The 249713-nt window shown below is 44.7% G+C and overlaps 4 protein-coding genes across 5 annotated transcripts; 3 read left to right on the top strand and 1 right to left on the bottom strand.

Moving 5' to 3' along the window:
* The first annotated feature begins 28017 nt into the window (after positions 1 to 28017).
* GPC1 (glypican 1) lies at positions 28018 to 205742 on the top strand. Its single transcript, XM_079315554.1, has 9 exons — positions 28018 to 28519; positions 115677 to 115835; positions 183466 to 183857; positions 196979 to 197144; positions 199372 to 199502; positions 202908 to 203027; positions 203464 to 203597; positions 204446 to 204621; positions 205392 to 205742. The coding sequence occupies exons 1-9, from the start codon at positions 28363 to 28365 to the stop codon at positions 205604 to 205606; spliced, it is 1650 nt and encodes a 549-aa protein (XP_079171680.1). The 5' UTR covers positions 28018 to 28362; the 3' UTR covers positions 205607 to 205742.
* A 6705-nt stretch (positions 205743 to 212447) lies between these two features.
* Positions 212448 to 215104, top strand: DUSP28 (dual specificity phosphatase 28). The gene is made up of 2 exons (XM_079315091.1): positions 212448 to 212869; positions 213708 to 215104. Exons 1-2 carry the CDS (start codon positions 212462 to 212464, stop codon positions 213840 to 213842), a joined length of 543 nt encoding a protein of 180 aa, XP_079171217.1. The 5' UTR covers positions 212448 to 212461; the 3' UTR covers positions 213843 to 215104.
* A 257-nt stretch (positions 215105 to 215361) lies between these two features.
* LOC306806388 (claudin-15-like) lies at positions 215362 to 229060 on the bottom strand. Of its 2 annotated transcripts, XM_079315089.1 has the most exons (7): positions 228933 to 229060; positions 228277 to 228549; positions 224688 to 224849; positions 220149 to 220313; positions 219938 to 220019; positions 217242 to 217352; positions 215362 to 215902 (listed from the first exon to the last, which is right to left on the bottom strand). In XM_079315089.1, exons 2-7 carry the CDS (start codon positions 228494 to 228496, stop codon positions 215803 to 215805), a joined length of 840 nt encoding a protein of 279 aa, XP_079171215.1. In that variant the 5' UTR covers positions 228497 to 228549; positions 228933 to 229060; the 3' UTR covers positions 215362 to 215802. The 2 variants fall into 2 exon arrangements, with proteins under 2 accessions (XP_079171215.1, XP_079171216.1); XM_079315090.1 differs by lacking the exon at positions 224688 to 224849.
* A 4054-nt stretch (positions 229061 to 233114) lies between these two features.
* PARL (presenilin associated rhomboid like) lies at positions 233115 to 245532 on the top strand. The gene is made up of 10 exons (XM_079315555.1): positions 233115 to 233176; positions 233268 to 233466; positions 234075 to 234215; positions 236617 to 236665; positions 237999 to 238094; positions 239448 to 239597; positions 239960 to 240030; positions 241359 to 241460; positions 243275 to 243372; positions 245146 to 245532. Exons 1-10 carry the CDS (start codon positions 233130 to 233132, stop codon positions 245261 to 245263), a joined length of 1071 nt encoding a protein of 356 aa, XP_079171681.1. The 5' UTR covers positions 233115 to 233129; the 3' UTR covers positions 245264 to 245532.
* The last annotated feature ends 4181 nt before the right edge of the window (positions 245533 to 249713 follow it).

The raw sequence follows: 249713 nt of genomic DNA, 5'->3' as shown, positions 1-249713 counted from the left end.
TGAGAAGAACTCACCTGGGTTAGTCTCCTCTTATTGGACAGAAAGTGCTTGAATTGCCCAGGCTGTAAGCTTGGTGACTCTGGTCAAGACTTATGAAGAGACTAAAAGTTTCCCGAGGATGAGACTTAGATAAACACTATTTCATTTTTGCAGCTCATTACTTTGGTTATTAGTGGTTTCCTTTTTTATTCTCTGGGGTTTTTTTCCTCATTCCCTAAACCCCTTTAATTACCATAGTGACCATACTTTGGTTTCCAGGCTCATGGGTGGCTGGAATTCTGCTTGGGATCCACAGCAAAGTCTGGCTACCAGAGAATTCCCAATAGCAGGGACCTCAGCAACATTCAGTAGGGGCTGAGTGTTCTGGAAGTAATACATCCAATTGTACAATAATAATTTCCAGTACAGTGGGTTCATCCCATGTTCAGCTCCCTGAGTCTCCACAAATCATTGGATCTGCTGCTCTCTGTGTCACTATGCTCCATTTAACTTTGGGATGTAGTGTGGTATTTCTTCACCTACCAGGAACTTTGCACTGATGACTTTGTTCTAAAATAATGGTTAGTATAAGCACTTAGTTTCTCCAACCTCCCTGAGCAGTTTTGAGTGTCTCTGCATGAGTGGCTGGTGCTGGGCACCCTTCAGAGCTGGGCTGCAGGACCAGCTGGCTTGGCTGGAGCAAGGCAGCTCCCCAGGTCCCTGAAGCTGTGTGGCAGAGCAGTGATCCTACCTGTCAGGTGTCAGCCTGGTGAGTGGTGCCAATCTCCAAGACATTTGTTCCCTTTCCCCCTCTAGTTGCAATAATGTTTGCAAACACAGTTGGAGATTTTCTTCTGTTCCACTTCTCTGTGAAATTACAGAGTAAAGATGTCTCACAGAGACACTGCATAAAGCAGCTTGGGGAATTACAGAAATCACATTAAAAATCATCATTATTGGTGACCCAGGAATAAATAGTCAGCACCATTCAGCCTAACATTACAATCACTATGAAGCATTTTAAGACACATTTCTGTTTAGTGGCTAGTGAGAGTGGGAAGCTGCAATTCAGTTCTGCAGTTACAAAACAGAGACCAGAATCCAACCAGCAAAGACCACTGGAAGCCTGAGCTCTGAGTTTCAGATCCTCACTTCACTCTTCCCTTTGGCAAAGCTCCTCTTCCTGTTCCAACCCAAGCTGTTCTGATTCCCTACAAATGGCAAGGTCTGTTAAACTCCTACAACAAATTTTGCAGCTGCAGCCCAGGCTTCTCCAGACATTCAAAACCTCCCCACCCTCCTCTCCAATGGGATGGAACACTTCAGGGATTGGGAAGGGCCCCTTTGAATTACAGGTTTGCATTTCCCTGAAGGAGCAGAGTGATGCTGTGCTGTCTGTAGGTTACTACAGAATCAGCTTTATTCTTAATACCAGAACATACTCCGGGAAAATGTCACTAAGTTGCAAAGAAAAGAAACTACAAAGCTTGTTATCAAAGTTAATACTGCAGAAGAGAGACATTCTTTAACTTCTGCAGCCTTTTACTTGTTCTTGAGGAGGCTGGTTAGCTATTTGAACCTAGTCAAGGTTTAATGTGTCCTGGAGAACTCCTCCTGGAATGTTTTTCCTACTTTTGTTTGAAGTTGGGTCAGTGCTACCTAGACACAAAATTATTTACTCTTTTCTATAAACCAAGTGGAAAGATCCAGCTATCTTTCCTTGCTCATTCATGATTCTTGTGTTTGGAAAGTTAGGACATCATATAACCCTGAAAATGTTTGGGTCCTTTTGTCTCCTTCCCTAACACTTTGATGAATATGCATATTTCTGTTCTTTTTCTAGATCAGATATTGCCTTCACCTTAGTGCTCCTTCTTGTTCATTACTGGAGCCTTCAAATACAGTAGCAAGATTTTATAAATCTTGTATCACAACACTTTATCACAGTAATTCTACCGGCACTTTAACAGGACAAGTAAAATTTACTACTAGCAATCCTTTGAATTAGAAAACCCTATTCAAACATGAAGTTAAAAAATTGAGATGATGCCTCTTATAATTGTCACAACATTGCATTTAGAGTCACCATAGCATGTAGTGAACAGGAAAATGTGTTACTTTGCCTGGGAAACACTGCAACTGCAAAACTTTTTGTTTAAATCTGCTGCAATATTAGTCGAGGTCCTTGTATTACAAAAAATTTCACTGTGATTTAATGGAATTAGTGGATGATACAGTATTTAATGCAGAGGTAAGAATACAATTTCCCTCATTAGTGCAGGACTGCTATAGCTTCTTAATTGATTTTAATCGGCATTTAATTAGAAAATGTGAATCCCCTGTGGCTAGTTCATATTTTACACTATTCCAAGGCAGACTATTTTTCTTTTCTACAAGTGGCATCTCAATTCCAGATTAGGAAAAATGGGAAACCTTGTATTTGGCCTCTCACTTTGGAGGGTCTCTGTGTCACAGACTTGAGCTGTTTATCAGCTCTGAGCCTCTAAATGTCACCATCGCCTGTCTCAGGAGAGAATCCCCTTTTCTGTCTCAGCTTTTCCTCTAGAGCAGAGTTTCCTAGTGCCAGTGTACCTCACAGACTGTTATAAAGCATGAATCCAAATGTTTCTTAGGGAAATAATGCAAGGACTTTGTGTTCAGGACTTGTGGGAAGATGCAGACAGGAGTTTTATCTTTTCTGTAAGAGTGAAAACACCTGTGAGCCCATATATTGGAAGGATGGTGACAGGTACTCAATGTAATTCCATATTGTTTCAGTTCCAGAATGAATGACTTGAAACAGAGAGGGAGAATATCCCACTCTTTGAATGAATAGCACAAAGAAATCCCTGTGCTAGCATGATAGGAAAGTTTTGTTGCATTCTGGATTTTCAGCTGTGCTGCATTAAACCATATTAATATTTGGTTTTTCTAGGGCAGTCGAAAATCGTTGGTAATGTTGAATTTTTCATTTGCACTAGTGCCAAATGATCAGCCTTAGTGCTCCAAGGTCAGTCAATCATTCCCCTCTGGTGGAACATTTTTGCCTAAGGCAAATGAAACTTTTTTCTCTCTATCTCAAGTGCAGATAACTTATGGGACAAACTCACTAATAGTTCATTGTGTGTGCTGTGGCTGTTGCCCTATGATCCATCAACATACCCAAAATGAAAAGTGATTTCCCTGGAGACTCAGGCTAGAGCTGCTCACAGCTTTTTTTTTCCTTATGTACCTGAATTTGAGTAGATTCTCTATTAAGCATCCAGGTGAAGCAGAGTCTCTGTACCCAGCCATGCTGTGACTTGCTAAGAAGGAGAAAGTTCCCTAGAGTCTGATCCAAAACTGGGTTTAATATATGGAGATCTTGATTCCAAGGACATTGAGAGCAGCAATCATTCCCACCACTGGAACAATATGAGCTCATGCTGAAGCAAAATTGCATTTAAACAAAATGATCTCCGAAAACATTAATCCTAATAGTCCATTTTGTAATGGAAACCTACAGGGCTGTTGCCTGAATTGTGGTTTTGCTGGGAGCTGGTTTACAGTGTGGATTTAGCAGTCATTTGCCTTGTACAGCAAAGGAGGAGGCAGGTGTGGTCAGCCTTAAACCCTGCTTACAACATCACTTCCAAACAAAAGCACCTGACCCTTTGGTTTCTGGCTTTGTTTGGCACAGAAGTGTAACTACAGGGATTTTTCAGTGATATTCACTCATTTTCTTTTAATATTGCTGCTCTGAGATTGGTGGTAGATGGAAACCTGAGTAATTATATCTGTCTGCACAGTGTATTTAGCCTTACAACACAATACTCCTTTCTTTGCTCTATGTCATTTTTATTGCCTGTGTCCTGAAGCCTTTGAATTTAGCTTAGACTGTAAGGTTGAAAGCTGTTGATTTCTGGAAGGTAAAAATGAACAAACAAAAACTCCTCTAAAGCTCACTGAATCAACATATTTGTTTCCAAACTGGAACAAGCAAAAAGGTTGTTGAAGAGACCCATTTCAACCTGCTTTGTATGCTTGCTGTGTGCCAGTCCTGCTTTTCCCCTTTTAATTTCTTTTTTAATATTATGTCTCTGTTTCTTCTTTGTCACCTGCTACTGCATTTTCCTTCTGTATTTGTCTCCTGTACCTTCTTCCACTTTCTCTCCTGAGGCAGCTTCCATCCTGAAGTATTTTTTGAAAAGATGTCTTCCAGTGAATTATCATCAGGGTTCTTAGATGCCCTGTAGGGGTGAAAATCACACATCCTACAAAGTGAGCAGGATTGAGCAGCCACTATATCCTTTTTCTGCTAGCATTTGGCTTTTGTGCCACCCCACTTAGGCTGGCAGGAATAATTCCAGTGAAAGGCATGCCATGAAGTGTAGCTGGATCTCAGGCTGGTTTTTCAGGAAATCCTATAGATCCAATCCAGCTGCAGGTTGGTTGTTTTGGTGTTTCATAGAGAGCATAATGATGCAGTGTTGACCACACTGGAGTCTGACAAATGGAAGTGGCTTTGAAAAGCCCAGTCAGGGGTTCTGCAGGTGTCCTGCTCTTCTGGAGGGTGCTCAGAGCACTCTGTAAAGGCTCTTTCAGGCTCTCCTGCAGTGCTGGCTGCTGCTTTTGCCAAAGCCAGGCTGGGGAGATTCTACTTAACATCAGACCTGTCAGATTTACTTTTAGAAGTGCTTATAAATGCAGTTTGGGAGTGTCCAAGGGGAAGTTAGAGTCACACATCAGTTCTGTGTTGTTCTGCAGCAGAGACAGCTGGCATGAGAAGCACATGGGAAGTTGAATAAAAATGCAATGCTTGAATCTGCTCCTGAGACAAACTTGTGAAGTGGCTGCTCTCCATGTTTCTTAACAATGAGGATCTCTTACTAGCCCAAAGTGGAAAAATGCATTATGTTTGTATGCAATAAAATGTGTATGTCTTTGAAAAAATCTATTTATAGGCCTTGTTGATGGCAGCTGTTCAGCCCACTGCCTCACTGCTACCTGCCAATTTTCTCTTTATGCTTCTATTAACTAGAGCTTTGGGATTCACAGTTTATTCTAATTCATTCTTAGTGATAGTAAGCCAAGGTCTCTTGTGTACTCAGAGCTCGTGAGATACACTGAAGCACTGGAGTCAAACTCTTTATGAAGAGAGAATGTTTTTTAAAATTTTATTTCATTTCTTTATACTTCTGGATGATTTTTGCAATGATGCATTTTAAGTATCAGGATCAAGACTGGTGTCAGAACAGAATGTGTCAGTAAAAATAAAGTTCTGCAATCTGCATTGTCTTACAGAACTTTGACCCTGTCCATCTATGTATAATTTCTTGGTCTCAGGACTATTCTCTAGTCCTTTATATAGGGGCTAAATAAAGGTTTCTGTCACTATTACTGAGGCAAACTTTGTATTTTTGAGATGTGATTCCCTTAAAGGCATTAGAGACACTGATGGGAGGGAAGTCTGTGACTTCAGCACACTTAGAGCAGGCAGAACAAGCTCATGTGGCTCAGGAAAAACTACTCATGAAATATCCTTTTTCCATTGTGTGTCTCAGTAACAAGTGCTGCTGCCTGCTCTGTGTGTGAGGGGGCAGAGATGAGTGCATATTTATAATATTTAGTTCATCTGTTTCAACAAACTTGGCTTCATTTCCTCCACATGGACAGCAAGTCCAAGAAGATGTATTCAGCAAGAGGCATCCTACTTAAGTTAAAATTAAAAGCTATAAAAAGAGCTAATGCTTGGAGTTAGGTAGACAAAACAATCCTTTATTGTCCCAATGTGGCTGAAGCATGACAGAAATGAAAGCTCAGTATGAATGAGTCAATAACAAGATCCAGTGCCTTGCCATGTCCTCAGAGCTATTTAAGGGTATTGAAGGGGAAAATGTAATTTCAGGTCATATCATGATATTAATAGGTGCAATATGCACCAGTGTCCAAGGGAATTGTGCTGTTTGTGCCAGGACTGAATGGAAAACTTCATGGTGGGTTTTTTCAGATAAATGCAGTAATAGAAGACTGGCAGAAAATTAACAGAAAAATTATCCATGGTTATCAAGACTACAAGCACTTCTATCCTGATTGTATTACCCTTGAGCAGCCAGGAAAGCTATAAAAGAAAAGAAATTGTGTTCTCCAGCAAACTCACTGCTTTAATTTCTGCTTTCATTGAGAGATAGATACTTGAAAAATATTAAATGTTTCTAAGCTGGAAAAAAACACCACTTCAGTTAACCCCAAAGGAAGAGCAAGAACAATAGCTGAAAATGCAGTGGACTCAAACAGAGAAATTAAATTGATGTCCTGGAAAAATAAACACAAATTAAGGAATCCTCTCACAGATTGGTGCCCAGAAATCACAGATGCATAAAATTCTCAAACACTTCTTTACCCTCTCCCCCTTTTTTTAACCTGAATTTTAAAAGTTCTCTGTATGATATTCTTTTTCTTCTTTTTCTGTACTGAGTGGTTTTTTTAAAGTGCAGTAAAAATTCAGAAAGGAAATGGAGAGTCTGCTGAGGACAAGTGACCTAATTTATAGCTTTATGTCCCAAGTGTCACCAGAATGGCCAAGGATAACAGCAGTAGCTTGCTCTCAGTTACTAATTATGAGAAAGCTTGTCAGGAAAACCTGAACCTTTTTTATTAGACTAAGTAATATAGGTATGGAAAAAAGGAAAATACCTGGAGTAAATAAGGGCTTGTACAATTTAAAAATATATGATTTGGACTGTTGGAAAATGCATTTCAAACCATGTTGGTTGCCATGCAAACCTTCCAGGGTGCCATTAATGTACACACAGCAGCTTTGGGTAATTTATTTGTGTTCCAACATGCAGGGCCTTGAATGGGCATGACTTCCAGAAGTTAGCTAATCATTTTGGGGAGCACATGGCAAATTTTGATATGATTTGGAGAGGGTTTGCCAGAGTCACTGGCATTGGAGCTGTGTATGCTGTTCAGGAGCTGGCCAACACGCAGATCTGGGGGAGAAATGTGGAAAAGATGGAAATATGAGTGAAGTTGCTCTGAAAATGAGTAGCTACGAAATATAAAGAAAAATATCTGGGGGGGGGGGGGGGGGGGGGACAGGGGGAAGAGGAGAAGGCAATGTGACCTTTTCAACAGAGAAGAAAACTCTGAATCAATGCTGAGAAAACAAATGGCAAGGTCATTAGATTGACAATGAATAATAGAGCAGCTAAGAAAGGCAATTGTGTGCTCCCATTCTTAAGAAAGCCATTTCTTCTGCCAACCAACCATCCCAACCAGAGACTGGAGTCTTATTAGAGTAGGAAACGAGTTGTTCTGCTGAATTCATGTGTGGAGTGAATTGACTGCAGAACTTCTACAACAAAGTTCTTTTAAAAAAAAGGTAGCAAATTACAGATGAGATTCATTAATATGCCTCACAGCACTCAGCTGTGTTAATACAGACCAGAATGCACACAACATATGGAGCCTGGGTAGAGATTGAGACATGTTAAGTTTGACTCTCAAATTAGATTGATTAGGTTAGTGTTAGACAAATATTATCTGAAAGGACACAAACACAGCAGTTGTCAAAACAGAGCACCAAGCAGAAAGATGGATGTGCATGCCCAGGCTTAGCTGGTTCCTGTACTGAACTTTATCAGGAGCTGAGGCTGATTTCTCACTGGTGTGAAGTGATTGCTGTGTGTGATGGTAGCAAAGATCTGATTGCAAAGATTAGGAAAAGGCTCGCTGTTACTAAACCACTGTGACTCTTCCTCCGTTCTCCACAAGCACAAAGGAAGTGTATTTTGAGATATAACGAGGAAAGACAATTAAATCTTCTGTTTTCCCTCCCAAGATATGCCATAACTCTTGGTGTATCAGGTTTGTGTGAGCTGATCCACCCAGAGAGGCAGAACGCCTGCTGAGAGAGCTAACAAAAGCCCATTCACTGACAAAGCACAGCAATTAATCCTGGAGTTATACAGCCTTGTAGGCTACTTAGAGGCCTGGTGTAAATGAGCACAGCCTAATTTACACACAGGTCCTGTGGCATTTAAAGCTATTTACAGTATAAGCATTAGTTTTGATAATTTGTCCTGTCAGAGGAGAGATTCTCTCCTGTATTGCAGCATGTAAGTGCTGGTTTCAGCATGTGCTGGTTTCAGCATTTGCCAGGAGAGGAACAGTCAGGTCAGCTTTTCAAGCTGGAAACTGTTGTTCTATTGAAAGTAATTGCAGTTTCCATGAAAAAAAAAAGTTGTATGTATTATATTAAATGTATTCCTATACTCCTGTATTAAGCAATGGTGTAATTAAGGGATATACCAGGGATTCCAACCAACCACCTATTCTGAAGACTTTAATATAGCTGTAAAAGCTGATTATATGTTGGAGTGTGAGTGTAGAGATCTTGGAGAAAGAGCTCTTTATCACACCTAAAAGACATTCTGTACAATGGCTTATAAACATCTTCCCTCAAAACCTGACAATATTGAAGGGAGATGATGAAGAGCTACTCAAAAATCCATTTAACTGATAAGCTGAATGCTCCTAATAAGCCAATTTCAGGCATCACAGTGAAGTAAGTGAAAACAGTCTGAAGTAAGAGTCTCAGCCACAAGAAATCCTGTCCTTGCAGGACAGTTTCTACACAGAATGTGCTCTTTAGAACTCCTGTCATGTTGGCAGTGTCAGCCCCCTCAGCTGGCACCTGCTGCCAGTCTCTCAGTGCCAGGTACAGTGGGAGTGTGTGCAGAGACTCTGGGACAGCTGATCCCATCAGTCACTCAGAGGTGTTCCTAAAAATGGCACAGTTTGATTTCTGGGCAGGACCAGCACCCACCTCCTGTGGCCCAACAGGCTGTGATGCTCAGGGTCTGGCTCTGCCTGAGTTTCTCTGGACTGGAAGTTGTTCTCTGCCTATCACAGCAACCTCATTCCTTTTCAGTGTGTTCTTCAGAGATTTTTGGCAGTAGTTTATTCAGTAACTAAAATTTTCTGCTTACCAATTCAGTTTCAGAATAGGAATAGAAAACCAAACAGAGGGTACAGATGGGAACAGCAGCTGAACAGGGCAGGGTGAGCCTCAAGTGAGTGACAGCTCCTAAGCAAAATGCTCTACATTTCTTAAACTCTTGGATTTTTGCTATTCTGGCACAGGCTGTCTAGAAATAGAAGTGCCTGGGATGACTCCCCTTGCAGCAGTGGTTATGTGGCAGAGAGCAGAGGGGCAGAGTGAGCCCTGTGCACATGGAGCAGCCCAGCCCAGAGCAGGGACCATGGCTGTGAGCCCTGCTAGACCAGAGCCCAAGTTTTATGTGGCTTTGTGTTCAGAATAAGGGCTCTGGCCATGAGGCTGAGCTCTGTCATGGCCTGGGTTTGGAACTGCCTGTTGCTCATCCTCTTCTTGTTTCTGCCTCTTTGAGGGCAGAGCTTCAGGCCATAGTTTGCATGTATGGTTGATGTAATTATGCATGCAAATTAGATATGCTCTTTTAACTTCATCACTGATTTGACTACCTCATTAAAGAGATTTTAGGGCACCTCTGGTCAGTGAAGGTGACTTAAAACTTGTTTCATACCAGGTGAGTACACGTTGTTTCAGCTGGGTCCTGACCAGCAGAAACATCTTAAATCATTCAAGGTTTATTCTCAGCTCATGTCTGATTGGTCCCTTAGGGCCATTATATTTTTATATATATATATTAATATATATATATATGTATATATTCATATACATATCTATATATAAACTCATTTTTAATCTAAGTTCACTTAGATAAAATAAGGGATTTCAAAAATTTAGAAAAGAAAGGAAAGGACAAGTTTCTTTCTTGTGAGGAGAACTGAGTCTTCCTTGAAGACAGAGCACTTTGATAATTTTCTGCAGCTGTTATCTCCAACACCAGATTTTGGCAGAACATGATTGATTTAGGGCCTGAGGGGAAAAATTCCATTTCAGGACTGTGTTGTAAGAAGGAGTCTGCCAGCACAAGGACAGAGGCAGTATCTGCAGTGTGAGACTTTGGGAACAGAAGGGTCAGAGGAAGAGGGAATGGTGGGAGACTCGGTTGGTGAGGGAGCAGCAGAAACTTTGGCCAAAGGACTCCCCTGTGAAGGGCATGGCAGAGCCAGCCACTGCAGCACAGTGAGGTGCTCCAGGACAAATCCTATGTGCAGGAAGGGGAGAAGGACAGAGAACAACTGATAGCTTTAAGTAACTGAAGGAATTTTTGAAAAAATAATGATTTTTAAAAGGTAATTTAAATATGAAATTTTCTATATGTCAATAGACTATAAGAAAATAAAGTGCTGCTTTACCCTGGTGTCTCATCAAACCAGACATGCACTGGGGGCAGCTGTGCATCCTGTCCCTGCCAGCTCCAGTGAGGTGGGCTGCAGGAGTGGATGTCTGCTGAGCAAAGTGTGCAGGAGAATGAGCAAGTATTAACCTTTTCCTCAGGGGTCAGAGCCCAATCAAAATGCCCTTCCACAGAAAGTAACAGAATGAGATTAATTTTACATGCTGCAGCTCTGATTGTCCAAGTGTTATGGCTAAGGCAGGATAAATCCAGGCAGGCAGGGTTTCATTAATTGAGGGAATTTCCAGGCTAATTTCCAGGTGTTCAGGGACCTGACCTATTTCAATTTGAATAATAGCTGATGACAGAGTTCGATATGCACCAGCCTTCTATTTAAACAGATGAGAGGGAATTGTTTTGGGTTGGGGGCTCCTTAATTAGTATTCCACAAATATGGCATCATTTTGCTAAATACACAGCTAGTGTGTATTTCCTTGTCAGATTTAAACTTAAAGGAAAATCAGTGCATTTAACTTTGCTTCACGCAAAGCAAAACTAAAACACAATCCTGTGCTATACCTGGTTATTGATTTAGGCTTTAATCTGAATTAGAGGGAAAAAAACAAACAAGAAAAGCTCTCAGATACTCTTTAAACTCTTCCTTTGATTATTAGACTCTGATTTCAAGTTTCATTTGGTTAATGGACAACTGTGTTGGCCATTAACATTATCTAAAGTGGATGCTACTTAATGCTAAATTACACTTCCTAAGGTGTTATACCCACCTGACTGTCCCCAGCCACTCACCATTCATTGTGCCACTAAGAGGGAAACAATGAAAGAGAGGATGACCAGAAGCCAGGGAAGACAATTCTATTATCAAATTTTATCTTCCAGTTATTTACTGTAACTTGAAGTTAATTGCTGAGTTTTAAAATTTCAGCTATAATTTTTAGCTGTAGGGTTTTTAGCCTATTTAGAAAGAAAAAAAAATCTCTAAACCTCTGAGGGATCAGTTAATATTTAATTCTCCTGCACTCTGATGTCAAAATTTCATGAGTAGGTGACAAAGAAATGTGTTTGGCTCACAAATTCCTCGAAAGATCAGCACAGCATGGAATACACACCTCTAATACTGGGTTAATTCAGCTGTTTTCAATGTCACTTTTAAGTGAACACAAAACATTATCCTGCCTAAGGTAAGAGTGGGACTGAGCAGCTGCCTCCTGGTAGCTGTTGTTTGTATTTCATTACTGCCCTGAGTGTCTGACAAAGATACTTCTGGCCCTGCACGCTGTGCAAATACTCACAGGAGGAAAGACCCCATCTCTGGGGTGTTTGCAGTCTCCTGGATGGAATCAAAAGGCAATTCACTGACTTTGTAGATGGCTATAATAAGCTTTAATAGAGGGAGGTGCTTTAAATGTGTAGTGTCTCACTTAAAACCAGGTTTAGCCTTTAGTACTGCCTGCCAGAGCCAGATATCAATTATATCATTTAGATTCCCTGCTGGTTGGTTTCCATCCATTTCCATTTCTCTGTTCTGACTTCTCCTGGCTGTAGGGGAAATACAATATTCCTCACTGCCTGGCCCAAAATTTTGGCATAAATACTCCTATGAGTTTGGGATTCAGCATGCAGCAAGCTTTAGAAGTAAACTTGTGCTGAGGGCAGTCCTAACAATCAGAGGCAGCCCCAAATGTCACCATCAGATTAATGACAGACATGCTCTAGACAGCCCAGTGGATGGATGCAGGCTCCTAAGAATAACTCATTTTCTCAGAAACTGTGGAGCACAGACATCTCCTGTGAAGCATTTCTCTATTTTGGGGCAAAGTGTGAGCACTCCTGCCCCATTCTCACAGAGTGCATCCCACACTGTACCTGTGGCTAGGGAATGGTCTGTGATCCTGAGTGCTTCCCACTGTTCTTCCCAAGACACATGATCTTGGCATGAAATATTGAGTTTATAAAGAATAGTGACTCCTTGTTCAAGAAATAGCATTAAACTCTGCTGTGCCATTTTATTGGTGTTCATTCTCATAAAGGCTAATAATCTTGTTTAGTTCCTTGTCTCTGCTGTGAAGTACATTTGCAGCTTCTTTAATCTTTCCATGATAAGCAAGCCAGCCAGAGGCTAAATAATTTCTGACAGCTGCTAGGTACTGTCTGTCCTATTAGATGTGTTAATCAAATTTTGTAACCAAGGTAGCTTTGTCTTTTTTTCACCAGCTTTATCCAGAGCAGTGTATTCTGCACAATTTTCTACAGAGTTTCTCAGAATCACAGTGTGAGTTTGGAAGGAACCTTAAAGATCATTTACTTCTAAGCCCTCTGCTATGGGCAGGAACACTTCCACTGTACCAGATTACTCAGAACCCCATCCATCCTTGCCCCAACAGTGCTCTTGGGTTTCTGGTGTCCTCTGGGTCCCCATGTCATCCCCAAAGTGACTGTGATTCCTGCAGCAAAAGACTGGGACCCAGAGTGGCTCAATCTGCAAAAGGAGGGAGGATGACATATCCCTTTATTCATGCAGCATCTCCCAATACAGTAAGTGTAAAATTAGATTTTGGATGTAGGACACAGCAGAGATTAATATTATGGGTTCTGGCCAGAAGAATGTACTCCAGGCAGATGTGGTCTAATGGGTTTAGTAGAAACTTGCTGAGCATGTGTAGGTATATCACCAGGCCAAGTCCCTTGTGCTGTAACTGCTGCTTTCAAAAGCTAATGAGACAAAAATGTTAATTTAATGACCCATCTCCAGGAGTTCTCACAGAGCTCCCTCTCCCCTGGGATTTGGGAGTGAATTGAGATTTAAGGTCAGGCTGCTGTGGAAGCCTTATATGTTGGACTGGAGTAGGGCAGAACAGAGCCTGTGCTTGCAGTGGGTGGCTACTATTTATATGCAGTGACTGAAATAGGTCCTTGTCTGCATTTGCCCCGTGTCCCCAGGCAGGTGGAGCACAGAGAGCCTGCACCCTGAGCAGATTCCTCAGATTCCTGTGCACAGGGGGAGCAGCCACAGCCCTGGCCCCAACACCCAGTGGGGCTGGCACTGGGCACTTGGGGACACAGCTCAAACCTTTCCTGACACACTAATGAGCCTTCCAAGTGCCAACTGAACTGATCTGCTGCTGTCTCTGCCTGCTTCCTCCCTGCCATCACATTCAGGCACATTTTCTCAGACCCACTGGCCTTCCTTGAAGTCCTCCCCTTCCCTCCCCACTCATAAATCTGTAGCTCTAGGAAATAACTACAAGCCTAATGTCTGTCAATTAACCCCAGCCAAACTGAGGTTCCTCTAATGGGTCTAAACTCATCATATTTCTATACAGAAAGGAGTAAAACCCAAATACCTATTTATTCCTATTTCATCTAAGAGAACACTGAATGGGAAATCAGATCTCAGGGAGAAAACCTGGTCACTGCCATTTGTCCCTCTGTCACTTGTCACTTTTGAGCTGCTCCTGTAGCATTTCTGTGCCTCACTGTGTCAGTTCTGCTGTGCTCCTTGTCAGCTTCACAATAAGGAACAACAGGGGAAAATTGGCAGCTGGCATACGGGGATCAGAGGTGGAATAAATTGATAAGAAGTGGTTAGAGAAGCATGAAGGCCTTGGAGCTCAAAAAAGTCTAACAAGGAATTAAAGATGTGTTTTAGGCGTGCAGTTAAAAACTGCACAAGCTCTAAGACATCAGCAATGGTTCTGAATTAGAACAAAAGGTGAAGAATCTGTAAACATTGCCAAAAAAAGGTGGATGTAAGAGATGGTGCTAAGCTCCAGCAAAAGGAAGCCAAAAGAGGCAGAAATTATGGTAATCAAAAGGAAAAACAGATTGCAAGTTTCTGGTCTTCTGCTCTGGTGAGTACTGAAGAAGGAGCTGTGGGGTGCCAGGAGGTTTTGCAGAATAACTGCTGTGTGTCTGTCTGATTGAAGAGACAAAATTTTGGGAAGCCAGGGGGCTTTGAGTACACAGTTTAAGCACATCCTAAGCTCATGCTCACTAGAACTGCTCTGAAGGCTCATGGGCAATCTCTGCTGCACCCTTGTCTTGTGTGGATGCCATGGCATCAGTCCCAGGAAAAGGAGAGGTTTGCTGTGCACACTAAATGGGAAAAATGGTTAAAAGACCTCTGAGTACGCAAAAATCAATAGCCATGGGTTTCAGAACAAAAAAATCTCTCATGCACTTGAGAAGCCAGTGATGGTAATTCAGTGTGTTCACTGTATGAAGAGGAATGTTTGGGGGCAGGAGGAATTCTTCTGCCACCATCCTGCACAGCTCTGGCCACTGCACTGGAAGATTCTGGCACTGATCTCCCAGCATCTGTTGGAACCAATGTATTTTTAGTTGTGTGTCTGCTGGGGATTCTAAGACTTCAAGAAATTGAAATTTTAACACATCCCTGAATCGGCTCCTCTCATATCTACTTCCCTGGTGGTTAAAAAAGAAATAGAAGAATCTCATCTCATCTGAATCACTGCCATTCAGAGATTTTTGCCTGTGTCTCTCAGATAATGAAGATCCTTCTTTGCTCTGAGGAATTGCCTCTCCACACACACACTTAGCACTGAACTCACTCTAACAGCCTTGGGAATAGGTAGGATTCTTTTCTTACCAATTTCTTATCATTTTGCCAAAGTGAAACCATTAGGTTAATTTTCCAGTCAGAGTTATTTTCTTTTCAAGGTAAGGAAATGTTTGTAGTGGTTTTTTTTCTTGATTCGGTTGTTGTTTGGTTTTTTTCTTTATTGTAAGTTTCAGCCAAAATGATCCAGTATATGCAAGAATAAGGAGAGGGAAGCACAGCTTTTGGGTTGTTGGTATCTTTGTTGTGGACATGAATTCTGTGATGCTTTGAAGTGCTCTGATACCATCCTGCCACTTTAAAATAAATTAAAAAAAAAAACCAACTATAAAAATTAAGTGTTCTGCCTCCATAGCTGGGCTTGGTGAAAGTGCAGTGAACAAGGCAGTGTTCAGAGCCTTGCTTGGCATAACAGTGTTAAAGCAGAATGTTGAATAATGCCCCAGTGAGAGTGCCTTGGTGTGCCCTGTCCCTTTATGCCCCAGCTGAAGGAGGTGATGAATACACCCAAACAGACACAGCTGGAGCTGCAGCACAATACAGCAGAGCCTCCAGGAATATCCACTCTGGCATTCCCAGGGTGAATCCATCTGGCCCTTTAAACAGCCTGGTTTCCATGTTGTGTTTTTCATGCAAGGAGCCACAGGTTCAGTTTATTTAGTCTGCCAGGGTCAGGCAGGTTTCCAGCCTGTGAGCCAGAGCTGCAGCACTCCTGCATCCCCCTTTGGTCTTGTCCTTTCTCTGAAGGAGGGTGAGGAGTTCCAGTAATGCTCACACAAATAGCTGCTCTGTAATTGCCATCATTCCCCTGGTATGCTTTACTGGCAAACATCAAGTGTGTCTGAGGCCTGCTCTCCATGCCAAGGGTTTTTTAAGATGTGCTGAGCACCCCTCTGCCTCACTGAGTTCAGCTGTTGACAGCTCCAAATACCTTGCAAGAGTAAGCACTTGGCATATAGGGCAAGTGAGACAATCAGCATTTTATGCATGTCAGGATGTGATCATGCTTGTTTTAATCCACTCTCCAGTAAGCTTCCTTGCAGAAAAACAGCTCCTGTACTTAATAAAGCCTGTGCCATCAACCAAACAGCAGCAGCAAGTGTAATTACAGACTGTTTATGAGAAGGCTTTTGCATGAGAGAGTTATCTTTTGCTTTAGCCATGTTCGTAGCCTATTAAATTTTAGATGACTCAAAGAAGATTTTCTTTCTTGCTCATGTAAAACTGTGCCCCATCTTTTCATGCAGGTAATTGCATTATCTAAACACAGGGGCTCTTCACACATTTTGCCAGAGAGGCACTCCCAGTGCCAGGGCAGTGTCCCAGGGTGTCTGTGCATGGAACAGGTTTTATGACCTGAGCATGCCAATATTTTGGAATACTGTAATATGGTGTTCATGAGGAAGGGGAACAAGGGTCTCCATTAATGGGGCTTTCACCCATTTCCTGCTGAAAGCACAAAGCTTGTGGAATATTGATAGAGAAGGAGGAAAGGAATGTCTGTCTGAAGTGAAATTGTGAGGAGACAGAACTCTTCAATCCCAAATCATATAATCGGTCCCTAAAACAAGCATTTTATGTTGGATCACCTCACAAAAGTGTTCCACTGATGTTCCACACTGTGTTAGCAGTTTCTGTGTTAGCAACAGACCCCTGTGATCAGTGAAAATAAATACATTTTTCAGTTTAGTTCTCCTTGGCACCAGAGAATCATTTGTATCACCTCACCACAGCAAGGCTGTGCTAGCAACCCTGGCTGTGTGTAGAGAGCATTTTGTTATTTATCACCTTAAAGCATGTTCTTCTCTGGAGAACTGCTGCTTTTAATGACAGATTTTTGGTGTTGTGAATGTAAAATACATCACAGTTTTGGGTATCTTTTTAATTTTATGGATGGCACAGCTTAAAACCAGGTACATCAAATAAGATAACTGCTGCTGCGAGTGAATAAAAGTTGGCAGTTTAAAATAGCCCCATTTTCACCCTAAATATAGCCTGGTTTAATTGAAATCAAGTGGTAGCTATGAGACAGCTGCTATATCAAAGACCAGTGACAGCCTGCTGAGGTTAAAAGAATACAGGCTGCCTGTGTCTCTGCTGAGATGAAGTGGCATCACAGTGAGCAGAGCAGCAGCTAGATTGATGAAAAGTTAAGTTTTTAAAGCACTGATTTGTAAAGCCCTTATGCAGTTTTATTTATAGTTTACTTGTCTCTGTCCTCCCAATAAAATGGGTTTCACTCTGAAAGCAGGGCTGTGGTGCAGATCCCCAGCTGATGTTAACTGATTTAGCTCAGCTGGGAAGGAAGCCTCAGATGCAGCAAGTCAATCAGGTGCCCCCTGAAATTCTGCCAGTGCAGCAGCAACAGTGATAGAATTTAAAAAAATTAATTCTTTCAATCAGAGAGCTTCTTAGAAATGGGTATTTCAGCCTCATGAGGTCAGCCCAAAACCACCCCAAGGTTTAGGGGAGAATGTGCATTAAGGCACCATCTGATGCTTCCATATCATTAATTAAGTAATCTAACAGTGGTGATGTTGGCACCCCACTCTAACAGCACCATGTACAGAAAGATCAGAGACTTAATTCTAGGAAGGAACTGTCTCCACAGTCATAGGTGAAAAGTGGATATTTTTTATTATCCCACTGCTTTCAATATTGTCTAATTAACAAGCACTTCTTTTAATTCCTATGCTTTCTGGTTATTATTATTATTTTTTCAGCCTCATATAGTCTAACTCCCAATCTCTCAGACTTATCCTCCCTGGTAGCTACTGACATTCTTTTTACTTGCTAGTACTTAATTAATATTTGCCATGTTCTTACTAAGCTAAGTCCATACTTTCTCATTATATGAAATTAAAAGTAGAAGAGCTTAGTTTCCAAATAACAGAAGCTTTAGAAAGATATAGGGCACCCTCACATATGGATTTTCTTTTGATTTTGATTCTCAGGAGAGCTCTTAAGACCTTCTATCAATCCTGTCAATCAAATAAATTGATGAATCATTGAGGCAGAGCTATGGCTACAAGCAGTCCTGCACAGCAAGTTCTGAGGTGAGCTCCTGACTTTCTTGATTCCTGCATGCAGACAAAACCTCTTCACAGCTGTGGGGCACTGCTGAGGGAATTCAAAACAAGGGAAATGAAAGCTCATCCAGCTCAGGTTTTGTGATTGCTCTTAGGAAGGTGTGAGCTCAGTGCCCCTTCTGAGCCTGGCAGGGCAGGGAGGAGCACTGGAAAGGCAAAGCAGTCCACCCAAACAGGAAGAAAAGCATCCAAAATAACTCCTCTAGTTGAGTACAGGACAAAACCAGCAAGCAGGGAGAGCAAAGAAATTCATGGAGTGTGAGGGAGGAGAAAGATTACATACAGTGTTACTGGAGGGTTTGCACAGAGAGATTTAATCGTGGTGGGTGAGTGAAGAGCTCTTATGAACTTTGCTGGACAGCTGTAACTTGTGTTCTTTGTTGGCATCATTATCTGTATGTGCTACAGAAAAATATCAATTTGGGAAGTGAACCACACTAAAGACATTTACAATCAGAGTTTTTGCACCTGTTCCTGCCCCAATGGATTGCTAAGCATTCCATGAAGCAGCAAGCACATTTCCCTGGGCTGCTGAGCCAGTCACAGGCAGCAGCCCTGGAGCTGAGCTGCTGGGTCTGGGAGTGATGTGCTGCTCTGGAGACACAGAACTGCACAAAGGGTTCTCAGAGCTGCTCTTCCTGCAGCTGGAGCTTGAAAAGGTTCAGACACCCCCACTAGGAAATGGAGAGTCTGCAAGGTGTCTGGTCAGAGCACAGAGCTGGCTTTGGCCATGGCCACTGTAGGGAAGAGCACCCAACAGTGATTCCACACTGACCCTCTGAGCTTTCAGCACCCTCAGCATCTCTCCAGCCAAGAGCCATTGTGCTGTCACACAAACAGCAGTGGCACATTCCCACTACGTTAAGGGCAGTCTAAGCTAAGAGGTTCCAGCCATCCCTGCTGACAAGGATAATTTTGCAGTTTTACCTCTGCATTTGGCTATCTCAGATTTTGTTTTTCATTCATGGTTAAAATGATGGCATCAAAACTTTCAAATCCATATGAGCAGAAGGCTTAATCAAACCCATAAATGGAGAAAAAGAGGTCTTTCTCTGGCAGGCTGTGCTGCATCTCTTGAAGAGTGAAGAGTACATTCATTATGCTTCTTTTTTGAAAGGAAGGATTTTCATCTCCTTTTCAATAGATAGCTTTGAACAGTTCATTTCACAAAACATTAGGAAGGAAAGATTTGGGGAAAATTGTATTTCTCTGCCTTAAAATTGAGTTATGGGCAGGGTGTTTGCCAGCTCATTTTTCTTGTTTGTGTGAAACAGACATTTGTGAGTAGTGGAAAATGAGCAATGGGAGGAGGGAGGAAATTGTCCAAGCCTATGTAAGAAGGTTGGATAGCATACTGGTATAATTTATAAGGATTTGCAGACACTGCTGTGCTTCCATACCCAAGAAGACCCTTGTGGACAAACTGCATGGTGTTTTTGCCTTGTGACCCATCAAATTAATGGCAGCCAAGGATGGGTCATCTTTTGTGTGCCTTGAGGTCATGGGAGCAGCTATGGACTCTGAATTCTGATGCTGGCATTGGCGACTGAAGCTGAGCTCTCAGGCTGATGCCAGCCCCACGTATGTGAGGACAGGTGTCACAGTGCAGGGCAGGTTATAAGTTTATTACAGTTTATTATTTGTGAGCTTCCCATGCCAAGAGAGTCAGGAGGGAGTCTCCTGTTCCACCAGGAGTTAGGAGGGACAGGCAGACAGATTTCAAACTCTGTGCTGCTCTCCAGCACAAGTCCTTCCCTGGCCAAGCAAATCCATGCTGTTTCTAAGAGTGTGGTAAATTCTTCTCAGTGCTCAGTAGGCTTTACAGGTGACTTGCACCTGGTTGCCTCAGACTTTATGCACCTTGTTAATGTTATAAAAACAAGGAAGCACAGAAATTAACCATTTTATTATGCAAGTTTGGGAGGACAGCAAGGATACTATATAGAGCCTCATTGTAGGAGCTAGTCTTTATTTTCTTAATATCTGAAAACAGGAAAGAATAATTTCTTCTCCTATCAGCTGCATGTTTCATTAGGAAACCACTTTATCTTTTTCATTTTGAGCAGCTATGGTTATGAAAGCACTCTGTGCCTAATTGGTTTAATAATAAATTCTCATACTAAAGATATATGGACTATATATGTTGCATCAACAAATAATATTTGTTAGCTGCTGCACTGGAAGGAAGAGGGAACCCAGCACATTAGGCCTCCTCTGTTTTTGCAAACTCTTTTTGATATCCCACATTAACATTTTCAAATTTCTTTATAAAGGAAAGGATGCTATTGTTTCACTTGGAAACTGAAAGAGCCTCAATCAGGCTTTAATTAGTTTTATATTCACCTAATATTGGGAAGAAACTAATAGAGTGCTCTTTTGGGGAAGAAAATAAATTAATAATTTGTGAGCTAGCAGTCATTGAAAGGACTCAAAGCCAGACAATGTGGCCCTGATTTTAGTGTCAAACCTGAATCTGCATTGAAGGCTATCAAAGGTGCAAACATCAGTCACATCAGAACACTATGGATGCAAGTTTATTATATTGTAAGCTTTTTCTGGTTTCTCTTTTCCTTTAACTCTGAGAGAGGAAAAAATATGGGAGACTGAAAAAAAAAAAAAGGAGAACAGTGTGGATAGAGCAGAACACAACAGCCACAAATAATCAAATATTTCATAATTTAATTTCACACTCACTAGGCTGCAGAGTCCCCACTGGACTGTGGGGAGAATAATCTCAGAAGGGTTTTGGCTTGACAGTGGTAACGTCAGAGCTTAAAGAGAGGTCTGGCAGCTTTCTAAAAGTGAGTGTGTGTCCTTCCTTCTCCCCCTATTTCTCTACTCAATATAGATTAAAATGACCTCTGGAGATAAACTCTACTGAACCCCCACAAGTAGTTCTGCAGTGTGGTTTTTATTTGTACAGTATGTGAAAGAAGAGTTCAGATTAAATTCCTGCCCTTTCAGAAAACTTCTCTCTTCCTTAAAAAAAAAAAAAAAAAAAAAAAAAAGAAAAAAAAAAGAAAAAAAAAAAAAAAAAAAGGGAATTTATTTTAAAGCCAGAGCTTCTTTCATGGTCCCACGATCTCATGAGTTCTTTGGCTGGCCTGTGACCTTTCAACCTTGCACTACATGTTCCTTTTCCAAATTAGCTAGTGTTGAGACATCAATGGAGGAATATCAATGTTATTATAAAAAGGCATCATTCTCTCCCAAAAATGTCAGTGTGAGTGAGTCATTGCACCTCACTGTTTAGCTTTTGTAAAGCAGCAAGGAAGATTTGAAAGTGTGCTCCAGGGTCCCCTAGTCCACCAACTTCTATTTAAAATGCTTTAAAAAGCCATGTCCCTGGCACCTGCTGCAATAGAGGCAAGGGAAGGAAGTTTTGCTCCTTTAGCCACAGAAGGAAAGTCCTTCCCAACACAAAATTGCTCCTTTAGCCACAGAAGGAAAGTCCTTCCCAACACAAAATTACGTATGTGGTGTGAAAATACACATGGCTATTACAAACCATTTCTTTTGAAGGCTATGCTCAAAAGTAGCACTGTAAAAACAAAACAACCAACCAGCTGAAAGCCTGGTGGAAAGGCACTGAGTGTCCTGGTGAGTTCTATCATTTCTAACACCCCATGTCTCTGCATCTCCTTGCATTCATGCTTCTGGTGCCTAGCAGGTTGAGGAAATTAAATCAGATTAAGAGTTCTATTTTTAATCTTAAGAAGATGGGTTTGAGTTGTCTGGCATCTTGAAAAATCCAACATTGGGTGTTATTGTGGTGCTGAGCAAAGAAACAGGATTCCATGAGGATGTTTAATTATGAGGGTGCTTAATCTTCAGCCAGGGTGAAGAAGTCTGGGATGCTTATCCTACACCCATTTGTTGGACTCTCTCAGGAACACACTGCTGAGCTGGCATTCCTAGGAACAGAGTGTGCTCCTGCTCGTGTTTGCCTTAGGCCACAGACAGATGGCAATGAGAATGAGGGGGGATTTTTACCTTGAAAATATCTTTCCAAACCAGTTAGGTTCAGGATATAACCTCTTGAATTATAAGAGGAAGTCATCTGATTGCAATTTTTGCAGGAAGTGGGACGAATCTGCTGTACATCACCATAGGGTCATGCTGAAAGGACACATTTCTCATCCAGTTTTGGGGGCCATTTTGAGCCATTTCTTACTGTCAGGGCAAGCTGTGCTCATCAAACATGAATCAGATTCAAGTGCCTTGTCCACATTCTTTGTTTGTTGCTGTATATGTTCTGGAGAGTGGGAAAAACTTTACTGAAAGTGCCCAGAAAGGATGAAATGTACTTCTGGGGAAGTCTAAATTAGCAGAAGGTTCTCTAACAAGCTTATGGCATTTATTTATTGTTTGGCCCTTAAGATTTCTTTCTACTGGGAAGTCTCTCACTCATATATAATACAAGTATATATAATACAATATAATAATCTAGCAGGGTGTAGCAGCCTAGAGTCATTGATAAGAGGTCATTAAGAAATACATTCCTTAAAATCACTGCTGTAAAATTGTGTAGTTCAATTCAAAACACAGCACAGAGTGGCAATTACCTGCATTAGCCAGATTCTCTGTCTGAAATTACTTAATTGTTCTTAATATTCCTACTTCTAGCCACACTGGGGAGATGAAAATTCCATTTAAAGGGAACTGGTTTGTTCCACCGAAGAGTCAAAGAGCAGTTTGGCACAGCCTTGGCAAGCTGTGTTGGGTTGATGTGGCCAGAAATGTGTATTCCATCACCATCTGAATCTGGGTGGGGCAGTGCCCCTGATCTCCTGGCACATATTCTCTGCTAATGGGCCATCTTTAAACCAGCTGGGCAATCATCTTTGTCTTTCCACAGCCCATCCTCCCTCCAGGAGATATCTCCTGTTCATGGCCATTGAGTCCCAGTGCATGACTGATAAAATTACATCATCCCATGGGAGATGCTCCAGCCAGGGGGGGAGCCAAGCCTTTCCTACCCAGATAAAAACTGAGATTTTGGACAGCAAGGTACCTTCTTTCCACTGGATTCCAGAGGAAAGCCAGACCTTTCCACATCATCCCTGGACCTTCAGAGGAAAACTGCACCTTCTCCAGGAGCACTGCTCCAGCTGAACCACATCTGCCACTGCAGGAGGATGCAGCCACCATTGAATGGGGCTGCTGCCAACACCCTGACTGACTGATGGGTGTCAGCTTGGATTCTGACTCTGGCAGGGTTGGGATTGTTCTTTGTAATACTGTATTTCTATTTTAATTTTCTTAGTAAATTGTTATTCCTAATTCCCTTATATTTGCCTAAGAGCCTCTTAATTTCAAAATTATAACAATTAGGAGGAGGGTTTACATTCTCCACTTCAAAGAGAAACTTCTGCCTTAATTGGCAGACACCTGTCCTTCAACCCAGGACACATACACTGCTGCACTTGTCCTCTATGCAGCCCCTCTTCCCCTATTCCTCAGCAGCCAGAATTGTGATTCTCCTTGCCCTGGGGCCTCCGTCTGGCTCCCTCAAGACCTGGGAAGGGTCTCCAGCTCTGTACATCTACTGAGCACTATTCCTGATTAATTAATCTGAGCACACAAATCCCGAAAGGCCTTTGTATTTTGGGAAGGCAAATGGTGTCTTACAAAGTCAACTGAGATAAAGCTGGATTTGTCAGTTGTACATAGATGCTCCAGCAATTTGAAGGGATTGATCTGATATTTTTGGTGATCAAAACAACCAGGCACGTGCTGTTTGTGCACGTCAGGAAAGCTTCCTGGGGGAATGTGAGCAGAGGGGAGGAGAGGATGCTGGATTGCCACTGAAGGGAGAGCCAGTGAAGAAGTAAGTAGCTGTAGATAGCAAGGTGTAATCTAGTAAATCCTCTGAATAACTTAATTAGATTTGATTCAGCAAAACACATGTCCAGCTTCTGCTGAACACCAGCCAGTGTTGGGGGGGGGGGGGGCAGGGGCTTTCATGAATGCTGCAGGAAGCAGCTAGTGCAGAGATTAAAGGAATTGGGCAGAAGAGGTGCTGAGATACTCCTGCTTTGATGAAGGTTTTTAATCTGAAGGTGCCAGATTTGCTGATGCTGCCAGAGAATTAAAAGTGTCATAAAACTGGCTAAGGGAAAGGGGCAAAGGGTTTCATTACATGAGGTTGGTAGGAGTGAGGAAGCTGTAGCCCTATGAGGCTTTGCCCAACTCTTTTCCTTCCCCACTCCCCACTCTGTGTGAATTTTGCACTTGACACTTAGGGAAAAATGTAGAAACACCACCGAATCCAAGGGACAATGCACTATTCTTTTACGTGGCATCAAAGATACAATGCAATTCGATCCTGGGTTTGTTATTATCTGGGTTTTTTCCTGTTTTGGTGTTGCTGTCAGACTCCAGGTTGCTGTAACTCAGCATAGGTCCATTTTGGAGCCAGCTGGAAGTCTGGTGGGCGCAATTGCATTGCTGCCTGTACAATTCTTGACTTGCACCAAGGTGAAAAAGAGAGGCATGCCCATTGCATTGCAAAAGTTTTGGAAAGTGCTAGAGAAACAAAGACATCTCTGTGAAAATTGAGGTTGCAGAAAGCCTCTCTGTTCACTTCTTGTTTTTAAAAGGTAGCTTTCCCCACCTGTGCCAGACGATTCGACTCTTCTTTATCCTTCTTGCTTCACAATGCTTGGATCAGCTTTTTAATGGGCAGTGCTTTTTGTTGATACTGTCAAGAGGTGATCTCCAGAGCAGGATGGATTTTCTGTCTTCTTCTGGCTATCTTGCTGGCTGGCTCTGTGCTCTTTGCCTCCTTTGCATTTTGTCTACTCATCTTTGTGTTTTACTCTGCCTTTTCCTATCTCTCCCAGCCCTAGCTCTTTCTGCCTGTTTTTGGACAATCTTTTGTTTACTTTTTGCCAAGTTCCATTCTTTTCGCTGAGGATGTTCAGAAACTGGATCAGATCAGATATATACAATCCAATTTATAATGGATGCCAAAAATACATTTTCATTATGACACTTTGAAGACCTTTATTTCAATTTACTTAAAATGTGCCTGGGTCAAATCCTGCATGTGTATACAAATTTAACAGTAAAATCAGATGTGCCTCATCATTTTAGATTTGTTTGCTCAGGATTGGATCCTGCACAACTTGCAGATGTCTTCTCTGTTGAAGAGTTCATATCAGCTTGGGTTCATTTTAAATTTGCCTATTTATAAGCTTCTCCTTCTGATGGTATGTGAGCAGCTCAAAGGCAGGTGGTTAGATCAGAAACACTCTTACCCCTGTTTAGGAGATGAATGACCTGCTAATGGTCACCTAATCACAGAGGTTTGTAGCAGAGCTTGTAATTCAGCTGTAGCTCCTGAGAAGAGCTGAGAGCTGGCAGTGTGAGTGTCCCACTGGGGAACAGCTGTGTGCATGCTACAGGCTCCAGGATTTCATCAGCCATGACATGGCTTCAGCCCCTGCCCCAGGCACTGGCACCCACCTGGGGCAACTGAGATGCATGTGAAGAAGAGAAATACTCTGGCCTGTGGAATGAGCTATAACTCAGGGGGTAGTTCCAAGGCCAGAATCCAAGGGTTGCAGTCCCAGTTCTTCCCCTGCCAGCACCTGGTGCTTCTGTGCACTTCAACAGCTGAGTGCACGGAGCTTTGTGCTGCAACCTTGGGGTGCAGCCGTAGCTCACAGAGAGCTTTCCCAAAGTCACCACAGGCAGAGCTGAAAGCAAGCACTCCATATACAATGGCAACAAGTATCCAATCTCAGGCTTTGGAAAGGAAAAGAGGAAATTTGGTACTATTTTGGTCCCCTGTGTTACCCACCCCAAGTCATTCTGTGCAGCCAGACCAGATAAAAGGTTTATGACTCTGCCTTTCTTCTCAATCAAGTACTTTGTCTCTTTGGAGTTTGCATTCCTGGAGTTCATTCCCCTCAACAGACTCAAGTGAGGTTGTTGTTACCCGTGTGTCTGCAAGTGTTTGATTTTCACTCTTCTGTTTTCCAAGAGGAGGAACGAGATCCTGATGTTCCTCCAGTCACGGCAGCGTATGTACAGATTCCTCTGCTGCTTATTTTAAACTGTTTTTGTAGTCAGATTAGTTAGATGAGACCTCTGACATAGATCTTTGAGGGATATGTTCAAAGCCTGGGGAGAAAAAAGGGCTGTGGCTATAAAATGAAAATAAATCCCCAGGAGTACAGGCTGAGATAACCTCATGCCACATAACCTACTCAGTAACCTCTTAAGCATGCATTTAAAAAAGAGTTTTCACTTAAAAACACGGTAAATCAGACTTCATCCATGGCAGATTTTCCCCCACGTATTTCCAGGAACAACAGTATTTCCACATTCCAGAAAACTCCCAAAGCAAGCTCCAGGCTGAGGTGTACCAAGTTTTTGGGACTTTGTAAGCCTCAAGTTTCTACTGAGAGCTGATGCAAGAGGCCAAAAGACACAATGTCACCTGTGAAAGGATTAAGATTTGGACTGTATGGGGTGTATCTCACTCAAAGCTATTTATTAACTTTTGGTGGTAATGATGTGTCACCTCAGTCATGATCATTACAAAATTCTCCCTGTTTTTGCAGGGATTTTCCTTGTCCTCTTAATCTGCTTTGTCATATCTCATAGATGAATTTAATTAGGAAGATTTAAGAGGAAATCATGAGGTGATTTCATAGGACAGCAACAACTTTTCCCTACTGCTATCCTTTCGCTCCCCATGGCTCCTACTTTGCCGTCACTTCTCCCATCCCTCAGAACAAGTAGTTCTGAAGCAATTGAACAGGTTTCCCGTGTAGTTTTGCACACCTGGGTGACTCACCATCCCAAAAGCCACAACCTCTGATGAATTTTGTTACGTTTTGGGGGAAGGGGGTGGGGGGGGGCACAGTGATAGTGTTTATGTGTGGGGTTTCTGCTATATTGGGATGTTTAAGCCCACGCAAGCTGAGGCATGGGCAGATTCCCTCTGCTTTTTTTTTCACAACTGCTCTCCAAAGGCTCAGGAGGGATCCCTAGGTCTTCTGTCTGTTGTGAAACAAGTTAGATGCTGGCCAAAAGCCTGCCAGCTCATTTGGGGAAGCACACGGGCATTGCCTTGACACACAGGTGATCACATACGTCTCACTTCTGTGGGAAGCAGCTCAAACCGCGGCTGGCAGAGCTGCAGAGCACCAGTTTCAGGAGCTGGCAGGCTGCTGTATGAAGCAAACTCCAAAGCTGAGAATCGGTCGTAGAAAATCGCCTCTCTTCCCACATCTACTCTTAACGGGTCACTTTCAGCCTCCCCAGAACCTTGCTGGGACTCTCCAGCTGATCTGCTTTTTCCCCGCCGGTCCAAGCGTGCAATGATTTAAGTCTTGCGCACAGCTCTTTTCCCACCGCGCTGCGGGAGCTCCGAATCCTCAGGTTAAGCACCGGGGCCACGCCGCGGACAAAGGAGGGTTCGCTGCGCCTTGTCCCCGCAGGCGGTGTGTCCCCGCAGGCGGTGTGTCCCCGCGTCCTTGCCGATGGACAGCGTGCGGCGTCCGTGCTCTGTGTGCCCTGCCCGGCCGGGGCTGAGCTCGGGGATGCTCTGGAGCGGTGTGTGCCGTGCCTTGCCCGGCCGGGGCTGAGCTCGGGGATGCTCTGGAGCGGTGTGTGCCGTGCCTTGCCCGGCCGGGGCTGAGCTCGGGGATGCTCTGGAGCGGTGTGTGCCCTGCCCTGCCCGGTCGGGGCTGAGCTCGGGGATGCTCCAGGACCAAGTGTGCCGTGCCTTGCCCGGCCGGGGCTGAGCTCGGGGATGCTCTGGACCGGTGTGTGCCCTACCCTGCCCGGCCGGGGCTGAGCTCGGGGATGCTCCGGCGGCTCCGGGCGCTGCGCAGCCCCGCGGCGGGGGCTCGGGGCGGGGCGGGGGCTGCGCTCCGCGCGGGATTGGCGCGGGCCGCGTGATGCCACGTCCGGCGGGGAAAGCCCTGCCCGCCCGGAGCCGCCCCGCCGCCGCTCGGCGCGCAGGTGGAGCGGTGCCGGCACAGCCCAGCCCAGCCCAGCCCAGCCCAGCCCAGCCCAGCCCAGGCGGGCCGGCCCCGCCGCGGAGCAGCCCCGCAGCCCGCCCCCGCCCCGCCCCGCCCGCTCCGCCCGGCCCGGCGGCGCCGCAGCCGGCAGCATCGCGGCGGGACTGCCCGGGGATGCGGCCGCGCTAAGAACAAAAGCCCTCAGCGCGCTCTCGCTCCGGGGCTTTGAAGCGGCGCGGCCGAACTTGGATCTCTGCCCCTCTCGGCCGAACTCTGCGGAGCCTCTCCCGCTCGCCGCGGGCAGCCGGGGCTCGCCGCGCTCCCGCCGCCCGTCCCGCCGGGGCTGCCCGCGTTGGGGGCCGCAGCCCGCGCCCCCCGGCCGCCCCCGCGCACCGGGACCTTGGCTTTGCCCTTCGCACGGCAGGTGGCGGGGCCAGCGGACAAGGATGCGTGTCTTCCCGTGGGGATTTTGGCTGCTGTGTGTCGCCTCCGCCCCGGCTCGCGGTGACAGCGGCAGCAAGGCGAGGAGCTGCGCCGAGGTCCGGCAGCTGTATGGAGCCAAGGGCTTCAGCCTCAGCGGCGTGCCCCAGGCCGAGATCTCCGGTGAGTGCCGCGGGGCCGTGCCCCGCTCGGGGATGCCCGGCACGGCTCGCAGCCGCCCCACGCTGGAGTTTGGCTCGGCTCGTGGGCGGCGAGAGTCGGAGCGGGGAGGTTTCCCCGAGCCGGGCTCCCCTCGCACGCTCGGCGCTGGGAAGGGTCTGTCCCCGGCAGCCGCGATGCGAGCGGAGCCGTGAGAGGGGGGTGGTCGCACCGAGTGCTCTCGGTGGTGGTTCTTTCTTTTCTCTCATTGTCTCGTTGCTTCTGTTCTGAGTACAGCTGAAACGGGTTTCGGGGTTTTGATTCAGAAATCAGAACGATCGGAGTGTGAAGGGTTTTGGTGTCGGAGCTGGAAAATGCCACAAGGTTGTGAGAGACGATTTATTTAAATCTTCTTCTGGATGGGAAGCAAACGTGTAAATGGTGTTTGCCACTCACTAAAAATAAAGCACGAGTAAAATGACCGTGTCAAACGTGAAACCTGTGCAACCTAGGTTAGAGTGTGTCCTCTTGCCTTCATTCTGGCTTTGGATAAATCCTGGTCGATTTCTTCCTCTTTGAAAACAACTGAAATAGCAAAGAATATTCAGGGTCTGGTTTGTGTTTGGTTTGGTTTGGTTTTGGTTTTTTTCCTCTGAAGGCTTGGGGGAAATATGCTGATGCATTGTAGGGTTTTTTAGAATTCTCATCAAAGTTTTGATACACCAACTTGTGACCCGTATCCAAGAGCCTTCTCCTCACTTGTGGGAGCTTCCCCCTTCAGACAAAGCATAAAACATGCAGGCGTACGTGCCAGAGCCAATCTACAGGGACACCCCGGTAAAACTGCAGTTTGTAGTGCACATCTAAGCTACACAATGCCTTATATTGAATATTTCATCAAGTAATTTTTCAGAGAAACCAATTTGTTGTCTGACCTATGAATAGAGAAGGCTGAACCATATACATGCCTCATAAATGTGAATAAATTAATACCTTCTTTGTCGAGTTACAACTGAAAGTAAATTTCCAAAGTGAAACGAGCAGTGCTCACAGTTAAACAGTGGGGAGTTTCAGAATGATTTGAACATCACTATTAATAGAATAGTCCTTCAGTTGAGCAAGAAAGTGGCTTTTTATAAATTTGCATCTAATTATTGCAGATGTGAATACATTAGCTGTGGTATTTCGAGTGGGAAGTTCTTGGAATGCTGAATGTTTACAAACACTGCTGGAGGTGGCTGCAGCATTGTGCACAGGGGTAGTACCACGGGGCAGTCCCAGCTGTGGTTACAAGTATCACATTTTGCAGACACTAAAACATCTCGTACCTGCAAATTGTTGAGGCTTCAGAAGTGTCAGGACACAGATTTTCAGGAGTTTTGTTTCCTGCTGTGTGTTGGTATGAGCATACACACTGGAGGTCTCACACCACAGTAAATTAAAAAATTAAAATTCTGGTATCAAACTGGCCATCTCTGGCTGTTACTGTAGACAGGGGGAACTCTGCAGATAAATGCCATGAAAACTTGAGGAATACCACATGGAAAGTAGTATGAAGGAGTGCTTGGAGGAAGAAGGTCCCAGACATAAACCTGCTGCTGCTACCATTAGCCTGGTGTTTAAAACGGCAACCAGACTTGATGATTTTCATTGGTAATTACCTCCTGACTGATGCATGTTCAGAAATGCATTTTTGTCTCGTTTTACTTGCCCAGTGCAGTTAAAACATCAGTGAGTGTAGATACAACCTTAGGAATGGCCTGACATGGCACAGTGCTGTGTATCCTCGATGCTTTTCAGCAGCTGTGCAGGTTGGTGCCAATTCAAGAAGAGGAGTCTTGAGACCCTCCTTGCAGTGTCCCCACGTGTACCAAGTACAGGATCATGCAGCTCACAATTCCACATTTGCCCCTTGCTGCAGGCTGGTTTCAGTGGCAGCAATTCAGCTAGCTGACCATGGGGGTTGTCACCTGCATGAAGCCTTGTCAGGTTACACCACTGCCACCTGTGAATGCATCCACAGCTGGGGAGGGGCAGGTGTCTGCTGCCACATCTCTGGTGAAAGGAGAGGACAACTTAGGTTGTGCCAGGGCAAGTTCAGATTAGATAGTAGGAAAAAATGTTCAGTGCAAGAGTAGCCATGCATTAGGATGAGGTGGTGGAGTTGCTTGGAGTTGTGGATAAAGGGTTGTTATGGTGGTGCTGGGTTGATGACTGGATGAAATGATATTGAAGGGTTCTTCCAACTTTGGCGATTCTGTGATTGGGCAGCTTTTGGCTAAGTTAAGAGATGTTGATGAAGTTGGTTCAGTGTTGTGTCCAGCTGGATCTGTGCTCAGCTTTCCTGATGGTGGTCTTCTCCATGTTTTAAGAGCTACCCCGTGAACCCTGTTTTTATTTTATTTCTGAGCTGTCTGGAGACAAAAGCCCTTCTCTTTGTCCCTCTCCAAGGGGACTTTGCTGTTCCTTCTCTCTATTGCTTGCCCTGAAGCAAAGGGTGACATTAATTTCTTAGCCCTATAGCCTTTCCCCCAGTGTGCTGCTGTGCTCCTGGCTGCCTTCACCTGGCTGCAGGCACTGCTTGGTGTGTGTTGGTGTCACAGCCCAGCCCCAGGAGCCAAACCACACAGTGCCTGCACCCCCAGAGCTGCCCTGCAGAAGGAGTTCAGCCAGCTCCCAGCATGCAGGCTCTGACTCAGACTGAGCTTGGCTGTGTTTGTGTTGGGTTTAGAGCACTTACTGCATGCTTTACACCTTCTAATCTGAATTCTTAGTTAGGATTGAAGAGGATCATGAATAATCTAGTGTCTCCACAGCTCACCAGAAGGTAGTCCCTGCTTGTGGCTGTGCAGATGAGCTGGAGGAGCAGTCACAGTTATTAGCTGGCTAATAGATAAGCATCTGATGCAGGGATAGACTCTTGGCATACCAGATTTCTCATGAACCACCTAGACAGGGTTTCCTGGTTTTTTGCTAATGTTGTACAATGCCTTTAACATGTCTAAGCACTTTAAATGTGTCAGGTGCTGTTATTAAGTGTGTTTAGGGAATACACAAGGTGTTCTATCTCAGTGCTTTGAAGTCAATGGCAAAATTCCCAAGCATGGGAGCAGTGTCTGCTCATGCTAGCAATCCTGACAGATAGCCATGCACCCGGAGTCTCAGGTGAAGATCTGCCTACAAGAAAGTTTCTAATGCTGGGGGAAAGCCCTCTACTCCTTGAGTTTGGGAAAGTTTCACCAATTGCTCCTATCAGAAGTTCTACTAACTTGATCACAGCTTTCCTGCATGTTGGAGAGTGTTCCCACTCTCCTTTTGGATGACCCACACCCCCTTTCTCTGATTGCTACAAAATATGGGAAACCAATTTGAGAACTTCCAGTTTTTCTGTTCCCTCTTGAGTCTTCTGGAGGCAGCAACTGTTTTTACTGTCTCACCTTCTTGCTGCCCAGACTCCATCACCCCACTGCAGGTCCCCTGCTCTGGGGACTGAAGGGGAGACAGACCCTGCTCTAGGGGTGCTTCTTAGTGCCTGGGTTGGGGACTGCTTTTCTTAGGCTCACACTGTGGCTTGGGATATAAGAGAGTGAGCCTATACCACAAGATATGGCCCTGTGGGGGGATATCCAGCTTTCTCTGACTTGTGGGAGTGTTTTGGGGTTACTGATGTTGGGTGGGTGCTCCCCAGTGCCTCGAGCAGAGCTAGTTCCCTCAGGGACTGGAGAAACCTGAGGGTTGTGATTTGATGTGAATGTGCTTGGCCCTTGTCTTCTGTTTGCTTTGGACTTCTGCTTTGGTTTGTTTATTCCTGAGACTAATCCTTCCTAGACTTGTCTTGCTGTTAGGTTGATTTTGTTGACATGGACAGTGGGTGCAGGGCAGCCAAAGAAGAGGATGGTACAGAAAAAAGGCAGCTGGACTTTGCCAGGCTGCCTGTCTGGTCACACATCTCATGCAGATCCTTCCCTGGCTCCTCAGCTGAAAGGAATCAGAACAAATTTTTAAACCTTTTGGTCCTTTTAGGCTGTTTAATTAGGTTTTGTGTTGAAAACATTGCCAAGTGTATATGTTGGAGCCCTTTAGAAAAATGTTATCTAAGTAGAGAACAGGTCTGGCAACCAGCTGGGACTTGATCAGGCTCTTGGAAGGGGGTAGTGAAACCCCATCTTGGAGGGTATTTCAGCTGCTGGCACTTCCAAAGTGGGACAACCCTACATCTGTGGCTTGAAACACAAAATCTGGGGCTCCTCCATTCCCACGGAAAGATCTGTCACCCATGACTAAAAGGGGAACTCCGTTGATCCAGCACTTTTGGTGATTCCATTTGGGTTGTATTTCCTCGGGGCAGGAGGGATTCCCAGACGCAACAGCATCCCGTGAATAAACCGAGTTGGTTGGGGGCAGATCAGAATGGCCTTTGTGGCGTGCTGGGCTTAGGGCGCTTTTTGTGACGAGGCAGAACACAGGGAACGGTGCTGTTCCTGCGCCGGGCAGGTGCTGCGGCGGGAGGGGGTGAGCGGTGGGTGAGCGGTGGGTGAGCGGTGTGAGCGCGGTGTGAGCGCGGGATGTGCGCGGTGTGTGCGCGGTGTGTGCGCGGTGTGTGCGCGGTGTGTGAGCGGTGTGAGCGCGGTGTGTGCGCGGTGGGTGAGCGGTGTGTGAGCGGTGTGAGCGCAGGATGTGCGCGGTGTGTGCGCGGTGTGTGAGCGCGGTGTGAGCGCGGTGTGTGCGCGGTGGGTGAGCGGTGTGTGAGCGGTGTGTGAGCGGTGTGTGCGCGGTGTGTGCGCGGTGTGTGCGCGGTGTGTGCGCGGTGTGAGCGCGGTGTGTGCGCGGTGTGTGAGCGGTGTGTGAGCGGGGTGAGGTGTGTGCGCGGTGTGTGCGCGGTGTGAGCGCGGGGTGTGAGCGGTGTGAGCGCGGTTCGCCCCGCGCCCCGAGCGCTCCCAGCCGCCTCCCGGCTCCGCGCGCTGCCCTCTAGCGGCATTCCCGGCCCGGGACCCTCCTGCCGCCGCCGCAGAGCCCTGCGCCCCGGATTGTCGGGAGAATCTGCTCCTCTGTCGCTGGGAGATGGATGACTAAGCTCTCCACCACGTAATTATCCTTATCAGCTGTGTCTGAAAAAAACCTCCTATTTCAACAGCTTCTTTTGTTGGTGAAGCAAAAGCCTGCTATTTCTTTTTCCCGAAAATTTGCATGGATGTATAGCTGGAGACACCCACCAACACCACCACGTGAAACTGCAGAGCTCACCTCATCTCCCCTTTTCCTGCTCCTGCCCTGCAAGTGCCCTGATTTATTTATCAGTCAGTCAGTGTCTGGGTTCTCTGGATGGGCTTGATGGGAGGTGTGTGGTTTTTGGCAGCGATTGTAAAACAGTTGGTTTAATGTTCTGTTGTTTTCAGTACAATTGTCTCACGTGGAGGGGACCAGATAGATATATTCCTCTGGGTGACTTCAATAATTAAGTGTCCTTTGAGTTAGCCGAAGGCAGGAGCTGGTAACTTTGTTATCAAAAATGTGTATTTAAAGCCAGAGGTTTTTCCTTGTAGGTCACAACAATGATAACTGAGAGCAGAGAAACAGAGGCCCTGGAGCACCTGTCCAGGAGCAGCAGCTGAGCACGGGCTCTGTGCCTGACCCACCAGTGTCCATGGGCTGGGCAGGGGGGTTGAGGATCATCTATTTTTATTGCAGCATCAAATTGCATTAGGCACAGTATGGCAGGGGAAGGCAGGATGAAAGGATGGTTCCAGCCTCAGAGAGCTGTTGGTCTGAGCAGTATCCTGACCCTGCTGTCTGCAGTAGTCTCAGCACTGTGTGGCTGGGGCCAGTTCTGGTCCCGTGGCAGCAGCTTGTGTTCCTCCTGCTTGTCTTGAGGGGTTGTGGATGTGAGGAGCAGGGTAGTTGGGGGAGTGACTGATAGGTGTCACTGGCACAAGGAGAAATTTTGTATTTGCTTCCAGCATTCAACTGAGAATTTCAGGGGAAGACCAGGGAAATAGACATGTCAATTCTGTGGAAATCCACAGGCTTCCTTGGGGAAAACAGCTTTAATTTCTGTTTGCTGCTCGGGTCCCTGCTGAATGCTACATGTTTCTGTATATTGGGTTTCTTTGCCCCATGGGATGCTTCTGTGTACATGCAGCAGGCAGGCAGGTAGCCCCAGGGAGGGGATACTGTCAAAACAGCACACAGCTGGCTCTGCCTGGCTGGTGTGGCAGGGCAGGTGCTGCCTGCAGACAGGAGTGCTGCTTTCCCCCAGGGTGGTGAGTGCTCCTGCTGCTCCTGCTCGGGGAAGCTGTGCCCGCAGCCCCTGCAGAGAGGTGTCCTATCCTGTCCTGGGTGTCTCTGATGGAAGCACATCCAGATCCTGCCCTGGGCACAGGCAGGGGCCTCCCATGTCCCTGCAGTGTCCTAGAGTCACCTTCTCTTCCTCTGCAGGAGCTTTTGCTCATTGTTAATTCACTGAGAGGGGCTGGACGTGCTGCCTCTGGTTGGGTGGCAGGAAAGTCGCCATCAAGTGCTCTCCTCAGCTTTCATCTCCCCTTCTGAACTTGTTGCAGAGATTTTTTCTGAAAATCCTAAATCACTCCTTTCTACCTCTGTAAGTTAGGTTAATATTGGGCCTTCTTTTTCAATTTTCCTTCAAGTACTGACTCCCAGATGTGAGAAGGAAGGAGAGGTTGAGAGGACAGCTTGTGAAGGGATGGTGGCCTGGAGCAGGTCCATAACAATCTCTTCATCTTCAAATTTACCTGGGGGAAAAAGTGACACTTGTTTTGCTGCCTGTGTCTTACTGATGGCTGTGTGCCCCATCCTGATGGGGAGAGACCCAGGGAAGGCAGACCCTAAAGCTTGTAGGAACCCTCACAGTACTTGCTTGAAGGTTATTCCACCGTGTTTTGTAGTTTGCTTGTGCAACACTGCTGTAGCTGCCATTGCATTAGAATAATTCCCCTCAAAGTTACCAAAAATAGATAAAATTCAAAACTCAGTGAGAGCAGGGAATTTCCTCCACTCTGTCAGCTGTGAAGGACAGACCCCTCTCCTCTGATGTCTGTGTACCCTAACACTTTGTTGCTCAGAAAATGTTTTATCCCTGACAGGTGAAACCTGTCTTTAAGTAACATTTGATTCCCAGGGAATCGGGTTACCTCCGTTGCCAGATTGTTCTGCAAAAAATAATGAAGCTTTAGACTGCAGACACTTAAAATGCTTGTCTGAACGTGACAGGGCTGTGAGCTTGGCCAGTCACTTCTGCCCAGCAATGTGTTCCTGTTTCACTTGGAATCCTTCAGATATGGAGGAAAACTTTTCTTTCTAAAAGTTCAAATATGCAGAGCACTGTGACAGTTTTTTACAATGCTCTGGCTTCTGAGTTGTAAAAAACTACACTCAACACAACTGTGTAGCCTATATAGAAATTATAAAACTAATTTGATTTTATGTGCCTTTCTGTATAGTGCAGCGTGAATCAGAAATACAGAATTACCCAGCTGTTACAGGCTCCTGTGCTAGCAACATGAGTAAAACCAGTTTTTCAATTGCCATGCATTCTTCTGAAGTATAAAAAAGAGAAGAAAACAACAACAGAAGTTTTGCTGTGGTTTTGGGGAGGAACATGGTAATGCTTATGTAGACAGTCAATCTTTTATATTACTAAAATGCAAATACTCTATGACAAATAGTTTTGGCTTGCAAAAAATTAGTATTTTATAGGATTGTAAAACTATCCTGTATAATTCAGTTGGATGGGCATATCTTTCAAATATGAATATTTTAGAAATCCATAGCTGTAATTTTCTTTCACAAATAAAAACGTAATAAAAGCGCTTCCAGAAATTGCCATTAATTTTAAATTTTTAAAAAATACAGATATAAAGAGGCCACTTCAGTCTCTTCTGCTCACAGTTCAGGTTGCTGCAGTGAGGTTTGCAGTGATTTCATTGTATAATTGATCCTGAAGTGAGTGCCAAGCACAACAGATTTTTGAGAGAGGGCTGCTGTCCCAGAGTGTGTCTGTTCCTCCCCAGATAAGCTGTGTGCTGCACACTGGGTGCTGTAATTGCTGCCTGGGTCTGGCACGAGGGAGGGCTGCTCCTAGTCCCCATCTGCATGCAAATTTTCACCATGGAGCTGGAAATGCTGCTTCACTTTTTGTGTTTCAGCAGCTTACTCTGCCATAAACGCTAAATTGGAACGAGAGAGCTTGAGTAAGTCAGGGGAAGTTTGGTTTATTAAACTCCAGTCCCTGGATGTGGGAGCAGTGCTCTTCTCCCCCAGTGCAGTTGCTCGCTGTGCACAGCTGCCAGGGTTTAAAACAGTTGTAGAACCAGTTTAGATTTTTACAAACATCTGTTTGGCTTTGTGACAGAATACCAAAGAACCCCTCTCTCTCTCCCCTTGCATTTGTGGGAGGTCTCAGGGATGATGAGGGAGGAGGAGGAGGTTGGTATTTTTATTTGAGAGGTTCTCAAGGCCAAAGCATAGCTAAGGGACTCATCTGCTGTGAATTTGAGGAAGGGCTGCACAATAGTGGGAGCCTGTGGATAGGAATCCCAGGGACTCAGCTGCAGGCTGCCCCTGTCTGTGCCCCATCCATTGACGGCAGTGGCTGCAGCAGTGTCCCAGCTGTTGTGTGCTGGGGGATTGGTGTGGAGGAGACCTTGGGAAGAGCCTGGGGCAGGTCAGAGAAGTGTTCAGTTTGACTTTTGCAAGTGGTGGGCTTGGCAGTGCTGGGTTAACAACTGGGCTCGATGATCTTAGCAACCTAAACAGTTCTGTGATGGTGGCAGGTCTGTTCTGTGCCCAAAACACAAACTTATGCAGGTTGTGGTGGCCACATGCTGAGCTTGTGAGGGGTGAGTGTTGCCTGGCCGTGTGCCCTGTGCCACACCTCCCATGCAGGCAAAGTGCTCTTTGGGGCACGATGTGAGCCCTGTATTTTGATGTAGCACATACCTGTGCTTGGTGTGGCTCTGGATGCATCCATAAATGGAGGAATGGCTCATCCCAACACTGGGACTCGCTGCTCTGCTTCCACAGTTGGTGTAAAAGTGCCATTGGCATGCAGAGCTTGCCTCTGACACCCAGCTGGTTTGTCCCATCTGAACAGCAGCATGGGGACAGCTTGTTTTGCCATGTGCATGTGTCCTGCACTGTTCAGCTGTGGGATCACTCAAGCCCCAAATGTCTCTGTGCCAAGCCTTTTGTATCAGGATGGCCAAGTGGAATGATCATGCTGCTCCTTAGGGCAGGACATTCAGGGGAAACCTAAACCAAATGTTGATAGGACTTCTGCAGAACTAATCAAAATGAAATTTTTATTAGTAAATCTTCACAGGTGCCAGCAAATATAAATAAGTTAAGCTTAAGCTGTGACTTTATTCTTAAAATAAACAGAGAGCAAACACCTTTTGACAGGCAGCACATTTTACTTGTAAACCAGGAGAGAAAGCCACTGTGTTGAAATGCAGTATCACTTCTCCCACTATCCTAGATCAGCTGTCTGGGAGCTTGAGTTTTGGTTTAATTAGTAACACTGCTGCTACTGTTTGTGTTGCACTGAAGAGATCTCCTGTCACAGTCGTAAATTAAATATTTTTCACTGTTAGCAAAACACTGTGTGACAGGTTTTAGGACTGAAATTCCTAAATGTATCTGCTGATGTATATGTGTCCGACAGCACGGTGTCTTATGTTATCCTGCTGTCACTGATATATTTTGAGCACTTTACATCACTCAGGCTGACCTGGCTATCCTTTTTGCCAGCTACAAAAAAAGATTGTGCAATGTCCCTTTGCAGAGTCCTTTATGGGAGCAGTGGTGTGCCTGCATATGCTGAGACCCCTGGAACTGCAAACGTCCACAAGTGGTGGGCAAAAACAATGTTCCTGTGTTGTGCTGTAAACTGGAGGCTGCAGGGTTTCTGTAGTGTAAAATGCATAAAAATACAGTAACTGATAGGAAAAAAAATAGGTGTTGGCATCCTGTATTTTAAAAAATGGTGTGAAGTGCCTTACAGTGTGGTGTGCGGTGGCATCTGGAGCATGATGCCCCATTTCAGGGCCTCTGTCCAGGACAGGGACAGCTCCAGTGGAGCTGCTCTGGCACAGCCAGAGCTGCTGCTGGGGGCTGAGTGTGCCCAAGGGGCAGTACTGAACTCTGGGCTTGTCCAAGTGAAGCCCAGGAGAAAGAGGGCTAGAGGAGATCCCATTGCTGCCTGCAAGCACTCAGTGTGTGGGAACAGAGGAGAGAGCTGGACTTGCTGCAGGACAGGAGGTGGTGGACACAAGCTGGAGCTGGGGAAATTCTCATTTCATACATGGAAAGACATTTTCAACCTGAGTGGTTGAACACAGGCACAGGAGTGCAGAGAGGTGCTGTGATTGTCATCTCCATCCTTGAAGATACTCAGAGTTTGACTGGACCAGGCCCTGGAGCAGCTGCTCTAGTTTGTTCTGTTGGGCTAGATGGCTGCACAAGACCTGAAGGGTTGAATTTTTCTGTGATTCTGTGCAAATGCTGTAATTGTGCCAGATCAGGTGTAGGTGTAGACAGAATGTTTGTTAATGATGGTCTTCTGAAGAGGGAGGGATGAAAGAAAATCCTTCCAGTACTGCCATGTAACATTAGCAATTTTTGGACTTATTTATTAGCTTATGAAATATGACATCTAGTGAAATCAAAGAGGAGCAACAGCATTTTCCTACATGAGTAAAATCCTGTGCTGGTACTCCAGAGATCAGTTAAATTTTCTGCTCTGGCACATGTGTCTGGCATGACCTTGGGCAAGTTGCTTTATCTGTCTAAATCTCCAATCCCCATCTGTTCATTACTGTCTTTAAATTACAATACCTTGTTTTTGTAATTTGTCTTTGAATTATAACGTCTTGGAGTACTGATTCTCACTATTTCCCTGAATTTCACTATACAGTGCTAAGCACAATGGGACCATAAATCTTCATCAGTCCTGTGATACATGAATAATAAACAGTAACTGGATAATTTTGGGCCACATTCTGCCTCTGATCTCGTGGTGCATAAAGACAGAGGGATTTGTTGATTAAAATGCTGTTCAGCTAAGGAAGATACATGGGCCTTACTGAACAGATTTTTATGAGCCTGTTGTTGCCTCTTTGGTTTGTTGGGGTTTTATTCTGTTTCATCATTACTCATTGATTGCAGGTATCCAAACAATTTGCTTTGCAGATCAGGGAATAATAAATTCCTCTAATCTGTGTCTCTTTTCAGTTTAATTATTGTTAACTCGTCACTTAGTGTTCAGCTCAATGGATAATGAAGTCTGTTTGCTATGTGGTGAAGCAGAATTGGGCTAGAGACAGAACTGGCTTCGCTGGTTCTTTTGAAGGTACAAACCAAAATTGCAGAGTCACTGGGTGTTCAGCTCCAGGCTGGATTGAAGGTTACCAGCAGGCACACACACTGTGGTTACCTTTGCAGGCTCCAGGGAGGTTGATTATTCCACTTGGTTCCATGTCTGGCACTGCATTGCATTTGTTGCTTTATTTTTAGAGAGTTAAGAAATTGGTGACTGCAATGTAGGCAGCTATTTTAGTCTTGATTATAAGACAGTGTCTAATAAATCACATGTAGCACAATCCTAATTGCTGTAGACAGACTTTACATTTGTGACTGTGGTAATGCTGTGTTGTTCTGCTTCCTGCAGAGTTCAGCAGTGTGTTCAGACCTCCCCATTCTGGCTGCAGCTGGGGGAATAAATCCTTCATTCACTCGGGGGTGCTGTGGTCTCCAGGGCCATGCTGCTGAGCATCTGGGTTCTTTAGGACATTACCCATTTCTCTTGCTTCTCCATCTTGTAATTTCCATTGTTTTCACATCAGCAGCTCAGTTCAGCCCCAAAACCAGTTGACTGCTGTCACATCTAACACAAACTGAAATCACCTGTGTGGTTTTTATCACCTCTGTTATCTATCTTAAGTTTGCTTGCTGAGCCTGGACAGCAGGATTTGGGGGAGGCTGATACACTGGGGAGGGGAGCAGAGTATATAGAATCCCTTCATGCATCCCCCCCTCTGCTCTGCAGCTATTCACACAGGAACCAAAGTGAAAATGCTACCCAGAATTTCCCCTTATCACCAAGGCTGGGTCTCTGGAGCAGAGCATGAATCCTGCAGACACAGCTGCCCTCGGTGGAAATGTAACTTTCCCATCATCAGCCTTTTCAGCTAAAATGAAGTAAAGCAAATAGGGATTTTGGTGAGACCCGTGCTGAATGGCTTCTGAGGGTTTGGCAACATGTCATGGAAAGCTTGAGTATGGCTCTGTGTCAAAGATCACTGTTGAAATGTTTATTTTGGGCTTGCTACTGTATTCTGCTCAGTCATCAGGAGAAGACAGTTTGTAACACTCACACTGTCTGACCGTTTTCAGCACAAATTTAATGCAATGAACTTTCTTGCAAAGTTAACAAGGAGAGAAAGCTTGAGAGCCCCAGATTACTAAATTGCTGGTCTGGAGATATTTTTTCCTCTCCTGGGGAAGGAGCTGTTTTTTTGCAATGTCCCCCACGAAAGCCCTTTAACACAAATGATATTACCCACATTGCAGAAAGAGAAAATGGCACTTGCCAAATCTGCAAATCACAGTTGTGTTTCTGTCAGCTTTGGCAGTTCCATGGCTTCTGGTAACGCTAATGAAGGCAATCTGCTTTTAATTTAAAATCCTCCCTGCAGAAAAAAAAAGTAGCTGGCAGTTGAGGGATTCGGCAGTATCTTTGTGTGAAACTTCTCTTTCTTTATTTTCTATGGCTTGCTTTAGCCAAGGAGAAACTGTTAATTAAAAAAATACTCCTAATGTAGCCAAATATGCAGGAATGTACTTATGCAACAACTACCTGTACCAGTTCTGCAGTAAATCACTCCTTTGTTTTCATTTGATGAGCAATTTTAATTAACCAAATAAAAATACTGCTTACCTTGCACTTAACTCAGCATGTTTGCTGCCTCTCAGATGATTGAGGGATCTGGGGTGGCAGGTTTTGTTTGGATGGGTTTTGGATGCAGCATTGGGTGGTCAGAAGGCACAAGGAGAGGATAACTCTGCCCAGGGAGCAGTTCCTGGGGCTGGGAGCAAAATTTTCCAAAAGGCTTGTCCTGCCTCTGTGCCTCCTGCAGAGGAGAGGGGCAAGACAGCATTGCTCAGACCACGTTTAAATGCAGTTTCTTTGAGGGCATTTTTCATTAGTTCAGAAGGCACTGGACCAAATCATGGATTCATGATTAATTAAGCACATAATTTGGTGCTTTGCAGAGCAGCAAAAATGTCTGTGCTTGGAGAAGAGTGTGAGAAAAGTGCCTGTGTGCTGAACACGTGCAGTGATGGTGATGTGGTCCAGCAGAATCATCTAGAAATGATCCAAGTGCCTGTGGGTTGTGGTCCCTTGCTTCTGCCCTTGGTCCTGCCCTGGGTGCTTTGCAGCAGTTCAGAGGAGCACAGGCAGGAGCTACACCCTGGTGTTTTGGGGTTTTTGCAGAGCTTAGGACACCTCTGGAGCTGTAGAATGAGAGGGCTGGGCAGGAGATACCAGAAGACTTCCTGACAAGTGTGATCAGATCAACAATTGGGATGCTCTAAGGGCAGTATTTGCACAGGTCCCTCTTGACTGAGCACCCTCAGCTGCAGCCTGTCTCCACATCTGGGAGCATTGGAAATTATTTTTTTCCTTTTAAAAAAATTCATAAAGACAAAAAATTTTCTCTAGCTTTAGGAAAACCGAAGTTAAATCTACTGTGGGGTTGTCTTGAACTTGTCTATGAGCAGGGTAAGCATTTTATGCTTTATTGGATTGTAGTAACTTCTTCAGCACTGCAGTTCGTGTGTGCAGGAAGGAGGGGGTTGGCTTGTTTCACAAATATTTCACAATGATTTGAAACTTACTTGTTCCTTTTTCATCACAAGTGAAAAATGGCCAGAGCTGTTGGGTCTGTAGCTTGTTACCCTTCACACAAACACTTGTTCTGAAAGGGAGGGGGAGCTGATGGAGGCACTGGTGCACCCTGAAGAGATACTGCAGCCCTTTGCTGTCATAGGAGTTATTCTGAGGCAGCAGCTGGAGCCATATTTTTGTAGCCACAGTCTGGGTGTTCAGCAGGAGTTGTGACTGCCCCATCAGGGCTGGAGTAGCAGCAGCTGGTACAGGGGCTGGAGCTCCACCAGCCTTCAAAGAGCTGAGGAGCAGGGCACAGCCCCTCAGGCTCCCTGGAACAGACTCCCTGCTCCCATCTGCACTGCAGGGACAGAAATCTGGCCTCATTGCTTCCTCCCAGGGGATTTATCTTGGAACTTTGAAACCTAACCTCCTGCTCCATCCCTAAATTTAAATGCAGAGTTTCTGACTGAAGATAGAACCATATGTCAGGGAAGCACTGGGGCACAGCCATCCCCTGTGTATTTATAATCTGCTGTTGCTTTGGGAGTTTGCTGTGGAAACAGGAGGCAGAAGAGGGCCCAGCTTGGCAGGAGGGGTTTTATGGGATGTGCCCTGTTAGGGGCATGCAGTGAGCCCCCTGTGGTTGGCAAATGAGCACTGGGAGGGTGGAAGGATGCTTGGTGTCTAATCCAGAGGTCACCTGAGGTAATCCAGAGGCACTGTGGGAGTGCCATGGTCATGTTTCCAGAAGCAGCCATGGTCTTGGAGCCTTGCTGCACAAAGGCAGTCACTTAGACAGAATGCTCAGCACCCCAGCACAGCTTTCTGGGGGCTGCAGGCCAGCTGCATCTTCCCTGCTGACCTTGGGGAGGGAGCAAGTGATCTAACAGATGGAGAAAATATATTCTTCTGATTAGTGGGTGATGGGCTCCTCCTCAGCAGAGAAGGTCTGTTCTTTTAATTAATTAGCTGGTTAATATGTTTGTGCAATGGCATGCCTAACTAATGTGCAGTTTCTATGAATACACACACAAATGGTAGTAATGGGTGCAGATGGCTGTAATTACCCAGGTTGGTTTCTGCAGTCATCACACACGCAACACATCAAGTTGGCATAAAATTTGACATGTATTGGGTGATTTGTTTCCCTCTCCCATTGCATGTGGAGGTGCTGGTGTGGCCTGCAACCCCTGGGCTCACTGCTGGGCTGACCCACCCAGCTGAGGCAAGGATTCAGATTTTGGTGTGTGCAAAAGAAACTTGAGCAAGGGGACAACAACTCAGAGCTAGGTTTCCTCTACAGTGTCTCCCACCCTGTGCTTTGGACTGTGTATTTCCTGATGGTACAGAAGCAGGGCTCCAGAGCTGCTGAGCTCTTCAGGTACCATCTGTGCTGTCTGGTTGGTCCACAGGGAGCTGGCTCTTGCTCTGGAGTGGTGTGTGAGGGGCTTGTGTGCCCTGCAGGGAGGTAAGAAATGTCTGACTAGGTCATCCACAGCTTCTCCAGAGGGGATATCAGGGGTACATCTCTGCCCAGTCCTTCACAGGCCTTTTGTCCATGAATATTATCTAATATCTTTTTAAACCTGCTGGACAAGGTCTGCCCACAAAGTGCCATGGCAGCAAGCTCTGTAAGTTCATCTCCCACTGTATAAAACAGCACTTTTCTCCCTTTTGAACTAGAAAAGCCCTTGTACCTGCCCAGCTGTTCTTCACTTGGATGAATCCATAAAGGGCTCTTATTAATAAGCCTAATTCTGAGGAGGAGTTGCATTCAAAAGACAATTCAAGATTTGGGGAAGTGATTGCATTTTCTTTTCTGTAAGGGCTGCCTGGAGAAAGGGGACAACATCAGATAGCTGTAGTGGTGCAACTTGAGAGGGGAAATTGAGCTGCTTGGAGTGACTTGAGCACCTGGAAGATGCTGGCTGGCAGCAGCAGTGGGTGCTGCCAAAACCTCTTTTTGCATCCCTGCTGAGCAGTGCTTACTGGAATTGGATGATGGACTCCCTTTGAGCCAAGTGCCTGAGGAGCTGCTTATCCACTGAGTTCCTGCTTAGGGAATGGCAGAGACAATTTAGGGGAAGTGCACATCAGAACACATTGCTGAGATTGCTGAGGGCTGCTCCAGGTATAAGCCCCAGCACCATCTGCTCTGGGACTGCTCAGCACTGAGCACAGGGAGCTGTGAGAGCTGCTGCCACTCTGTGCATCACAGATCCAGAGGGAAGCACCCAGAAAAGCTGCTGGCTGCTGCCCTTCATCCCTAGGACACCTCCAGGGGCTGTGGGTGTGTGCACCTGTCTCACACTGCTCTGGGAGAGTGACAGATCTGTGGATAATTCATGTGTCTGCACTTCTTTGTGGAGTGCCATTAATCCTTGCATGGGGAGGCCTCTGCATTGTCTCCCAGGGCTAAACCTTGAGGGTTGCTGATGGCAGCTAAAAAGCTGGGGGTACAAAGGGAAGTTTAAAGAAGCCTTGTAAGAGAAATTGGTGTCAGGGAGTGAATAATCTGAAGGCTCTGTGTGGTGTAACTGAGCTGAGCTCAGGTTGATGACTCTAACGTAGTCAGTAGTGCAGAAAAGAACAGTGAGTACTTCCAAATCCTATGGCCATCCTTTCTTTCTGCAGCAAAAACCATTTCTCTCATGATCAGGTTTTTCTTTTTTTCCCAAGCTTTTTTGTCTTTCTCCTGGGCCTGTTAAATATTTACTTTTCTACTAACATTTTCCCTCTCTGGTTCATTTGTTTTGGGACACTATTTCTCATTTTTTGAAGCTTGTTTTGTTAGGCTGCTAGGTAAAGCCTTCCTTTCTTTTTGACAGCCTTTTTAGTGGTTCTTTAAAGCTCTTCTTTGATGTGAGCTCAGAAACACAGATCTTACTCTTTTATCACTTTACCCTGTCAGTTTAAAACCAGTTATGAGTACCACAAACTATTAAAAACAATCTAAGCTAACCACTCAAGTGACAGATACTCAGGGCCTATCTCTTATTTTCAGGCATGTGTGTTGGGCAGATTTAGTTTTGAGGCAGCAGGAAAGGATGCTGCTTGGTAAAGAAACATGATTGTGGAGGCTTAAAAATAGTTTTGGAAAATTCATGTAGAAAAAGGCAGAGCAATGGGATATCCTGGTGAGTTTAATACAGCAAGAAACTCACTATCCATGCAGGCTTGCCTGTCCTGATCTTTTGTTTTCTACACTAATTTAACTGATCCTTTGTTGATAATTGAGTTGCCTGTGTTCATTCCTTCTTCAGCAAGAAGGAATATTGGCCTGCCACGTGGGGTATGGAGTTGGAAAGGAAAGCTGGCTCATGACTCCAGTCCTCCAATTCCTCCTGCAGCCTGGTGCACAGATCTCTGATGTGACACCTCCATGTGTCCCCAGGTGCAGGAGGTGCTGCAAAAGCCAAGGACAAGGAGAGGTCAAGCAGAGCAAAAGCATCACTGGGGTGCCCATCAGAAATGCAGTGTCTGCCAGGTCCTGGGAATGAGAACTGGTGGAAATATCTTGGAGTGGAGCACAAGAGGGCCAAGCACAGCACTGGTAAAGGCCATTAAAAGCCATTAAAACTGCTAGGAGAAAACCTGGATACCTCCTTAACAATTTTTCTCACTTCTGCAGCCAGCTGTGACAGGGTAGTGCAAAGCACTGGTGGGACACACAAGAAAAGGAAGCCACCATCACCTTCTGCTAGCTAGGTGGAACTATTTAAAAATTCCTTACCTTGACCTTTTTCAACACTGTCATAATTTATATTTAAGAAATAGCTATTTCCAATATGCAAGCATTCCCAAATAATTTATTTTTTTTTTATTTTTAGCTGGTGGTGTACAATTATCTGGCATTGCTCAGAGGTCCCTGTGTGCTGGGAAAGCTGTGTTTCTCTAGTTTGCTGCTCAGAGGTGCCACTGTAGCTGTGAACAGCAGCAGCTGGGCTGAACTTGGCTGGTTTAGGGCTCTGACAGGCCAAAATAGTGTCTTTTAACTCTATCAGATTGAGTTTTCCAGATCCAGGCTTCCAGTAAGTGGGGTTTATAACTTTGCCCTCAGAAGATCTGCCAAACTCTTTTGCTCTTGCCTTTTTTGGTCTGAATTAACCATTTTCTTATGGGCAATTTCCTCATGTTCCTTCTGCACAGCTGCCTGACAGTTCTTCAGACATCTGCAAGAGCTGGGAGTGTTTGTTTGCAGTACTGTAAGCATTCCAGTCACCAAATCCCACAGAACCCTTTATCTCTCTTACCAGGAGGGGGATGCTTTGTGAGGCCTGATGGAGATAACACTCTCTGATGGTTTACATGTGCTGCCTGCTCCCTGCTTGGCTCTTGGGCAGATTTTGCAGGAGGAGCAGGACTGTCCCAGCAGCATTGCAGCTCTCCCCAGTGACCCAGGTTTCTCTCAGCATGGGTTTGGCTTTGTTTTGTTTTAATCTGTCCACTTCATGATGTGCCTGAATTAGAGAGAAGATCTAACAGCTCATCTGCAGCCTCACAGGAGTGATTTTAGAAGTTTGTCCCGTGGCCTCTGAAAGTTTTTGGTTATAAACTCACACCAGCTTGGGCAATGAGGTGTGTCTGAGTGGTTTTCCTCCCTCCTCCCCTGCATTTAGCTGAGCATCAGGATACCTGGCACTTGGTGCATTGAAAGGCTTGTCTGTGATTGATAAAGGAGAGCTCCCTGCCCTGTCCAGCCTGAGAGTTAACAGCAGTACCTTTTACAAAATGCTGCTGGGATGCAGCCTGCCCTAGGTCCTAACCTCTCAGGGCTTGTCTGTCACCACTGCAGCCTCTGCTTTCACTTTGTGTATGCAAACACCAGCCTCTTGCAAAGGAACCACAAGCCAAGACAAATTGGAGCTGCTTGCTGCATGTCCAGATCCCAGGTTACAGGGCTATCCAAACCAGCATCTCTGTGGGCTCCTCTCCTTCCAGCACCATTTGATAAGGGCCCAGGGGGGCTGCCTGTGTGTGTGAGACAGTCTGTAAAGAGCTTTCATCAGGATTGACAAGGTGAAAATCAGCCTTGTCACACACAGGGGTCAGGGTGCTGAGCTTTATTGAGCTTAGCCATGAGGAAGGGATATGCACTGGTGGCTCTGGGGCTGGAAATCTCTGCAACAGAGACACAGCCAGGGGTTGCTGATTTCCCTGAGCAGAGTCTCCATGCTGCTGTTACATCCTCTGTCAGCCAGCAAGGCTCAGGCCAGGCAGGGGCCTCAGTGCTCACAATAAATGGGGAAAAGCAACTTGGCTGAAGCCTCAGGGCTTCTCAGCTGGCCAAGCAGCAGCTGCTGGCACACAGAGGATTTTAAGAGTAGGATTTTCAAAGCCACCTGTGTTGATTGAGCTGCTTCCATTAAAGCTTCTCTTAAAGCTAAACCCTGGGCTGGGAACAAGTGCTTTTGCAGCCCAGCAGGTACCAGAGTCCATCACCTTGCAGCCCACTGGCTGGTCTCTTTCTCATGCCCTGACACCCCCAAGTCCCTCTGCTCAGGACTGCTCTCAGCCCATTCTCCTCTTAGTCAGAAAGGGAAGGAGTGTCAAATCTTGACCAAATGATCATTTGGTCAGCCTCTGTGGTTGGCAGCACTTGGCAGCTGCATAGCTGCTCCTCTCCTGGATGGGATATGGGATGGGGCCATCAGTAGGAGTTTCTCTTGTCTTGGGAGAGCCACATTAGTGCTGCTGATGGTCCTGCATTTCCTTCCTGCACTGCCTGGCTCTGCAGCACACCCCTGCCCTGCTCTAGGGGCAGCAGGCTGAAAATTGGTTAGAAGCTGGGCATGGTGCATCTCCAGAGCCAGACAGCCACGAGGGGAGGAGGAGAGCTGAAGAGAGGGGATGACCCACCACAGCAACATCTGTGTGCCTTGGCAGCCCAAGTCCAGATGTTAGAGGAAGAGAGAAGGACAAGGGTGAGAATATTGTGATCCTTTGTCCCAGGGTGCTTCTGCATGCCTGAAGAGCTCTGTGGCTTCAGGTATCCAAGGGTGTAAGAGCCTTTTTGGATTTTCTCTTTAGGGCTGTTCAATGAAGAACATGTAGGGAGCTTCAGGCACCTTCACCAGGATGGAGGAACAGAGCAGATGATTTCCTGCACAAATTCTCTCATCCTGTCACAGAGTAATGAGATGAAGGGGTCTGTCCATCTCAAATATCAGGTCCCATTTTGTCAAAGCAGGGTGCAGGAAATAGCAGCGTGGTTTCTGTGCTCTTCTTCCATTTCAAGTCTCCTTGAATTTCATTCCCTCTCAGAGATAAATCTGTTGCAGGGAAGCTCAGCTTTCTGTGTGGTGGGTGCTGGCTGGCAGGGCCAGGGCACTGCAATTACACCTGGCAGAAGCAATCCTCAGGCTCAGAGGATCTGTCTTCATGGCTTTTAAGGAACCTCATCATGTGCCTTCTCACTTAAATGGAAATGTTACATGGCCTTCTGCAGCCAAGAGGGGAAATAAGGATATTCTCCTCAGGGCACTTCTGACACATGCTGACTTTTTTATAATTCACATTTCTTTCATTGAGGAAATAGCCTGTCTGGTATGCTGTCATTTTGCCCCATTGCCTGCAATTTCAATTTCTTCATTCACTTTTCTGCTTTTGAGACTCCAGTTTCTTGGAATTATTCCTTGTGTAATGACTTCCATTGCTAATTTACTTCTAAGTGATCCCTGGACAGCCACAACCATAAATGCATGTAGGTGGCTGGGTGATTTGTCAGGGCTCTGCTCTAGGAGATGCTTAGTTCCAGTACTTTTATGAAGTATTTTAAGTAGTTATCATCTCTTTTATGTCTGCATTATAAAACAGTCCTGAAGTATCACCTTTTTCATTTTTAAATCTGAACTTGTTGATTTCTGTTAGCAGTCCCAATCCTCTGGCTGGTCTAAAACATTCCCATATTTTAAGTATTTCCTTGCTGGGGGTTTTGCATGGATCTGGGCTGCCTGTTTTTAATGGTTTAGCAAAACATGAACAAACTCTTCTGGGAAATAATTTCACAATTAAGCATTTAGGAGATGGGTGTCATCCAGGGCTAACCATTTTATCTGGAGACATTTGTGCAATGTTTTGCAGACTTGTTGGGACTTCTGTCCCACAGGTCATAAAAAAAAAATCTGCAGTCTTTTCCCTTGATATTTCTTTTCTGCTGTTTGTCCAGGTCCTAAAACACAGAAAAGTGTGTTGCTAGTGACCAGCAAGAAGGAGGAACTGTTCATAGCTGGTGAAATGAGATCCCACCTCACTTACCCAGGCAATTGCACCTGTGGAAGGAAGGGGCTCATGCTGTTAAACTTTGAAAGCACCATGAGTTGCATGGTATTTTCCACTCTCTCCTTGCCATTGCTGCTCTGCCATGTTGGAAGCTCAGTGTGCTGGGGCATATGAATGTTTCATATATGCATATATATACATATATATATATATATATATCTCCTCACCAGCTTCTCCATCTGTGAAACATATCCTGAGAGACTTCAGAACTGCCTCTCAAATAAAGTAACAGCACAGCATTTGCTCTTCTATTTTGTGGTTGGGGAAATCAAGTTGCTATAAAGTAGAATGATTTGCTTGAGGTTGCTTTGAGAACTCAGTATTTAGAATCACATTTCCTATTTTCCTTGGTTTTCATTGATATGGTTTCACTCTTTGCTGTATTTTAAGAGTAGCACAGGATGGTCAGGGAACAGTGATTGATTCAGTCAGGCTGAGAACAAAATGAAACTATATTTTTGATATAGACAAAAATGTGATTCTTCTCTCTTTTCCTCTCTTCCTCACTGCAGCTTTAGGCTTGCTTTGAATCTTATTTTTCTGAGGCTGGCAGCATGATTCTTGCTGGCCATGTCACCCTACACCAGAGAGCAAAAGTTTGACTGAATCCAGCTGTTCCCAGGCTGGTGATCCAGGAGAGGGGCCAAAATATTAGGGGTAAAAATCCTGAATGGATAAAACCTGAGCTATAAACTAACATGCCACAATGTTAAAAAACAGGACATCATTCAGTTAAGGGAGCGTCAATTAATGTTAATTGAGAACCAGCTCTTTCATAGTTTAGCATGGAATTTATTTTTCTAGTGCTTAGTGCAAACCATGAATAGATAAAATGACTTTTACTGGCAGGATCATCAGGATCTAGTTGTATCTCTGGTGCCTTGGCATGGTTGGTGTGAGGACAGGAGGGAGGTCAGGCTGGCAGGTAAATGGTTGTATTTCAAAATTTCAGTTTCCCCCTGACAATGCATGCAGTAGGCACACATTAAAGCTGTAGTCTGGCTGCCAGCCCTCCTGGAGACCCACTGCCTCAATAGAAAACAAATCATATGTCTCTGCTGTGCCTGCAGTGAAGTGTTGGGAGCTGGTAAAACCTGCATGTGCAGCCTGTAGAGAAGGGAGAGGGACAAAGGTCCTTGTCAGCCTCACATAATCCTCAGTTCAGTCACCCTCAGACTCCAGACAAAGAGATAATGCACCACATTTTCCTGGAGCGTGAGAAAAGCAGATCTTATATCAACACAAATGCTCAATTTGTCATGTATCTTAATGGGATATCCCCTTTGGAGGAGCCCAGTCCTCGAGCTCCTTCCAGCTGTCCAGCCAGCATGTTATGAAATACCATTTTTTTAGAACAAACAAACAAAAAGCTGCGTGTTTCCATGCATTCATATATTCAATATAATGTTTTTCAAATGGACCTCCAGGGCAGCACCTTGGTGGGAAAACATCTGCTTTTGCACATGGACCTCTCATGGTACACAGTCCACAGCTTGGAGAGTCCTTCTGATGATGGGGGAAGCTCTACAGCCCACAAGGGCCAATTTTTGGGTGTTGCAGGGGAATGACTCCTGTACAAATTGAAGCATCAATATAAGAACGAACAGATTTTTAAGGCCAGAAAGATTGTCTCCTTGTCAAACTGAGGATTGTGTCCCCTTTGAGAGCTAAAAAAAGGATTTAAAGTATATTGGGCTGTGGACTTTATTAAGAGCCTCATAAGATTTTTTTTTTTTTTTTTAACCAAATAACCCTCGCCAATTATTGCGAAAGAAAGCAAGATAAAAATAAAAATCAATAAAGTTAAGTAGCTACATATACCTTCTCTTTCTTACTCAAGTGCTGATTGTGAAATTTTACCCATTGTTCCAGTCTGCAGTGGGTTTTATGAAGACAGGTGAGCCATGAAGCAAATCAAGCTTTCAGGAAGTTTGATAAACTCTGCCTTTTTTAATCACCCAACACAGCTCTGGATGTAAAATTTACACAGAATACAGTTTGTGGGTTCAGGGACTAAGTAATCATTTTTCCAGAGCTGTAGAGCAAGCCCAAGAGAGCTGTTAGACATCCTAAAACAAATAAATATTGAGCCCAAGGGAGAGATGAGTATGTAATTACATGAGGTCTGGCTTTTGTGCCCTCTCAGAAAGTTAATTCAAACTTTGGTTAGCTGAAAGCTCCTCTGCAAGAGGCAGCAGCAGAACTGATGAATTTGTTTGGCATTTTTATCTGTCTGAAATCCATGCAGATGAGGAAATACCATGTTTTGGAGGGGAGGTGTGGTGGGGTCTAACCAACAGGTGGGACCATGAATGACAGAAAAGAGGAGGAGAGTAAAAGGCTGGTTCTGCAGAGCCTTCAACAACTTCAACATTTCTGTTTGCACAGGGGTTTTTGGTTGGTATTCTGTTTTTGTTCAGTGCTGAGTGAGGAAAGATGAACAGGGGATAGCTGGGGAGAGGCTTCAAACACATTCAGTTAAACAAGGCAAGGCAGTGGCATGATACAAGTGTTGAGGATAGAAACAAAAAATACTTACTAGAGATGAATTGTGGGTCAGGTCTTGGGAGATGTGTTTTACCAGTTCCTCTTTCTTCTGTCTCTCATCATGTGAGCTCTCCTACCCTGGGAATCCCACGTGCTTCGGTGGGGTTGCCCTTATCTGAAATTCAGTAGCACATGGGGAGGTTATAAAACCTACTGGATGTTTATTTTCAGTCTCTTTGTTTTTAAAGATCTGGTTTTAGATGTATTTGGCAATGCACAAAGGGATTCCTCATAAATCTTACGGAAATCTTCTGACTGCAGATGTTAACCCAGAGCTGAAAATATGAGTAGAGAATTTGAGGTTTTCTTTTTTTCTCCTTTTTTTTTTTTTTTTTTTTTTTTCTGTTTTAAATCCCTCTACCTTTGCAGTACCCAAGGATGGTCCAGGCATGGCTGGCTGTATTCTTTGGTCACTCCCTCAGCTTCTGCTCAGCCTTCCAATCTTTTTCTATTTTGTCTGCTTGAGGCAAGCAGCAGCTGTAGCCTTAGCCCAGCGTGGAGGAGGTGGCAGTTTCTGTATACTGGATGTATAAATACTTGTGCTCACTTCCCTAAACATTACAGCAAGCTATGAGTAACTGGTGTCGTGACTCACTGCTGCTGTAGCTTTTGAAGCTGTGCCAGGGCTCTGAATCACACAGCACAGCAGAGCTTGGCTGGCACAGGAGCAGCTCAGGCACTGTCCTTGGGGCAGGGAGCCACCCTGCCCTCTGCACCTCTGGCATGGCTGGGATGCCTTCACATTTTAGGATTTGTACTTTGCAGATCCTGTACTGCATCAGTGCATAACTCTGAACTCCAGACAGAGTGTTAGTGAGCTCTCTTCACATTTTGGTCAGACAAAAAAGTCTTTCCAGGCTTGAGATCCAAGGACACCCTACAGCCTCAGGCCCCAAAAGTACAAACAAAAGTGAATTGGGGGGAGCAAACTGGGGGTAAATTACTTCATCACCTAAAGCTGTAATTGGATAATTAATATGTAAATACACCAAACTTCTATCTGTCTGAAAAACTCGTGACCATTGTCCATCTTGGGTGCAGCCTCTGACTGCCCCAGGTGTATCTATTGAAGACCTTTAATAAATCCCCACTTTATTCTCTTAACCCTGTCCAGCCTCTGCTCTAGGGAGCCACCCCAAGGCATCAGCAGCAGTGGGGTTTGGGATTTCATTGGAGCTCCTAGGGATCAGAGCAGGGCTAACAATAAGCCAGATGTTTCTGGGTGGTGTCCTTTGGGTTACCCACAGCCCAGGGCTGGCAGCTGGGGTGGCTGGGGATGTCCCCAGGCCACCAGGAACAGCCTGGTGCTGTGGCTTGGGAAAGCTGCAGCATTTCTTGTGACATTTAAGGTCACTGGGTAAGCACTGGGCCATCCTTCAATTGCACCACATACAGCAGTGTGCAGATGGAGCTTCACCAGGCTGATGTTATTTTGTTCCTCCTGCTAATCCCATTTATCTTGTGGACAACAGAACCTTGCAGTCCTACACAGCCTTTAGAATGCCAGCTTTTGGGAATGTTGCCTGTTATTTTTTGCTTTAAGCTACTCAGGTTTGGAGATTTTCCAGAGGTGTTCTGGTAATTTTGGATGTCAATGTTCTGTACCAACAAAAGAGAAAAGGACAGTGAATCTGCCTTTCTCTTTCAGCTACTGAAGAAAGTGGCAACAGTCCAGTACCTCAGCAATGATACTCAGAGGAGGATGTTATTTTTACCTTTTTGCATTTGCAGAATTGCCTTGGCCTTTGGAGGAGGTAGCTAAGTCATTGTAAGTAAGGACCTGAGATCCAAGCTGTACTTCTTGTACTATGTTCTTTGTCCTGGACCATTTTGGGGTTATTGCTCATGAGGTTTCTTTTTAGGTCTCTTTTTAGTGCCTTTGATTGCTAATGAAAGTACATTAACACCTACTACAGTGGGTTTTAACCTGAGGCTTGAACATATCCTAAATCACAGCAAAATATAAAAAAAAAAACTTGGTAAAAACGCTGTATCTCAACAGGACTATGCAACAAAGCTGTGGGAGATCGCTTATTTTGCATTTTATAGAGCAGTAAATAATTTGAAGTTGCTCTGAAGGGAAGACAAAACCAGAGGGGATGTTTGTGCTGTAAAGAGACTTCTGCAGCTGCTCACTGTTGCTCTTGAAGGTGACCTGTGCCCCTGGAGATTCTACACTGCCATCCCCCAAATTTCAGCCACAGAGCCTTGGGTGGGATTTTGGCACCCAAGTGCCAAAGACACCTAAGCAAACCTTAGAGCATTAGTTATTAAATTACATCTACTCTGTATATAGACATTCAGGAGTGGAGAAGCTGAACAGTGCATGGTTTTCTACACAGATGCTCCTGGCCCTGGTTAGTACATGGCTGTTAAAGACTGGCCTGAACTGGCAGATTTTTAAGGCATTAGTCCTGTAATCTCCTCATGCTCTTGGATCTTTCTGCCTACCTTCCTTGTTTTTGTAAATGGGGATTTTGAAAGAACTCTTGCATTGTGTGTTAGGCTTTGCTAGTGCCTTCTTCACCTCCAAAACAGCATCAAGTTAAATTCAGGGTGACTCCATTGAGTTTAAAATGCACTTTTTCTATGTGAACTTTAAAACACTGTACACAGACATAGACACAAAGTATGAGGGGTTATAAGGCTCGACATAATCACTGTGTAGAAATAAGGGCAGCTCAAAACGTGTTCTTCCATGCACTGTTTGTGACTGTTCAGAATTGTTTCTGCTTCACTTGCAATGAAATCTCTCTGGGGAAGAAGCAGTATCTTCTGCTTTTCCACTGCAGGAAGCACAGCATTGTGGTCTATAAATAATAATGGTTTGTATAGTGTTAGCCTTTCACCTTTCCATTCCCTTGCAAATAAATGACTGTACTGCTGCCTTTGCAGTATTCTTTATATTAAACATAGGGGGAAATAGCATTATTTAGAAAAAGGTAAATTGCAGCATAAGGGTGTAATATATTTAGTGTGGAAGACCACTACAGTTGTTCCTGTTTCTGGTTTCTAATGAAGGCAGACTAGATTTACAGCTAGTGATTGATGGTTAATAGAAAACTATTGCAGAAATCCTGTAGTTAGAGTGTACTACTTGCACAGATCTCTTTGGACACTTTCCAGGTTTTCACTTTAGAAGGCAGCATTACTTCTCTATAATTCATTTTTCCTGGCATCCCTCATTAGAACATAACAAATACCACTCATCAAGCTCATGACCAGAATGAAACTGTGCAGCAAACACACTTTGGACTTTGGCTCCAGGGCTGGTGGTGGCTGCAGCAGGATGCTGATATGGGAACCTGGTGATGCCCTACAGGGACATCCCCCTTTGCCTGCTCTGATGGGCCCTACTAATTACAGGGAAATTCCAACCCTGTAAGGCCTTTGTGTCAAATATCTGGGATGAATATGAAAGCAAATGGCTGAATTATGAGCTTGTGCTTCCAGGCTTCTCCAGGGGGCTTGAGAGTTGAAGAGGGCTGATGTATAAGTGAGGCAGCCACCCCTTCCACATACACATGTTCAGCTTTGGAGATTTTTAGAGTTTGACCAAATGGTGAAACACCCTTTATGGGCAATACTTGAAATACTGAGAATGTATTAGCTCATTTCATTTTGCAGTAATGCTGGAGATAGGTGGTCAAAATATCCTTTTGCATGTGGAGTTTCTGCCTTATCAGAGAAGGTAAAACTTCAGGCAGTCAGACTGTGACTTTGGAAAGCTGATCTGGAGTTTATGGGACTCAATGCAGCTCCTGCAAAATGGCATACACTGCACAGAGAGTATTCCCAAGGCCAACTTCAGGCATTTTACACAGGCCAGCCTGTGTTTGTTCTTGCTCTCCAGGTTCTGGTCTGTCTCCATCACTTACATAAGGAGATTAGCCTCCTGAGAGAGCCAGGGTAAATATTTATGCAGGTAATGGTACTGTGTCTTCATCCTGTGTTTAATGTGCAGTGCTTTCACTTGGACTTACTTTCTTACCTGTGAGAATGAGGAGTAACATGGAAATCTCTTCTCATTAGGTTCCCATGTACATTGTGCAATGTGGCTTGCACAGTAATTTAAATGTAACTACAAATTTGGACTGCCAGGCATATTGGCTTTTGAAATACTGAAATTGCTGCATTTCTACCCACACAGAGCAGTCTAAACCCCCCTTGGTTTGGAGAAGACTCCTTGAGGTGTTTATCCAGGGGCTCTGTGAAGCAGCATATAAAAAGTTTTCTTGTTAGTTAATTAATTACCTCCAAAAACCTCTAAAGACCCTTATTCCATCTTCCAAAAATCTCACTCCCTGGCTGTATGTTATATCCACTAGCATTCATGGCATCAACACAAAGCAGGAGATAGGTTATTTTACTTTGAATTTTTGGAACAAATGTTGGGAATTAGTGCTTGCAGCTCATAAATAAAATAGTTTTATTTTATATTCAACTTTATTCATTGGATCAAATGTCTAAAAAACATGTGAAAAAGGTAACTGGTGGCACATACCCAGTTTCTGGGGGAAATTTCCATTAAGATGAATGACCACATAAAAATCACAGAGGAGGAAAGAAACTAGGAGAGCTAAGAAATGACAGGAGAGAGGTTTTTTGAAGGAAGTTTGGAAGCAGTTGGAGGATTGACGTGGCTGACAGATAAGAGGGCTGTTCCAGACAGCAGAGGTGGGCGATGGGGGATGCAGTGTTGTGAATAATGTTAAAATAATCTGAAGGGACAGCACAGGGAGTGGTGAGAGTTGAACTGGGAGAGGAGGAAACGTGCTCTGCATTGAAAGCAGTGACCCAACTTCCACTGAGCCAACAGGAGCTCCCTGCACGTGTCCAGGAGCTCATTTGTCAGCTGCCATTGATGGCAGATCAGCAGGGGAGAAAACACTGCAAAATCCAGAATTCTGCTCTTCTGTGCTGCTAAAGCTGGGTGATGTGGATGGGGAAGAGCTGGTGGCCTTTCAAAGGGCACCTCTGTTTCAGGGTGGTCTCACTGCTGGTCATTAGTTGGCTGGACACAGCTGTGATAGAAGCACACACACAGTAATACCAGAGATCAAATTCAGGTCTGTCAGGGAGGATAAAACAAACCATTTTCCTCTCTCTTCCATCCCTGAGTTGGGCAGCAATGAATAAAAAATCCTGAGTGCCAGGCACAAACCAAGTGAGTTGTGGTGTTTGCTTTTTTCCCCCTTTCCCTTATGCATGGCTAACTCCCAATTTCGAGTATCAAAATGCAGTTTCTAGTGCACAGGATGGCATTTTCTTGCTGCTATAAAACTTGTAGTGAACTATTAAAGTGCAGCAGCTGCAGCATTTCATCCTTCAGCAGCCCACACCTCAGTATTGGGTGAAGTGACCTGGAAAGAGAATGTGTACTTTATCTTGTTAAATCCATAAAACAGCAAGATGTTTTTTGAGAGCTGAAGTGCTACATAAGTGCAGGATCTGATTATTTTGGGAAAGCTGCTGTGGCAAGTGATCCTGATGTATATTATCTCTCCTGAGGGCCAAGTGGGCTCCTTAAGGAAGAGGCTGTGCAGGAGACCTTGGTGCTGGTGCTGTGGGCAGAGGTGCTGCTGTAACACACCTGAGAGCCTGAGCTGATGATGGTGCTAAATGAAGTGCTAACTCTTGGCTGGTGCAGGTGCACAGCTGCTCCTGGAAAACAAGCTTGCTCCCTGCAGAGCAACAACAGCACTCATTTAGTCTTTTTTCCTCCTGAAGTGCTCTGCCCCATCCAGTTCCTAGATGAAATGGGGTGACCCCTAGGTAAATGTGCAGTGCATTTCTTATTTTTGTGGATCTCTTCCTCTTCTCCCTTCCTGGTTGTTTGCAACTGGATGTGACATGTCAGTGGAATCCTGCCTTAGCAGACTGCACCCTGTGTTCTGCTCGGTTTGCCTGTGTGATAATGCAGTGGGATCACAGTTTTTTCTCCTGAAATCAGGTTTTAGAGACTCTTCTTCTCCTCAATTACACCATTTTATTCACTTCAACACTGGATTACTTTTTTTTTTTTTAATTGAAAATATTTTGGTTTTAAGGCTGTTGTCTTACTGGCAAGAACAGAATGTCACTACCAGCTGGGAGAAGACAATATAAACATTTTTTGTCTCAATGAGTTGCACCTTGGAGCTTTTCAGGAAGTTGTACTTATTTCCTTCTAACACCCAAAGGAGTGCATTTTGTGCTGATGCATAGCTTGAAATGGAGGTGAACAGTACCAGATCTTGGTGTGTATTTTTATTAATTGTTTGTACAACAACAGCACTGGGTAGCCTGGTTCAGAGTGGGTGGTGCTGTGTGAGCCAAAGAGGCACCTGGGGGCTCACCTGCTGAGCAGAGGGGGGTGAGGATGACAAGGGACACAGAAATCTCAGGATGTGACTTGCCCCAAGTCACCAGCAGGACTGGGAACAGAAATCAGTTCTCATGAAACTCGACAGAAGCAGTAGGTAGGTGACAGCAGTTTTGTCCCTTAATCGCAGTGTAGTGCACTGGTTTATGGGTTTATAAGGTGACCAATCAGTTTGATCCTCTTTGAAGGTTCAATATCTTTAATCTCAGTGTCTGGGAGTCTATGGGGAAAGCTGGAAATGAACAGGAAAGTGGCAGTCACTTGAATTTCTCCTAATCCCACAGGTTACAGTAAATCAGTGGTGGAAGCATATTGCCCATCACAGTGCCATGCATGACTGATTAGCTCTGTCCTTCAAATGCTATTAACTTCAGGCTGGGTAATCTATATTCCTGTATGTTGAACACAAAGCAGTGCTGGCTGAGGATTAGGGAAGAATTAAGTATTTGTTCTCTAATCCTGAATGTTTATAAATCGGTATTAATTACTTAAGGTGCTTTTAGAGAGTTTACATCCCAGTTCTTCTAATAATTTCATGATCCATCTGGCTAATAAAAATACTTAATTGCAAGAGAAGAAATAAAATTTGTGGCTGGGAAGTGTAAGCATGCAGATCCTTTGCTTAATGGGGACTAATTGCTGTCATTATGGACTCTGATAAGTTAAAATTAATAGTGGGGGTAGCCACATCCCACATCACTGTCTGTAAACATCCTGCAGAGATTGGACCCAGTCCTGGGAGACAGAAAAAAGCTGAACCCAGGCCAGTGGAGCCCTTCCTGTTTTTAAGAGTAAATTTATGCCTTTGGTGCTTTTAAGAGTGTGTAGGGATTTGGGCTTGGAAAGGTTGATGTCTCCAGACACTCAGAGGTGCCCATGCTGTGGGGAGGGGGCAGGTTTGGTTTTTTGGGGGCAGGGGAGTTGAGTGATGTGGAATTGAGCACCCTGCAGGGTTTGCCTGGCAGTGGAATCCCAGGCACTACTGAGGGATGGGGAACAAAGACATTGTCTTCAAAGGATCATCTTCCCACTGATAAGGACAATGGTCTCAAAGCAAAGAAAAGGGGGTTTGACTGGAGCAGGAAATCTTGCACTAGGCATTAGCAGGGCTATTGATTGCCCTAGATTCAGCATTTAATCCCTCCTTTAATCACAGATCAATTCCACTGTGTCTTTGAGGTTTTTAAACTTTTCATCCAAACACTTCAGGCTTCAGAAGAGCAGTGTGTCCTGTGCAGGGCTTTGGGGTCCCACAGCCCACCAGCACCCTGGTATTGCTGCCACCTTGGGGCAACCAGGAAGGAGAGTTTTGGGCCAGGGGAAATCTCTCAGGCCCTGCTATGTTTATATCTTTATCCTGGAAGGGAGGTTGTTCATATATGTCACAGAAGTGCTTTTTAGCAGCTAAATAATAATCTCCACATGGAAGAGAAAACCAAAACGTCTGAGAGAAAAGGAGAAAGTATGAAAACTTTGGTGCTTCTTGTTCTTAATTAAATGTGTTTTTTCATAATGGTTTAGGGTATAAATTTGACTGGAAGAGCATTTTGCAAAGAAAGAACAGAAGCTCAAGGCTTCTTAATTGAATGACTTTTATTTTTATAAAGCATTTTTCAATTACAGCTAAATTTTTCTCTTGAGCTGTTGGAGTTGCTCAGTGGGACAGCTGGATTGGTGGCCAGAACCCCAGGTCTTCAATTTTTGGGGGTGCTTTTAAAATCTCCCTCTAGTCTCTGCCACCACAGTAGCAGGCATGCTGTTTATTAGGAACACAATTATATTGGAGATAACACATCAGTGGAATGAGAATTGTAGCTGAGTTTGGGGGGACTTTTCCAGCTTTGTTTTTTTTTTTTTTTTTAGCTGGTGGCACAGCTGAATTTGGAGTGCTGGCTCTCAGGTGTAAAGCCAGATCTTAGCTGATGGTCCATATTCCCTGAGAATCAAAGTCCTCATGGGGACTGTACACCAAACAGTCAAAACTTTCTCGTTTAGTTTTAAAGAAGATTATCATCTCTGTCTTTATGAGACCATGAAATAGCCCTTTAAATGTCACTCTTGACATCACTGAACATGTCCCAGCATTTTCTCATTTTCCACTTTTCTGACAATTGTGCCTGGACTTGCTATATTGTGGTGGCTGGCACAGGGGACACCTCACTCTAGTACATCCAAGTTGAGAATTAATGTTTTTGGACATGGGGAGGTTCTTTTTGTACTTGGCATGGGACTTTGGTTTCACTGGGGTTTTTATATCCAGCATTTTTTGTTTTATTTTACATATTTATGTTCCCATCAGGTGTTGCTGACTCAAACTCTGAAAACTCTGAGAAGGGGATTCTTTCAGACTAACCCTGAGTCAGGAACTTCAGGATTTGGTCAAGGCTGTAGTGAGTTTGTTTGATAATGTCTAATCCCAAATGTTCCTGCCAGCACAGTCACGTCCCCAGGGTAATTTTAAGAAATACCAAATTGACCCTAAATGTTATCATGTAGGTCAAGGCTTTACATTCAATAATGGTTTGTCATTTTCCTTCTGAGCTCCCTCCAATATTGCTTTGATACTGGACAGGTGGTAGGAGGAGAAATCAACTCTGAGGACAGGCTATTCCTGACACAAAAATAAACACACAAGATAGAAAAAAACTCCCATCTTTAGCAATTAAGCAAAGAAAGAATGTGAAGGGTGATGAATGCTGGAAGGTATGAAAGGCTGGTTTTCACTGCTGAATTACTCCACTAGCATGTGGCACTGTGCAAGAAGCAATGTGATATATGAAAATGAAAACATTGGAGACTTCACTTGTGAAGCAGAAAGCTAAGGGCGCCAAATCCTGTTAAATATTAATGAGATTTTAGCTACTCCTCATGTGTCCCTGCCTGAAAAACACCACTTGAGGCTGACAACAGCAGAGAGCCTGTGAGGTGACACCTGCAGCCAGCATGTGGCCAGCAGAGCTGAGGTGTTGGCTACTGAGAAGAGCAGTACTGGGAGAGATGCTGCCCTTCCCCAGGCACCTGTCTCCAGCCCTCTGCTCCCCAGTGCCCTGCAGCAGAGAGGGAAGAGGTGTGCAGCCTAATTGTACATGAACAGAGGGGTGAAACTGGGGCTTTGTTCATGCTGCAATCATAGCTTTGCCAACAGGTGATATTTCAGGTTTTGTTCTTGTTTAGGGGTGGTGCAGAGGTGTGATTCTGCACACCTCCTTTTCCTTTTTGGGCATGTTTTCTTGGTGGGATGGTATTTTTGAACCAGCCCATCCCTTTTTCTGGTGGTTGCAGGAAGTGAAGTGTTCCTTCAATCTTCAGGCATAAGAACTACATCATCATTCAAGTGGATGAGATTTGTGAAAACACCTCTATTTTTAATAAGTTTTGCAAGCAAGCTTTCATGAGGACTGAGAGGAAGAAGAAGGGGCATAAGAAAGCTAAACAATCTCAAAACATGACTTTAAAATCTTCAAAGTACCAATACTTATTAATTATTTTGGCATGTATTAGAATAGTATTAATCCCGATGAACTGAATTGCTATTAGTGCAGATGTCATAAGCACTTCCACAGGCATTCAGCTGTAATTTAGCATCAATTAAACAGACCATTATTTAAAAGTCTTATTTTAACACATTAAATTTTCCAGTGTGTCCTCAGGCAGTTGCTAGAGCTGCAGTTAGTGTCTCTTATCACTCTCCATTTTTCTTTTCTAGCTGTTGCCCCTGCTGTCCTTTCCTTGGCAGCTTGTGCATCCTAAAACCTAATTTAGCTGCAGGAAGCTGCTGCAAGAGACAGTCCTGCCTTTTTCCACACCCTCCTGATACCTGTCCTGGCCCTGGATCCACCTTCATGGGCTCAGAATGCTTCCCAAGAGCCTGATGAACAAGCTCCCAGTGCCTGGCACTCCCACCCAGCCAGTGAGTGTATTCCAGCTGTATTCCAGCTGTATTCCAGCTCCATGCAGCATGTCAGGACAGGCAGAATTCCCATTTGTAAAGAGTGCTGCTAACAAGTGCTTTCTTTAGACTCTCCCTCCAGTTTGCTGTTCTCATTTACTCCCTCCCTCAATCTGTGTGTCCTCTGCAAATGCCCTTTAGGATCTGGTGCCTGCAGAAGGCAGGGAAATGGCTCTGTGGAAGCAGCAGCCCTTCAGTCTGCCCTCTCCCTTCTCTCTTGTCTGGAGCAGTGTTTCTGTTTGCATTGTTCTGTCCTGATACAGAGACACCTATTTTGGACTTTTTTATGGTCTCCCTTCCCCCAGCTTTATGGTCTTTGCAGTCTTGGTGCTCTTTCTGATGTGCCAGCCAAAGGCCCTAAGCAGGGCTAGGTTGGCTGGGGTGCTAATAACTCCTGTTAAAACCAGCTGGTGAATTGAGACAGGCTAGACAAGCCCTTTCCTTGGAGAGGAAGCAGGAGCTCCTCACCTCCTCCCCTTAGTGTTACTACATTAAGCAGTTTTTCTGTAGTCCAGAGTGTGAGCAGATCATGGCAAATTGGCAAATTCAAAATTTCTGAAGCAGTTGGCAAATTGCTATGAAAACTTCTTGATTCAGTAGAACCACTAAAGTCACTGAGTTCATACATGAATTCATACTGCAGTGTATTTTTTAGTTTGTACAACATGCTTTTGAGAAATTGGGGATTTGAGCAAATGACTGAAGAGCTCTGAAGTTATTGTAGGGCATGGAAATACCCATTTACTAATGGGAGAACATTTATCACCAAACATGCACATCATCTTACTGCTTTTGGTAATAAACCTCATGGGAGAGCAATGAAACAAATTTGTAAATGAAAATTTTTAACTTCATTAAGTCTATGATTTTTAATTGCAGTAAAGATGATGGGGTTTATGTCACAACTGGATTTTCCCCACACACTCCCCAGTTCCCTCCTTCATCCCAGATACACAGGCACTAATTGTAGGTCTCCCTCCTCCTTCCCCAGTTCCACAAGCACTTTTCTCTTAAACTGATCACAGTAAGTAGCATTCTTAATTTGTACTTAGCTTAATTTATGGCTTCAGTTTCAGACTGGAAGACCTGTGGCCGTGAAGTTTGTCATTTTCCATCAGTCTGATAATGATACTTCTCCCCACAGTGTATTCCTGCTTTTAGTTATGTTTCATGTTATAATTTTACATGACACATTTTTTTCCTTTTTAAGCAATCAGAATTCTTTCAAGTGTTTTTCAAGTCCTGTTTAACAAAGCAGATGATTGGTACATCCTGGTGATTCCTGCCCTTCTCTCCGTCTGTCCCTCTTGGAGTTGGTTCTGTTGGACTCTGTTTAACCTCAGGGCAGTTCTTCAGGCTGAGACTTTGATTTGCCATCTGGCTGCCACATTTGACTGTGCTTTCTGCACAGTGATGTGGCCTGAGATCCCTTAAAAATGATGGCCTTTTAAGTGATTAAACCCTTATGACCTGTGCAATGGGTTTTATTTGTGCACTTCTCCTTGGCTTTCATACAGGCTTCTGTGATGTGTTTGGTGAAGTGTTTTAAGGGTTTTTTTTTCAGCCCAGTGGTGTCATCCCTCCATCTCCCTGCCTCTGAGGTTCCTGCTCTTGGATTTGTGTAGCCAGAAATGGGCTGATGTCACAGCTTGTGAAGATCCCATCACAGAGCAGTCATTACCTTCCTTGTGTGCCTCTGTGCACATCAAAGAGCTGCAAGTCCCAGCAAGCAAGGTCCCAGGGAGTGAGGTTTGGTTCAATGATCACATAAAGCCAAATTGGCCAGTTTGGGTGGTTTTCTTTTGCAAACTGAATCAGGAGTCCTGTGGGACATGGAACTGGAGCAGCCACTGCTCTTACACTGACTCACCTGGACCAGCTGCTTTGGGGCTCTTGCTGCTGCCTGGAGGGGCTAGAACAGGAGCTGCCAGTGTAACTCCTGCTTTTTGAGGACAGGCAATTGCCAGAGTGAAAGCCTGGGAGCTGACATTAACTCCAGGATCCCCTGTGACAGCCACTGCCCTGACTGTAACCATTAGTTGTGGCTTTCAGAAATCCTGAAGTAGCACAAGGGATCAAAAGGTCAAACCTGGGCATTTATTAGGGCAAAGAGTGTGAGAAAAATCAGTGTTTTCTATAAATAAGTCACTACCTAAGGCATGGGGTGTAGAATTAAGGGATTTTCTAGGTTTATTGTTTGAAAGCAAAATTGATCTTCTCTTCCATTTCTGATACGTGTAGTCAGTTGAGATGTTATTTATTTATTTTGACATTGAGCACAAGCTGTAATGCTCCCTGGAGATGTTCAGCTGTCTCTTGATCTGCTCAGGTTTGGGTATTGCTGTCACTGTGGTTTCTGAGTACCTTCCAACCACGTTTTAAGCAATATGTCTCATTTAATGCCTTCTCTGATCCATCAGGATGATACTGGTTTGGATATGTTCTGCTAGTTAAACTTTTTTTTTTAATTTCACATTTTTAATGAGCTACAGATGTGGCCATTTAAGCCAGTTAAATTTGACAGGTGCCTCGACAATGTCAGTCTTTGCTGTGCCTTTGGAGAATCCCTATTCCTAGCAGTCAATCCCAAGGGATCCTAAATATCCACAGCTCCTTCACTTCAAAAACAAACAGTGGGTGCTTGACTCTCAGATTCAGTTCCCAAACTTTACACCAGCCCACAGCCAGTTTGCTGAGATGCTTTCATTATGCAACATTCATGATATGTAAAACTCAGATTGTTCTGAGTTCATTGAGGTGAAGCCAGCTGTGAGTTTTACCTTTGCAGGGCTCCTGGAATGCCTGTTCTAGTCACCAAATCCAGCAGTGCTGTACTTTTCTCTTATTGTGAATAGTGCTGTAGCATGGACTGCAGGTTGAAAATGCTGGGGACAAGTGTTGTGGTCCTGTCTGTGTCTCAGTTCAGCTTATGCTTTTCTTGTTTTCTTTAATAGTCCAGCAGCTTTCAAAGTGCAGCTGTTGGAGCTCCTGCAAACAGATCAGGCATAAACTCTGCCCAGCCCAGGGAATGTTTGCCCTCAGCCTTCTGAATTAGAGATTGCAGAGTTTGAAGTTGTGTTCCAAGTGCTTGTGTTAGTGTCAGAATAGATCATATCAGAAGAAAATAATCTCCTCCTGATAAAATTTGCTGCCTCATTGATACTCAGCTTGGAGTAGAAGATTACAGGGAGCTGTGCAGGTCTCAGCTCTGTGTTTGAACACGTTTCTAATCAGATGTCTGTGCTGAGGGAGACACCAGCAGTGGGTGTAGGTGGCTCCAGCTCCTGCTGCCTGTTGCAATATGGAGCTGCACCTTGTTAATTTAGGGAAGATCACTGAGTTGTTTGCTCTCTGGGGCTGCTCTTGCACCAGCTGAGTCTGATCCTTGTTACAGAGCCAATGCCACTGCCAGTGTTCTCTCAAAGCACCTGCAGTCATTCCTGCAGCTATTTCTGGGGAGCTTGCCACAGTCAGCCCCTGAGGTTGGGCTGGTCCCTGCTAGCAGCAGGGAGGAGGGCTGGGGGATGGAGGCATGCTCAGGATGCTGGGATGAAGGTGTGGGGGTCTTCAGGCAAGGCTCTTCCTCAAGGATTTGGGGACATGGAAGGAAGAAGGGGATTTGGAAGCTGGTGTGTACACTGAGGATGAGGGGCAGATGATGGGAAGCCTGTTTATGTCTTGGTTACATGCAAAGCCATGAGTGTTTTCTCTCAGCTCTGTAGCTGTGTAAACAGACTGAGGTTTCTCTAGAGGCAGCTTAGTTCCAGTCTGTGGTTGGTGCTTACTCACAGGGCGCTGAAGGAGGATGCTGAATTTCAGTCAGTGATTTTCCTCCTGGTTTGTAAGCTAGACTGGGGTCATCCTGTAAAGGCCCTGAAGAGGGCAGGTGATGGTAAGTCATGTGCAGGGGCATGGATGGCCACTAGGTCTGCACCTGCTGGAGTGCTTCTCTCATGTTAACACAGAATTTAACTGAAAATGAGCTGTGGGATGGAGAAATGCTCTTCACTCTCCTTACAGAAATGAAGCACAGAACTCTGCAGGGGGAGGTTTTATAATTAAATAGCTAAGACTTAGCTCCTGCTGTCTTTACACAGATTAATTTATGTTTTGAAAATCTCAAATGACTTGCAGCTATTAGGTAGAAATCCCCTCCCTGGTGCTCTGACTTGCACCACTCTGTGTCTGTCCTAAGGTGTCTGTTTAACTGCATCAGGTTCAGCTTAGCATTGTTAACCATGGATATGATTTTTTGTTTTCCCAAAGGATGCAATCTAATGTATGCACTTCAACTCGTTGATTGTTTTTTTCTCTTCCCTTTTGGTGTGGATTTCTGGTTTAGGTGATATAAAAAGATATAAAAAGAGAACAAAAAAATCCTCTTCAGGATAAAGAGGAAGAGATAAAAGATACAACACAAAGCATTAAACTCTGGAAGGTACATATAAAAGATATGTATAAAACATACAATGTTTTGGTTGTTTGAATTGTTTTTCAGTAATTTCTTTAAGTCTTGTGGTTGAGTGCTTTAGTTGTTTTCAGGGTCTTGAAGAGATGACCATTTTTTTGAGGTTTGGGTTTGGTTTTTTGGGGGATCAGACTTTCTGAAATACCTGACTATGTAAAGACACCTCTTGGTGGTCTCCACTGGACTCACTGGAGAAAAACAGCTGAGGAATTAACAGAGCTGAGCAAAAGGTTTCAAGCTGATGGGTTCAGGTTTGGTTCAGGTACCTTTTGCCTCCAGCCCCTCCCAGAGATGTGGTTTGGAAGAACTGGCAAAAACACTCCCTTATGGCATCTCTTGCTGATTGTCTCTGTTTACTGAGCAGAGAAATTCTCATTCTATGCCTTTGGTTTTGATCACTGCAATCAAGCGAGGATAATTTTGAAAAGAAAGAGCAGCATTGTGCACTGTGGAACAAATAATGAGAGACTACTAGATGGGAATAATGGATAGTAGAAGAGAGAAGTTTTTGGGGAAAAAAAGGATTCAGGAACTAAGTACATTTAATGAAAGCTATCTTTCAGAACTTTCTGACACAGCCTTAAATAAAAGACATATGAAGTAAGCAAGAATTTAATTTAAAAGCCCATAGAGAAATTGGGTTGGACTTCAGATTGTGTGCTAGATGTGACATTCTCCCTTCATTCATTCAGACTTCCTTTTATTTCTGTGTGATCTCACCGTGAGTGCTGCTGAAGTGGGATCTGCCCACACAGCATATTGCAGCTTCAGTGCTGAAGGCAGTGTCAGCATCCATCCACTTTGTGAATTTGGTTGGAGGTGGGGGAATCCCTTCCCTCTTGGGTAGCAGATGTCGGTCTCCTACTCTCCCAGAAGTGATCTCTGCCTGGCTCTGCCTTTCCAAGAAGGAAAGGATCCCCCTGCAAGCACAGGATGATAAATGAGTGTAAATGGGGCTGTGTAAGAGCCTGGAAGCTGGCAAAGGAGGAGCAAGGATTATTGGTGCTGACTAAGATGCAGTGTTGGCCTTTCTCAAGTGCTTTGCTCCAGATTGCTTCCCACGCTGGGCACTTGGCACCCAGAGGTGCTGCAGGAATAGCAGTGGATTTTAAACCATTGCTGCTGCTGAGGTGCATGTGCTGTCCTGTGGAAGAGCTCGTGCCTTGGGAAGGAGTTCAGCCTCTGTGAATGAGGAGAGTGGGCAGGCTGCAGGCCAGGATCAATGCTGAGTGCTGCTCACCTGCCTCACCTGTCATCTTCCCTGCAGCCTGGCTGCTCCCAGCACTGGGACACTGCCTCCCTCTTGCCACAGGGCCTGCAGGTACCTCCTGACACCAGCTCTGCAGCCAGCAGGACAAACTGTGCTCCAGCAGTCAGGGTGTGCCAGAGATCATCCTGCAGGGTCCCATGGAAGGGCAGCACCCATGGGAGCAGAGCTGGGCAGGCACCAGGACACTGAGGGGCAGCAGCTCAGCACTGTCTGTGCCAGCACCTCTGCCCAGCTGCCTCTGGGCACCAGAGTCTCCCTGGGAGCAGCCCTGGTGTGCTGCCATGCATTGTGCCAGGCAGGCTGTCACAGGCTGGGAGCTGTCACAGGTGGAGTCCCTGATGGGTCTGTTGGCAATCTGGAAACAACAGGCTCGTTGGGTAACCTCAGCCACCCCTAGAGATGGCTGGTTTGGGGAATGAGAGCAGACATGGAGTGTCATGGTGTATTGGGTTGCAATACAGGCTGTGGCCAGCAATGTGCATTCTGTCCCCATCTGTTGGAGCTGGGTGGGGCAGTGACCCTGATCTCCTGGCACATATTATCTGCTAATGGGCCATCTTTAAACCAGCTGGGCAATCATCTTTATCTTTCCACAGCCCATCCTCCCTCCAGGAGATATCTCCTGTTCATGGCCACTGAGTCCCAGTGCATGACTGATAAAATTACATCATCCCATGGGAGATGCTCCAGCCAGGGCAGGAGCCAAGCCTTTCCTACCCAGATAAAAACTGAGATTTGGAACATCAGAGCAACCTTTACCCACTGGATTCCAGAGGAAAGCCAGACCTTTCCACATCATCCCTGGACCTTTGGAGGAAAACTGCACCTTCTCCAGGAGCACTGCTCCAGCTGAACCACATCTGCCACTGCAGGAGGATGCAGCCACCATTGAATGGGACTGCTGCCACCACCCTGACTGACTGACGGGTGTCAGCTTGGATTCTGACTCTGACAGTGTTTTGGGATTGTTCTTTGTAATACTGTATTTCTATTTTAATTTTCCTAGTAAAGAACTGTTATTCCTAATTCCCATATCTTTGCCTGAGAGCCCCTTAATTTCAAAATTGTGATAATTTGGAGAGAGGGGTTTACATTCTCCATTTCAAAGAGAAGCTCCTGCCTTTATTGGCAGACACCTCTCCCTCGAACCAGGACACATGGTGACCCTGCTGGCACATCCTGCTCACAACTTGCACTAGAGCTGTGAGCTTGTGCTGGGTGCTGGCCTCCAATATTGCAAGGGATCAGAAACCTGGGATGTGAGATGTCACTCTCACAGCTTTGCTCAGAACATTATGCTGCAGTCCCACAAGCTCCAGTTTGGTTTTGACCACTCATGAAGGGTTGCTCCCTGTGTGGAGTGCTGCTGTGGTGATCTGGGTGGCAGGGGTGTGCTGGGTCTCCTCCCTGACCCCCCAGCCCTGCTGGAGAGCTGGGATGCCCCTGGCCCTGCTCAAGGGTCTGGCTCTGGTGGGGTTCCTGAGTGCAGCTTCTGCCTCACCTCTTGAGAGCAAGGGTCAATCCATGCATCCTGGGGCTTCTCCCCAAAGCCAGCCAGCACTGTGCCTTCATTGTGTGGCTCTGCCAGCAAAAGGTCCTTCCTGCCTGGGAGAAAAGGGGGATTGTGCTGTTTTGTTGGATGGACAAATGCAGCCTGAGGAAAGGAGCCACGTTCCCACTGTCAGCCTGTGGGAGCACTGCCAGCACGGGTCATGGGGGCTTCCAAATCCCCTCTGCCTGCCTCAGGAAAACCCCACACTGCAGTCCTTCAGCACAGGGAATGCTCTGCCAGCCCTGCTGTGATTTATAAGCTGTTTTGTGGGTGCAGAATTGCAGATGGCTGCATATTATAGCTGTGCCAGAAACCGTGTTTTTGGGAATGGCCTCTGGCTGCAGGGCTGAGTGGAAAATCTTCAAAGTGCTGTGGGCTGGTTCAAAGGGAGGGGTGAATGTGGCAGCCAGGCCTCATTCCACAGTGGGACCCCACTGGCCAGCTGCCCCTTAGGAGAGACACACTGTGTGCCCTGCAAAAGGCAGAATTCCTACATGCAGGGTTTGGGGCCAGGCTTGGGTTTGCCCCCACCCTTGTAACAAATCATGCCCTGAAGTGGTGAGGCCTGGGCTGAAATTACCTGTGATCTTAATGACTTGAAGTTTTAAAAATTAAATTCTAGCAGCAATTGATGTGGCAGATGTAGTTTCTTCAAATAAGAGATGATGAAAAGTAAAGAAGGATGAATAGGTTATTGTTTTTATTAAAGGTATTACAGAGGAATAAATTCTTCTCATGAACAGGCTTTCTTTGCTTATTCCCATCCTCTCAATAAATCATTGCCACTGTGTCAGTTAATACTGTTTGGGGATCTTGCTGGGGAATGTTTTAGATTGGAAGAAAGAAATTCACATCACAAAACAAACTGTCTCTGCGATCACCATAAGGGTTACTGTAGTTTAGAGAAAGTAAAATATTTACCATCTGATTCATATAATAGGCAAGATAAAGATTGAAAGCTAAGGTGGGGAGAAGAGCCTGAGGGCAGGAGCCACTCCTTCCCACAGCAGCCAGGATTAATGAGCAGCTTTCAGCTCCTGCATGGTTTGCTTTGTACTTGGAAGTCTTTGCTGCTGCAACTTCAGACTATAATTAGATTGACTGGAAAACTGAATTATCTGCAAGGAGCTGCTCGGATCACAAATGAGGTGCATGAACTTTATTTGTCCACCCTAAACGTGTGTCACCTTCAACAAGCAGCAAAATGGTTCCTGCATTTAATAAAATAAAAGAAAGATGTGTCTTAGGAAGTTGGGCATAAAGATAGCAGCACTAGCCTAGAGAAGGACAGAGTGTGGTGGCTTCTTCAGCATGACAATCTTAAATGAATGGTTTTGATGAGATGCTTGAGTGGCAGCATGACTCAAAGAAGAGTGTTTACCCACCTAAATTGGTGCACTTGCTGTCAGGATGAATAGATTTCATTGAGCATTGTTCTTTGAATTTAAGCTACAGAAACTCTACTTTCTAGGCTTGTAAGAACAGTTTTGGTGATCATCTCAGTTCCCTTTTAACGAGCCTATTTTTCATCTTGCCTTTCTTTTTGATGTAATGCTCTCACAGTTTTAGTGCAGTGTGTGAGAACGCTGGTAGAAAAATGTGGAGGGTCTGGGTAGCCCTGGCTCTGGCACTGTCATTGGAGGCACCTGCTGATGCTCAGCAGCTCAGGAAGGTGTAATGGGAGTGTTCTGGAAGCTTTGCAAGATGTCTCTCAATGCTGAACTGTAGTGCTGGACTCCCCCGGGCTCTGGGGAAAGGAGTGGAGCTGGAGGTAACTCAACTAAATGTTCTGAGCAGTCCACCTTGATCCCTGGGGAAGCTGTGCCCACAAGTAATCCAATTTCTGCTTGAAATGAGCTTGAGTCAGCTGCAGAGCTGCAGTGTGCCCTGGCTTTTCTCTGACAGCAAACCAGAGAGGACCACCAACCTTTTCAGCCCACACTGCGTGTTCCCCATCCCCTCTGCCAGCACCACAAATAGTGGGAGTGAGTGAGAAATTATTAAAAAAAACCAAAACAACCTCTTTTTGTGGGGTAAATTGTCAAGGGGGAAGCTAAAAAATAGGTTTTCTTCATTGTTTTCTTGTGTGGTGGGGTAAGCTGGGTGCTGATCCTCTGCAGTGTCCCTGCCTGCAGCAGCACAATTCCAGCACGGCTGCAGGCTTGGGCTGAGCTCTCTGACAAGATCTGGCAAAGAAGGGCAAGAATTTTACAACTGAATAAAATGTGAAGTCTATAAATTTAACGGGGCTTGAATTTTGAATTACAATGGAATAAATTTTCCTCTTAAAAGGAGAAATTGTCTCACTTGTGACTTTCTCCAGTGTTTTACAAGGTTATGAAGGAAACTTCTGAGCATGTTTTGGCAGTTCACATTCTGTGGTCTCTATTCAGAAGATATTTTTTAATTTTCTTCTATAGTTATGTTTCTCTTGGGGCATCTCCCCTGGCTACCTCTTTGAGTTAAGCACCTAGAAAGTTGGCAGCACACTTAAAACTTCAAATGCATTTGCAGCAAAGGGTCTTGTTGGGACATATGAGTGTGATCAGATTTGAAGCCGACTTTGACTGACTTCTCTTGAGATCTGCTTACCTTCAGTTTCAGTGAGACAAGCTGTCATCTGAGGAATCCTTTGAAGAGTTTCTCTTGCATGTTCAGATGAGGTACCTGCAGGAGGATGAATTACTTGGTGGCTGGGAGCCTAAGGTTAGCAGACATATCGTATGTCACTGTGCTTTTTCCTTTTTTTTTTTTTTTTTTAATAAAATGAGGGTGGAATGCAGGATCAAAATTACCTCATGTGCTTTAACTTTGAAGTTAATGGTGTTTTTCTGGCTGCCATGACAAGTGCCCTTTTAATGAGCTAAGCAGTGATGGTGCTGGCACACCCAGCCAAAGGCAGCCTTGGAGCTATGTCCAGGTCTGTGGAACACAAGGTGTAGATGTCTGTGCTGAAGAAGGTGACAGTGATGGTTTTCCTATAAGCACAAGGAGGAGGAGCAGGACAGTGAATGCAGAGTGAGTGCCAGGGTTCAGGAGCTGCCACCACTCTGAGCCTCCCCAGTTATGAATAACCCCATTCACTCCTGCTGCTGGTGGGCTCAGCATTTCCTATTCTCTTTTGCTCTGAGTTCAAATATCAAAGGTCAACATGAGTTCATGTTACTGTTTTACCACAGAGGTGTTATATGGTTATTGAAAAATAATAAGAAATACAAGGGCATAAGGTTCTTTTTAATACCTGGTTTGCTTCAATGAGGCATCAATTGTTCTCAGAATCTCTCTGGTGAGTCTGTGGCAATAGTTTTGGTCAGTATGCTCTTACACACTTCTATAAATCTTCTAGTCACTGTGCTTGCTAAGCTTTCCCACAGTGTTAGTTTTTAGGGTTTGCTTGATTTATTTCTTTTATTTGATTTTTTTTTAATTTGTTTTTTTCCATCTAATTTGCAATGTCCCTCCTCTCTGTGATAAAGCAGAAACAGTGAAACTCTCATACTGCTCTGGTAATAAATTTTTAGTCTCTTATGAACTGCAGCAAAGTTGAAGGAATTAAAATAAATGTGGAGAGCAAACACCTGGTTTCTCAGGAGGCAGCAGTGATTGTGCTGCTCCTTCCTCTAAGCCCAGTGCCATTGGTACCTATGGAAATACTGGGCTATTACACCTGTGGAACATGCTTAGCATTAAAAGCTGAAAGAGAGGTCTGACCTCAATACCCACATGTTTCTCTCTGGCCTTCAGTCACAAAATCTGCTTCATTAAAAGACACCCCCCCTCATTCTCCACCCAGCTGTGGTAGAAAACCTCAGTCCCTTGCCTAAACAAGTGTCATTTTGTGGCTTCTTTTGAGAGCACACTGCAAGGAGGAGTAATTGTGCAGAGGCAGAGGAGGGTTGAGCTCAAGTATTAAATTCCCTGTAGAGGAATGAGCTGAGTGTTCCTTCTCAGCCCAGCACTGTGAACCCAACCTGTGACTGGGCTTTTCTAACAACAATTAGTCACTTTAAAGCCTTTCTCATAAACAGCTGAAATGGTTCAGAAGATGTGATGAAAACAGGAAGGAATAATAGTCCATGGGCAAAAAAGGCAAAGACCAAGAGCTGAAAGGGGAGTGCTGGAGAGAACAAGAAAGGTATGAGGAGAAGAAAAAATGAGAGCAGGACTATAATGAATGAAAAGGTGGGTAAAAGACACATGTAGGAAAGGAGAAAAAGGCATGAGCAGGAAAGTGTAAGAACAGAACTAGAGAAATGAAAGCAGAGAGGTGGGCAGAGCCCCACTCCCTGTGCTGTACCCCACAGTGGTGCTAACACTTCTAAGGCAGAGGGGCAGGTGGTTGTTTCTGCACTGGTTGGCAGTAGTGCCCATGGTTTGGTACTCAGAGCACGGCATTAGTGCAGGATAGGTGGGATTTCTCCACGGCAGGATCAAGGAAGGGGAATGTTTGGGTCAGTGCTCCAAGCACCAGATATCACTGAGTAATGAGTGCAGTAATTGCACTTGCCCACAGCTGAGTGTGAGGAGAGGGGCTCAGAAGGCTCAAGTGTGGATTGGAGCATCTCACCAGGTCCAAAAGTCATCTCTCTCCAGGCTGTGGACAGACAGCAGCTGTGCCAGTGCATGCCAAAACCCAGCCAAACCAGAAGTAAAGAAAGAATTCAGGCTTTGACTAACACCAGCTGAGTCAGGTGAGGGAAACTGGTCCAAAAATGGTATCCAGGTCTTTAAAAAATTTCTTTCTTAATGTTTGTGAAGTGGCAACATGTAAAGGTCCCAGACACATGCTCCTTATAAGGTGTTTGGTTTTTTTCCCCCAAGTGGAAGGTATATGGGCTGCATAATTCTAGACCTCTTGGGCCTATAGATGGGGAATGGATTTGTGTACAAAACATCTCCAGATGCATTGCCCAAACTCTTCAGTTTGACATAGGCATATTTTAGGAAATAAATGTTTGAAAACAAACCAACAAATAAAACCATTGAGTAAAAATTCTCTGGAACGAGGGTTTGTTTTTATTTCTGTGGGTGTGGAGCTGGGGTTCAGAGGCAATAATATTCCCTATTATTTAAGATTATTCATTTTGAGAATTTCCCCAATTCAGCTGGGTTTCTAGTCCTTAAAGGTCACTGCTATTACTTTTCTGTGGGTTATTATGTGAGCAAGAAGCTAAGGGCCAATATAATGTGTTGGGTTTGTCCAGAACTCTGCCAAATTCATTTCCTGTCCTGGTCTTGACTTGCTTTTTTTGAAGCCTATTGCAAGTCAGGTCACACAGTCCTGTCTCGTTTTTTCTGATGGGCCAGAATAAATCTCTCCCAGACTGAGAGGTACAATGACTGCACCCAGCTCACTCATCACCCCTGCCTGGCTGCCTCTGTAATTGTGCAGGACAGCAGGTCCCCAGTGAATATTGGATATTTGCTTCCTGGGTTCCCAGTGTGTTGATGGCAGCAGTCCACATTTCAAAGTGCCCTCTCAGGCTGCACATCCCATTTCCTGCTGAAGTGCCCTGGCCCAGGTTTATGAGCCTCTGCTGGGTGTGAGCTGTTTGCTCAGCCAGTGGTTTTGGATCAGATTTGGCTCTTTGTGCCAAGTGCAGTGTCTGTCTGTGTGTGTGTAGGAAAAGCAGCTCCCAGCTGCTGACTGGCACCTCTCTCCTGTGTTTGTGGGATCACACGAGGACTGGGGTCACCTCCAGGTGAGAGATGTAAAGTGAAGATCCACCTGACCCTGCACTGACTGGCCTGGACAGTGACTTTATGGAGGGGTCAGAGAGCAGATGGACAAGGGGAATACAAATTCCACAGAGGCAGGAGCAGCATCCTGAGACCTGCAGTCCAGGTTGGTTTGGAGCCAGACAGAGCTCAGCTCCTCTCCATGCCAGCTCTGCTTAGCTGTCTGTTAGCAGTGCTTTGGGGACACTCCTGTGTTTGTAACATCTTAGCACCATGCTCAGTCCAAGTTTACTTCTGCTGCTTTCCATCCTGCTTTCCTTCCTTATAAGACCTGCTATTCCTCCTCAGCTATTCTTGCCTGTCCTGTGAGCCAGCCCAGTTTCCATCTGGGATGTGCTGTGAGAAGGCAGCTTGTGGGGTCTCACCTGCATTTTACTGATCACTCTTTCAGCACTGGTGAGTTGTGACATGGGAGCAGAAACCTAACAAGAGGCTGCTGTGATTTGGTGACATTATGGCACAAGATGCCACTTTGAGCAGGGCGAGCTAGTGGAGATACATGCTACCACTCCTGCTCTATTTCTGCCTTGAATAAATAGATCAGGGGCAGTTCACTGACAGCTATTTTGTGTTGTGCTAGGTGATGAACTGCAAACCACTCCACTGGCCTCTGCCCCTATTTATTTAGAGCAAATCAAGCTGCTAAGAGCACTCTTTGCTTATTGTGCCTCTGAAAATGAGTGTGTGAGGGAGTGCTGCATCCTGTAACTGCTGGCTTTTAGGTACCACCATGTTTTTGTCATCAGACTCACTGCCAGGCATAGCTTTAGTCAAAGCCTTCCTGCCATGACAGCTCTTTGCTCCATCCCATGGAGAGGGAATATTCTTCAGCCATCAGCAAAATCCTGCTGTCGTGCTGAGGAGCAGCAAGCCCACAACACAGCTGAAACTGCAGGAGCTGGGCTTAGTTCCTGGCAAAATGCTTCAAAAGAGAATATATATATATATGTATATATATATATATATATATATGTGTATATATATATATATATATATGTGTATAGATATATATATACATATATATATATCAGAAGCTCCTGAGCATCAGAAGCAGACCCTTTGGGTCTAGTTTAAAGCAGAGCACTGCAGAGAATTCTGAATTGACACAGGTTTTGGTTTGTGTGTCCTAGGTATCAGTAACATTGCTGCTAACATGCTGCCAGTTCAGATTTAAGGGGAAGATATTTGTAAAAGCAGTGACTAACATGTCAAATTTCACTATTCAAAAACTTTATTGTATACCTAATATCATTCATCTCTGGTGCACTTTTCTCAAGCAGGGCTCATGCCAGTCTGGGTAACCTGAGTCAGGCCTATCTGACCCCTGATAGAAAAGTCTCAACCCTTTGTTCATCCTTCCCTTTTATTTTTTTTTTTTTTTAAGCAAATCTTAAGAAACGTGCAGGCACCCACACACATGCACAGAGTTAGATTTCAAGTCCTAACAGGAAATGTGTAATCTCCTGGAAGATTAAAGTGCCAAGTGCTTCTCTTAAGATTGGGAACCTGACAGGGATGTGATTATGAATTAGAGATTGCTTTGTGGTATCAGGGAGGGGGAAAAATGAATGGGAAAATAGAAGGGTACAGACTTGTTGAATTCTGCAACCATCTTCAAACAGATATGGGGAGCCTGGAGGTTTTGGATTGTAGGGGATATCTGGAAGTTAAGCCAGAGTGTTACAAAAATATATTTTCACTTCAGTTAAGCTTCTGTGATAGGAGAAAAATACTATTTTTTGACAGAATGTTGCAGAGTAGATGTTTGAACATTTGTCCTCAAAACTGAAGGTTAAAAGTGTACTATGTAAGTCTGCAGAGAGAAATTCCTTAGTGCTGTATCTTGGTGGGGAAAATGAATCATCCCTGCTCTCAGAGCAGGAGTAGCAAGAGAAGAAATCTACATCCTACTACAGGCAGAGCTGCTGCTTTTTGAGGAACAGAGCACAGCACCTGCCAGATTAACCCAAGTTTACTCCTACTGCCAGAAGAAATTAAAAATAAGCATTGTCAAAAAGCACTCCAGCAGAGTAAAAGTTTTGTACCTGGCTTACAAAACTGGAAGCAAAGAAGCAAGTGAAAAGGTAGCAGATTAAGGTGCTGTGCCTGGTGACAGCTCTGCTCATCACTCTGGGATGCTGATCCCTAGTGCTGGATGTTTGCCCAGAGCAGCTGGAGCTCGTGTTCTGCCTCTGAATGTGCCTTCTAGAGAGAGCAGCTCTCTGAGCTGGGGGGTTTCCTAACTGTACCCTTCATTTAGCTCTACAAATACCTTAAAATTAACCCATTTAACTTTTCTGCCTTTCTATTAGTCAGAATAATGAAAAAAAAGGTGTTTGGCTTTACCATTCACTTCAGTGTGCCGAGTGATTTCCCTGCTTTTCCTCTTGTAGCAGTGAAGCCAAACTTTGCCAGGCTGCACTTCAGCCTGTGACATGTATTAATAATGTCACAGAATCCTAGGATGGTTGAGGTTGGAAGGAATTTGGAGGTTTCTTTTCCAACCAGACTTCTCAAGCAGTCTGCTCTTGCATGGGGGGTTTCTGGCACTGCCTGGATCAATGGATAGCTGTCAGTGGGTGAGGTATGAGGATATCCAGTACTGCAGTGCCACTTGGAGAGGTTCTACCTTCACAGTTATTTCAAAAAATAATTTCCAAATAGCCAAGAATTTACAATACTGCTTGTTTCTCTGTTTCTGAAAGAACAAATGTATGATGGAAGGCTCTAGGACAATTTCTCTTGATTTCTCAAAAGCATTAAGATTGTCTGTACATCTGCAAGGAAGGAGTCACAGAGGTGGGACCTTGGTTCTCAGGCAGGAAGGCCACACAGGTTTTGGCACTGGTGCTGCTCAGGACACCAGCTTGTTCCAGAGTGAAGCTGCCAGACAGGAGCAAGGGAGAGCTCCCTCACACCCCTGTGCACAGGAGGCTCCTTTGGCCAAAGGAGTTTCCCCCTGTGGTGGCACTGGGCTCAGTGTGGCACAGAACTGTCTCCTTGTCATGGCAACAGCAGCCCCCAGAATCTGCACATCCCTGAATTAATTTTCAAGAGTTTGTCCACCACTAAGTTCACTTAGGGGCCTTCTTTCCCTTGGGATGCCCAGCGCTTTGCTTTATTTTGCACTTTCCAATTCCTTGGGGCCATTCCTGGCCCAGCTGCTGCCTCCCCTGCTGGTGGATCACCTGGGGATGGGCTGGGCACATCCAGCTGCTGGCTCTGGGCTCTCCTCCCACTGCCCTTTGGCCTCACACCTGGGAAAAACCAACTGCTTCAAATTGGTGAGTGATGTGCCTGCATTGCAGCAATTCCCATCCCCTGGGACCTTCCACTGTTTATTCTCATAAGGGTAGGATGAACCCAGTCAGCCCCAATAATAGAAATGTCAGAGGCTGCTGAGGATTTGCTGAGATAAATGCTTATTGGAATTTCAACATGGCAGGAAGCATCAATTTTGATAGTAATTTCCTTTGTGGAAGAGTTTCCTTGATTTCTTCTTATTCAGATACGATTTTGTACCATCTAGGCTTATTTTTTATCAAGACTTTGAAATGTGGAACTTTAAAACACATATTAAAAAACTTTATCAATATTGCAGCATGCCAATATAAGTTTGCTGAAGCTGAGCTCCAAGGCAGTGCTGGAGCTGCTATCCTGACTGGGTTTTTCCTGTTTCTTTTTTCAGTTTTTGAGAGTACTTATTTACAGAAGCAGCAGAATAAACAAGTATTGGAATTTGCAGAAAACATCTAAGAAAAACAAGAAACGTGTCACACTTTAGGCTTTTCTACCTTGATTATATATCTGAGAACTGTTGTATTAAAATAATTTTTACTGCTGTAAGCTTGCAAGGTTTGTTCTTCACTTGGATACCCATTGCAAGAGCATCTAATCAAGGGAGGTGGCTTCTGGGGTTTTTTAAAATTTTCTTTCATATGGTTTGGTTTGTTTGGGTTTGTTTTTAAGAGACAGACTCTGCTCAGAAATATAAATCCTAGTATCACAGCTCCCTTGCTGCAAAACAAGCACTTGTTATTTTATCACCTTACACATTTGGAAAGCAAGTACACAAAGTTTTGATGGCAATTTGTGATGTTGGGGTAACCACAGAAGCAGACAAGGAGACAGAGTATCTGCCAGAGTGGAAAAAAAGCCCAAAACTATGAAGAGGAAAGAAAACTGATCTCCCTAGAGTGGTATGTACTAGTAAGTTCAGTTTAAGGCCAAAGTTGGTATCAAAGTATCACTTCAGGACTAAACCCAGGAGAGAGATTTTTAGGATGGCTCTCTCAGCTTTCACTGGGTTATTTTTAGGGACCTTCTATCCTGATGGAGAGAGGCTCAGGAGTTCCTTCTGTAAGTAAATGTGCCAGATGAGGCCAACTGAACTCTTGCTTTTTGTTGTCTTCTCAAAGGACAATTTTGGGTTTCTTTTTCCTTTACCAGACTGCTTTATGAGTAACTACTGTACAGGAACAGCCTCACCCCTTGGCAGAAGATTTCCAGGGGAGTTCTGGACATTCTTTTCTTGTCTCTTGTGATTTTTATTTTGATTTTTTTGTTGTTGTTGTTGTTGCAAGTATTTGGACACAGCTGTGGAGATGAAATTAGACCCATAGCATGTGCTGTGTGATGCAGTGTGAACAGCCAGCTGTGGAGCTTTTGTGGAGCCTTCTAAAAAAAACCAGGATCCATTTGGAATATTTTCTGCCACATGCTGAATCTCCTGCTGCTGCTTGGTTTTATTGTGTGGTTTCCCTCAGGGGAGTGGAGTCCCTGATGTGCAGGGAATCCATGGTGGCAGCATCTTCAGCTTGCCTTGCTTGTGTTTGCACTGAATCCCAGGGAGCTGGGTGCCATCAGTGATCACAGGATTTCAGTGCCATCCTTGTTCCACTGCCACAGTGCTCTCCTGGCCCCTCTCTGCAGATGTGCCAGCTGTGGTGCCATGGGATGTATGTCCCTGCTCTCTGCAGATGTGCCAGCTGTGGTGCCATGGGATGTCATCCCCCCTCTCTGCAGATGTGCCAGCAGTGGTTCCAGCTGCCATGGGATATTCATCCCCCCTCTCTGCAGATGTGCCAGCAGTGGTTCCAACAGGATGGATGTCCCTGCTCTCTGCAGATGTGTCATCAGTGGTGCCATGGGATGTACATCCCCCTCCCTGCAGATGTGCCAGCAGTGCTTTCAACAGGATGTTCATCTCCCCTCTCTGCAGATGTGCCAGCAGTGGTTTCAGCAGGATGTTCTTCCCCCCTCCCTGCAGATGTGCCAGCAGTGGTTCCAGCTGCCATGGGGTGTACATGCCCCTCCCTGCAGATGTACCAGCAGTGGTTCCAGCTGCCATGGGATGTACATCCCCCACATTGTGCTGGGTGGTTCACCTGCCCATGGATGGGGGTTTGGGAGGTGCTGCCCTGTCTGCAGAGCTCACTGCCTGCCTTGGCTTTGTCCTTGGAAGAGCAGCCAGCCCTCAGGAGCTGCTGCTGCTGCTTCCTGAGCCTGGTGCAGGGGTGCTCACCTCAAACCTGCAGTGCTGGCAGTGCCACCCTCGAGGTGTCCGTGCCCATGGCTGTGTCACTGTCCCCTCTGCGCTGCTCCAGCCCAGCGTGCCACACCTTGGTGGCTGTGCCCCAGCCCAAGCAAGGCTGGTTTGTTGTGTGCTTTGCCACCCAGCTCAGGAGCTCGCTGGGGTGTGAAGGTGAAGCTGCAGCACCAAAGGGTTGATTTTTCAGAGCCTCCCAGGCAGACATGCTAATCGCTGGGCTGGGGATTTTCCTGCACGTCTCTCCACACAAAGCACACCTTAATCAAGTACTCACTTGAACATAAGAAGTGCTTTCCTTAAGAGGGCTGGCATTTCAGAGATGCCCTTTGCTTAATTCCAGTTGTCTGCTTAATTAGACATTTGAGAGTGCCGTTAATTGATTGATGAACAATTAAAACAGCTCCGGCTTCTCTCCTGACTAAGATCCATTCAGCAGCTAACCCTTCTTGTCTTCCCCTCTGGGAATTTACTCTGTCTTGGTAGCTGTTACCTTGCCTGTTTTGGTCTGTAGCTCTAGAAACACACAACACAAACACATTAGAGAGGTCTCTAAATAAACACACATTAACATTCTGGGCTTATCCTGCACTCAGAGTCACAGTTACACTCTGGGAAAAAGAAAGCTGGAATGGGAAAAAAGTAAAAGCTGCAGAAGACCGGGATTTCTTTCCTAGGATCTTGCATTTGCACTTCCACATTATGTTTTATAATTAGACTGAGGGTCATGGGGCATTGTGACAGTCATGCCAGCTATAAATTGCCCTTTATCAAAACAGGGAAAAAAATTGGAGTGAGCATGTATTAATTAACTGGCCCAGGCTATCCGTGACCGCCAGCCTCACCCCAATTTCTGTTGCTGGGCATGTTGTAATAACCTTTTTTCATTCAATATTTAGAATCCCCGGGGGGAGTGGCAATTTGGAGACATTTAGCAGATGAAGGGGTGGCATTAGAGGGAATGTCTCTGAGGGCAGTGTGAGTGTGGTGCCTCTGCCCTGCTTTTCCCCCAGCACCAGCAGCTTGTGGCTGCCTGTCCCAGCAGCAGCACGTGCACAGGGATCCGAGAACCCCGGGCAACACAGGGGAAAAATCCCAATTAAAATTAAGATTAGATAACAGAGAGAGCAGCTGCTCTGAAGTGTGCTCTTCACAGCAGCCTTGGGGGCATTTGTTCCTCCTTTCTCCCACACAGCTTTGTAACAGAGCCCTTTGCTGTGAAACAAACCCAGCTGGAAGGCTGGTGCTGGTTTTCTGGAGGAAGCAGTGGGCTCCTTGCCAAGCTGTGAGGATCCTCTGCATTTCTTTGGGTCTTTCCTGCTCCCACTCATAACCCCAGCCTGGAGCTGCCCTATCCCAGCCTTCAGGAGAGAACTGGACGTGCCCCATTCTGAAGTGGGGCTGACACACAGACTCAGACACACCATGTCTGTGGGGCAGGAGGAACCCCATCCCTCCCTGGCATTATTCCTCCTCAGCACACCTTGGTGGTGCATCTTGCATGCAAGGCAAAGCAGTGCCCCTAGTGTGTTCCTTTGTCCTCGCTGTGCCAGCCTCAGGTGTGCAGCAGATCCTGCTGGGGGGTTCCAGGCCAAGGGAACAGGTGTCTGTGTGCCCACTGTGTGTCCATGGTGTGCAGGGGAGCAGTGACAGATGGACATGGGCAAACACAGCACAGGCTTCTTGGAGGAAGCTGGGTAGCTGAAGAGCAGCTGAAGGGCTGTGCTGGTGTTGGCAGAAAGGGCAATTTTCTTCCTTGTGGCTCTGGATATTTCTATCCCTCTGTGTTTCACATGGAAACAGCATTTGCAGTTTCCACCAAGCCTTGCTCCTGGAGGCCAGCACCCTCTCTGGCTGGCTCCCCAGCAGATTAGAGGTCCTTCCTTCTCTGAGAGCAGCATGAGACTAAGTGAGCTGTTTGTTCTGCTTTGTCCAGCAGCCACTGTTTGTGTTACTGCTTTTATCTTGGGTTTTGTGCAGATTCCCTGTGCTCTCCTGCTGCAGGGGACACGGTGTGGAGGAGCAGTTGTCATTTTGGGAATGGCTGTTAGCTTTGGACAGAGCTTGTGAGTGGCTGGAAAACCATCCCTGCCTTCTGCTGTGACACCGTGGCTTCAGGGGCACTGTCCCTGTTTCCTAGAACCTGTTAAATTTTGGCTTTCTTTTCTACAAGGATTCTCAACAACTTGTTAAACCTGCCTGTGTGCTAGTAAAAGGCAACATCAGTCGTAGGAGACTTGATTAAAACATTAAGCAAGATCAGAATATGTTTTAATGAATTTCCTTGTTCTCCCAAATGTGATTTAAGTTGCTTCTGAGTGAAAAATAGATATATCTGCTAGGGAAAAAACCTCTTGAAATATCACAATGTTCTTGTTAAAGAGAAGACGAACATGCTCTCAGTGGTCAGAGGTGTGATGTTACAGTCTGAGTTTGTCTCTGTGTAAGGTAAGAAGAGCTGTTATTTAAAGGTGTTCATTGAAAAGCACAATAGAAGATAAGACAATAAAGCTGCTGTCTCTCCACCTTTTCTGGCTAGTGGGAGCTGGCAGGGGCAGAGCAGTGCACACATGCTGGCTAATGATGCTTTGAATGTCTCCCTGGCTGCTTTGATTCCCTCCTGGCAGCCTCAGGAGCTGAAGCTCACCAGGGGCTTGCTCAGCACTGTAAGGTTTGTTACCCTGGGTGGGTAATGTGCCTTGGCATACAGGAGATGGGAGAACACATGTGGATGGGGAGCTGCCTGTTTGTCAGTGAGACAAATGAATATTAAGTTCATGCCTGAAGTATTGCTCATCCTTAGGGCTCACAAAATCATTCATTTTTTCAGTAAGTCCTAAGTTGAATGTGGAATCTGGTTTTAATGAGCAATGCTTTCTACTTCTTCCTGCCAGGTAACTGCACCACAGGCACAGCCATAGCATCATTACCTGATTTTCTTTCCTGTTCCTGGTTTTGTCAGGCTGTCTTCCAGGCTGTATGAGTACTGGTTTGTGGGGGGCTGGAAGCACTGAAGGTGAGAATGATGCAAACTGCAGCTGACATAATGCCAAGCCAAATGAACCCTCTCCTAAAGGACTGATGGATATTTGTATTATTCAAAACATCCTATCAGAATTCCCTTCTCACACTACTGATATGATTGTAAAACAGTTAAAGCATATTTCAGCTTCATATGAAATGTTGGGGATCTTGTTTTTACAAGCACAGTTTTATGGTATCTCCAGTGTTCTTTTCCCAGAGGGGCGAGTAAAATTGTCATCACTGCTGCTGGCATTAAAACAGTGAGGCCAGGGTTTGAGTCTGACAGGATAAATAAAGTCAAAAGTTCAAAATCCAGTTCCTGTATGACTTGAAACCTTTCTTAACACTGCACAGAAGAGCTTGCAGCAATCTATAATGAGTATATAGAAATCTTCAAACAGAAGTACCCAAATACGGCTCATTCAACCCAATTGAGGTATTTTTCTCAGTTTCAGAAGGGAAGCTCAACAGCTTCCAGATATCTGTAGAACTCTTGGTATGACTCTGATGTTCGAATTTTGTACTCAATCCTTCCTTGTACATTTCTGAAGCTCTGAGGACCCTGCAGAGGACTGCCCTAGAGGAATTAACTTTGTGTTAACTTTCTGTTTGCTTTTTCCATGTGTGCAAGGACACATGCTCATGCTGGAGCCCCATTTGAGTGCCTGGATTTCCAAAATCTCCTGAGACACTTGGGGCTTCCTGTCAGTCCAAAACTGCTGTGGGAACAGCCCTTGCTGTGGCCCTTGAGTAAAGTCCCCTGAGGTGTGTCCAGCCATATGAATGGCTTAATGTTTAATTCATGCTGTCACAATAAATCATCTCATTCAGATGAGCAGTGCTGGAGCCAGCCAGACAGATTTCCCCTAAGTTCTGTGGAGTTCTGCAGGTGGGGAGCTGCTGAGGTGCTGAGGGAGCAGATGTCCTGGTGGGAGGTGGTAGCTTGCTAGTTCTAGCATGAGATTTTCATTTTCTGCAGAAGGAAGGGCTATTGATCTGGTGCCACCTTTCAACAGATGGCCTTCAGTGCTCCCCTGGGAAGATCACAGCTATCACAGTGGATATCATTTTCATCTAATTATATGATGCCACTTTGTACCACGTGGAAAGCTCAGTATTTGGCTTTCTACAAGCTCAAGTTGCAGCTGTAGTGCTAACAGAGTCAGCAAGGGCTACTTTGGAGTAGTTTTATTTATTTGGGTTTATAAAGTGGCTTATGCAAAAGTAAGGGACAGTTTTGCAAAGCAGTTGTCATAGACTAAATACCAGATTCCCCAAACATCTGTTGCAAAGGCCCTGTTAAATTCTCATTCCATTCCATGGGGAAAGCCTGAGAAAAAAAACAAGCAGACCTTTCAGTAGGAGCTAAAGGAAATTAGTTGCAGACTAAGGAGGAAGGGAGTTGAGGTTCCCATGAACGTGTATTCTCATTTTTGCTATGGTGAGCTGTTAGCTGGAAAATTCCAGCTGCCACAGACAGGACTGGACAAAAGACAAGTCTATAAAGCACATGCATCTTCGAGAAGAAAATTATTTAGTTAACCTGTGTGTGGACAGGCAGTGTGTAATGTGCTGGGACAGGCACCTGCCCTCACAGGTGCTCCAGGTGCAGCTGGGCTGTGTGCAGGTGTGTGCAGTGGCTCTGGAAGGGCAGAGCTCATCCTGTGCATCTCTGGTTTATGCAGCCCTGGGCTCTTTGCTTGCAGTTTGGCTGCACACTTGAATCAGCAGCCCTCTTGTTATTGTTTTCTCTTCCCTTAATCTTCTGAGGCTAGAGCAATAAAACCAACTGTTACTCAAACTCAGATGGACACACAGTATGTACAGAGTGTGCCAAGTGCAGGCTGGGTGTGCAGCCTGCACTAAATGTTCTAAAACACCTCTATGTCCTGGACTATCTTTTGGAATTTAATAAATAGCATTAGTCTGGTAAGCTGGTCCAGATTGTTCCTTTCTCCAGCTTCCAGCTTTTAATCATAGTCTGCTTTCACATTAATAAAAGAGCGAGTTGTGTAAGTAATTTCACTAATATTAGCCCCAGGCTCCTCACTGCTGAGAGTTTTGTGGTGCAGAGCTGTTCTCTGAATCCCAAAGCTATGTGTAATTGTACAATACACAATTCAGCTCACCATATGCACTTCATATAATTGAGAAAATTTACTTAATTTTATCCACTATTAAACCCAACTTTAAATGAAAAATGAAACTAATTAATACAATGGACAATTCCTCCTCCCTCTAATAAACCCTGTTTGTATTTTGTTGGTATTAAGCAGGGTTTATTTTATTATGGAACAATAAATATGTCTGAGCATCCAGCCATTTGTCAGTGCAATCAAGGACAGACATAATTAAAAGGTAGAGCTGACTGACCAAATAAAGTTAAAAACCCAAACAAACATTCATGTCTTCTCAGAAATTTCTGGTAGGTGTCAAGTCATGCCCACATCTTGGAAGGGAGAGGTTGGTAGCTGCACAGCAGCCTGTGTATGGCTCATGTCCAGAACTCATCTTGACAAGCATTTGTATCTCTCATAACTTTCTGGAGTTGCTGCTTTGTTGTTTTTATGTGTTTCATTATTCTGATACTGCAGAATGTCCTTCTAGGCAGAAGTGTAGCCAACAGAAGAATGGATGTGATCACAGACTTAGGATTCAGCAGATAAAACTCCTGTTGACATCACTGTTAGGCAGATCATGCCCACCACTTTCCCTGCCAAAAGTCACTACAATCCTCTGACACAAGGAGAGCCAAGTGTTGGGTTTCCCTTTGAGGCTGTAAGGTGTAGAGTTATGTCAATGCCAATGCAGTCCCTTTTCTGGTAAACACTGTAAGCAAATAAAAAGGGTGGTTTATGGTCTTATAAGTTTTTCCCAATAAATTAATTTCTTGCATTTCTTTAACTCTGATGGGTTACCAAGGGGGTATTGGGAATCTTTTCTGCCCAATCTGCTTTAGTTTTGCATGTCATTTGAATTTACCTCTCCGTTAGGAACTGGTGTAAGATAGTGGAAATAATATCTTTGGCTGGAATATGTTCAGAACAGGTTCACTGTTAAGAAAACCCTCAAGTAATTCAGTGCTTGTTATTAAGGCAGTAAGAAGCTTAAACAAGATTTCAAATCTATATTTGACCTTTAATTTAACTCAGCAAGGCAGAGTTGAATTAGCATCATGCATCTAAACAGAGATTTTGATTTCCAGAGTGATGTGTGAGCTTTGATATCATTCTCCAGTTCTGCAAGCCATGTTGTAGAAATGAGAAATGTGGGGTTTTTTTCCAGTCTGCCTGTTTGTGGAGTAAATGTTAATGACATATTTCCCCCTCTTTTATGGGCTTTTACATGTGAGTGCTAGATCTAATCCCTTGCTCCATGACTGTACTCTCTTGGCATATGAATGAGGATTTATTACAGAGTTTAACTCTTCCAAATGGTTGTGGGGTCAGAGGTGACTGCTGCTTTATGGTATGGTCTCAAGCACAGAATGTTGTGATGTTTTAGTCTGGGTAGGAGAGTTTATGGTAAGAACTTCCTGTGGTAACACGGTTTTTAGGAGGAAAATGATTTTGTGCATCCTGGTAACTCTAAGCAAGAAAAAGGGCTTTGTTGAACAGTGCATACGTGGCTGGCTTACATCTTTGGTACCTTGGTAAGCCTTTAAAATACCTGACATTTGGAGCAATGCCATGGAGAGCATTCTCCATGCAGGATGGACTCTGTGCAGGTGATCTCAGCAGGTCCAAGGGGAGCTGCAGGAAGGTCAAGAGTAATTTTTTCTTCCTCATTCCTCAAGGCATCATGCTATTGCAGGTGTAAAGCTTGCACCAGTAAATGGAGCACAGCTGAGTCTCAGCCCTCTGGTGCACAGACCCAGGAGCTCATGAGAGGGGTTCTCTGCACTGGACTGCCTCTAGTGCACAAAAACATTGTTGTTTCCACAGAACTGAAGTGTATGGGACAAAGTGTTACTGGTTATGTCTCCTGACATGTTTGTGCAAGCCAGGAGAGGGAGTGAGTGAAAACTCCTGAGGGTTTTCCTCTTTCTCCCTCTTTTCTTTTTGCTGTTGTTTAGTGGACGGAGTAAAAGCCTTGTTACACTCCTGGAGCCAACTTGTGTCACAGTCATGCCCAAGGCAAACATTTGCTCTTTGTAACTCACACCTGTGGGATTGCTCTTTGTTCCCTCACAGGCAGATCTTTAGGTAGGAAGCCTCCAAAAAGGTTCCTAACATAGCAGGAGGTCTATGCCAGAATGAGGGGGCAGGGAGAGAGTTTAATACATACTGCAGAAACCCTGCTGCTGCAGGCGTGCTGATGCAGTCTTGGTGCTGTTGTGAGCTGGGATTTGCAGCAGGTAAAGGGGTGGGTGATGTGCCCCTGCTCTGCACAGCTGAGTCCCCCCAGTGCCTCTGCAGAGCCAAGCAATGCTCTCCACACAGTGCACTAACTGCAGAATATTTTGGGTGCATTTCAGCCCCATCTTTCTGCCATGGCTACCTGTCCCTCTACTTTGGCTTTCTTGTTCCTCTGTCATCTTCTTCTGCTCTCCTTCCTCATTTGCCCTTAATTATCTGTTGGCTTATTCAGGTGTTTTGGTGGCACTCCAGAGTTGGACAAATTGAAGCAATTCTTGTCCCCTCATTGTCCTTCAAAAATGAACTGTAGTGCCCCCTGGTTAGTGCAAGGAGGGGGACTGAGGCATCTGAATCAGGGGTTTGGATTCTGGAATAACAGTAGGACAGTGCATGGCTCAGGTTTCCTAAATGAAAAGAAATTCTGAGCCAGCTTAAATTCTGTAAGCGAGGAAGGAGATGTAATGTGGCTTGCTGCATGCAGCAACAGGCTTATTTTGTTGAGCTGATTTGTGATTTTTCTTTTCTTGACCAGGGATAAGAGAACTGATAGAAGCAGCTAGAGGTGGCCTTTGCAGAGGGATTATCATCAGAAATTAAGTGCAGTGATAAGAGTCCTGCCTCTGTCTTCATAACTCCTCGGTTTAATTTGCCATCCTTGTGGAGTTGCTGAGCTTGTGTTTAAGAACTTGGGAGGATGTGAATGGTTATGTAGCCAAGCACAAAAAGGTTTTAAAAATTACTTTCTCAAGAAAATCCCTTAAATATCAGGAGCAGCAAACCCCACAAGGAAGATCAGTTTTTTATGATTACTGCATCTTATTTGGGTCAATGAAGAATGTCTGCTTTTATTCAGAGAAAGTGTGACTGGGGCATAAAAAAACATTACAGGGACTGTTGAGGGATTTTTAAGTTCCTTGTGATATGTGAAAAACACCCAGGAGGCTCTCAGAACTTTTTTTACTATTCTGAAGTTGTTTTATGTTGTGCTTGGTCTTTATATGGATCACCAGAATTGTCAATGCTTCAAGCTCTAATTGAGTCAAAAGCAGTTACTGGGCTCAGCAGGGGAAATGGTACTTTACAGGTGGTCACATTAAATGATCCAGTGGCCCCCTTCTGGCCATAAAAATGTAGGATTTTTTTCCCATTATCCTCAAATGTAAAATATGCACTGAGCTCTTTGTTAGCCTTTAAATCAAGCTACAGAAGTTGCTGAAAGCAAACTCAGAGTTTTATACCAGATTATGAGAAGTATGAAGAGAATGAAAACAGGAAACAAAGCATTTCTAAAATAAGCCAGTGTCCAGGCCAGGAAAGCTAAATCAGAGTGCTACAGTGTCAGAATATAATACAAAGCATAGCAAACTGTTTTATGTGTTGCAGGGCCTTGTGCTGGCTGTACTGCTCTGATGTTCTGTGTGACAGCCACAGCAAAGTCTGTGCAAGGTGCAGGAGATGAGGGATGCTGGGGTGTAGCCTAGTGACACTCCTTAAGTAAGAGAGGACTTTGGGTTATGGGACTGGAAACATAAAGCCTTCTACAGGGCATAGAGTTGCATTAAGTTCAAAGATCAGTTGCATTTTTAAAAGAAATACTTGGTGAAGTATGGCCATAGGGGTGTGCATGTGGACATTGTGGCTCTCTGAGGCTGAGCAGCAAACATCAATGACAGAAGAGGGAATTTAAGCCAAATATGATTTAGCAACAGCAACAACAAAAAGATGTGAAACTGCATACTCTGGGTTGTTGATAGCCCCTAGCTATAGCAAGGACTGATCTGATACACTTCCCACTGTCCGTGGTCACTCACTCACATTTCCTGGCTTTTTGTCCCCCATGAATCTCCCGGAAAGCTTGTTCTGTGCAGCTCCTAGATTGGGTAAGAAGATGTAATCCTCTTTTCTTATTGCATCATTAATTTATTGGAAGCCATGAGGTGTGTCCAGGCATGTGTGTCACAAGCCACGTGCTGTGGTCACACCACTGAGATGCCACTTACCCCACAGGGGCTTTAGTTCTTGTGGCATGGAGTGTTTTCCTGGACTTCTTATCCCAGCTAGCACAGCTGGCATTGCTGCTGGTACTGAGGGGTCAAAGACTTTGCTGCTTTGAAGTAGCCACTGAAATAATGCTGACTGCAGTCCAGGGTGTGAGCAGAATGAGTCTTCACTGGGGATTGTTCTACAGGTCACAGCTGTTCACACCTGGCTTGCTCTCTGGCTGTGATGGGTCCCTGCTTCTGCAGAAGTTGGCCTCTTGCAATTGCTGGGGTGGGTAATAATTTTGCCTTCTCCCCCCTAATAACCTTTCCACTCAAGAGAGGCTCAAAAAACTGAAAGGCATAATTAACCCACTGTTAAAAGCCCTTTGCAGGCATTAGGGCTGCCCCTGTGCTGGTCTATTTTGGCAAAGACTTCTCTTTAAATATAATGGCATTACCTTGAAGGCTCTGTGCTGCCCTGGTGAGAGACAGCACACAGATATTTCAGGCAGCTTTTAGAAACTGGGAGGGGAGGCAGGAGGAGAAAATGCTGCACAATTGTTTGATGTGCTGATCAAAAGATAAACTAGAATCAAATTAAACCCCAAGGGTTTGTACAACCTTGCTTATGTTTTATGCAAACCTTCCTCTACCAAAGGAAATAAAACACTGTTGCCTTTCAAGGCAGATGGAGTGCAAATGATGAGCAATTTTTCCCTTTTTTATTCCACTACTTGCACTGTTGTTTTACAATTTCTCCTTACCTGCACCACATCATTTCTGAACATTAGGAGTATGGTACTTGCTATTCATTCTACCACTTTGAGTCCCTCTCTTGTGCTGGAGAAATGAAGCCATTTGTCTCTTGGTTTCTCATCAAAAGGCCAAAGGTGCACAGTGGGCAGGCAAAGGAGGCATTCATTTTATTCCCTGAAATCAAGGGGGAATTCAAAAAATGGACTCTTTCAAAGGCACAGACAAGATCTCAAAATATATCCAGGTATCTTCTGAAATTAAACACCTCTCAGATGTACTAGGTCACCTAAAAACACAGAGGAAAGCGTGTAAGAAGCAGTTTGTCTCAGGTATGAACAAATCCCAAAATATCTTGGAACAAGACCTGCCAGTGTTGCTGGCAATGCTCTTCCAGCACCAAGTACAGCACAGTTCTCCCCTGTTCTCTGGTCTGTAGGAGCAATCCTGGCAGCAGGACACAGTCCTGAGCTGTGGGGCTGATTCTATCAGTGGGGGTTTGGATTTGTTTCCTTTGGCTCCTGCAAATGAGCCAAATGAAGAAATTGGCCTGTGCCAGGAGAGCCACGCTGAGTTTACAGGATGGTTTCTGTCTTAAGAGTTTGACTTCCAGCTGGTCTGCTCAACTCATGTTTCCAAATAGCAGGAGGCAGTGTTTTCCTTGGAAAAAGGACAAAGTCAGGCAGTCACTGCTTCAAATTTCTTCTTCTTTATCTTATCATGAAGGAGTGTAGGATGGTATTTAGAAGGTGGCTATTGCCATAACTACTATGATCATGTTACTTGCTTGGCTGTATTCCTGGCCTTTTGTCTTTGGGCAGCTGACTAAGGAAATGCTAAAAAAGCTACTTGTGGTTGAATCCACAAAATGACAATGCTGGGTGCATAGGCAAGGTTTTGAGGCACTGTCTCATTTTTTATCATTGTTTATCCCCTCTTCAGTGAAAGCAGAATCCCCTGTTGTACCTGTTGTACCTGCCAGCAGAGTGCAGTGACACCCTCTGACTCCTGGGCACTGTGGGCTCTGCTGGAGCTGCCCTGCCTGGGTGGATGGGATGTGCAAGGGTGGTTTTTGCACAGGGTGTGATGTGCAAGGGTGGTTTTTGCACAGGGTGCAGGAGACAGCCCTTCTCTGAGCTGTGATGCTGTGGGGACAGGCAGAAGTGTGTCCTTGGGTACAGCACTTCCTAGCATCTGAGTTTGTCAAGTGTATTTTAAAAGAGAACATTAGATGAATGAAAAATGATGAGGGATGCAAGGCACTTAAACTCCTCAAGACTGTCAACTTTTAAACCAGTTTTTATCTTTAAATTTCTTTTTTTTTATCTTTTAAATTCTCACTGCCATGGCAATCTATGTACAGATGGTGATAATATGGAAATGCTGACATTCACAGAACCTTTTTCTATCACAAAACTTCTGTATAAAGATGGAGTTTTGAGATTCTGGAGCTGGATATACTGCATTTTCCTGGCCTATGCAGATGGCCCTTCCTGCTGCATGCCTGTCAGTCATAGCACAGGGACAGACAAAGAACAGCCTGGAGGTTAAAGGGCAAACAAGAGATGCAGGAGCTGGAGTTACAGCTTCTAGTTCTGTTGCAGACTTGCTGCACAAACCTGTCTGCACGGAGCTTCCTTTGCCTCCCCTTTTCCTGTAGTGTCCAGTGAGGCTGTAAATCCTTTAATATGTGGAAAGACCTTTCCCAGAGCTCAGAAAGCAGCTCTGTGCATCCATGCAAGCCTGCAGCCAGAGCCCACATTACACTGATGGCTGTTGGCAGTAATTGCTAATGAGGAGTGAGCATTTCTCCATCTGCCTCTCCTCCCAGGCTCTGCCCCTGTAGCAAGTGCCTTGGAGCAAATCTTGCAAGGACCAGGCAGTAGCCCAGCTCCTTCCAAACCATTTCACAGCTGTCCCTTGCCCCTCCAATACATGCAAGAAGATCAAAAGTTCTTCCTTGGCAATAGCATGGAGGAGGCTTGCCTGGGAAGAACCTGGGCAAGTCTGTGGCAGCAGAAGGTGAAGCAGTGCAGTTCCTGCATTTGAGCAGCCCTTACACAAACTCCTCTGCAATGAGGGTAATTAATGGATGCCAGCCATTAGCAAATGAGGTCCATTTCAACTGCTCTGACTTAAAGCAGCCAATTCACTGAATCAGAACTACATCCATTAATCACAGGCTGTTGCTTTTGTTATCATAATTGAAGATTGGATTCAGGCCTGAAATTCAACCCAACTCACCTGACTATCCTCGACTTCCACTGTTATTAAAAAAATATAATAGAAGCCTTATCAAACCAGGTGTTCCTTGAAACAAGTACAGGAATGAATTTTTAAAGCAACAACAAACACGTGGCTGATGTGGCTGGACTTTCCACACCCAGTGACTCTCTGCTGACCTTACTTCTCAGCTGAGACTCACACATGGTCAGCCTGCTTATCCTCTGGAACAGCAGGATATTGCTATGTGCAAGAATTGTGCTCTTGTAGCCTTCAGTAATCTGTCAGCTCACAGAGTGGAGCAGACAAGGAAAGGCATGATGGAAACCAAGGAGCTGCTCACCAGGAGTGAATAAAAGAAGGCCACAGGGTGGGAGTCGTAGCAGAGCTCAGGCTTTTGGGAAGGAAGCTGGGGAGTTTTGCCCTAGTCTGAGTGATGTGCCAATCTGCTGCATCTAGGTGGAAAGTGCAAAAAAAGGTGTGTTTGAGAAGGAGGGCATGGCAGCTACCCAAGGCAGGAAGGCACTATTACATTTCCTTTTGGGCTGTGTTATGTTTCAACTGATGTTAACCAGTAGTTTTGCAGAGTAAAGAAACCACTTCTCAGATGTTGTTTTCCAAATGGTGAGGCACACTGAAGGATTTAATGGCCTGGAGCAATCACAATTATCTATCAGCTGTTGTTCTCTTTGGGTGGGGTAAATACCGAGCACAAGACCTGCAGTTTAGCAGGGCTGTGACCTGTCCAGACTGCCATGAGATACTGAGGTGTTGCAGTCCCTCAGAATGGCACTGTGTTGAAAGAGGAATGCCAAATTCCCAAGAAAAAGCCGTGCTAACAGTGATTCAGCTTTGCCACCAGCTTGTGGACTATAGGATAGTTGCTGGCTTCAAGCTGGGCTGTCAGGCTTGCTGGTTGCTAAAAGCAGCAGGACATGGGGCTCATACAGCTGAATTTAGGTTGGAAACATTTAGATTCTATGTCCAAGCCTGTGCTACCAGGCTGCCTGCTGCTTTTTCTCTGCTATTGGGCTGTAATGGAGTTTGACAAGGATTTTTCCCTCTGGAAAACTCAGAAGAACTAGGCTTCCTTGCACATTCATGGAAATCATTTAGTGACACCAGTACCAGGGCCCTGGTGGAGTTGAAACAGCGAGTGAGTAACAGCCCGTAAGTAACTGCAGCAATGTGGCCCTTGGAGGGAACTCTTCTGTGATTTATTTTAAACAAAAACAATTTGTAAGTTGTGGTTCATTGAAACAGTTGATCCTGAAGAGCAGTTCTCCTCTGGAAGATGACTGTGCACGATAGATGTGCAGACTCCTGTGTCAGGAGTCTGGTTTAGTGGTTTTACACCCAATATGAGCAAGAGTTGTCACAGGGTGTGTGACCCTTCTGAACCTCTGACCATGAGCTGGTTCCCTTGCTCCTTCTTGCATCTTTGACAAAAGGTTCACTTGGTTCCAGTCAGGGAACAGTGTAACTGCACTAGGCCTGCTGAATGTGCATTTAATAATTATTATTTATTGGCAGTACCAGGGAGCAGAAACTCTCCCAAACTCTATTTGCAAGGCACCAGTTAGGGAAAGAACGTGTGTGTCAGCTGCATGTGTGCACACAGACATGCATATCAATACACCTGCACATCTCCCCTGAGCTGTGCAGTAATCAGGCAGCAGTACCTGTAATCACTGTCAAGGAACTCTGCTTCTAATTGCTTGTCAGCTGGTGCACACGTGAAGCACAAATCAGTGGGACAAAGGCTGCAAACAGCAGATGAAGCAGCTGGTGAGGAAGGCAGAGGTGTACTCAGCATGGATCAACTCTGTTCAGCACTTGGAAATTGGGGAATGCAAATGACAGCTTTCATGATACCCAGGGAGCATTTGGGGAGTGGGAATTCAGCAGGCAGGCTGTCTCACTCCTGCCTCTTGGTTGGTTTGGATGAAACATGAAGACACACAGGCTTAGCTGCACAATGTTCAGCTGAGAGGGTTGTGAAACCACTCTCACCATGGTCTGCCCAGAAGACAACAAGAGGCTGAAGGCAGGGAGGAGAAGGAGGAGGAGGAGGGTGAAGTGTTGGTTCTTGAACTTCCTCCCATTGTGGTGAATCAAAAAGGTGTTTTCCTAGTGGGTGTTCTCAGGCATGGCTGCATGTCCTGCTGGTTGGGAACTGCCATGCAGATCATTTGAGCAGGGTTTATTCTTGTCACTAACTCAGTGGAAAGAGGCAGTCTCTGGAAACAAGGGATGTGTTGGATCTTCAGTGCCTCTCCTGGGCTGGATGCACAGGGTTCCATCTAATTTTGCAAGCAAACAGTTCTAGCTAGCCCTGTCCAGACCTTGGATGGGAGGTGGAAAAGAAAATCCAGATATTGTTGGCATATACCAAAGAGTCTTGGGGAAAGAACTAGGGCACAAAAATGAAATGAGTCTCAAGATTGCATTTGGGATGCTGTGGCTTCTGCAGACAGGTGGTAGGAAAGGCAGCATATGCTTCAATCTGAAGTGCCTTAGGTGGTTTAGAGAAGGCTTTTCAGGCACTTTTTTTCCTCTTGTTCTTGGATTGCTGAAGATGCAGTTGTATTAAAAGTCCAGTTATTAAAAGTCCAGTTAAATGCTGTCTTTACATATAAAGTAAATTCCTCACTTTATATACAGGCAAAGCAAAGAATTGATAAAATTATTTAGATATGCAGTGGGCCTGTCATACACAAGAGCCCCTGTCCAGTGAATATCTGCTCTCAGAGCTCTTCTGAAAGGTAAAATTAAACAGCAAATACCAAATCCTTCTGCATCCTAGTGCACTTTTTCTCCAAAGGAAACTTAGAAGAGATCATGAGTATCTTTTACTGCCAATGGTAGATATCTTAGAAACAACCTGAGTTCAGGAGGCAGCTGCTGTAATGTCCAGAATACTGAGTTTATGACTACTTAAACCAAAGCTGTGTGCCATTGTACTGTGTGTGCACTATCTTTGCAATGTATTGTGATATCTACTGTAGCTTGTGATTGTCTGTTAAAATGCTAAACAATAGTACAGAATTAATGCCTGATGTGTCTGGACTCTATCTGAGGGTTCTTCATACCCCAAGGAACAGGGGGAATAGTGGGGATGTAGAACTGAAATGCTGGGGGAGCAGCAGCCAAGGTTGCACCAGAGCACCCTTGAGCCTGGCTCGATGGGTTTTCCCCAGGACAGGGGCAGGACAACACCTGTTCCCATGAGATTTCCACTGGGCACAAGGAGGGCAGCAGGCTGGGTGCTTGGCAGCAGTGCTGTTCCTGCTGTCTCTGCTGTTTCCCACCCCATCTCCTCTGTCCTTCCTCCTGGCATGGCTCTTGATGGCGTGGCAGACAGAGACAGGAGTGACAGCCACTCCTTGTCAGGGGGACATCAAACCCAGCCCTGCTCCTGACAGAAGCTTTGCCACCACTGGAGCAGCCAGCCCTGCAGCAGGGCGCTGCTCATTCCTTTTCTCCTGCACTCTGTCAGCAGATAAGAGCACGGGAGATGGACTGCAGACCTGGCAGTTGTTTGAGGAAAGTTTCAGGCTTATACAAATGATGCAGAAAAGCCACTGGGGGCTGGCAGCATCCACCCAGGGTGGAATAGGGAGTGGAAGGTGGGTAGGGAAGCACACTCTGGCTGGCTGGGTTTGTGGGGTTGGTGTTGGCTTCCTTTGATCCCACAGCTTGGCATTCTCTTCCCCCGATCAAGTCTGGCTGCTCAGCTACCTACCACATGATTTGGGCACAGCAGCATCCTTATAAACCTACTGCTGCCTTTAAAGATACCATTTAGCTCCCTGGTGTTTTCAAAAAGGCTCCATGTGGTGATTGCCCTCCCATCTCAGAGGAGCATCTGCCGTTTTGAATAAACATAAACCCAAAGCCTTTGCTCACCCCAGGAGCTGCAGCACCCTTGCAAGGCAGAGGTGTGTGCAGTTCTGAGCACCATCTTTGTCCTCTCTCTGCTACTGCCTGTCCTGGTGTGTCCTGGCTTGCAGGCACAGTTTGAAGTGCTTTGTAGCCTCCTTCATGCTCAGTGAGGTACATGTGTAACTTAGATAGTCACACAGTGATCTCAAGTATGACTTACTAGTACCTGACGGGATGACATGGTATCAGGTGTGACTCAGATAGTCAGCATTTTCTTCCTCTGTGGTTACCTCATCCTGCTCAACAGATAGAGAATTTAAAAATTAATCCATCTGGGTTCAAAACATAGGAAATGTGGGGAAAAGGGTGCAGAAAGATGGCTGCTCCTGAGCAGCACATGCTCTCCATTTGCTACCAGATTTTCACAGTTACTTCCATTGCCTTAACCTGTTCACTATAACAGAGACTGAATTTTGGAAGGCAAATTTCAGTGCTTTTTGAGAGCTAGACTCCTAAAGATGCATGGAGTTAGGCACTCAAAATAACAAAACATTCTTGAAAAGACTAATCAAATTATTTTAATAGTTCTGTTCCCTGGGGAGTAATGGCTGGAGTGGACAGGAAGATACCCAAACTGAGGGTTTTCCTCATGAGTCACCTGCCCTGACCTCAAGGGCAGGTTTAAGGGCTGCCACATTTCAGGGCCACTCAGCTGCTGCTTGGTAGCAGTAAGTAGATGTTGTCCTGGTCAAAACAGGACCAGTTTTCACAGATCCAACTTTACAGTCTGGAGCATGCTCTGGAAGCAAGGGGAGCAGCAGACACTGCTTCTCAGGGGGGCACATCCTTCCCACATCAGAGGCAAGAAACTTGGGGCAAAACAAAGAGCAGCCCACATGGGTGTCCCTGCAGTGCGGTCCCCACTGGGGCTCTGTGGTGGTCTGGTCCCCAGGGTGTGAATTGAGCAAAGGTTTGGCTGGGTCCAGCCCTCAGATATTGATTCCACTTCAGCTAATACTGAACCAAATTTGCAATGACTGAAAAACACAAGGGATAAGCATGTAAGCTGAAAAGACTGAGTGTTAGTGAGGTCCTGTGGGAGAAAATATCAGTGACCAGTGGGAGATATAAATACCAGATACTGCTTAATTTACTGGCACAGAGGTTCATGGGCTGGGGACCTGAACCAAAAGCAAAATTGAGGCTGTGCTGCTGGGAAAGACAAGGGTTACAAGCTCTTGTAAGAGCCTCCCACAATCTTACTTTCATCAGTTAGTATAAAGAAAATACACAGCCTAGCTGACAGCAACTCTTTACTGCTCAGGGAAACAAATAGCTATTGCAACTGGGAATGACAGACAGACCAGAATTGTGCTTTCTGGGACTGAATGGAGCTGTTAAGCAGCATCTGAAGGGCTTCAGCAGAGGTGATTAAACAAGATGCTATCTCCCAGCCCCAGCAAACTACAAAAGGTGTATTTCTGGTGGCTAAATCCTGAAACAGTTATGGACTGGAGTGGAGTCAGGTTATTTCTTATCTTTCTGATGGCCTGCTGGCAAAATCTGTTTTCTTAAATGAGGTTTGTAATGTCTAATACTTCCAAGGAAAGATGGTATTGCTGCTGCAATGTGTGTGGTAGTGAGGATCAAAATAAACATAGCAGGCATTGCTAGAACTGCGTAGGCTTATAATTAATATCCCATTCCTCAGGGAAGTGATATTTTCATTTGTGGAGAGACTTGTTGCTTGTTACACAGGAGTGCTGAGAGTCGTGCCTGCTCCACATTCCCCCATGCTCCCTCTGCACAGCAGGTTTGACATTTACATCTGAATTGCTGGGCTTGTTCTTGCTGGGCTCTGCAGACCTGCTCCTGTGGATGTGCTCCTGTGCTCCCTGTGTCTGTGTGGGAGTGCTGTGTGTGTGGATGGCTGGGTACTGACACCCAGCCCAAGGCAGGGTAGGTTTCCATGGATGAGCTGTATGGCACACGATGGGGTTTTTTCTCATCCTTGACCATCTTGCTGTGCCTGTCCAAGATGGACAGAGTGCCAAAATCCTTCACTGGAATAATTTGTCTCATCTGAGACAATGGTGACAGTGTACAGCAGGCAGAATGACCCTTCAGGATCTTCCCTGAGCCTGCCTAGGGCTGAGGGCACATAACACTGCTGAGTTTCAGGTCTGCAGCTCATCCTGAGAGAAACAGTGCCTTTGCTTTAGTGATTCTGTGAAGACAAGCACAAATTATTATTGCAAGCTTTAGTGCAATACACACTTGAAGAACGGCTGCTTCATTAAGTGTTTCTTTTTCTGACATCTTGAGAGCTTTGCTATGAGGAGTTTGTTTTCTTTTTAAAGAGACACCAAAGGGATCCCCATTCTGCCTTGCAGAGACAGTGCATGCGTGGCACTGCAGCTGATGGTGTTTATTTCTTCCCACTATAACACACAACCTCACCAGTGCATTCAGGCACTGTCTTTTTCAAAGGCAACAGAGAGCCATATGAATTGGAATAGTGTTGTTGGTTTCTTGGGGTTTTGTGTGGGGGTTTTTTTATGAAGCACCCAGAGAAAGGGGAAAGAGTGGGATATTCCAAAATGACAACTGTCCTGAAAAGTGTCCTGAAACACTTCGGCTGCATTGCAGGCTGTTCCATTTGGCTTCTCTGAATATAAATCAGCAATTGAATTGAAGGAGATAATATAAACAAGGGACAGACTGAAACCTGTCCATGTTTAGAGAGTGACGAGGTTCTGAGATTATTTTCCTGCCCTGATCCTGTTCTGCTGTTCCTGTTTTCATGTGAAATCTTGGTAACTTTGAGCTGCCTCAGGAAGTATACACTGGCTGGTCCTTGTGACCCTTGGGCACCTTACTGAAATATCAAGTGTCAGGCAGGGAAAAAACAAACCCTCTAATTCATTTAGAAGTCTGCATCTTCTGGCAAAAGCATGGAATTTGAGTAGTTTCAGGACTTGTGAAGTAAGCTTGTACCTTTATTTACAGTCTGAAGGCCATAGCTGGGAACTAGGTGGCCATCTGGCACAGAGCTTTCAAAGTCCACCTTGGAGGAACTTGATTCAGGCCAGCAGTGTCTGTGAAGCCTCTGGCTCACAGCATGCTTCACTTCTGAAAAGCAGCACTTGATTCAAGCTCCTGACACAAGGGCAGTCGCTGTGGAGTGCTTGTGATTAAAGTAATGGAGCAAAAGCCTTGGCCAGTGTTTGGACAAACCTCTCTTGTCTGCTCAGAAGATGGATGTGAAAGCTCTTCCCAGTTGTTAACCTACTATTTGAGCACACAGGTGAGTTACAAGAGGTGGAATTGCTGTGGTCCAGTCCCTCTGCCTTTGAAGGCAGCAGATTTGTCATTGACTTCAGTGGGGGCAGTTTCAGCCTCAGGTGGCCAACAGCCTGAAGTTACAGCAAGTGCTCTGCATCACGTTGGGAAGGATCTGGATTTCTAACATCTCCTCTGCAAGGAGATCTGGTCCATTCCCATTTGTTCTCCCATCAGATGCTGCCTCAGCACCTGGGAGTTCAGTGTCCCTGCTGCTTTAAGGCAACTGCTGACCCAAGTGCAGGTTTTGTTATTTGTGTGCCCTACTAACTATGTTAAGGCAGGTGCAGAGCTCTGTAGAGCAGAGGGGAAGGAGCCAGTTGCCAGTGGAAGGCCATGCTGGGATAGAATCAGGAATAATTCCTCCATGTCTTTGGAAAGCCAGGTGATTACAGTGCTGCAAGGGATATGAGGACTTTGAGGAAACCCAAGATTTCATCTCACAGGATCCATGGAGTTTGGAGCACAGCTGCTGCACTGCCATTCCAGCACTATGTTTTCACTCAGCACAAATGTGGGAAACCAAAGATGGGAGTGAAAGGGTCAAAGCAGGAGTGAGTGGATAATCTGTGTCAGTGGGAACAGCCTGGTGAGGAAAAAGAAGAGGTGACAATTGAGCTGCTAGTCCACCACCTGGTGTCCTTTCTGCAGGAGTGCAGCATGGGCCACAGCTGATGGGGCCTGTGTGTGTAAGGGTGGGTGGAATTACATGTTCACCATCCATTGATTACAGGAGATCAGTCATGTACTGTCATAAATGTAACAGGGAAGTCTTGGGGCTAAATTTCAGAGAGGGGCCTGAAAGATACATGGAAGACTGAGTTTGTTTTATTAAAGGATGAGATTCTGTATTGCAAGGGAAGGAGGGCAGTCTGTAGTGCTGAGGAAGCTGAGTGAGCCATTCATACTCAGAAAGGAGGAGAGGGGGGTATTTCATGCAGGGGAGAGATATCCACAGCTGTCTTCCTGCTTGAGCAAGGCTGAGTGATGGGCATCACAAATCCCAGGGGGCTCTCAGCAGGAATGGGACAAACATCCTCTGCTGATGGTTGGAATTTGAAGTAGATCAAAATTAGACAGTGTATGAAGTGTATTAATTAAGGGGGTTTCAGCTGTCACACGGAGTGAGGATGCAATTAAAGGTGCAGATCTTCTTGCACTTTTTTATTTCTAATGCTGGGTAAGTGCAGTTTCCTGTCACTCTCACACACTGATGGGTCTGTTGTTCTGATTCCCAGATGAACAATGATCTGTACACTCTGGCCAGGGAGATGGGCAGATCATCACATCCTGGGAAATGGAGAATGAAAAAGTCATGAGATCACATGGTTTCAGCAGATACAGCTACTATGATCAGTGGAGTCTATTTAGAGCTGTTTGCCCAGCCTGTTTCTAAGCATCCCCAGTGACAGCACCTGTTCTCATGAGATTTCCACTTGGATTTTCTCCAGTGCAGGTGCACTGAGGCTCACCGTGACTGGCATTCAAGCTGTGGGAGCACATATGGCAGGAGAGCAGCAATCCCTCAGCAGTGCCCTGAGTAAGCCTGGAGGATGGAACATGACTTGCTTACAAATACCAAAACCAAGAGAATTGCATAATTTGCTTCCATGGATGCTTAGAGGATCAAATCCTCTCCCCTTTCCTACTGAACTGGTCAGTAAAGGCCACAGAGTTATCTGGTGGGAGTCCAGCAAGCTGCATAGAATTGTGATTGCTCTGCAGAGCAGAGTCTTCTGCTCTGGAAGACTGCTTCTATGTGGGCACTTGGTTTTGTTTCAGTAGCTCAGAAAAAAGCACAAAGGCAGGCAGGGTCAGAGGAAAGCACTCTCCAAGGCAGTGCTGAAAAATGTACTGACTGTGGTGGCAGTTGCTGTCACTTACTGGTCAGACTGGTATGAAATTTTCCCTATCTGCAAAAGGAGAAAGTGATTTTGAATTACATTCATCATTTAGGCAAATAGTGGCTGGATGGATGAATGTCTGGAGGTCACATCTTTAGGAGTGCCAAGAACATTTCCCACTGGCATCACTGAATCTGGAAGTGGAGTGGACTTCCAGACTTGCTAAACCTCCCAGGGATGATCTCCTTTTTCTTATGACAAGAAAGAAAAATTTGGTGACAGTACTATTGTGCCATGATGCACAAAGGATGTGATTATTCAAGAGCAAAAGCATCTCAGTGAGTAAGAGAACAGAGGGATCAAAAGGAGAACTTCCTGCTTTGACTGGATCCTGGGTTTAGACTGAGTTAAGTACCTGGGACCTGATGCACTTTGAAGCAATATGGATTTTTCCAGTTGGGAATATTGTCCTCATTGGATACACAGTATCAGGGCATCTAAATTCAGATTTTAAAAGTTGTGCTTTTCACTTACTGGCTCATAATGTCTTCTAAGATGAGTGTAAAAGACCTATTGCTTACATTCAGGGGAAAAAGAAAAAAACTGTGCAGTTTGCATTTAATGTGAATCTGCCACTTCTTAGCAACACTCAAGCTAAAAAGACCCAATAACCAAAATATTGATAACTGACCATTTTCAAGTTATAAACCCCTGCAATTGCAGAGCTTTTCCTTCAGCCATCTTTCTGCATTTAGCTGAGTGCTTAATGAATGGCAGTTTCTCTAACAGATTCCCTAATCATAACCATATTCTAGGGAGACCAGTTACAGCACTGTTTTCATCTCTTTCTCCATGAACATGTTATGTCAGGTTAATAATGGTTGCAGCAGGAAAGTGTGATCCAGCCCTCTGAAGCACAACCCTTGCTAACATTCCTGTAAATGATTGAAGGTACATGAGTAATCTTACTGAGTTCATTTGCCTCTTAATTTCTAACCAGCACCTTGAAAAGCAGATTCAAGCAGTAGATGTAGAAAGTCTGCTTTGTTCTGTTTTTAAGACATGGCAGGAGTTCAGATCCTCCTTCCTGCAGCATAAATACCATGTTCGCTGCAATTTTTAGCAAAGATAAAGCACTTTCACTCTAAAGGGAGAATTTCTCTTTTATGGCTTTCACAAATCAGGCCTAGGTAGTGGGGTACCTGCAGAGACAGTTGGTGTTGCTGTTCCAGTCCTCTGCAGAGTGCATCAGGATCTCAGGGAGCTTGGAGGCAGCTGCCCTCAGGAACTCTGCCTGGTACCTTGCAAGAACCCTTATCCTTGTCCCTCTGCCAAGCTGTCCAAGGGGAAGCTCATTAGTGCTGGGATGGGGAGCTCCAAGGAACCTGTGAACCTGGCAAGATGTGAGAAGCTCAGACTGGCCCAGTTTCCTTTATGCCAAGATCACAGTCCAGGAAAGCAGGGTTTGAGGCATGGTGATGGTAAATGGTGCCATCTGTTTCACCAGAAAATCAAATTGCCTGGATAAACTACTCTGTTCTTTAGCAACTGTGCACCAAAGATGTTGCAATGAACACTCAGGCCATTCACAGTGATCCAGTTGCAGACTGAGGCTTGTAAATCTTCCAGCTCATGGTTTTACACTCATTTTTTTCAAGCTGTGTAGCTGCTGCCCCGCTCTGAGCTGGGACTGCACTTGAGGCAGTTCCTTGTCACGCTGCTTGTGGCGTGCAGTGACAACCAGGCACGGTGCCCAGAGGCTGCTGTACCTTTCTGGAGTGTGGTCCATATGTGTGAAAACAAATCTCATTCATGCCCAGGCATGCTAAACCCCTAGGATGCTTCAGCCAAAGCTAGTTGGAAAAGAGTACATGCATTCCTCTGATGTTGTTACAGATGCAAACAGCAGTCTGTTTTTCTTGAGTAGCTGAAAATGCTGTGAAATGCTCTGTTTCATTTTGTCTGGGATAAAATGTCCCACAGGGATGTTTCTCCTGTCCCTTTCCCTTCCTTGTGATTCCTGTTAGTGGTCCCCACCATGCTTTTTGTTCATGCTGGAATGTGAGCCCTAATGGAAGTGTCAGGCAAGGAGGAAACAGGCGGGTGAACATAGGGCTTAGGGTTGAGTCCAGCAAAAAGTAATCTCATATAATCCCTGGAAAATGTTCTTTTCAAAGCAAAAAGATGTAAAGAAATCTTACAGCTCTATCCCATGAAATGTAAACCCATCTTTGGCATTAGATGGGTATGCAGGTTTACTCAGGATGTCAAGGTTCCTTAATGCATTAAGTTAACAGTAGATACAACTGTTCATGGATACATCCAGAGGAAAGTTGTTTTGTAACTGTTGTGGGAATCAAACTATGAACTGTTTGAAACCTCCTGCTAAATTGGTGGGTTTTGTCCCATTAACCACACAGAGACATGCACAGAAACCAAACATCAAACAACACCCAGAAGTGTTTTTTGTTTCTTTCAGAAGTACTGCTACAGCCTCAGAAGTGAGAGGGGAATTGAAAGTGGGAGGAGAAAAAAAGATCTTTAAACGGTTTAAAAAAAAAAAAATCCTTGCTCTAAAATTTCTACTGCCAAATTGCATCACAGACTAATTCCTTGCAGCTGAGCTGCAAACCTCTATGAAAATAGGGGTTTACAGTGGAAACACTGACTAACTATAGCTGTGCAGTCCCATGAATAATGATGCTCTAATTACGCCTTATGATTTACCAAGACCTGCTTTCTGTATAGCTCTTGCTGGTTTGGGGAGCAAGATCTTTTTTTTTTTCTTGACTGTGGTTTGCTTCTTTTTGTTCATATTGTGTTGGCATATAGTTTTTGAAAAGCTTTTCTCTGAAGGGAGCTGGGCAGACAGCTATGATTAAGTATGAAATGATTGGTTGAGCTGTTTGTCAAAGTTATAAATAGGATACCACACAAACCCAACACTAATCTCACTGAAAGACAGATACTGGCAACATTTCTTAGTCATCTGTTCCTGACGCTCAGGGGAGAATAGCTACACTTCCATTAAGTTTTCAAACAGAAGTTGCCTAAAATACATTTCTCTGGTAAAATTTTGGGCATATGCACTGTAAGTCACACTGAGATCTAGCAGGGTGTTGGAGTTTTAAATGTTCATCCCAGTTTAAAGCTGGTCCTCTGGATCCACCCCTCTGTGTAGGGGTGAAAGGTGATGGTTTGAGGTTTGTGGAAACAAAGATCTGTTCATGAAGCAGTTCTGGCAGGACCAGGCTGATGTCCTTATCTCCTCATACCCCTGGATTAATTTTAAGGGCAGAAGAGGAATTCCTTAGGGATGTCCTTTGCATCTTCAGGTTTACAGGCAGCTTTCTGTAACCTGCTTTTGGAAGATCAGATGGAGGCATAAAAAGAAGAGCAATGGCACAGGTTTCACTTACGTGAGTCTGCAACCAGAAGGGAAAGGCAGCATATTGAATTCCTTCTGCTGCAGGTCTCTCACACAGCAGCTTCTGCAGACTCCAGCCTGGATGCTGCTACTTGTCCATCCCAGTTCTGCATCAGCTGCATCCCTTCTGTCAAACTGGAAGTCTGCAATTTCGTGTTCCCACAGGATGACCCCATATTTGCCATTCACTTTCATGGTGCCTCAAATTGTAGGGAAGGGCTCCACAGCTTGGCACTTTTACTGCTGGCCAAAACATTCATGAGACAATTAAAGCAAAGCAAGAGCTGAAGGGGAGCCAAGCATTTCTGGGGCTGAAAAAAGCTTCAAGTTGCAAAGTGAAAAAGCCCGCAGCAACCAGAACTTGCCCCTCCAATCCTGCACCTTCCCACATCCCTGCCAACACATACAGCAAGAAGTTTTAGAGGAAGTATAAGCACTTCTAATTTATGGCATAAGTCAACAACTCTTCTTAGGTGAAGTCTCTTAATGTTTTACAGACATCTAAAAAAGGGTTATTTTGAATTTGTGGGGTTTAGACAATTCAGACATGCATATTTTTATTTTTAGCTTCTGTAAGTATACACATATCTGTGAAATTTCAGATTAATGAGCTTCATTAAACCTAATTTCTTAAATTTTTAGGCATAGACATTTTGGTTTTGCAAACTCTCAGAATCAGATTCAGGTCTGAAAACTTCGTTTAATAACTATTTAAAATAAGGTTTTTTGCAAATTCAGGAGTCATTTTCATCTTTACCAGCAGACAGAGTGATTAAGGTTTTTTTTTAGCTTCCTGATTTTCCCTTGGGAGATTTTTGCTAGAGAGCAAGACCCTCCTTGTGTGCAGAGAGCACCTCACATGGGTGAGCTGGCAGCCAGGAGTGGGGCTCATCAGGGTGGGCAGTGCCCTGTGCAGCCTTCTCCTCTGGGGTGGTACATCCTGCTCATCCCAGTGTGCTGCAAGGGTGGCAGAGGGATAAGGAGCAGGAGGTGCCTTCCAGGAGCCCAGGGTTGAGCATGCAGCTGAAACCCAGAAATATGATTTTCATGATTTTCACACCAGCATCAGCTGCTTGAGTTTTGCTGGGGTTGAAAGAAATTGTTCTCTAATTTTGACTTCTCCATGAGAGGTTAATACTGGTTTGTTCTTTGCACTGAAATGACTGGGACCAGCCATGAGCACTCCCCATTCTTGAGCAATGTTTTTAGAAGCTTGCTGAAGCTCTTTATCTCAAACCAGCCCCAAGTGCAGTACCACTATTTTCCTTGCAGAGCTTCAGCAGGTGAACTGGGAAAACGTTTTGGTTTTGTTTCTTCCTCACATTCCTGACATGGATTATATTAATTATTGCCCCAAAGTATGGGGTTTTTAATGGAGAATAAACCAAAGGCCTTCAGCTCTTAAACTTTTTAGTGTGAACTACATCTTCAATCCTTAGTTTACTACCCAGATTCCTTTTGCAGTCTGATCCTACTGGCAGAGAGTTGCCATGGCATGAGGAAGGGCTGGCAGTTTCTCCAATAGATATTTTTCTGAGAGGAGCTAGTAAAAAAGATTCTGCTTAATGAATTGCTTTGCCTCTTATGTAATAACATATTTATGTTGTTATGAAGCCTTCAGTGAAGCTGCATCTGATAAGAGTGATACGTTTCCAGTTTGATCTTATTTTAGATTGCAGCAAACTGTGGATAAAAAGACTCTTTGTTCCAAGAAGAAAAAAAAAAAAAAAACAGAACCAAACATCTGGTGAGGAACTGATGTGCTCAGGACAGCTATGAAAGAGGCTGATAGTGGTGGATTGCAACAAATAATTTCAATATGTTCCCACAAGTGTTATGTGGAGAGACGAGATAATTCTTCTCATGTCAAAGATTAATTTTAAAAGATTTCTGTTTTTTGGGGAAGGAGAGAGGAAAGAGTATAACAGTGCACTCCCTGTGTGTTTCTCCATGATTCTTGCAACTGGTCTAGTTTGAACTGAAGGCTTCTTTCAGGACTGATTTACTTGGAGAGTGTTAATTGTAGACCATGTCCCAACTCCCAGTTGAAGCCTTTCATAATGGATCATCTCCTGTAGCAGCCTCCCTGCTCAGGAGCACCTCCAGTGTGTGTCCAGCACCCAGAAGAGGATCTGGGGAGTGTTGGATTCAGTGTGTTCAGTCAGTTCTGCTAGCTGGAGGTCTTTTACTGCTTGTGGTACATGTGGATTTGGCCCTTGTTCTTTCATTCCTCTCTCAACCGCTGAAAAAGATATTTTCTTCTGCAAATTATAAAGTGTTTCCTACTCTGTCCTTAAATACAGGCTTGGATCGTTTCCCCCTGTGCTGATTCCTGCTGTGTGTGCACAGCTCAGAGGCAGAGTCAGGCCCATGTAGCTAAAGGCAGGTCCTGAGAGAAACTAGGGGAGCAGAGTGATGGGAAGGGGTATTCTCTTTCACTCAGAAAGACACTCCCAAAACCCAAAGGAGCAGTGTGTGGTTAAAGTGCTTTCATGCAGAGCTTTTCACTAAGAATCAAGTCGGTTGTCAGCACTTGTGACATTTTCTCTGTTCCCTACCTCTGGGCAGTTTGCCACTGTAACATACAGATGACATTAGGATTTGTAGACTGTCGTTTCTGAAGGCACTCTTATCTAATCTGTACTTAGTGTTTTTCCAGGACACAGAGGTGGCTCTCTCCTCTGTTAATTAACTTTTTTTGCCCATTTTTGCCTGCCTTATAAATTCCTCTGACATCAGGGTCTAGGATTAAACAAATTGATGCGACACTTGCAGTGTGTGTGAGCTTGACATTGAGCTGACAGCCCCAGAGCCTGAAGTATTTTGACACACAACCAGAGCAAATACAGAGGAAATTGCTGTTCAGCCCTCTCTGCGTGCTCCTGCCAGGCTCCTGGTTTGAGCAGCCTGTGTCAGTACCAGTGGAGCAGTCCCAAAGTCCTCCCCTTGATCAGTGGGTTTCTGCTCGAGGTGCCAGTTGTGACATTTCTCAGAATTACCTGTATTTATTCACTGTGTCAGGTTTTCACTGTAATGCAATTACAGAACAGCACTAACCTGGTAGGGAGCCAACTCCGTGCAGTAGCCAGATTAAGTTGTCTTATTTGGTTAACAGTATTTTGATAGTTTATTAAATCCTAGTAGGAGTAGAAAGATAAGAGTGGGAAGAACAAATCTTATGGATTATCTGCTCTTGGTTGTTCACTCCTGTTGGTATAATCCTGGTCTGAATGATGAGCTGTGGGAACAAGCATTTAATGTTTTGCTATTGTCCCATCTTAAACATGTGCATTGCTTTATCAGAACAAGCATATTCTCTAGCAATTTTTTTGCAGTTTGCTGTTTTTATCACTGATGTGGAACATAGTGCTTGTTTTCTTTATCTGGAACAAAAACATTAGTTCATCTCAGATAGCACAAGCTATTTGATCAGCCTTCAGATGGCAAGGCATTACAAAAGCTGCTGACATGGGACAAATCCAGACCTGTGGTGTGCAGCTTGAAAAGACTTCCTGCCCTTGTTATCAGTCCCCTGAGATAACCAGCTACTCACCCAGCAGCAGCAAAGAGAGAGGATTGATTGTGCTGGAGACAAGCCTCTTTCTCTCCTCACTGGGGCCAGGAGGCAGCAGGGATGTGTGTGGGGTTGCTGGCATGGGCACAGTGGTGAGAGAGCCCTGCCTCTTGTGCAGTGCTGCTCCTGTGTCAGCTGTGACACTGCTCTGTGGTGGCCTTGGGCCAGCTGAGATTAGCCTGGCTCTTGCCACCTAGCAGGAGCTGAGGTCTGTGAGTGGTTCCTGCAGGGTGCTGGTGAAGCAGATAGTTTCCCTGTGGCTCTGCTCTCCACCTTGCTGCATTAGCTCCCAGCCCAGCTCATCTGAGATGTCCTGAGTCCATGGCAGGGCTGGTTTCCAGCTGCACCCTGACACCTCTGCTTCTCATCCTCAGAGGGTATCTTCCTAGGAAGTGCAGGAAAACAAGGACTTCATTTGGGCACAACTTCTCCTCATGACTGTATTCTGTCCCCACCTTGCCTGTCCTCAGTCTGCTGTATCACTGAGACCAGGGAGAACATGGTTCAGTGCATTTTGATCACTGTGCTTGCTGTATCATACTTGATATTCAGACCTGCTGTGGCTCCCCCTGACATCATGTGCAAACTGAAGCCAAAACGATGATACTCTTAATACATCATCAGAAAATAGAAGATACCCTATTTTGCCAACAGCTGACTGCAAATCAAAGAAATAGGCTGCATAGCTAGCATCTGCCTTTGCAATATGGGAAAATATCTGATTGTCACTCTGCTTAATAGAGCAGTCTGGTCTCTTGTTCAGTTGGATGGTAGCAGCTACTAAGGGAAACGAGCTATACACTTTAGATGGGTGTTATGGGGTGTAGGTGTTTGGTAGAGCTTGCCAGCAGATGGTTTCCAGTGAAAATGGCATGAAGAGCTCTTCCTAGGCTGGTCAGCCAGCACTATCTCCTAGTCCAAATGTGTTTTTGGATACCCCTGTTTCCCCTTAGCAGTTACCTATGGTAAGACTGGGATTCAAGGTAGCATCATGTGCTGTCAGCTACTTATTAGCACATGCCACATCCTGTTCTCTGTAAAGATATATATATTTGAGAATGAATGGGGACAGGAACACCTGAAGCAGGAAATTCTGGGAGGCATAAGGAAAGGGATTTACTTTCATTACACCACCTTTTTGCAATGTATTTTTAACATCTGTGTTACCTCCAGGCTTGTTTTGCATCAGCTGTAGACAGTCTGACATGGTTTAAATAAATTAAAAAAAAAAAACCCACATATTCTAAACTACACTGTTTTGCCCTCAGTTCCTGGCTGTGATGCTCATTAGCCTGGGATGGGATTTAGGTGTGAAGAAGGAGAGGCTAACAGAACCTAGTGCCCAGCAGGGACAGTAGGAGAGGACTGGAACTCCTCAGCTGCCAGGTGCTCTCAGGCTCTCTGGCTACACCTGGCCAGGTGTTGTGCCCTGACATCCCTGCCATGCCTGGCAAGCCTTGCACATCAGCAAGCCTGATTGCCTGAGACATGCCCACCCATAAATCCCCCCAAGAGGGAGCTTAGGCTGGAATTGTTCTTGGCATGGGGGGCTGGACTGAGCCTAGGAGCATGAAATGAGCTGTTGGAAGAGTTTGAAGAGCAAGTGGGAGGAGGGTTACAAATATGAGGGAAGAATTATGATGGATTTATCACAGCCTGAAATAAATTAACCTCTGGGAGGAATGATTTTGTAATAATTTGCATTTAGATTCTCTAACATAGCCACATAACTCCAAACCTTCTGCAAACATTGTAATTAATTCAATCTCCAACATCCTCTGAGAGGGATAGGAATAGCACTATTTACATGGTTAAAGGAGCCAAGAACTCTTCTCTCAGTGCTGCATTTTACACCCCTGGGGCTGCCCTTCTGTCTTGTTTCCAGAGCCTGCTGGTGGGGTGAAGGCAGGAGCAGTGAACAGCTGGAGAGCTTTCCTGGGCACAGGTAGCTGAGCTCCTGTGTGTTACAGCACACAGTCCATGGCAGGAGCCCAGGGAGCCCGTGTGGGCAGGGCAGTGAGGCTGAAGCACAGCAGAATTCAGGGAGATGAGCCCTATATCAGCTCCTGTGGGCTGTGGGCAGGGCTATTCCTCTGCAGGGACCCTAACTCCATCCCTGAGTGGAAATCAGTCAAGTGATTCAACATTCAGCACTCTGAAGTGCAGCAATGAATCTGATAGCCAAAATGATCTGCTAACCTAACATGAGAGGATGTTTCAAGGACAATCCAAGCCTGTAGCTATGCACTGGGATGTTCTCTTGTCATCAGGCTCCTGCTTATTCCTTTTCATTCCAGGGCAGTTATTCATAAATGAGATACTTGCTTGATGCTGTTTACATGCCTGCTCTACCCTGTTTCCAGGGCACTGTGCAGTTGGTGGGTTTCATCCCACCCCAGCTTCAGCAGCTTTTACAGGAGAACTGGCTCTTCCTGAGAGACCCAGATTGAACCTCACACTGTGACTGTGAAAGGCTTGGTCAAGGTGATTGTTTTCAGAGCATCTCAAAGTGCATCTTCTCTTACTTATAAATATGTCTTAGACCCAGGGTTCATAAGGCACATGGAGCTGGTGCTAGCTGAGCCACTGAGTGCAGCCAGAGCACTCCATGCTCCACTGCCAGACCTGCTCATGGGTGGGGTGGAAGTATAGGGCTGAGGAGAGATGGCTGGGCTTCAACTATGGACTGGGGATACTGCAATTTTCTTTGGGCATGACCCAGAGCTGGCCTTGGTTGCTGGAAGCGTATCCATCATCTTCAAGGTGATTTGAGCAGCCCTCCCTATGCTGCCTTTCTGCTTTCTGCAGAGCTCTTCCAGGGCTGGGAGCACGTGCTGTCCAGCAAGTGGTGAGCAGCAGGTCAGCTGTACACAGGGAGAACTTGTGTGGCACAGCAGTGGGGAGAGAACACACGCTGTATTGTGGAGATTCACTGTTTGTAAAACACCTCTGCCTCTCCATAGGTGTCTGCAGATGTCTCCTGCAAAGTGAACCCAGAGATATTTATAGTGCAAGCTTCAACAATAGGACAAAGGCAAGTTGGCAAACAAAGGGACTTTGAAATATAAGGAGAATCAAAATATAGTCTGGAGCACATTTATTTTGGAATCAATAGAAAAAGGTTAAATAATAATAGTGAATGTTTCCAGGGTGGATCAGGTTAAAAAGCAAAGAAAGCAAAGCGCATTCACAGTGTTGTAAGACTGTTCTATGTGTGCTGAGTTTGAGTTACAGAGATAAATGATGAAAAGTTTGCTTCCCACTGAGATAGAGTGTGGTGGTGCTGAGCACCACACAAACACCTGCTGAGTACCTTACAAACACCTGCAGAACACAAAGATAAACGCTGCTTCAAAAGGGATTGAAACTGCTGTGAGTTCAAGAACGGAAACACTTCTATATCCAATTGACAGATGTGTGTAAAATAAGCAGTTTTGGCAGTGGGTGAGGCTCTCCCCTGCTCTCTGGCCGTTTCCCCAGCCCCTTGCTGGCTGTGTGCAGGGCTGGAGCTGTGCTGCCCGAACACGCCGTGCTGCCCGGGCTGGGCGCGGCCGCGTCTGTCCCGACACGTCCCGTTTTAATCAGCACACCTTCACTGCTTCTGCTGCTGCTGCTGCTGCTGCTGCTGCTGCTGCTGCTGCTGCTGCTGCTCAGTGTCCCTCAGGGAGCTCACACACGGAGGTTTTCCTCCCTCCTCTGCTCCTGGGGTCAGTCCCACACTTTACACTTCCCCCTTGGTTTCTACAGCCTGTGCAGGGAACCTGCCTCCTCAGAGCTCTGCTCTCCTTCCTGAGACCTTTCCTCAGACCTCTTGCCTGAATCCTGCTGGCAGCAGGAGATGGAAGATACCCAGGGCTCCACTGATTTGACTCCATTTCCCAAAAGAGGGAGTTTGTAAGGAGCTGTTGGAGGCTTTGCCCGAGCCTGCCGGCTCCTGGGGGTAATGGCACCAGAGGAAATGGCGGCGGTGCTCCTGCAAGGCCTCTGAGCACAACCAGCAAAACTCACCATCAGCTGAGGTGCTAAAGGCACTTCTGAAAACTGCTGGGATTCCTTGGGATCCATTTCTTTGTTGGCTGGCTGTTCAGAGAGGCCAGGCCCTGTAAAGGCCTCGCTTTTTCCTGAGGGCATCAAAGGCCTCATTGAAGGATGTGTCCCACAGTAAAAGTGCTGTCCACAAAACTTCTGTCCCTGCCAGAAATCCTGTGGCAGCAGAAATGGCATGGAAAAGGCCAGAGAAGAAAAAAGTTTTTAATTTGCCATGACAGGAATCAAAGCCATGTCTTGTCAAAAAATTACAGCTCCTTTTCCTGCCTGTCTGTCACATGTCAGCAGCCCTGATGCTGCACAGATAAATGCAGCTCTACAGACAGGGAATGACTCAAACAATCTCTTTTGGGAGGGAAGGAGAGGCTCAGGCAAGCCCTGGAACTGAGCTTGCTGTTGGTGTGGCAGGCATGGAGCCACATGATGTTTATATTTGACTCTGAGGTTTTATATTGAAGCAAGTTTCTGCTTTCCCTGGTGCTTTGGCAAGGTGCCTGGGCACTCGTGGGGCAGAGTGGGGGACAGGACACAGCACCCTGGCACTGCTCTGTGCTGGGATCTCAACACACGGCTGGAGAGGGGACTTGCTTTCCTACAGAAGCTGGTGAGCAGCAGTTCCCATCACACAGACACAAAGACTGTGTGCAGATACCCATGGTAACCTGTTTGCCAAGGGAAGGCTCACTCCAAACTGCAGAAATTGGTTAAGAGTGGGGTGAGCCTGCCCTTGGAAAACTCATCTGTGAGCAGGAATCCAAGGACCAGCAAAATGCAAACTCATCTTGAATGGCTTCTGCCTATAATACATCAGCTACAGAATATTCCAATTGCTTGTAGGCTACTAATGAGATAACTTTACAAGGGTAGGACACATGCTCAGTCTCAGAGACCCTTTACCACCCATTTGCTAAGAGCTTTACACTGGAAATAGGTAAGGACTTAAATGGGAAACTCTGGAGACTGTGCAGGTTCAGGATTTGAAGCTGTTGAGACACACAAGAGAAAAACACAATTTTAAAGATGTTTAGGCTCAACTATGACATTAAGGCAGCAGTCCTGTAAAAATACCAGCAACATCATTGGCAATCCCAGTCAAAGTGTCTTAAACATGGTAACTGCTTGGTAATTGGTTTATTTCAGCACATGCTTAGAACAAGAGGGGTACTGTATTTTATTTTTTTTTTTTTTATAAATGTTTGATTTCATTCAAATCAATTTTCATTGCTTGGGTAAGAAGAAATATAAGGTGTGCTTGCAGGTGGATATGTCTTTGTAAGGACTCATAAGAACTTGAGCAATTATTTTTAAAATGTTGCTGACTCTGCCTATGTGAGCACTTGCTTCTCCACAGTAAAGAAATTGCAGAGGGAAGGAGAAGCTCCATACTGGAGAATTTTTTAATTTGACTGCTTAGTTCTCTTACCTTTCCTGTTCTTCCTTATATCAAAGGGTATATTCAATCATTGAATGTCATAGCAACTGTTTTTGGGGTAGTCTTGTCTCTTTCTGGGAGATAAATTTTTCACTGAAAATTTCAATACATGTGGAGGAGAATTAGCCACCCAAATTCCACTGACATTCATCACATCTCTGTCTTTTGGAAACTTCTCACTAGCCTCGCCTCTCTGGTTAAGGAAATGCCTCTCAGGATAGATTTGATAGGGAGAGGAGCACTTTGGAGTTGTTTCTTTTTTTCTTGACAAAGCAGTTTCAAACAGCTGTGCCAATATGCATCTTAAGTCTAATGAGTACAGCTGTCATTTAATCAGACTTCATGTCCTGTTCTAGGCAGAGATGGATTCTAGGACAGACTTTAAGCAGGAAACACATGTATTTCCCTTCTCCTTGCTCCATATATGAATTTTTTCCCCTTTGTTTTTTCTTCCCTCACAATAAACAGTGATAAAATTTGTGCCTGCATTGACACCAACCACTGCATTAAAGCAGAAGAACTCAATTTTGGGTGGTCAGTTTGACAGAAAGACCTGATGCAATCCAGGCTACCATGGAGCTGAGATATTTTTAAGCTGAGAGTGTCCAGCATTAAATCCCCCCTTTTCCAGACCTGGCCACTAAACTGCATTTTCTCTCATTGTAGGGGAGCACCTGCGAATCTGCCCACAAGGCTACACCTGCTGCACCAGTGAGATGGAGGAGAACTTTGCAAACAAAAGCCGAAGTGAATTTGAAGCCATGATGAAAGAGGCTGGTCGCTCTGTGCAGGCCATTCTAACAGCACAGCACAGAAGCTTTGACAGTAAGTAAAACCCATCTGGGTCCCTCTGCTCAGGATTCAGTCACTGCTCAGTTTTCCAGGCACTGTTGGAACCAGAGGTTGGTGTTTGTGTGAAGCACTGACCTGCTGGAGTTGTAGGAATTGTACATCTGGCAGTGTTGCTGTAAGACCAAGGCATTTGGAGATCCCCATTCCAGAGCAGCCACTGGAGGAGGCTGGCAGATCCTGGTGTGCCTTGGCACTGACACAGCTTTGACAGGCATGCTCTAATCAGCTCCTATCACAGTAGAGTAGCATTTGAGGCAGTGATGTAAAACCTGCCACTGTGTCTTGAACTGTAACTTGAGCAATATGGTAAAGGTGACTGGATAGCCCTCAGTAGGTGGAGAGAGTTTAAGGAGACATGGATTTTTGTTGCCCTTTCCATGTAGGTTGCAAGTGAAAAGGAGGTTAGTTTGTTTTGAATGCTCATAGCTGTCAGCTTCATACAAACATCAGGAAATGTTACAAAGCAGGGAAACTCTTAGAGATGTGGTGCATAAAATGCTGTGGACAAACATTCTCTCCAAAGTCCAATATATCTCCTAACGTGCAAAGCAAAGGCTAAGGATGACTCTCTTACTTTTATTGTTCCCTGAAAAATCCATTTTGCAGTGCACAGTAAGCCTGGAGGTCTGAAGGCCACTGGAAATAAATGGTTTACTGGCAAAATTGGGATGACCTGTGATTCAGAAACTGTATCCATTATCAGATTTTGAAGAAGGTCAGACATTTAGAATCATGGCCCTCCTAACTTTATCAACAGTCATCATATGGAGTTACCATGAAAAGGAGTCAGAGAAAGAAGCTGTAATAGCCAGAAAGGTGGAACTGGAAATTCAAGTAGTAAATAATAGATCTAAAGAAATAAGCCTGACCTTCAGGCTTATAAACAAGATGAGGTGCTTTTACACTAAATAGGAAGAAAAGGCAGTGCATCTCTACAAAAGGCATTGTGTGTGTGGCCAAGGCTGGCCACAGCAAAGGCATTCCTTTATAAGCTCAAAATTAATTGATTTTCACCCGCCTTTAAAGGTGACAGTCAGGATTTTTAAAAGAGCCTGACAATGGTGGTTGCTCAGACTGGTGTCTGGATGACACCTGACATAGCTGCTCCTGAGCACAATTCCCAAGCTCTGAAATCCAGCCCTTTGCAGGGGTTAGTGTTTGTCACCCTCTCTCTCCACTCCCTGTCACAGCACTGGCTGCTATATCTGCTCTTTATTTTCACCACAGCCACTCAAAAGAGCAGAGTTCTGCATCTGTCATGTAGGAGAGTGCAAAATTTGATGGAAGCTTTGAGGCTTGTGCTAACAAGCAGAAATTTCCTAGTGAAGAACTGGTTTCGTCTTAAGTGTGATGTTTTGGTGGATTAATAATGATAATAATAACAGCAATAAGACTAATAGTAAGCAAAACCAAGAATATAAAAGGGGCATGCTTGTGTTGAGAGGTCAGTTAGAGCCGTTTGTTTTTATTCCCCAGTATTTTATTTTATTTTGGTTTTATTCCCCAGTATTTTACAAAGATAGACCTTTATTTCTGTAGTACACACCCAAGTTTCATTTAAGTATCAAAGTGTTCAATAAGCCAAGTATTACTTTAACAGACCATAATGCACAGATCATTGGTATTCTGTAGTGGGAACAACCTCACTTGAGCCCACAGGCCAGGAAGATGTCTCCTGCTCCCATTATACCCTTTTAGTTTGCTTAACTACCCTTGCAATCAATACAGAGTTTATAATTTATGCAAGACATGATTAAAAAAAAATCATTATATGATGCTCCGTTTCAACCATGACTTTACCTTTAAATAGTACTATTATCTTTTGCTTTAGCTACTGCATAAATGATTTGAAATTGAGGGAGTTCTGGTGATGGGACAATGGGATCTCCTCAGCTCCTGAAACAATGCCACAGAAACTGCCTTTCCTTCCAGTAAATGTTATTAATCTAACAGTTAACAAGACTTTCTGCAGGTAGTGCTGCTTTCAATAAAGGAGGTTTTTATGTCAAATTGATGAGTTCAAGTCTTCCTGGAACTGGATGCCTGTGTTTTTAGGATTTGCTCAGCAGCAGCTTGGAGTGCAGCTTTTGGGGTTGCAGAGCTATTGGTGCTCAGCTTGTCTTCACATTAGTGATGTAGATGGATGTGGAGGGGCTCCACTGGATGGAGATGTCCAGCCCTTTCCCAAAGTTTTTGTAGCTTTGAGATCAGATTATTCATCTATTCTCTGCTAGCAGGTGTGGCACACTGAACTTTAGGCCTGGAGCTGTCTTATTTTTGGATTCATCACAGCAAATCTTGCTCCTGTAATCTCACTGCTGATCATGGCAATTGTCTCTACTTGTAAATTCCCCAAGCTCAAAATAGAAAATAGCAAGGCTACAGCAATCTGAAGTAATGTTCTTCATGCTTGTGGTCAACATTTTGCTTTGGAGAATAATTCATCCTTGCAGCCTGTGGTCTGTAAAGCCTTGAATTGTCAGCATGCCTCTGCTCTGAGCTGCAACTCAGAGCTGCAAGGAATTATAGACTCTCTTGTTTCAGTCTCCTTGGCTGCTTTTAGGGCAAACATTTTGTGGCTGAGAGCTGAGTGTCCTTTATCTCATAACAAAGTACTTTCAGAGAAAATGCACGTGTGAGACACAGATGCCATGCAATAGGTACAGCCATGTGTTCAAAAGTGAGATGTGTGGAATGGGGTCATGGTCTGAGTGCTCTCTCTGCACAGTAGAGGACACATGGCTTCTGAGATGCCCTTCCTCCAGGATCTGCCAAGGCTAAATTTAAACAGCCTACAGTATTGCTTAGCTGCTTACCAGCACATTTGTTGTTTTGCTTTATGTTACTGTAGTTAGCAAAATTTGGGGACGTGTATAACTTGCAACATCTACAGTTGCTAGCTATACATGTGGTCATAGGCTTGCTGTTGACCTTTTAACTGAAAAGGTAGCATTTTGCTCTACAACCAATTGGTTTTAATTCAAGAAAAGAAAAAGAGCCAGAAGCACAGACCATGAGTGATGGGAGCATATGCTTTTGATAACTCAATGCTAGGAAGGATGTTGTGGTCAGAGTAGAGGTATTTCATTAGCAGGATCAAAGGCACAAATTCTTTGTTAATTCTGATGGCCCATGGCTCTTGGTCAGACAGAGAGGAAAATGTCATTACCTGGGAGCACAGCCTGTAGCAGAGACCTACTAGAGGCTGCTAGGTTGGTTTTGGTTGGCATTTATTTGCCTGAAAAATTGTATATAGCCTATATTTAGTAAGAAAGACATGAATAATAAAATAAAAACAAAAACAAGCTGGGGGTCTTAAAGGAAACTGGGGTACAGCCTCTGTCGAGATTGGTGCTAAATACTGTTTAAAAGGTGTTTCCAACATTGATTGAAGAATGTGCTTCTTTTCAAACTGCTACTTTGTCAATGAATGGGGAAATTTCAGTATCCATTATTACAAAATTAAATACAAGGACAATTGACAAGGAGATTTGTCCATGCAGTGGTTCAGGATACAAAACGTGAGCTGGATGTGCCCCCTCTGACAGCTGCAGAACAGGACTTTGGCTCTTCAGTTTTGCTGAGAGTGAGATGCAAACATTGCTCAGGTCTGGGGGAGATTCCTGCAGAAAATGAGCTTTTTTTTGCATATCACACAACTGCATGTCAGTGTTGCTCACAGTCATGGGAATTCTGAACTCCTTCCCAATACAAATTAAACTTGTACTTCCACAATCTGTTGCAGAAATGAGCCTGGAAAATCTTCTGGGCTGTGCAGGAAAGGCTGTAGAAGTGATTTGTGGTGTCTGATCATAGCAGTCCCTTTCCAAGGCCGTGCAGTCAGGGATGGCTGCAGAGGGGTGGAAAGAGGGAGCAACAGCAAGTGCTGCTTGGAGTGACAGTGAGGGGTTGCAAGCAGCAAGGAACAAGGCTGTTTTTCTAATCTTTGTGAAAGCTCAGTTGTTGAGAGTCTAATCCTTGTCTGTCTTTCTGTTTTCTCCCTTTTTCCCCACTTAAATCACTTTTTAATAATACTGCAATGTTGCACCAATCTTTCCTTTTGGTGCACTTAGCAAACAGTCCCTGTGTGACTGCTGACCTTTAGCTGTGAGCCAGGAAATCTGTCCTTTCAGAATTGTTTCATGTTTTCAGGAAATATCAACAAGCCAAAAAAAAACCCAAAAAAACCCCCTTGGCTCTTAATCCACAATGCACAGTCTAAAAATGATTTGTAGCTCTCATAAAACCTGTGTTTTTTAAGCTGTGACAATCAAATGCAGATTTAAAATTTTGTGTTTTATAACTGGCTGGTCATTGGAAAGCTGATGTCATGTAAAAGCTTTCATAATGTCCAGTCTTGGTAGCTGGAAACTGCATACAGAAACACAGACCATAATAACACAGATAACATAACACAGATAATTAGCATCATCTAAGAGTTAGTTTCAGACAGTTACATATTTCTTATGAAGATGAATCATTGTTTTAAATGTTACAAGGTGGGAAAGTAGTAGAAGCTGTTACACACTGATGGTTAAAATTTTACAGATTTCTAAAGGTCCCTTGTTTAAAGTTCAACCAAATGTGTCTTTGTCAGAGAAACTGAGTTATATAACCCTCAGTACCTAGAGCTGCAGCCCCTAAAAGCACTGTTGGAGAGAGATTTTTATTTACATTCATATATACTGTAGATGCTTAAGGAAGTTGATAAGGAGGGTGTGGAGTAAGCCCAGCAGGCTCTGTTCTACCCTGATGCCTTTAAACCTGGACTACAAAATCCAGACCTGAATCTGAATTTTGGTGGCATTTTCTCAGTTGGTGAGAACAAGAACCAAGCCCTGATAACCTGAAATTTCAAAGTACCTGAATTTGGTGGCCATGGACCAAAAGATGTATTCTGAGAGAGGCAGAAAATGTTTGACACAAGACCCAGGCAAGGATTGTCCATGGTTTGGTGAGGTGCTGTCTAAAAGAGACTGGTTATGTAGAAACAGGGATGAAGGGGCTGATTATGCCTTAAAATGTGGAAATGGTGCTGTGTTTAGAAATCAATTCCTTTGTTTCAGAGGTGGTGGAAGGGAGCACTTGTTGAGTGGAGCAGCTGCTCCAGCAGTTGTGGGCTGTGTTCTGTGAGCTGCCTGCCTCCCACTGCCCCTGGCATCAGCACTGGCTGCTCCCTAGGGCCAGGAATTTGAGTTAGGACTTCAAATGTATTGTTTTTGATCCAGAACCCCCTAATTTCCTGGGAGCACTCTTTCTTGTGGTGACTCCCCAGGCCAGGGCTCTGCCCTGAAATTGTGGTGAGTGGCTCAGTTGGTGGCCTTGGCCATGGGCTCAGCACTGTGGGAGAGCTCTGACCTCTGGGGCATTGGGCAGATGGGAGGCAGCAGGACTCCCAGCACCCCAGGGGACAGCAGCCTCAGCTGTCCCTCTGGATGTGTTCTGGGAACATGGCATGGCTTCCATAACTCACCTGAGCTTTGTCTTTCCTAACGTCAATCTTGCACCGGCTGCCTGCTCTCTCCCAGCTGAACATCTGCTATGAAACAGTGCTGTGTGTGGGCATTTTTAACAAATAGAAATGAATGAATGGGCCTAGAACATTTCAGCTCCTGAACAAAAAGCTGGTTAGGGTCAGGGAGACTGAGTTAGAGGGGACTTAAGGGCAGGAAGATGTTTGTTTTTTCTAGTGATGTGACCAAGAAATAGGAGGAAAAGAAACCTGGGAATGAATCTTTTCTCGCTGAGTGTTCATCACCTGCACTGCATTTTTCTGACAGGCCAGGGGCAACCTTATTGGTAAAATTGCACTACTGAAAACACCATTGTTTGTGCCTCTTTCTGCACAGTGCTTGGGCAGCATCATTCAGAAGAAGCCCATTTGTCCTACAGCTTTACCTCTGAAATGCATTATTTAAAGGATTTAGAGGCCATCAAAGATGATTCCTCTGGCTCCCATGGACTTCCTTCCCTTAGGGTTGGTTTGGGGCCAATACAGACAGATAGAACACCTCCTTTAAGCTGAAATAAAAAAGTCTCAGGTGAATCCAGGACAGAGAAACAAATAAAGGGGGTCCCTTGGAGGTGTCTGTAGGAGAAAGACAGCAAACACCCATGCTCACTTAATACCTTGTTCCCCCCAAGGAACCACCTTAAAAAAAAACTCAGCACAAGGCAGGATTGATGCTAGCTGGCCTGTCATCCCCCCACTGTCATGGTCAGAAGAAAGGAGATGCTTTCATGTGTGGTGCTGAGCATCTGCTTTGGTATTTATGGGTTCCTGGAATGAGGTGTGGTGTCTACTGAGGTGCATTCCTGGGTTGACAAGATTAATCCTGACAGGTCTCTGCCTCGGGGAAGCGAATGCTTAGGCTCACCTGTAACAGCTCCAGCACCTGGAGTTTTGTGTCTCCTTACAGCCACTTCTCTTCACATTTCATCTGGAAGGCTCTGTTCTGTGCTGCAGGGTATATTGCAATGTACGTGCAGCACTTTGCTTAACAGATGGCATAAGCACAATATTCTCTTTTATTGAAAGAAAAGAGAACAAAACTCCTGAGTGGCTGGTGTTCTAGGGTGCCTCCTGCAAGGGCCTGCACACCCCGAGAGATGAGCTGCTTCATCCCTGCAAAAGTCAGGTTAGGTGGAAAAGGTACATCAGGCATCTGGGTTTCAGCCACTGTCACCATGTTTTGTCACACACTCAAAAAAAGCTGCCTCTGAGTGCTCAGAGAACAGTGAAAAGTGCATCTGCTTGGGGACATAAAAGAAAGCACCTGCTCTTCCAAGATGTGGGATAACACAGGCATATTTTGCAAGAAATTAGTGATGCCCAGATAGTAATCTCAGAAGAAAATGTTGGCAGGGTTGATTTTAACATTCGGGGCACAGTGCATGAATCTCTTTGAAAGCCTCTGATTTCAGAGTAAGCAGCCAAGCAGCCTAATTTTTATCCCAGCTGCTGGTGTTGCCTTCAGTGGCTGCAGAGCCTTACTCCCACATGGCTGGAGAAAGTCAGGGCAGGGAATGGGAGATGAACAGCTGAGGTTTCTCTGCAGAAGAGCCTGTGTCTTGAACCACTTTATGCTCAGCCATTTTCTAGCTGGTTTACTGGCTTCACATGAAGCAATTGTCACCCTTCATTTTTCTGATACCCAGTTTTCTCCAAAGAAAAAAATAATCGGATTTCCTGGGCTGCTTTTATTGCAAAGAAGTGTAGGTGCTCTGAATCAGCTCTTGAAGGGATATTTTTGCTCCAACTTGATGTTTGCCAAGAATCTCATTTCTGTTCCAAGTCAGGTGCTGTGGATATTTAGGAGCATGGGGGGCTCCAACAACAAGATGCTGTCCCCACCTAGAGATCAGCAAACACAGTGAGCTGGAAAATATGCTACTGAAATATGTGGCATGTCCTGACATAGGAGCTTGGGTTATTTTGAGTACTTCAAATAATAACAGTATCTGTTCTCATTTGAGATGATAAAAGTACTTTGTTCTCTCTCACCAGAAATGCTTGCAGCAAACTGTTGATTCTGCTTTATTAATTATTGCCATTGAAGCAGCACATCCATAGAGCCAAGAGCTGCTGTAATGCACTGCAGGGCATCCTGCCTGTCTGAGCCTCAATCTATGGTCCAAGGACTTGGTTTGAAAACAAAAATGAACAAACAAATGTCTGGTTTGGAGATGTGGATTATGGAGGGAAGAGATGAATGGAAGGTCATACTGCAGGTGTGTGCTAGAGATGGGAGCAGAGCTCAAGTGCCTGGGTGTAGAGTGATGTGTAGGAGTACTCTCTGTAGTTCATCAAACAAAAAAACTCCTCTTCTGGTAAGACAGCAAAAGGCATCATGTCATTCCCTGTCTCACAGGGGTTTATCAACCAGCATCTACCCAGACATCTGTTCTCAGCACCGCAGCCTAAGAGGGAATAGGCACTGCTTCTAAGTGCTCTCTGGTCACTGCTATTTGTGATTTTTCTGTGCAAGACCCCTTCTGTAGTGGAAGTAATGATCTAAATGATCAGGGAGGTCTGCAAACAACTTGTGTAAAACAGGGGCAAGTGTATAACAGTTTTTTGGTGTCGGGTAACCTGTTGTGATTAGAGGAGTTGATCTGCTTTTTAAGTGTGTAATATGAGTCCCAGTAGTGCCAAAAAGAGCTTAGAGGTGATGTGTGCCTATGAAAAACAGGCTGAGAATTGATTATCTGCAGGGAGACTCAAAGATAAGCCTTTTTTATGGTAAAAAGGGGCTGAATACCTTCACTGATGAACATTTCACCTTTGTGTTTTCTATAGCTGCTTAAGGATGTAAACTATTCACTTATCCGCCCCCCCCCCCTTCCTATTCTTACTTTATTTTCTCCCTTCAGGCCAACACAGCTTCTTGCATTTAAAAGCACAGTTAAAAGAATGTAATGTGTGCAGAGCTTTTTCCAGTGTTTCACTTCCTGTCCAGGCAATGTTGGGGTATCTTGATTCCATTTCTTGTATTTTCTGAAATCAACTATGATAGAAGGAAAGGAAACTCTCATTTTACCCAGAAGTTCACAGCTACTTGTGAAGAAACAAGGTAGTGTTGAGTCATTCTCATTAAACCTGTAGATTTAGCCAAGGCACCAATGGGATGAGTTTGTTTCACTGCAAAGAAAAACAGAAATCAGAAAACCCAGTTTCTATCAGGGGTTTTAAAGATTTGTCTTTAGTAATACTCCTTCTAATCCACTACTTTCCCAGCAGGATCTACCCTTTGCAGGATGTTGTTTGACATTGTTCAGCAGTGATTCCTGCTGACCATCATCACACTCTTCACCTCGAGGCCAGGAGAGCAACAGTGAGGCTGTTCATTAGTAGAGAAAATAAAAAGGATTCCTTTTTTCTGAAGCACCTTGTTATTGATTGCCCAGCTTTATTTTTGCATGTACTACTGTAATGCTTGTTTCCCTTTGTCTTAGCTGCATCTCCAAGCTGTACATTTTCACACTGTTCACTGTACCTGCTATGTATTTTTCAAAGCAGTTCAGTTAAGATAGTGAATTCATTTAAAGTCAGTGACTTGGAGATGCTGATAAAGGCAGAGGGAATATATGTGTGTGTGTGTGTGTGTGTGTGTGTGTAGATAGATGTGTGTATTTCACTTGAAAGGAATTACTGTGTTCTTTTGTAGTTGTTACTGGGAATGAATATTACAGTATTTTTACATGTTGAGAGGTAATAAGCTTGTTAATTTGACTCTGGAATGCCACAAATATCTAGTTAAATGTGAATGCTAAATTGTGGGTCTCCAGCTGCTTTTAAATGAAGCTCCAAATGAAGGAGATATCAGATACAAAAAGGAGCAACTTTACTGATTATGGGGTGATTCAGTCTTTTGGTTTCCATTTCCAGTAGTGTTTAGTAAGAAATGTAGCCAGTGGTGATGACTGTGCTCTGCAGGTTCCCAAGCTGTGTGGCAATGATAAAATAAACAAACACCAGCACTCCCAACCTCCCTCCTAAAACCTGAGACAGCTGTGAGCTGGGGATCAGCCTGTGGGTTAATCAAGGCTCGGGGAAATGATGTTTGTTACAATTTCAGATGAGTATTGAGTCTGGATTCAGCTTTTAGTGTTCTGGAGATAATTGAGCAGCTTCCTACAGCCCCAGCAGTAGAGTGATTCACTTGTAAAATGCAGCCTTGTCTTAATGCTGCTAAAAGTGAATCAATTAGTCCTCAAGGAGTAATGAATGCCAATAAAAGTATTGTGTGGCAGCATGTAGTAAACTTCTTGCAGAGGAAATGGCTGGAATTTACTTTTCTGAGAGCAGGATTTCAGCTCTCTTCTGATGTACCCATCCATCCCTGTGGCTCTGCTCCTGCTCTCCAGGTTGTTATGTAAGGCAAGAACTTGGAGGGAAATAGCCAAGAATAATGTATAGCCTCAATTTGCTGGCTTTGTGCTTTATTTGTGACATCTGAGGGCAAAGTGGAGTGTCCTGTTTGTCTTGGTTCACTCTAAATAAGGACTTGTCTGTGTCTGCTCTCCAGTTCTGGCTCACAGGTAATCATGAGAGAGGTAGGGTTCCTCCTCCTGTAGTGCTGACTGCTTTGGCTGGAGCAGGGACTGATCCTCCCCCTTCACCCCTGCAGGTGAACAGGAGACTGTGCAGCTGGCTGTACCCATGACAAATGCAACCAGCATTTCACATGTCAGCGTGCATTGGCCACAGCTCTGAAAAAACACTTACTGGCTGTTTCAGAGCTGAGGTTTGTCCAGCTTGAGGAGCTCTTTGAAAGGAACATAACTGTTCTTGTTGCTGCAGGATTTGTCATCCTCTGCCTTTTGTATCTGCCATGCAGTTTTCAGTCAGCTTGGAGATGACACAGATGATCTAAGCCAGCCCAGCTTTCCTCTCATCCCTTGGCACACATAAACTATTGATATTTACTCTTCATTGATGTGATCCTACACTATTTTTTTTCCTCACAGGCCTCTTGCCTTTTGCAGGACACACGAGAAATGTTGTCTGCTGAATCATCACCATTCATTGGGTAGCGTGGGGCATTATTTACTGTACAGCAGCCAAGTCCTATACTCGGAAATAATTATTAATTTCCTCATAGGCTAATTAAAGATCATATCATAAAACATGTGCATCAGGGAGCTGAATTAAGGTTTCACCAGCAGCTTGGATTTTCTCAGATCCCTAAGTATGGGGGTGTTTGGCTTTGCAGTTGTAAGGCAGCCTTGACTGGAGTTTTTAAAATCTAATGTAAGGCCCAGGAGGTGCCAGCCTGGCTCCCTCCCTGCCATCACTGCCCACTGCAGGTGCCAGGGCCCAGGAGCTTCTAGGGAAAAATAAAAGCAAGGGCAGCTGGTCCTGTTGTAGAGCACCAACTCCCTTCCTTAATCTCAGCCTCACACGTAAGTAACGTGTTTGGCTGATCTTCTTCCCTAAAATTCATCTCAAAGCAGATTCCCAGCATGGAAGGTTGGTGCCAGGTAGTTTTGTTTTGAGGTGTGTAATTATACTGGGAGCTTTTCAGTCTGCTCATCAGGAATGTGCATCAAATATGATTAGTTAAGTGGAGACCTCTTTATTTGATTACCCCTTTTTTGTTGTTGTCTGAAAAAGAAAATGACACAGGCAGAAAAAGCTTTAGAGAGGGGTGATCTCTTCATTATATGTTTTGTTGGTGTTTGTACAGTGTGGTTGAGAGCTTCCAGTGCTATAATAACAGTTTTAATGAATGTGCATTGCCAGTGAGATTGTATTTCAAGCATCACAGGTGAACTGATACAGACTGTTACCTAAGAAGAAAATAGCTTTTCTTTGTTGTTGCCTTTAGACAGTGATAAGCATTTCAGCTGGAGAAGGAACAAGTATTTTTTCACATTTTTAAAGTTAATGCACAGAAAGTCTTCAGTTGATTAGCAGAGGTCCTGCGTAGGATGGCTGTTTCATTACAAGAGTTTAAGTGAGCTATAAATATATTTTATGCCCTTGTACAAGTTCAGAGGACCATGAAATATAATTAAAAGATTCTGGGCACTGCATGCATAGCAGCAACATAGGAAATAAACGTTTGACCTTTCTTACCTTTGGTCACCCTTAAGCAATTGCTCTCTGTGCTTCTTGCCTGCATTACTTACTGTTTTGGCTTAAATACAAGATTCAGATGCCCACTGAGAATACTGAGTGAGCATTCACAATTCAGTAGTTCTTCTGTCTGGATTTTTCTCTTCTCTGGAAGGTGCAGTGAAAAATGCCAAGCTAATAGAAGCTAACAATTACCTTTAATTATTCAGACCAGCTTTGGCTATGAATGAGAAAGAGATTTTGAGTCTATTGTTATTTCCTTTTATTTCTGAAAACATAACAAGAAATGCTAATTAAGACATTTTATACAACTGAAGCACAGTGTGTCTGAAGCACTTCTGTTCCCTAGCCAAGGGAAACTCCATATATGTATCATACCAGACTGGGATCTGTCTGTGGATTAACATCTCTGAAGATTTTCTGGGTAGCTGACTCACCAAAGAGACTTCACTGTAAAACTGAGCCAAGTTTTGACACTGAATAAGTTGATGTAACTGGGTTAGGACATGGCCCAGTGATTTTCAGGTTTTCACTGGGGAATACAGCTGTGACAGACTATCATTCTGAAAGAAACCCAGAAAATTAAATACACAGTAACAAATATAAATTTTATCTCTTGGGGCCAGAGGAAATAGAACAAGCCCTTGTCTGCTGTGTGTAAAACAGGGGAAGAAGCCAGTGGCTGTTGAGCTAAGGGAAATGAGTTTGCAGGATGTGATGATCTGTTATTTGAGTCTGTAGTCACTGAGCTCAGAGCCTGTCAGACTCAGCCCTGCTGTTCCATAGCTGCACACCACAGTGTCCTGAGCTCCTGGGATCATTCTCTTGGCTCATCCCGAGTGCTGCTGGTGCAGGCTCAGAGCTGGGAGCCCTTGGTCAGCAAAGCTCTGATCAGTGGTGCTCCTGTCCCTGGCAGCAGTTTGGGACACTTTTGCTAGAGTTGTCTGCAGTAGACTGTCATTAGACCCCTTCTTCAGGCATCTTCAAAGGGAAGGGAGGAGGTAGCCAGCAGGAAATGTGAAAAGCTTGCTGCCAGCCTGCCCTCACCACCCAGATATCAGCTGCCTCAGGGAGTGTGCCCGGGTGAAGCAAGGGTGGAGTGAGTCACCCTGAGAATCAGCTTGTCAAACCCAACTGCTGAGTGAACAGTAGGGAAGTACAGCTGTGGGAACAGATGTCTTTATTAGAGCAGAGGTAAGCCCTGTGGCAAGACTTTCTGAAGAATGGGTCTGTGTGAGGCCTCTAAGTGCAGTGCTGGGGGTCAGAGATGCTGGTTACCTGCGCTCTGGGTGCCACATGGGAGCTGGTGAGGCACAGGGATGAGGAGGAGGCACTTCCTCATCCTGCACTAAAGGGCATGGCCATACATCCCTCCTGGGGAGTCTCTCACTCCTCTCTGCAACAGGCAGAGATTGACACTACCAGAAAATATTGATACAAACTGGCCTGTGCTCACAGCAGCTCTTTCCCTGGTGTCTCTGCTGTCCATTGCAAGATGAATGGACACACTCCCAGTCCCATGGCCCTTCTTGTGGAGTGCAAAGCCTCCCTTGTGCTTAAATAAACATACACATGGCCAGGATCTGACACAGAGACTGTTGAAGTTGCTGGAGGGACACTCCATGGCACTGAAGTGGAGCCTGTGTGGATATGGTGCAAAGCCACCCTGAGACATAGGTGTGAAAAAGCTGGAGAGGCTGAGTTTTAACAGACTGTCCCTCCTGAGTGTAAGGGCTTAGAATTTTGCTGCTGTGCATAATCCAGATTTTACAACAGAAAGAATCTCTGTGGAAGGTGACCTGGCTTCGAAGATGGGGTAGCTTATCACCAAGAGAATATATAAATAATGGGTAAGCAGTAAATTGCATACCCTCCATTCAGGCATATTCCTGAGCCACAGAGGAGGGAGATTTGGGCAGACAGCAGTTGAGGGAAATCAGCCTGATCAGCAGCAGTTGTGTTTGAGCATCTAGGGGATAGACTGGGGTATTGAGGCAAAGAGGGAACAGGGATATTTCTTACAACATGAAAAACACATTTGAAGGAACTAGCAGTGAACACTGTCAGCAGACACGGTTTAGGTTTAGTCTTTTTCCATTAAAAAAAAGTATGATGGGTAATTTTCATTAAAAGGACTATAAAGATTGGAATCTCTGCTGCCATAAAACTTACAGGTCTCTGTAGTGCAATATATTTAAAAAGGCAGGCACTTGAGAGAGCAGGTGATACTGCACAAACCACAGACCACAGCAGGGATAAAATACTTCCCAGTCACACCTGACTGATGGGACACAGCACCTTGACTGAGCACTTCCACCTTGGGAATTGGACTGTGGTGTTTGTTGTGTTCTGTTCCAGAAGCTTCCCAAGCAATCCAGGAAGGAAGCAGCCACCAACAGCATAGGTAAATCTTCTCAGGTCTCTTCTGCAGTCATAGTACTGCAGTAAATCTTGCTAACTATTTCACTGGAATTTTTTCCTCTTTGTATCTAAGTCCAGATATTTATCTATAGAGTTTCACATTTAGGGTATTTGTAGTGATGGTAAACTGAAAATAGAATACATATTCTCCATAATTCGAGAGAGTCACAGTGAACTGAAACTATTTGGAACCTGAAATCAGGTACTGTGAGTTCTTTTTTTTCTGATAATAGAAATTCACTGTGTCAAGCCATGCTGATAAAATACTTCCATTTCAGATTGCTGCAAACAGGCAATTTGGGCAAGGAAGCAGTTTGTACTTTGAACTCCTATTAGGAATAGAATTAGTTTTCAGCATGGTCAGATTAGCAAAACCAGTATCTAAGGACCAATTTGTAATTTCTTATTTAAAGCAATTGCTGATCTGCTGAACGAGACCCGTGTTCATACTCTGAGGGACTGCAGTTGTGTCCATGCTAGCATGTTAACATCTAAGGCAAAGCAACCAGTGCAAGCCCCAAAACAAAATATTATCCTTTATAGAGGCAGTTCTCATCTTTATCCCTAAAGGAGTTCTCAGCTTCATCACTCCCCCCCTTAATGCACATGGTTTTTATGGTGTTTCTTAGCCTTATACAGAATCCCCTATATTTTACATTCCAGACCACTTCAAGTTAATACAAAAATCCACCTAAAATATTAATTTGAGACAGGAAATAGATAGAATCTTTTTACTCAGCTTCCACTTTAGGGAATTTAGGTGGTCAATTTTCAGACAAAATTCTGTGCCTTTAAAGTAACGAGCATCAAAGACTGTTTTTAAGATGCTGAAAGACATTGAAAATGTCCAGGTAGTTAGCTTTGGATGATTTAATACTTGGCTTAATTTAAATCCTGCAAAGGTTGAACTAACGCATATCTTAAGAGGTAATTGCTTTGAGCAAGTGGAAAATACCATCTCTTCTTTATTCAAAGGAGTGTCTCTGGCAATAAGGATGGAACATTATTTTGGGCTTACTGTGGACTTCTGAGTGACCATGGAGGAAAAAAATCACATCTTCCTGTGGTCACAGTTAGAAAAAAATACCCACTTGTGTTGTCCTAATAAACATTTGGCCACTAAAGGTCACTGCTTCATTGCATCAGGAGGCCAGGGTGCTCATGGTGACACCCCAAAGGCAAGAAGCTCAGGGGAGCTGCATGTGTGACCACCCAAAGATGCCCATAGAAAGCCCAGCTTTGACACAGTGAGGTTTGGTTTCATTATGAAAAGTGTTTACTATTACCTTGTCTTAGACTTGTTTGCTGTTTGCTTTTGGGAAGCTTGACACTGGAAATAGATACTTGTATGGAAGCAAACTATGTTTAGATCAATTCCCAGGCATGGAGGACAGGAGCTCCACTGCTCCTATTGTGCCATGTGGGTGAGTGGCTGATGTGTTTTGTATGTCTCTTTGTCAGAACTGGACAGGGAATTGGTGGAGTCCCCCAGAAATGATGGAAATTTCCTTTTTAAGTGTCTGTGCTGGTGAAGTGTCTGCACAGCCACCCAGCCTCAGCACACTCTGCTTTGCAGGAGCAAGTGCAGAACACAGTCAGGTGCAGAGGGCAATAAAATTCTGTTTTCTGCTCTGTAGGGAAAGAATCCAGGAGTGCTGAGTTAAATAGGAGATTTGGTAATTACTCTGTCAGTTTTACGTAGAGCCTTGGGAGAGAACACTGAGCTGGAGTAAAGCAGAACACACCAAAGTGCTTGGCAGCCTCTGTATGCCAACAGTGCTGAAAGCTTTTCAGTTATTCACAGACAGAGAAGATCAGGGACGAGGTTTTTACCTTATCTAATACCTCATCCTCAAGCAACGTACAACTAAATCAAAACAGGAAAGCTGATTCAGAAATGAGCCCCCCAGCCTAGGTAGTGAGGCTCTTAGGAGTGGTTTCCTGCTTCATTTAAGATGTCCTTTGTGATTTTAGGGACAGAGTGGAGGCTCTGAGCCAGAAAAGCCATGGGGCAGCTAATTCCATTTATCTCAGTGGCAGGTCCCTAAATATCTCTGATGTTCTGAGCCTGAGACTGTAATAGGACTTTCCCAGCTCCCACAGGTATTACAAAGATAGATAGACTGAAGAGGAGCTCACATCCTTGAGTAACAACAGCCATGTAAGTACCTTGAATGCACTTTATTATACATGGAAGGAGTAGGATAGAGGAAAGATAAGATTATGTGTTAAAAACTAGAGTTTGGCTCTATTAAACAGAGCAGTTGAGAATTAAGCAATAGCCAGGAGAAATCCATGTTGAGAAGCATTTTTGAAGACAAATCTTTACCTCGTCTTTCTTTACTTTAATTCCTCATTATTCCAAAATGAAGTGACTTCCTTTCCAGAAAGCCCTGAACCTAGAAATTAGACTAAAAACTTGCTGCAGATAATGAGGGAGATGCCAAAGTACATCATCATAACTCAGAGGTAATTTCCAGAGCTAGATGGTCCTACATTTGCAAATGTTCATCTGTCAAAGCCTTCCACTTTCTGAACTTCCCAGGATTTTCTGGGTTACTGGAACTTTACAGCAGAGAAATTGGTTCTACTCTGTTTAATTTCAGGGCAATGTAAGGGAGCTGATGTGCTCCAGTGTTATTGCTCAGTGCTCTGCACTCCCACCAAAATCAATGGACATTTGTAGGAGGCTCAGGATGGCCCAAGGTAGGCACAGAAATGACCATTAAAAGATGTTTCCTGGGCTTTGAAGTGCTGGCAGTGATGGTATTTTGAAATGGATTTCATTCGACATGAGCAAGCTGGGAAAATGAAACTGCAAATTGCTAGGAAATACAGCTTTCTATGTGCCTAAGGTTTGAAAGTTATTTCAGGTTAAAAGGAAGACACATTTACACATCAGGAAGGAAGCTGTATACAGCCAGGCATCTTTACATAGCAGCGTTTCATGGGACAATTTCTGTCTTGTTTCCATGTACTCTGAGAAATAATAAAATGATGAAGACATGGAATGTAGCATTAATTCCAGGAACAAAACAAGAGGACTTTAGTATTTTCAGGTACATTTAATTTTTGTGGCTCTTCAGACTGATGTAAATTCTATACAGTGCTATCACACTAGTGCCTTACAAAATGGAGTTTTATGCAAAGATTTGCAAAGCTCCCACACCACAGGCTATATAGACTTTTTCTTAATACATGCAGAAACCAAGCCACAGCGAAGGTGTCAAAAAATAGCCCTTGAAATATTTACTCTCCCAGCTTCGAAAGTAATAACATTTCTACTGCTGCTAAGCCCAAGCCTGGCAAATATTTTTCTGTCATTAAAATAAGCATTTCCCAATGCTATTTCCTTCCTGTCACAGTGAGTATTGGGCTATAATTCTCCTTGCTGCTGCCTGGCTGTGCTTTGGGGGCTGGTGGAGGAGTCTAGACGGGACGTGGTTTGGAAGGTGTGCCCTCAGCCCCATGTCCTGGGAACACATGGGTTTGCTACAGGCAGCTCAGTGCCATCTCTTTGCCTGCTCGTTTGAGGTTACATATCTTTGCTTCTGCAAATAGGTGCTTGGAGCCAGTGAGAATAGTTGTGTGCTTGAGGCAAACAAGATTTGACCTTAAAATACCATAATAGAAAATACAGGGGTTAAAATGGAGGCTTGGTGGATGGAAGTACCAAGAAGGACCTGCAGCAATTAGCTGCTCATGGATTAGAAATTTTATGCTCTGCAGCCCTCATTGTAATCCCATTTATTCTTTCACATATTTCAGGAGAGGTACCATTTAGTTTACATTAGCATGAATGATGAGTGCTAATCTGAGATGACAGAGCAATTTAAAGCTGGCAGGAAGTTGCTGAGGTAATATCTAAAATATGAAATGTCTCATTCGTTAGGAGAGGTGAAGATGACAAGTTTAACTGCACCCTCCCTCAAACTGGTTTTATGCCAAGGCTGTAGAGCTGGCTTCAGTTCAGATTACAGTCAAGGTCCAAATATCACCTTCTTCACAGTAGCTCAACAAGGTGGATATGGAACCAAGTGCTGTATATATGTCAGCAAAAATCAAACAAAAAACATTAATAGGGACTTCACCCTTTCTTTTCCTAGAGACAGGTAGGATAATTTAGAGTGATCCAAGAAAAATCAGTTCTCTTAAGCAAGGCAGTGTGCTTGCCATCTTCAGAGAAAAGGAATGACAGCTGTCCTTCTCCTTGAAAGCACAAGTGACACTGTGGCACAGCTGGCATAATTCAGATTTTTAGGAGGATGTGCAACTTTTTTCATTACAGGCACCACTAAATGATCTTGGCCAGAAATATATGACCAGATGGCATTAGAGCTGCTTTTCCTATAAGATTACAGAGTGCCACTGTTCACAATCTCAGCAGCTGAGAGATTATAAATTGCAGGCGGTCATGGCTTTTCCAAGCTCATTTTCTTGGTGCACGGGGAGTCTTTAGGTTTTTTGTCATTATACCTTCAGCTTAAACATGTCAGGCTTTATTAGTTGCCTGGTTTAACTCTCAAACCCCACCTCTTCTTTGTTTTGAAATTGGTGTGATGTTGTATCCTCACCCTTTTCTCTTTCTTGTGCTCCATCTGTGGTCTTTGTCTGCGCTGGCCGAGTTACCTGACCACAGGGTGCTCTTCTGACCTATTTGTGTGAATGTGTTTAGACATCTGAGAAACAGACTGTGATGCTCCTGTGGGACAGGCATGCTGCTGAAGGGGTAGAAGTGCATTTCTTGCTGTTTTATTCTGGTCTTGTCCATCTTAGGTGCTAGGGCTGCCAAAGGAATAGCAACCTGCTCTGGAGCCAGGAGGTGAGCGAGTGGTGTTGGGAATGTGCCTGAGCAGAAAGTGGTGAGAGGAAGAGATGCTCACTAATCCTGGCCAGTGTCTGGGCAAGAGGAAGAGATGCTCACTAATCCTGGGCAGTGTCTGGGCAAGAGGAAGCAGCAGTGGGGAATGAACCTTGCTGGACAGGATTTTTCAGGTCATTTTTGAGTGTCAGCTGTTGTTTTAGTAGGTAGATCTATCAAATTATCCCAGTCTATCTATATAATATGTGGATCTTTGTAAGACCATGGAAGGCAAGGATGAAAAATCTTTACTATTGTAGACTCCTCAGCAATGTCCATTGTTTGAAAGTCAGCTCCAGAGGTGTAACAGAATCAAAGAACCTAATGGGGTGAGTGAAGGAGGATCTATGGATGCAACCTGTACTTTGGAGAGATGACCACTATCCCTCTGCACTTCCAGTGACATTCCAAATGCCATTTGAGATTTTCTATGATGGATGATGCAAATAGTTTGTCTTACAGGTTTAAGTGCATCTGTATTTTGCAAGTGCAACATTTGAAAATATCTGCCTTTGCTGGAATCCTTTGAAATGGAAATGAAAAACACTTTGGTTGCTGGTTCACTAACCAGTTTTTAAGTACAGAGCTCACTAAGTCTTAAGGAAATGGTTTTAGAGGATCTGAAATAGGTTTCTCATTAAGCATTCCAAAGAATGCTTTTCAGATATGTATTAAAAGACATCCTCTATCTATATACACATTTATTTATTGCCTGTAATTTTCTCTGCACCATAATTCTGCTTGCACAGTACAGCTGGGCATAAATCTCATTTTTAGGAGCACTGCTCATGTTATGTTTCTTGACTTTCTATAATAGCAAGAAATGGGATGCTTTGAGATAATCTAAACAAAGCTTTGTGCAATATAATAACACCTAGAGGAGTTACAAAGGGATCATTGAAGCTGGGGAACCTAATGACTGAAGGCTGATGGTCACTGTGATGTGAAGGTGACCTGAGCTGGAAATCAGTTGCAGTTGTGCTGGCCAAAATGCTCACTGGAGCTCCAGAGCAAGGTACAGGGATCATAGTGTGAAAGAGGAGCAGCTTGGCCAGCATTGAAGAGAAGGTGCTGTCCTGTCCAGCCCACAGCTGCCTCTCCCCAACCCATGTGCTATCATGGAAAGAACAGATTGGGTGGAGGAACAGTTCACCCAAGAGGGAGAACAGTCTGGAGCCTGGCTACACCAGAGTCAGGGTGGGCAGAGGGGTTGTAGAGGGGGCTGTGAGAATTGTTCAGAGGTGGATCCAGGAAACAAGCAAGAGTGACTCCAGTCACAGCCACTGCCAAGTAAGTAGGTTCTGTAGGATTTAGCACTACTGCATTATTATTATTATTATTATTATTATTATTATTATTATTATTATTACTACTACTACTACTACTACTACTACTACTACTACTACTACTACTACTACTACTACTGTTTTTGTTTATTGCTCTGAGCAGTGCTGTGCAGTACCATGCTGTATTATGTTCTGGGCAAGGGGGGAATGCCAGACTCCAAGGGGGTCTGGCCCATGTCTTCACCCATGCTGGCTCTGTGTGTGACCTAAGGCAGATTCTAAGCAGAGAGAAGAAAAGCAGCCTTTAAATTTGCAAACAGTGATTAATTCTAGCTGTATTTGAACTGATTATGGATGGAGAAGGAATCAAAGCTAGGATTAGAGGCTTAGCAAGCATGAGTACATCCTTGGGCAGCTACTGCTCTCTTACAACTCTGTTGCCTGTGAATGTCAGTGTGCTGGTGCAATGCCTTTGTCCTAAGTAACCTGCAGAATCCCAGTGGCTGTACCCAGTAAAAAATCATCTTGGTGCTCCTGCTTTCCCATGCTCTCGTTGTGGCTGCTGGAGCCAGCCAGACTTGTTTATTTCTTAATAACCTTCTGTGTTACACTTTATTATGCTCACCCAGTTAGGCTGTACTTGCCTGCTGTTGAATGTGAAGGGTTGTAACTTCGTGCATAGGTGAAATTTCACTAGGCCAGAAAAGTTCCTTGACATGGTGACATTTCTTGGCTGTAGTCGTGGGCCAGCTATATCTTTGCAGCAATATTTCTTGCTTTACATTCAGAGCTGATGTCTCCAGTAGTGACTTGGAAAGGTTGTGGCCTCTTTATCCTGGGCTCTCAGTGCCTCTTTCTATTCCAGTGCTGAACCACTGACAAATCACCAGGACAGGTAAGGTGTGTCTGTCAGGGCATACCTTGGAGCAGCCTATGCTGCTGAAATGCTGTGGCAGTGCTGCCTGACCAGGGCCATGTGGCTACTGTGTCAGAAAGCACACATGCTACTTCTTAGGGACACATTTCTGGGTTTGGCACATGGGCAATAATTGTTTCCCAACCCAATATTTGTTGGAATGTAGAGGTTTGCAGGCTTCATTTACCTCCTACTCTCATCTTAAGAAAATAAATGGTCGTCACATTGGTCTTTGTTCTTTGCAAATAGGTCTTTATCAGATACATGTTAACAGAAAAGAAGTTGGTTTTATCAGGTACTTGCCAATAAATTTTGTGTGTATGTATTTTTACATTTGAAGAATATTAGCACTCAGTGTATCTTGAGCTGTTCAGCATCTCTCTGAAGTTGGCCTGAACATCTTAAAACATTACTTAAATAGGATCAAGAATCTTGAAAATAAGATTTGTTGTAAGCTTTCTATTGTTGCCTCTCATACTCTTGCATGTCTGTTTTTCAAGCATCACTTTATAATCTGCACTAAGCCCTGAAGGATACTTAGTTGTTATGGTTTGACTTAATATAATCTAAAAATGGCTAGCAATAAATCCAATCATTTCCATGTAAAGGAAACATGGGATTGGACTGGTGGTATTATACCTCACTCAGGGGAAGAGCCAATAAATCCAATGTATTTGTTCAACTCCAAAATATCCACCTTAATTTGGTGCAAGGGGGGAAATTAAAAAGCACAAACCTATAATTTGAAGTATGGTACAACAGCCGTGGGAACCATGTCTTGCATTTTGAGAGAGAGGAAAGCTGAGAGGAGTGGGATTTGATGTGATTAATACTGTCCCAGGGATGGGGAAAGCTGAAAGGAAGACAGAGCTGTCTCCTGAAGGCTGTTGATCTCTGCTCTGGGCTCCTGGCCAGACTAGCTGTCCACTGAAATGACTGTAATTTCCTGAATTATACAGAGCCAAACTTCCATTTTTGAAAAGGACAAATTGGACCATAGGACAATCGCTTGTCTTTACAGCTCATGACAAAGTGCTCCCAACTTAGAGGTTGGCCTCACCTTTCCTTGATTTTATAGAGCTCTTATTGGCAAGTACTAGTCTTGTTATGGTTTAATCAATATTAATCTCAGTTGGAAGGATACTTCTGGTTGCTAATTGAGATCAGGTTCAATTCCATCTCGTCATATTTGCTGTATAATTATTATATGCTTTACATCATGTCAAAAGAGTCCTGGCTAATAGCACTGGTGTGACATTCCCATATGCCAGCACAATGCACAGCACAGAAAAAGCTTCCAGGAGCTTGTTGCTGTCTCTGCTCAGGGTATAATTCTCTGAAGTTCTCCAAACTGTGGAAAGGTTCAAAAAACCTAGCAGCAGCTCTCCTGCTTCTGTTCAGCACATGTTGATCCTCTCTCATTTATAGTTTAGTTCTTCTAAACACTTAAACATGATGGTATGGCTGGATATTTCTGGAATGTGTTAAATAAATTACACCCTTTTCTTCATGTTTCTCTTGACTGAGAAAAAATTTACTGTTAGGAGGAAAGAACAGTGACCAAAAGCACCTCTAAAATGCCTGTGATGGGAAAGATGTGAGCAATAATACCCATCTGAAACCATTTTTTGAGAAAGGCAAGTCCTAGTGGGGAATGCACTGACCAGCACATGCAGCAGAGATCACCCACACTGCCCTACCCAGTTCCCACTGACCATCTGTGTATCCCAGGCCATTTTACTGTGCACAGGTGCTTCTAAAGAATTTTGGTCTGTGTCAGGAGCATCTGATCCCTGGGCTGCACACACAGATTCTGGGATTCTGTGCCACTGCAGGATTTGCAGAAAGCCCAGCTGGAAAGGCTGTCCCCAGGAAAGCTGCTCCCTGTGTAGCTTTGTGTCTTTGTGATTTTCTTGGAAATACACTAAACTGATAAAGCTCCTGTTCCTGGCAGCAGTTTCTGATGTCAGTGGGACCACTTCAGCCCCAGGAGATCAGGACCAAGCCTGAGAACAGGACATGGGATGGAAGGAGTGGGTGGGGGTGGTTTCTGTACTGGGATTGATGCCCTTGGTTGAAGTGTGCTGTGTTCCCATAGGAAAGGGAGTCAGGCCTGGGAACTATAGGAGTTGGTGAAAAAAATAACTGTTCCCTCTATTCTTGCTCAGTGTCCCACACTGACTGTGAATGCTCTTTTACAGGTTTGAAAAAAATGGGGGGGCAAACATCAGTGCACTGAAAGGTTTTGGTGAAAACTGGAACATTTGACAAGAGCAGGATTTATTTGTTCCCCTCTTTGGCACAGCTGCCTAACTGTGATTGTGCCAAATGCCAAATGTGGCCTCTAACAGGTTGGCTCCAGCTGAAATGGCTGAGACTGATGCCAAAAAAGGGAGCAGAACTCTGCAGACCTGGGTGCAGCAGCAGGTCTGCAGGAGCCTCTGGCCATGGTGGATGGAACACGGTGTGAGTGCCAGGGCTGGACAGATTTTGGGTGGAGGACATCCCCCCAGGGCCACAGGCAGTGCTGCTGGGGTTGGGTTGGATGTTCAAGGGGCTGCTGGGGAACCTCACTGCAGAGCAATCTGGCCACAGTTTGGGGATGCACATGGGTATTTTTAGAGCTTATATTGCAACATGTGCAAATTTATTAGAGCTTGTTAATTAAAATTACTGTGGTGAGTGCTCGTTACTATATCTGACCAAAAAGCTTGCACAGGCAGTTAAAAGAAAAACCACCAAACCCCACGTTAGAATAAATGCAGGTTAGTAACTAAAATGGGGTATCTAAAAATAGTCACACTGCAAATGAATTTTGGTCTTTATGTGGTGCAGTTGCTGCTTTTTCCTGCCTGTCATTTTATGAGTTTCTTTAAAGATTTTCTGGTTTCTTCTTTGTTGTATATATTTTTTTAAATTCATATATCCAGAATCCATTTTTATTTCCATGCTATTGATCCAGATGTACAGCACACAGCATTGATTTCTGCTTGTATGTAATATATATACATTACCAATGGCATCCACCTCTGGCAATAGTAAGAACCTGCCTGACTGGTCTGTAGAAGCATAGGAGTGATTTTCTAGGATCAAATCTAGGTGTAGCAAGGACTGCAGAGTGTAGAGTGAGATTTATCTCAGTAATATGCAGTATTTTGAGAATATCACAGCCAATTTCTAAGTAGATCTACATGAAAAACAAAAGAGGGTGGTAAATTTAAACTGTGAAGAACAGGGAAGAGAATGTAAATGCATAAGAGCATCGTGACAAAGAAATGGCATTGCAGAAGAAGCTTAGAAAACTAAAGAGGATGTAAAGAGGCCAAAGAATCCTCCCTCCAGCCTCCTCCCAGCCCTCAAGTGTGTCTGTGCTCTTGGTTCTTTCCTGCAGCAGGGCATGAGGAGTTTTTAAGATGAGATCCAGACCTCATTGCTCCAGTGTGACTGATGACCAGACTAAGAGACAAGGGAGAGAGTTTCTTTTTTGAATGGTTGGACTGGACCCACCCTTCCTGTGGTGGGGATTTCAGTTGTAGTTTATAGAGGAGGCTGTTTATACCCTCACAATTAATAAGTGTGGCTTAATCCTCTTTACCTTCTAGTTACTGATTATTGGCACCACTTTTTTTTTTTTCTGTCAAAAGAGCTGTTTGGAAACAATTCCCTGTGTTGGTTTGACAGGCTGCATGTAAGTTACCATCTTCCTATAGTTCTTTACAAGTCAAACCTCAGGTCAGGCAGGGCCTTGGCATCAGGCTGGCAGAGCTGCAGCTGCTCATTTACCTTCTTCAGAATTTGTACAGCATTCATAGTTTTCTTCATCTGAAATTTGTCCAGTGTTTTTTGGGTTACTAAAAGTAACTATAAAAGTTACAGCAGTTTTAGCACTTGCAGATACTGACTAGCTGAAGGGTTTGGATTTTTAAAATGTGCTATTTCAGTTGTTACTGCTTTACTGCTGGAATGAGAAATTTGGTCATCACCCTGTGAAAACACTGCATTCATCTGAATTTTTTCTAAATAGTGAGGAAATATAATTATTCTCCCCCTTGTGTTATCTTTGGCAAGTCTGCTAGTTCTGCATAGCTCCATGTAATTGTAAAACTCTTTGATGTATCCTTATTTTTCTTAATACCCTTCCCCTGGTCCATTTTGCTTCTGGCTCTAGAGCCCCCTCCTTGCTTTATTCTGCACTGGAGCATGGGTGTGTTTGGGCCATGGAGTATTCTTCAGAGGCTCTGCAGAAAGACCATTCTGGTCAGGTTATGTTCTCCTCCTTCTACAGGAGCTCCATGATAACTAGTCTTATTAATAAGCAACCACACAGAAGAGATAAGAAATTTCTGACTCTCAGCTTCAAGGAAGGGCAGAGAAGATGGTTTTCTAAGGTCTCTGCTACCCCGAGGTAGTGCTGCATTTTGACCCCAGCTTTGAAGTCTGGTCTGTCAGAGATTTTTGGTTCTGGAGTGCAGGGATTTGGTGCTGACAGGCTCAGCACTGGCTGTGTGTGACACTGCTTGAAAGCCTCCAAAAGACAACATCCCTGAGTGTGTCCTCCCCCAGCAGCAGGGAGAGGCTGCTATGGAAAGCCCCTGGTGCAGGGAGAAGGGAGGTGCCCCTTCACTTTCAAGGCATGCATGAAATATTAAACAAGGTGTTACTATTCTGGTGGAGTAAGAAGTTAAAACAAGCCCTAACCAAAGCCTTTCAGGACTGCATGACCACAGAACCTGGGAGAGGTATGGCTATAAATACCATCTCTGTGGTGGAGCTCAGCACTGCTTCATGGGAGAAGCTGGGTGGGGAGATGCTGCAGGCACAGGTGGCCTTGTGGTCCTTGGCAAGACTTTGTCTTGAAGGAGTGGGACCTTTGGAATGAAAATATGAGAAGTGTCTGAAAAGATGTGAAGTATAGGCTTGTCTTGCAACTATGGAGTGTTTAAAACTCATTTCTTACAGTGCCTAGACACACGCCAGAGTACATCACATGGGGGTGGTGCTGTACTGCAGCACCTGGAAGAACATGCTGCAGGTGTCCAGGAGAACAGGCTGGATGCAAGAGTGGACACAATGAGTGTCTGTCAGATGACCTGGTAGCTCACTGGATCTCCACATAGGCATGTACCCAGTAGGAAGTGTGTTTTGAAGAAATAAAATGAATTGCAGAGCAATGGGAGAGGGAGGAGAAGAGGGTGGAGGAAGGGAGCAGTGGGGGAAGAAAGCACGAGACAACTGTGAGAGGAACAAACATTGCTTTGAGGATTTGTGCTTTATGCCTTTTGTGGGGTTTTCTACATTGCCTTCAGGCAGTTCAGGATGTGCAAGAGAAATTGAGAGATCAGAAGTGGTTGGATAAAAGTCTGCTCAGCCTCCTTCATCACTAAGCACACTCTCCTTGCTGGAGATGAAAAACAAACATTGGGTGCACAACCTGCTGTTTACACGTCTGCTGGATCTGTTCACACAGGGCTCTTCTTGTAGCCATGGAAAAGGCTTTTTTCATGGCTTCTTTTTGAGGTTTCTTGTTATTTTCACAGAAAGGAAAAATGTGCAATCTGAGTAGAGCTGAGTGAGTAACTTGGGGGCATTGGGCTGGAAGGGCTGGGTCTCTGGGATGGCAGATGGCTCTTACAGTAGCATGGGGTTTCTGGGAGCAGTGCAGAGCAGCCCTGAAGCAGGCAGGAGCTGTGGGTGCTGCAGGCAGTGTGGAGAGGCTGGGACAGCCAGGGGCAGCCTGCCCATGCCATGAGCCCATGTGGAGTGCAGCTCTGGGCTCACAGCAGGGCATTTCCAGCACCACTGGGTACCTGTGTGCACCGTCCTGGTGACTGGGCTGTGTCTTGAAGCAAACAGAGATGGTGTTGTGATGCAGTGGGTGGCCTTTAGAAGTTGAAATAGTTTCTTAGAGCAGTATTTCAGAGCATGGACTCTGTCCCTGTGTGGTGGTGTGTTTGGAGCAGTTTGCTGTGTGCCAGGTGGATAGGATGTCCAGAGACGTGTGATAAATATACCCTAAAATTTAGAGCTACTTATCAAAAACAATTGAGAAAGAATAAAACTGAGATGTAGGCAGTGTTCTCTCCAACTGTGTCAGCACTGTTTCAGTACTCCACGGGCTGGGAAGCATTTGCTATCACTGAGTGTGTTCCATAGCAGCCTTTCATTGTCAGATGGATTTTCAATCTTTATTCACTACTCTGATCATGCTTCCTGCTCACGCCTTTTATCACATTGTCTCCTGAAGAAGAAATCCCAATATTACATGTATTTTCAGAGTTGAAAAAAAATACTAATAGCTGGAAATACAATGTTGATTTCAATTTCTAGTCCTGTGAGACATCAGAGGAGTAGGTCTGAGGAAGCTGTGCTGACAGAAAAGCTTTGCTGGATGTGACAAGCCTGGTGCACACAGCTGCCCCTTGGCACTCCAAGGGTGCCTGGCAGGTACAGCACAGGCCTGCTTTGTCAGAAGTGTCAGAAGTTCCCTCTAGCTGCCCACTTGGCACCCACAAGGTGTTTCAAGGGAGCACCTTGAATCCTGTAAACACTGCTTTTGGTGGTCACTTGACAATTGGCACGAATTTATGGAACATTACTGTGAACACAGTGAAAAACCCGCATCAGTTTTCTGTAAAAATATTTATCTTTTCAGCTGCAAATTAAATATTACAAATTTAGTTGCAAATTAAACTTTTGGGCCAAGACCCAGAGTTGTTATTTGGAAGCAGTGCCAGGAGCTGTGGATGTTTCCATCCTTGCTGGCTGGGCTGCCTGTTGGGGCTGCAAGGCTCCACTGCTGTCTCAGGAGCTGGGAGCATCCTCAGGAATGTGTTCTAACCCCAATCCAAAACAGAATTGTTGCATGAGGGATTGAGCTCTGGATTACTCTCACAGGCTGTCCAGTCTGAAATATCTCAAGTTCAGTCCCTCCTTGGAAAATAACACTTTTGGCAAAATGCTTTTCTTAAAAACATTTTCCCAGCTGTACAAGTTTCCATAGAAAATGTTTGTCATCTTTTCCTATTTCAAAGTAATTTGCCAATTAAAATAATCCATACTTGCTATTTAATAGAAGGTAATGGTCACAGCAGCCTTAGGCAACATACCCACAGATTGTCTTTAATGGCAATACTTAGTTGTGTTCTCTTAGTTATAAACTAAATAATTTTTCTTTGTTATTATAATGATTAACAATATGACAGCAAATCATTACAGTTTATTGAGATAAAATCAAGCTCAAATGTGTTGTAAATAAGAATCCATAATTTACCAGAATTGCATGGCTAATATGTTATTGGATTTTTCCCTTAGTCCCATGGCAAAAAGAGAGAGATTTTATTAAATGTCTTTTTGCTTTTGAAAACTTAAAGTTCACACTACTTTCATTTTTCACTGGTAAATTCAAGATGTCCATATTAGTTTAACCTGAAATGAATTTGGTTTATTGCTGAACCTGAAATTCCCCTATGAACACCTCAGTAGATTAGATATATGTTGGTTATATACTTTTATGATTAAGTTTCTATTGATTTTTTTAAAAATCAGTCAGTTTATATATGTTACTCCTCATTACCCACCAATATTCTGCTGTACTGCCCTTGACGTGTCAAAAAGGATGATATGTATTTAATTTACTTGGTTTCTTGAGAAGTTATCAATGACTGTTTAATACCCTTGAAGGTATGCTAATTTAGGCTCTAAAATAGTTGGGCTCTAAATAGGATTCAATGCTGCTAATCCTCAGAACAGACATTGTGGCCTGTTCTGACATCCAGACCTGCAGAAGCTGGATCAAGTTTAGGGGATTTTGAAGGAGTGATCCATCACACTATTGCATAGCTAAACACAAGAAATACCAGACAGAATCAGATTTTTCTCTGTGTTTCATTTAGATAATCCCTATTTGTCTCCCCAGGCTGAAATTATTTTCTTCCCAAGCATGTGAAGTAGCTAAATTATTTTTATCCATTGTGTCATGACTCAGTAGCAAGAACTTTCTGATCACTCTTTTTCATCCCCACCCAGAAAATCTCCCTGCTTTGCTCCAGCACAGAGCCAGGCAAAAAGGCTTTAATCATGACAGGGTCACGCCTTGCATTTTGCAAAAGTCAAACAGCTGCACTTCTGCCCTTGCTGCCTTGTGTCATACAGTGTGAGCCCTTATCCTCTGAGCATGGGGAACTCTTTGGCTTGGGTGGTGCTTTTTGGGGTAGTGGTTTGTTTGGGATTTTTTTTTTCCCTCTGGAGGGTGATGTCAGAAAAACTCAGTCCCTTGAGCAGATCAGTGATCCTAATCATCTTCATCACATTAAATGATTCAGAGGGAGGGGGACTGTGTCCAAAAGTACATTTGGCTGGGAGGAAGGAATATTAGAAATGCAGATATTGTTTTCCAGTGGTTTGAAGGTCATTTTCACACTGCATGGAGATTTTCAAATGCATCCATGTATAGCATGCTGCCTGTTAGCATTTGCTGTTTATATTTTACTTTATATTTATTATCCTCTGCAAAGATTTTTAATAACAGTAATAACATAAATAAATTGAATTCAAACAGGGGCTAATTAAGAACAAATGGGCTGGTCCTGTTAGGAATTTATTTATCACCAATGATGTTCCCTTCATCTGTGACTTGCTGTAAATAGTGTGGTCCAAGCTGATGCTCTGAAAGGCCACCTGTAGGTGTGTGGGCTGCCTGTCCTACAAGGCAGCCAGGCCCTCCTGAGGAGGAGGAGGAGGAGGAGGAGGAGGAGGAGGAGGAGGAAGAGGGCAGCCCAGCCCCTGGGTGGGAATGGGAGTGTTGGCCAGAGGAATCCAGCTCTGCTGGGAGAACTGGGGGAAGCTCCAGTTTGAGCCAGAAACCCTTTTGCAAACTTTCACATACTTTGGCACTGCAAACCCCCTGGGAAACATGCACAGATCTGCCTCAGCCCACCATGGACACCATCAGGTGACTCCCAGAGTGGCTGAGTTTTGAAATCATGACACTTCAGCTGATTTCTCTGTGTGAATCCTTTGCATGGCTGAGAAAAAGGGGGTGATTTACAGAAGAGAATTTTAAATGTTCCCATTTGAGCATGTGCAGTGGTGTTAGCATTTCCCTGTGCATCAAGAGATCCTCTGCTTGAGGAGCTCTGGCATCAGGCAGTTCAGGGGCTGAGAGAAGCACCCAACAACACCATGTGTAGGCAGGAGCAGCCCTGGTGCCCTGTGACAAGGGAACAGGGCAGTGGTGCATGTTTGCAAGGGTTGGGACACTGCTTCCCAGCAGCAGTGCTGCCCACCCTCGGGCAGCTCAGAATCCTGAAATACAGAGTGAATCCAAGCAGTGACTCTTACCTCTCATCCCCTTTCCCTTGGAAAGGTGCCTGAGCCAATCTGGCTCGCCCTGACAGAAGTGCAGTTACCTAGTGGTGCTGCTTCTCCACCTTTCACTGAGCTGTGGGAAAGCCCCAAAACGTTCTCAGACCTTCTCATCCAACTCAGGAAACTGAAACTCACTCCTGGTGCTGCAGAGACTGGCATTCCTTGGAATTTATCATACAGAGCAACAGTTGTTACTAGCAAACAGTGTTAAAGCTCATAAAATGAAAAGAGCCTGTGGAAATCATTAGGGTCCTTCAAATAAAAGGTTGGTACTTAAGAAGAATGGTTAATTAAATAATTGATTACTGTTTCTTTGCCTGGAACATGCATAACCATCCCATATCACAAATTGTTAACTTAAACCAGACTTTCTAAGGGAATAAAAGTTCTTGTTTAGCTTTTCTTATTAATAAACTTCCCTTGTTGGGAAGTGATATGTTGTTACATGCCTTTTCCAATCAACATCTATGTATTTGTTTAGAGTGCAGAGATTGTACTTGCTGTTCCAGGCATGGTTTATCCTCATCTTTGTCCTAGCTGCTCCAGGATTTCCCACTGCAATGGGCAGTATTGCATTTCTTGTTGGGGAGAGCACCCCCAGCAGCCTCAGCAGCTGAGGGGACCTGTCTCACCAGATGGATTCTTGAGCCTTTCCCATCACAGCTGTATTGACAAGAAACTAAGTTTGGGTTTAACAGCGCTGTTCTGTTTTCAAGGGATTAAATATAGTCACTGGTGCAATAAGAGTGATATCATATTGTCCAGTGAAATCCCTTAGCAACTGATTCAATATTTGCAGGGAAATAGTTGGAATGGTGAAAGCCAAAGCTGCTGAATGAGTGACAGTGCCCCAGCTTCCAGAGTTCTTCCCTGCAGACTGTTTTGCACATTGGATCCTCAAAGTTTCTGGGAAGAGTTTCAGAAGTGATGATTCAATGGTACCTGTAGATAACAAAATTATTATTTCCTTTTTTTTTTTTAACTAACATTTGTTTAGTGCTTGAAGCTTGTCTGGCAGCTGCTTCTAGCATTTGAAGCACCCTGGAGCTCATGTTTCAATGACATAAATTGGGAAAGGCTGATCACTGGAGACTGTTCCAGTGAAAAGCTCAGGTCTGGAGGAAGTGCTCAGTGTCTGCAGCTAACAAAGGAGCACTGTTCCATCAGAATAGCCCAAAAGAGCACAAGAATGGTGCTCTGATGTGCAGGCTGCTGTTGTACAGGGTTTCTCTCTCTGTACTCTTCATGGCTCAAGGGGGAGTGTTATTATTTTTACTTTAGTGAAGGCTAAAAGGGGTGTGAGGCAAATTTCACATGAATCCACTGGGACCTCAGCAACTGGCCTTGTTTTAGCAGGCTGTTAAGATTTATTGCACAAACCCTTCTAAAAGCTCTGAAGAGATTTGCCATGCATTTCAATGTCAGAGGAGCTGTGGGAACAGAAAGGTTGGCATTTAGCTCTAAATGACTCCCATAAAAAATGAACTGTTCTCTCCAAGTAGATGAGAGCTCCTGCACTGGCTGAAGGCACTCAGTGTGTTCATCACCTCTGCAGTAATGAGCAGGCCTGGTAATGTGTGATGAGAGCCCAGCTGGGGTCACACAAACTAAACCAGGAGGGCTGAGCTGGGGAGGAGGAAGCCTTGGAGTCAGCAGCCAAGGCAGCTAGAGGGGCACAAGCTTTTTTTAATATACATTACATTAAATTTAGTTCTTTTGGGAGGTTTTGCCCTCAGAAATGATCAGGAATGGTGCCAGAATTGTGATACATAAATCCTCCTTTTCACCACGAACTGTCTTCCTTGCCTCTCCTGTCATCTGCTTCTATATGAGTGCTGTCAGCACTTCTGCTTTCCTTGCCCTCTATTTTGTTTTCTTTCTGGCCTACTCATCTTTATCTCTTCTCCTCTCCTAAGCTTTCTAAGTGCTTGTCACTCTTGTTTTCCCCCCATCCTTTCAACCCAAACCCATGATATAATTCTGCTTTACCTGATTTCTCTGTGCTGATGTCTGGCTGAGGCAGCTGTCAGTAATCCTCTTCTATCAGTGTTCAAACTGTTGGATACAACAACCAGGCTAGAGTTTTGTATTCCTGAGTTTGTATTCTGTCCAGTCACTTGGAGCTTGAGTTCTTTCCTTACCTACTGCTTCTGAAAATGCATATTCTCTGTTATTATGGGTGTACTTGCAGTGTCACAATCTGGGATCCAGGAGGAAAAGTAATAAATTTTTTAAAAAGTCAAACCTGAGTATTTAACTATAAAACTGAGAATAGAAAAAAAGTACATAAAACTTTGAAATTGGTTGTTTTCTAAATGCTTTATTCCTGTGCTTATCTCTTTCAGTTATAAGAGACTGTAATTTGGTTCAGATGTGCCTGATATTTGAGATTCCAGTTCTGATACTGGAATTTGATGGGGTTTTTAATAGCACAACCATATAGAGGCTTGAACTTCAACAAAAGGAGGGCTTTGATCTTATCATCAGGTTGGTGTAGTAAGGGAGATTAGTTCATACATTGTAGAAATGTTTGGTCACATTCAGCATTCAGGCTTTTTAATCAATTGTCCTTGATTGCAGCCTCTTCAAAATTCTTGCAAGAGTCATCTGGAGGAATTTGATTTACTTTTAATGCACACAAAAGTGAAAGCCAACCAACAGATAATGTTTTTATTAGATTAACTGGTTTTTGTGTGTTTGCTTCTGATTTCTTATGATGCTATTGAACCTTTACTGGTTTTCAGTAGTCTTACATGTTTTCTACCAACTCTTTAGCTGGCTTAGGTTGGCAAAGGTACTAAGCTGAAGATTGGCCCTCTGATCTCAGCAGTTCCATACAGCTACAAAAATTCCTGCTCCACACATATGGGGAGAAGGTCTTGTCCAGCTGAATACCAGCTGCTTTGATTTTGCTCCAACTTCCCAAAAGCAGAGAGGGTTGAATGATGAAGCAGAAATAAAGCAAGGCAGGAAGGCTTGCTCAACCAGAAGCACCTCAGGCATTCTGTTTGTCCCTGCCATGGCCTCTGAAGAGCCTGTGCTGTTGCAGGGATGTTCAGAGAGGGGAATTAACCTGTGCTGCCCTTGGCAAAAGCTGTGCCTGTGCCTTCTGCCTTCGTGCCACTGCCCAGAGCTGGCTTGTGCTGCTGGGAGAGCACAGAGAGCTGGGGAAATGGTGTGGAAGAAGCCCTCTGAGGTCTCCTTCCACTGAAATACCATTTTCTCAGGGGGGAGGGAGGGTCAATGTCTCTCTGTGCACACTCACATGGTCTCATTCTCAGTGCCTGGTCTCACAAAAGATCTGGGGGAGACTGGGGCCATTCCCATCATGGCCATTGATGCTGGCATGGTCTTTAGCAAGCTGGGCCTTGCCATGCAGCTTGGTGAGCCCAAAATGGGTGTGTGCATGCTTATCACCAAGATCCTCACTCTCTCTTCTCCTCAATTTTTCTGAGCATATTATGAACAATTGGATTATAAGTTTCTGCTTTGGGAAGTGTGCTTCACCCTTAGCTATAGTTCCAGGATCCCAAGTTCATCAAGACATGTGTCCTTGTGCCCTTTTCTATTTGTAGCTCTACTGTCATTTGTGCTTTCAGGACTTAAGTTTGCAAACCACCCCCAGTGCTAAAATCTGTTTCTGCCAAGCTTCTTGTGCTGTGGGAAGTCTCCCATTTCCTGTCAGCTTTAGGTGAGTCCTTGGCATCTCCTCACCCCCAGGGCTACTCATCAGCTCACAGCATAGCCAAACTCCCCATTTCTCCTTCTGGCACCAGATCCTTTCCAAACCCTTGCCATTGAAGTCACATTGCTCTCTGTGCAGCAAGCAGGGCCTTTTCAGGTTGCCACAGCATTAATAATGTGCTCAAAACTGAGCAGATGGAGCAGGGATGTTTTCACAAATAAAAGCAGCATGTCTCGAAAACAGCAATTTGCAAGAGCTTGCAGTGTGTTCTGGTGAGTCTCACTTTGATGGAAGGAGAATTATACTGCAGAGGCAATTTTCAAACTGGAAAGCAGAAGGGTATTCCTGCAGTGGGCCAGGCATGGTCACCAAGTGGGTTCCCCATTCACACTGCACCCTGTTTGAGGCTGCATGGTCAGGGTGGCACCATTTGATGACTGTGGGTGATTCCTCTGCACCTGATTGCTGAGGGAGGAAGTGGCAGATTTGGGGAAGAGAAGGGTCTGTCCAAACCCAGGCACACTTTGTAAAGACAGAAAGCTGAACATCACAGATCAGAAGTGCAGTCCCAAGTGTGCACAGATAGCACTGAATATGTTCACTGAGCAGCTTCTACTCGGGTCAAATACTGAGAGAGTTTTGACAAGTCCAAGTGATTCCCTAACCTTGTTTTCATTGAAAGCTGCTTCTGTGGTGATAAGAGCCCAGATGTGTCAGAGAGACAGGGACATGCTGCCCAGCATGCAGCCTTCATCTGGAAGGGCCAGTCCACCATGGCAAGAGCTTACAGGAGTTTAAATTAGTTGTTCTCCTTCTGCAGAGGGATGCAATGGTTGTATTTTTTAAATGTTTGATTTTTAAACATCACATTTCTACAATACCTTCCAGCTTAAAACCAGTTTTATTGCTTGAGGATCCTGGGGAGTTGACCAGGGGTCTGTGACAGCTCCCCAGAGCAGGGCTGGGCAGGGAGCTGGCTCTGCACACAGCACCTGCCAGCAGGGCACAGGGGCCACGTGGCAGCCTGCACACCTCCTGGGCTCTGTATGTCTGGCTAAGTGTTCCTTCTGCACTTCCATGCCTAAGAGGGCTTTTCTTGGCCCTTCTGTCCATCCCTCTCTAAAGGTCATTTGGGGGAAAATCCCAGTTTTAAGACCAGCCCAAATGAAGGCATCTATTCTTGGCTGTTTGAGAAATAACATAGTTTTTGGTTTGAAGCACTGTTCCCTAGAGCTTCCTTCTGAAAATAAAAAATATTATCTTTTTACTAAAGATAACAGTGCACATTTCCAGGAGAAATATAGGGCAGGTGTGTTTGTTCATTTTCTTAGATAGTAAAGCTGTGTATTTAAAAGCTGAATAACTTCCCCAGAGGAGCCCTGACTGCAGTGAGGTGACTCCAGGTTTTTAAGCAGAGGGCAGTGCAGCCTCCTGAAACAAGAAAGGGTCTTGTGGCTGAGGGCCTGGTTATTTTTGCTGACTGGCTGTTCCTTTCCATTTTGGGGAGTGTTTTCAGATATTACCACTCAGGACAAATGACTGCAGTTTGTCAGAGGTGGCACAGCATGGATGGGGCAGGCCTTGCCTCTGGCTGAAAAAGCAGGTTGGGGTGCACTGCTCGGGCTCACAGCCAGCCATATCTGGGGTGCCCTGGGGTTGGGGTGCCCTGCACCATTCCCTGGGGGTGCAGAGGGGTGGTGGGAGCAAAGCCAGGCCTGGGTCCAAGTGCTTTGCCCTGGACAGGCACAGCCACTTGGGTCCCCACCATCCCTGCCACACATGGGGTGTGTGTGGTTAAAAAGGAGAGAGCAGCTGGTATGAAAGGTGATCTGAGGGGCCAGAAAAGTGCTCATGGAGCAAAGGAACATTGTTTCAGTAGGGAGGGGAAGGGAGGAAAAACCACACAGACATTCCTTTCCCTCCAGGGCTGCCAGTCACCAGCTCTCTCTTTCTTCAGGGGGAAATATTGCACTTTTGGATTTGAATGATTAAATTACTGAGATCCTATGGGACTTGGGTTGGTAACATTTCCTAGCTAAAAACTGTCTCGTTGAGAGAGTTCTTATTTTTGCCCCATTGGTATTTTTTCCTTTGGCATGTCATGTCCAGCTGCTTGCCCAGATGGAGGCAAGGGAGCAGTTGCCAAGCCCCTCTGGAATCAGGAGAGGGCTGGGAGTGATGATGCAGGAGGCAGCACAGAGCAGCTGCTGGACTGCCCTTGCTGCCCCTGGGTGCTCACACACCCCATGCATGGCCAGGCTGCTCACTCAGCAGCTGGACACCTCAGACAGCATGCCTGTTTGCCCAAACCCAGCTGGCAGGCTGGTATTTTTGGAGGCACAGTATTTTTGCTGGCTTCCCTGTGTTGTTCTGTATTCCAGCTGCTTTCAGAAAAAGAATAGAAAGAAAAAAGAGAATCTGAAGTTCTAGAGAACTTCCCCAGATGCTGCTCATGTTTTCCATAGCATGATTTCTGATGTGAGGAACTCAATAGGATTCAGTCTGTCTGGGCAGTCGATGGATATTTTATCTACAACTTCATTTCATCTAGTTTTGTTTTAGCTTTCTATCAGAAACTCAGCATGGCACACAGAGTCCAGCAGGCCTCCTTTGCTCATCCAAAGCCATGTGGTTGTGGTCAGTTTGCCAATGTAGTGCTGTTCCCCTTCAAATTGATCCTGTTTTCATCCTTATGGTTCCCAAAGGGCCAATTTCAAAGTGAAACTTCCACAGAGTTTTCTATCAGTTTTTACCTGTCTAATCTTCCCTGTTAAAGGCTTGCATTTCAAAGGCTGATAATAACCTTTCTACCAGAGAACTGTGATAGAGTTCTGTCATGCTCTGTGTATCCAAGCTGGCTAACACTCTGTTATCATTCTCAGCACCTTCTGGGAACAGGACCTCCATTCCACAGAGGCTCTCAGACACACAAGAAATTCCACTCAAAATTCTGCCTTTGCATCTGGGTACGTGAAGTTTGTACTGAAATCCAAGGCACAGAGAAAGGGATGAGGGCAAGACAAAGCTTGCAGTGATCAGCCTATCTTCAAAGTCAGCAAGCTTTCCTCTTGCATTCCTGATAGGGAGGCTGGAGCACACAGAGCTGCTGAGCAGCAGTTTTATCTGGGAGCTGCTGAGGGAAGAGCTTGGGCATTAAGACCAGTCTTGCAACCTTTCACACATGGAATAGTTTTCATTCATTTGTGTCTTCCCATTACATTCTGTAGATTGAAGATGGCTTTAGCTGGAGACATGCTTTAATTACAGAGAGGCACCTGAAGCCTTTAGGACTGTGATGGAATTGCTCTCCATTTCCAGGTCTCTTACCCTGGCATTATTTTCCCTTTGATTTTGATTTCATGTTCTGCACCACATCACATTTTGCTTATCCAGACTTTATGGCTACCTTTTCTCTTTGATTTAGCCTGATTGCAAATCAAACATGTCTGTGGTTTCTGCCTACAGTGCTTTCCTATGACTTTAAGCCCAGCCTAGCCTGGATTTCCCCTCTCTGGCACTGCAAGCAGAAGGTTGAGGACACATGAAACTCATCTTCATTCTGTCTCAGGCTGCCACATTTTTAGTGTGTCTTGTCTCTTCCATTGACGTAGTAGTAGATTCTTTGCAGGTCACTGTGATTCATCTTCCAGTGTTGCACCATCTGAATTAAGTTATAGAAACCATTCCTGGGGTACAGCAAGGCTCTCACTTGCCTGGATCAGCCAAAATCCATGGAGATCTGCTGAGCTGCAACCAGCCAGGAGACCTGGCTCTGAGGCTGGAATTGCATGAAAAGGGTTGTGGTGAGTATGTGTGGGTATGGACACAGATGGTACAAGAAGCTCAGAATTTCCTTTAGCCAAAGGCACTTGACAAACAGGACAGCTTTTCTCAGCATGTCTCGTAATATTTATTCATTCTACATATGTGAGATGTTCCAAACTTTCATCTCCAAAATAGCAAGAACAGAATGAGTAGCACTGCCAGCCAAAGGGAAAATAAGCAAATCCCCAAAGAAGTGATTTATGGGATGTAAATCACTTACAATAATGAATGTAATCCCGTCAAACAAGTTCTTCATTGTAATAACTTAACAGGCATCTGTTGATTTTTATATCAGATCATAAATGCGGTCCCTGCAGTTTTATAAAAGCATTTATTTGCAAATGATGTTGAAAACTGTTTGACAAAGTCTCATCTTCTAAACAAAGGGCAGAGCTCTGCATTCTCTTTCAATGTGGAAGCACCAGAGCTGGTGAGCCTGCCCTGTGCCTGGCTGTGCTGTGAGCCAAAGGCTCTGCCAGCAGTGCCACACGTGCTGGGACAGCAATCAGCACTTGTCACCAGACTGCACAGCTTCACGTGCTGCAGCTCCCAGCACAGGGGCCTCTGTCCTAGGGGGGCAAAGAACTAATTAAAGTGCTGAGAGCTACAATTAGAAGTTGGATATTTATTTTGCAGGCTTTGCTCTGATGTGCTAATCCCTTTCTTAGTACAGAAGAATATTTATTTTCTTCTGTGCTTAGTGTTTAGCTTTGAAGTTGTTCAATAACATCTGCTGGTGACCACAGTAGATGTTATAATTCTGGTGCATCAGTTGCAGCTTAGGCTTCATTTGAGGCACTGTTAGAGGCCTTGGGTCTCTCATTTCTCTGGTTCAAATCAACTCTTTTTCCTCTGAAGACCCCAGCCCTGAAAGCACTGAATAAAAATCTCTTACTTTTGGTACTGCACTAATTAGTTGTTTTAATGAGCGTTTAATTACCTGCCTGCCTAAAAAGCACTGTTTACAGTGTCAGAGAAAACTTTCAGTAAGAAGAAGAAAAAACAATTTAAACACTATAGGAAACCATGCCCACTTCCTAATCAAGCTAAGCACAGGCAAGTTCTGAGAGTTAGGAATGGGCTGACACCCTTATGGTTGTTGTGTCAGCTTGCCTTGCCCACACTTCATCAGGAAGCAGAAACAGAGCAAGTAGGAACACAAATATAAACAACATAAGGAAAGCAAACTGGATGTGCTTGGATAAATGGGCAGCAAGCAGTGATTTTTCTGCCCATTTCTCTAAACTCAATCTTTTGAATAAGGTTTTTGTGCAAACCAGGAAGCTGCTGGTGGAATTTAGGTGTCTGAGGGTGTGGGAACCTGAAGCCACAGCTCAGACTTCCATCTGCCTCTGAGGTGTGTTCTCCATCACCATATTACATCACCAGTCTCAAGAGCATTAATGACTTGAGTACCTAACTCACTTCATTCCACGTTACACTTCCTTCTATATCTTTCTATATCTATCTATTTCTTTCCTTTCTTGTTCTCCTTTCCTTTCAGTGTGCACAGGGCAAATACAATTGGAGTATGTTCAGCAGAATACATGTGCTTCACATGTGGCCTCTGTTAATTTCTCAGGGCAGGTTGAACATTTTCCTTCAACATTTTTTCCTGTTCTGCAATTAAAATCAGATTTTTCTGTAAAAAAATAACTATACTGGAGAGTTTTTGTCATGTTGAGGGAAGCATTTGTAATCTGCTGTTAACTTAAATGGGTTCCTCCATGAATCCAGAATTGATCTATAACAAACTTATTCATCTCAACAGACTGACTTATACAGCAACTCATCATCCAAGTGGTTCCCACTATGGCATTGCTTGGATTTAATTGTAAAAAACTGTTTTGAATGGTTCAGAGTGGAAAATGTGGGTGTAAGTAAAAGCTCAAATCCCAGAATATTTCTGAAAAATTCAAAGATCTGAGCTGGCATGGGAAGATTCGTGTGCACAGAAGTGTTCCTGAGGTTTAGACCTCACTGATCATCTGTTGACTCCCAGGAAGCTCTTTTAAATGTTTAGATAGAATTAGTTTTCTCAGCTGGGTACAAGGAATGAGTCCCAAAGAGAAGTCTGATGCACAAGCTGAATTGTATTAAAAACCATGAGAAGTAAGTGATTTTAATGAAAGCAACCAAGAAGTGTTATTCCCTACTGTTCAGCCCTGTGTGTCCTTGTGGACAATGTTCATCTGGCAAGGGAAAAAATTCCAGGTTTCCTGCTGACAGAAGAAAAAACACTAAATGTTGCTGTAGTCCACTTGCCATCACACATTATTTCTTAAGAAACATGTTTTTGTGGTTTGATTTTTGAGTCACACCATTTTTAAGGTGCACAGAGGGTGTGCCAGGATGGGTGCTTTGTGTGAGGCTCCCAGCACACTGCCAGGCTCCACACCAGCTTGCTGGGTTCTGTTTCTGGCCTGTCACTTGCCTGTGGCTTGTGAATCACTTGCTTTAAGGAGTATTATATAAATCCCCCACAGCAGGTGTCTCAAACTAGATTTAAGTATAATAGGGGTTTGTTTTGGTTTGGTTTTACTCTAATTGGTTTTTCTCAGTAGCTTTAGGCTTAGCAAGTCCCTTAATTATGCATCATCACCTGGAGGCTCCTCTGAAGGTTACCACACTGTTTTAGTCATGGCTTTGTATGTAACATATGCATTATGGATGGAACCAACCCCAATTCCTGACTTTTAAAGCCCAAATACTTTAGTTGCTTGTAATTTTGCATCTATGTGCATGTGTATAGTAAACCAAGCAGCATGATACATACCAAGTTTGAAAAAGATGATACAGAATGAAAAGCATAAACCATGTGGGGAGATGTGACTTAGTTATTGACATGGCCAAATCTTTCTGTGTGTGTACAAACCTCACTGAACATTGCCAGTTTACTGCACTTTAATTTCGTGTATTTGCAGTGCTGTTAAAAGCAGTGTGAGTCTGTGAAAGGGGAGTGCTTGGGAAGCCTTTGTGGTGTTGGTACATCCAGGATTTTGGAGTGTCTCCAATACTGGAGTATTGTATATTCATGTGTATTGTATGTTGTGTATTGTATATTCAGTGATCTGCCTGAAGGGAAGATCCTCAGGAAGTTTGCTGTCTGCCTTTAGCTGCTGCCATCTCTGCTTTTGTTTGCTGGGTCGTAATGTCAGCCCTCAAAAAGCTTTTTTTGTGCAGGTTAGTCCATGACTTTCCTTCTGAAACTGTTTTTCTGTAGTAGTGTAAGAGCCAAGTCTATGTGAGGTATGAGCTGATTGCTGCTAAAGCCATATCAGTAAGTGGCAATTCCCATTACATTGGAAAAATCCAATGTTTTGTAACTGAATGTTAAAATGGAATAGAGGAAGATATCTTTGAAAAGTAGGGTAAAGGGAAGAGTAATTTCCAGCACTGTTGCCCAGTCATCAAAAGTTATTTTCAACAGCTCTAAATCTACATTTCCCTTGACAGAAACACACACAGGTAACAGATTAAAATGGTTGATTTGTTGTTTTGGATACACTAGCAATTAATTGCAGAGAATCCTACTATTTTGTTCAGACCTGCCTGCAGTGAGAGGAGACAAGGATGTTCTTATTTTGATTTATGGTCATTTAACGAGGTTTCAAAAGGGAGTGGCCCTTTATTTTCCATTTTCAATTTTGTATTCAACTTAGCCACTGGTTCTGGAGAGTACAGATCTTGTACAGGAGCCATTTTCCCTCTAAATAGAAAGTCACTGCTGTGTCCTGCTCTTACAGTCAGGTACTGCCATGGGACTCTACATCTCCCAGGCTCTGGAACCTTCTGGAAGCAGCACCATTTCTTTATTCTTTGGAGAGGACAACTAGAACTTAGGAACTTGGCTCTGCAGCTCCTAGAGAGCACAGTGCTGGGCACAGCCAGTTAAAATCCAGGTTAATGCAGTGGCCCTGTACCTGTTTGCTGGGGAGAAGGAAGAGAGTGCTCATTCTGTCCAGACCTGCTGACAGAACAGCACTGAACACCCAGTCCTGAAGGAGGGTGGCCCAGAGCCAGGCAGGATGAGCCCATCAGCAGCTGCAAACAGAAAAGACTGAAATGTTTGAGGGGTTTGGTCTGATAGAAGGGGGCACAGATTGGAGGGAGTGGCATCAGCAAGACCAGAATATGTGCGTCGGCCTTTTTGAGAAAACAGCCCCTGGCAGCTTCCCCAGTTGGAATATGTTTCAGCTATTCATGGTACTTAGAGGTGGCAAATACTCAGTAATAAACAAATGGGAGTTAATTTCTTGGAGGGGCTCAGTTTGGGTTGGCAGATCTCTCTGTTGCTTCTGAAGGGCTGCATCTCTTTTTTTAGCCGGGCAGGGATTTGGGTGGGTTTCAGCTGACGGTTGTGGGCAAGCTCTGCAAGCTGCCCAGGGACGAGCACAGATTCACAATTACATGTGTCAGCCCACCAGCAATCATCACTGCAGCCAAGGAGGGCCTGGAAAATATAGGTTTCTTTCATTGGGCTCCAGAGGGACTTGCCACACTTTTCAGACAAAACATGGAGAATTACATCAGTTCGAAGGCATGCCACGCTGAAACCTCCAACACAAACCAGCTGACTTAAGCATGGCAACATATCCAATTGCACCACGATTACAGAGCTGTCATCAGCTGTGGCAGGCACCCTGAATACTTCTGTAATGACCATGGGCACCAGTGCTCCCGGGGCTTAGAGACAGCAGGGGCTTGTTGGGGAGGGCAGAGAAATGTTGAAGAGGTGTAGGGGGAAGAAATACATTTCTGCATTTCTTGGTGCCATTTGCCAAGGGTTTGGTGCTTTTTTAAATTTCTTGGCACCATCTGCAAAAATACCACAACAAGCACATGGTCTTAAAAAAATAATTAATAAATATCCTTTGAAAGGAAATAAATATAGTTGAGTAAATAGTCACTCTGTTGCTGAGAGACTCTGGACCAAAAGGATTGAAAAAATGCCTTGACAGAGGTACAAATAAGCAACATTGGAAGCTTCAGCTCAGAGTCAGTGGGTGCTGTATGAATATGGGATGAGAAGACAGCCCTTGGCCTAAAGATCCTCCAGCAAAAGTTCATGTGAAAGACAGACAGAAATCACAAAGAGCTCATCCATGCATGAGAGGAATGACATGGGTACATGTGCAAAACATGCCTTCCCCTAATTCTTCAAATGCCCAAATGCTTCACATAGGATTGCTTCAGAGTTGAGTTGTGACTCTCACCTCTGGTGTCTGAAATATTCCACTGTACCCAAAAGAGAAGGAAGAAACTCCATGCATCCAGCTAAACTCCTGAACAATCATTTTGCCACTGGAGCAGCTCCTTTGTGGATTCAGTGAGTTTGGCTGGGAGGTGCTGCTCTCCAAGGCTCCTGCCTGTGTTACACTTGCAGTTTGCTAGCAGGCAATCTGGGTGCTAAAATCAGTTTGATGTAAGGTAAGCTGTGTGTTTTAGCACCCAGGAAGATTAACTGCTGGAACATATTTCTGAGAGGAGCAATGGAGTCTGTTTCTCATAAACCCTTCTGGAAGATAGGTGTTTCCAAAATGCAAGTTATGGTGCCGTGCAGCTGATGAAACTCACCTGTGTCTGACATGAAAAAGCCTTGGTCAGCCTGCATGGCCCACAGGCTCTTCTGCACTCAGGGTCTCTCCAGCTGTGGAAGCAACACCCTGAGGGTGGCTGGGCACTGGAACAGGCTCCCAGGGCAGTAGGCACAGCAACAAACCTGTCTGAGTTCAAGAAGCATTTGAACAATGCTCCTGGAACATTGTGTGTGCCTCTTGGGATGTCCTGTGCAGGGCCAGGAGTTAAACTGAGTGATCCTTGTGGGTCCCAACTGAGCATATTCTGTGATTCTGTGAAGTAGGAACACATATGTTGTTGCTAACATTTTCTCAGAGATGCCATCCTTTCTGGAGTCCAGATTAGTCCATGAGACAGGCTGAGTCTAAGGGAGTTGTTTGGCAGGGTGAGCATAATTAACACTCTGAGAGACCTTCCTCTAACAGCATTCAAGGTAACTATAATATCTCTAATGGTTTCAGTTCCTGCACAGCCTTGAGCGTTGATATCCATGCCATCAGTGCAGCAGGGGAGACTGGTTGCAAGCCTGATCCAAGAGATCCTTGCTCTTTATAAAATATGTCACAGGATCTCCAACTTCTACCATATCAGCTTCTGCATGAAGGAGATAGATGGAGGCAAGTCTTTATCAGGGAGATGGTGCTTCTTCCTTTCCAACAGCTCCTGGGTCTCATGGAGTTTGGTTCACATGAGCTGGTGTTCTTTAAAGTTGTTCTGCTCTAAGCAGCATTGCAATGTTTCTGTGATGTATTGATTTCATCTGTGGAAATGCAATTTATTACTGCCATCACCTTTGGAAGAAACAAAGGCATTGTTCTGTGCACAGCTGGAGCTGAATCCCACAGGTCAGACTGAGCTGGACCATTTTCTCTATGGGTCTGGCAGATTGCAATTCTGTGGAAGAGGTGTTACTTGGTTTTGTTTGCAGCTGGGTGTCTGCCATTTTTTATCAGATGGAACAGAGGATCTCAAAGTATGACTCAGCTGATTCTATTTCTTAAGTTTTTGGTGGGACCAAAATTCTCTGCAGATGAGGGATGTTTAACAACAAAACTGAGAGTATTCTTGAGTATTTCTGCAGAAGCTGCTTGTTGAATGATGCAAACCATGTTTTGCTGATTCTGTTGCAGAGGAGGAAATCCCTTTGAGCAGAAAAAGGGTTGGTTTATCAGGCTGTGATGCTGGTTTGTGAGTCCTACCCAGGAACACTGCAGATTGAATAGAGGACATGGAGTGTCAAGCACAGAGGCATAGAAGTCATGTATTTTTAACTCAATCAGTTCATGCAAAGTCTGGGTTTTGTTTGGGTTTTGTGAAAGAATAGCCTGTTTTTGAATTTTAACTCTGGATGAATTCACACTCCTTTATTGAACTGCCTACTGGCTTTTGGCATCATGCCCCTGGGATCTTTGTGCATGTTTATTTGATTAATAATTTGAAGTTGACTCTAGCTATTGCTGTGTGGAAGCACTGTAACACAAAGACTAGCAATAAAATAATCACTGAGCTTCTTTAAAATCATATAGCAGACCCTCAGATACAGAATCTTGTTTCTTAAGATAGAGATGTGTATATGTAAATTTTCTCTTTTTATATGTATAAAAAGTTTTCATATGATTCAGGAAAAACCTTGGCTCAGGGGTAAAGTATCTTACTCGTTATTGCTGGAGATTGTATGCCAGCTGTACAGTTTCTGACATGTTCACACTGGTCAGATTTGAAGTTTCCAGCTCAATTCTTCAGGGTTAAGTTTCTTGAAGTGTTCTCATCCTCCCCAGTGAGTTGCCCCAGGGCAAGCAATATTTTGCAGTATGTGGGAATTGAAGTGATACGCCTTTACCCAGTGTTTTGTTAGCTCCATTGTTTGTATGCATTGGATTGCCTAGGAAACCATAATAATCTTGTTAAAATAAAGATTTAATCTCTCTGTGGCACTGGGGCTAGTTCAAAAGCCACACTAACACTGGCAGCTCATCACAGAGCGCATTAATTTGGACCATTTCTCTTTTCTGGGAGGTGGCTGAGCTGTGGCACCTCCTGACCCTGCCCTTGAGAGCTGGGCACCAGAGCAGCCCCAGGGTCACTGAGAGCAGCAGGGCTGGGCTCCAGGGCAGCCACTGCAGCCCTGTGCAGCTGCACAGAGCCCTGAGGAAACCCTGGGCAGCATCTCCTGCAGGGTGAGCCACAGCCAGGCTGTGCAGCAGCAGCTCCCAAGGACACAGAGCCAGCTGCAGCAGCCACCAGCTCAGAGCTGCCTCTCTCAGCCTCTTCTGCACCCACAGGAGCTGCAAGTGGAATCATCTGTGTTTCCCTGTGTTTGGGTTGCAGCCAGCTCATTGAATGCACTTTTGTGAGCTCTGTTCTGCTTAGTGTTTCCCCAGTTACATGTGCTATTATGTTTGTTACCAAAAGAGTAGGCTGCCTTCTCCTCTAGCTCTCTGGGAGATCCCTTTGGTGCAGGCTTTGCAGGAGGGAATCTCCTGTGGCTCCATCCCCTCTTCCACAGAACTGCCCCAGGTGGCTGGGCTGGTGTGGCCAGACCCATCATCCACTGCTCAGGATGTGACACTCTGCAGTTGGCTCTTTCTCCTCTCTGGGTCACAGCTTTCAGCTTTGGATTGCATCAGGTCATTTTTATCATATGTAGTTAAGAAATGAAGCCAAATCATTGACCTCTGTTGACATCCAGCAGCTCCTTCAAACAGCTCCATCCTTTCTTCTCTTCCCTGATTCTTAATTTGCACTTTAAAGAGCAGGTTGCTGCTTGGAAGGCAACTGAGTCACTGATAGAATAAAACCTGTCCCAGTTTGAAGATAATCAACAAAGTTAGTCCATGAAACAATTTCTAAGATATAAACAAGATCAAAGCACTATCTGATGTGGACACCAGAAGAGTAGGCTTTGATAATTTAATCTACCAAATTACCAATTTTGGGGCATTTGATTTGTTATTTCTGCAAATTATAGGCCTGATGCTGCTGCTCTTAGGTTTTAATCTCTTAAAAATAGAAGAGATTACTGCCAGAGGAATGTGCTGCTCAGGCAGAGTGATGCTGGTTAACCCTTTCTGTAAATCATATTAATTGCAGTTTGCTCTTTCTTTCTGACAATACAGCCCTGTGCTCAGTGTGGTGGCTCCAGACAGGTGAGCCCATCAGCCTGTCTGGTGCAGCAGAAAAGACTCCTCATGGTCTTGGCAACTTCTTCCTTTGGTTTATACATTTCTGTCTCATGTATTTCTGCTCTTGTTCCTGCTCTCAGCCCAAGCAGGTCCATCCTGCATTTTCACAGTCTTTTTATTTCTGGAGACACTGGCTGGACTGGTGCTCTCCAGTATCCTCTGGAGAAAAGATAATGAGTCTGGCACTGATAAAAGCTCCTCACCTCATGCCACTGGGTGGAGGAGGCTGGATTATGTGATGGGCAAGTCTGTGTTTATGCATTTCTGATGGGACTAAAGAGCCTGTGTTTGACCTGGACAGTTCCCATGCTGTGGGCTGTTTGAAAAACCTCCCTGGAGGAAGGGAGGTGTCTTCAAGGGGCAGAGAGTTTTCTATTATGTAAAATAATAGAGAATAAGCTCTTGTGTTATATGTATTTTTGGCTGTCTATATTTGCTCAGCCCAAATTAATTCAGTATGTTTTCAGGCCACAAGACCTAGCTGAAGCCTGCCAGAAGACAGCAGCAAATTTGGTAGCTCACACAGAAAAAGGAATTACTGTATCCTGCAGTGTTACAGAGACACCAGGATACCCTGGCCATCATATCATTCAGTCATTTTCCACTCAGTGATCTTGAAGGTCTTTTCCAACCTTCATGATTCTCTTTTCACCTGTCTTCTGATTAGCATAGGGCAGAAGAAATGGGGAAACTTGGTCCACTTTCCTCTTAGCAGGAACAGGACAAACCTGGAACAAAGCACTTGCTCAGGACAGCACCTGTGTCCTTCCATCACTGCAGTGTCACTGAGCTGATGCCTCTGTTTGCACCACCCATGCCATTTGCCCACTCCAAGCAGAACAAGGACTTCATTTAACCACACCACCAGAACTGGCAGCAGGGGAAGATTCTGGTGTTTTGGAGGCTTTTTTTAATTCCAAAAAATAACAGGCCTTTGGAGGCTGTCTCACCCATTTGTCAAACACACATAAAAATAATAACCCTGCTGTTTTTTGAAGTCCCAGGGGAGCTGCCTGAGCTGAGCCTGAGCACAAGGCAGCTCGTGCTGAAGGAATGCCAGGAAGGGTTTCACAGCAGGAAGAAGAAATGATTAACCAGCTCAGCTGATGGCTGCTGGGCTGTGGCAGCCTGCAGCTACATGCCAAGCTGCTGGGTTTGTATCAGAGGAACTGCAAACTGTGGATGGGCTGAATGATGGAGCTCAGCTGCAGTGTCATCCCTTGGTGAGGTGGGAAAACCTACTGCCTGATCCTTCATGGAGACAAGAGAAATGAAAGCCCAGACATACCAGCTCAATTAGCATTCATTTTTCCATATAGCCATAGAAATAAATTAACCAGTGCTAAAGACCTGAATACATTCATTTTTCTATCAGGATCCTGTCTCACACAGCTGTGGTGCTGTGAGAAGTTTCCCTTGATTCATGCCTGGAGGGGCAGCCACTGCTGGATGACTGGGGCAGCCACACCCCCATGGTTTTTTGGCTGGGTAGAGCAGGGAATTCCATGTTCCACTGCACTGGCAGTGGCAGTGTTGCAGGTAGCATGTAAAGCACTACAATTAGCTCCACAGGGGTTGAGCATGTGTTTTATAGTCCCAATAATAACTACCTTTTATTTGTTATTGCAGCATATCAACAGGGCTGCAATCTATCAGGTGTGTACAGGACATGAAATTACAGATTATAGTTGTGCAGAAAATTGGAAGAGGAGGAAGGAGTTATTTGTAAAATCTCCTGATCTTATAAATACATGAATTTTCCTGGGGGCACTTTGGTATCTACTATTTGCTGTGCACAAGCAGCAATATACTCTTGGGACATTGGAGACCTCTCACCTTTCATGCTTGCCACCAAAAGCCTTTTCTGTGTATTGCTGAGGTTGGATGTACAAAGCACAGCACACACAGCCCCTCTAACAGCAGAGGAGTGGATGTTTGCTGGGAGGAGGTTCAGAGCTGCCTGGGGCTCAGCAGGATGAGCCCCAGTGAACATGTGGAGACAGCAGCATGGGACAGTTAAAGTCAATGCTCCTAAAAAATTGCCTTTCAAAAAAAAAGCTTCCAAATCCATCTGAAATTCTTTAGGAAATGTTTAAATTTTTATGTTAAACCAATAGCTGAAATAGAAAGGCTGATGTTTCCAATATCACCCCTAAACAACTCCTACACAACTAATGGGGGTCAGACACTGAAGAAGCACAAACCTCACAACAGGCAAAGACAAAACAAAAGCAAAATGCAAATAAAGACCCCCAATCCCACAAAGTTCTGTTGGCAGAACTCGTTTAACTTGTGTGACCTCTCCCATTGACTCCTGGAAGACAATCAGCATGCTGCAAATTAAGCACAGGCACAGATGTTGTTCCTGAAAATGTCTATTTGTAGAACAAATTATTTATAATAGGAAATGGCATCTGTGTCAATTAAGGAGAGCACCAGGCTATGGATAATGGGTGCTTTATAGTCTGAGTGCTGTGGGGCTCAAGGTGAGCTCCCCATGAGTGGGGTGCTGGCTCTGCAGCCCTGGAGGGGCACAGAGGAGTCACAGCCTCCCTTCTCCCAGAGGATGCTCAGGCTATTGCCAAGTCTATCACTCTGGCAATTTTAGTGGCAGCATTTTTTGCTTCACCAAGCCCCAGGCCTGCCCTTTGCACTTTATGGAGTATTTTAAATGTAGAAGTAGAAATCCTATGTGATAACCCTGAAATTCTTTTAGGAATTACTGGCACTCAAATTTAGGACTGTGAAACAGCAAAGAGGAGGGAATAAAACTGTGGAAGTATAGGGAGAGAAGTTTCATGTTTTAAATTCTAAAAAGATTTAAGGTTTTTGATTCCAATAAGTTTAGTTGGGGCCCTCTGCATGCCTTCCTGACCTCAGCTATAGAGTAACTCCTGAAGCTGCAGAAGTCCCTGAGCCTTAATATTAAATTTTGCAACACTTCTGACTCCAAGCAGCCAGGAGCTGCCACGCAGCTTGTGATCCACAGGAGAGGAAAGGTTTTGTTGCCATAAAATCATCATTTTTTCCTCACAGAAAATAGGGCTGCAAATGTGGTGTTCACTCATGGGCACTGCCAGCAAGGACTGTGAGATTTAACTCCCTGTGCTTGGGGGTTTTGCTATTGTGCTGATGAATTCTAATCATTAATAGCAAAAGCTTTAAGAAAAATAGGAATTTTGGTTTGAAAACCATGTTTTGTGTGTGCATTGTTTAAATCAATAGCTTTTTCTTACTAATGGTACCACAGTGAAGTAATTGCAAAACTCAGTATTGTGACAAATTGATGTTTTTCATATCGAAACAAATGGAAATCTCGAAGCTGACTGGATTAAATTGAAGAAGCCAATATTACAGCAGTTTTCTTTGCTTTTATGTGTGGAAATTCAGTGTCATCTAATTTTTGCTACTTTGTGTGCAATTTCATGTTTGTTGAAACCACCGCTTTCCAATCTTCTTCTCCTTCCCCTGGGATAGCCCAGTGTTAAAACCCTAAAACACACATAATTTTTCAGTAAAAGCAATTACTGGTTTTGCTTTGTTTATGGTTGAGATCAGCAGTACTTGATAGCCTACCTAAATTATCACAGATTCCATTGTTATGTAGTGTGAAATTATTAGCAAATCAAACTCTCCACCGTGGCAGATGACTCAAGATTGCAATAAATACTCTGGATAAAGAATTTCACTTTGTGTTCTTCATCCCTTCCTCTTACCTGCCAAACACTTCCTCAGGATCAGTGGGTGTTGTAGAAAATGTCAGAAAACGTGCTGAGAGCTCTGATCCCTCACCCTGCAGTGAGGGTGATGTTCAGATGGTGCTGGTTGATTTTTCCTCACATTGGGGCAATAAAAAGTAGGTTTGTGTTAGAAAAAGACATCCTGTGTTAGAAAAATGAGACATCCTGGGATGGTGTGTGCTCTTATCTGTGTAATATATATGTGATTTTTATATTCAATGGCACATGGTTACTGAAAGGCCTCTGAATTACTGAAGAAAAGTAATTTAATTGAAATAAAATATGAAAATACAAGGCAGATCCAAATATAAACAAAATTAAGTATATTCAGCTGATCTTATTCTAGCAAGGGGTTTATTTTTAACTTTGTGATTATGGATTTTTATAGTGTCACATCAACATAGAGGTCTTTTCTTCACAGCGAGAGCAGAACAGAGGAAGTCCAGTGTCCTTCAAGGAGGCAGTTGTAAACATGTTCTTAAAGATGGAAAAATTCAAATATAAAAGTTCAAATATATGCTTGCTGTGGAAAGAGAAAAGAAGACATGGATTATGTTTGAGAAGACAGCTGGTTGAAGACCAAAATCAGTATTGTTATCCCCAAAGTCTGCCACAGTGGTATTTCAGAAAGCCATTCAAGCCTCACGTGGCACAGACAGACAGAAATAAATCTGAAAGAGCTAACTCAGTTTAAAACCAGACAGCCAAGGCCCTTCAGATACATCAGAGCCTCCCTAGGAAAAGGAAAAAGAACATTTTGGGGAGAAAATTCCACAAAACTAATGGCAGTGTCTGTGGTTGTGCAAGTGGAGCTCCCAGGCAGGCAGGGCACTGCCCAGGGAGCCCAAGGAGCCACTCTCCCTCCTCTGTTAGCACTGCCCCTGCCTTGGTGTCTTTAGGATAAAATTAGTGCAGAGAAATGAGTCCTGTGGCTCCAGCTACACTTGTCTTGCAACTAATTGTCACCTTGCTAATGAACACCAGTCTTCTTTTTAATAACAGTGCTTCAGCATCCTGATCCGAGTGTCAGCCTGAGCAAACCTTTACAACAGCCTATTTAAGAGGATTAGGAAAAGGAGTGCTGTTGGATCAGACCAAGTGATAGAAATGCCAAAGGATAAAACAGTAATGAGACTTAGTTCAAGCTTTTGGTAACACAACTGAAGTTAGTTCCACAGTGCACACTTCACCTTTGATAAGAGTGTGTTCTGCAGGTGTCTCATCCCCGTGTCTGTCACACAGCCCTTGGATCCGGAGGCAGAGGAGCAGAGAGGAAGGGCATGGCTTGCTCTGCTTACAGCTGAACCCCCATTTTTCTCTCCCACCTTCGGGCTGAACCACCAGGAGTTGTGGTGTTGGTGTTGTGGTCAAGGAGCCATCAGAGACCAATTGCCCTATACCGAGGTGAAGAGAAGCTTCACACCTGCCCAGTCTATTCACAGGCAAATGCAAGTGACTTCTGTTCCCAGCCACTTGCATTCAGGTGCTTTCCCCTGGAAAAAGTGTCACAGGTCCTGCCCACAAGGGTGGCTGTTGGGCTTGAGAAACTAGTGCTGTGTACTTCAAAAAGAAAATCAGCTCTATTATGTTCTGCTTTAATATTGTTACAGATTAGTTCATTCTACAGCAGTTTCTTTAAGGAAACAACTTTTGCTTTCTCATTTGTTGAGGACAAATTGGTACAGTAGTTTCCATGGGTACAGAAGGGTCATATATTCAATAGATCTCTAATAAATAAGTTGCAGCTATTTGGCTTCTTGTTCAGAACTCATTTTAGCTTCTGGACATGCAGCACCATTCTGCTGGTATTTTATGACCAGCTTTTCTATTATTTTTAACATATTGTTCAAGTGGTTCTGAGAGCACTAGAACTAATGAAATCTGTTTTTCTAGGGCTTTGTATTTCATGCACAATTGACTTCCATGTCAGAGAAGGTGCAAGATCCTACTGAAGCTGTTCCTGAATTCAGTGTGTTTGTAGTGGCTGTCCCTGCATCTTCTTCCCAGGAGTCAGGGAGACAAAGGCTCTCTGAGCCTCTCCCATGCAGGAGTTCTTCTCTCAGAGGGTGGTGAGGCCCTGGCACAGGTTGCCTGGACAGGTGGATGCCCCATCCCTGGAAGTACTCAGGGCCAGGTTGGATGGAGTCCTGAGTGACCTGCTGTCTGGTGGATGGCATCCCTGACCATGGCAGGTGGGTTGTAACTAGGTCAGGTCCCCTTAACCCAAAGCAATCTGTGATTTTATGACTCAGGACAGCAAGCTGAGGGTGTCTCTCTTCTCCTTGGCCTGCACTCCCTCATTTCCCAAGACTGGTAAAAGTGTGTTTAATACCCATCTCATTCAATCTCTTTGATATCCACCAGCATGTTCAGCCCCACCCTAGAGAATGGACTAGCATAGATAGGAAAATCTGCTCTTTTTTCCCCTTTCTTTTAACTTGTTCAGTCCACTTTGCACAGATTTCCATGTGCATATATGGACTTGTTTCAGAGATGTTACAGACACACTACACACTGCAGCTATGTAAGACTGCACACAAGAAAAATCAGCAAGGAGCATCAGCACCTCTGTCACCAAGTCAGCACTGCAAAGACCTGCAAGGACTTCTTCCCTCTTCCAGCCCCACAAAGCAGCAGTGGTTTGTATCCCTGTAGGACACTGATGTAAGGAATTGAAGTAGGAGCAAGCTCCCAAATGCCAGGGATTTCTTTGCTCAGGCATTTAATATAAAGGGCAGGCAGGTGGTCCCACCAGAGTAGCATGTTAATTTAATTAACTGAGGGGAGACTGAAGCTTGGGGGCTCCATGTGTGTGATGTAAGCAAGTGCATATGAGTCAATGAAAGGAAACATCTCTGGATGACTGGCAGAACTTCCATGTGGTGCTGAAGAAAGGCCTGGGAAGATGCTGAGCATTTCCCAACAGAGCATCTCCCCAGCATCTGCAGATCATGCAGAGCAACTCCTCTGTTGGTCATGTAGGAGAATGATAACAGCAAAGGATCAAGGCAACAGCATCAAAAGTTTTGAAGGCTGAAGGTCTGGTTATCCATGGTGTGAAATTAGGGTAGAGGGTGTCTCTTCATAGATCTATGTCTCACTGACACTGACACACAAATGGGATCCCTTCCTTGTAGTTCTTGTCCTTTTCTGTGTGCAGAATGCAGTGCTGTGAGCCCTGCAGCCTGTCAGAAGGGCACAGGATGCTCTGAATGAAGTCAGATTTCCCTTCAGCTTGCTCATGAACAGTTGAGCTGCTTCTTCTCTCTTCAGAAAGGTTAGAGCAAAGTTGCCAAGCATGTAGCTGAAATGAGAATTAAAAGAGAAGGAAATCAGCTCTGTAAATTGTTGGTTATGTGCAGCAGTTCTGTGCTGTAAATGGGGATTTCAGAAAAGGCACTGTGAGATTGTGCTCAGTCAAGGTCTGGTCCTCCTCCAGTCAGCTGCTTCCACATGCATGATTTTTAGGGCAGGGAGTACTCTTCTGCTCCCCCAGACACTGGGAAAAGTCATTCAGTTTGCTTTCTGCTATTTAAACTGTACAAAATTGTACTAATGTCCTTTTGAAAAGCTCACACAACCCAAAATTGGTTCCTCCAATGCTTACTTAGAGGACATTCTCTGGGGAATATCCTTCACCTCACCACTAGTATTTTCTCCTGAGCACACCAGGAATTTATATGACTGTTTTGCAGTCAGCAAGTTAAAAGCAGAGTTCAGCTGAAACAGCTGGGTGGGCCATTGATCTGAACCCAGATGGAGCATCCTAATGGAATTAAAGGCAAATTGTTGAATTACCCAGCACCACAACAGGCACGGAAAAGTCAATATATAAGATGGGCTCTCCTTACCAGAGAGCCTTAATGAGGGCACTGCTCAGGCAGTCTGGTAATCTATTGCCTCTGCCCAGGGCTGGCACTAAGCTGCATTTACTATAATGTTGTTTCAGTGAGCATAAGATCACTTTGTAGGTTTCCATGGATTCACTTACAGGCAGAGGTGATATTCAGGTCTCACTCACTGGTGTTTGTAAAGAAAAAGCTGGATCTGTGTCACTGGATGAGTTGTTACTGAGCTGGGCTGTGCCATGATCTGCTTCACCCAGTGTGAGCTCCTGTCCAGAGAGCACTTCTGTACATCAGCAAACAGTGCAGCACACAGCTTTTCATTAACAGGAGATGCATAATTACTGCCCTAATTACGTTAATCACTCGGCTTCTGGGTTCTGGAAGGTCTCTGGAGATACACTGAGGCACAGCAAGGGCACAGAAGGGTATTTGCTTCAGGAAGAGGGTTCTGGTTGAGGGGGCAGTGCCAGCCCCAGGTGCCTGTTCCTGGGGAGCAGAGCAGGACCCAGCAGTGGCTCTGGGCTGGGTTTGCTGGGCCTGTGCTCTGAGACTTCTTTTCTCATAGAACACTGATTCATTTTTTTTTTTCACTCCGATTTTTGCCTGGGGAGTATGCTGGGGCAATTAGAGTAATGGCAATTAGTGAGGTACACACTGGCTTACAGAGAAAGTTCCAAAGGTATCCTGTGTGCCTTCTGCCCCATGAATGTTTTGTGCTTCTTCTGCTACCCTGGATGGCTGGTTTGCTTTTTTTCATGTCCACCCAATGGACTTGATTTTTTCTGATTTGATCATCTTCTGCATTTATTTTAGTCCTCAGCTTCCAGGACATTTTGTAACAGGAGTCAGGTTTTCCATCACTTGGCTGTTTAAAATAGTATTTCCTTTTGTCTGTTCTAAATCTTCTGTCAGATCTGAGATTATTTTGATTGACTTCAGACATTTATGGTTAGAGGAAAAGGTGACTGACAGGTGCTTGTCAACCTCTCTGTGCATCCCTATAAATTAATTAATTTAATGAGGATTTTAATCTCTATTCATGGGAGGACATATTAAGGAGATCAGAATTTATTACTCATATCCAATTCACTAGTTCAATGTACTTTGGATAAAAATGTGACAGGGAAAAAAAGAGGAAAGTTTTATGTTGGTTAAGTGAATCAAGCACATGCTTTTAACAAGTATCCATTTCTCCCATCATTCAAATTTGGACCACAGCCAGAGATGCTTCAAAAGCAGCAGAAACCCCAACTCAGGCAGGAGGAACGTGCCAAGGGTAACCAAAGCCCTTTTTTTAGCTGTTGTAAATGAATTTTTATAAAGAGGAGCATGTGTAGCTTCCTCTCTGTTTTTTTCTAAGTGTAGCTGCAGCCAGAGTGCATTAAGCATTCTGGCTCCCAACTAATATTTTCTTTAAGGTGCATTTTTGATCTCTGTTCCATAAGCTGGATGTCAGCCAGGGGAGGATGCAGATGTCCTCAGTCACTGATGTGTCCACCTGATAATCCTGAGAGACACAAGGCACCCAGGCAGAGTTTCTTCTAAGGTTTCATCATGCTTGCAAATTTGAGAGTGGTTTATGTTTAATTGATACAAATTTCAAAATCATGTGTTATGTATGCATCTCAAAATGGAATTAGTGAGAGTGGGAGACAAGACATTTGTCAACTTTTTGCAGACTCTTTCCCAAGCCTTCAAAATTATGTTTCCTCCAGATGAGGTTCAGATGAATTTTAAATGTCCATTGGTAGTGTGGAGGTGACTGCCAGTTTCTCAAAGCAAATAGATTTTGTGGCAGATTTGCCATGCTGCTCACAGTCATGATGTGACTTATACACAAGTAATAAAAAAATCAAACCAGTAATATGTAACATGTACAGTCCACAAACTAAAAAAATATGTTTATGTCTGTTAGAAAATATATTCAGATATAATTGTAAAAGGTCTAAGTACTGGACAAGGTCTTTTTTCTACCTCAATGAAATTAAGCAAAATCAGCCAGTAATAATTCAGTAGTGTCTGTAGGTTGTGGTGTCTCAGTGTTTAACTCATTCTAGTTTTGGACTGATTTCCACACTGTCAAGGGACAGGACACTTGAGCTAGGACTTGTCTGGTGCCACCTCTGTATCCATCCATTTAGGAGGAAATGTTTTTACTCAGGTGCTTTTCTGTGATCCAGCACTCACTGAGTGCTCACAACCTGCTTGGCTGCAGCCACTGCTGCCTGTGGGATTCAGGTGGTTTTTGCAGCCAAGCAAAGCTCCCAAGCTCAGAGAATCCAGTGGTTTTATCCCAGCCTGGTTATAACCAGTTTATGCCTAGCAACCTTTAAAAAAAAAAAACAACACTTTGAAAGAAAAAGTTGGCTAAACTAAGCTTAAATCTCCCTTTAGCTTTTTAAGTGACTTTGTGTTTTAAAATAGAAATAGTTAAGTGGTGCTAGGGTCCTTTGAAAAATCTGTCTTTATCTAGATTTTTATCTTTGTCCAAGGTGAAAAGTTAGCAGTTTTTAACAGGGCAGGTGCCATCAGATGGGGCAGAAAATAAAATTTGCTGCTGAGTTTATTATTGTAATATCTGCCAGGGAACATGGATTTATTTCCTTGAAAATTGCTAAAATTTGTTTGTTTTGAAGCAGGCACCTGGGGGAAGAAGTTACCATGTGGTTATCCTAGGAAAATCCCCATGCATTGCAGAGCTGAGAGGGTGCTTTGTTACCCACATCTTTCTGACTCTAATTTCTAAAAGTGTACTGTAATGTTTTAATATTATTTCAGAGTAGCTGTATATAAGATATCCACTTTTCATCTATATTAAAATAGCAATTGAGACCAATTTGTTTATGATTCCAATAGCAGGTGTGCCTGTTGCTGTCTGTCTGTACATTCTGTCACTCCCAGCTGTCAGAGGTGCACACGTGCTGCATTCTTCAGGTTGCATCTCAACATTAGCTGCCTACAGCATCTCTACCTATTTCTCCTTTTCTTACTGGTTCCATGGGAGCAAAATATTTTTTGTTACAAAGAGGCAAGTTATTTTTTCGAGGCACTGAAGGAGAAAACACTAGAGATTAAGGGCTTCATACAGATTTAGATAAACTCCTGCAGTAATAACAGGGGAACTTAGCCTTTCTGGAATATTATCCCTACAGCCAGTAATTCCTATCCTCCTTTTTTTTCCTTTGGGACAGCCCACATGTCACATACTCAAGATTCTTAGAGATTCAAGGACCATGTGTCTTAGATACTCTAGACTGCAAAAATGCAGTGGCAAGCATAGATCCAAATGATCTAATTAACCCAACAATAAATAGTTTGTCTAGAGGCCATTCAAAGCAGAGGGCAACACTAATGAAGAAGATAAAAAACCAAAGTCAGATCTGTCTCACTGCCACAGCTTTTGCAAGGCTCAAACAAGGAATTTTGATATGTAAAAGCATGTCATGAGGATGCTCAAGTCCCACTGTGAATGCAGAAAGTGTCAAAAATAGACACAAACGATGGGGTTGTTTCCTCTGTTTTGTTTTGGGTTTTTTTCCAGAGACAAATACATTTAATTCTAAAGAAATAATAATTCACTGATATTTTCTCAATTAAAATAATGCTGTAAAGAGCCTGAGTGACAAATTGGTTCATGGTATATTTTATAAACAAGGAAGAAGGTGAAATGTGTGTATTGAAATGTATAAAGGCTTCATTATTTTGAGATTCGAGCAGTGCATGTGGGAGCAAGGGAAGCACCCTGAGGTGTTGTGCAGGTTAAGGTGCAGCTCTCTGGAGCTTGATGAAAGGGGCTGTCCTGTTTGGAGGACAGGAGTCTGCCAATAAAGGCAGGGGCTTATCTTTGAAATAGAGAATGTAAATTATTATAATTTTGAAATTAAGGGGCTCTCAGGCAAAGATTGGGGAATTAGGAATAACAGTTCTTTACTAGGAAAATTAAAATAGAAATACAATATTACAAAGAACTATCCAAGCCCTGCCAGAGTCAGAATCCAAGCTGACACCCGTCAGTCAGTCAGGGTGGTGGCAGCAGCCCCATTCAGTGGTGGCTGCATCCTCCTGCAGTGGCAGATGTGGTTCAGTTGGAGCAGTGCTCCTGGAGAAGGTGCAGTTTTCTTCTGAAGGTCCAGGGATGATGTGGAAAGGTCCAACTTTCCTCTGGAATCCAGTGGAAAGACGCTGTCTTTTTTCTCCAAAATCTCAGTTTTTATCTAGGTAGGAAAGGCTTGGCTCCTGCCCTGGCTGGAGCATCTCCCATGGGATGATGTAATTTTATCAGTCATGCACTGGGACTCAATGGCCATGAACAGGAGATATCTCCTGGAGGGAGGATGGGCTGTGGAAAGATAAAGATGATTGCCCCAGCTGGTTTAAAGATGGCCCATTAGCAGATAATATGTGCCATAATATGTCACTGCCCCACCCAGCTCCAACAGAGGGGACAGAATACACATTGCTGGCCACAGCCTGTATTGCAACCCAAGACAGGGGCAGAAAGTCAAACTCAGCCTCAGTGAGGCTGGTTGGAATGGTGTTCCTGAGAAAGTGACAACATCCTGAGCAGATCCAGTGCTTGTGTCATTCCTGCCACATCTCTGCAGCTCATCACCAGCTCCAGTGTTCAGCTGGAGTAAGGAACACTTCTGTCTGTAGTGAAAAATACCTTTGCTCTAGAGGTGTGTGCTGTATTCAGGGTGTATATCTCATTTTTAAAACAGCCAGCAGCCTTCAGTATTGTTAAACTCCTGAGTTTATTTTAGCCTTGGAGAAATGGAGCCCTTCAGGTCTTACTGAGTAAACCTGGAAAGGAGCAGGCAGTATTAGCAGTTAATTTTACTGCCTTTATGTTCTTGTCAGTGATAGCTGTGGTGCTTATTGGTTTGCCTTTAAATGCAGGCTTTCTTGGAGGAAAAAAATGAGACCTAAATTTATCTCACAAAATTTCATTTATTGAAAAGTTCAGCTTGCTCTGTCTCAGTTATCCCAATTCCTACTACAGCCCAGAGGGAGAGGAGAGGCTGTAAAGAAGGGTTCAGCTCATGCTGAAGAGGGAAGTGCCTGCCCTTCCTCAAGTGAGGACTGAGCTGTCAGGTCAGAATTGACACCCATGCTATGAACCCAACCCACACGTCTCCCCAGTCCTTATCTCACAGAGAGGTTGCTCTGAAATCTGTTTGATAACAGCCTGCTGGAGCAATATTTGCAGTTCATCATTTCCTGCAAGTCTCTTGTTGTAGCACAGGTATATTTAGAAGGTGCCATGATTAAAATCCCATGCCAGCTCAGATCTCAGGAAAACACGTGGGTAAAATAATCTTAAGATTCACATCTCTTGTATTTGCTTATCCCACTCTGGATGCAAACAGAGCAAATCCCCTGTACAAGGGCTTTCAGCCTACAAGCAGCACAGCTCTTCATTCTCTGCCAGGCAGGCTGGAGAGGTACAAGGAACAGGGTTGGAATTAGATGGCTGAAAAAACCCTGAGAACAGTCTAGCCTAGGTGCAGCTTGTCTTTGTTCTTAGATACTGCACTTGTGCCTGGGAGCAGTGCTGCAGCCCTGCTGACCTGCTCACTGCTGCACAAAATGGGCACAGTGCCCTCACTGCCACCTCTGCTCCATCACCCACCCCAGAGCACCAGTGATGGGCACAGTGCCCTCACTGCCACCTCTGCTCCATCATCCCCCCCAGAGCACCAGTGATGGGCACAGTGCCCTCACTGCCACCTCTGCTCCATCACCTCCCTCTGGAACAGCCCAGAGCAGCTCTGAGCCACCCTTGTCACACACCTGCCCTGGTTCCCAAGTTCCCAACATGGAAATTCCAAGCCTATACAGTCAAGGACCTACCAAACCACTGGTAGAATGTGTTGTGGCATTTTATATCCCAGGGTCTGTGTGGTGCCTGGAATTCCTCTCCAGGCAGGTGCAGGCTGCTTGCTCCACCTCCCTCCTCTCTGTCACCTTGCCAGGCAGGAGGGAATGCTGGAGCAGGCTCAGGTGCTCCAAGGAGGGATGATGACTCTGTTAATGCTGCAGTCTATGCACAGGCTTTGCTTCTATGTCCTGCCACTCCTACAGTGCATTTTGTGTTCTGTACTCCCAGCCCCAAGTGAATCTTTCCTCTGAAGATTTGTTGAACTTGACTTCAGGGGTGTCTTAAGATTTGCACAGAGTTGTTTCCAGGGGTCATCAGGATGGAAATGCTGAGTGCACTGGGATAACCAAAGCCTAAACTAGTTCCTTCACCAGCAATGTTTTGGAGAGAGCTGCTGCTGGAGCTGGAGAGGGTCTCTGTGGCTGTGCTTGTGACACCCAGGCTTGTTGCTGTCACCTTGGGTGACACCCTTTTGGGCCCTAGTGCTTATCAGGAGGACAGACAGAATATCCAGCTTCCTCTGGGGAGCTTCCCTGCCAGGGAACATCCTCCACTCCCTTATTTTGGTAGCTGGATCCAGTCCTGCTTGACTTAGATAAAGGCAACGTGTCTTGGAAAATTGTAGAAACAGAGGAGAGGCAATATGCAGAAGAAATAGCTGCAAATAATTACATCTCTCTGCCATTCAACACAATGAAATGAAAATGTTATCCAAGTCCTGGCAGAAAAAGTGCAGTTTCTTTGGGGTGACTGGAGGTGCTTCCTCCTGGGCAGAAGCTCCTCTCCTCACTAGCAGAGCCCTGTTCCAAACAGCATTTTCATGCAACAGAATCTTTCTTTTGCAGGAACAGGTTTTTGTTTTCTCAAAAAGCTCTCATTTTCCCTACCACAAGAAATAAGCTGTCTGCTGTATGTCCCAGTGTAAACCAGTTTAAGGAAGGCCAGTTTTTGCTCTTACCCAAAGGCAGCTTGAGTAAGAGGTTGTAGAAATTCAGTCAAATCCTATACCCCAAGCCTGCTTTCACTGTTGCTCATGGTGTGTCTGTTCTATCTACTAATCCATCCCAGGAGACTTCAAAGACATTTGCATCTGTGCCTTGAGTAGTTAATTAAGCTGAAGAAGATGGAAATTAGTAAAGGAATTATCAGGTGAACTAGCTAAGGGGGAGGCAGCAATACACTGTGATGAAAGATGAGCTCCTGAGCTGGAGGGAGGTCCCAGTCATGGTTCCCCAGACAGGCCTAGACCCCATCCTGGTTAACAGCCCCATTAAAAACTGGCAGGAATGATAGGAAATGCAGCCATGTGATTAATTGGTGGCATAGTGCTGGGAAAAGTTGTCACTATTGAAGAGGATAGTGGATAACCATGACAACCAAAATAATAGAAACAGGGTGAAATCTAGTGTTTCAGAGTTAGGCATACAGCTGGGGATTAATTGGTTGGAAATAGCAAGGGGGAGAATTAGGGATGTACCAGTTGGTGGCAGAAAGTCTGTGAAATGCTAATGTGGTGCCTTCCTAAAAAAGGCAAGTGCAGTCCTTGCAGTATCCACAGTGTAATTGCCAGTGAAGGAATGAGATGTTCTTTGTGCTTCTGACCACCCACAGCTGTGAAGAGTTAATACCAAGCAGAAGAGGTGAAGAAAAGAGCTGGTGGAGTGATCCAGAGGTCTGGAGAGCCTATCAGGTGTAAAGAGAGGAAAGCACCTTTGTTTGTGTAAGAAGGCAGCAAGGATGCTGAGAAAGTGTGAGACTTGGTGTGTAAATGTCTCAAAGAGTGAACTCCAGGAAAAAAAATAACAAACAATTGAAACTACAGGATCATACTGGCAAAGACCAAGTGGATAAAGAATGAACTTCGACCAGAAACTGAGAAAAGAAATCCTCCTGTTAGAGGAGAACCAACTTTCCAGTAGGATTGAGGTCAAAATCTTGAAGTGCTTTTATTCTGGGCACTGAGCAGGTTTAAGAGAGTACAAAATCGATCTTGCATGGCAGAGCTGGCACTTTCTGTCTCGTTGACCCACAACATCTCTTCAGTTCTGTGTTCCCACACAGTTCTCAGCACACACTCCCAGAACACAATGTGCTGAGGAAATATTAGTCAAGTGGCTCTTTGGAGCAAATCCTAAAAGTTTTGAAGTTGTGTTACCTAAAGGCATCGTAATTTTTGCATCCTAGCACATTCATTGACACCATTTGGCTCCTAGGGAAAAGCTGATTTTATCTCCATTGGTTTGGGCTTTTTCTTGCAATCTGAGTCTTGATTTATCCTGATGCCTCTTTGGTCACAGCTACCAACCAGGGACATTGGGAGGGATGTACATGAGAGTGATCCAGAAGACAGCAGAGAGGGACTGTGTTCTTTAAGGTGGCTCAGGATGAATCAAGACTCAGATCTCCTGTGGAAGGACTCAGCCAGGGTTTGAAGCAGAGTAGATCACTGCTCTTGGATTCATATCAGCTCTTCAGCACAGACATGAGTAGTACTTAAATTAGTAATAACAATTTTATAAATAAAGTGTCATTGTACTTGCTGAAGTGAATAAAATAGACATGAACACATTAGATTTGGATTTTAATGGCTTAAACCTGTTGCTGAATTATTCTCTCCTAATAGTAGCCTGACTGCAAGAGCAGCATTAGAATCAACTGGAGAAGCAAATTGGAGTTGGGAAGTGCAGCAGGGTATTAAATGGGAGCTCAGCCCAGGAAAAGACTCTTCCTCAGACTAACAGGGCTGGCAGTGAGCAGGAGCTCTGCTGTAGCAGGGATCTCCACCCTGTTTCTTTCCCTCAGGAACTCAGGACATCACAGAAGCAGCTCCATTTCCCCTCCTGTTCTCAGTCCAGTCCTGACACACAGCAGTTTGTTCACAGTGGATTTGCCCAGCCTTCCTCCAGAGCTCTGTGGCTTTGGCCCTGTGTGAATTCCACCACAGGTTCATGTGCTCACTCAAAACTGAGAAGTTACAACACAAGATCTGATATTTTCTCCTCCTCATGTTGTTGTCCCCACCTCCATCTGTCCTGGCAGCTCATGGCAATGCCCTCAGGCCACAAACGGAGCTTACCAGGCAAAGCTGTCTGACCAGCTTTAATTTAATGGGTTTTAATTTCATCTATTGCTGCAAACTTTTTCAGCAGTTTCTCAAGAGCACCATTGGTGTTCCTCCAGTCTCAGCTCTTCCCTGTTGTGTGTAAGACATTTTGTGCTGCAATTTTCTGTTTCAAATTTTAGTAATAATCAGATTAAAATTAGTTCAGTCATCTTTCTCAATTTCTCATATTTCCTCTAGCATGCCTTTCTAATTTGATGGGTCTTGAAGGAAGCCAGCTCTGCTGCTTGCCCTAAAGAGCATTTGGGTGTTCTTCCTTCAGTGATCCATTCACATTCCTTCATCCATTCACATTCCATCATTGCTTTAGTTGAAGAAACCCCAGTGTGTTACAGATGTTGAGTGATCAAATGGTAGCAGAGAGCTTGGATGAGGTATTTGGTATTGGGAGGGCTGAGGAAGAAGAAACGCAAAACTTTCTATCTTCAGAGAGAAACTGCCGGGCCCTGCCGTGCTGTTCACAGCTTCCCAATTTGAATCCAGAGTTGTGAAAATGTGGAAACTGTGAAAATATGAGCTGTGAACACTGGGAAGCTGTGAAGCAGGGACATGGGTGGGGATTTGCAATCTCTCTTGAATGCAAAGGTTATCGTTTCTGGTTGAAAACTGAATTCTCTGAGAAGTTAAGTTTTTGTCACTACAACACCAAGAGAAAGCCCAGCCAAGATGGCAGAATTGTTTTGGTTGTAAAAACCTTTCATTTCTTTACTCATAACTTTCTGGCATTTTTGCATTTGAGGCAGAATTCTTCAGGCCTGGCCTCTGCCAAAAGGCAAATTTCCTTTGAGCAAAAGCAGTTGTCTTGTTTCTAAGCCTGCAAGTGAGAAGCAATAATAATAGTAATAAAACAGGCTTCCATTTCATTTTAGTTTTCTTTTGAATACTTTGCAGCAAAAGGGTGTGAAAGGTGATGTTTCATATAAGAGTGGCCTTGGTTGAGGATCTGTGCCTTGCATTGGGCCAGGGAAAATTGAGTTTGATTTGTCTGAAATGCTGCTGTTGAAAGCCACCTGCTGGGCTTGGCAGTGCTGAGGAAGGACTCACCTGTCCATGGCTCCTGAGCAAAACTTCCTGCAAGAGGGGAAGGCCAGTCATGGATTTAGCAGGTGACTCACAGATAGGTGTCTCTGCCTAATGCTGTCAAATTCCTGGGGCTCACAAAAGCCAAGAGCAGCCATGGGCCCTTGTGTTGTAGTCAGTGAGTTGGGGGTCTCTGAAGAATTCAGAGAGAAATCAGAGTATAGGGATTGAATTAAAGCCTGTGGATGGATTAAAGTATGTTAAGCCACTCACACAAAGTAGACATGTAAGTTTAAGTTTTATGATAAGTAAGTAGGTTTTAAAATGAGTTTTAAGTGTTTTTAGTGAGTAAAAGGTCTGAGCAGCAGTGAGAGTTCCAGTGAAAGTTGAAAAGCATAGTCTTAGATACTAGTGTTTTCTGTGGAAGCTCCAAGAACATAGTTTTAGACATAACAGAACTATAGTAAGAATATTGCTTACATGTTTCAGATAGAACAAGATAGATTGTATGCATAGCCTATACTTAACCTGGTGTGTTAAGGAACTGGAATTCTAATAAGTTAAGGAGTAGTGGTCCAAGTTTGTGCCTTAGCTTGTTGGGAAGCTTCTATAGAAAAGCATGCATTGAAGAGAGCTGGTGCTTTTTGCCATTTTGCTTTTGCTTTGCTCACCCCCATCACCAACACCCAGAAGAAGGCAGGAGCTGCTGCAGCATCATCGGCCCCACCAGCACCTCTGGGAGCAGCTTCTGCTTCTGTTTAGGACTTTATAACAAAACTTAGCATAAACTTTAATGTCTCTGACTTTGCTTTTAAGGCTAATGTGCTTCTGCAATAAGCAACCTTTTGCAACTATTAGCTGCTTTGCTCATTTAAAAAAATAACCCCAAGAAGTTGGTACCTAGAGCATCAGAAATGCAACCCCACACCCTCATTCTCCATCCCTGCCATTCAGGAGGTGACAAAACCCTGTGCTAGTGCCTGAATGCAGCTCATGGCTTAAGCTACTGGCTCAAATGGGCATTTAAATTCCCTGCCAGGTCAGCCATTCATCACAAACAGCTGTAGACTTAATTGCTAATTAATTTTCCCTGGCTAGTGTAGGTTTTTTTCTCCCTCAGCGTGTGAAATCTAGAAGAACTTTGTGAGAACCAGCCACAAATGAATTGGTTGTAATCTGTGTTCCCTCACTTGGGTGAGAAGTAACAGTTCATCAGCCCTTAATTAGCTCTGACTGTTTTGAGAGCAGGCTCCAATTTTTTGACAGGGAGATATACATCTTGTTTCTCTTGTAGCAAAACAAAGAAAGTAGTTTTGCCTTGAATTGACAAATTGGGCTGTGTTTGTTGGTGTTTTCTTCCTCCTGATTGTGAGTGCAAAGCTGCATGTCGTACCTTGATTGCTGAGCAAATTGTTCAGTTCGTGCCTCTTGTCACACAGAAAAGAACAGTGATTATACAAGGAAGAGAGTTTGAGCTCGTTTAATTAACTTGTGAATGGGCAACCAGCACTGTTTGGAATGATACATTAAGGTAGGGAAGAGCTTTTAGATTCCTCATCAGCGTCAGAGAAACTTGGTAGTTTTGTTTCTGCTGCAGGTGAGTGCAGCATCTCTTTTTATTAGCTGATGGATCAGTTTTTGTCTTTTTTCCCTAGTGAGAACCCTCCATTGCAAGGGCACAGGTGATTTTGATGGCCTGACACCTGCTGTTTGTAGGGAGAAATCCAGTTTTAGTGGGGAAGGTGCATGATCAGTCATTTGAGAGATGGAGGAATCCCAGTAAAAAATGGTTGGAGATACAAACTTCCAACCCAGTCATGTTGAATAAGAATTAATTTCTTCCCGATGTTAATTTGAAAACCAGTTTTTATTCAACATTCCAGATAGCAGATTTTTACTTTCTGCATAAGTAATTAAGCCAGACTTCTGCTAAGACTTAGTTTGCTCACAATATTTTAAAAACAAAAATCTCTTAGATCAAATTTAATCTATTAAACAGCACCTGATAGTAGCTGAAGAAGGCCAGGCTATTAATGCTTGGTGTTGCTTTATTAAAGCAGCACAGGAATTTTCAGTATTAGCATCCTGTGCTGCAGATGCAGAGGGTTCTTTTCACTTGGTCAATTCACTTACATTTTAGTTTCATTCAAATCTGACAAACCAATGAGAGATTATTAATATAGGAAAGCTTGTATGGCCCTTCTCAGTCAGTGAATATAAGCAAGATCTGAGCTGTACTAGTTCAACAATTTTTAAGGTCTTTGTAGTCAGCACCATTCCCTCAAAAAATACTTTGTTTCATAAAGCTTTGTACATGCAGTATGCATTTTTCAAGAGCTTCTCTCTCTTTTCTTATATGTCTAGCATTGCAAAGTTAATTTGTGTACCTAAATACATGCTGTTTGATTTTAATTGACTACCAGTTTCTTTCCAACTAGAGCTTATCATGCATCACCAAAAAAAAAAAAGTAATTTAGATTTAAAGAATAGTTTAATCAGGTTTGCTTCAAAAAGTCCCCAAAAGTACAAATGTAATTGAAATTAAAATTATTATTTAAATTATTTTTCCTCTCACTGAGTTCAATGATGATTACAGTTGCTTATGTAAATCTATTAATTGTATCAGGCCAATCCTGCTATGAGTTCCCTACTGTGCAGTCTCAGCCTGAAGGTAGCTGGCAGTTGAGAGATGATGGAAACACCTAAAGATGTTGGTAAAGGAGAAGTCAAATGTGTCATTCTTACCATGCTGTGTGTAGCAGGAGAGTCACATTTCTGTCACATCTGACACCACTGAACCACAGGTGTGAAACCAGTCCATTATTTAAGCTGAAACAAAGCACCCAAGAAAGCAAAAGGGATGATCACCCCAGATAATGCTGGCCTAAATCTAAAAGTACAGCTCTGCCTTGGAATCCCTGGGAAGATGTGCCTGTTCCCGACACTGCAGTCACGACTAGGGATGTCCTGGGCAGGGGTGGCACCGTGCTGGCAGCCCTGCTTTGTCTCACCAGGGCTTGGGAAATGACACATGGCAGCTCAAGCAATGCCAGTTGGGAAGAAAACTTAGGAGTGGATTCAGAAAAGAGGCCCAGGGGTCTCCAGCATGGCGGAAGAAGGGGGTTCCTCCTTCTGTTCTCATGGCTAAGGCTCAGATCTGAGTGTGCTAATGTTGTTTGGAGGAAAAGCTCTGTCAGGGCCCTTCTCTTTTCTCTGGGTATTCAGCTGTGCTGCCAAATGACACAGCCTGTCCAACTGATACATCACCTCTCCCTTTTCTCATCTTTCAGGCTATTTCCAGGATCTGTTGAACAAGTCAGAGAAGGCCCTTTACGACGCCTTTCCAAGCATGTACGGGGAGCTGTACACGCAGAACGCCAAGGTGTTCAAGGACTTGTACAGCGAGCTGCGCCGCTACTACCGCAGCTCCAACATCAACCTGGAGGAGGCCCTCAACGAGTTCTGGACACGGCTGCTGGAGAGGCTCTTCAAGCTGCTGAACCCCCAGTACCACATCACGGACGAGTACCTGGACTGCATGGTCAAACACGCCGAGCAGCACAGGCCCTTCGGGGAGGTGCCCAGGGAGCTGAAGGTGAAGGCGACGCGCGCCTTCATCGCGGCGCGCTCCTACGCCCAGGGCTTCCTGGTGGGCAGCGACGTGGTCAGGAAGGTGTCACAGGTATGAGGGGCTCTGCTTCTCCTGCCTCCTCACATGGGCTGCAGCTGTTGGGAGAGGGGGTTCTTTCCTCTTGGTTTTGTTGTGTTCTGGTGTGGATGATGGGTGTCTGCCAATAAAGGCAGGAGCTTATGTTTGAAGTGCAGAATGTAAACCCCCTTCCTCCAAATTATTGTCATAATTTGGAAATTAAGGGACTTTTCAGGCAAAGATATAGGAATTAGTAATAACAGTTCTTTACTGGGAAAATTAAAATTGATACTGAGAAATGCAGTATTACGAAGAACAATCCCCAAACACTGCCAGAGTCAGAATCCAAGCTGACACCCGTCAGTCAGTCAGGGTGGTGGCAGCAGTCCCATTCAATGGTGGCTGCATCCTTCTGCAGTGGCAGATGTGGTTCAGCTGGAGCAGTGCTCCTGGAGAAGGTGCAGTTTCCTCTGAAGGTCCAGGGATGATGTGGAAAGGTCTGGCTTTCCTCTGGAATCCAGTGGAAAGACAGTATCATTCTGTCCAAAATCTCAGTTTTTCTCTGGGTAGGAAAGGCTTGGCTGCTTCCCTGGCTGGAGCATCTCCCATGGGATGATGTAATTTTATCAGTCATGCACTGGGACTCAATGGCCATGAACAGGAGATATCTCCTGGAGGGAAGATGGTTCTGTGGGAAAGATAAAGATGATTGCCCCAGCTGGTTTAAAGATGGTCCATTAGCAGATAATATGTGCTAGGAGATCAGGGTCACTACCCCACCCGACTCCAACAGATGGTGACAGAATACACATTTCTGGCCACATCCTATATTACAACCCAAGACATATTGCTTTAAAAAATAAAGTACTAGAGGGTTACCCATCAGTGAGAGGGAGCAGCAAACCTGGACTTCTACAGGCACAGTCAGCAGCACTGAGGCAGTGAGATGTAACTCACCACAAATCAACTTTTTTCACATTTTAACCCATGCAGCAGAGTACCAGGGAGGTGTCACTCAAGCTGTAAAGCCATGCTGCTGCTTGCCCAGATTTCTTGTGTTTCCCTGATGTGCCTCTAAATCACACTGCTGTGTTTTCCTCCTTGGTGGACATGTGCTGCAGGGTGCAGAGCTGGATGGCCACCAGTGTGCTGGGAATACAGGCAGAGGGATGTGTTTCAGAGGCTGGCAGTCTGTTTATGCAGCCTGTCTATTTGTACAGCTTCTGTGTACAGAGGGGGGGAGTTTGTAAAGTGCATTGGGATCTTCAGGGATGAAGGGTGCTATATAAATGTAAATTAACATGTCTCAATCCAGGGCTCCAGAAGCAAGGAAATTGTCTGTATTCTTTGCTTCAGAAGCAGCTTTTCGGAGCCAGAAGAAAAGTGATTGTCCTGAAACAAGATAGTCAGGTTTTCACACAGGTAGCAAGGAGAAAATCCGTAATAAAAAAATGGCTTGCGTACCCCACATGGAGATGGGAATCAGCAGTGTGAGAATCAGGGTGTGATTAAACTGTGAATGTAAAAATGCAGAAGCACAATTCATTTCCTCAGAAGGTAATGTGTGGTGATGTGGAGCAGGGGACAGTCTCACTTAATGCAGCAAGTCCAGACTTTGATCTCAGGAAGAAACATTAATGTGTTAACAGTGACAAAAGCTTTAATTTATCAATGTGGGACTGTAGAACTGCTCAGCTACCCAAAAGCCTTTGTACATCTCATTAACATCACATTCTCCTGGCACTTAAGGCAGATAAAAGAAGAGAATGTTGTAATTTCAGGGGGACAAAAGCAAAATACTTTTCATAAATTCTCTGAAGGGCAGAGCTCAGTGGATGTGATCCTGCCTGTAGCTGGGATTGGTGAGAAAAACAGGCTGGCAAGGCAACTGGTATCAGCCAAAGGGAAGGACCTGAGATACCAACATGCAGCAGACTTTTCCCGCCACCTTCATGTAGGCTTCTGATCCACTGGATTTTGATTCTGGTCCCTTTCTGAATTTTCTTTCTCTTGGGCATCCCATATCAAGCAGAATGTGAGGAACATGACAAGTCACAGATCCTCCTTTCTCCTCAGCTTCCACAGTCCATTCCTTCAGGATGGGGGGTTTTATAGGAGGGTCCCACCCGTTCCTCTCTCACAGGAGCCTCCCTGGTGTTTCATTTAACCCAATGTGTTGCTGTTGCTTGAACTGAGTCAGAAAACCTCAGCACAGCCTTCTTGGGAGCTGAATTCTTATGAGGACCAAAACTGGCTAATTTCCCCTGTCTTTACTGACTTTTTAGTTGTGGATTTACACTTGTGTCAAATGGATGTGAAATGCTTGACTCAACCCACAATGGGTGCCTTGGTTCTAGTCATTTTTCATGTTACTCTATACTTATGACATTAAAAGAAGGTCAGAAATTGGAATTCAACTTTCCTGCTGGTAGCAGCAGTCTTTAAAACTATCTTTTTGAGTTAGAATTTCTTATGGAACACACTGGTGAGTGTTTTGCTCAGGAAGACTGAGAAAGCCTGTTGAAATGAACACTTAGAAATAAATTAGCTATCTTTGGACTTCAGGAGAAAATAGATTATTTGCAAATTCCAGAAAAACTATGGATTTCTACGAAAACTATCCTGGTTTCAGCTTCTTTGACACTTCCAGTTCAGTGCACCCCTGTATCCTGTTGCTGTTTCAGGTCCTTGTGCAGAGGCAGCATTACTGGGCACTCCAGAGAAGGGCTGATGCTGTTTGCCAGAGTTTCTGGCTGTCTTTAAGTGGGGGAGAGCCTTTCTGAGTGAGCTACAGGCGTGGATTTAATGAGATTAAATTAAAGATTTATTTAATCCCCACTGCCTCTTCACTGTGCCCAAAGGGTGTTTGGCTGGCAGGGATAGGAACAGGAGCCATGTGTGGGATCAACCCCTCTGTGTCCTGCTGGCCATAAATAGTTTGAGGGCAGACAGGGAGAAAATGGCAGAACCATTTTTCATCTTTACTGCCATCCAAGCTTTCAAGGCAAAGTCACCCTGACAGACTGCAGGCTCTGACACCAAGTCCTAAAACTTGGGATTGGTGGTTGCTGCCACCAGCTTGGCCTGGCACAGACATGGGCTGGGACCTGGGGTGGCTCTCTGGCAGGTGAGGAGGGATGTGCAGGCTGGCACCCTGCCCTGGCAGAGTGAGGAGTCACCATGCCTGGGTGGGGGTCAGGACAGCATCTCTGTGTTCATGTGCAGGTTCTGTGCTTCTGTAGCTGTGCTTTCAGCACAAATTGCAGATTTTCACTCAAGTTGCACAATGCCAACTGTGGTTTTCATTGCCTGCATGAAGCAGCAGCCACCAAAAGGGCAGCAGCCACCAAATCCCTCGTGCAGGGCACTTGAAGAAGGAGCTCCCCCAGGGATGACACCTCATGCTGCATGCCAGGCTGAGAGAGAACAAACATCCCAGTTCTGTTTAGAATCCTGTTAATTGCTGGTGAGATTGGCAGCTGCCCAAAACCAGCATTTGCTGCAGCTCTGAGCATCATGTGAACAGGAGAGGGCCTTGTGCTGGTGGAGTTGCTGCCTGCCAGCTGCTGTCCAGAGATGCACATTGTGCCCAGAGATGCTCACTGTGACCAGAGATCTTCCCTCCCTGCTGCCCAGTGCTCTCACTGTGCCCAGAGATGCTCACTGTGCCCAGACCCCCCCTCCCTGCTGTGAGCAGTAGCTGGGTGCTCTCCTGGGAAGATGTGGAGGTGAACTGGAATACTGCAGGACTGGGGGGAGCAAAGCTGAGACAGCAGCAATGTCAGGGGCTGAGAGGTGACCCTCTGTCACAAGCAGAAGGCCAGAGGAGATGCAGTGTGCAGGACAGCAGTGGCTGTGCCCTGGCTGGGTTTGGCACGTGCTGCCACCCTTGGTCACTTCTGCTGCACGTGGGCACAGGGCTGAGCTGTCCTGTCTGCAGCTGCACACCCAGAAAGGTCCCTGCTGGACTCCTGCAGCCATGGATGGTGAGGAGAGCTGCCCTGTGCATGCCAAAGAGTGCCCAGAGCCCTCCAAGTGCCCTTGCAGCCCTGGCAGCCTGTGGCTGTCAGGCAGAGAGCAGGCACGTAATGTTCCATTCCAAAGGCAGCCAGAGGAAGTCATTTGAAATGAATAATAACTCAGAAAATGAGTTATTATGACAATTTTTCCTTTGCTGGGTCTTCACTCATTCTTCTTTCTAAATTTTAAGTTTTCCCAAGGTAGTAGAGATTGATGTGAAGCAATACCAGCTACCTAAGTAAGAAACACTTACTCAAGTAATCGATTTTAATAGTTGTTTGCATTTCCTTTTTTGAGTAGATGTTCTTAAGGCTGACTCTCATTTGAGTTTGAAACAAAATATAATGATTTTCTTTATAAGCTTTTTCACTAAATCCTGTATTTCATTTTACCAATGAAAGTTGAAGTCAGCTATCAGTGCATTTTTATTTAGCCAATACTGTGTTTCATATTATTTCAGCTTTATTTTTTAAAACTTTTCTGTTACTGTAAGGTACCTGGCAGCTTTCCTATTTACCATATGAGTAATTTTTAAACACATGGTGGGTCAATCTGGGAAATGAATTCAAGTTTAAAAGTCCTAAAAATAAATGTTTTAGAAATGTTTTTAATGGTTAAGTGAATGTGCTGAAAACATATGGAAAATAATGTTTATCTAAACATGCTTTACATTTCCAACAAGTCAATAACATAACAACATAACATGGTCCTCGTGTCCTTTATGATTGCAGCCATTTTTCATACCCACTTTTTTCCCACATCTTGAAAGGACATATTTGACTTCTGTCTTTCAGCTTCTAGTTGCTTTTCTGGTGAAGTAGGCATAAAATTGATCTTACTGAATTAAATGAAGGTAAAATCTTCTCCCCCTTTTGGAACCACTGTGCTAAAGCATCTAAAGAGCAGTGAACTCTGGTCCCACCCTGTGCTTGGTGGGACATCTCCATCCTTTCAGTGGCTGATCTTTTTTGAGAGCATTGGTACAGCATCTCCTGCAACCCCCCACACACACCACTGCTCCTTTCCAGCACTGCTGCATGTAAAGCTGGGGAGGGAATTTTGTAATAAAATTGGAATTTGTTTCGATAGATTCAAATCAAGCTAGATGAGAAGCATGCAGTCTTGAACACATCCTTATGTATTTCACATATTACTTTCCAGTATTTCTATCCCTTATTATGTTTCAATCACCTTCAACCCTTCAGGGATAAAAACCCATAGGTATTCTGAATAGAGCAGAAATAATACAGGAAAGTAGATATAGGTCTCCCATATTTACCTGGTGGTTAAAAGTCAATTGAATCTAGTTTTCAAAGGATTGGAAATTGTACTCTCTGGAAATACCTGTGTTAAATGAACAGAGCAGGGAATGTGTGGAACAGGCAGGTGTTGACTTGCAGTGTTTTCTTCTGGAGGGAGAGAACATGACAGCAATCTGTCTGTCTGTGTGAATCTCTCTCATTGTAATATCTGAGTGCAGTGAGATACTAGACAGGAATCTAAAGACATAGATCCTCCCAATTAGCTGTGGCTGCTGCCTCTGGAGCCCTTATCACTGCCCTCTCCAAGTGCCCTCACCACAGGGAGACAGGAACAATGCTCCTCCCTGTTTTGCTGCCCCAGTTTGCCTTGATTACCCCAGCCTTCTTTTTTTATTCCTGAGTGTGCAGAATGGCCATTTGGCTGCTGGGCTGCAGGGCTGGACCCAGGCAGTCAGTCTGGCCTCAGGCCCAGCAGCAGCTCTGGTGTGCTGGAGCATGAAGGGCACAGATTTGGCATCAGCCTCCATCCTCCGTGTCCCTCCTGCAGTGCAGGGCTGAGCACTGCAAGGTGACAGCAAGAACTCTGAACTGAGCTGGCATTTTCTGTGTCCTTGCTGTGCCACCAGACCCCTGCACACTGAGCCTGGGCCCCACTCACCTCCCAGCCCTGACAGCTTTGGGAACTTGATGGATCTTGAATGATGGGCTTGGCCAGGCTTAAACATCACCATGCTCCAAGGACTCATGGCTGTGCATTTATGGAAGGAAGATGCAAAATAATGACTGGAGTGATTATACAATTCATTAGAGTTTGAAAGAATCATATTTCTGTCAGCCCTGCAGCTGTTTCTTTTAGAGTTTCACTCTGAAAAATTGAAAAGCTTGGTTCATTTAACACACGTCAAGGTGCTAATTACATCAGGGCTGGCATAAACGTGCACCAGGCAGCTGCTGGCCATGTGGTGGAGGGAGCAGGGTGTGCTCCCCACAGCAGCTCCTGCAGCAGCCAAGGGCTGGGCACACCTGCAGCTGCCACTCCTGTCACCAGAGAAACTGGGCACTGACTGCCCAGTGAGTGGAGCACGTTTCCAGTCACACTGTGGAGGTGCAAAGAGCATCACAGCCCTTCTGGGTTTGGGTCATAATATTTGAAGGTCTCTCCATGGGGAGAAGTGAAATGTTGCCTGACATTGCAGATAGCTCTGATCACAGAGCTGGCCAGCTCCCCTGTGGAACACAAACCCCTCCTCTGAGTGCTGGTTTGTTGCAAAAGAGAGCTGGGCTGCCTTTCTGAGCCCATTCCTGTGCTGCTGGGCATCCCACAGGGGCTCAGGAGCACTCCTCACCACCAGCCCAGCAGGATCAGCTCCTCTGCTTGACCTGGTTTTGTAGCTGCTGTTCTTCACCCTGACAACTTTATCCCAATTGTACAATTGCGGCCAAGGGATTTGGGGTAATTGGAGTGGCTTTGAATACCTGCCTGAATTTCCCAGGCATCTGTGGCTTGAAGAGCTGACCTGCTTTCATTTAGACACTGCCCCAGAAAGGTTTTTTCACAGCTGGCAGAACTTCCCTCACCTGCCTTTAAAATTCCCCTGAGAAGGTGAGAGGGTGCCAGGAATGGCTCAGCCCAGCCCTGGGAGCCTCCAGCTGCCCAGTGCCTGCCTCTGACACCTGCCTGCAGTCTGCTGGCTCCAGAGAATCCCCTGCTTTGGAAACCTAAATTGCCTGATGTCACTGGGTTTAGCTTCTGGAGCTTAGAATGGCCATTCAGATAGCAAGGCCTTCTACCTGGGAAAATAGACCTGAGAGTCAGTGTAGGCAGATTGCATAGTGCATTTTGACAGATACCTGACACATCTGGAGGTATTTTGTTTCACCCCAACCAACCCCATACCAGACCAAAACCACAGGTCTCAGTGCCCAGCTGGGTCTGCACTGCTCCTCAGAGATGAGAGCCAGGAAGAGAATAGGAGAGCAGCCACAGGGCAGGGACATGGTCAGTGTGGGGAACACCAACACCACACACAGAGAGCTCCCTGCAGGCGACCCTCACACTGCCTGGTAAGATTTTTAGGGGGATAGAGCCCACAGAGCATCACTTCCACCAGCAGTGTTAAGGACCAGCTCAGCCTCATCCCCCCATCAGCTGGCCTGTCCTTGTCCCTCTGGCAATCTGGGGGACTGGGGCTGTGACAGCACTTCCACTGCCTGGAGTTTCCACCCAGTCTATCCCTCTCAACCCCAAATCTCCCCACTCTACCTAACCCTGCTTCCCCTGGGAAGCAAGGCACAGATGGCTCACAGCAGCCTGGGGGGAATGTGCAAGGGGAGAATGGGGGGAGGAAAAATACCAGCAAGAGCTCAACTTATTTTATTGGTGTTAAATGCCTTTCAGATGTACTTAAAGGCCCCTGAAGGCCAAGGAGTCCAGTCAGATTGCACTAGGCTGCAGGTTCTCATTTGCTTTTAAGCCAGGCTTCAAAAGGAGAAAGGATTTGAGGTCAGATTATTCTTTTCTTCTTTCTTTTTTTTTTCTTTCTTTCCTTTGTTTGAAGCTAGCACTTCAAAAGCAGCATGTGCAGCTTGGCTGCAGGCTTTGGGGGCCAGAGTAGGTGGCCCTGTCCTGCTGGGCACAGAGGAGCCGTGCCACTGGCCATGGGGTGAGTCCCATGCCTGAGAGCATCCAGAGGCAGGCTCTGTGCCCAAGAGCAGGGCACAGCCCAAACACATGTGCTGCTCTGGGAGGAGCCTGCTGCTGCCACTGCTGGAGAGATTGTCCAGACACCTGTGGCTCCCTAAAGCTCCACTTTTCTCCAGCTCTCAGGAAGCTGGGATGGGAAGGAAGGATCATTGCTTGGCCCTGTGACTCCAGGATGTGGCAGAGCTGGTCCCAGCACTAATGCCTCTGCAGCTGCAGTTCCCTGAGGCCTTCCTCTCTGCATCCCACACTTTGGTCCTTCCAGACACCTTTTCAGGAAATTACTGAATTGTATAAAGAAATGTTTTTGGAGTGAGGATGGTGTAGCAGCTTTTAGCTGTGTGCAAGTCAGATCATCACTATCATGGTCCTTTCTTACCCCAATATAGCTCAGGGTATTTTTGGAGGCTCTGAATATTTTCTAAGCACTAATAATGAGAGAAAGTGCATTTCTTCTTTGTCCCTCTCTGTTCTTCTGTGAGACCTATCAAACAAGGTCCCAGTTCAGAAGAGTAAAAACCCTCCCACTGTTGCAGGTTCACCAAGGTCTGGAGTCAGGGGAATTGCAGCCCCTTTTGCACCAAATCTTACACTGTAAAAAGAGCTCTGCAGATCAGTGGGTGCTGCTTGGAAAATCAGCATGTCACCTGGGTAGGAGCTTCAGAACAGACAATGGTGGGGCTGAGGGAGAAGTGTTCCATGGTTCTAGAAGATGTGCTCTGGTTTCCTCTGAGCATCTGTAGGTGTGCAAAGATGGGTAACTTGGGCTGAACATGCAAATCACAAGTTTGATTTGTTCTTCATAGGCACAGAGGAAGGATGAGTTATTTTTTCCTCTGTTCTGGAGAAATCCAGCCCATTGTGGCCAGAGTGCTGCAGTGTGTCCTATAGGCTCTAAAGCCCTGGCCATTCCCATCAGTACATGGCAGAGGCTTTTTTTTTTTTTTTTTTTTTGTTAGAAACCTTCCACACTGAATATTTTCTAAATTGGCTGGGGAGTGGCAAGGAACCCAGTTAGTGCCTAATCCCTCAGCCCATCCTCTCAGCAAATGGCTTGTGAAAGTCATTAATTTCACTGTAATTGATTTAAACGTTGCTTAGGAGGAGGAAAAATTAAGGAAACCAATGCCACTCTGAACAGAAGATTGTGTGTTCTCAGTTTTCTCTCAAATTATCTCCACACATGCCCATCCTGTGCTGGTTGCTGAGCAAACACCAGTGTCACACAGCACATCCCAGCTCCCAGGAGCAGGGCAAAGGCTTTGATCCAGCAATTCACACCTGTCTGGGTGGCTGCACCCAGACATGAGCACATGAGGCTTTGGGAAGGTGCCATGGAAAAGCACAGAGCTGGACCTGCTGGCAGCCCCCTGGGAATGGCAGTGCTCCTGGTGGAACAGGGCTTTTTATGGGGCAGCCACCTGTTCCCCTTGCATTACCTCATTGCTCCTACTGTATCCCCAGCTGTAAAACAGTTTTAATTAAAATTATTTATTGCTCAGTAAGATTTGTCCCCTATTTTGGGTGTATCTTAGAAGATAACATTTTTTTCCTTATCACTTCATCACTGGGTTTACACTTCAAAGAGCTGCACCCGTGGATGTCACTGTGATCAGAATAGAATATGTGGATTTTAGCTGAGCAGTGACGTACAATCAATGTATTTTTAAGCTGAGCTTAGCTTTATTTTGCATTTTTATTTATACCTCTGACAACTGAATGAGTGCCCTGGCTCCAAGCCATATCTCTCAATAATAATGATCTTTTTTTTAAGATTCTTGGGAAATGGCTTCTCCACTGTATTGTGCATGTTCTCTTGACATCTTAATGCAGTTTCTAGGTCACTGAGCTAAGAAAAGACTCTAGGTGCCTCCTTAAAGGAGAGCCAGCCACAGGCTGGGCCAAGTTGATGGTACTTAGAGAAATCAATTATTGTCATGTACCACCTTCACCCAGCCCTGTCAGCAAACTAACCCATGAGCACTCAGAGATGTTTGAAGGACTCTGTTCTTTAATATGCTGCAGATCCCCTAAGGGGTGGTGCAGGATCAGGGCTGGGAGGGTTCTGGTAGCCCCAAGCCCTCACTGTCTTCTGCCCTGTATGGAGCAGTACTCCATGGGCTGGGTGGAACAGTGAGAAACTGAACTCTGACCAAGCAAAACACAGAGGAAATATTTGCTGTGATTCCTCTTCCAGCTCTCTTATCCTTCTTTTTCTCAGTTCACCCTGCAGCCTGCCTGTGCCAAAGGACTGCTGTCCAACAGGAGAGGCTGGGGTCATTCTCTGGGGAAAGGGAGTGGAGCCTGTGTCATGCACCTGCAAAAATGAATATTTATCCTTTCTGGCTGGAGATTAGGCTGAACACTTGGCAACTGCCAGATTCAACAGAGCAATGGCTGGTGCTGGATGGTCACCTGCCTGTCTTCAGAGAGAGGGTGTGGGGCAGGGATATGGGGCCAGGCTCCCCACTCTTGGGGCAGTGGGACACTGCCCTGTCCTCCAGGAGACAAAGCCACTTGTGAGAGTGACAGGCTGCCAGTGCACCCTCTGGCATCCAGAAATGTTCCTTACTGAGGTGGAGAAATACTTTTTCTTTCCCCATCACACTGGCAGCTGTGCAAGGAAAGCACAGGGGCCAGCTTGGCTTCAGAAGCTGGTGGCCTGTGCAGGCTACAACACATAATCCATGCTGGTGATTGCTCTGCCTGGGGAAGGGGAGGTCACAGCTCCTTTCCCATCCCTGCACTGTGTGTGGGTGCTCTGGTTTCAGGCAGTCTGGAGCTACAGCCTGTGCTAGCACACACCATGTTGTCTTTCCAGCTGCTGCTCAGACAGGGGTATTTAAACCCTGAGGTGAAAAACAAACTGCTGCTTTGTTTACCTGTCCCTCTGCTGTGCTGCCCTGCTGGGGCAGTGGTGGTTCCAGGGTTTCTCCTGAGATATGCAGCAGGACAGAGCCTCCATCTCCTGGCAGCACAGGCACATGGCAGCCAGGCTCAGCCTGCAGGGCTGGTCCAGGACAGGCACCCACAGACTCTGTCATCCACCCCAGGAAGCTGAGGGGAGCTTTGGGAGAGTGGGGTTCCTGCACAGTCACCCCAGGGCTGATACACCCTCTGATACTGGGCTCAGCAGGTTCACACTCTCCCAAGGGTACCTCAGAGCTGAATCTTTCTGGAGTCCCCCAGCAGGCCACGTTCAAAGTATTTTTCACAAGTAGTAAAGAGAGTTCTCAGCATTGCAGCTGCAGCTGGGGGCCCGGGGATTTTTCCTTTCAAGATTTGCCCCTTCTGTCACTTTTCTCCCCTCTGGGCTCCTTGTGAGTGTCAAGTATCTGGAACCAAGGGAGACTTCATACAGACATTCATTCTCTCCTTCGTAGATGATTTTAAAAGATTTACAAGGGGATTGCAAATGCATCTGAGCAAAGACAGAAAATGACCAAAAAAGAGAAAAGGCAACAACACGGGAATGTGGAGTTCTGCCAGCCTCTCTGCAGGGTCTGCCAGGCTTTATTCACCCCTCAGTGCACTGTCAACCCTTGGCCATGGCAGCTGGGGGGACACTGGCCCATGGCTGATGGGCTGGGGGGGCACTGATGGCACTGGGGGGCACTGATGGCACTGGGGGGACACTGATGGCACTGGGGGAGCATTGATGGCACTGGGGGGACATTGATGGCACTGGGGGGACACTGATGGCACTGGGGGATACTGATGGCACTGGGTAGCACTGATGGCACTGGGGGCACTGATGGCACTGGGGAGACACTGATGGCACTGGGGGCACTGATGGCACTGGGGGGCACTGATGGCACTGGGGAGACACTGATGGCACTGGGGGCACTGATGGCACTGGGGGGCACTGATGGCACTGGGGGCACTGATGGCACTGGGGGGCACTGATGGCACTGGGGAGACACTGATGGCACTGGGGGCACTGATGGCACTGGGGGGCACTGATGGCACTGGGGAGACACTGATGGCACTGGGGGCACTGATGGCACTGGGGGGCAGTGATGGCACTGGGGGGGCACTGATGGCACTGGGGGCACTGATGGCACTGGGGAGACACTGATGGCACTGGGGGCACTGATGGCACTGGGGGCACTGATGGCACTGGGGGGGCACTGATGGCACTGGGGGCATTGATGGCACTGGGGGGGCACTGATGGCACTGGGGGGACACTGGGGGCACTGATGGCACTGGGGTGGCACTGATGGCACTGGGGGCACTGATGGCACTGGGGGGACACTGATGGCACTGGGGGGGCACTGATGGCACTGGGGGGCAGTGATGGCACTGGGGGGGCACTGATGGCACTGGGGGCACTGATGGCACTGAGGGCACTGATGGCACTGGGGGATACTGGTGGCACTGGGGGGGCACTGATGGCACTGGGGGGGCACTGATGGCACTGGGGGCACTGATGGCACTGGGGGAGTACTGATGGCACTGAGGGCACTGATGGCACTGGGGGGACACTGATGGCACTGGGGGGCACTGATGGCACTGTGGACATGATGTGCTGCTGAGGCTGTGGCCCTGCTCTCTGGGCTCTGCACCTGTGCTGGCTCTGTGCGTGCAGGACCAGAGTGGTTTAATCAAAAGTGGCAAAGGCACCTCCAGAGTCCTGCAAAGAGCCAGCTGCATGTGCAGAGCCTGAGCTGCTGGCACGGTGTGGCTTGGCCCAGGTTGCCAATTGCCTGTGGCTCCTGAAGTGCTCACAGAGAGAAATCACTTCCCACTGTCAAGTGCTCTCAATTGCCCATAATTTTGGCATTGTGCAAGTCTTTCCCCAAGACTATTGTCCGTTCCAATGATGCCAGCTGGGCAGGTTCTGTGTCCAGGGCCCCACTGTGTGCCCCCTCCAGTGTGTGTGGGACACCTGTGTGTGCAGGACAGTGGCACCAGACCTGGCTGGAAGGGTGGCACTGATGGCAGGGGCTCCAGGGGCACACTGCACCATGCCAGGCTCTGGTGGACAGCCCAAGGTGACCTTGTGGCCACCAGATTTGGCTGGAAGGGGGATGGTGCTCGCAGCCAGGCTTTTCCCAGGAGCTGGCAGCTGCCCATGGGGAGGAAGAGTGGGGAAGGAGGGGCAGTGAGAGGGAAGTGGCTTTTCCTGGGAGCTCCCCCATGCCCTGAGCAGGCTGTGCTGTGTCCCCAGGTGTCCCTCAGCCAGGAGTGCAGCCGTGCCATCATGAAGCTGATGTACTGCCCACACTGCAGGGGCATGGCCAGCCTCAAGCCCTGCACCAACTACTGCCTGAACGTGGTCAAGGGCTGCCTGGCCAACCAGGCTGACCTCAGCACTGAGTGGAAGTACCTCATGGGTAAGGTGCCTATTTGTTTAAATCACTTTGTTGCAAATTATTAATTTTTTGTTTGTTTGTTTTTATTATTTGTTGCTGTAATCATTAATTGTATCCACTTTTATGTATAAAGAAAATGTGAGCTTGTTTAGATATGAGCAGGCTTGTCCCTGCTGTTACCTGCTTGCTAGGAGTTTAACCTGATGTCAAGAAAATTAATCCACAAACTCCTGAGGTTTATGTCCAAAAAGGAGACAGAGGAGTCCTCTTTGCTTTATTCTAATAAAGGCAGAGGCCATGGGCCATTCCATCTCAAATTCCATCTCAAATCTCTCCAATTTTTGGAGGACACAGCCTCCTTTTTATCTTATTTTCCCAGCCTCATTTCCCTCTCTCTTTCCCCATTGGCTGAAGCATTTGAGAGGCACAGACTTCCCAAACACCTGATACCTGAGATTCCCCTCTAATGTATAACCCTCCCTTTTAATTATTAATTCTCACGGAATTCATGGTTTTCCCCGTTTCTTCTGTCCTCTTCCAATATCCAGTTTCATTTATCAGCAAACCCACAGTTTGTTTGTAAAGGCAAATATCTTTTTCCATTCATCAATCAGTGGAATGCCTCCCATTGTTTCTTTTATCTCTCAGTGCTGGTTTTATCTCCCAGCAGAACAAAAGCCCTGCTGAAGCCAAGGAGGGTCACCTGCCTCTCCAGGGATGTGCAGGATGAGAGGGAGGCAGAGCCCAGCAGGCTGGGTGCTGCCTGGAGAGGTGCCACACCAGCTGTGCCACAGCTGGAAATGCTGGAGCTGGAAATGCTCCCTGTAAAGGACAGGGAGGAATTAGCCCTTGCCCAGGGGCTCAGTGGCCCTTTGACTTTTCTGACCAGAGCCATCCAACTGTTCCTGTCACTGTCCTGGCAGGATGACAGCCTCCCTCCTCAAACATTACTGCACACCTTTCCTTGATTGACAGGGAAGCAATTCCATGTGCATTTTGCATTTATTCTGGCTTCCTCTTCCCAAGAGACACTGTCAAGGGGTGATGGCTGGGAGGAAATTGGAGCTTCTTTCAAATTGCAGTTGTTCATTTCAGTGTCAGAGGCCACAAACTGATCAAGGACAGGAGCAAATTGTGGAGTCAAAGGCAGCAATTCACTGGTGATGTCCTTCCTTCACCCTTCTCCAGGCCCTTCTGTGTAGCTGGAGATTATTTTGTTGCACTAAATACAGAGTTACTCTTTCAGTATGACAAATCAAGGCAGGGCAAATTAAGGGAGATTTTTATAGTAAGTAGTTCAAATATAATTTATCACTATTTAGAGGTGCAACCTTTGATTTAAATGTTTGTATCTCAATATTAGTGCCTCTGCAAGGCACTATTTGTCTGAAATACAGTCTCAAAGATGACACCACAACCCCTGAGTGGCAACAAAATTAAACTACAAGCTCTTCAGTGTTACAGGAGATTTTATTTCCTAGATTACAAAAAAAAGTTACCAAAATTTATCCTCTTATATTGGGAGCATATAGGCTGTCCTTCTTCAGACACAACTGGAGTGTTGAGAATTGACTCTGGGGGTAGGCAGAGGCTGGTAATTCTTTGTAAGCCAAGCACAGTCCCAAAGCAGCCATCCAAGCAGGAGCTTCCAGGCCTGGTGGGAGTGCTTGGACATCAGAGCTTTCCAGGAGGAGGTGAGAGTCACTCCCTGTCCTGTTCACCACTCAGATGTGGGCATACTGATCTGCTTCTGTGCCTGATATTTCCCTGGCTTTTGTCCTTCCAGAGGTGAAGGTGAGAAGAATTACTGTTTTTCTCACTCCTTCACTTCTCACTCCACAGAAACTATTTCCCACATCCACTGCCTCTGGCACCTTATTGACCCCAATTCTCCCACTTTCTCCTGGCTGCAGTGCTTTGCTGAAGTCATACCCTGAGTTAGGAGGTTGAGGGTCAATATTGCTGTGTGTTTCTTAATAATTCTGCTCCAGTTTTCTGGTTTTCCCTCCTGTATCAGCCAGGTAAATGCTGGTTACTTTGGGTGAGCACTCTGCCCATTTAGCATTTGTTCCTTTGCCTCAGGAAGATAAAGTGAGGAAAACAAGTGTGCACCTGGGCAGTGCTGGACATGGACAGGTATCTCCCAACAGTTTGAGCTGCCAAGGGCCCAGCAGCCTGTTGCAGGCAGCAGGAGCTGCTGCTGGCCCTGGTGGTCCCAGGGCTGCTGAGCTGTGTGTGCCTGTTGCAGATTCCCTGATGGGGGTGGCTGATCGCATCGACGGCCCCTACAACGTGGACACTGTCATAGGCACCATCCACGTCAGGATTGCTGAAGCCATCTCTAACCTGCAGGACAACAAAGATTCAATCACCAGCAAGGTAGGAGTGTGTGCCTGGGCCTGGCTGAGGACACATCATGTGCACCTGCTAGGGCCAAATGCCCTTTTGTGTTCACTGTTAACTGAGCTGGGGGAGGTGAAGAGTGAAAGAGAGCAAATGCTCACTCTTTTAGTGATAAATCACCTTGGTTTCCTACCACCCATCTGGCACAGGCAAAAACCTTTGCAGGTGTTTCCAGATCCTGCTCCCTGCCTCCTCTGGGTACAGGCACAGGAGGTGGGACTGTATGCACAGTGACAGGGGCCATGTGCCATTTGCTGTCAGGGGCCTCTGTGCTGAAGAGTTTTGAGATGTTTTGGCTGAGCTGAGGCATTTGCATGAAGTGCACAGTCCCCAGTGACAGGAGGCAGCTGCTTTAACCTGCCTCAGGGGGATCTCTGCAGTGGAAATACTGGGCTATCAGTTGTACCATGGGACAGAGCTGCAGTCTGGCAGTCCATCTGGAGAGTACAAACCAGGCTCTCCTGAGGCTCACCTGTCTTCCATGAAGTATGTATCATGGAAGTCTCTTCTGTTGGTCTTCTATTTTTAGTATATTTTATCCACTAAACCACAGTCATCTCTGTAGCTGCAGGTAAGAGAAGCTTTGGGAACAAAAGCAGCCCTCCAGGGCTCCTGCCTTTTGCCCAGACACTCCCCAGGTCCTGCAGCTATCCCACAGTCAGGGCAGAAATGCACATGAAAGAAGTGGGACAGGTCCTAACTGAGTTTTGGATAAGGGAAGGGCCAGAAGTATTGCTTGGCAAACAGGAATTCACTGGCACACATCAAAGCACCAACAGCAGTGTGCATCCAAGTGCTGGGTTAGGTTTCTTTTCTGACATGAAAAGCAATGTTCTTTCTTCCCTCATTAGGTGAGACTGAGGCTTTCCACATAAAAGCAAATCCATGGTGTGGGAAAACATAGCCTCATCTGCAAAGAAAGGTGTTTCCAAGGGGAATACAGTGAATCTGGTGATTTGAAAGGGGCTAAATAGTCTAACTGGTGATTTGATGGGCTGCTCAGTATGACCTGGTGACCAGGTGAATGGAGCACTGCTGGTGGCACAGGTAGCAGAGGGAGGAGCTGCAGAGCTCTGAGCTCTGGTTTTGAGCATGGCACAGCCATCAGATGAAGGATGTTGTTGTCAGCTGAGTTCAGGACTGTCCCAGGCCAGTCCTGGCATCTCAGAGCCAAGGACATGGCCAGGCCAGGGGCACTGCTGTAAAGGTAACCTCCCAATCTGAGCAGTCAGGAGGCACTCTGGCAGCCACACTGCCACCATCAGAGGCTGTCACTGCAGCCCCTAAGGGTGGCAGGTCACAACCCCTGGGTCCCTGTTTGATTCCTGCACAGTCCACTCACACAGCCAGACCAGGTCTCCTCACTGGCTCCATCCATATTTCCCATGGCACTCTCAGATCTCTCCTTACAATCTATTCATAGCACAGTAACACAAAAAAAAACTTGAGCTGGTGCCTCTGAGGACAGCAAAGTCCTGGGTTATCCCCTCACAGTCCAAGCATGCAGAAGCCTCACCCAGTTCTCTCAGTGCCTGCTCACCTGGTGCCACAGGTCCCCTTGCCCTTTTTACACTTCACAGCCTTTGTGCCACTGCTCTGTGGCAGGTTCAGCTCAGCACCCAGAGCTCAATCTGCTGCTCTCCCTGCAGCTGCACCTGAGCCACCTGCAGGGAATGTGCTCCTCCACGTGGAATGCCTTCTTGTGAGAGCAGCCAGGAGTGGCCCTTGGCCCCAGTGCCACCCCCAGCCACAGGCTGTGCTGGGGTCTGGCTAAAACTGTAGAGAAGCACTTGTGGTACTAAGCCTTGTGTTCACTCTCCCTGCTTCCTCACATTCCCCTTCTCCCTGTGTCTCTCATGGATTTCAGGGAGCAGGAGCTACCAGAGCCTGCAGAGGCCTGTTTGCTCTCACTATTCAGGAGACTATTGACCCCTCACTCTGCTGGAGTTGTGTTTTCTCCAGCACTAGTTTGCATTTCTCTCCTGAAGCATTTAGAGTGGCAAGAGGTTCACCTTGGTACCACACTGTGCTGGAGCTGCCCCTGTCCTGGACACCTCCCAGACTTTTATCTCCTGGGAAGAGGCCATCTGCCAGCAGCAGCAATAGGCAGCAAGATACAGCAGTGAAAGCAAGGTTTTGTTTGGGTAGAACCAAGCAGAAAATGCTCCACATGCAGTTTTCAGGGTGGGTTTTTTGCAGAGAGCAAACGAGGCTGATGAACAAACAAACTGGCTTGGTGCTGAGCTGGAGTCATCAGATGCAGCTGGTCAGCAGGACAGGGCACCCCAGGAGGGACCTTTGGAGCCTGAATGTCCCTCAGACACACAGACAGGGGACTGGGCTAGGCTAGGGCTGCTGTCAGAGTGCTGGGGCAGTGCATTCAGCAGGTGGCACGAGCTGTGTCAGCACAGTCTGTCTGACTGCTCTGCTGAAAGGGGACAGCAGCCAAAGTCACATTTATCAATGGCTTCTGACAGCACCCTGGCAGCCACAACAAGCTGGGAGCCCTCTTTTCAAATCAGTGCTTCCTTTGGAAAGGCTGGCATATTGTGCCTCAAACTGGCAGTGCAATGTCCCTCCTGACCTCTGGAGCTGTGTCCAGCCTGGCCCTCTGAGCTCTCCTGCCACCTGTGAGGCTCAGCCACACAGCCCTGGTGACCTGCAGCTGCCTGGACTGGTGATGCAGAGATGGGAGAAGCTGTTTCCAGGACACCCTTCCCCTCATCCTAGAGGCCAGGTCTGAGGATTTGTACCTTCCAAGTGCTTCTGCTGCCCTCTGGCTACAAAGCCCACATGGACAGGTGATTAGGAGGTACCTGAAGATAACAGATAAATCAGTTCTGCTGCCTCATTTGCCCCTGAAACATCCAATCTGACAGACTGTGGCACACCTGCTGTCCCTGCAGTGCCCTGGTTGGAGGCACATTGATTTCCCAAGTGTGGATGTTGATTGCAGGAGTCATGGGGATAGTCCCACATCAGTCTGCTGTCCATCAGTGAAGCTCCCATGCTCTGTAGTCCTGAAACCCACACCACTGATGTAATGAGTGTCAGCAGTTCCCATCTTGTTCTTCCCAGCATTTTATTTTCTAGCCATAAGAAGAACAGATAAAATTGCTATAAATAATTTAATATCAATATTGGCAGCTCATCCAAAAACATGTGTTACTACTGAATATTTTGCTTGATAGTGGTAACCAAAACCAGTTACAATGTGCTGAAAACACATCTGGCACTAGAAACTAAGCCAGAATCTCTGAGAATCTTGGCAATAGGAAGGATAAACATGCTTAAGAAGGAAAAAACCCATGGCTGTGAAGTGTTAAATAATTAAAGGAGTAGCATCAAAACATGGGATAGAGAGTTTGGTTTGTTTTTCAGGTATTCCAGGGCTGTGGAAATCCCAAAATCAGCACAAAAGGCTCCAGTAGTGAGGACAAGAAGAGAAGAGGGAAGGTGACATTGGAAGCCAAGTCCTCTGCACAAGCACTGGAGATGCTGGTGGGTTTGTGTGTGGAGCTGATGCTGCTCACACTGCTCTGGGGCTGCTCAGCTGCACCTCTGCGGAAGATCAGATCATCAAGTGCTGGTGTAGCCCAGGCAGACATGGTCTTCTTGCCTCTCCAAGGGTTGGGTTTATGTTCCTGATAACCAATTTCCCAGGCATTTGGTGCCAGACTTAGCTGAAGAGGCTCCTAGTCTGGTGGTTTTCTCCTGGTTGGTCTTGTGGTACTTGAACAGTCCTTGGCATGTAACCTTTAACCTTGGGCACTTGGGTTGATGATTGGTCTTTAGGGGTAGGTTGATGACACATCCTTCTTTGCATAAAAACAGATTTTATGATGGTAAAATAAAAAACAGGCAGAATCCTTGCACTTTCCTCCACCCTGGGGCACCCCAGAGCTCTCGTGGCCCTGAGCATCCCCTTTGCTTACAGGTTTTAGATGCCAAAGGGAATCTGACAGCTCTCAAGACATACTGGATCACCCTGCCCAGCAGCCTGTGCAGCAAAAAAATGATGTCCAGCTCAGCATCAGATGACAAATGTTGGAATGGGATGACGAAGGGCAGGTATGGATTGGGTCACAGTGCCAGGAGCACCAATCTGGGCTGAGAGGATGGGTTTGAAAAGGCATTTACACATCATCACAGCCAACCCCACTTGCTCAGAGTGAGCAGTCTGTGCCTGTCCACAGAAATGCTGCATTTCTGGAAAACCTCATTCCTGGGAATGTCAAGCCTGGTGCCATTTTCCTGTGTGTTGAGGGTTAAGCTCTGAAATGCACTCACCATGAAATAACTGTGTAGTTTTCTGCTAAGGAAACAGTTTTGCAATTCTGCATACACTCAGAAGGCAGCAGGGCTGGATTTATCACACAAGCTCCAGAGCTGCTGCAGAGAACTGCATGCACATCCCTCTATCCATACCTGCTCTGAAATGCTGTTCCCTCTGGGAGGGGCACCTGGGTGACATCAAACAGCTACAGAAACAGCTCCTACCCCAGCCAAGGTTAAAGGATGGCTGAGGGGACATTGGCAGCTGCTGGACATGCACCTTCCTCCTCTTCTCTCTGCAGACTTCTTGGGCTTCACTTTGCCAGCCTGAAGTGACCACCTTCAGTTCTTCCATATTTCACATTGTTGCCATATGTGCAGGAGCAGGACCAGGGCACTGCAGTGCAGCCCTGGTTGACAGGTCCCAGCTGATTAAGGTTCCCTGGGAGCCTGTCTGGTCTAATTGGGCTGGGGCCATTCAGTGCCAGTCTCCCAGCACACACAGCTACAGAGGCAGTTCCACAGGCCAGTGGCACTGGCTGCAGCCTCTGGGGATCACACAGCCTGGATTACCCCTGCTGTCTGTAGGGAGAGCTGAGCTGAGCTGGAAGGGAAACACCTAAACCTTCTCTCTTCCTTCCCAGTTACCTGCCTGAAGTGATGGGGGATGGCTTGGCCAACCAGATCAACAACCCAGAGGTGGAGGTGGACATCACCAAGCCAGACATGACCATCCGGCAGCAGATCATGCAGCTGAAGATCATGACCAACCGCCTGGGCAACGCCAACATGGGCAACGACGTGGACTTCCAGGACACCAGTGAGTGGGAAAGGGAGAGGGGAGAGGGGGACAGGCAGTCCTGCAGCTGCACAGGGTGCCTGCAGGAACTGCTGCTGAGCCCTGGGGGCAGGGAGGGGTTTGGCACCTGGCTTTTGGCTTGGGGCTGCTTGAGTGCAGCAAACTCGTGGGGTGGCTGGAGACTGTGCTGCTCCCAGTGCCCTGCTGAAACCTGCAGGGATGTCTCCAGCCCCAGCCTTGCTGACAGGGCCATTGCTCCTGGCTGCTCCACAGTTTCCAGCTGCTGCAGCAACAGGTGATTAAAGCCAGCAGGTCAGGGATGAGCTTTGAGGGATATGGAGAGGAGGGGGTGGCCAGGGTAGGGTTGGGGGCCAGATCCCCCCAGGGCTGCAGTGAGGGGAAGGCCTTGGCAACCATAAGGAAAAGGAAGCGTTTCCATAAGGAAAAGCAAGAGTTTCCCTAAGGAAAATGAAGGGTTTCCATAAGGAAAAGCAAGGGTTTCCATGAGGAAAAGGAAGGGTTTCTCTAAGGAAAAGGAAGGTTTCCATAAGGAAAAGGAAGGTTCCCTAAGGAAAAGGAAGGTTCCCTGAGGAAAAGGAAGGTTCCCTAAGGAAAAGGAAGGTTCCCTGAGGAAAAGGAAGGTTCCCTGAGGAAAAGGGAAGGTTCCCTAAGGAAAAGGAAGGTTCCCTAAGGAAAAGGAAGGTTCCCCAAGGAGAAGGAAGGTTCCCCGAGGAGAAGGAAGGTTCCCTGAGGAAGGCAGTGTGAGCTCACCCTCGTGTGTCTCTGCGCAGGTGACGACGTGAGCGGCTCCGGGAGCGGGGACAGCTGTCCTGATGACGTCTGTGGCAAAAGACTTTCCAAGAGCCCCAGCACCAGGCAGCCAGAAACACATGCCATTCCCAAGCAGTCTGGACACGGTGTCAGTGGGGCCAGCAGCAGATCTTTGCCTTCTGCCTCCCTCCTCCTCCTCCTCCTCCTGCTGGCCGCGCTGCACTTGTGGCGGTAACTCGCCGGCACAGCCAGGGAACAGACTGCGGCTGAGGCTTCACTTTGCCAAACCAACCAACCAACCAACCAACCAACCAAAGGACATATTTAATTCACCTTGGCAAAAAAAAAAAGGAAAAAAAAAAGCAAGAAAAGGGAGGAGAAAAAAAGGTTTTCAGAAGGTTTCAGTTGTTTGCTATTTCTGGCAGTGCTCAAGCTGTTTTCTTCTTTCTCGGTCTTTCCCCAGTGCTGGGTCCTTCTTTCCATACCTCACTGTTTTACTTTTGTTACTGCCACAGCCTGGCTCTCGGGGCTGAGAGCAGAGGGCTGCAGGGGAGCTGTGACCAGCCCTCCAGGCAGTGGAATATGCAAAGCCCTGCCCTTGTTCCTGGAGCCATCACAGCCGTGAGCACGGAGCCAGCGGGACCCTCGCACGGCCAGGGCTGCACCCAGGGCTCTGGGATCCTCCCTGTGCTTCCCAGCTGGGCACATGGCCCTGCACTCCCAGGGCCTGCCTAGGAGCAGGAGCAGCTTTGGTGGGTTGAGCTGACAGAGTTTGGCAGCGGCTGTTGGACCCAGAAATGCAGGACTCCCTTTTCCTTTGGAAAGGTCACAAGTGGGTTTCTGGACTAGAGCTCGTAGCTGACGACAATTTGAAATGTAGGTTTCCTACATCTAAGTGACTGGGAATGAGTGTTGGGGGTTGGGCTTTGGGGTACTTTTTCTTTGCATGCTAGTTGGAAAGCCATTTTTTACCCAAGTAACGATGGTCCAATTTGTACCTGCAGTGCAGTACCATTGTAGGTACCAGAGAGATGCAAATATTCACCATGGGATTCTCTGTCTGACAGACTGTTGTGCTGTCTCCTCCTTCTCTGGCCCCAGCCATAGACAGGAATCAATTTTTTTTTTTTTCTTGGTAATATGAGAGACCAGGGATGTTTTAATTACTGGAGCTTTGGTTGTGCCCCTTCAAGCAGCTGCCTTAGGGCAGAGGGGGCTGGTGGGGATCACCGTGGGCACTGGCCCCTACCCAAAGCACTGGCTCAAGGCAGCACCCACCAGGGGAATGTGAGGACAAGACACATTTTGCTTGGGATTTCTTTTTACCTTTTGTGTTTGTTCCAGTTGCATTGCAGGTTTTTAATGGATTCCCACTTTGTTCCTTCCCCATCATCCAATACACCTTCCCGAACCCCTGCAGGTCAGGCACCACCTTCAGCTCTGTTTTGGCTCAGGGGAGGGCCAGGCTCAGCCTTTGCTGCCCCACCCCACCACTCACCAGCCTCTGGGTGATGTGGGCAGCTGTCCTAACCCCAGATTGCTTGGTGGGGGAGGGGGCTCTGTGCCAGGTTTTGAGTCTGGGGGTGGTGAGTGAAGTTCTAAATGTCCTCATGTAGCTGTAGGAGTGTCTGTGCTTATTGGAGCTGTGTGTGTCTGGGGCTTCCAGAGGCTCCTGTGCCTGGTGAGCAGCATGGGCTGGAGCCACAGGTGTAGCAGGTGTTGGATCCAGCACAGCCACTGTGACTGCTTGGGCCAGGAGCACACACAGGCTGGGGTTGAGCTTCATGGGTTTGTACTGGGGTGAGAGGGAGGGCAGAGCTGGGTCTGTCTCTTGCTTTTCACAGCATTGGAGCATTTCTTCTCTCTCTTGCCAGAGGAGATTTGCCTTTGGGCTGAGCAAACATTATGGGGTTGGGGGTGTGGCTGGTTTCTGAGAAAGGGGGAAAAAAACCCCATTTTTAACATTAGCATTTTCTAAAGTGTGCAATTTAAGGAAAGATGAGGACATGAGCAAGGTAATGCTGAAAGCCAGTTCCTTTCCTGCCCTCCCTGGGGCCTGAGGCACTGATGTTTGGCAGAGATTTCAGGCCAGCTTTGACCAGCCTCTCTCTCCAGGTGACAGTGACTAATGTCACTGACTGTGCATCCTTTCTGCCTTGGCCTCCCCTTCTCATAAAGCAAAATCATACCTGATCTGGTCAGGGGTCAGAAATGAACACTGGGGTGCTGGCAATGGCTGGAGGGCAGACAGTGCCACCCATCAGAGCCTGGAGAGGATCAATGTGGTTTTGTCTTGGTTTATTTACTCCTAGACATATAGTAAATTCACATTTTTTACTGCTATAAAGACTTCCAGCTTTTCTTGTTCATTTTTTTGATATATCAGAATGGCAAATACATATTTAATTTTCAGTTACAACAATCCCCACAACCAATCCTGCAGAAGTTTCACATCCAAAGGGGAAAAAAAAAGAGCAGGGGGGAGGGAGGGAGGGAGGGAGGGAGGAAGAATTAAAACATTATACTCTCTTCAAAACACAGTTGGGTTGGGGTTTTAACACATGGATGCTGAGGTCAATGTTTTGCTTTGCAGAGTGGGAGCTTGAAAGTCACTTCCATTTCTGAGCAATTAGTTTTTGCTGTCTGCCTGTTATCCTCAAAAGCTTCTTATGGGCCCCTTCACATCTTAAATGTGAAGCCAGGAATTTACTGATTATCCAGTTAATATTTTAACAATTTAATAGCCCAAGCTAGTGGTTCTGTTACAAGAAAAAAACCCAAAAAACTGATATTGCAAATTAATAAGGCAAAACCTTAAAGAAACAGTAAAATCTGTTATGCAGGGTAACCCTTCCTGCTGCCTCCCACTTCCCCATGCTCCTGGCCCCTTGCAGAGGGAGGCCAGGGGGAGCAGGGCAGCAGCCTGGGGTGAGGCAGGGCAGGGGCTCTGCACCCACTGATGCTCCATGGTGCTGGTGACACTTCTCAGCCCTGCTGGGGTTGGTTTTTATATCTGGTCATGGTCAGCCTACCCTGCTGCTTGTTGCTGGCCCCTGGTTACTCAGGTGTTCTGTCTCTCTTGCCCTGGAGTTGTTTCCCCAGCTGCTGCCATTGGATGGCCTGGGTTGTGTTTGGCTGTGCCACCTTCCCCAGGAGCTGAGATGGCTGAGAGCCCCCAGGATATCAACTCTAAACTAAAGCAAACTGCAATTACTGCTGACTAAACAGCCACTGGTGTGGCTGAACAAGCTGAAATCAACCCAGGTCCAGACAAGTCCCGAGCCTGTGGTTGGGCTGGTGCAGAACCTGGGGCCATTCAGTGCTGATGGATGACATTTCCTGGGCTGCTCCTGCTGGAAAACACTGTGACACACCTCCCCATGGCTGCTGGCTGCTCTGGGCATCTCTGAGGAGCTGGGCTGGCTGGGGAGAAACATCTGCTTCAATGTTTTCAAGGTGGTGATCCATCGTGTTCTGGTGTGGAAAGGTCTCATACTTGACAGGAGAGGGCAGTGGTGTAGGAAAGAAAATATTTACAAAGACCCCATCCCTGGGAAGGGCAGAACCATAAATGGTGGATTTCCAGGTGTCTCTGTCTTCCAGCCTGCTCTTTGTGCCATAACATGTATGTTTGAAACAATGGTGAGGGTCTCAAAAGGCTTTGAGAGCACAGCTACTTCTCATTTACAAATGACAAGCTGCCTGTTGTTTTCCAGTGGGCTTGGTAGGAGCTAAGGTATAGCAGAATATCTAAAGTCCACCTTTGCTTTAAACAGATGCATTTCTATCTGCAGGAGTAAGAATTATTTCACTTATCAGCATAGCTGGACAGTTATCTATTTCTTTCTGTTACCAAGGTACTTGTAACTCTCTTGCACTGTTTATCTAAAGTTGAAATATGTTCTTTGAATCCTTGTATAAATAAAAAGGCTGGAGACAAATCTGTATTTACAGGGCAATTATTTCTTCTCCATTTAAGCTGGCATTTTCTTTCTTTTTCCCTTGTTAAGGCACAGATAAAGGCCAGGTCAGGAGCCCTGAGGAATGAGACCATTCATTTCATGTGGGAAGTGTGTAATGGGCTGATGGCAGTGTTGGCAGTAGGGATTTGCCTGCATTCCTGTACTCCTGTTCAGGGGAGCAGCTCCTGGGTTCTATGGATGTGTGTTTGTGGGAACAAGATGAGCCTGGCTTGACTCATCCAAGCAGGATCCTAACTTGTCTCTTTGTCATCTAAAGGCACAGAAAGTCATGGCATAACAATATAAAAAATCAGAAGTGTCCTTGGTCATTACAGTGTGGTAATTACAGACCATGGCTTTGCCCCAGTGCAGCTGTTGGATGGGCTCACAGCAAGCAAAACAGCCAGGGGATGTTTGATCTCCAGCAAGGGCTTGAGACTGAACTGGTGCAGCAGAAAGATTTGTGCTCCAGCTCTGTCCCTTCCAGAACTGGGTGAATGCAGTTGTCAAGGTGATGTGTTGAAAGCTGCTCATGTCTAAGAGAGACTTGGTAACTGAAAACTACTAAAAGTGTATCTTTCTGCCTGGAAGAAAATATCACCTAAATTTAATAAACTGACTGATACCCTTGAGTGAGTAGGTGTTTATTTAGGTTCCTCTTCTGCAGCTACAGCTATTTGCACCATGTGCACGTATTTATATAAATAGAGACAAGTGAAAAAATACAGTTCTCCTTGGAGAAGTTCTGTGCACACCAGACACCTGCTTTGCCTCCTTGCTGTCTATTTATGATCTGAAATAACAGCCTCTTTTGGCTTGGTGTTTACTAAAGGTGTCTGAAAACATTTCTGCAGTTCATAATGTCACTGAACACTGCATGTTTGCAAATGCACTGCTAAGAGCTTGCAGGAGGTGTAGGGTGTGGAACAAGCTCGGCTCCCACTGCCCTGCAGCCACACATCTCAGCTTCCCCGGGCATGGAAGGCTTCAGGGGCTCCAGTACAGACTGGGAGCTCACCAAGACAGTGGGGCCAGGCACTTTGCAGGTGCATGGCAGGAGAACAGGAGACAGCCATTGTCACTGGGGCTGTTGGCACCATACCCAGCTGGCAGTGCCACCACGACCAAAAATAACCCAGCAGAATCTGGAGCGAGGCATCAGACCCTTTCTAACGAGGGGTGAGGCTCTTACCTGCAGCTGGACTGTATTCTTACAGAGGCAGCAACCACTTCACTGCCAGAAGATGGCACTTGTGTTTAACTTTACTCTGTGTAGTGACAGCTGTTCCCAACTCCTCCTCTGCACAGGGACACGGTGCAGGGCAGGCTGCTGGGAAGGGACCACCCTTCTGGCAGGAATGACCATCCTTAAATCAGCTGCAGGCAGGGTAAACACCCACAGCCTGAGAGAGAGAGCTCAGGGCAGCCCCAGTGGTGTTTGCTGTGCTGAAGTGACAAGGATGGTGCCCTGAGATGGTTTCACCCAGGCCACACCTGGACCAGTGCTGGGATGAGCTGCAGGAGCTGGCAAACCAGTAACTCACACCAGGCTTGTCTGGCAAATCCCAGAGCAATCTGATGGGCTGCTGCCATCCACCCAGAGCAGTGGAGGGTTTGTGGCACAGCAAGTGGGATGCCATGCAAACAAAGATCATGGTTTTGGCATGAGCTGGAGTGTGCCCACAAAGCACCACCCAGGGAGTCTCTGCAGGGGCCCAGGAAAGCCCACTAGGAGTGGGCAGGAGGAGGATGAGCCTCTGTCAGAGGAAGGCAGGGCAGCAGCTGGCTCTTCTCCACAGTGTGGGGAACTGAGTGTGCCTGTCCCACAGTGGCAGTGATTGCAGGAAGGTTCCTTGAAATCCTTGGGAATAAGGGGTGTGCCATGGAAAGCTGGGCAAGAGCTACTGCCAGGGAAGGTCCAAAATCCCTGGAAAGAGGGGCTGTGGAGGAATCCAGGAGCCCTCCTGTCCCAAGCTGCTGGGTTGGGCAGCATCAAGGGTCTGCCATTGAGCTTTCCCTTTCCAGCTGCAGGATCCCAGCCTGAACCTTTCCTCCTGGGGCCCTGAGCCACATGTCCCAAGCATGGGGAGCAAGGAACAGATGAATAATCTTACATGTGGGAGCTGAGGCATGTGCTGGTTAACAGGAGGGGACACCATGCCTTTGAGCTCATGTGAGAGAGCCTTGGCCCCAGAGCCAACATCTCTCCTTCCTCCATGGTCAAATAAAAGTTCATCCTTGTACCTCACTTCTAATTCCTTAATGGATGGCACTGCATTTCACACCAGCACTCTGTGCTCTGCTGCTGCAACAGGTCAGGTTTATTTTTATGTCAGCAGCAAGTATCATTCAAATGCTCCTGTTTTGCCTGAAAGCAAAGGGCTGAAGCAGCTCAGCCTCCAGGAAGCAGCTGGAACCTGGGACCAGCCCTGCAGCCCCTGCCCAGCACTGGCCAATGTGACCTTCCCCACCCATCCTGTGCAGTTCAAAGCATGTCAGCACTCTCTGGTGTAAGATTCTCTCTACCCTGGCAGCACACCAGCAGTTCTACTGAAGTCCAGAAAGATTAGCACTATGCTATCTGACCAGCCTAGTAAATAATTTTCTGGGCACTCAAAAGATGCTTTTGTTCTTGAAAGGAGCACCGAGGTGCTCTGGAGAAGATCAGATCGATCACAGAATCACAATTGATGAGTGCAATGACGTTCCAATGCTGAGTTGGAAGGGCCAGAAGGATGATGGAGCTCAGCTCCTGGCCCTGCACAGAACATCCCCAAGAGTCACACCATGTGCCCAAGAGCACTGTTCAAACACTTCTTGGACTCTCCCAGGCTTGGTGCTGTGCCCACTGCCCTGGGAAGCCTGTTCCAGTGCCCAACAACTCTCTGGGTGAAGAATCTTTTTCTAATATCCAACCTAAAGCTGCCCTGACACAGCTTCAGCTGTGAATCCCTGCACCAGCAGCACCGCCCGCAGCAGCAGCATTCCCGTGCAGAAGGCAGCGGGCTGGCAGCCGCGCTGGGGGCAGCCAGGGTGAATCCCCGGGCTCTGGAAGCGCTCTCAGCTTTCCAAGCGCAGCTCCGGGGATGCAGGCGGCGCTAGGACCCGCCCGGAGCCGTTCGGAGCGGATGAACGCGGCGGGGCGCGGGGCTGCGGGCGGCGCGGGGAGCCGCGGGCTCGGGGCGCCGATGCCGCAGCTCTGCCGGGTGACGGGCTCGCTGCTGCTGGGCACGGCCCGGGCAGCGTGCGACGAGGAGCTGCTGGCGCGGGAGGGGGTCACCTTCTGCGTGAATGTCACCCGGCAGCAGCCGTTCCCCGCGCTGCGGAGCGTCCGCGGCATCCGCGTGGCCGTGTTGGATGACCCGGCCGAGGATCTGTACCCGCACCTGGAGCCCAGCGCGGCCGCCATCGAGCGGGCGCTGCGCGCCGGCGGCCGCTGCCTGGTGTACTGCAAGAACGGCCGCAGCCGCTCGGCCGCCATCTGCACCGCCTACCTCATGAGGCACCGGCACCTCCCGCTCAAGGACGCCTTCCAGGTAACCTGCCTGCAGCAGACTCCTGTCTGCTTGCTTCTTATGAGAAATGAGGATTTCTTGTAGAGTTAGTTTGGTGCTTTCACCTGCCCGTCACCAGTTACAGAGATTCCACATTTGAATAAACGGTTCCCTGTTAGTTTTTTCATGCCCAGCTTAGACTAATAAGTTTTCAGTGTGGGGTTTCTAGGATGAACATGAATACAAATAGGCCTTAAGCACAGGCAGCAGACATGCAGAGCTGGTTGCTTAGTGAACATTTTATCGTTCTCACCGTCCCGGTAAGTGAAGGCAGAGACACGAGGTGAGTGGGTGCAGGAACTTGTGCAGGGTTTGCTGCTGTGGCAGCTCCACACAGCACACGGACGTGCTGCCAGGCCTGCTGAATGCCCAGGCACCCGCAGCTCTCAGCCACAGCTGTACTGCTACCAGCTTTATAGGAAGACAACCCAGTACAAACTACTTGTGCTCGATGGGTTTTTAATCCTCACCCATTTGTCAGGTGTGTCATTCTAGATAGCAAATTTGCTTAATTTAGACTGAGGTGTGCATAGAGTGAACCACGTTTCACTATCATTTTAAACACGAGCAGTGTCACTGCACTTGGTGATAGATTTTCCCATTTCCAGCAAATCAGCAGCTCTCATGTCTTGCCCATGAGCCCGTTCTGGAACCCGGCCCATTAGCCAGTGAAGTCAGCTCACCAAAATAGCTGTTTGTCACTCTGTAGCCAAATCAAAACCAAAGCAAATCTTCTCAACATTTTAAGTTCAAAACTCATTTGCATGACTCCCACAAGTGCAGGATACCTTGCTTCTACCGTGTCTCTCCTGTTCTCTAGGTTGTGAAAGCTGCCAGACCCGTAGCAGAACCAAATGCAGGATTTTGGTCTCAGCTGCAGAGATATGAAGAAGATTTGCAGAAACGAAAGCAGTCTGCTCTGCTGAGCAAAGGACTTAAAAATAATGATGTGTGAAGATACTTTAAAGAAAGTGAAGTGACTTGCTACAGACTTTAAAAATAAGGAAAAAAATCACTTCCTAAATCATCTGTACATAAAACACTTTACCCCCATAGGTGAGATGATGGTTCATTAAATTAATTCAGAGCATTTCTGTTGGTAATGCATGAAAACAGGGTAGAGAAGCAGAGAATAACAGCAGAAACAGGAAATGGTTGGAAGGACTGTAAACAAACCAGAGAAAGGCATGGAATCTTCAACAGTTATTTTCCCCTAATGAACTGAATATGGCAACAATTTACTGGACAAAGGAAGGAGTTACCACACTGGGATTTTATTCCTGTTTCTTAATTAAACTTCCCAGTGATGCCATTAGAAGACATGATGCCAGACAAGGAAGTTCTGAATTTTTCTCTCATTTACTGGATCATAATTCATGTTAATGAGCTGACACAACCTTTGATGGGAAACTGTGCTTGATGCTTTATCTCTGTGATTTTCCCTGTGTTCAACTAGACCAAAGTACCTTCACAAATTACTTAAAATCCAGAGGACAGAATATACAGATGATGGTAAGGAGTTCAGCTCCCACCATGCAGGCTAGGTGCCTTTTCAGCTTTTGAAATTATTCTCTAAAACACCAAAGGAATGACTTCAAAAACTGCAGATGATGGTGGAGGGAAGAAGAAGACACTGGCAATCTAGAAATAATCAGCACTCCTTTTAGCTTTACTTACTAAGTCCAACAGTGCCCAGCTCATGCCTTAATGTGTGAGTTTACAAGTCAGCTGTTCCTGCATGCAAGCAGCATGGCTAAATAATTTCTGCTGAGACTGCTTGCAGGTTGCCCTCTGAAATTATCTATTGAGTATGAAACTTCCAGATTAGACTGCTATGTGTTTTGCATTAGTCATTCAAAACAGAGTTTTGTCAAACTCTATGAATACATTTGTAATTTAAAAGGGACAAGTTATGGAACCTGAGAACCTGCAGGGGTGAAATTCCATTCCACCTTGCTGAAAGCATAAATGTGAAGATAGCTCACTGCCATCTGCCTAAGTGCTCACACAAGGTAAACATATGGTCCCAGCAGTGGAGTAGTTCAAGGCAGAAATTCTAATGATGGAACAATGACAGAAAGTAAAATCACTGGGGAATTACACGAATTAGACAATTCAGATGCAGTTAAGGTTCCCAAAGTTAAAGACTGCTCAAAGTTAAAGTAGTGTTATTTTAAAAGCTGAAACCATAGAAATAAAAATAAAAAATTCAGGCTATCATTTTCTTGGTTACCACAAGGCATTCTTGCACCAGATGCTTTCTCCACTGCCAGCTGTGTTTTGTTCATTCTGTATGGTTTATCTTCTATATCTGCATTACAGCCAACAAGAAATTTGTTGCACATCTGCAAATTTGAAGGTGAGTGGTCGCTAGAAATTTTTTTGTAGCTTTTATAAACATTGATTATCATATATAATAAGAATTTCAGTATAACATATCTTTATTAGAGGTTTCCACTCGTAAAAAAAATCTGTTTCAGTCTGTGGAACAAAGTTTATTTCTTGTCAAAAGCTTAAGCTGCTAAAAAAGAAGGAAGCTAAACATTAATGAAAACACAACACATTTCTAACTGTGAGGCATATGAACTTGCAGTCAGATACAGCTATCAGTTCCACATGTTTGAGTCAGCTGAAATAGAAACCATTGCTCTCGAGTGTCAGCATATACTGTGCTCTGGTTAAATTTTACCAGGCTTCTCAGCACGCAGAAAACCTTCATGCCACAGCATTTCACATCACGGCATCTTCTGTGGAAAGCTTTTTACATTCCTATTTACACTGAAAGCCATACCTCCTCCTGGTTCTGCTCCAAATTAAGGCATATGATTGCAACTTGGAACCAGAACAAAGCAGTAGTTTGCTTCCTTATTTGAGTCCATAACCCACTAACGCTACAGGTGACGCAGGATGGAAGCTCAGACGTACTCCTTGTTGCTTATGATGGTCTCAGAGTTCCTGGGGTACCTGTGTGGCTGAGAAGGTGCCTGGGCTGCTGAATATGTGTATTTTCTAGGACTGTAAATCAAGAAAAAAAAAAAGAAAAATAGGTATTAGACATGTGCCCATGGTTTCAGATACTTAGAAGTTACTCAGCTTTGTATCTAACTCATGTTCTTCACAACAGGGCAGAAATGAGAGGCCTCCTGCTGTCATTGTTCTGGTAGCTAAGGGGGAATAGGTGGGCTCCCTGATAGGCTGCACAGCCCATTTCCCTCATAACCTCAACCACTCTCTGGCAGGGCAACCCCTTTGGAAGTTTCCTCCCAAATTTGCCCTAAGCCAAGACAATTCCTAACTCTCATATGCTCTTCCTTGAGGTGTTTCAGTCAAGGCCCTAAAGCAGAAGCCCTCAGCACCTTTGTACAAGCTGCAGGTTTTAATCAGGAATCAAGATGACAAAGTAAGAAAACAGAACTATCTTCACCCAACCCCTTCAACTGTCATTCATCGAATTTTTATTTTATGCATTCAGTTCTACCTGATTTTCAGGATATTTCAGGACATTTGGTACTTTGTATCAAAGTAAGGTGAGCAAGATCTAAAGTCCAATGTGGCTGATGAAATATTACCATAAAACTGAAATGGTTTCAGATTAGGCAATGGAGTATCAGAGGAACACTCACTTACTACATTTTGATATAACTTTCTAAGATTAAATACACCAACAGTGGATATGTTTCTTCCTTGCACATTATAATTCTCTCAAGCACAGCCTCCAAGCTATTAGAGTTCTGGTGGACATGGACCTCTGCTATTTCTGCCTATTTCATCCCTCTCCTTTAAAGAGGCCTTCTGTATGTGTCAAAATTTAAAACTGAAACAAATATGCAGGGAAGGTTAAATGCTGTGGCCAGAAATCTAACCTTTCCTGATCTGATGTGTGACAAGACATTTTCATAAAGAACAAGAAAAAACCCCATGTTTCTAATGATCAATTCCATGTGCTTTGGGAAATGCCTTTACACTTTCTGTAAATTGAGCAGTGTTTGAATATTTTACTCACAGTGAATACTACAGAAAAACTGGATTGTAATACATTATGGGGTTCTATATACTTTTCTTTTGGCTACAGTTTGCTCTTTCACTGCACATTTTCACCATCAGCAGTGCCCAGAATTACCAAGTACAAGTTAGAGGTGACTGCTGATGGTCAATTGGTGCTGATGCACCAATTACCCTGTCTGGGAGGTACAAGTGTTTGGTACAGCATCCCCACATCACCAGTCTGTAACATGCATAGCACTGTTTGTAATTTATACATATTTATACCAGGGGGTGAGGGACAGAGTAGTGCACAGATAGAAAGTGGTATGTGATTGACAGCTACTACTTCACCTGACAATTCCAAGATTACCTGTAATTCTGGTTTTCCTTCCCTCTGCATGAACAGGTCAGTAAGATCCCTCCAAGTATATAAAGGACAGATCCAGCCCAGCCTAAGTACAGAGCTTCTCCTAGTTCATACCTGAAACATGAGAGATTTTATGGAAACAACTTACAACAGCATCACTAAGCCATGAAAACAAATTCTCATCTGCATAGATGCTAACTGAAAGGCACTTAAACAGTTAACAGATAACAGATCTGGCTTTGAGTCTGCTCAGGAAAACTCTTATTTGTATGGAGTTGCTCTGCCAAATTAGTGACAGTACAGAGAGTACTAAGCAACATAAACTAGCAATAAATAATTGTTTACATTTAACAAATTGTTGATAATAAATAATAATGACATACCTCCAGTGCAATCCACAACACTTATTGTGCTCTTTTATTGGCTGTGTCACTGAAATGATTCTGTGAAACTGAATGATTCAGATCTTACTGTCTATATGCTGAGAAATAGCTGACCACAGACATCAGTTTTCTATGGACACAACACTAGGTCACTTACAAGTAGCTGGTATAGGGTTGTATAGGGCTAGTTTTCAAACTTAGATATCCTAAAGGATATTCAGCACCCTCTGTGGTTGTATGACTTAAAGGCATTTATGAATGTCCCAGGCTGAAAAAGAATAGTTCTCTATTTTACAAAGCTATACCTTCCAGGAAATCCCCTAGTCCAGTCTAAGAAATTAACTGATAATGAATTTGTCCCAAAAACTAGACACAACTGAGTCTGGAAAAGTTTGGCAAGAGTTTCATAAAAAGAGGAAAACAAGTTTTTATGATCAGACAGAAGCTATATCCACAATCCACCTGTAGATCTGTGGTCTGAGATACCCAATATAAGGGCAAAATAAGTGTCATGGACTGTATTGAAGGTACCATGGAACCAGAGATTTGTGTTTTCTTTCCACTTGGAAACACAATTATTTAAAAGTGTCAAAGCTCCTGACTCTGGAATTCATTGCCAGCTGGAGGGTTTCAGAGATTGACACAAGTTCACAGCTCTCAGTGTTCTCAACACACATGGGAGCCACAAGATCTCCACTGCTTTAGGGACTTCCAAACATGGAACAAGCAGAGAATCGTTATCAAAAACACCCAGGAGTACAAATTGCACATTGCCTAGTGCCTGCAGTCGTTTCTGCTCACCAGTCACCTACAGACAAGAATGCTGTAGATGTCATACCAAAGCAAAGTATATAGGAGACATCTGCAGAACTTAGTTTTGCCTTCAGAGCTGTAGGAGAAACTCCTCTAAGAATTAGCAGAGGTCAACTTCATTAATTTGCTGAAGTCAGACCAAAAAAAATGCAATCTGAAAAAACAGATTTTCCATCCTCTTAAGAGTGAAGATCAATACTGGCATGCAACTGAATTTAAACCTGCCCAGCTTTACCGATGATCAAACTTAATTCATCCAGAACTGCTCAGTGAATCAATAGCTTAAATATGAAGCTTAGATATTAAATTTTTTTAAAAAAAATCTTTAGCTACTGAATGCAAACCCTCTGGTGACTGATTAACAGGCATTGATGTTGGAGCCCCAAAGCTATAGCAGGTTACTATAAAACACACCAACTATCCGACTAACCGAAATTCCTTATCAACGGCTGTTTTAGTTCTTTAATGTATTTATTACCCTGCATATAGTTCTCTCAAGGGCATATAAAGCAACAAAAAGTAACTACACAAATACAATTTCTTTCTAAGCACTTCATTGAAAACGCAGGGAAAACTGACAAACAACAAAAGCAATTGCTTAAAGTACTTTGATTTATCACAAAGCACTTCACCTCTGACTTCCCTGAACTGATTCCTGGGCAAGAACTTACAAAACACTTCAAATATGATCCTAGCAACTAATGATATATAGTTTACTGATTCATGAATTATATACTTGGTAGAAGTATATTATAGATGCCTCTATTCCACAGAAAATGTTTTCCTCTCCTTTTCCCCCTCTCTGAAGGAGAGGCCAATCACCTCTACCCTTTTTCCTCATTTCTAAACAGGACACCCAGATAAGGGTGACATAAGCTGCCATTTCATTTTGACAACTGTTACTTTTATATCAGACGAAGAGTAAGGGTTTTTATACCTCGAAACTTGTTTGTATGCAACTGCACTACTGATAATCCCACAGATTGCCTCGTATTAACTCATAAGGGAAACAAATGTCAAGCTGTTGATATATAGATATATATATAAGACAGACAGCAAGTTTCTCTGCAGGTCACTAGTACAAAGTTTGAGCTGCTTTGCATGAGATTTTCCACTGCATGTACATCTGAGGTAATTTATTCTAACCAGGACTTGAGTTTTGTACCTCTTTTGGTCTAGATGTCAAAGCAGATTAAAAATTTTACCTTTTCTTCTTCATAACATTGAGATACACACTTAACTGAGTCTCTCAAGGAAATGCAAACACTGTATAAAACCCTCTCAGATACGAGGTTGGTGTTCCTCACACATTCACTAACTCTTCCAGGAAAGAATTCTCTCCTTCCTCCCCACCTGAGGTGAAAAGATTCCCTGAATACAATTTTCCCCTCCTATAGGACTGGATAATGGGAAACATCCAGGTTCTGAAACCCTGGAGCAGCTGAGGTTAGTGCAGCTGTCTAACACACTGTGGAGTTTGGTATGGCAGATACATTAACTTACTTGGTTCCAGCGTAGTGTTGGTTAAAAAACTGAGCAGTAACCATTGCAGCATACCAAGAAATAGCCACCATGGAGCAGAGACCTACCAGAAAAAGTTTAAAAAGCACACAGGTGAATGATTTCTTTAATGGCTGTAGCACATTTAAACTAAGAACAAGTTTATTTTATTTACAAAGTATCAATAGTGGTCTAACTTCAGCCTCGATATTACCTGCTAAAACAAAAAGAAATCCTCCTGTGACAGCAAACTTCATTTTTCCATCTTCATCACTCAACCCAATGTTTGTGCACTTCATACCAAGCAGTGTGAGTACTGCAGCTAAGAATCCCAAAAGGATGGAAGTAATCATCAGGGCACGGCATGCCTGAATGTGAGCTAAGACAGAAAAACAGAAAACAAATCAGCATCGATACAGAAATTTAATTAATCTTGTGCTGAAAAAAATAAAAGTGATTAGAGGAAGTAACAAAATCTTGCCCAAATGTCATATGGTTCAGAGAAGCCTCCAATCCCTAGTGTGTTTAGCCTTCAAGTCAAACAGACTTGAGAGTTGAACTATGTCCACACTTTATAAGCTCAGTAAATCCTCTTGTGTTTTTAGTAAACCCTGAAAAACTACAGCAAGCCACTCATCCCTTAGATTCCTGTGAAAATGCCTATTGATACGCATGGTCATTTGCAGGAGCAGGAAAAGGTCTCTACTCACAAGCCCTTCTGAATTCCTGACACGTGTACAGCTGAGTGCACAGGACACATCTGAAATCCAGGTCATAGTCAAGGTGTGCAAGGCTCTGGCACTACTGAGAAACTGGAGAAAGGTGCCAGCTTTGCTTCTTCCAGGGAGAGATAGGGAAGAATAGTGCTCAAGTTAGCAGTGCACTTCAAACTCGGTGTAATAAACAGGAGGTGAGTGCATCTGAGAGCTGCCACACTCCTCCCTAAGACATTCTCCTGTGAAGAGGTTACAGCTGCTGTGGGCATGTTAGGGAATCTGGGATGCTGGCAATTCTGCATCCTTTAAGCACCTGGTCTTCACATCTAGGTATCAATTACATAAAAACCAGGACTAGATTATCAATCAGCCTAAGAAAGAAGATCAAATGGGGACTTTGGGCTCCTTTAAAGTGGCACCCTGCATTTGGCAGGCTCCAGGTCAAATGGCATTTTGGCACTTTTGTTGTGAGATAAACATGCCAAGTGTCACAACCTCATAGGATCATGTGGAGGCCCTTGAGCCTCCCAGAGGAGCTTCTAGGGTAATGCCCTGGAGAAGTGTGCCACAGGCTTTGGGAATGCCTTGCTATGTGAAGTGAGACAAAGAGGCTTCCCTCAGGGTGCTCTGCAGCACTGTGTCAATCTGCCTCAGCTCCCTGTGGGTCACTGCCCTTTGCCCTGCCCTTGGACTGACCCCATGCCCGCAGACCATTGGCCCCTGACCTCATACTTGACCCGAGACACTGCAGTGATTTGGGTCTTTTGTCCCTGGACTCCTTTGGTGTGATTTTGCAATAAACCTCGCTGGAAGTGTATCTTGGAACTCTGGAACCTTCTCATCTTTGTTCACTGAGCTGTCTGTGGTGTGACTGTGAATTCAGTGATTGTCTGTACGTGTCTGAGCGGCTCCCTCAGAAGATGCCCTAGAGGCAGAGCCACCATGCAGTTCCACGCTGCTGTGGGGTCACAGCTGCTGACTTTGTTGGCTTGATTAAGTTATCTTCCAACCTCAACAATTCTATGATTTTAATCATAGGTGAGAAGGGTCAGACCTGATTCCAACTGGACACTCACATCATTGATGCCAGCATGCAAGTTTTTGCTCCCTGAGCACCCCCACGTCCTCCACGATAACCTGCTGTCTAATTCTGTAGTGGAGTGAGCTGTAACTATCCAGACAACAAAAATCACACAGAGACAGGAGGCAAAGTGATACACTCCAACTCAGCCTGATGTGGCTTAAGAGTACTGATACTGGTACTTTAGAGTTACCAAAGATAGCAATAAGCAGAATTAAAGGCTAAAATCATTTGAGGAGTTAATGCTTTGTTAAGCACTAATTTTAAAATTTTGTGGAAAAAATGAAGACAGTAGTAAAAGTGGAAAGATCCCTCAAAATACCACTAACAGTTCAAGGTTTTTGCCTGCAGAAGATACTGTCAAGGTAAGTACTCAACAAGTTTGGGATCTTACACCATAGCAATCACCCAGGAGGGTCCAACAACTCACATTTCAGATCTTGGGGACTCCTGCAGCATTAGATGGGACTCCCCACATCTTTCCAGGACACACAAGCATACCCTTGCTTGTAATCCAATGGGAAAGGGATTTCATACAACTGTACCACAATACTGTAACCTCAACAGCCTTGACTAAGTTCACACTTAGTTAACTTAATCCTAGTTCACAATTCAGAAAACTCAATTTTTTATTTTAAATTTAGCTTATTTAACAAGATACAAAGCCAGTTCATTTTATTAGTCCACACCAATTATAAGAAATTATCCCCAAATCCTCTCAAACTAGTTATATCAAATGTTTAACTTAGTTGTGACTAGACACACAGGGAGCAGCCAGTCATGGTTTCAATCTTGTGCAACATTGCATTTAAAAAGCTCCTCACTTCAAATATTTGTCATTTAGATTAATGGTTTAGTGAACTCAAAAGCATTAAATTGGTTTAAAAGAACCAAGTCTGACTTTTCCCAAAGATAAAGCAAAACCCAGAAGTATTCCACATGGCTCAGTTGCCAATAAGGAAACTTTCATGGAAAATCATCCTTTTGATAAGAGGTAACAAAGACACTTTTGTTTTTTCTTTTTTCCCTCCCTCCAGTCCCTGGCATCCTCACAGCAGTTTCAGTTAAGTTTCTAAAGGGAAATTTGAAACACACCGAAACTGACCATGGTAAATTTTAATCTGCCTTGTTAAATGCGTATCTGCAAGTGCTATGGATGTTTCTCACTGTCTGCTGAGCCCATCTTGTTACCAAACCCATTTTCTTCCTCTTTCCTGCTTTGCCCCAGCTCTCTTTCAACAGTTACTACCATCCAGTGTCTTCTGAATTGTCTTTTTCAGCTTTCCTTTCTAAAAATATTTTATTTGTTTTTCCCTTTCCCTTCCCCTTCCCCCTGCCTTTACCCCTCAACTATTCTGCCATCTTTTCAACTGCAGAACTGATTTCCTGTTCAACAGATCAAACCTAATCTTCACAAATTCACTTCAGAGCCCTCCCCAGTCATTTACTTTCTGGCCCCACTTTTCTCCTTCGTGCTGACTCCGTGATGTTATCTGTAGCTCTCAGGAGCCCTGCTGTTTCTTGCCTTCTGATCTGTTTGCCTTAACACTCATGGTGGCTCTTTTCTGACCCCCAGGTTCTTTCAAAACCACTTTTTTCTCCAGATGCTGATCTCCTGTGGGCCCATGGCCCAAATCTGCACATACTCTTAGAGGCAGCACCCCATGTAAACACATCAGTGACAAGATACTGTCTGGAGTCAGTGGCAGTAAGCTACAAACCAGCCTTTGGAGTGGTTTTTACAAGAAGCAAATAAGATCACAGACTCATTAAGGCTGGCAAAGATCTTTCAGAGCATCAAGTCCAACTACTAACCCAGCAGTGCCATAAGTGTTCTGCAGAGGATAATGTCTGATGGAAGGATCCTGCTATTACTGAGGCTGAGATGTTTAAATAGGGTTATGCTCCTCTTCATACACACACACATTCTAAAAGCAATTGCTAGAGAAGACTGAAAGATGAAAAGAACAGATTATTCCCTAAATACTGGACACAGTTTCAGAGAATTGCTATGAGATTGTTAGAGCTGGTCAACAACAAGCCTTTACTTCAGATTGAGGGAGAAAGGGAATTGACCACCTCATTCCCACTAATCCTATGTTACACATTCTTCAGATTAGGAGTATCCTCCTACCTATTTAGTTTAGCCACCGCCTAGGGCAGATTCAGCTAGAAGAAAGGCATTTTTATTCCAAATAAGTATCTACATACTGAATCAAGATTAATAAAAAATAGTTTTACTGTCTATAAACATACTTACTATCCACAGCATATTGCTTAGTTGGGCATTTGAGGACAACCACAATTATGATGAAGGCTGATACAGAGGACAGGGGCCAGTGGATCTAAATTTCTTGAGATTTAAAACCACATCCAAATAGACTTTAGTTAACAAGCCCTGATAGTAGTCAGCATTAGTTAACAAGCCTAATCATATATTAATTTATAGCATATACTCCTTCTATAACTTATCATATGCATAACATATAATCATGTACTTCTTGGATTATCTACAATTTTCAGTCTCAACTCACAAAAACCACTACCACTTCTCAGCTAAAAACAGTATTTCCTATTACATGAAAAAACTTCAGCTACAGTAGATTAGCTATGAAGTATTGCAAAAGAAAGTCTATAAAATAATTCCAAATAAATAAATAAATAGTTAAAAAAATGTCTCCTACTAAGACATCCCATGCGATGCTAGGGAAGAGATTACAACCCACTTTAAATGCCTGTTAAACACTTGATCAACCAACTTAGTTTGCTTTATTTTATAGCCTTTCCTAACATGCTTGACACATTCTGCTGCTTGAGAGATTTTTATTACTTCAGCCCACAAAGCCCTTCTTGGCCAGTTATTTTCCAGTATTACCAGATTACCAAAACATAAGCCTTACTACTTTTGCCAATAAGTTTTTCAGCAGTATAAACAAGGCTGCACAAAGTCACCTACCAGGCAGTGCAAGCATAGAGTCAAAATCCCTGCAGTTGGATACTCCAGTGCTGTCTTCTGCACAGCTCTTCCACAGGTTTTCAAACAACGTAGATGTTGTGATCACAGAACCATGTATACTGGAGACTTTCCAGTAATTATTTGGCAAAGTAGCTCCAATAACTGCCAAGCCACCCAAGCACAAAAGAAAGCCAACAATTTCCAACGGAGCAGTCATGCTTGTGAGCAGTAACAGTTAAATATCCTTATAATTAGATTACGATCAAGTGAAGCCTTTCAGAAGCCTCCTTGCTGTTTTATCTCTGGGTTTCACTCCAAAATGAGTCTACCTTTGCTCTTTGCTCTTTCCCCATAGATAAGGCTTACCGGGCATGACAATAAGAAGTGGGAGCAGTTAATGATAAAGACATTAATGTGTAAAAAAAAAAATGACAACATTAATTCTTTTTCTAATAGGAAGTGAAAAATGAGCCTATTCTTTTTCTCAGCCTAGAAAGCCCAGTCAGTATTTCTACAAAATACCTTGTAAGAGGGATAATATAGGCAAATATTTTACTTCTGTCTCTTTTCTGAAGTCAACTAGATTTCAGTTGTCTTAGATAGTCAACAAATTGCTTGTAATTTTATTATTGCTGTCAAATCAAAAAGCTTTTGTGTAATATTTTCTTGAGGATTCAAACATAAAACAGCTTGAGAACAGAAGCTTTATACTTCTAGAAATTTTAGCACAGTTTTTGGAGTTATGGTTATAAGAAATCCACAACAACTGAACTTCCAGCCTCTTTCATGGAGATTGGGTTTATGGATGAGTGGTTTCCGTTAATATTTTACTGTCTATTGATCTATAGCTAAACCTATTCAGTCTTCAAAACAATCACTCTGTACAATTGTACCAAATATGAAAATATAAGGAAATGAAGGAGCTAGTATGATAGACCTGTCTCAGAAGAAATAAAATTATGAAGAAAAACAGCTATAAGAAAAATAATACATATCAGCAAATTGCATCTGTTTCTTGGAATACCTTAGGGTTAAAAAAAAGCTCTTCTAGGCAAAGCATATGTAAAACTCAGTTTAGTTGCTTCTGCTCTTGGCTAGACAGAATCATAGACTCGATTCACATTACCCATTCACGTTAATACTTTAAACTGCTTGAGGATCCAAACGGGGTTAACCATCTCCTGCAGTGATAACCTCCTCTTATCTCCCGGAAATGGAGTCAGAGTCTCTTCATAAAATAATTCTGCTATGATGCAACATGGTAACAGATCCACAGCATTTATGTAAACACAACCAGAAGGATTAGCCTTTGAGAGATCCATGACTTGTCCCTAACAGGTAGTTGTTGTTTTTCATCAAAATTCACTGGTCACTTTGAGCTGATGCTGTAGGTTTGTAGGTTCAGCTGCCAAAGGCTATTACAGTGCCACCATGGCATTTTGGCTCCCATGGCAGCCAAGAGGATTGTCATTGATTAAAACAAGACCAAATTTGGCAGTGTGATCCTGGGCAACTCTAAACTTGCAATCTTTTAAGGAAACCAGATAGTGTGTGGTAAGAATCGATCTCAGGTGACTGTTACAGAATTCCTTCTTTCTGCTTAGTCACTGAAACTTGAAAAATGATGGCGTAGTAAAATGAACACATTGTACCAGTACCTTGGAGTATTTGCATTTCATTAAAAGCCCTTCAAATGTTTCCAGCTAATTTAACCATACACTGGTGCTATGCTGGTGATCTCAGCAACCACTTCTGCTGACAGCACTTCCAAAGGTGAGATGGTTGGGACCTTGAATCAAGTGTCCCCAGCTGTTACACTGCTGCCAAGGATAGAAATAAAAAACAAAGAGTATAATTTTTTAAAAATTTCTCCCTAGTTAAGAAATGCATTTCAACAGGCAGTCATAAAGCACACATATAAACAGGAAAGATTAGATTGAAGACCTGAAGTGTATGAGTTTTTCTACACAGCACCAGCCCCAGCCATTTTAATAATTCTCTTCAGGAAATCACTCTCCAATGTGTTAAAGAACATGAGGCTATTCTTCACTAAATTTTGTAAATGGTGGCTTGTTGAGCAATGGGAATAACAGCCAGTATTGCTCTGCAAGAGGCTCTGCAACAGCAGGGCTTAAGAGTTGGTGCTGACAGCTTCACATCAGCACCTTCCACAGCTTGGGAACTTTCCTTTAGGCTTGCTCTAACCTTGTCAGTTGAACCAAAAGCCATCACTGTTGGCCCCATCTCATCACTCCAATTTCCAGAAACTTAAGGCATCCTGGTATCTACACAGAGGAGAACATGGAGTTGAGCTGAATTGCGTACCAGGATGATGTGAAAAGCTGACACTGCCTCTCATGCAATGAGCAATGTTTTTAAAATCCTTAGAAGCACATGATAAAACTCCTTTTGAGGCTACAAACTCTGGCCTTGTTACAGGATGCTGATAGTTAAACTGGCATCCTCATTATGAAGGCAGACGAGGCCACCAAAGTAAAGGGCCCTGTGGAAGAACCATGAATATGCTGAATCCTGAGATTTAAACTCTCACCCTTCAGATATCTGCCTTACAGATAGGCAGCTCTGACCCCAGGGAAGTCCACATCTGTGTCAAGAAAAATAAGGTTCATAGTCTGTGACACGTGATATTTTTAAGGTTTAAGCACTGCACGTTCAGAATAAATCTGCTGGAAGAGTCCAGACAAATAGCAATGACAGCAATCAGGAACCCATAAAGCACGGAAGACTTGAAGAAATTATGTTAACATCACTCATAAAAGTGACTGCACAAAACTGAAAGTTGTAAAAGAATAAATGCAAGGTTCTACTTAAGACAGAAAGCTTAACAAAATACCATTTCCAAAGGCGACAGTATTACTGTTTCTACACTCAGTTGGCTGAGGAAAGAACTTCAGTGCCAGTCATTCCCAGTCCTTTACCATAAAGATAGTGTTTACAGAAAGATACTTTTAAAATCCAGAACGATTCCAACAAATACTTTCCAGCCCCTACTGAGACATTTCTTCCCTGTCTAGCTGCAGATAAACTATCCTGCTAGCATGGCAAACCCCAGAAAACACAGAAGCATCCATTGCACAGATGTATTTTAGTCTAAGCTTGCCTCCTCTGAGAAATTCCAGAAAAAATACCCAGGTACACAGGTTTAGCACAAAGTATCAAACCAGTTCTGGAATATCTAATAATTCCTGTCTCATACCAAAGCACAAACACCAGTGCTCATGGAACTATGATGTCTTTGTATTGAAGAACTAGACAGAGTGAAAATATGCTATTTCTTCCAAAACTATTTAAAAGAAAATTTCTCAGATTTACTGTATATCACCCATACCTCTATGTCAACACACCAGAGAGGGCAGCAAAGCCTCAGCAGTGACTGAGCTGAACTGCAGGGTGAAACACTGGTTTCATGGAGGCCCTTTAACCTATCTGCAACCACTACAGGATTTGACCCTACTGGACTCTCTGGGACAACTGCACTCTGTGCCCCCCAGCCTGCCAACATGCTGTCCAGAAAGAAGGAATAAAACCCCATCCTTGGATTTGATAAACATATGCCATGGCCACTTACGGTCTGAACTCAGCATGTAGAGGAATCTCTTGCACTCTTTTGATCCAACAGCAGTTGCTGCACACTCCATCCAAAGACCTTCAGAAACCCAGTCTTCAGTAACCAGCTCTGTCTTAGTGTCCAAAACTTTCCATGTGCTGGACATGGTAGTAACAAGCAATGTGGTGAATCCTGCTAAAGCCAGCAGCAATGCACAAATCTGTAGACAGGATGATGCCATTGAGACAGGAGCTTTCTTCCAAAAGGTTTCCCAAAATTTCTTGTATTAGATACCTGTTGAAACAATTCATACACACACAGAAAACATCAAAGAATGCCTACCCACAAAATAATGTATCACACAAGGGAACTTTAGAGCTGGAATCTAAGTCCCATTAAGTGACTGAAATAATTTAATATTCTGTATGTTACTTCCTTAGGAGAACTTTTATTATTGGACACATTTGCCACAAAAAAATGCAAACAGAGCAAAACTCCAGAACATAACTGAAGAATTCTCTAATTTTTATTTGCAATGTTTCATCCATTTGTTACTTGTTTGCTAACTCAAAATTAAATTTAAATTTAAAATTATCAAATGCTTTAGTATATTATTCATCTCCCAATTACAATATCTACCAATACAAATTTAAATCAAGATAAATTGTGATACTCACTTTTATGGTATGTTTCTAACCTGTTTCCTCTACCTTCCTGTGAGATACCAGTGTCAGCACTCTGTGAGGACCGATTTGATCACCTAAGTGGAAGTTTTCTACTCTTTAGGACCTTTGTCCCATTCTAAAAATCAAGGACCAAGGCCAAAGCTCTGTCCAACTGTTGCACAAAAATCTGGCATGGTTTTCCACTATGGCAATGTGTCAGTGGAAGGGAAAATTACCAGAATGTTATGTAAATTAGTACCAAATATACTCAGATTAACCTGGCACATAATTTACTTTGTCAGGGCCACTGAGTTGCCCAAGCACCATAAGAGTGCAAAGCACTGCAGAAACATTGCTACAACTTCCACAATGGCTGTTTTACCTGAAATTTTTTATGCATTTGTTTTGGGATGAATCCTAAATAAGAAATAGGCAGCTGGATACCTGTGCAGTGGTTGACATTAACAAAGCAAACTGTGACTGCAGCCATGGCCCAAGGCAGGACAGACTCCCGGGCTCATGGCTGGAGGAGGTCTGGCAGCCTGGCACAGCTCTGCAGCCACTTTGCTGCTGCAGTTCCTCCTCTCTTTGCCTTCCTCTGTCTCAAGGAGCCACCCTCACTCACCCTTTCCTGACCCTGTTGCTACTGCACAAACCCCATAGGACTGTTCAGGTAACACTTTATTCCACCAGCACATCCATCCCCTTTCAACCCATTCCATGGACCCTACCCTACAGGACCAGCTGGCACACAGTGTGATGTTTAGCTGGCACACTGTGTCATGTTTATAAGTGTGAGGTGATGGCACAGCTGATAGCAAATATGCATTACAACTGTCCAAAGGAGAATGACAATAAACCAAACACAAGTAGTTACACAAGTCCAGAGCATCATCCCTCACAAAGTACACTCACAGGCTATATGCAAGTAAGAGCTGTAATGTGATAAAAAAAAAAAAAAAAAAACAAACCTGGGGGAGCAAAAAAAGATCACTGTAATATTGAAAACAGCACAGACAAAATGTACGAGGTTTGAGCACAGCGCAGGAAGGGTTAGCAAAGAAAAATATTGAAATCACTTAAATAAACAAATTACCCCTGATAAGGTCTTTGGAAGCAAAAATGAGTGGTAAAAGTGTCTAAAAGGGAAAGTTAAAACTCTCTTTTACTTCTTTTTCATTTTGTCACATAGGAAAACAGAGAGCACTGATTACAACACTGGTTTCATTTGTATATATACATTTCTAACATCAGCAATATCTGTCTTTGAACCTACTAATCACTTCTTAGTTCAGGCAAATTCTGAGGCTGACCCATGGCCACCAATGCAATCAGAAAGAGATAAAATGCAAATTTAAATATGGTACTAAACCACTTAGAGCAGTTCCCCACCATAGCTCACAGAGGTTTTCTCTGGTCAGAGTCTGACCTTGGGGTGAGAAGGCAAACTCTTTTCACTACTAGATGGGGGAAAAAACAGGAAACAAAATAAAAAGAGGAATGTTAATTCATTTCCTTCTACTTCCAAAGCATATGACTTTTTAACTTTGCTCCTGAAGTTGTCATAACATCTTAATAACCTAATCAGTCTTATAGCTACTTGCAATTACAATATGCAGATCACTCTCATCTCACTATTAACTTTGCTTTCACACGACGAACTACAAAATAGCTTGGGTTGGAAGGGGCCACACGGATGCCAACCTCCCACAGAGGCAGAGTTTCAGTGTTATGTCAGGTCACCCAAGCCTTTTCCAGTCACAACAGTGCAGTCTGCAGAGCTGGAATTTGCACAGCACTCTGCTGTGGAGCATGCTGCTCACACCCGTGCGGAACTTTTCCTGCTGCGATACGTGACTGCTGCCTCTCCACGCGCACCCTTGAGATAAACCTCTGTTTGTTTTGCTGATGGATTTTGGCAGCTCTGCACTCTGTCTGGTGGCCCAGGAGTGACTGGCATCATGTAGGCGGCTTTGCTGTCCCATGAGGATCTCCACAGCAAAACAGGCACCAGGAAGGTGCATGCAACCAGGAAGATCCTTTCAAAGCAAACACCTGTTTTCTGTTCCCATTTAATTTCAGGAGGCTGGCAGTGTGTACAACAGAGCTTTGCTGGCATGGAGATGGTGCTGGGAAGAGCAGCACAGTGCCAGAGAGCAGGAGCCCTGACCCGCAGCAAGGGGACAACAGGGAAACTGTGGCACCTGCTCAGGTGTGTGTGAATAACTACAGAATCACAGAATCACCAAGGATGGAAGAGACCTTTCAGATCATCCAATCCAACTGTCCACCCAGCACTGCTACTGTACCCCTAAGCCACTAGACCACACCACCCAGCACCAGGTCCAGATGCCTTTTGAGCATCTCCACCCCTTGCTTCCCTGGCAGACTGTTCTGATGCCTGACCTTCCAAAGAGGGAAAAACATGTTTCTAGTATTTAATCTGGTTCTACTGCCTCAGCTTAAACCATTTCCTCTGTTCCTCTCACTGCAGACAGGGCAGAAGAGACTGTCCCTATCTCTGCTACACCCTCCTGCTGGGGAGTTGTACAGAGCAAAGAGGTCCCTCCTGAGCTCCTGGAGACTAAACAACCCTGGCTCCCTCAGCCACTCCTCATAAGACAAGTTTTCTAAACCTCTCACAAGCCTTGGTGCCCTTTGCAGGACACACTCAATGTCCTTGTTGAAGTGAGGAGCCCAAAACTGTCTGCAGAAATCAAGGTGTGACTTCACCCATGCTGAGTACAGGGGATGATAATTTCCCCAGTCCTATTGGATAAACTATTCCTGATACAGATACAGGGAAGAACCAGGACGGAGGTGGTGGGGTGGGAATCTGGTAATCCAGCAGCCCAGGAGAGAGGTGAGGTGACGTGACATGAGGTGAGGTGTGGCTGGGCAGGGTAGAGGAGCCCAGGGAGGGAAGGTGCTGAGGTGTGGCAAGGTGAGGTGGAGCCACACATGGAGCAAGGCAATGCTGAGGTAGCAGCTCCAGCCTCTACCTTACTTTCCAGGCTGCTTCATTTTAGGAAGAAACAGGCTCTGCATATTCCATAAGGCTTCTAGAGAACAGTACAATAAATCAGCACTGCAGAGAGACCTTGATAAATCAGAGGGCTAAGCAATCACCAAGTGTGTGAAGTTTAAAAAGGGAAAGTGCTAAATTCTGCACCTGGAATAGGACAACCGCAATGTATCTACGAACTGGGGAATAAGACATTGTGCTGTGGAAAGGGACCTGGGGGTCCTGGTCAACGGCAAGCTGAATATGAATCAGCAGTGCCCTGGGAACCAGGAGGGTCAACCATGTCCTGGGGGGAAGCAGGGACAGCATCGCCAGTCAGGCCAGGGTGGGGATTGTTCCAGTCTGCTCTGCTCATTGGCCTCCACTCGAGGGGGGAGCTTTGGGCACAATATAAAAAAGGCATTAAGCTATTTGAGAGTGTCCAAAGGAGAGATGGAGGAGAGGATGGAAAAGAGCCTTGAGAAGCCACATGAGAAGAGGCTGAGAACACTTGGTCTGTTCAACCTGGAGGACACAGGGGAGACCTCACTGCAGTCTGCAACTTCCTCATGAGGGAAAGAGGAGGGGCAGGCACTGAGCTGTGCTGACCAGCGACTGCACCCGAAGGAATGGCCTGAAGTTCTGTCAGGGAAGCTTGAGGTTGGATATTAGAAAAAGTTCTTCATTTAGAGGGTGGCTGGGCACTGCAATAGGCTCTCCAAGGAAGTGGCCATGTTAGCACGCCTGACAGAGTTCAAGGAGCATTCCGACAACACTCAGGGGCATATGGTGGGATTCTTAGGGGTGGTCCTGTGTGGAGCCAGTAGTGGGACTCCATGATGCCTGCGGTTCCCATCCAACTCAGCATTGTTCTGTGATTCTGTGTATTCACGGCAGCCCCTGGCTTCTCGGCGCCAGCGCTGCCCAGCCAGGCGGCGGTGGCGGTGAAGCGCTGCCACGCTCATCATGGCGGCAGGGCAGGCACACCCCCCGACACGGCGGCGCCGGGCGCTCTGACCCGGCCGCGCTGCCCGCTGAGCCCCGCGGCGGCAGCGGGACAGTCCGGGCGCCCATGCGCCCTTTGCCACGCGGAGAGCTCAGAGGAGCCGCGCCCGCCCTTCGCCATGCGGTGAGCGAGCGGCTCCGCCGCCATCGGCGGGAAGATGTCGCCCGGCTGCCCCGGAAGCGCTCGGGGAGGCGCCAACATGGCGTGGCGGTGCTGGACCCGCGTCGCGGGTCCGCGGCCGCACAGGTACCGCCGGCACGGCACGGGCCGGGGAGGGTGAGGGAGGGCAGAGGCAGCTGGGGCGGGCGGTGCTGACGGTCGGCGTGTTTCCCCGCAGGCTGGCGGTGCTGCTGCTGCAGCCGCGGCGGGGTTTCCGCCGGGTGCGGCCGCGGCCCGAAGAGCCCCCGGCAGCCGGCGCCGAGGCGCGGCCCGTCCCGCCGGCCCCGCGCCGCAGCCTCTGCCCGCCGTCGCCCACCGCGGCCGCCGGCCGCCCCTCGCCGCGCCGCCTGGTGAAGCCGCTCCTGTTCACCGTGGGGGTAAGTGGCTCCTGGGGCCGGCTGCTGTGCCCGGCTGCGAGCGGCTCGTGAGGAGCGGATTCTGGCTGTCTCAGGGGAATGCCCCCTTCCTGCGCTTCGCTTCTCGGTACCTCAGCTTGTTGGCTAGGTGCTGTGGCGTTATACTGAGCTAATACAAAGTAATCTCAACTAAATCCATGGAAATATTGTAAGGGTATCCCAGTTTCATTCCATGTCGGTGAATTTAGTAATTTGACCAGTTTTGTTTGCGAACCTTTTTGATTAAGCATCATCCCATGACATTGAACATTAAGTAAACCTGAGGAAATGGCCTCAAGATACGCAAGGAGAGATTTAGGGGGCAAAAAAAGAACAGAAGTGTTGGCAAAGCGTGTAAACTGGCTGCCCAGAGCAGTGGTGGAGTCCGCATCCCTGAGGGTGTTCAAAGAACTCGTGCTGCGGCACTCGAGGGCGTGGTGAGCTCGGTGGTGTGGGCTTGACATGTGGACGGAATGCTCCTAGAGGTGCTTCCCAGCCTGAGGACTGTGTCACGCTCGGGTCCCCTTGCCGGGGTGTGCCGTTATCCCGGGGCCGCAGCGCTCACTGAGCCTTTGTGCGGTGTCACCCAGTTCACAGGCTCGGCCTTCGGCTCCGCCGCCATCTGGCAGTATGAGTCGCTCAAGTCGCGCGTCCAGACCTACTTTGAGGAGGCTCGAGCGGACTGGATGGATAAAATGCGGCCGCAGAAGAGAGGCGACTTCAGAAAGCAGGTACACAGAGCACAGGGGCGGATCCCTGCCGAGCTGCGAGGCGCGGCCGCGTCTCTCCTCTGCTGGGAGCATCGTTTGTACAACACATTCTTGTCCTGGTTTGTAGGATTTGGAGCTTGGAGAAATGTTGGCTGCTCAGAAAATGACAGTAGATAAATTGCTTACAAGGCAAACTGATAAAATTAGTTCTAGAAAACTGTAACTCAGTATCAGTGCAAAAGTGATAATGGAGAAATAGAGAAAAATACCATCTTCACCCAGAACTACTGTAGTAGTAGGAATTTGTTTGTCTAAACTAGGCACCATTTGCTTTTTCACCATAAAAAAACCCCAACAAATGTTCTTCTTAGGTGTTCTCAAAAGTGAACATGAATTCCCAGAGGACACAACTAGATAAAATCTCAGTCTTATGCTTAAGACTTTTCAGTGCTCTGGCTTCTGAAATGCATTTGTATTTTCAGCCTCTAACGCCTTAAAAATATACGAGGTTTTAGAGGGCTTTTTTATTTCAAGAGCTTATATTTCCACAAAAGTACTTTTGAGTTTGCGTGGCATGAACACAGTAAGCGCTGCAAGATTTAGTTGGCATCCTAGAAGTAGCAGTCATTAAGTTTTTAGTTAAGTGTATTTAAAACTAACCTAAACATTCATGTATGTTTGCATTTGTTTCAAGGTTACTACTGGCTTGTGATAGACCAGGCTTGATACTCTTTCAGTTCTGCTTGTGCAAGGGAAGTAGGGTTGAAGGTGGGGCTGGAGAGGCTCAGGATCCTGGGTAGGACACACAGGAGCTTTTCTAAAGTGTGTGGTGCAAACCAGCAGTGCTGTGGAAATGGGCATGTGGGATAACTCTGGTGGGCAGCAGAGCTCCTTGTGGCTCCTTGCTCACAGCCCCTACAAACCCTCAGTGGGCTGGGGCAGAAAGAAAAGCAAGAAAACAACTAAAGATTATACTGTCACCAAAAAATTGTTTAGTAAGTGTGAGAAGAGAGAAGAAAACAAGTGATGCATAGGGATTGACTCACCATGTCCTGCAGAAAGACCAGTGCACAATCAGTTCAAGAGAAAAATATGTTCAACCTCCTGAAATCCCCTCTTTTGGGGGGGATGGCATTATTTGATAGGGAATATCTCTGGTTAGTGCTGCTTGGTTGTGTCTCCTTCCAGCCTGTTGCAACCTGCAGTGGCAGAACGAGAAATGCAAAAGATCTTGATGTTTTGCCAACACCATTCACCAAAATGTAGAATATTAGTGTTATCAGTACTGTCTTGGTCAAAAATCTGCAACACAGAACCAAGTAAATGCTGCTAGGAAGAAAATTACCTTTATCCCAGCATACTTTCTTGCTTGGTGTATATGAACTGCAGGGGAGATTATGATTAGCACTTAATATTTTTAAATAATTATGCCTTTATACTTTTGTTTTCCTTCAAAACCTGAAGGGGAAGATCTGGTGATTAGCTATCCAAAAAAGAACACTAAACTGCCCTGTTGTTAATAGGCTTAACCTCCCAATCCCCATCTTCAACGGGTAAGTTTTATTTCTAAGAGTTCAGGATTCCCCCTGTTGTTTCTTGGGGGCATATAATCCTTGCATTTTAGAAAAACTGTGTGTGTTCTGTGTTCTTATACTGAAGAAAATCCTCTGCCAGAGAATTAAACAAAAAAAAATGCAATGAATTTGTTACTTTGATACCAAATAGTGAATACTTTGTTTCATACAGCATTGCATCCCCTGCCTCCAACCTGCAGATAATTGTTATGTTGGAAGGTCATTGAGGTAGCAACAAAATGTATGTCCAAAATGATTACAAAAGCTGAGGAAGGGAAAGGGGGGTGCAATTGTCTGTGGGCTGACTGCACTCAAAATAAACTTTTTCAGGGGTTTTAAACTTGGAGGAGGGCTGGGTGAACTGGACGCAAGGGGGAATGGATTCCACATCTTGTGAGCCACCTCTGCAAAAGTGAACCTGGCACAAAAGTGGAATCACTCAAAGGTGGGTGGTGTGATGTTAGACAGCATTAGGGTGAGGCTTAGTTGAGGCAGGATTTATGCTAACTTTGGCTAATCTGCTAAAGTCAGCATTATGGGCCAGATCTTTGTTTCATGCAAGCAGGGTAAACCCATTGGAGTTCCATAAAAGGATGTAACCCCATTTTTTTTTGGTAGAAACTCTTCATCCATATTGGGATATTTTATGAAGAGGGTAGATAGCTGTTCTTCAGTAAGGAAATGTCAACTTGAAGAGCTAAAGCAATCAGAAGTAAAATATGAAACTGATTTACTTCACAGATTTCAAACAAATGCTTTCCATTCTTAAAAACATATGAGCTCACATAGCTGTTTTTGAAATTGCAAGTGCTTGACAGTAGCATTGATGGAGAACAATTCTGTTTCAGGTTAACAGCTGGTGGAATAGCCTGACTGAGGGTCAGCGGACTGTGACAGGTTTGTGTTAGCTTACAAGTATTAGACATTCACAGGAAGAGAAATATGGCAAACAGGTACAGTATATTAAAACAGATGGCTTTCATACCATGTTTAGGTTGTTGGGCACAAAGCATGTGTAAATTTACACCTGCACATACGCTATTTCTGCTACACTTCCTTCTCACAAACTATTTTTTGTCTGCCTTTAAAAAGTTCTTGTGCATCTCTGTAAGAGTGTGTGGAGGATTAAGCAGAATCCTCCCCCAGCAATATTTTTCTCAAGAGTTATGAAAAACAGCAAACACTTTTAGAAGAAATAGGTGTATATATTCCACTGAAATGTGGGAATTAAATGCCTAATAATTACATGTTTGCTGCATGACATATGAAAAGTAGCAAAAAGTTAGCCTTTGAGCTTTCCTTTGGTTTTAATGTAGTTTTGATTGGTTAGCCTAATGCCAGCTGAAATCCCCAAGACTTGATGAGAACTTTATTTGAATCCCATAGCTAAGCCCTTTCTCCTGCTACATATTCTACATTAAGTAGTTACTAAATCTGTATTAACAGGTTGTTAGTGTAAAGTTACTTAAATGCTGTTTAACAGTTATTTTCACCTCTAATGTTTCCAGCTATTATAAAACATTTGAAATACCTAAATGCTTGGATAGAAATAGAGAAGGCACTTTAAACAAGAAATAATACATTTTCATTATTTTTCAAATAATTTACACTCTTACTCAAAGTAAAGTCAGATTGCAATAACATCTGTGAGGTAAAAAGCTGTGTGTTACCCCAAGGTCACTATGCCTAGCAATGCCAATTCAACTTAACAATTTTCTTAAAACCAAAGCTCCCCCTCAGAAATGGACAGGATGTGTGCTGTGTATTTGTATGGTTCCCCCAGTCTTCTCTTGTGCAGTTAAATGCAACTGTGCAGTAGATTTGGAAAGAAACATTTGGAAATAAATAGCAAGAGGGGCAGGAAATGGGACCTCTGAGCTGGCTCCTGTTTCATTGCCTCTGCAATAGAATATAGCAGTTTGAAACCATAACTTGGACCTGGTCAGCACAGATGTTTCTGGGCTTTTGGTTTCATTACATTGGATGTTAGAACAGTTGCAATTAAACGTCATATTTCTGAAAGACTTCCACTATAGAAATGTAGCTTTCAGTATTTTTCATTGCTTTTTCTAAACTGTATACAAAGTAAGAAGTGGATATTGCTTTTAATGGAGTTGTGAAGCAAAAGTACAATTCTGCAAGCTGCCTTTTTAAATACTTGCTTTCAGTAAGCATTATAATGGATTACATTTGTAATTTGCTTTTATGCTTTCTTTTCCCCTCTTGATAGGTATCATAGCTGCAAATGTCTTTGTATTCTGTTTGTGGAGAGTGCCTGGCATGCGACGGATTATGTTTACATATTTCACCTCAAATCCATCCTCCAGTAAGTGAGCAATTATTTTGGTGGCTTTGCTACACACACATGTAATAGAACCTCTGATGACACTGCAGAAGGCCCAGGTGGCATGTGGATTACTTAGAGCTCCATTACCCACAAGCAATCTCAGTCATGCCCAAACACATTATTCCATCTAGGCAGGAAATGGTTTGAGGAGAAGAATGTTAGGAGTAACAGATCTGATTTTTTAAAACAAGCACAACTGGTGCTTTTCTAAATATTACAACATCAAAACTGTTGCCTGCTATCTTGCCTTTTCCTGCATGCAGTGGGATGCAGCTCCTGCTTGAATAAAGGTGAGAGTTGCTCTTCCCAGTGACATCAGCTAAACTGCTTTCTTGGACAGAGTGCAAATCAAGCCACATAGCAAAGGAGGAAAATAAGCTGTACTACATAATGCCATTCATAAACTGGACTCAAATGTTACTATTTCCCCCCTTTAATGTTCTGTGGGATGCAGATAGAACCATCATCAGTCACATGCATGTGTGCTTTCATCTGTAGACAAGCACTACTCTGCAGGTTGTGTACAGAGCCCTTGCTTCAAAGCTGTGCTTTGAGTCACCCAAGTACCAACTTGGTTTTCACTGTGTGTGAAATGTGTTGAAGATAATCACCTAGGGAAAAAAATATTAAAATTTAACAGCAGAAAAATGGGCTTTCATTTCTACAGCAGAGAAAATAATTAAAAGGACAAGGAGACAAACATGTTTGGAAGGTACTTCCTGCTCTCCTCTTAATTTCTGCTGAAAACATGAAAACTCAACCAGTTCCCCACGCACTCCAAAGCTAAAGATATCTGCTACCCAGATCTGAGCATGTCACCCCAAACACTCCTATTTTAAATAATGTTGACCTTCAAATCTGCTAATTGGCTGGTTTGCATTTTCAAGACTGCCATTTCACTGAGGAGAGCTAATAGCTTTTTTGGAAAAGGAGACCTCTTTTTTCTCTGAGCTCATCTTTGTTTCAAATTAATTTTATTTGGCTGCTCATGTATTAAAAATCTTTTGCCATATATATATATATAAATAAAATACCTTTTTTCTTTTTCAAAGCATAGGGTACATGTCATAAGGTAATGTTTCTTGTGAAACAATCCCCAGTAGTAACTAAGACTGTCTTTACAGCTAGCATATATTTGAGGTCCATATTCTGCCTTTCCAAAAGTCATTGCTTGGGATTTGAAATTTGTTCCATTGCTGGATTTATTATGTAGCTTGTATTTGTGAATCTAGGCATAATTAGCCTATAGTGTCTTGTGGTAAATTTCTAGTCTACATGAATGTAATTTGAAGCAAATTAAAATACTGACTTCATTGCTTTTCTGTTTTGTAGGAGCCCTGTGTTCTCCCATGCTGCTCTCTACATTTAGTCACTTCTCTTTCTTCCACATGGCAGCAAATATGTATGTTCTGTGGAGCTTTTCCAGCAGCATTGTCTCTCTTCTGGGCTGTGAGCAGTTCATTGCAGTATATCTTTCTGCTGGTAATGTTAACTATATATATTTTACAACACTTCAAAAATATAAATACATGTTCATACAAGTAAACTGTGTGCTTGGTTAATAAATGTATGATGCTGATGGCCATTGTTCAGTCCCACACATTGCTTTATACTAAAGCCAGTACTACTTTGCTGTTGTACAGATTTTTGGTGTGTTTAAGATACTGGGCTTTGAAATATGATAAAACTGTATCTAGTTTTAATTCCTGCTTTACTACCAAAATAAAATATCTCTTAATACAGTCCCTTGGAATTTTTGTGACAAAATATGACAGTTAATTTGTACTTTGTGATGCTGGTCTGCATTGCTGCCATCATTTCCAGTAGTAATTTCTCTTTTTCAGGGGTTATCTCCACTTTTGTCAGTTATGTTGCTAAAATGGCCACAGGAAGATTTGAACCATCCCTTGGAGCTGTAAGTTTCTTAGAATATGAGAGACTGATAATGATCTTTGAGGCCCATTTGAAAGCCTGTTGTACTCTTTAACCTCTTTAAAAAGCCAAGAGTTTATTTGGGGTAATGGAAACTAGAAAGCTTTACCAAAATCAAGTAACCAGGTATGAACTGGTTCTCTTGTGCAACAACTTACCTGTTCTTCAGATATGTTATCTCTGCTGCAGCAGCTGCCCAGAGCTAACAGCACTCAATGCTGAGGGTTGTAAATGAGTCCTGAACAGCAGGAGCTCTTGTCCCTGAGCAGATCAGTTATGTAACTTACTGCAGAAATGGTATTTCATAATTGTGTAGCAGTCTTTTCTAATTAAAAATAGAATACTTTGGAAAGAGATAATGTAATCAAACAATCAAACTCAGCATGTGATCCCAGTGGAAGTTGTAGGGCATGCTGTGTGGGAAGGGCAGCACTCCTGCCAAAGGTCTCACCCGATGAACACTGTAAAGCAGGCTGAGGAGCTCCTGTAGCTGCCAGTTCTTTCCAAGTGTTTTTAGTAGTAGAATGTTTTAAAACACTTAAATTAAATTTGCAACCTCTGCATTAAATGTGAGACATTTGCTAGTTTTAAAGACTTAACTTACTATACTAAATAATTTTGATAAAAGCCCAAAGTCAGATTCTCATTATTCTCTTAGAATGAAAAAAACTTCAGCTGTGCTAAAGTTAGAACTTTTGGAAATGCTGTCTGTGTATTGTCTCTTTGTCTTATGAATGAACTACACCTGGAGCAAGTTACTTTCCCTTAGTCTTACTGATCTGAAATGACCATACATTGCATTAGTTTACTGCTTTCAGGGCTTTTCTACTGAGATTATGTCAGGGATACAAAAGCCCATGGTCAATTTAGTACAGTCTAAGGAATTACTTGTTTCATTGTCAAAAGATTTTTGTCCCTGTCCATCTGTTATTTTCCTTGGGTTTGTACAAGATTCAGAATGATTCCCTTCATCAGATGTGTCTATGCTTGATTAATATGTGTTAGGTTTCTAGGGTTTACTTGGGGAAAAGCACATTTACAGAAATTGTTATCTTAAATTTGGGAGTGGGTATTTCTTAATTACATAAGAGGATTTGAAGCATGTTCTTCTCCAGTATTTATAATTCCAGATATTGAAATTAAATAGTGGTGTCTTGTTTTATTTTCATTCTGAACTTTTCTGCAGTGCTTTGTACTTTGAGGCTTACCACAAGGATGCATTTGGAAATAAAAGCCAAAAGGAAAACATGCAGAAAAATCTCTTACCCCTTATGTAACAGCTTGCTTTGATGTATTTTCCTGTGTTTCCAGTCAGGAGCTATAATGACTGTCCTTGCAGCCGTGTGCACGAAGATGCCAGAAGCCAAACTGGCCATCATACTTCTTCCTATGTTCACATTTACAGCAGGAAGTGTAAGTGCTTTTGAACTTCAAAGAAATGTTACTCTCAAAACATATTCTCCCTACCTCTTCAGTATCTGAGCATGTGTGCTCTTCCTCTGTGTTTCTAAGCTGTTAAATTCATTTTGAATGAGCAGAGGGGTCATGGAAGTCCCAGGGATTGATTCTCAATTGTTGCAGCCTAGCAAGAGTCATTCCAGCAGAGTGTGATAAATTCAGAATTTGCCTAAATTCCATTCTCCATGGGTCTGTTTCAGATCTAATCACAAGAAGTGAATGAATTTGGGAGAGAGTCAGGTTCACCTGTCTGAGGAAACCTACATACACATCCTCTGCTTTCTGATGGGTGATATTTTTTATAGCAGCACTTGAAACAGGCTGATGTAAAACTTGTACGTGGTCTATAAAGAAAAGATAAAGAAAAATTTATCAAGATGAGAAACACAAAATTTCACTTCTCAAGATTGTATTCCAGCCCTGGAGGAATATTTGCCTCCTCTTTTGCTTATTATGATTATCTTTTGATACTTTTAGGAACACTGTTGGAATTAGAAGTAGGCTCCTGGGACTTGTCTTCGTGTGAAGTACTAGGACTCCTTTTTTTTTTTTTTTGTTTCATTAAGTTCTTTTATGCACATCCACTGCCACGTTTAAGTAAAGCTTCTCATGTATATCTTAACTTTCTTTAATAAGTTAATCATCTTTGGTCCACTACTTAAAGGTGTTTTACTGCTTAAAGCAGTTAAGCCAGGTCATTCTAAGATCATGCGATTTAATACTTTTTGTAAGCGAAGCTTATAGATTTGAACAGACATTCTTAGATGTAGCTCTCATGCTTTTCTTGCACTTCTGCTTGAGTTGACATGGGGTTTTTGGGATACTGCATCTTTCTTTAAAAAGGTGGCCAGGGTGGAAATACAGGCAGAGCCACAGAGAGCATTGCCAGAGCAAGTTCTCACTGCAACAGCAAAACAAGAGCAATATCAGCTATTGCAGTAGAAATACTGGAGTGATTTTAGCCCTTCTATGTAATTGTTTATCTGAGCTTTACAGGCTCCTTTAATATACCTTACCTGTACTGTAATGGGCTTTCAAATTAAACAAGCCAGTATAGCACTGGGGCTTCTATTCTAACACCTGTGCTTAAGGAAAGAAATCCTGCCTAACGTACCATTTCATCCTAGCATTAAATCTGCCAGTCTTTATGAAATGAGGCATTTAGTGAAATCTTGTGTATTGACAGTTACAGTGCCTTGTGTCTCCTGAATATGGTACAGCAGCAGCTCATGCTGCTCTGCCTGTAGGGTTGTTCACTGCCATCCTGATTTCCTGCCTTCCAACAAATGTTTTTGTCAGATAAGATAACGGGGATGCTGCCCCATGTGTTCCATCCACTAGAAGGTTGTGTTCAGGAGCACAGATGCACATAAATCTAAGCTACATTAGAATTAAGAGAATGAGAGTGTCACTATTACGTATTTTGTGTTGTCTTTTATAGCATGTACTCTTTCAAGTAACTTCTGTTTCCTCCTGACCCAAGTTTGGGATGTATTTGTAGCTTTAAATTAAGATTGGAAGAGATTGAGTGTTTGCAAAAGACACGTTCCCACCCTGCACTACTGTGTACCTGCTCACATCAGTATTTTGACAGCACAATACAGCTGGAGACTGAGTCTCTAGTTTTAAAACAATTTTTAATAGTAATTTCTTTGTTATATAATTTATAGCGTGTTTTTTGATTCCCAGTTGTTGCTGTATGCTAGAATAGAAAACTGTTGTCATTGGCCATTTTATACTGTGACTGATCCATGTTCTCTCTTTTCTAGGCTTTAAAAGCCATAATTGCATTTGACACTGCAGGGCTTGCTTTAGGCTGGAGACTTTTTGACCATGCTGCACACCTTGGGGGAGCTCTCTTTGGAATGTAAGTCTGTATTTAGTAACTCTGTTTTGTACTTAAATTAATCCTGTGTTTTTCTGTCTTTCTGTGTTGATGAAGTGTAATGGTTTTTTTTGTAATGTTGTCTTAACTAGCAATGAATACAACTCACTGTTACCCTTTAGTCCTCTAAAATTTAATAGAAAACACTGTTAACAGATGAACTGAAAGAATTGAACTGAACTACCTTAGAATCATGGATTAGATGTCAGGTGGTCCTGTAACCATAACCTGGGCTGGCTGTCTCTGTCCTGCTCTTGCCAGCACTTTGAAGAGAGTTACAGGACAGAAAAGATTCTCACAAAACACAGAATGGACAAATTAAAATAACTTTAAAGAGCTAAAAAAAGGTCTTTGTGTCGGTGTTTTTCCTCTAATTGCCAGTTTACAGAGAGCTTCAGAGTTAATAAAATTTAGGCCAAATTGCTTTGAGCAGCCTCTGGTACAGTTTTCTCAGTGTTGCTGTTTTGCCTTTGTGGGGCGCCTTCCTAATTAGTAATAACTACTAGAAACAAGTTTGAAGGAAACAGTTCTGTATTGTTCCATGTTTGAACTGCATGGAATTTTTCCCCTTCTACCCAATGGCACACCTATTGCTAAGTGCATTTTTTAATATTTCACGTAGGCATTTGAAAAGCCTAGCTGTGATTTCACTAGGCCAGACTTAAAGGCAAACCAGCTCATAGACTAAATAGTTTCCTGTTTTCTTGGCTTTGATGTCAGTAGGCTCTGTGCTGTACAGTCTCCCTTTCTGCAGTACCACAAATCCATATGATGTAGTCTTGCTGATCCATAACTGCTTTCTGTCTTGATGGATCTGTATCAGCTTGTTCATTGTAATGAAGGAACAATCTGCATTGGTAATGCAGATTCACATAATAAAAGAGGATAGCAGTTGCAGTAAAAATGGTCTGGAGTTGGAAAGTTTCTTGCTTTCCTCACCTACATATGTTTTACCTGTTTGTTTTACTCTGATAATTTTGGTCACTTCATCCTAAAAGAGGGCCTTATTTAGGACTTATGCTGAATGGCCAAACTATTTTTTACACAGTGCCTCCCACTTTAGAAAGCAGCTGTATGATTTAAAGGAATGGCCAGTTCACTGGCTGCTGGTTCACAGAAAAGTGCTTTTGTTCCTCAGGACTCAAGTGTGGAGTTGGGCTTGGAAGAGAATCTTCATTTGATTTCCATGGGATTGCTTCCCCTCATGCCTCTCCACCATAACTTCCATTACTTAATCACTTATGCTGTTATTCATGTATTAGCATATATAATTGTCTGTGAATATAAACAAAGCTAGAAGACTTTGATAGGTTAATCTTTAGGTGCATATAGAAGAAAATTCATTTTGAATGGAACACCATTGTTCTTTATGGGGCAATTTCATTTATATAGAAGAAAGAAAGCAGTTTTCCTTGGTGTTGTCAGTAAGGATCAGCACAAGCAACAGAACTGTTTGAACAGTCTTTTAAATTGAGATAATTTATTATGCCTTTCTAAGCAGAAATCACAACAGCTTGAAATTAAAGGCATGGAAACTGTTCATCCTCAGGACTGAGACAAACAAGTACAACAAAGTTAACTGTTTGGAATCAAGAGAACGAAAGGCTTAACTGCCATTTTTCAAACGTTGTTCTTTGTGTCTTAGTTTATCTTCTCTCTTATACTGAGTATTTACTTGGTTTCAGTGATCAGCCTGTTTTCCCTCAGATGCAGAGAGAAGTTGCAATTAACTTCAACTGTGACTTTCTTTCCCAGGTGGTACGTGACTTACGGCCATGAGCTCATATGGAAGAACAGAGAACCACTGGTGAAAGCTTGGCATGAAATGAGGACGAAGAACACAGGAAAGGGAGGAGGTGGAAGATCTAACTGATTCTGATCCTAGAGATTCCTTTTGCCCAAGTGGTATCTTACTTGAAGACATGGGATTGAATTGGTTTCAAAGGGTTTTTTGCTACTCCACATTAAGCCTCTAAGGAGCTGAGGTTTCTAATGTAACAAAATTATGTTACAGAAATGCACATCCATAGAAAATGAACTCTGACAAAGGTGGAACAATAAAGGTTTTTATCCTATTGCTTTCTGAGGTAACAGTATGCATTACCTTTTTAAAGGTGGAATAAAACATGTTTTTCAATTAAATGACCTTACTCTCTGTCAAAAAAAAATTAAAATGGGGTACAACTGGTATGTAGGAAGATAAACATTTTCAGAACTGAGGAAGTTAATGGATCACACACACCTCTGATGTCTGCCAGACAATACAAGATGCTTTCTTAGAAGGGAAAGCAGGACTCAAATAAGGCTAATATGATAAAGTTTAGTTCAGTTTGGTGAAAAGATGGGATGAAGTGAAGCAATGGTCTTGTTTGATTCTAAACTTGAAATACATGAAGCAGTACTGGATTGTTTGCTGAGGCTTATGTACTGATTTAATGGTCCAGCTTTGTCACCTGTGCCTTATTCAGCTTGTGGTTTTCCTTTCTGTTGAGTTCCAACAGGCTTTCAGATCTTGTTAGGTTTTACTACAATGAAATATCCTTTTCAAACTGTGTACAGGGAAAGAATCACATACTGTGGTTTTTGATATTCTGCCATGAGTTACACTGCTTTGTGTATTCTCTCAATGTATTAATGTGGGGATGGGGTGGAGGGGTATTCTTTAAGCTGTGCTGTGTTGTTAGTTTCCTTTAAGATTTTTCTAAGAATTCTAAACCTGTAACATCTGGTTCAGAATCTGCCAGTTTTAGAAAATATGTAGCTTCAGCAAAAATAGATGAGGTGCCTGAGATCAGCAATACTGTAACCAGAAGTAACTACTAAAGTGAACCTGAGGGTAGTACCGTGACCAGAGTTCCTGTTTTACAAGTAAAAACTGCGTGCTTCTACCTCATGCCTGTCCTGCAAGGATGATACTGCACCCATTACAATGGCTGAGGAATCAGACACAAGCTGGTGGGTTCAAGCCCTTGACTCTTTCCTGTCAGCTGAGTTAGTCCTTCCACATGGACTGACCTGCCAAAGAACATGTTGCACTTGTCAGAAGCAGCTTGTGGGTGTTTTTACTTTACAGCAGTGCCTCACATAAAATAAATTTTCTGTGAGGAAAAGGAATAAATAATGCTAAGTGGCACCAGTTTTAATAAACGGTGGAGTGCAAAATTGGTGTAAACTCCCTGTTCCATGCCAATGCTTGTTTAATTGTTTTCTTCATTAGAAAAATGAAGCACTTGAGGATTTGGAATTTCACATGCCTGTCAACGCAAACACTGAAAAATAAAGGAGCTGGAGTACCTCAATATTCCTTTGCTCTGCTCCTGAAGTTTTCTGGCTTTCAGTTTCCAGTCTTACCACTCCCTTTCCTGCTCTGTGCTGTGGTATTGTGGCCAAGCATGGCATTCTCAGAGCACCAGCCACAGTGCAGCCCTGCCTGCAGCAGAGGGCAGCCCAACACGCAGTGAGAGCACCACAGCCCGGGAGGAGCCAGCAGCAGCACATGATGGCCACTGAACAGGCTTATCCTAAGGGAGCATTTCATCCAGAGAAGCCCAAAAGCCATGCCTCAGACTGCTTCACATGCTGGGTTTATAGCTATTGTATTTATCCACTCCTTTTTACCTCCCTGTTTCTCTTCCTTGTGTTACCTTTTGTCCACTCAACAAGTTGTCTCCAACAATTTGCTGAGTTTTTCAGAGATCCTGGCTGAAAGCAACAGGGAATACAGTGCATAAAGCCTGAAGAATGTATTTTACAGGTCTAGCAAGATAAGCCAAGCTTGCAATTAAGTTTTTCAACATAGCACCACTATGTACCACCATAGTACCTCCTGGCTCTGTATCACCTGCAGAGTGTGGAGTCCCACTTGTTCTGTGCTAGACCTCCCTGCAGTGTGTTGCTGCACCCTTTCAGTTTGCAGGAAGGGACTCAAAGCACCTGAAAAACAACATATTGGATCTGCCAGAGAGGTTTGGAAGTCACCAGCTTTTCAGCCAGTGGCTGTGGTTTGAGAGTCTCATGCCTAAGCTCCACCTTAACTTAAGGCATAAGAACATTCACCCTTCTAAAGGCTGTTCAAGTATCTCAATTTTCCTCATTTATAGAGATGCTAGAGGTGTGTACCATATGTAAGGTTGTACAGAAATCTTCACCAAGCAGTGGTTAAGCAGTGGGTTTCATGTAATTTTGCACCTGAGCCTTTCTGCAACATCATCTGGGAAAGACAAACTATCTTTTCTGTCCAAAATTACTTTAAAGCTGCAAGAAGAAAAACCAGTTCTCAAGTCACTCAGACAAGGAATACCCTGAAGTTATAACAGCTTACTAAAGTGCACAAGATACCTTTCTGGCAAGCAAATGTCCTTCTTGCAAAATGTGGCATCAGCACATGTCAGTATCTCAGCATTTAATCACACCTTTGATTGACAAAGAAATTAGAAGAATGACAGAAAAAGCCCAAAAATCCAACCCTAGGAAAAAAAAAAAAAAAACCAACAAAAACAACCAATCACCTAAAAAACCCCAACCACACAGAAAGACTTTCCCCTCCCTTTTCAAAGAGATTATTGTGAATAAAAATACAATGTGGTGATTATGTGGACACTTGGCAGAGAAAACAGCTAGTGTTTGTGTAGGAAAACAGCAATAAGTACAAAGTCAGGGTCAATCATGTAGAGACACAATTCTTCATCCTTTTTCAGTGGCTTTAAAGTCTGCTTTGGCCTTGCTATGTTTAAGGAATAATTTGTTTCAGTGATCTGCTCTATTGGAATTTCATTTTAGTGTTAAAACTGTTTGAGCTTTCAGCCCCCTTTCCTGGCAGCAAGAGCTGTTTTGCTTTCTGATTTGATGGCTTTTGTCTTAGTGTTGCAGCATTCCACCCCTCCTCCTCCCAAGCTTTTAATCATGACAAATCTTCTAAATGCAGACAACTTTTTAATCTCATCCAGCATCTTCTGGTTTCCTGTCTGAGTTAGCCTTTGTGCCAATTTCATCCTACAAGCTGTGATGAGCAGCTGCTCAAAGCACTCCCTGATGCTGTAGGTGGGCTCTGAGACATGCAGTGCCAGAGCTGAACTCAGTACTAGGAAGCGTCAGGCACAGGATGAGCAGAGACATCCGATTTATTCGCCAATGCATTTTGCTAAGTCAGGCCTAGGAACAAGGATCAGAGCATCATTTGTACTGTGCCAGTGATAACATGATAAAAACAGTTGTTCTGTTTTCTCCCATGGCTGAAAAGTCTATTTACCAGATATTACTTATTTTTAAAAATTTATTTTAAAAATTATTCTACCTGACGTAGAATACAGCAGTTCCAGAAAATCAAGAGCATCAGAAAATTAATAAATGTCTCCCTGCATATTCCTAAAAGTAGAATTACATTTGTGGGGTTTTCAGGCAACAAATGAAACACAGCATCCAACAGCCTATATAGTATTGTGACGAGAGTTCTGTGTTGGGATCAAAATGTTTTTACCTGACATTTCTGAGTCTCCTTGCCCCAGCTGGGGCAAGTGCTAAATCAGATATTTAGGATAATAGGATCATCTGCAAAGGAATTTCTTTTTATCCCATAACTGTGTTTTAAAGAGAGGTCAAACATTCAATGAGAGGTTCTGCCCCAGTCAATATGCACATTTCTAGTCCTCCTTCACCCCAGAAGCAGGTGCAAATCTGGACTGGAGTGAGGTGCTAATACACTAGGATAGAAACTGCTTAGCTGAAAAAAGCAATAAATTTTACCTTCTCAAGTTCCATTGCATAATTAACTTCTTAATTCAGCTTCACAGAATGGTGTGGGCTGGGTTGGAAGGGATCTTAAAGATCATCTTGTTCTACCCCACTGCCACAGGCAGGGACACTTTCCACTATCCCAGGCTGCCCATCCAACCTGGCCTTGGACACTGCCAGGGCTGGGGCATCCACAGCTTCTCTGGGCACCCTGGGCCAGGGCCTCAGCACCCTCATTAGGAAGAATTTATTCCCATGATTTAATCTAAACCTGCCCTCTTTCAATGTAAGGCCACTACCCCTTGCTTATCAGATAACCACCTATAATTGGATTATTACATTCTTAAACAAAATGCATGTTAGCCTTTCAATAGAATTTCCAATATGTGGCATATCAGTTTATCTGCATTCTTCACTTTTACAGCCTTGCATTTCACAGTTTGGTGACCCTTTGGGAGATTCAGCTTTGGTAATAACCCAGTGAATGGGGAATTGTGGAGGAGCATTATGTAATAAGTGGCTACAGGCCATAAAATGTCGAATTTCAAAAGCCTGAATTTATTCCCTATGTAGTTCTGTCAGTTTCAATGGTT

This window comes from Erithacus rubecula, assembly GCF_903797595.1.
Source record: "Erithacus rubecula genome assembly, chromosome: 11".
Classification (NCBI taxonomy): Eukaryota; Metazoa; Chordata; class Aves; order Passeriformes; family Muscicapidae; genus Erithacus; species Erithacus rubecula.
The sequence above is the reverse complement of the archived record's forward strand: the minus strand, read 5'-3'. Positions and strand labels throughout refer to the sequence as shown.

Excerpts from the sequence above, each read along its gene's own strand:
- PARL (XM_079315555.1), top strand. The coding sequence starts at position 233,130 with ATGGCGTGGCGGTGCTGGACCCGCGTCGCGGGTCCGCGGCCGCACAG. Across the intron at positions 234,216-236,616 it reads GAGGCGACTTCAGAAAGCAG|GTTAACAGCTGGTGGAATAG; the intron begins GTACACAGAGCA and ends ATTCTGTTTCAG. Across the intron at positions 236,666-237,998 it reads GGGTCAGCGGACTGTGACAG|GTATCATAGCTGCAAATGTC; the intron begins GTTTGTGTTAGC and ends CCCTCTTGATAG.
- GPC1 (XM_079315554.1), top strand. The coding sequence starts at position 28,363 with ATGCGTGTCTTCCCGTGGGGATTTTGGCTGCTGTGTGTCGCCTCCGCC. Across the intron at positions 28,520-115,676 it reads GCCCCAGGCCGAGATCTCCG|GGGAGCACCTGCGAATCTGC; the intron begins GTGAGTGCCGCG and ends CTCTCATTGTAG. Across the intron at positions 115,836-183,465 it reads ACAGCACAGAAGCTTTGACA|GCTATTTCCAGGATCTGTTG; the intron begins GTAAGTAAAACC and ends CTCATCTTTCAG.
- LOC306806388 (XM_079315089.1), bottom strand. The coding sequence starts at position 228,496 with ATGGCATCATCCTGTCTACAGATTTGTGCATTGCTGCTGGCTTTAGCA. Across the intron at positions 220,314-224,687 it reads CTCTATGCTTGCACTGCCTG|CTCACATTCAGGCATGCCGT; the intron begins GTAGGTGACTTT and ends TTTCTGTCTTAG. Across the intron at positions 220,020-220,148 it reads ATTTCTTTTTGTTTTAGCAG|GTCTCTGCTCCATGGTGGCT; the intron begins GTAATATCGAGG and ends TTTTTCTGGTAG.
- DUSP28 (XM_079315091.1), top strand. The coding sequence starts at position 212,462 with ATGAACGCGGCGGGGCGCGGGGCTGCGGGCGGCGCGGGGAGCCGCGGG. Across the intron at positions 212,870-213,707 it reads CGCTCAAGGACGCCTTCCAG|GTTGTGAAAGCTGCCAGACC; the intron begins GTAACCTGCCTG and ends CCTGTTCTCTAG.